Source organism: Phycodurus eques, chromosome 21 (genome assembly GCF_024500275.1).
Source record: "Phycodurus eques isolate BA_2022a chromosome 21, UOR_Pequ_1.1, whole genome shotgun sequence".
Classification (NCBI taxonomy): domain Eukaryota; kingdom Metazoa; phylum Chordata; class Actinopteri; order Syngnathiformes; family Syngnathidae; genus Phycodurus; species Phycodurus eques.
The window spans coordinates 2635130-2917796 of NC_084545.1; the positions used below are offsets into that span (position 1 = coordinate 2635130).

The window sequence follows — 282667 nt, forward strand, 5'->3', positions numbered from 1 at the left end:
TATTTTTGAGCTGCTACTTCAAAAGTTGAAGAAGTACTGCATTAGTGCACGTGCATGTCATGTGACTTTAAAACTGAGGGTTTATCCAAATGTCCAGACTTCATAGTGTTGTTTTATTGTGGGGGGGGAATAAAAAAGTTGTGAGTGAGTGGAAGCAGAAAAGGGAGGTTGAAGGGGGGGCGCGGGGGGGGGGGGGGGGGGGGTACATGAAATGTAGTGAGAAAAAAACGGAGGGCGGTGTGGAGTTGGAGGAGGGAGGAGTCAACCGGGAGAAGGAGCAGCTGGAGTTGCACACTTCGTCCTCTCTCCTGGAAAAAAAAAATACGCGCACTAAACGCAACAACACCAGTCTGACGTGCACACTCTTCTTCTTCGTCTTCCTTTTTTCTTTTTTTTTTTTTTTGGGGGGGGGGAGAGTCTGCACACTTTTTAGTAGCAGGCTGCGGTGGATGCTTGTTTGTCCGACGGCCCTTGAAGGCGGCAAAGAAGAAGACACGAAAGAAGAAGAAGAGAAAAGAAGAAGAGAAGGAGAAGAGGGGACCAACTCTGGCCGCGCCGTTTGGGAGTTGCGGCGTGGAAAAAAGAAAAGGAGAAGAGGTCCCGGGCTCATCCAGAGGCGCATCTGCACCCCACTTGAAGAGGGGACGAAGCCCCCCCCCCCCCCCCCCCAAACCCTCCCCCGAAAAAGTGCACAGAAAGACACACAAGTAAGTCGCCGATTCCACGCGCATTTCTGCACTTTTCCCTCGTTTGGAGCTCCTGAGAGTTCATCTCAAAAGTTGACTTGACATCCAACTTATTGCACGTTGTCAAAGTCTTCAAAGCAAACTTTGGGATCCCGAACCCCCCCAGAAAAGAGACTTTTCATTCATGTTGGGTGTTATAAATGTGGAAGGAAATGGTTTGCAGTACAACTTTTTGCACGCACACTGGGAAAAACGTGTGTGTGTGTGTGTGTGTGTGTGTGCGTGTATGTGTTGTGTGGGGGCCGCATGTGTGATCATATTTCACTCTGCATGTGTGTGTGCGTGTGCGTGTGTTTCTGACTTGTTGAAACTGGGCCGACACACGCAAATTGTTACACAAATGCAAATTGGGATTATCATTATTGTTATTATTAAGTGCAGTTAAGTACATCATTGATTTGATTCTCGGTGTGTGTTTGTGTGCGCGTGTTGTGTTTGTAGCATGTTGAAACAGTTAACAAGACACACACATAATGGAACTCACACATGTATTATCATTATGATTTAAAATTATTATTATTATGATTATTCGCAGTTAATTGCATCATTGCTTTTTATTCTGTGCGTGCGTGTGTGTGTTTCTTGAAACAATTAGGAAGACACACAAACACACGCACACACACGATGTATCCCATGCACTTATTGTTAATATTCTTCTTCTTATTATTAGTCGTAGTAGTAGTACATTAAAGTTGAAACTACTCAAACAAGATGACACATTGCTTTTATTCCCAGTGTGTGTGTGTGCGTGTGTGTGCGTGTGTCTTGTGTTTCACACAGGAAGACACGCACTCATTCACACACACACATACATGTCACACACGATAATAATAATTATTAGCAGGATTATTACTATTAGTTGAAGTCAAAACGACTCAAAGACTTCGGCATCTTTGCTTTTATTGTGTGAGTGTGTGTGACAAAACATTAACGAGAACACACACACACGTGCACGCACATACTTACATACAGTATGTGTCATATATTATAATTCTTATTATTATTAGTTGTACTCGTCGCAGTTCAAAGTGGTCAAATAAGCCCATGTCTCTGCTTTTATTGTGTGCGTGTAATACAGAGGATAAATATTGACTTGACACTTTTGCCAATTTTCAAATTATGGCTGTCACTTTATAGTGACTTAAAAAAAAAAAATCAATAAAATAAATAATCCATGTATAATAAATACAAGTCATTTTTACAGCTAAAGCTGAAGGCCACATCATTAAAATGAAATGCGTCTGTCGGTGTGACGTACTGTGTGTGGTCATGTCAAAAGCCTTTTTAAAAAAAAAAAAAAAAAATCTTCAAATCATGTCAAAAAGAAAAACCAAAACCATTGGAAAGTCGGGAATGTGAGATGGCAGCGTTGCATGCCTCCAAGTGGCAACATCACGCGTGGGTTCATGCACAAGGGAGCAAGTTTATGTTCATTTTTTTTTTTTTTTTTTCCAGCGGGGGTGGGAGGGTGGTGGGGGGGGAGGGGGGGCGTCCACATGAAAAGCGTCCACATGTGGAGATATTTTGTTTGAAAGTCCCGGCCAGCTGCTCCACATTTGATCTGCTCGCTCGCGTCTCGGGTTTCCTCGTGCGAGTGTCGCCGACACTCCGAGTCGCCGACACTCCTCTTTTTTTTACACTTGGAGGATTAAGGAAGGGGCAAAAAAACAACAACAACCCCCCCCCAAAAAAAAACAACAACAACAAAAAACCAAACAACCAACAACTTTGGGATATATTTAAGGAAATGATTCCTTCCCTCAAAAGTTGATCTAGCATTTTTTGATTTTAAAAAAATTGCATGAATTCAAATTTCATTCTCTCAAGAATTATGTAGTTCAATCATGTTGGTAGAAAAGCAATAAAAGCAGTTACATTTAGGTCTAAAATGACAACCTGAGCATCAATTGTAATTGCATTTGTACATACAAGTGTATTGTATGCCTTGCATATAAACCCTTCTGTTTTATTACGGGTCAATTTGACCCAGAAAATATATTAAAATACCATATTATGCATTTTTGTTTTAATTCTTTGTATTTATTTCTGTCCTTTTGTTTATACTTTTATCTTTTTCTTTTTTATTCGTATTTTTTTAATGACGAAACATGCAGCGGGTCATGTTGACCCATTTTACAAAATATCTTAAAAATGCAAACAAATGTTATAATACATTATCGTATATATTTGTAATGAATAATTGTTTTTAAAATATTTCTTCTTTTCCTTTTCTAACATATGCATATTTAATTATTTTTTGACAAATTATAACATTTGTAGCACATTATTAGAGACGCAAATAAAAAAAAATATATAAAAAATGAGCTTGGTGGAAATCTCAGTGATACATTTTGGATATTTTACATCTACATCAGTTTTGTTTTTGTAAAAGTATGAAAATGTAATAGTGAAACATGTTCAAATGACACCCGAAAAAAACGAAATAAAAAGGACATTATATCATTAGGACGGTGATGAATGCTTCCACGTTTAAGATGCTTATCTCTATAAGCAGGACCCCCCCCCCCCCCCCCCCCCCCCACACACACACACACACACTCAGAAGCGGGCCGAGACAAACTCGGACGTAATACCAATATTCCCGATAGCGTTTATCTACATTTTTGTAGTCCAAATTATGCAGACTTTGCGCTCGAACCACCCCGCGGCACCCACAAAACCACCGCCACCGCCCCCCCCCCCCCCCCCCGCCCGTGTGCCCCACGCCCCCACAGAATGGAGGCTGTCATGTTAATGCGAGGAGGTGACATTCTATTAGCTTCTTGAGCTATGGCCTCTCCTCACACACACACACACACACACACACACACGCACGCACGCACTCACACACACGGAGTACGCGACGCAAGAGGCCCTAATGAGCCCTGTTGTCGTGCTAATGCTTGTGTTGTGTGAAGGAAGTTGACTTTCCTTTTGAGGTAATTGCGTACTTGTCGTGGCTTGTTTGTTGTTTGTTGAACTAATACGGCAAACCCCCCCGTTTATCGCGATGGGTACGTTGCACAGCCACCCGCAACAGGTGAAAATCCGCACCACAGAGAGACCGTGCGAATTGTTAAATACGTTTAAAAACACATTACAACACACTTTTTAAAGTATTATTTAGCACCTCTTGGGAGACTACCGTATAACATCACTTAGAGGGAATGAAAAGAAGACTCGCTCGCTCGCTCAGCCTCAAGCTGTTTATTTGTCACTCCCAGTTGAAGTTGACTGTAAAACAGACACATGAAACAAAAGAGGGTTAAACATTGTGTAGTTAAACGTGAAAATGTTCAAACAAACTATATCGTAACGAAAGTCCGCTAGCTTAATGTCAGCCACTCAAAAAAACACCCCAATTTGTTGTGACGTTATTAAAAAGAAATATATCATCATATTGCAAAGAAACAACCCCCCAAAAAAACCAAACAAAACAATAGATGGGTTTTTTTATATTATAGTACAGGTGTGCCTTTGAGGGGTGTGTCCTATTGAGTGACGTCAGGAGCTGTAGTCCGAGTTGCTCCTTGTGAGTAGGGCAGGGCGAGTACTGTTACAAGGTATTTTAATGTCTGTGTAGATTGTCAGTCATCCAGGTCCTGGTAAGCCGTAACGTTTGGATCAAGGCAACTGGACACTTCTAGTTTGTTGAATGTTTTTTTTTCTTGTTTACGAAAGCGTTAAAAAAACGAGATAGGCAACTACGCTATTAAGTTGCGTTTGACTGGTTGTCCCGTTCAATAAACCGACGATGCCAGGGCACGACAGCAGCTTAATCGCTCCAATTTTTTTCATTTGACTCACAAAGCGAAAAATCAACCGAGCGAAGGCTCGTAACTGGAAAAACGTCGGGGCACTCTTAAGTCAAGGTACCGCTGCAGTAGACTTCCTCCTGCTTTGATTTGCCTGTAGAAGAAGAAGAAGAAGAAGAAGAGTGGAGGATGTAAGGGGTGGGGGGGTTGTCCAAAAACGTCCGAGCGCGTTTGCGTGCGAGCGAGCGGAGACAAGAAAGGGGCGCAGGAGGGCTCCTCCTCGGCCTGCTAATCCCCCGGCCCGGCCGTCCCTTCAGGGCATGCCTCAGATCTGCCTCCGTGCGGACCGGCCCGGCTCCGACGGCCCATTTAATATGCTATGTGTTCCCCCCTCCCCTCCCTCCAACTTCCAACCATCAATGTCCCAGAGCGGGACCCCGACACCCCCCTCCGCAACCCCCCCCCCCCCCCCCCCCCCCCCCCCCCGGCTTCAAGGAGCCGCTAAAGGCACCTTTCAAGCCGCGTGATGTCTTCGGATAAGGAGCACGACGCAGGCTGAAGATATTCTGTAATTCGAGATACGTCGTGGAGCATATTCAGGGGCCGATACGCTTTTGCCCCCTGCGACCTTTTTGCTTAATAGGATCGAAAAATCCAGAGTGGCACTTAGAGGAGACGCCGACCTCCGCCAAGGCCCCGGATCGTCTGAATTCCGATCTTAGATACTCAATTCCCGCGCATTCCTGCATTTTGTCATCGTCAACTGTCCAAAAAATACATGCCGACAATCGGGCCAAATTTGCATTTTATGAGCAAAGTCAGCAAAGGCCCGACTATCAGAGTTCTTAAAAGATGACCCTGAACGATTATTTTGTGGAGTGAGGTGTGTTAGGAGTCATTTTTCCTCCTGGGAGCTGAATTTGTGTGAAGAGAAATGTTTTCCTTCCTGATCTGCTTCGAGGTGGACAATCGTAAAGCATGTTTTTCTCGCGTTTCTGTTCAATGTCAGCAAAGGCCCAGTTGTCGGTTGTCTTTGGAAGATGATCCTGAGTGATTATCATGCGGTGTGGGGTGTGTTGAGAGATTTTGATCTGATCTGCTCAGAAAATTGTCAGGGTCCACAGTGGTAAATGTTGATGTTGTTCAATATTTAAAGCGAGGTATGTACGATCATCGGACCGAATTTGAGTATTTTCCCCCGCTTCCGATCAAAGTGAGCAAAGGCCTGATTATCAGATATGAAATGAGCTCGAGTGACGTCAACATTGTTGTTGTCGGAAAAGAAAGCAGAATTTTGAAAACAACCAACGGTACCGTGCTTCGTGTTAACTTTTGTCCGAAGACACCGGCCACGAAGAATACAAAAGTTCGGCTTCAAACCATCATGTCATCCCACCGTAGTTACGCTCGGAGGAGCGCAGAGGAAGTCCGCGAGCCGTTTTTTCAGGTTTGGTCACGTGACGTTGCGCATATAGCGGATGGTGGGCTTTTCCTGTACTGCGGTAGCAAAGACGGCTAAAAATAGGTACAGATATTTGTCACCCGTTTAAGATGGAAACAAATTCCACCGCACTTAACTAAAGCAAACTGTAGCGCTCAGTGGGAATGCGTCTTTAAAAGCTCGTTTTAGCGTTTGCGAATGCTTCCGACTTCTCTCCGCGGGAACGTTTTGCCGGCACGTCCGTGCGTGTTTACCTGCTCGGCGAAATTGCCGGCAGGGATGAGCGTGTTGGACGTCAGCTTCCATTTCATTCCGACGTTGGCGCTGGTGCGTCCCGCGGGGCGCCGACAGGAAATCCAGTTTGTTTGAGTAGCTTGCGTTGTTGTCTTTCCTCACATACTTGAGGAGAAGCGGGACAGCAACCCCCCCCCGCCCCCGTCCGTAAAAAGCGTCGTTACGGCTGCCGTGGTGTGAAGTGTGGCGGCAAGAGGTGAAGTGTTTGGCTTCGAGGGGGGGCTCGGGGGCCACATTTGTCGAGCGGTTCGGGGGGGGGGGGGGGGGGGTCGCCGGTTGTTTTTGCACATGTGGTCTTGTGTCGTCTTTGACGCGAGCTGCCTGTGAGGGAGCTTTTGAGTCGTTTCCCAACTTTTATTGAGGCAAAGCACATGGTTTACACTAGAAAATATCTCCAAAATGAAAAAAATGCCACTTGAAATATATACATAATACTTTATTTACTCATCAGAGTGAAATAGTTTTGTTCTGTTCTGCAATACGGACGGCAACAGGTGAATACACAGGTTTATCGTACCTTCTGCCATCTTGTGGAAGAGCATTTCATCGTTCTGCCTGTCGCTATACGTCACTGGCATAGACAGCTAGATGACACATAATTTGTCGTAAGGCCCGACTGATTAATCGGCTGATATGAACACTTTTCAAATCGGCAAAAATTGCCCGATTTTTTTTTTGCTGATTTTCGTGTGTATTTTGTTTTATTTTTAGACATGAACACATTATACGATAAGACAAAGATCATGACAACGGCGAAAACATCAGCAAAAATCGTCAAAACACAGCCGATTTTGCTGATTTTTCTCGAAGTTGTAAAGTTAAATACTATTGGACAAAGTATTGTAAAACAGTCATGTGTTCTTCCTGTAATTTATATCTTTATTGGTGTGAGTGATAAGGAACCAAAAAAGAAGTTATTTTATTCATTGTATATTTTTTAAATTGCCTATCGGAATTTTATTCTACTGACTATTGGAATCGGCATCGGCCTCAGAAAATCCGTGTCGGTCAGGCCGTAATCTTTCTTAAATACATTTTTTTTTTTTTTTTTTGCACCGATGAAGTGACATTGGATAATCTCACAGTGGCTGGGAATCACGTCTGTGGAGTCCAGAGTGCATCCTCCAAACTTCTTCAATGGAGTTTTGCATCCAAGGCCTGAATGGTCCCAGCGTGTTTGCAGTCCCGCCGTGTCCGTCGTCGTCTTTCATTTCGCGGCCTCCCCGCATCCCGGAGTGGAGGTCAACGAGGGGTCCATTGTCCGGGATGTCGAGAGGTTAATACCTGAAAGAAGCACAGCGAACATGTTTCCACGGGAGAACCCCACCCCACCCCCCACCCCACGCCCCACCCCCACTCGCAGCCCCCACTTTTCCTCGCTGTTCATTTCCGCACAGGTTCTAGAGTGTTCTTCTCGTATCTTGTGAAGAATGCTGACGCGGGCCGCTGGCTTTAATGGCGCCTCCTCATCCCGGAGAAACAAAAGAAGAACTCAACTATCTGAGTAAACTTCTGCCCCCGGCTCCCCGCGCACCCCCTCTTTGACAGCGCTGTATTTGAAGACTAATCGTTTTTTCTCATGCAAAGCATGCTGTTTTAAGAGGGAGGGAGGGAGAGGGGGTTCGCGGTTGGGGAAGGGGGGTTGTGTTTTAACAATGCTCCACAGGGAGTGAGGAACAGGATTTTGGGGATGGTGGTGGGTGGGTAAGGGGGGTGAGGGTGGGTGGGTGGGTGGGGGGGGGGGATTCCTCTCTCCTTTGCTCTGCAGACAAAGCCCAGTTCCTTTCAGGGCTGCATGAGAGGGGAGGGGGGACTTGGGGGGGAGAGGAGGGGCGGGGGTCCGCACACAAGTTCCTTGAAAGAGAGGGAGACATTTTTAATGACAGTTTGTCATCATGCGGCCTGAACTTTACGGCGAAATCGTGGGGGCGGCCTCGTGCTGACAGGCAAAAATGTCTGAAGAAGCAGCAAACATTCATGTATACACGGGGGAGGGGGGAGGGGCAAAAACGACCTCGATACCTTCCACCAGAGTTGTGTTTTTATTCAAATCTTATGTCGTGGAGTCAAATCAATCCATTTTTCCTCCCGAAGTGCAACTGTTCCACAAAGTCAAATAAGCATTTACTATCTCACAAGGTAAAATAAAAGGGGAGAGGGGGTGCGGCGTCTGTGTCGGGATTTCGAAGGGGGTGCGTGGCTTCAAAAGTGGGGGAAAGACTGTCATACAGTTTTGTTTGTTGTTTTGATGACTTTATGTCGAATGAAGGCCATAAACATTTGAGGGGTTCTGTTGGGATCGTGAAAGGGAAGCGTGGCTTTGGAAAGTTTGGCAAAGACTCGCTGACATGCGGAATGGTTTTGTTGACATCAGTCCATGTGGACGAGGGTGCGCTGTCAGGATGAAGCTTCTTTGGAGGAATATCTTATTCATGAAGAAAGCCGGGTTGGATTTTCCCAAAGAATCTATTATATTCCCGCTCTCACGATATGTGGACATTGTTTTAAAAAAAACAAAAAAAACAAAAAAAAACCCTCCCCGGCCACCGAGGCGTCCATTTGTCAAAGGTGGACGACTCCTTCCCCCCCTGTGACTCCTCAACGCTTTTCTCCGGACTTGCTCGCAGAGTCATTGTCTGGACGCGGGCAGGACATTAGTCACCGCCGCCTGTGGGAGTCCCGACTGGGACCCCGAGGAACTAGGTTGAGGTTGGGGGGTAGGTTCCAGAAAAAAGGTGAGGGAAAGCGTTTGGTTGATGTTAGGTTACATCAGTTCGCCCGTGCTCCGTCTCACGCGGATATTGCGGGTCAAATTGACCCAGTTTCCGCTTTCCCCAACAAAATAAAAACCGGGAAATGTGGACTGTGAAGTGAGTGTGTGGGAGAAGGACCACTCAGGGAGTGAGGGTCTGTCTGTGTGTGTGTGTGTGTGTGTGTGTGTGTGTGTGTGTGGGGAGGTGTGTAGCTGCACCTCAGGGCTCAGTAGTGTGTAAGCTCCTCGCTAGCACCCCCCAAAGCTGCTTTCACAAAGAGATTTACAAGACAGGTCTCCGGTGTGTTTGGCTGCCCTGCATGATTAGTGGACGACTTTCAGTGAGTGTGTGTGCGTTTGCAAAAAAATTGACCTTTCGTATGTTTTTCTTCCCCCCTCGTGTGTGTGTGTGTGTGTGCGCGTGTAGGCATGGCACACATTGACAAGGCATCCCGTTAGCTTTTAGAATTATTTATAAAGCTGTTGTGTGTGGCACCTCTTAAGTCTCTGTCTCCTCCCATTACTGGATACGACTCTACCTGCATGCCCCATTTTTGTGTGTGTCCCCAAATGCACCCCACAAACCACCAATAGCGCAAAGGCGGCTCGAAATCCTCAAGAGATGGGGACGAATTATGTCGATGAGGTAGGGATGGGCGAGTTCCGATACCAGGTATCGGTATCGGGGCGATACGATCAGGCCCAACTGCAGTGTTCCCCAAGTGTGATCTTTCACAAAAAAATATGACATTTCAATCTAAAAATGTCCTGAATACATTTTTACTTTTAAATTATGTCTTTCAATTACTTTTCTTTTTTTTTTTTTTTTTTGTAATGCTAACATGTAGCCACTTAGCATGGGCACCTAAATCAGGAAATTTGCAGGATTTGACTTGGCTTTGGCTGCGTACTTTTGATTCTCTGGGACGGCCTCGCGGTTTGCGGTTACGTCGCCACCTGTTGCTTTGGCATGCACATGGCAGCCCTCGAATGACTTTTTAATGCGTAACAAGCCTTTTTTGTTTGTTTTTTTTAACTCTTCCTTTTCGTCTCATTTACACTTGGCGTAGCGTGGTGTTATTGCCAAAGTGACTTCAGAGCTGCCCCGAGAAGTCTGTGTCGACCCGTGGCATATGGCGTGCATTACGTTCTAATCCGCCGCCGCTTCCCCTCCTTCTTCCTCCCGCGCTCGCCGCACGCACCGAGACGGCGGCACTGAGGTTTGCGAGTTTTTGCCGTGGTTTATGTTAATGTTGCCTTTATTGAAACAAGCTGCGATGTGATTAGAGCCCCGCATGCTATGTTACAACAGCTCTGTCATCCCTCTGGCATTTGGGTAGGGAGGGAGGCTTGAGGGGGTGGTGTAGGTGGGGTACGGGAGGGGGGGATCGATGCAAACCAGCTAACGCGGGCTAATAAGCCATTAGCGCTGCCATTGTTGTGGGACATTTACATACATACGTGGAGCTGCAGTAGTTATAAGGCAGTCGTGTTGTGTCTCGGAGCGACGGCTGATTGCGCGGGTGAGCGATGAGGCCGTCGTTCTCGGGGTGACGGCGTGGACGTGCGAGGACGTGTGAGCTTATTGCGCCTCATCATTATCCCGGCGTCAACGAGCCAGCTGCCAGCTGCTTGCCATGCTTACCAATTAACCCCCGGAACTCCCGAACCTCTTCATTAAGACAGCCGCCTCCTTCTCTTTACTGATGTCAGCTTCAGCTTCAGTATGTCCAACATTTCACAGTAAATACACACACAGGCTGATTGGAAAGACTGCGGGTGTTGCAATACCCCCATGACCCACTGTTGTGACAGCCCTGGGGAAACGTGTGGGTGTTGTAACACTCACAATCCCCACAGGTGTGACGCCAATAGGGAAAAATCTGGGCGTCGAATCCTTTCACCAGGGAAAGTGTGGGTATTGCAACACCCATATCCCCACTAATGTAATGCCCCTGGGGCAAAGTATGTGTGTTGAACACTCGACTGGGACAAGAGGGGGTGGTGCAACGACCCCGGGTGTGACGCCCCTGTGAAAAACGTGCGTGACGAACCTGGGAAAAAGTGTGGATGTTGAACACTGGCACCGGGAAAAGAGTGGGTGTTGCAACAAGCACATCTTCCACTGGGAAAAGCGTGGGTGTTGTGACACTCACACCTTTCCAGGCGAAATGGTTCGACACCTACAATTTCCTGGTCAAGGGGTTCAGCACCCACACTTTTCCCGGTGATCCCCTCATCTTTTGTGTAAAGGAAGTTTTCTTTTAGGCACCTCATCTTTGTGCTCATCCTCAGTATGTCGCTATGTGCTTTTCATGGCTTTCCGATCAGTGTGCATGCATGTGTGTGTGTTTAGGTCGGGTGCAGCAAATCCTCCCGAGACCCCCAGTGTGCGTGCGCGTGTGTGCGCGCGCGTGCTCTACAAGTTGGTGTCGAGGGAAGCGCAGTGCTGGTGCGTAACGTGGCTGAGCGTCGTCTCCAAAGTCGGCGGGACTTCATCATGAGAGCCGCGCTCGGCTTTTGATGTGCGTGCACCTCCACCGCCATCGCTTCCACGCCGCCGGAGGAGTCACACACGCACACAGACACACAAACACACACGATCACACGCTGGGGGTCTCTGAGGATTTGCTGCACCCCACCTATACACGCACAAACACGGATGCATGTACATCATCGGTAAGCCGCTCAAAAGCAACGACTAACTTCAGGAGTAACTCGAATCAGTTTTAAGGAGTAACTTAAGGCATAGTCACGAGAAAGTTTAGGCGACTGAAGGAGTAACTTTAGGCATATTCAAGAGTAAGTTAAGGCAACTGAAGGAGTAACTTTAGGCATGTTCAAGTGTAAGTTAAGTTAAAGGAGTTTAAGGACTAACTTGAGGCGACTTAAGGAGTAATGGAAAGCAACTTAAGAAGTAACTAAATGCAAGTTAAGGAGTAATGTAAGGCTACTTAAGGAGTAACTTAAGGCAAGCTAAGGAATAACTTAAGGCCACTTAAGGAGTAATGTAAGGCTACTTAAGGAGTAACATAACACTACTTGGGCAATAACTTCAGGTAATTTAAAGAATAACTTCAGGCATCTTAAACAGTAAGTTAAGGTAATGTATGCAGTAACTTTATACAACGTTAAAGAGTAACTTAAGGCTACTTAAGAAATAACGAGGATAAACTTCACCCCCACCTGGAGATGGAGAGCGCTGACACTTTGATGTAACACAGATTCATGCAATTTAAGGAGTAAATTAAGGCAACTTCAGACAATTTAAAGCAAAACCTAAAGCAACTTTAGGCAAAGGCAACTTAAGGGGTAATTGACGGCATCTTAAAGAATAACGTGAGGCAAGTCACCACGTGGCCTCCTCACGGACGGCGTGCCGACGGCGTGACCTTCTTCCCCAGAATGTCGGTCCCGTCTCCGAACAGATAAGGTGGACGCGCGCCCGGAGCAGACTCATCCCTCTCAGCACGCTCGGAATGCGCAAGCCGCCATTACCCCCTGGAAGTCTTCCCATCCGCACAGGAAGTGGAACATTAAAGCCGTGCCATTCCACTTCCCCCCCCCCCCCCCCCCCCCCCTTCCGTCATCCCCCCTTTCCCGTCGCATTCCTCCCGGCGCGGCCGCGGCGCATTGCAGGCCGGGCCTCATTCGGCATTCCTTTACATCCTGATCGCTTTGCCCGCTGCTCCCGCTGCTCATTTCTTCCCAGCCTGGACGCGTTTGGGTCGGGCTTCATCACGCCCGAGCCAAACGGCGAGACAACTTCATCTGGTCCAATTTGAAAGCCTTTAATGCGCTTTAAATGGCTCGGCCCTGGGGCCAGCGCGGGAATTAATAAGAGCCAATAAAGCCAGCCGCCTGGGCATCCGGTCCCGTCTTTAAGTAAACATTATGACTTCTTGCAGTGGCGGGGGTGGGGGGCGTCGAGGAGGGGACCGCTTGATGAGTCGCGGCGGCGCTCAGGAAGGGCTCATTTCTCACTTAGCCGTCCTGATGGGGCGAGCTAATAGGCCTTCGCCTGATTGTCTGCCGCTGCGATTATTGTGCATTATCGCGCCCCCCCCCCCGGGACTTGTTGTCGGGGCCGTTGGCCTCGGAGACGCTCGCTCACCGTCGTCATTAATCACGCCGGCGTGCTAATGGAAATGGAAGTCGACGAGAGTAACTTCGAGGCTACTTCATGAGTAACTTAAGGCAACATAAGGATTGTTTAAAGGCAACTTAAGGGGTTACTCAGTATTTAAGGAGTACCGTATTTTCACGACGCGCATTTAAAACTCTTAAATTACGTGTGCACCGAGTTCCAACATCTATAAATGTTGTTGTGTGATGAGCGCTCCGCTTGACTTTTTTTTTAATTTAAATGTTTTTTTTTTAGCATTTCCTGCCGACACACCGCTTACACATAGGAAAAGCGGACGTGGCTGAGGACACTAAAGCCACGCCCCCCAGTAGGAATATAGCGCCGGGGTGTTATTTTTTAAATTTTTTTTTTTTTTTTTTTTTTTTTTACCGCTTTACTGACTGGGAGCATTTCCGGGGTGTGCATTGTGCGAAACAACATCGCTTTGACTAAGGACCCCCGAGCAGCCGCGAGAGAATTCAAGATCAACGAATCCATGGTTCGCAAGTGGGGGAAGCAGGAAAACGAGCTTCGCCAAGTCAAGAAGACGAAGTTGAGTTTTCGCGGGAAAACAAAACTTAAGGGGCAACTTAAGGCAACCTTAATTTCCTTGAGGGAACTCTCCCAAGCGGTGGCGGTCCTAGGGTGGACTGGGGGTGGACCAGTGCCCCCATAACATTATGTTTGCCCCCCCCCTGAGGCCCCCCTATGAATGGATTTCAATGTACCGACCCAATTGGTACGTCAAAATTTCCCCCCCGTTGACGAAATGTATTTGGATGGTTGTTCCAACCGAGGATGGTTCCCAGTTGACCACTGTAGTCCGGCCCCTCTGAAAAACCCTTTGGCCCCAATCTGGCCACCCCGCTAAAATTGGTGTAGAACCGCCAGTGCTCCCAACGGATTGATAAATTACTATTATGTTTTGAATAAATCTGCAAAAACATTGTCCCAGATTATCGCACTACTCGCTTGAAGTCTCGGCGCCCTTTACACAACGGTCATAGCACCGGACTCTTGCAATATTAGTCATTTGAACTGCTCGAAGTGCTAGAGGACTCCGCATCTTTTTACACAATTGTCCCCAAAATGTTTTTTACCGGCATTACCAGATAACTAGCAACCCTTTATTGCTCAGTGACTGTTTTTTTGTCAATGTCTTTGTCTCAAAAGTTGTCGTACTAGAGCGGCTCCAATTACCGGAGACAAATTCCTTGTGTGTTGTTTGCATACTTGGCAAATAACGATGATTCAGATTCTGATTCCGATTCTGAAAATGTCCAATTTAAGTTTGGAATAAGGCTGCAGTACAACTGCCCAAAGACACGTTTACCACGCTTAAGGCATCATAGTCAAACTCTGCGAACCAAACTCAAGTACGCAATGTACAAGACTTTAGGTGTCAAGTGGGCCCAAGCGCGGTACAAATTGCGAAAGAAAACTTTCCCAAGGACCTCCATTGTGTTTTACTGAAGTCGTAATCTGCATTTCCCGCCACCGAAGCGCTGAATAAGCATCTTCTGCAGCCCGTCAGGAAAGTGTCACATCAAAGGCGACCAGTGCAAAGTCAAAAATATATAAATAATACTTTAATAAGATTTGCGGTGGAGTCGGGGACAACACGAGCAAGGCTGCCATTGTGGAGCGCTCGCTTTATTCTGGCCTTATCTGCCGCATAGCCGCCGCGGAGAAGAAAAAAAAAAGAAGAAAAAGCGGCGTCGTGTAAGCGTCGCGATTACATCGTGCGGGTTTGTTACGCAGGAATGTAAGATGCGCTCGGCTCAGAGCACTCGGGGTCCCTCGGCGGCATTGTGGTGGAAGTGGAGAGGTCTGAGGCTCGCAGGGATAATCCTATTAGCCACGCTCAAAGCCACTGTTTGTCCTTGACGCAAAATATAAACATCCCTCGTTTGCGTCCACTTTTGATAGCGGACACAATTGTTGGGCGAGCAAACAAGTCAAACAAGCGTTTGACCCTAACCCTAATGCAACTTTGTTCTCAAACACAGTGAACTTTTAGGAATAAAAGTATTCCTTCATGCATGTAAGCTTACACATTTTCAATCAAAAAAATATAGTGCTTTCATCCAGAAAAAAGTACGTCGTTTTCATAAGTCTGCAACTTTTTTTTTTAAATGAACTGTAATACTGTAAATCGGTAATTTTATGGAGTTTGATGTTGCAGCAATGTCAAAACACACAATGCCCATCGGACATTTGTCGCTTGTTGCTCAGCAGATTTCATAGGGCACAATTATTATTGCCCCCAAGGCCATATTAAAATTGATAATGGGTGTATGCAAGTCATGCTCACTATCCTGTTTCCTTCGTAACTACGGGCAGAGCGCCCCACTGCCTCACACAGCAGAGAAAGGACGAGGAGGGCTGACAGACATAGACTTAGAAAATTATAAGAATAAAGCTGCATTATTTAACGTTAAAAGGTGTAGTCTTCCGAAGAATAAAGTTGTTTTTTTAGATAAACGGCTTTTTTTTTTCTTTTTTTTTTAGAAAAACAGGAATAAATATAAATCTTTTTTTAAGAAAAAAAAAATCTGAATGTAAGCTCTTCATTTTAGGGTAAAAAAAAAAAATCACAATATTAGGAGAGTGTAGTCATATCTTGTCAAGACAAAAGTCATATTCCGAGAATCAAGCAGAAACTTATTGAGGCAAATTCTTGCAATAATACCAACAACTATGCCTTCAAAAAAGTACATACTTTATAAAATAAGAATTTATATCTTTTGTATGCCATGTATTTATAAAATATCATAGTGTAATGCTGTAAATTATATTATTATTTAATATGAATATTTCTTTGATTGTTCCGCAATTCTACTTTGTTACCGAAGCAGACAAAAAAAAAACCCCAAAAAACAAGAAGCGAAATTTAACATTGTATCAACAAATAAAATACAATAACATATAAAAAAGTTGTGGAACCGGTTGAGAACGCACAGCTCAGACAAACCAACAAGCTTTTTTCACCACAGCGCCATCTCCTGAATCGAGTAGAGCATTTGCCCTCGAAATTTTGTTTTCACATTTACATTTCTTAATCGTTTTGATTTGATTTGATCGAAACCCTTTAACATGCGTTCATTTTGAAAGTATCAAGAGTGGGACTCACATACGCTAAAATGTAAATGAGCAACAGTCCCAATAGCTCAAGCATGTCCGACCACACAAAAGGGTGAAAAGGCCGCACACTCAACAGTTTGCATGTGCATATCCCGGATACAGTGTGTGTATAAATGTGTGTGCGTGTGTGTGACTAATTCCTGCTAAACGGCGCCTCACTTGAGGGGCCGCCCCCCTCCGTGACTGGTTGTGCCATCTGGGCACCACGTTAGCGCTCGCTGGTGAACGGCGGCCACCGAAACCACACTTTCCTCCCTTCCCTCCCCTGCTTCCTCCCCCTCGAGGCTGTAAGTGCAGTCTGTGTTTTTTCTTGGGAGAGTCGCTGAGTTAGGTGAGAGTGAACCGCGTGGCATGTCGTCTCAAGTGCAACACACACACTTCCACTGTCTCCTTAAACCTCCTGTTAAGTTCCTTTCTGACTAACATGGTCATGGATGAACGTGACGTGATGTTTGGGCCTAATTTTTAAACATAAAATGAAGGAAAAACTAATTCACAAATCAAATTAAAAAAAAATAAAGATATATTTTTCAAAAAGACAGAAAAGCCATCTTCGGGCGAGAGGCGGGGTACACCCTCAACCGGTCGCCAACCAATCGCAGGGCACATAAAAGCAAACGACCATCCCCACTCACATTCACACCTATGGGCAATTTAGAGTCTTCAATTAATGCATGTTTTTGGGATGTGGGAGGAAACCGGAGTGCCCTGAGAAAACCCACGCAGGCACGGGAAGAACATGCAAACTCCACACAGGCGAGGCCGGAATTTGAACCCCGGTCTTCAGAACTGTGAGCCAGATGTGCTAACTAGTCGGCCATTTTTGATGTGAAAAAGTCATAATATTCATCCATCCATCCATTTTCTGAGCCGCTTCTCCTCACTAGGGTCGCGGGCGTGCTGGAGCCTATCCCAGCTGTCGTCGGGCAGGAGGCGGGGTACGCCCTGAACCGGTTGCCAGCCAATCTCAGGGCACATACAAACAAACAACCAGTCGCACTCACAGTCACACCTACGGGCAATTTAGAGGCTCCAATTAATGCATGTTTTTGGGAGTGCCCGGAGAAAACCCACGCAGGCACGGGGAGAACATGCAAAGTCCACACAGGCGGGGCCGGGGATTGAACCCGGGTCCTCAGAACTGTGAGGTTGACGCTCTAACCAGTCGCCCAACGTGCCGGCAGTCATAATATTGTGAGGCATAAATTATATGTACGTTGTAATCTTTCCAGAATCAAGCCATAATTTTTTGCAAAAAAATAAACCTCAACAAAGTTGTATTTTTAATTTGAAAAGAATCAGTATTCTATATTTTGTTCAGCAAAATGTTTTCGTTTTTTTAAATGAATGGATGGACTTGCATTTTTCAAGAATAAAGCGGTAATCTCATGAGAATATGAGCATTCTTTTTGGAGAAAAATCTGAATAAAGCAGAAAAAAAGAATATTACGAGAATATAGTCTTATTTTTTGGGGGTAATATTACAAGATGAAAGTCGACTTTTTTCCTGCATTTTCCAACTTTAAAAGGGTCAGCTCGAGCCCCCGACATACCAGAAGGTTTCAGGGGCCCTCATCCGTCTCTCGCCAGCACTTTATCCGATGCAAACACATGCACGCCGTTCTGTTTTATTGCGAGATTGGGATAATCTTGCTCCGGGATTTAGACACCGCTAACCGCACCCCCCCCCGCATCCCCCGTCCCCCGACTCCCCAACCCCGCCCTGCTTCCTCACCCCTATTCCCTCCTCCTCCTCCTCCTCGCCCCTCGAGTGTTTTTAGTTGTTCCAGCTGTGCAGCAGAACCTCCATGTTGTTGGCATAGCTGTGAAATTTGCAAAAACACACACAGGAAAACATGCACAGGCATGCAGGGGCACCTACACACACACTTCTCCCTCTCCCCATTCATTTTCTACCCCCCCTCCCCTTTATCCCACTTTCGCTGGCAATCTGGCTCAATCGTTTCCATCTCTTCCCTCCCCTCCGACTTGCGGCGTCGGTGCACTCGTGATAAGGCGCAGATAGCAGATCTCGGTGGTCGCTGATGTAATGATGATGAATGCTGCACCGCCGCCAGCCCCCCCCCCCCCCCAGCCCCCGCAGCCCCCCCTCCCCCCCTTCAAGGGGGATGGTGGGACCCTCGACACTGAACAGTCACCCTAATGAAATGAACACAAATACAACAGCTCATGTGTGAGGAGGAGGTGCGCCAAATCGAAGCAGACACCTCAAGAGTTTATAGAGAAATAGCCCCCCCACCCCCAACCCCCCACTCCATGTCTGATTTTGTGTGCACATACCAAACACTCCCAGGGACACACTGAAAAGAATAAAAATCATTTGTAATGTTCCAATTTATTTATAGAAAAAAAAACAAGACTTTATTCTAGTAACAACTTTTTTTTTTCTCGATAAAATGTGACTTTATTCTCTTAATTCTTCAAATTTTTATCTTAAAAAAGAAATGTATATTTTCTTACATTTATGATTTGTTTCTAGAAAATATAACACTTTTTTCTCTGATATATTATGTCTGACAAATTAACATTTTCTCAAAAATACAAACATTTTGAAAAAAAATGTCACCTTTTCTAAAAACAATAAGCCTAATTGTCTTTTTTTTTTAAAAAGCCAACACATTTTCTCATCAAAATCTGACTTTTTTTCTTGAAAAATTATGACAATTATTCTAGAAAAAATGAAAATGTCCTAAAAATGACTATTCTTCTACAAAATACATTTTTGTCCCCAAAAATATGACACATTTTCTCAAAAATACAACCAATTCAACCAACAAAATATGAAAATGTTTCTACTTCTCTCAAAAAACATATGACTAATTTTCTCACAAAATGCGACTCATTTCTTCAGAAAAATATGACTAATTTTCTAGAAAAGTAGGACTTGCTAAAAAAGACAAATTTTCTTTGAAAAATTCCAAATTTCGTACAAAATGTGACCTTTTTAAAAAAAAAAAAAAATAATTCAACTCATTAAAAAAAGATAGATTTTCTCACAAAATTTGACTCATCTTTCCCAAAAGTATGACTCGTTTTCTAGGAAAAAAATGAAAAACTTTCCAGAAAACTAACAACTGAATTCCAGTAAGATTATGGCCCAAATACTTCTTCGTATGCAGGTGATACGTTTTTGTAACGTTTCTTTTTTAAACAGATGTAAGTTTGCGCCGAAAAGCAAAACAAAAGAAGCAGGCAAGAGTTTATTTTTGCTCTTCACTTTGATGTGTTCAATTTGACTTTCAGCTCTCCGCCTTTTGTGCACCGGGCGTATAATTTATGTTAAATTGATTTGCTTAATGTGCTTATAAAATAAGGATGTTTTTTGAGGGGAATGGTGGCATTTTAAACCTGTTAAATGTCCCCACTCTCTGCACAGGAGGGATTACAGTGCAAAATGAAGATGTGCTCGTCTGTTATTTATCCCTAAAAAAGAAGACGACGTTGATTCTGGTTTGCATAGGTGACTTTTGAGAGAACATCCGCGTCCGAAGGGCGTGGCGTGCAGGTCAGAGGGATTACGGGTGAAAAGGTCTCGATTTTAATTGCTGCTTCGTAGCTGCCGGCCTGCCCTCGCGAACACAAAAAGCCGGTCAGACACGCTCCACTTGCCCGGACTTGGGAATGTTTGCCAGCGGAATGCCCCTCGCCACCCCCCCACCTACAATCACCAAACCCGACCCTGGTATCCGCTCCATCTCCTTGTGCTGAAGCTCACCTGGAGGGAGTAGCAGGCATGTAGCAATTTCATGATTAACCATGCTTTTTTTTTTTTTTTTTTATAAACGTCACGCTTTTTTCTTACAAGTGTAAGGAAAATTCAACACGAGGATTAATCATCAGACTGCAGGCGGAGTGGATATGCAGCTGGGATTCCACGTTACTCATTCACTGCCAGCCTTCCCAGTTAACATGGATATTTGACTTTTAAAGCCGTCAATGGCAGTGAATGTGTTATTCGTCACGGGACACTTCATTAGGCACACCTGCACAAGCTAACAAACGCTGTCAAAGTTTCTAAATAAACAACTTTATTTTGGTAATATTACGACCATTTATCCCAAAACACAACTTTATTCTCATGATATTATGCCTTTTTTGCTTGAAAAACTTTGATTTCATAATGTAACAACAATTTTTATCTAAAAAACCCCCGTCGTCATTTGTGTAATATCTGGCATATTTCTCCTTGAAAATAAAAAAAAAAATTCTCCTTAATTCTTGTAATTTTTTTTGTCTATAAAAACAACAACTTTTTAGCTAAAAAATAATCATTTAATCGACGTAATATTACAAGTATTCATTTTGAAAAATTAAACATTTATTTGTAATATTTAATATTTAACATTTTTCCCCCTGGAAAATAAATGACTATTCTTGTATTATGAAATTTTCTCTACCCAAAAAACATGTCTGTATCTTAAACATTTTTAACTTCCATCCATCCATTTTCTGAGCCACATCTCCTCACTTGGCTCGCGGGTGTGCTGGAGCCTATCCTAGCTATCAGCGGGGAGGAGGCGGGGTAGACCCTGAACTGGTTGCCAGCCAATCGCAGGGCACATATAACCATTTGCACTCACATTCACAACTATGGGCAATTTAGAGTTGTCAATTAACCTACCATGCATGTTTTAGGGATGTGGGAGGAAACCGGAGTACCCGGAGAAAACCCACGCAGGCACAGGGAGAACATGCAAACTCCACACAGGCGGGGCCGGGACTAACCAGTTGCGCACCGTGCGGCCTCTCATAATATTACTAGTGTTTTTTATTTGAAAAACTATAACTTTGATTGTTTTCTAGAAAAGAAATCCTTGTTTTAATATTATTACAATGACTTTCTAGATGAACAACAACTTCGTTCGTCTAGATTTTTGACAGCTACAACCCAGGGAAACATGATAATTTAAGCCTTACTCCTAAATACTAAAAATGGCAACACCTGTATTGTGGGATCACATGACAGGTTCCCTATTCCCAAAAAGAACAAAAGAGCAAACATTTCAGCATTCATGTGTGGATCAAAATGCGGCCTGCAGATAAATCCTGACGTGCTTGTTTACAAAAGGTAGCTGCTTCTGTGCAATTCCAAAGACATGCAAAGACTTGTAATCTATTATTTCAGAGCACATCTTTTATTTACTTCTTTTCTCCTTTATTTTTTCAGTTTCCAGGAACACCAAAACAATGCTTGCACTTTATTTTAACTTTAATTCCACGGTGGGAAACTTGGGGCCCGTGGGCTGTATACGGAACAAAGCATCCTCGCAAAATTTATTTAGCTGGCTGACGGCGGTTCGTGTCATGTGGGAGCCATTAGACGGCGAGCTTTGTTTAATTCTGTTTTGATTGGTCGGGGAGTAATTGTGTGTGGTTTTCTTTTCTTTTTTGTTTTTTTTGTCTTTTGCAAGCTGGCAATTGCTTACAGATGTTGCCTGCTGCTACAGGTCGGGATAGAAGACATGCATGAAAAAAAAAAAAAAAAAAGTAAAACAAACAAAGCACGCTGTGTTTGTCTGAAGTTTAGCCCTCGCTACTTCCTCTGTACACCCCCCCAAACAAAACACCCCATTTCACCCCTCCCCCTTTGTCTGGTTGTAATAAAGCATGTTTACAGAGCGCATGGCAATTAAATGTCTCTGTTGGCTAATTAGACAGTCTGTGTATTAGACAGACTAAATATTTCCATGGTGTCTAAAGGGTTAGCTGGCAAGGTAGCTAGCTAGTTTAGCACAAAGTGGTTATCTATTTGCCATGTAGCTAGCTAGTTAGCAAGATCATTTCCTGTTACCTTTTAATTCAAGTGTCTTTTTTTGTTGATTTCTAATGCCAGCGACAAATAGTGACTGGCAGAACAATTGAATTCTTCCAATTCATCCACTTCTGTTCTTCCAATCCGCTTCCACTAATGGCAAAGGTACAACTAACATGTTTATCAACCTTTTTCTATTCATACGAGAATTTGTAAAAATTAATATGATCAGTTATCATTGTTTCAGTATCCAGCTATGTACTTCTTGTTGGTAGTGTGTCATGATATTTGTGGCTTAACTCAATAAAGGTTGGCCAACACCGGTTTAGCTAGAAAGGTTAGCAGTGTCAGCCTAGCAAAAAGTGGTATGCAGGAGGCTATCTATTAGCTGGTTAGCTAGGTGGAAAGCTTGTGAGCCAGATTGTTTTTGTTACAATTTGATAAAAGTATGAAATTTCTTTCAAATGTTCAGTGTTTGATTATGTATGGTAAAGTTCACCCAAAAATAAAAATGCTCCCCGTTGGACATCATCATCACAAAGGGATATGAATATATTAGTTAGTTAATTAGGTAAGTCCTGTTGGTGGGTTAGTTACTGGTTAGTGGTTAACCATAACCTTTGTGCGAGTCAGACCAAATATGTCCATGAATTATTACATATTAAACCAGTGAGGTACTTAGTTAGGTTATTAGCTAGGCAGTTATCTGGGTTATTAGTTAGGTAGTTTGCCAGGTAGGTTTAGTTAGTTAGTTAGTTAATCCATGAATTAATAAGTATTAGACCAAATAAGTTAGGTACTAAGGCACTTAGGTAGCTAACACAAAGCAGGGGCATAGGCATGAGCTCATTTTCTAGATTGGTTACAAGGATTTCACAAAAAATACTTAGCATTAAACTTTGGTGCTTGAACCGAAAAAGTGGTACTGCCCCCCCCCCCCCCCCCCCCCCCCCCCCGCCCCGGGTATCTAAATGGCAGCCTGCGCATGTTTACATGTAGTAAGCCAGTCTTTATGCAAGTTAGAATGGATATTTCCATGCCCAATGGCATCTTAAGTGTCATCCCATCCTGTACTTACTGGTGTGTCAAGGAGCGGTTGCGCTGTTGTCTGGTTAATAATCATAGACCTGCGTGACCTAGATGCCGTTGTGTTTGTAGACGGCCTTCGAGGTGCTGAACTGCCAGACGGCACGCTGCGGCGCTCTCTTCTAAACCCACAGACGGCATAAACCTCAACCACCTTTTATTCTTTGAAAGAAATATTGCCCGGCACCATCATATTCCCAACAGGGCCTTCAAACAATCCTTGTTTTTTATACACGCTCTCTGGTATATACCCTTAAGGTTTCTCCTCGCTGCCTAACAGGAGCATGACTATCTGCACTCACTTTTACTTTGTTTGTCAGATCCCAAATCTCATCTTGTTGTGTTTGTGGCTTGTTTTTTTTCTTGGCAGGAAGTCAGAAGTTTAGGGTGACATACTTCTAAATAACTTTAGATTTTTAGATAGCCAGAAATAAATGAAACTGAGCGGCTCTGTTTTCAGCAATGTGGATCGTTACAAAGTTCTTCGTCACGCGATGTTATGTTTATATAATGATTTATTACCTGTCATTACCCAGTTAGCGAGGACGTTAGCTATGTTGCTAGATGGTGTAGCTGGCTAAGTAGTTTAGAAGTGTCTACCCTAAAATAAAAAATGATGCCCCGTTTGTAACCTCCTCCAAAAACCAGCCCGCTAACTCGCAAACAGACAGACAAACACAAATGCAAACATAACACTCTACAAACTTGCTACTTGACTTGGCACTTAAAACCCTTTTTCTTCTTCTTCTCCCCCTCAGTTATCCCGTCTCCATGCGGTGCTGAGGAATGAGCATTCGCCATGGAAACCCAGTCCCAGGCCAGTTCCGCAGCTGAGAAGAAGAAGAGGGTGGAGACCATCGTAGCGACCAAGGGCTCGTCGGCACGCAATGACATCAGCGAGAAGGCGGTGGCCTCCAGCACCACGTCCAACGGTATGATACGCTCTCCATTTACATGCCAACATCATCTGATTACGTAACCGATCAAAAGATGTTTGTTTGTTTAATGGTTTAGAAATATCGGTTGGGCAAAAAGTGAAAAGCAGGAGGTTATGAATGTGCTATTTAGTAAGCTACATAGCCAGATAGTGTAGCTAGCCAGATGGTTTAACAGTATCTCTTGGCAAGAAGCAAGAGGTAGAATTAGGGTGGTTATTCACTACTAAGTTAGCCAGTTATCTATTTAGTAAATTTAGTGACTTTGTTAGCTTGAGTGACAAGTTAGCTTGACAACAGCGGCCTATCTGCATTACACTATTTGAAAAATCTGTTCGTCTGCACTAGCGTTCATAATTTTTTTAAAAACAAAATCTGCGTTTTTACAGATGTATCGATGACTTCATTTCAAGCTTAATTTCAAACTTTTTATAAACGTTGTAGTGTCTCATTGCCTTCAATTTCATTTTGGTGTCCAAGAAAGAAATGTCATTGCCACATAACCTAATCACTCATCACATTTAACTGCAGATGTCCCTGACCTGCTGCTTGTTTTTCTAACCGCGATGATATAATTTCTGAGCAACTCCCAAAAGCTGTATTTAAACATGTGGCTGTTTGCTTTACCCCCTTTTTCCCATGCTTCGCTGTGAGTCACGCCATATATAACGCTGTTGTTAAACTCTTTTACATAGAATTGCCTTCAACTTATGCCCTTATAAATGCTGGTCTGTCGTCATCCGCTTTTCATTCAGATGCGAGAATGAGGGTTATATTGAAGAAGGAAAGTCTAAAGACGTAACAAAACCAGAGTTGAGATCATCGTTGCCTGCCTTTAAGCCGCAGCTGCGCTCATTAGTAGCGAGAAGATTTTGGACTGGTTTTGGGGGTTTGAAGGTGGACGGCTATGGAGGAGTCTTCTGTCAAACAGGATAATCCTGAATGACCAGCGTATGGGGTAAATACATGGCAGCGACTTTCTCCCTCCATATGGGATTTACTGTATCACAGGAAGTGGGCAAAGTAGTAATGAACATCCTTGTGCATCCTGGGATAGTCATTGCCAGATGGCTGGCACAGTTTTATTAATTAAGCGGCCGGCTGAAGAGGGGGGAAAAATGTGGAAAAGGCAGGGATATAATTTGGCTCCATTATTGCGGCTTTTTCTTGCTGATGTAATGACTGTTCGGAAAACAACAGAAGATAGACGCAAGACTCTCAGAAGTAAGTCAAATTAGAAAGACCACAATGCATTGTGCCTCTGCACCTGTTCTCTGTTTGAGGCGCTGTCACACATACACAATATGCTGGGGCAAGGGTGAAACCACGGCCCATTTCCCAGCTTCGGATGTAGTATCGGATGCGGGACGGGGTCTGTGTGAAATGAAATCGCGGAAGCTGGTGTAAAGTTTAAGATGCGAAGATGTTTAAGATGACTTCCGATGGCGTGCCACTGTCTGAAAGCATACACTGATGCTGAAATGTCATGTTCATTATGTTCTGTGTGAATGACAGGTGAATAAATGCTGGATCTTCTCATAGAGAGGCTTCAAAGTCACTGAACAGGAAGTTTAAGACCACCAGACCCCTATCTCAGTCTTGAAAATAATAAGGTAGCTTACACATTCTTTGGGCGGTTATAATTACGCCGGATTCCCCTCGGCCAGAACTCATAACCTCTTATCAGGTGTAACCCTAGACTCAACTTTAACCCCCCACCGCCAGCACCCCCCATCGAAACAAAAAAGTAATTGTGAGCAGCTGCCATGCCGCCTCAGTGGCGGGTTCCCCTCATCGGAAGAAGCCCCTGATCCCAACTCGACAGAAACCCTGTGGGCCCGAGAGCCGAGCGGTAGAGGAAGAGTTTGAAGTCTTTTGATGGGATATTCCACAAAGTTCCTCCCACCCCTCCCGTTGGAAGTTTCTCTCGAGCACCGAGTCGTCGTTATTGGCACAGCGTTCCCACGTGGCCGGCCACTAAAAGGTGGCTTCATCCTGTGTGCCATTCATCTGCGTGTTCTTCCCACCCCACCTCCGCCACCCCCTTCCTCAACCCCCTTCTTCTTGCCTGACAACTCAAAAGACCCGACTGTGTCACGACAATGCTGTGATTGGGGGGTGGTATGGGGGTGGTGGTTAGGGGAGGTGGCTCTCCCCCGCCTCCTGCCCTGGTCATTCAACGGGCAGGTGGACCACAAAGTCTCCTGATTCTTTTGTTGGGCTGGAAAAAATTTAGAATATCGTCTCTATCAGTGGGATAGTTTTTTTTAAATGGTGTATTTAGGGGAAAGTGTGGAATATGAGTTGGAAAATTGAGGGGGGTCGTGGGGGGCGGTTGGGGCGGTGAGGGGCTGTTGAAAGACGTAAAAGTTGTGTTATGGGTGACTGGGTTTTTAGTGGTTCAAGTAAGGACAACAAAGGATTTTGCCAGAAAATTCCCAGCCCAAATGGAACGCTTTCAAGAATAAAGGGAAATAAATCTGACAGGTGAAGAGTGGCAAAAGGGGGCGGGGTGGTGGTGGTGGTGGGGGGGGGTCGAGGGGCTGCTGTCTTTTTAAGCAGCCATTCAAATGATCAACAGTAAATAGAGGGGGCGGTGAAGGGGTGTCATCTGACAGAAATAAAGTTCCCGTTAACAGCACGGATGGAAAGTAATTTACAGATACGCTGTCCCCCGCCATCTTTGTGCCGCCCAGATAAGGTTTCATTTCACAAACGGATAGGAGACATTTTCACTTACGGGCCGCCATTCTGGGACACCTGTGATAACAGCTTGTGGACCCCTAATTGAAAATGGGTTTCAAAATGGATTTCCACTTTTCGTCCTTCCCTCCTTCACCCCCTACCCCGCAGTTCTCGCCGTCTCCCCTGCGACTGCCCCCACCTTCCGTCAACACTACGCTCCATTCCGATTTTGAACCTTCCCCCCAACTGCACTCTCCGGGATATTGGAAGGGCAGGGCGGGAGAACTGTGAGTCTGGGGAAAATGGAGCTTCGGGAGAGGATCATCCCTCAAGCCGTGTCAGCGCTATGACAGCTGCGTGATCCGTCTTGTTAATGAAATCATTGATCACTTGATGGGACTCATAATCAACTGTTTCTCCACTGTGTCCTGCCCCATCTCCGCCTTTTCCTCCTCCCTCCTTGCGTTGCCACCAAAGGGATGAGGAATTTCCTCTTTTGTTGTTCAAGAATAAAAAGTATACATCTGAGCAGAGGGGGGATACGCAGCGAATGATCTGTGCTTCAAAACCACTCCAAGGGGATTCCTTCCATCTGTATTTGTGCTGTGCGCATTTGGTTGGGTCCAGAGGAGGAAGTGGGGGTCCCCTTCATGTTGCCTCGCCTGAGTCTGTGGGACTAATGAGAGAGGACTGATGGAGGGATAAGGGACCTCCAGGGAGTACTGGCTGGACCGGGGGTCAAACAGCACAATGAAGGAGGCGTTTTGGCGTTGACACACAAACCCCTTGCAGCAAAACTGTCTATTTGTGGCCAATAAACCCCCTGCTCGTTGCATAAATAATACATAAAAATGCATGAAAACCTTAAAGAATCCACGAGGATAATTTAGGATGTACCTGTAGACACACAAACAGTGGGCGTGCTTTACTTTCACCAGTGAGTCACACCCATTTCACGGACCTCTGGACTGAAGGCAATTTCCTGCAGCAGCAGGGGGACGGGCTTTGGCAGCGACCCTCGCTGGGGCCCGAGGCGTGGGATTAGCTTAGCCTCACTGCTACTCAGGGCGGAGGGGAACATGAGCCGCCGAGCTCGGCCTTGGACTCGCTCATCTGGCAGCCTTCCGTCCGCAGCGCCGCCGGATGATGCATGCTTGCCTCAACGGCCTCAGGAGTAAGGGAGGTGCGGCCAGAAATTTTTCTACCTCTTTGCCCTAGGGGGTTTAGCAACTTTGGACCGCAGAATTCTATGGAAACTTGTCACAGTTCTGACAGTCAAGGAGCTCATCACTGAAGAAAAGTGACTCCAGACAAGATTGATTAAGAGTTCTGACTGATCATTTAGATTCACACTGAACCGAACTGGTTCACGAGCCAGTGAGAAATAGGTGGTCACTGGGGGTCACAGACAAGTCCCTACACCAATGATCAGCCCCCAGAAAGAAAATGAGCCCCTCCCTAGGGATATGATGTAATGGGGTTAGGGTTGGGGTTAGCCAAGCTACATCCCAACACCGCTCCACCCATGCCAGATCTCATTCCTCTGAGAGCGGGAGGTGCAGGGGCCTCGTAAACCCGTAAGTGGGGAAACAGTAGTTGATTATGCTTGTACTTTTTTCCTATTTGTTGTTAGGCATTGGTGGCCTCCCCCCTGCCAGTAGGAACAAAAGCAGGAGCGTCCCGAGCCTGCCAGGAGGATTTATTATGCTGCGTTCCTCCCCTCGTGCTCTGTTGTGCTCGCCTGTTCTCGGGCCCTCGCTAAAGTAACGGTGGCAATGCGTGGCCCTGGCCTAACAGCCCTGGCGTTTCTATTCAAGCAGTGACGGACGTTCGCGTCTAATAGCTTTTGCACGCTACATCTGGTGTTGCTCTTAAGAAAATGTGCGATGACAAAAACGTTTTCCAGTTTGGGGTTTTAAATGCTTCCTTGACACACATCATCATGTGGTGAGAACATATAATTAGTTAAAGGTTCGAGTCTGGCCGGGGAATTACTTGTGGATTTTAGTTGGACGTGTGCACAAAAGGCTAAATAGACACAACTTGAATGACACTTGGTAGATTGCAGATGTCAGCCAAGAAAATAAGCCACATGCAGGTTTTGTAAATATTAGTTTTCGTTTATACTGTAATTCAGTGTGAAAATTACACAATAGTTGGACTGCTTACCTTTGTTTATCATAGATTACCATTTTGTTAACACTGTATATACTGTATAAAATCAAGGTAACACTTATCCACTCCAGGCCAGTAGGTGGCAGTAATGCAGTTTGCATACAGTTTGGCAACCTCCAAACAAATGAAGGAGCACCCCGGATTAGCATCTTCATCTGGATCTGCACCACAATGTGGATTATTCCTTGTGCCATGTCTCTCTCCTGCAAAACGTTTCTTGGAAATGTGTTGTGTAGTTTGCCTGTAGTCCTAACAAACAAGCAAACAAACAAACAATAAGCTTACGTCCTTGACTACGACCCTTCAATAAATAACTCTTCACAAAAGGTCCTTTGCCAAGGCAGTACTACAGTCAGCCTCTAATGACAGAAGCTTGCGTCTCAACCTCTGACAAAGTTGATCAACTCAAACTTTCAGGTTTGCATGGGCAAGAGGCCCCCGCATCCCTTTAATCTCTCCTCCCTGACCTCCACTCCCCCTGGGCCTCGGGTATCACTCTTCTCTCTCCTCCCCACCACCCAGATCTCTCTCTCTCTCTCTCTCTCTCTCTCTCTCTCTGTTTCTCTCTTTCTCAAATGAGGAGCTCGGATCAAAGGCCAAAAAGCATGGCAGTGATTCCTGGCGATTGATTGGAAGCAGACACGGTGGAGAGGCAGCGGTGCTCTATGCGCCCCACTCTCTCTTCTTCCCACCCTTGTTTTTCCCAGGGCTCTCGTAAATAGCTCCGGTTTGGAGTGCAAAGAGTTGCCACTATTGGCAGAGAGAGCCCGGGATCACATCCACATTGGCGTGGTGAGTCTCTCCTCCTGGATGGGGAAAAGGAAGACGAGGAACTGGAGTAGGGGCTGTCAGCTGATAAGAACCATTTGTCGGGTTGGATCCGGGGATGGACGGTGTAATCCCCTTGCCCCGCTCTGAGAGGAATTGATTTTCCGAAGAAGAGGGCATGCGTAGAATTGAACTCAGATGTGTTGCGCAGACTGAGTTTGCCGGGAAAACAAATGTCTACAGCGGCACTGCAACATGAACTTGAGCGAGTCTTTCTAATGTGAAGCAATTGCATAGCTGTCTTTCACCAACTCCCCCCAGCCCCTCACCCCTTTTCCTACTGTTTTGCCCTGTAAAGGCATTTTCAGAGGCCCACTCTATTCTGTGACATTAACGATCTAATCCACTCTACCACCTGCAAAGAGTCGGTGAAGGTGTTTTTACTTTTTGTCCTTTATAATCCTTTCTATCCAGGACTCCTAAAGAAGTCAGAGCCCTCTTGAAAGGGTCGCAAGGTTTGATTAGCTTCACATCTGCTTTGGTTTACAGGTGACATACTCCCAAATTCACTTTGTCTCGTATCGAAATTGTATTCAGATCAGATCAGACCCAATTAAAAAAATTAAGGGAAAGATATCAGTTTTCTTTTAGTTCAATAGTTGGTCCACTTTAAGAGGGCATTTGATAGAGGTACTGTTCCCTTTCTCATCCACTACAGATCTGATGTGAACTCAGTGTGTTTTCAAGTACAATCCACCTCAAGTGGATCCAAAACTGATACAACAAAATAGTTTCATGCATTCACATTGCAACTTGGTTCAAAAGAGACCCTAGTTCTCTTTTGGGTACACTTCAGGTCAAGACGATGGCAATATGAAACTGTAATGAACATGAACTTGGACCACTTACACAAACTGGACTTGATGTGGAGTGCTTTCTGTCTGAAAAGGACCAAGTGTAAAATGCAATTGTGTTCCATTCCTTTACAAAGAAGCACAAGTGAAAACACCCTGAACCGCTTTGAGACACTCTTGAATCTCTTACCTCATCCGACCTCACCTGGAACCGGGAGGCTACGCCGATGTCCAGAGGGCGGCCCTGACTGTGACATCTCCATTACCGCCCAGGCGTGTCTCATGTCAGACAAACGGCAATAAGGAAAGATGCGGGGGTGGGGGCGTACTTCAACTTAGTTGGAGCAAAGCCAAAAGTTTCGTTTTCCGCCCTCTGGTATCCACAAAGGACCCGCCGGTGTATCTGATTACGTTTTTAAAAGCTTTTTATCCCTCCACACTTGTTGCACGCCGCGGACACTCACACATGCGTGTAGGCGCTCATTTTTCTCTGCCGCTAAATGGTAGTGTGCTGGTGTTAGGGGCATTATTATTAACTATTTGGTGACCTCATGACTTCATCTTCGAGTGCTGTCAGAGGCGCTCCACATTATGTCTGGGCCTCTCTCTGTGGGCTCTTTGTTTCTGGGTTTGGCTCTGGGACAGCTCTGCGTTGGTCTGTGCGAGTCCCCCCATGTAGCCTAGAGGGAGGGGCTTGAACGGCCCCCCCCGTTGAACGGCCCCCCCGGGGGGCTACAGTGGATGAAAAGAGGGAGGTAAATGCAGTGAAGAAATTAACAGAGTTGGAGGGACAGTAAAATGTAGGATGTTGAGGAGAATGTGAGGAGTGAGTAGAGATTATATGGACGAAGGGTGGAAAGGTGGGATGGGACGGAGCCGGAGGAAAAAAGAAAACACCATGCCACACTTAAATCCTAAAGTAGCCTTGAGCTTTCAGCGATCACTTTAAAAAACGCTTTCCCTTCATTCCAATAAGGACAGAAGATATGCGGCTTAGACCATATTTATGTGGGATATGGGATTAAAGGTGAAGTAATGTCCAGATTAGAAAGAAAAAAGGAGCTGCGAGGCATTGCGAGCGACAGGATAGGTCATTAAAGCGGAGGGGACGGGGTGGGTGAAGGACGGGGGAAAAAGGACACCAGGGTGCGGCGTGTTATGGAAAACCCAGCGATGACATTTTAAGTGAAAAACCATGAAGTGGAGCTGCTATATTTGGACTCCATCACTGCAACCAGCAACAGTTTTTCCGCATCGTGCCCTCAAGATGACTTGGAGTTCACCTTAAATTTTGTCTGTTTGGCAGCACGGCCAATGACACAGTCTAGATCTTACCTTGAATTTTTTTAGGGGGGTGAGGGGCTGTTTATCAAGCAGCCAAGGTCAAGTCTGCACTTTTCACTACAAACTGATGCCGTAATGATGTTTCCAAAATTGGAAGGCAAACAATGCTTGACAAGTTTATAAAAGAATCCTTGTGAGGCACATTGGCGCCTGTGAGCTCTCGCAAAATGAACGAACCTTATTCCAAATCTTGTGTTGAGAGCGTAAGGCCAAACCTCGATGTGATTAGCTCGCGGGTCGAACACCAACGAGTCAGTGTATGTCCAGAACAGCTCCTTGTTGTAGGTGCCGGGTAATTAGAGTGTTATTTTTACGGCACCTGGCTAGTGGAATTGTGATTGTCATGCTTGCTGGTTTAAAAAAATAAATAAATAAAAAATCCAACGATGATGGGCTAGACAGCGTGAGTGTTGCCAGCTGCTGCATGAAAGGCCCGACTGTGCCGTACGGTTCACCCAAATGTGTCACACTCACGCGCAGCCCCTCGTCGGACTTGTAACGGAGACGGTCGGCCTTCAGCGGGTGTTGGACTGAGACTAATTTGCCGTTAACGATGCAAATGAGCTCCTCACACCTCTCAAGAGCGATATGTCGCTGCTCCCCTGACTGTACAGTATGTGAATGCGAGCTTTCCGATGTGTTTTCCGTTTGCGAACAGTGCTTTGATTCACTTGCACGTGCATGCGAGTGACGTCATACATAGTACTGAGACTTGGCTACACTTAAAGGAGACATTGTACATTTTTTTTTCTCAGTTTAAAACAGTTTGCAGGTGTTAATAATGTATTATGTCTCAGACATGCTTGCATTGAAATACCCCAAGAATGAAGAATTATAGAACACTTTCTTGTCTTGCTGAAATTAATTTTAAGGGGGCGGCCCTGTCTCATGCAAGTGAGCGACTGTTCAGCCTTGTTGTACTAGAGCGGCTCCAACTACCGGAGACAAATTCCTAGTGTGTTTTGGACATACTTGGCAAATAAAGATGATTCTGATTCAGATATACAAGTGCAGCTCAATAAATTAGATTGTGGTCGAAAAGTTCACTTATTTTAGTGATTCAGTTCAAAAAGCGAAGCTCATATATTATACACAGTCATTAAATGGCCAACTCCTACCTAAATTATATATTTTCCAATCATTTTGATTGTTTCTCGAGATGGTGACGTTTTAGTTTGCTGAACCTACATAATATATCAGTTTCACTTTTTTAATTAAACTACTGAAAGAAACATGTTCCATGTTATTGAAATTTACTGCGATGCACCTGAATATGTCGGGCCAATGGCTACTACGAGGTTCGTTACCATGACGATCGGGGAGGCGTTAGGGGGTTGAACGAGGAGAGTGGCTTCCACTGGCGGAAGCAGAGCGTAGAGTGTTGGAAAAAAAGCCAGAATAATATTACTTTCACTCATGGATGCAGCACTTCATACACTACATGTCAAGCAAAAAAATGTTAACGCTTTCGATTCAGACAAGAAACAGGACAAGCACCTTGAGAATAATGAGAGATACAGTTCGATTAAAAAAAAATAAAAAATGAACTTGCATGCAAGGAGACAATTCAAATTCAAACTGATGATGATGGCTGGTCTTCGATTTGTCTGGCGAGGTCATTTAGCACACATACGCATGCAGTTATCATCTGCCTTGTGCAACTGGTGCCCCCCAAGCACAGACATCTTGCTTTGTTTCACAGCAAAGTGATAAGACAATATTAGAGAGAAGGGAAGAAGCTCTTGTTTGTTTTAATCCTCACATTAAAACAAAACATTAAATAAAGTTGTAATTAATATAGAATACATTCTACTTCTGCAACGGCAGCACGTACAACGCCTTTGGAATAACCAAATGAACCTTATTTTGATACTGTACTGTATACTTATACTGAATGACCTTTATGTCCTGGAAGCTACCGTGACCGTTTCCAAACTTTCCAAAATTGTGCGTCGGCGATGTCCCACTTACTGCATGCAGCAGTTCCGAGAGCACGGCGGAAGGCGTGAAGGCGCAGCGAGACCACTGCGGACCTGCGCCAGTCATTGATAAAGTGCTTAGCAGTAGAAAAATTAATGAATCCGGGCTTGACTTGGAGAGAGGGTTTTTTTTTTTTTTTTTTGACGGGGGGCTTGGGGGCGGGGGGGTTATGTGTGTGTGTGCGTGCGTGCGAGGGGGCAGGATGGAGGGGAAGTGGGCGAGGGTGAGGCTGAGTAATCCTGTTCCAGATAAATGGCTGATCCCCCCTCATTCCTTAGCTATCAAATGTCAAAAGTTAAATTAGCCCACTAGCCTTCGTTAGGAGGTGCTTGTAACGTGCTTGTCAATGGCTGGCGGGCAGGTGCCTCATTAAGCATCTCTTAGCATCGCCACCTGCCTTAATGGACTTCTCTACTGTATGCTTCCATTTGGGAATTGCAACAAAAAAGTGTTTTTAACATTTAGTTTCTTCTTATTATTATTTAAAAAAAATTGTTTAGTCTTCTTTTACAGTAGGCTTGTTTTTTTAATTCATTATTATTATTAATATTTTTCTTCATCGTCATTTTCTTTTGTTTTTATTTAGTAATTTTCATTTTATTTTTTTGTCTCCTTTCACAGTAGATTTAATTACATTTATTTGTAGCTTTTCTTTATTTTTCTTACATTTTGATTTATTTTTAATATTCCTTTATGGGATAAAATCATTTTTTTTAAAATTGATTTGAACAATTGTTTTCATCATATTAATTAGTATTTTTTACATTTTAAAAATTTTGAGTCTCCTTTTAGAGACTTAATTTTGTTTGTGTGTATTTTTACAATTTTCTTTTTATCACTTTTTATTTTATTCACATTTATTTTTAGTCTACTTGTAAAGCAGACCTAAGTTTTTAAATTAATTTGAAATTTTTTTGTTCTTTTATTTTTTTGTCCCAAGCTTTTGCAAATAGTAATTAAACCCCCCCCCCCAAAAAAAACAACGAACCACATTTTACTTGACGATATTCTGAAGTGTAACAAGGGCTTACAGCACTTTGCAAGTGCAATGAAATGATACTTTAACATGCACAGTGGCGTTTTTGGATTGCCATGTTATTTTTTTCCCCTCCTCTCTACTGGATGCTAACTGTTGGCTCGGCACTTCTTTGCTTTGGCTGCGTATCCATTTCTCTTGGCGAGTCCGTCCTAATCGGAGTGCTACAGACTGGTCTGGCCCGCTCGCTCTCGTGCATGTGTGTGTGTGTGTTTGTGTCAGAAGTGGGATTCAGTCGCTCTGGGCCTGGTGGAAACTGCCCGCTGCTGGTGTGCTGGGAAACTTGCCCAGATCTAGCCGCCCTAAAACGAAGCACCGTACCAGCCGATGTTAATTCCGGCCCTGGTGCGCAATCGTGTCACATTGTTACAGAGGACAATTTGAAGTACGTAACAGGTTACGGCCCATCGTCGGCAACTTGTGACCGTCTGAAACCGGGCTGATACGTTCCGTAAGCCGATTGGCTGGGAGTACAAAATATTTGGCTTCGAGGCTGCGATCAAATTCATCTCTTGGTGTTTGACTCCGCTAAGAATGCAGGCCAAGGTGCCCTTTGAGTAAAAAGTTTTAGGCCCCCCGCACACCGAGCGACACCACCAAAAGTGACTGAATTGGACAGTTGCGAAAAAACTTTTCACCGCACACCAAGCACCGCACATCTACTGCAATGAAAAAACTACAAAACTCTATCAGGTTTTGAGGCTCAACATACAATATACTGTACTGTATTATTTTCTTATTGAACCACAAAAACATGGGGCAATTGTCAAGGAATTCACTGACTGCGCATGTTTCTAGCCACAGATACATATGAAATTGTAACTATAGTAATACAGTTAAGTATTATTGTAAAAGAAAAATAATCACTATATGAGTCAGTGATGGTGTAGCGGTACACTCGCCTGACTTTGGTGCGGGCAGCGCGGGTTCAGTTCCCACTTAGTGACGGTGTGAATGTGAGTGCGAATGGTTGTCTGTCTCTATATGTGCCCTACGACTGACTGGCGACCAGTTCAGGGTGTAGTTCGTCTTTCGCCCGAAGTCAGCTGGGATAGGCTGCAGCGTCCCGCGACCCTAACCAGGATAAGCGGTGTTGAAAATGGATGGAATCACTATATATATCAATCATCCATATCCATCCTTAATTAGTACTATCCAAAAAAACGCAATGTAACAGCAACACCTACATTTACTGGAGCAGTTCAGAATCAATATTTATCTAATAACATGACAACAACACAAACCATTTAAATAGAATACATCATACCACAGATGCTGATTATTAAATGTATTAAAATGTGCAAATCACTACAGACGTGTTTTGCTATTCGAAGTTGGCTGTAACAGTTTTGTTACATTTATACATTCATTCATTCATCTTCCGCTCCGCTGATCCTCACCAGGGTCGTGGGCGTGCTGGAGCCTATCCCAGCTATCTCCGGGCGAGAGGGCACAAATAAACAAACAACCATTTGCACTCACACTCATACCTTTGGGCAATTTAGAGTCCTCAATTAACCTACCCTTCATGTTTTGGGGATGTGGGAGGAAACCAGAGTACCCGGAGAAAACCCACGCAGGCACGGGGGCAATATGCAAACTCCACACAGGCGGGGCTGGCAGTCGAACCCCAGTCCTCAGAACTGTGAGGCAGATGTGCTAACCAGTCGTCCACCGTGCCGCTTGTTACATTTAGTACTGTTGAAATATTTAGTGTTTTGCTCTGACCAACCAATCTGGACAGACAAATGCTGACTTCATTGAGGGCCGGTGCTTTGGCTGTATGAGGAAGATTTTTAAATCTGACGGGTTATAAAAGGTAATGTATAGCTTAAGTTACATCATTGCACAATCATTTCGCATTGTTATACAGGACAATTTGAAGTATGTGACAGATTATGGCCCATCATTGCCAACTTGTGACCGTCTGAAGCCGATTGGATGGGAGCACTGAATGAAATTTTGGGCTTTGAAGCTGCGATCAAATGCATCTCTTGGTGTTTGATTCTGCGAAGAATGCGGGCCAAGGTGCTCTTTGAGTGAAAAGTCTTAAAAGCCGCTTAACTATCCTCGGTAAAAAAGAACAAAAAAAAAAAGAAGGCATCAATGTGCATTTCAGAGTGGAAGCTTTTTGGCTGCTCCGGGCCCCTGCTCATTGCTCCATCACAATGTGGCCCTGATGACATGCTGGTGGGGTTTCGAGCCACCGCCTCCCTGATGGGCGAACAAGGGGGGCCGACGGGCGCGGTGGAATCTTGGCATGACACAATCCCGCTGTGAGCCTGATTTGAGGTGAGCGCGGGGAAGATGGAAGAAGTCGGGCAGGCTTTGATTTTCCCCTCCTCAGCCCTGGGGCCCGGCGGCCGGGACCGCGAGACGATGGGCTCCTGAGGGCTGGGGTGAGGGGCGTCCCAGCAGACCCCCGGCGGCATAGAGAGAGGGAGCGGGCCGTGCTTGGCGTAGCTGGGGTGGTAGTGCACGGGCTGCTGGGAGCCAAATTGAGATGTGGGAGTTGTTGAATTTGCCTGGATGAATATTGAAGTGGGCATTTGTGGTGTGTGGAATCAGCTGCCGACTGCTAACCAGGAGTGGGACCCTCCTACCTGCTGACAGTTGAATCGGGTACAGCTATGCTTGCCTATGCTCAGAATCCATTATGAACAGAGGTCAAATAGGGGGAACGCACCAGTTTCTTCATCATTCTATTGCTGGTGAAAATCCTCATTGAGACGAAAAATGAACATTTTTCCTTTTTTTTTTTTATACATACATGGCTGTAAATTCAGTATTGGCATTGATATGACAACCACTCGCATTCACACCTACAGACAGCTTAACTGACAAGACAGTGATAAGACAATTTAGTCGTCTATGAAGATTTGAAATTGCGAGACCGACCCAAACCATCTCGCCGTTGAGGCGACCAAACTGACAAATGCTCTGCTGTGCTGACCGTAGTCTGATTATACACAAAATGAAGTCTGAATGATTTCAGCACAACTTTAGAAGCACTCATTTGCATCAGAGATATTATTTTTAGAATAGTAGTTGTTTATTTTTTGTCCAACATTTTTATTTGTTTTCATAATGTATAATTGTATATTTTTGTATAATTAGACTACATGTATAGTTTTTTTTTTTTTTTTTACAATTATTTTAAAAAAAAATTTAAATTATTTTATCATTGTTCTATATTTTTCAGTATCTCTATCTTTTTAAAAATATCCAATTTTAGTTTATGGTTAAGGTAGACTTAATAAAATGTTATGTTCACAATTTATTTGAGTGTTTTCTTTTATTTTATATTTTATTTATATTATTTATATTTATTATATATTTTTACATTTTCTTTTTCTTTATTTTATTTGTTTTTTTATACTTATATTCTTTATCAACTAATATTTGAACTTTTATTGTTATTTTTTCCCATCAATTTAAATGTTTTACATTTTATTTTGTATTTCCTTTTTACTTTTTCTTATTACCTCATACTTGCGTTTTACCTTCGACTTGTGACTGTACATAAAGCTTCCTATGTTATGTGTCAAGACATTTGGATAGCAGAGTTTTAGTGTCCAAAACAAAGCTAAGCTAACCAAATCTGCTCGGAGGCGGTCAGGTGCCAGGATCTCAAGCCGCCGTGTTTGTCAAGGGCATACAGGAAGTGAAGTCACCTCTCAGCGGACGAGAACCGAGCCCGATTGTCTTAATCCCGCTCGCTCTTGTTGTGCCGGTCTAATTTCTCCGCTGAGTCTTCCAACCCGTCCGCTAATCACCGACGAGTCCTCCGCGTATATTCCGGTTGAATCAGGTACATAAGCCTAAACCGCTTGGAGAGGTGCTCTTATTAAACTCCAGCCAGCTGCTGGAATTTTCTCTTTCTCTCCTCCCGCCTTCTCATTGTTAATTGGGGGGAGTCTTGAGTCTTTCCCGGGAGTTGATTTGCAAGAGAAAGAAGAGGAGGAGGGGGTACTAAAGGGGAGCAAGAGATTATTGCACAGGAGGAGAGGAGCTTTGAAGAAGAAGTGCTTGTGCGATTTTGCTTCATGTCTCCTCGCAGCCCAGCCAAAACCTGTTTGTGCCATTGACAATCGCTTCTTTGAGGCGTGGAAGGTGGAGCGCCACATCTCTCTGGCTTTGGCTCAGAGGTACAACAACACCTCTTCTGATGTTTGGGCTTCACAAAAGACAGTGATGATGTGCTGGTTGGGGGTTGGAGGGTTGGAGGGTTTTGGGGGGGGACGTTCTTTGGGCCTTTGTGCAACCCCTGAAACGTGCACGTCCCGGCCTCGGAGACTGACAAGAGTAGAGGCCGGAGGGCAAATCAGATGCTTAAGAGTGAAAGACGGATTAGCATGTGGAGGAAGGAGTAGTCCTTGTTTTTTAACCTCTGCCTTTGGAGGGAAAAACATGTTTTTAAGGTTCCTCTGAATTGTTGGGACACCATGTCAATCCCCCCCCCCCCCCCACCCCCACCCCCAGCTATAGCGCGGTTCTTCCTTCGCGCCCCCACTATGTTGCAGATTTGTAATACTACTTACAAACTTTCACCTTATAAACGTGAATATGTGTGACTTAAAACATTTTTTTTAGATTGCCGTGCCTTCATAGTCCTAACGAGAGATGCAGTGTAATTAAAAAGTGAGAAGAAGAGAGAGAATATGTGCCTGTGAGTGTTCTTGTAGGCTCTGTTTGTATGTGTCGCAGCTCCATGTGTGCTAAAGTAGCAGTTGTTTGGTTTATAATGACCGCAACAGCTATGCTAATTACCGCTAAACCGTCTACGGCGTTTTGCATTGTACGTTAGCATTAGCGGACTGAAATTGTATGGTTTGGTTGAGCATTCTGCTGTTTGAATATACAATGAGTCATTATTTTTTTGTATTATGTGTTACTTTTACAGTAAATTTAAACTGGGAATGAATAGACAGCTTGAAGCAAGCATGCACTGCCTCTTATTTGGAGAACTGTGTGACAACAGGCGCTAGGAATACTTCTACAAAGTATGTTTTAATAAGTTTAAGTGTGTTTTAATACGTTTAACCTGTATGCTCACTATGCCCTAAGCATCTGACAGTTCCTGGCTGAGAAGAACATCACCAGGCTGGAGCAACGTTTCCTAACCAGCCAGGAATTTTTCCTTTTTTTCCAAGCTCGAGGGCGTCATCAAGGGGATGCGTTTTGAAGACGTGGACGACATCAAGATGGCCGTCACGACCCAGCTGCGGAGGATCTAGGAAGAATCCTTCCGGGAGTGCATGAAGGCTGGGAAGGAGCGCTAGACTTCAGGGGATTACTTTGAAGGGGAAAACTTGTTTTTTAGTTTGGATTTGAAAGATATTGTTTGTGACAGGGTGGAACGGTGGACGACTGGTTAGAGCGTCTGCCTCACAGTTCTGAGGACCCGGGTTCAATCCCCGGCCCCGCCTGTGTGGAGTTTGCATGTTCTCCCCGTGCCTGCGTGGGTTTTCTCCGGGCACTCCGGTTTCCTCCCACATCCCAAAAACATGCATGGTAGGTTGATTGACAACTCTAAATTGCCCGTAGGTGTGACTGTGCGAATGGTTGTTTGTTTGTATGTGCCCTGCGATTGGCTGGCAACCAGTTCAGGGTGTACCCCGCCTCCTGCCCGATGATAGCTGGGATAGGCTCCAGCACGTGCGCGACCCTAGTGAGAAGAAGTGGCTCAGAAAATGGATGGATGGATGTTTGTGACAGTAGTCCTGGAATTTGTCTGACACCCCCTGTATATAAAAAAATATTGTTCATATGGGTTCTGCCTGGGCTGGAAAATTTCTGTCCATTCTTACATGACTAAGTCTCGCATATGTGACTTGCATAATGCTAATGACTGATAGACGGTTGAGGATGTTTGTGGTTGAGGGAATGGTTCCTGTTTGATTAAATGGAGGCTGACAAATTCCGACAAGATCATCATGCTGAGATAAGAGAAAATAATATTAGTCAGATTGAGCACAGTCCGTGTTTAGCGAGCATAGTGGGGCGGAACTTACGGTACACGGGCTTAAAAGACAAGCTCAGAGACGTATTCTTGAAACGACGAGTGCGTTTGCTGCTTTTGCCGCACGGTTGTTGTTCCTTCTTGCAAGAATATTAAATCATCAGATCTGCTCATTATTACTTGAAGTCGTTTTAACCCCGGAAAAGTATCTCCCGCCATAAACAGGGGCGTCACTGCTCCTCGATCAAACTCATCGCGTCCACCTCCCGATGGTTTCCGGGCTGTTTTGACAATAGAGACCCCGGACAATTGCGGGGAGTTTAATGAGCGGCTCGCAGGTGTTGAAAGGAGAGAATGCACAAGTGGGAGCGTTTGAGGCGGAGGTAGAACGAGCGCTAAAAGGGGTTTGGGGAAGAATGCCGCAGCGTAGTACCGGGTACATTTCTAGTGGCGGAGGAAGCACTAAAGCCGCGGCGCGCACTCTGATCATGACGGCAGCGAGCACAATTACCTTCTTTTCAAATCCTTCAGTGACACTGCAGGAGGAAGGAGGACTTTGAACAGTTGAAAGGCGGCAGCGCGCTTTCAACCTCAAACGCGAGCAGGAAAGGGCTCTGAAATTTGTTCAGCGCTCCCCATCCACCATTAGCTTGTTTCTTCCCCTCGCCTGCAGGCATTTAAGCGCTTTTTGAAAAGATGTTAAGAAATTCAATCACCACAGAGAGAGAGAGAGAGAGAGAGAGCAGAGCAGGATAGTTCTAGTATTTTTTTCCCCCTGTTTCCCTCTGGTCCGCAGAGGCCCGGCTGCCGCATTTGTGCCGGTCTGAATAGCCTCGCAAACCGGCGGAGGCCTGGATGCGGCGACCATGGGAAAAGACAGGGAAATAAAAGAGGAATGACAAATGAGGGAGGGAAAACCTCTTCTCAAACACACACCGGAAGAGAAAACCTTCTTTTCTGGTTCTCTGGTCGGGGGTCAATTGACCCTTTGTGCCTCTGAATGTTTGGTTAACCAGTTAAGGTGCTTTGGCCCGCAGTAATGAAGCCCCTTAAGGTGCTATATGGGACATTGATGAACCCCTGGACTCGCCATGGTAACGGTGGCGAGCGCCTGACACAGCTGTGATTGAGCAATTAGTCGCTTGACCTCACCGGTAGGGGAAGTCATAAACTCCTTTCACACTGGCTGGCTAACCGGGCTTTTTCTCGGGGTTTTCCCAATAGTATCAGAAGCCAATCGCGGTGGGATTGTTGCACCGCCAATGGGGTCGGTGCCGGAAGGTTCCATACTCTTAACACATTGAGCCAGTGATTCTCAGCGTGGGACACGTATCCTCCTGCAAGTGTTATGCGTTTTATTTAACTTCCGTGCAATACATTTTAATAGAATCATTAAGTAGTTTATTTTCTTTCCTACATTGAAGTGCAGTGTTAATGTTCAAACAATACGTAATGTGAAAGGGGCTTAAACTTTTTTTTTTTGAATCTAACTTTTCATTTGTTAATTACAGTTCAGTTGTATTTAACTTTAAAGTGCTTATATACATTTTATATTTTAAAACTGTTTGTTTTTAAACGTTTACTTAGGTAGATTTTTAAAATGGTTGTAACTGCATAATGTTACAATGGCGTACAATAATGTTAAATATCATCATGTCCAAGTATTTTTCGACGTGGTCCTTGGTGTAAAACGTTTGATAAGCACTGCCTTAAGCAATGCAAGGCTGCATCCTAGCAGCCAATTAAGAACAACAAAGCAGGCCAGATTAAGGAGCGCTACCTTAAGAGGGCCACGTGAAGGAGGCGAGATCCGGAAGGGTGATGGGGGGGAATAAGATGGAGCAGCCCACAGGTCCCGCTCTTACCCCATGACGGGTCGGCAGCGGCGGCAAATTGTCGGGATCTTTTAACGTGGAACCGACAGGCTGAGAGAGGCGAGCCGCCCTCATCCGCAGGAAATGACAGCGTCAGTTATGATATAAGCATTTAATCCCATACTGCACAGCCCGTGATCTTATTAAGGGAATAATGGCATTTATACGCTCTAAAGCTGGATTAATAGGTCTGGCTCTTGCAAAGCGCAATATTAACATAAAGGGATTTCTGGAATTGGGTTCATCTGCCGCTGACGACACGGGCTGGAAAAAAGTGGAGGCCGCGAGCGCCGCGCGCACTCGGAAGAAAAAAAGGAAAACGCAACCGCCGCTTCTCTCGCATCGGCTGACATCGACATCTGAGAACGTGGAAGCTGACCGGAGTACATATTTATGAGTTTATTTTTCTGATGTTTAATAAATGGACCGATGTAGCAGTTTAAAGGCCGCCGGGCGCTCATGTCTACTGGCCAATTTAGCTGTAGAGACGCACTTAAGAGGCTTTTTGCTCCCAGGAAATACAAAACATTTGAGAAGGGCTCTCCAGCGGACCTTTTTCAAAACAGCGCGAAACGCGGCCGATGCTGAAACGTTGTCCAGCAAAGCATACGTTTGAATCAAAGTGAAAAGTGACCAGTGCTGACGCATTACTTACACACACTACGCTACTTGCTAAAAAATAGGTTTCGTGAGCTTTCGGGTGAAATTTCAGCATGAACCTCGAATGCATGGATGTAACTTGTGCCACGTTTTGAATGTCCGACGTTTAATGTTTCAGAACTTTTTGCTTAACTTGCTGTTCTCGAACAAGACGCTGAATGGCAAAACGACATCCAGTTCTATGCCTTTCTGTGACTCTTCCAGTCTCTCTGTTGCAACCTGCTGCTTTAAGCTCAGTGGCTACTTCCTATTTGAAGCCTTGCGATGGCGAGGTGCTATTTATCAATTGTTAGGCGTCGTTTTGGTCTTGTGATGTTAAAATGTCAACAGCTGGAAGAGGAGGATTGTTTAAATAACAATTCTAATTGAAGCAGGGGCGTTATTGGTCGACCTCTCGTAGTTTCAAACAGAGATACGGCCAATGAGCTTCAAGTGTCACAGAGTGTCATCAGCAGATTGCAACAAAGATGCAGAGAGACTGGAAGAGTCGCAGAAAGGTGGACATCTTTTGAAATGTATTGCTGTATTCATGGATCTAACAACAGTTTTTTTTCCATTTTGCCAAATTTAAAAAAACCAATCAGGCCCTTTTGTTTTTTCTTTTCATGTTATATTGTCTGCATATATTTTTAAAGTATATTTTTAAATAACAAGCATGTATGACATTTATGCTGCTAAAACATCATGCTACCTTAGATCTCCTTTTATGTTAAATTGAACTGAAATCTAAAAAATAATATTTTCAAAAATCCCTTTTTGTTTTTTTTTCTTTTTATTTATATATAAAAATCTTTGTACCTTATTTTTGTATTCATTTTTTGATGACTTAATAGAAAGCATTGATGGGAATTATCAGCTAAAACATCATACAATCTTATAACCCATTCTAGTTTAGTTTAAAAATCTAATGATATATTTTTAAAAAAAGTTTATTGATGTATATATCTTTTGCATCATTAAACCTAAAGCTGCAGCGGGTCATAATGACGCATGAAGAAACCAACAAAACAGGAGGGTTAAAGCTTAATACACCAGTCCGGAGGCTGGCTGACTTCACCCTCTCTTATCTTCCCCCCCGCTGGGTAGATGCCAGTTCAAAGGTCAAACCCCATGTCAAAGGCCGTGTCTTTCGTGGCTGAGCTCAGCCCTTGAACTCAACTCGGCGTTTATCCTCTTCTTTAGCCAGCGTGCCAGGAAGCTTCCCCCCCAGAGATCCCGCTCCTCCCAATTTCTCTGTCAGACAGCGGAGGAGAGATTTAGTTTAAGAACAGTCCAAGGGGGGAAGGCGAGGTGGGGGTGGGGGTGGTGGGGTGGGCAGTACTTGATACAACACATGACGCTGTTTAATGGGCAGCTTGGAATGCGGTCGGGAAGCCTCTCTCGCTCTCTCTATGGGAATTATACAGGAAGGAAAAAAAGCTGAATTTAAGAGCAGACTTCTGGGAAATCCTCAAGTTTGAAACGCTTTCGCCCGTACACTCCTCAACTCCCACATGCTGCTGAACCCGTGTGCGTGTTTACACTGGTGATAAAAAGCCTCAGTAGATTGCAGGTGAGGAAAGCCTGTGTTTTTCTTTAAATACAACCGAAAAGGGAACACGATTCTATCACGACACGAGTCCTGTAATAACTGTTGCTAAAAACTAATGCTACCTCTTGTTATGTCGTGGGTCAAATTGACCCGTTGTCATGATGACATTATTACCATGACTAATGAACCCCTTTATGGTGTTTTTGCAGAGGATGAGAGCTCGGGCCCGCCGTACCACCGCGAGAGGCGCAACGCCCTCGGATCCGAGCGCAACGTGACCGAGGAGCCGTCCACGTCCACGGAGGAGCGGCCCTCGCTGCTCAAGAAGGAGCTCCACGGCTCCCTGCCCCACCTGGCCGAACACGCTCTGCCCTACCGGGGGACCCTCTTCGCCATGGACCCCCGCAACGGCTACCTGGACGCGCACTACCGTGAGAAACGTTCAAGTGTTCCTCGTATCGGTGGCGTTTGTGAGAGCGTTTCAGTGCGGTGGTTGAGCGAGTTTTTTATTTTGTGTGTCTGTGTGAGAGTGTGTCAGCAGTGCATAGGAGAAAGTAATTGTACATTAGTGTGTGAGAGAGTTTTAAGTCGTGGGTGTGTAAGAACATTTCAGTAGTGTGTGTGAGAGAATTTCTGGAGTATCTGTGCGAGCATTTCAGTAATGTTTGTGTGATTGAATCATTTTCAGTTCTGTATATGAGATTGATGTGTGTAAGATCATGTTTTTGTTTTAGCAGGACATGAGAGCATTTCAGAAGTGCATGTGAGTGTTTAGTAGAATGTGAAAGCTTTTTAGTAGTGAATCTGAGAATGTTTCAGTAGCGAGCGTGAGAGCATTTCACTAGTGCTTGAGCGAACCATTTTTCAGTTTTTGAGTGTGAGAGCATTTCAGTGGTGTTTGTGCGAGAGTGTATTAGTACCTTTTCAGTTGTGGGTGGGAGCCAATCACTTTTCAGTAGCATGCAAGTGAATGTTTTTTTGGTAGTACATATGACAATGTTTCTGTAAGGTGTGAGAGCATGACAGTTGTGTGTGAGTGCATTTCAGTAGTGTTTGAGCAAATAATTTTTCGATTGTGTGTGAGAGCGCATAATTTTTCTATTTTAGTGTGAGTGTGAGAGGTATTCCTGAAGGAGCCTCTCATACGTGGCGCAGGCCGCGCTAGTATGGCCAGCTAATTCCCTCATTAGGGCGGCCTGTCTGAACGCCGCGCTCGCTCTCGTCAAGTCATACTTCAAACGCCTCAAAGTCAAACCACACCCCCGCCCCCTCACAACCATGAGACCTGACAAGCGAGAGGAAGCCCTACGTGAGCTAGTGGAGATCATTTGAGGCAAAGGTGGACGGCAGCGAGATGATTGGGTTAGCAAGAGTCTGATTAGGAGGCTAATTGCTTGTTGGGTTTGCCTCCAGCGAGTTCCGAATTGGGGGCAGGATGAACGGTAGGGAAATGTCCGGTGCACTTAGTGTAGGTCTAGTTACTCATCTGCTAATATTGACGCTATTTACTCAAGGTGTTTCCATAAGGGAAAGTTTGCTTAAACAGAAGGAGGTGATGGTGTCATAGTGTGTGTGTGTGAGAACATTTCAGTTGTGACTGTGAGGGGTTTCACTAAAATCTGAGTGGGTGGGAGAGACTAATTTTTCAGGAGGCTGTGTGACCACACTTAAATAGGTCATGAGAGCCTTTCAATAGTGTGTGAGAGCCTTTCAGTAGTGTGTGAGAGTATTTCAATACGGTGTGAGAGCAATTTTGTGGGGCGTCTGAGATTATGTCAATCGTATGTGTTCCAGCATTTAAGTAGTAATGTGAGGTGTTTCTGTAGTGTATGTGAGGAGCGTTTTTGTAGTGTATGTGTGAGTGTTTCAGTAGTGAGTGTGTTTCAGTTGTGGATGTAAACAAATAATATTTCACTGTGACAGGGCTTCAGTAGTGTAACTGAGAGCGTTTTAAATAGTACATGAGAGCATTTCATTAGTGCATGTGAGATTGTTTCAGGAGTGAAAGTGAGAGAGTGTTTCAGTTGTGTGTGATGAATAATTTTCAGTAGTTTGAGGGCGTTCAGTAGTTCATGTGAGAGGTTCAGTCGTGTATTGTAGAATATTCAAGAGTGAATGTGAGAGTGTTTCTGTAGTGCATGTGAAGAGGTTGAAGTAGTGTATTGTAGAGTGTTCAAGAGTATTTGTGACAGTTGCATAATTTCTCAGTAGTTCATGTGAGAGCATTTCAGTAGAGTGTGACAGCATTTCAGTGGTGTGTGAGAGCGTTTCAGTAATGTGTGTGAAAGTGTCAATAGTGTATGTATGTGTTTCAGTACAAGTGAGAGTGTTTCAGTAGTGAATGTGAGAGTGTATTAGAGTCTGATTAGGAGGCTAATTGCTTGTTCGGTTTGCCTTCAATGGGTTCAGGCCCAACGGTAATGAAGAGTCCAGCGGACCCCGACCGCGCAGTGTAAGTCTATTTACTCACGGTGCCTGTTTAAGGGAACGTTTACTTGAAAAGAAGGCCGCTGACGGTGTCGCAGACAGGACCCTGCAGGCCAGAACATTAGCGGCCATTACGTCCTCACCTCACTCAGCGACACTGCCACTTCTCGTTTTATGACCTCGTATGTGTTTGTGCGTGTGGAAGGAGCCATTGCAGGTCGTAGACCGTGACGGACTGGGGGCAAGAGAGGGGAGGGGGAGAAGACGATAGAGGCGTCGGTCACACTGTAACGAAGGGTCATGCGGAAAAGTCAATCTGATTGAGTTCAAACGCTGAAAAAGTGACAAAAAAAAAAAAAAAAAGCCTGTCGAGCTTCAGGAGGCCCATAGAATGTCTTATAAAATGATGTCAAATGTCAGAAAAATAGCCAATTTCTCATGTTTTTAATGTATTACGCTTGGAGTATTTTAAAATGACTGGATCTTCGTGTGTGGTGTTTGCACGTTCTCCCCGTGCTTGTGTGTGCTTTCTCGGATTCCTATTCACGACAATCCCCATAGAAAATGGATGAAACATGCAGTACATTTTTGCACTGAATCCAACTTAATTCCAGCTAACTTTGACCAGCGGTTCATTTTTATGGACTTGACCTGCCACGCTGTCGTTTTGGTTTTCCGCACCATAACTTCTAATAAAAATAAAAGTGATGAATTCCACATGGTTGACACAATCAATAATTCCATTCAGACTGTTTTTATTGGGATGCCATAGATCCATAGTCATAATTGTGGGTAAACAAGCCCCACAAACCCAGTTAGTCGTGTTTCCGCTAATAATAGCAAGTCACAAAACACATTAGTGACACGAGTAAGAGTTATGATCCGTGGCAGGTGTTGGGAACATGGGGGGGTTCCCTCAAGACGGCGGGCTTGCCCTTGCCTCGCTTTGAACCAGGGGGTCACCCGTGCTTGTGCCCCAAGGTGTAACATGTAACACATACATTTGATTCGACATCTGGGGTGGGCAAAGTATGGCTCATGGGTTACATGCTTCATTCTTTAGTCCAGTCTGGTATTTATATGATCGGAAGTCCTGTAATATATGTTGTTTTTTTCCCCTAAATTGTTGAAAATAAAATGTATTTATTATTTTTTCTTTCCAAATTATTTATTTATCTCAATAAATAATTGCCTAATGGATTTATGGTGATTCATTAAAAAAAACTCTTATATATATATCTGACATACTAATTTATTAAGTGATTTATTGTAAATCAAAAAATTAAAAAAATATGGATAAAATAAACAATTTATATATACATTTAACATTATAATTAGATTATGGAATGAATAAAAGTAACTATTTTTAATTGAATATTTTTGTTTAAATTAATATTCTTATGACTAAATGAATGAGAATGAGAATTAGCCACTCAAACAACAATTTTCAAATGTATTGATTAAATAAGTGGTTATATAATTGCAATTAAATGAATTATAAATTATGCAATACAATCTGAATGAATTACAAATATATTTTTTATTCTGTATTTATTTTATTACTAAATGACAAGAATGAATGAGAATTTGTCACTAAAACGTTTATTTGTTTAATTAACAAATGCTATGAATAATACAATTAAGAGAACAATTAAAATAGTGTTTGTAATAAAAAGAATTATGACCAAATGGCAAGCATGCACGAAAATTAGCCACTAAAACAACATTTTTAAAATTTATTTTATTACATTAAATTAGAAAATACGCTTTTTTCAAACTATTTTATGCCATTTATTTTTATTTTTATCATCAGTAAACATGCCCCAATTTGTAACATATAACATGCGTGCAAAGTCGCCTCCTAAAATTGATCCCAGGTGTGCGTTAGTGATGGAGAGTCCCTACACAATAACACAGAAGCCCATAAATCGGCTTACCGTTGTTTCTGGCCCGTGTCGGCGCTTAATACGTCTAAATGCGACGACACCTGCAGCCTCCGCACACCTGGCTCCTGCTTCCTGAGAAGAATAACGAGTAAAGAACAAGGGGCGCTGCCTCGGCGTTTTCGTTCTCCCAGACATGTGATCGTCCTTGGCCGGAGCCTGTGTTTACTTTTGGGCTTTCCACCCACTTGAATGCAACACAGAGGAGCCGCTAAGGAAACATGGCCCCTATTGTTAGCATTAGCTAATCGCGGTGATGCCTGAGTCTTAGCTGCTTTTCTTGGGCAAACACACAGAATAAAAGTCTGCATCCCTTCTTACCGCCGCGCTAATACATGGAGGCTTTTGGCGGAGGGGATAAGGAGGAAAGGATTGCGACGTGGATTAATGAGGGAAGAGGGTGTTCGTTTTTGAAGATCCTAATTGTCTTTAAGTGTGAATGCGGCATCTGTTTACATTATGCGCCGATTAGCCGGTCAGCGGTCCAGCAACAGTCGTCTACTTTTAAAGTGCGTCTTTCTTCAACATTTTGGCCTCCTGTGCCAAGACGAAACACATGCGCGGCGGGACTTTAAGCCTATTCTTTCTTTTTCTGGCCACAGATTTTTCACAAATGTTAAAACGGCTGCTAAAATACCAGAGAATGCGGTGGTGAAAAAAGGCAGAGGGGGTGAAGTTAAAGTCTCTCCGCTTAAGTATTAGCTTGGCAACGTGACTTTTTTTACGCATCTTCTCCAGACTGATAACTGTCTCTCGGTCCGACTGCCGTTTTCCTGTCAAATCCTCGCACAAAAGCCTCGTTGTCCTTGACTGATGGCACAACCCGAGCTTGCTAAGCCGGAGGCGGCACAGGCGAGGATCTCCTGGCCGCGGGATTCCCTTTCGCGAGTATCCCCGCTAACCCTGCCGACTGAGCCTGGCCGGAGGTGACTGCTACCTGGATCATTCTGGGATCTGGGGAGGAAAGGAGGTCAGAGGAGTTTGCGCAGTCGCATCAAAACTGTTGCGGCCGCTGAGCCGTAGCATGTCCGTCTCAATATCAAAATCTCGCTGACCAAGCTAATCATGCTGAGACTTGGCCAATAAAAGGGTCTAGTTTAAGTCTATTGCAGTTCTAATGTAGCTGTAGTACTAGTTTAGTTCTATTGCAGTTCTAGTTCTAGTATATTTCAAGTGTAGTCTTAGTTTCATTGTAGTCTACTGCAGTTCTAGTTCTAGCACAGTTGTTCTAATGTAGTTTTAATTTAGGTCTAGTATTGGTCAAATGTAATCCCACTTTAGTTCTAATGCTGCTCTTATGTTGTTTTAGTTTAGTCCTAGTATTGTGTTTTCAAGTGTGGTTCTAGTTTACTTTTATTGCAGTCTAGCAAATTTCTACATATAATCTAGTTCAACCCTAGTGGAGTTTTGTTTTGTTGTAGTTCTATTGTTCTAGTTTGAGTATAGTGCAAGTGTAGTTCTATTTTTTTTTTGTAGTCAAGTGTAGTGATATTGTTTATTGTTTATTGTCTAATTTAGATCTAGTTAAGTTCTAGTATTGTTCAAATGTAGTTCTAGTGTAGTTATAGTTTAGTTTTAGTTTTCCCTTCAGCTCCTTAGCCTGGCTGTAGGTGACTAACACCTGGATCACTCTGGAATCCGCAGAGGAGACGAAAGGAGGTCATTGGGGGTTGTTGGGCGGCAAAACCGCTGCGGCGAGCTGATCTCGGGGACCGCCGAGCCGTAGCACGTCCATCCAGCGTCCGTCAATGCGTCCGTCTCAATATCAAAATGCAGCTGACCACTGAACTGAGCGAGCCGGCCGTCGCCGCCGTGGAACGTGATCGGCACAACAACGGCCTCGATGTGCTGACAAGTAATTACAGTGCTCCGCTTCATGTGGACTGCACAAGACATTTCCATTCATCTTCAAGTGTGTGTGTATGTTTTGGATGGAGGAGGAGTAGTGGGGAGGGCTTTGCTGGGGGGGGGGGGGTAGAAAAGTCAAGGAGTGACCCTTGGACAACTTGACAAGAAGAGGCCTGGTGTAGTTCAAGTCAAGTTCGACTTTAGTTTTATTGCAGTTCTAATGTACTTCCAGACTACTGATCAAGTAACTTATCAAGTAACTTGCTCGTGCTAGTGTTGTTCAAGTGTAGTACTAGTGTAATTCTATTCTAGGTGCATTTTAGTGTAATTTATTGCTTGCTGGTACTGCATAGTGTAGTTCAAGTTCTAGTTTAGTCGAGTTTAAGTGTTATTCTAGTGAAGTTTAGTTCTAGTTATAGTATAGTCTAGTGGATTTCAAGTGCAGTTCAAGTTTCTTTTTAGTGCAGTTCTTGTTTCGATCAAATGTAGTTAAATTGCAGTTCTAATATCTTACTAGTTCAAGTATAATTCACGTGTAGTTCAAGAGTTACAACAGTTTAGTATAAGCTTTGCAATTTAGTATAAAGTTAGTATAGATTATAGACAATTATAGTATAGACAATTTAGAATCACTCATCTGCCTAGGATACCTGCTTCCAATTGGGGCTCATTTGAAAAATTATCCATCCATTTTCTGAGCCGCTTCTCCTCACTCGGGTCGCGGCCGTGCTGGAGCCTATCCCAGCTGTCATCGGGCAGGAGGCGGGGTACACCCTGAACTGGTTGCCAGCCAATCGCAGGGCACATAGAAACAAACAACCATTCGCACTCACAGTCATGCCTACGGGCAATTTAGAGTCTCCAATTAATGCATGTTTTTGGGATGTGGGAGGAAACCGGAGTGCCCGGAGAAAACCCACGAAGGCACGGGGAGAACATGCAAACTCCACACAGGCGGGGACGGGGATTGAACCCGGGTCCTCAGAACTGTGAGGCTGACCCTCTAACCAGTCGGCCACCGTGCCCTAGTTCAAGTTCTAGTTTAGTAGAATTCAAGTGTCATTCTTGTGAGGTTCTAGTTCTAGATCGATTATAGTTTGAGTGTGTTTCAAGTTCGGTTTAGTTTAGTTCCAAGATAGTTCATGTGTAGTTCTAGCTTAGTACTGTTGCAGTTCTAATGTACTTGTAGTTCTAGATCAAGTTTAGTTTCATTGTAGTTTAGTTCTGTTCAGAGAAGAGGCGGTCGTGCTTTCAAAGAAAGCCCGAGGTGAGAAGAAACTGGGTAAATTCTAGTGTAGTTCTAGGTCTACTATAGTTCAAGTGTCGTTGTAGTTTAGTATTGGGGTTTGAAAACCAGTGAGTGACCCTCGGAGAGCTTGACAAGAAGAGGCTGGCGTGCCTTCAAAGACAGCCTGAGGTGCGAAGATACGGGGTAAACGTTTGTCTTTGCGACGCCTCAAATGTTGAGCGCGGCAGTGAGGTGCAGTCCCTCGGCAGGAAGAAAAAAGAAGAAGCCCCGGGCGCACTGCAGGCAAACGAAAGGGACGCCTTCCATCCGTGGCCAGCGCCTTTCATCAGGACAGAACAACACGGGGGTCCCGTTGGTCGGGTACACAAGGGATAATCAGATGATCCCCTTTTTACAGCTTATTAGCGGCATCGCTCGCTGACGAGATAGACCCCGATCTGGCATGCGAGCTCCTCTTTGTAGCGCCTCATGACTTGAAGGGTGGGAGCGGAGGAGGGTTCATCAGAGTTTCAAGTGTCTTAAAGTCATGTGACGCGGTCTGGAGAAATAACGGCGGCGCTCGTTAACAATGACGAGATTAAATACGAAGGGGGCTAAAAGAGAATTAAGCAGAATTTCCAGGGAACTTAGCACGTTCAAAGAAGAGCGTTTCGCCGGCGTATCAGCGTGACAACATCTGTCTAGCGCTGTCGTAGTGCTTTCTTTTCTCCCAACTTGCCCGTTTTCTTAATCGCGCCATTCACTCGCGCGCACAAAACACTGCTGATGTTGCGAAGGCTTAAAAGCAAGATTTGCGGCGTCTTCACGACAATAACAATTTGATTATAGCCTCGCTAGCCTCCTTATTAGCAGGATAATCGCTTGTGTGTGTTAGTTAGTTAGTTCAGGCCCATTGCTCATGTTTCTTTGTATAGTTCCAAAGATAAGATGACATCATTGCCTTTGCTCAGCGGGGCACAACTTTAGCTACTTTACACTTCTAATGAGATACAAAAACATGCTGAACATGCTGTTCCTTGCACAATAAAAGGTTGTAGTTCTGGTGCAGTTCTCGTAAACTGCAATTGTAGTCATCGTTTACTTCTATTGCAGTTTCAATGCAGTTTTAGTTTGGTCCTTGTGTAGTTCTAATTTAGGTTTATTGCAGTTTTTATCGTAGTGCTAGTTGTAGTTCTTTTATAGTGTAGGTCTAGTTTAGTTTGATTTCAGTTGTAGTATAGTCGAGTTAGTTGCCTTGACTCAACCTTTGCGGATTGTCATGACCTGGATGATTGAGAATCGACATATATGTAGTTCTAGTTTTAGTGCTATTGCAGTTCTAGGATAGTGCTATTGCAGTTCTAGGATTCTTGATGTTATAGTTTAGTATTGTGTGTAGTGTAGTTCTATGTTTGTAATTCTAGTTAGAGTTAGTGTAGTTCTAGTTTCGTCTATGGCAGTTCTTGGGTAGTTTACTTTCTACTTAAATTGTGGTCTGGTTCAAGTGTAATTCTGGTTTAGTTGTTGTGCTGTTTTATTATGGTTCTATTGTACTTCAAGTATGATTTAATCTAGATGGTTCAAATATAGCTCTCATTTAGCTGTAATGCAGTTCTAGTATATTCTGGTTTAGTTGAGTGCAGGTCAGGTGTACTGTGATGTAAGTTGTAAGTTGTAGTTTAGTCCGGTATATTTTAAATGTAGTACACTTCTGATGAGCTTCAAAGAAATGGTGAACAAAAATGTTCATACTTATTTGTACAAAAGCCTACTAAATGTTCACATACTCTAACAATTTACCTGTGATTAAGGTAAAATTGTTCCATTACAAAGATAATGTCGCTCAGTTTCGATACTAGAGGTATTAATTTGACAATATTAAGAGTGTGGTTGTAATTGAGCTGTTTTGGTTACTTGAGCTGATGAGGACAGGCCGATGAAGCCCGCCGTGATATCTCTATAGCCAAGAGACAAGAAGTCTGCAGCAGGAGAACGCGAGCGGCGGTAGCAGAGGCGGCGGTCGGCAGGGGAGGTGGAGGAGGGGAGGCGTGAGTAACAAAGCCTAAAATGAAGAGAGACATAAAAGAATGGGAGCGCAAGGAGGTCAGGCCCATCACAGGCTTTAGTGTTGCCTTCAAACATGCCTGAGACAGGTGGCAGCTCCAGACAATCTCGGAGCACAGAGCAGCATCCTCTCAGGAGGAGATAAGGGATTCCTCCATGCGGGGCACCCCCATCCCCGACCGTCTCCGGGTTCTCCCTTTGATGTGGCTCCGCCGTCGGCATGACGGGGGACGCTCGGGGCCGCGAGGGCGCACCTTTGGGAAGTGGTGCCCCGGCCCCGGCAACTTTTCAGGTCTCATGAAAGCGCTCCGCCGGTACTTAATCCTCTCCGAGGTTCTTACGCTGAAGCCCCCAGTTCGTCTCCGTGGCCGGGCTGCGGGGAAGCCCAGAGCGCCACCTGCGTGACAAAGAGGCCAAAAATCACCGTGACGCAAGTTCCCCCGTCACTTCTTCCTCACTTCCCCTCACATTCTGCCTCTTGTTTCCCTTGATAGCACCTTGCAATCTTTGCGGATTATTCCGGGGTGGATGCGGTTGACGGGGGGTGCGCTAAATGGATTACAACTTTGTCCTTGTTTTGGAATACGGGGCGAAAACAAGCGATTAGCTTCCAGAGAGAGGATGCAGGAGGGAGAGAGCAGCTGGAATTTAAATCTACTTTTTCTGGTATCGAGTTTTCGTGTAGTCCTAGTTTAGTTATAGCGTGGGTCAAGTGTAGTTTTTTTGAAGGACTAGTTCTAGTGCAGTTCTAGATTTGCCCTATTGCAGGTCTAATGAAGTTCTAATAGTAGTATGGTTCAAGTGTACTACTTGTGTAACTCTGGTTAAGTCCTAATGTTGTTCCAGAATGGGTCAAGTGCAGTTGTAGTGTAGTTTTATTGAAGAACTAGTTCTACTATCACAGTCCACTTTTGTTCTATGGTAGGTCTAATGTAGTTGGAGCTCAGTTTTGAGTGCAGCTCTGATGTAGTTGTAGTTCAGTCCCAGTGGAGTGAAACTGTAGTTGTAATCTAGTTTTACTTGAAGGACTAGTTCTAGTGCATTTCGCGTTGTGGTCTGTTGCAGGACTAATGTAGCTCTAGTTTAGTACTAGTGTAATTTTAGTTTTGTTATATTGCAGGTCCAGTGTACTTGTAGTTTAGTTCTATTTTATTCGTATTTTTTTAGTGCTGGTGTCCTTCAAGCGTAGTTCCATTTTTGTCACGTTGTGGGTGTAACGTACTCCGAGTTGTAGTGTGGTTCAAGTGCAGCTGTAGTTTAGTTCGAGTGAAGTTCTAGTAAATTCACTGATGGTGTAGTGGTGCATTCGCCTGATTTTGGTGCGGGCAGTGTGGGTTCAGTTCCCACTCAGTGATGGTGTGAATGTGAGTGCGAATGGTTGTCCGTGTCTCTATGTACCCTGTGACTGACTGGCGACCAGTTCAGGGTGTAGTCCTCTTTTTTCCTGAAGTCAGCTGCGATAGGCTCCAGCGCCCCGCTCTAATATAGTTCAGAAATAGTCTAACTTAGTTCTATTGCAATCGTAATGTAGTTTTATTCGTGGTTTACTTCTTGTATAGTTCAAGTCAGTCTAGTTCTGGCGTAGTACTAGCGTAGTTCTAGTGCAGTTCCAGTGTCGTAATGTAGTTCTGGTACAATTTTAGTTACCAGGTCGCACTTTTGGCTTTTAATCTCCCTTGTGAATGTCAAACAAGGGTTTCACCAGCAGATACCTGTGAGCGGCTTTATTTAGAAAGATTCTGGCTCGTGTTTTCTCATATCTACGCCATCAGCGATAAGACCGTTTGAGGAGGGAAAGGCCTGGGACGTTTACAAACCCCGTAGACAAAACATCGCCCTTAATTTCGTTGTTAGTTCAGCAATAACTCCGGCCATAAGCGCGGAATGTCGGAACGCGGCCAAATAAGGCCCTGCGAGGTTTGAAATAAAATAGACGTCGCCCGGTGCCGGAGAGTTAACTTGAGGTTTAAATCAACTCGCCTTGTGTCGGAGACGTATCAGCATTTGGAGGGAAGGATCTGTGGGAGATAAAGACTCAGTGGGGGTGGGGGCTGCGTTTTTTTTTTTTTTTTTTTTCAGCTACTAAACTGCTGTGTGAATCTCTCCCAGCTTGGGAGGAAGCGGGGGAGGCATTCGGGCGGAGAGGCCAGCGCATAGCGCTTTGTTCGGCTCCCCCCAGCTTATCCCAATCTGGAGAAATTCAGCAAATGTGGGAGATAGATTGGTGCTCCGCAGAGGCCTGGTGAAATAACCCTCACTCCCTGATCCACAGTGGGATAGATGCTGTGGGGGGGCATGAGAAGGGAGGAGGGGGGGGGGGGCAGATAGTGCCGTGCATGCTGAGTGAGTTCCTCTCTCTGGCAAGACTAGGGTCCTCTCTTCATCCAGTGCTAATTAGGTGATTAGACCTAAAACAATCTAGGTAATCAAGCAAAATCCAAAACTGGGCGGGCTAACTTTGGTGCTCAAGGACCAGCATTTCAGTTTTTAAATAAACAGATGTCCACAAGTTAAAATGTGGAAGTAAAATATTTATTGTTGTTTTTATTTTGAACATAGAGTGAAAAAAAAAAAAAAAAAACTGATGAAAAAAAAACATACAATATTAATATCATCCCATCTTATTGCTCAAAGGTATCGGTCAGCCGAAGGGTTTAATAATCAAATAATAATTAATTCTTATTTGTGTATTTTATTACCTACAACTGATTTAATTATAATTAATGTAACAATTATTCATTGTTTAATTTATTATTTACAATTAATCAATTAACCAATTGAGCTACATTAATAATAAAAAATAATTAATTGATTTAAATTAATCAATAAGGAAATAAGGAAAAATTATAAATAAAATATCAATCATAATAAAAAATAAAGCAACACACTACTACTACTCTTGAGTGTGTGTGTGTGTGTGTACAATCCCAAGTCATCGTACATTTTATTCCCATTTCACTCGCTGCGTCCCGCAAAGCGACAACGTTGTAATTTGAACGTGTGATGATTGACAGACTGACATGTGCCCAAATGACTTCCAGCTAAGTCCGAAATGCCGCACAAACCTGATATTAACTCAAAGTTTTGACCTCCAAACTTAATCACAGCTCTGCGCATTTAGGGCCCAAGCATTTAGCTTGTTTTTTCATCTATTTTTAAACGTCTTTTTTTTTTTTTTTTTGCTGGGATATAGGGATCTTCCTTTCGCAGCGCTATGTTGCTTCAAGTGTAGCTGTAGTTTTACTTTAATTCTAGTGCAGTGCTACACAGATCTGTTGAAGTGCTAGTTCACTTTTTAGTTCTGGGGATGCTATAGTGTAGTTCATGTGCAATTCTAGAACTTATTTCTACTATGCTGTAACCTAGAATTGTAGTACCAGGTTTGCTTGTAGTTCTGGCGCAGTTCTAGTTTAGTTTTAATCTTGTTGTATTCAGGCCTAGTGTTATTTTTGTTCTGATTTTGTATTAATGTAATTTCAGAGGAGTTTTAGTGTAGTTCTCGCACAGCTGTTGCATTAAAATCCACTCAATGTAATTTTAACGGTATTTTATGTTGTTTCATGTAGTTTTAGTGTAGTTCTAGTGCAAGTCTAGTGGTCGTTCTAGTTCCGGTGTATTTCTAGTACAGTTCTCATATTGTTTTAATCTATTTCTAGTGCAGTTGTTGCATAGAAATACATCAAATGCCACTAAATGTAATTTAAATCGCGTTTAAGTGCGGCTCTAGTGAGGTTCTATGTCGTTTTAGTGCAGTTTTCAGACCTGGCTTTCGCCGAGCATGCCTCGGCGCTGAGCTCAGGCATCCCGAGCGAGGTGGCATAATAAAATGTGTCAGCGCCGGGCTTCATATGTTCCACATTAGCAAGTGGCAGACCTCTGGAAGCCGTGCGCTCACTCCGCCCTGCAGCGGCTCTCGACAATTCGTCAGTGGCTCTTTGTGCTCTCGCAGACCAGCGTCGCCCGTGTTCGAGACGCTGAACCTGCGACCGTAAACTCCACGACCATCTGACTTGACAGCGACAAACCGCGGAGGGAAATTGTTCAGGAAAACTTGACTAAGATTTACGACCGGTTACACAGCTCAACGAGGTTAAAAAAAAAAAATAATAATAAAGGAGATTAGAACATTAACACTGCACTCAAACAGGAAAATGAAAACTGCACTTAAATAATGAATCAATCAAAGTGTATTGCCCATAAAAGTTAACAAGGAATAGAACCTAGGATCTGGCAAATGCAAATGTGAAAAATGCTTCAAAAAAAGAGGCTTCAACCTGTTTATTGCCACTCCCAGTTGAAGTTTATTGTCACACTAAACATCAAACAAAGAAAATGACACCTTATGTATTTCAAATAAACACACAGCTTCGCCTTTTGGTCCACTAGCATAATGCTAACGCTAAATAGCATCTAGGGTATGTTGCGGCGCGTTAACCCTTTAAGCGATGGATTGAACACAAAAGGCGCATGAACACGTAGAGAGATAATATAACAGTGCTCACAGTCATACAATATATTCTTTATCCTCTGTGAAGAACATAATATTTGTGCCGTACTGATGAGTTCAGAGGAGTCAAGACGTCTGCATGTGCACAGTTTGACCGTTTAGTTCAGTGTTTCTTTTGCTTACCACTAGAGGGAGCCACATGGGGCTCTTATTTCAATGTGTCGGTGCAAAGGAAAGAAAGGTCTTTGTTCACAATTATCTGTCATTGTGTTCATTGAAATTTTATCAAAAGTGGTATTGGTACGCTGTATGGGTGAGTACTCAAGAGAGAATACTTGTACTGGTGTCAATCTGAAAATAAGTTGTATCGAACAACCCTACATAAAATGTATGGCCAATAACAATGGAATAAAAAGGTGAAACGGAAAAATCTGCAATTAAGAGGGGGATTACAATACAGTACTGCCAATGATGTACTTTAGACTTATTCTTCTTTTGACGCCATTCAAGTGTCCGAGGCAATTACCGTCCCAATTTTAATGGAGGGGAAATTATATTTCGCAGCGTGAAAACTAATGAGGCCTCGTCAAAGTTTGCCTCTAATTGCCTTTACATTAAGACCCACTTGTAATCATGTTTTAATGACTTAAAAACAAGAAAAAAAAGAAAGAACAGTGCTGCTGCACAGAGTGACATCAGGGTCATTAGGAGGAAAAATTTGGATGATGATGAAAAGTCTTGATCAAAACGCTACCCTCAAACTAGCCCCCCAGCCCCCCAACCCCCTCCTCGGCCTCAGATGCCCTTCCTCTTGAATATCCAGAAGAGCGGCTGCAATTTAGCCAAGGCGTAAACACTGAGGCGTCCCCACAGGAAGCTCGGGAGATGGATTGCAGGATGGATCCGGAACCCCCCGCCCCCCACAAGCCTCACAGCTCGAGTGTGTGTGTACCTTCCTCCTGGTGAAACGCGGCTGTTTGCCTGGCTAATGGAGAGCGGCGCTGGCGTAAAAGAGGTGGTCGCCTCTGCTTGGAGAGAGCTCGGTTTAAGTCAAGTCGGGAGCTCGATTTAAATAAACCCACGCGGGCCGCAGGTAGCAGGATGGAGGGAAGAGATAGGCAGTGGCATTCTGGGTAATGCGGTCTCGTCATTTTGTTAGAGAAAGTGTCATCGTTTAGATTTTGAATCAGGGTTTCCAGTAAGAGTTATGGCTTTAAAGTAGAGTTTAAAATCAGGGTTAGGGTTTCTTATTCGAGTTTTGAGCCGGGTAGGGTTCCAAAAAAGGGTTAAGGTTTTAAATTAGGGTTTTAAGACAGAATTTTGGTTTCAAGTTAGGCTTTTAAATCAAGGTTTGACAGAAGGGTTAAGGTTTCAAATTAGGATTTGTAGTCAAGATTAGGATTTCAAACTCAGGTTTACTGTGTCATGTTAGGTTTTTAAATTTGGGTTTCAAGTCAGGTTAGGTTTGCAAACAATTATGGTTACGGTTATGGTTTCAGGTTAGGGTTTTAAAGCAAGGTTAGGGTTCCAAACTAGGCTTAGGAGTTAGGGTTGCAAGCGTGGGCTTGGGTTTCAAGTTAGGGTTTCAAGAAAGGTTATGGTTGCAAACCTGGGTGAGGGGTTCAAAATAGGGGTTTACATTTTCAAGCCAAGGTAAGGGTTTGTAATTAAGGTTTCAAGTCAGGATTAAAGTTTCAATCTAGGGATTCAAACAAGGGTTAGGTTTTTCAAAATAGGTTCTCGTTAGGGTTTCTAACGATAGTTGGGGTTTGAAATTAAGGCTGTGAGCCAGGGTTCGGGTTTCAAATGAGGATTTCCAGCCTTGTTTCGATTTTCCAGGCTGGCTTAAGGCTTCCAAGATCCCATCAGACAGACGTGTCTGACGTTCAAACACGCAATGGTCCACATGCTCGAATGACTTTGTTGTGGGGGAACACCTTTAGAATAAAAAAAACGAGGCTTTGGAGAAACGAGAGAAGAGAAAGAGAGAGCTTTTTTCTTTATTATGCAGGCTCCCTCGTTTTAGTCATCCAGGTTTTCAATAAATAGGTGAGTGATGAGGTAAATGAACCTGAACGCTCCTCCTCCTCCTCTTCTTCCTTCTTATAAAGCGTCGCTTGTTGAGCTGTCGGCCACCTGCCATTGCCCCGCCAGATGTTTCCCCCCGCCAACAAAATGTAAAAAAAATAATACATTTTAAAAAATGTACATATTGGGAAAAAAAAAAAAAAAAAAAACAAGCATACTGATCTGAGCATCAGAGCCACGCTGCGTGAAGGTATGCAGATGTTGACACAAGCTTGGCCTCGGGGCGCTGCAGCTTGGCAGAAGGCTCACATTCAAGCGACACGTGCGCTCGCTCTCTTTGCGTGTGTATGAATGAAGGTGTGTGCATGTGTGTGTGTGAATGAAGATGAACCGTGTTTGTTTTATGTAAAGGTGGAATATCATCATTTGTTGTTGCTGTTGAACCCCTTCCAAGTTTCACAAGTGGACCCGCCTGGTGATTCAGAGGCTCGTCGCAGCTTGTCCGCTTGTTGACACGCGTACACACACACACACATGCGCGCGTGTGCTTTTAACACGGCGGTGTGAGTGCAAGTGAAGGTTACGGCGTTGTGTGTGTGACGAGTGAAAGAAAAATAGAAAGTCTCGTTTTGCTCTGTTTAACAGCTTTTCTCTGTGTTGTGTGTTTGAAGCAGGCCTCATTCAGGATAGTTTGGAAAATGGGCATTTTTGTCTGAATTTTGCCATTGTTTTTGCAAATTGTGGTGTAGGTTTCTGAAAATGGACTTTAGGAAATTAAATGTTGTTTTGGGGAGCCAAATTATAATTGTTATCATAAAAAAAAGGTTTTGTATTTTGTTAATGTATCGTAATTGGTATTCATTTCTGTCAGATTCAATTTATTATCATTATTCATAAACCTTTTATTTGATCATTTTCATTATATTCCTTCTCTCGTGGGCTGGGTCAAATCACAGTGCCACTGCCGAAATTCAACTTAAGCAAGCTTCTTTGCAAATGACTGTGGGGAACATACAGGACTTCCTACACTTTGCTAACCATTCTTGGTCGTGAAGATTTTGTGCTTATTGACTAAAATGTTCTTACGGTTTGGTTTTATACCGCCACCTGTTTCTCTGGCTTGCACTCGACAGCCTGCAACTTAGAATCCAACCATTCAGTATCGTTTGTTTTTGTGCTTTGCAGCTGCACCGCAGTTCTTCCCGGCCTTTCACCCGCCGGTGCCCATCGACGACAGGCACGCGCAGGGTCGCTACATCTACGAGCCTTCGCCCGTACCCCCTCTCCACGTGTAAGTACTACAGTGAAGCCCCGTTTATCTTGGAGGATATGTTCCAGACCCCCGTTTAACATACACCGAGCAGCAATATGTACAAAGAGAGAATGCAACTAAACAGAATTCAACTTAATATATCGTAATAGGGTTAGGGTTAGGGTTAGGTTACCTAAAATAATATCCCTAACCCTACACATACAAACAGACCATATAACAACACTCGCAAACGTATATCCTCTCTCCTCTGTGGGAACGACGACTATTACTGGAGCTTCGTTGGGAACCATCTCTGCCTCTCCTGCTTGCTGTTAACGAGAATTAGCATCTTTATTGTCATGACACAGATGCGGCGTCATTCCTGCTCGGCATTTTTTATATTCGGACTTGCCTGTATCCTGTAAAAACACGTGAAAATCGATTGCTTAAAAATCCGCTCAATGGGAATGAAATGGCGAGGCAAGACTGTACACACACACATGTACACACACACGCACGTGTACACACACACAGCGACAAGGCCCTTTAATGACAATAGGAATTGCACTCCCGAGCTTCTTTCCGCCTCCCGGGTGCCTGTGGGATCAAAGGGCAGCGGCGAGTACACGCGCAACACGATCCGCGCGTCAGACACGCGCAAATGAACATGTGTCAGGGAAGCCGGGCGAGAGGCGTGGGACCCCCGGAGCATGTGATCCTCATAAGAGCTGCTCATCAACTGGGACTGCGCTAACACGCACACACGCTCGTGACACATGTGCTCGCCGCCCCCTCGCTCCCCTCGGTCACGTGACCATAAGCCGCCAAACGTAAATCCAGGTAAATACGCGGTGTCACGCCTCACCATAGCCAGGTGTATTGATTTATATTTCCCACAATATGCTTCAATGGTGATGTTGCCCTTTCAAATACGAAGATCATTGACACAATACTGTTATAGATCAAAGATAAACCACAAGGGCCTTAACTTGGATGGAAAATACATGAAAATTCAAAGTGTCAAATCTTGACTATTATTCTAGGACAAGAAAAGATTGTCATTTTTATTTTGGGAGATTCTTACTGACATATTTTAATATGTTGTAATATATTTCTATTTTAGTATGTATTGTCTTTCTTTCATTTTTATATATTTATATATTTTTAATTTTAAGTCACACTGCATATTAATGAATATCAATCAATCCATATAAAGTACAAATGCATATTGTTCAGTGTCTTAACATATGAGACACAAAAATACATGCACAATTCAACAAATATCCTAAAACACGTATTAACAATGTTAATGTTATTTTTTTATTAAATAAATGACACAGCGAGGCTTTGCTAAATTTTGTTTACTGCCTCTGCTACTAAAAACAATTTACTTCATAGCATAAAATAATCCCTTTTGCCATGTTAAATTAAAATAGATTTTGTATATATGCATAACAGTGTAGTTCTCAAAGAAGAGTCCAAAGGAATAAATTCCCTTTTTTTTTTTAGAACAAAAGACCTATTTTTTTGAGAATGTAGTCATATTTTCATCAAGAACAAAAGCGGTATTTTTCAGAGGATATAGTCCTTTTTTTGTGAATGAAGGTGCCTTTTCCAGAAAAAAAGGTGTAATATTCTGAGTATTATGTTGTATTTTTGAAATTCAATTGTTGAAATAGGACTTTTTTATATTGTTAAACTTTGCCTTTAATATAATCATTTTGCGATCTTGGACTTTATTCTTGTAAGATTACGACTTTCCATCCCCGACAAAGACATCTTTGCCCTTGAAAAAGCACGACTGTTATCGTAACATTACAACTTTCCTTCTCCAACAAAAATTGCAAGTTTTTGGGTATTTTTTATTGATTTGATAATAGTAAGTTCAAAATGACTTAGGCAACTATACTATTAGGCTAACGATTTGTGATTATGACTCTTTTCTCGAAAATAGGCAACTTTTTACTTACTATAGCGTTTAAGGGTACAAATGCTGATTAGGTGTAATCTGTTTTAGGATTATGACAGGAAAAATTTCTCCCCCAAAAATTAGAGTTTCAAAAAGCTTGTAAAGGCATCCCCAAAGCTGTGCGAAGGTGTATTAACTGCACATTCTGCTTGGTCAGTTTTGAGTATTAAAGTCACATTTTTCCCCTCACACCTTTAATCACCCCCCACCCCCCCCCCCACTCTGTTAACACGGCGTCATTTGTATTCCCCGTGTCGGCACGCCTCGTCGTCCTTGCGCCGTTTGTTGGGACACGGAGGAAGCGATCAGCGCGCGACGAGGACAAATTGGACAGGGCAGCTACTTGGGCCGCATTATGTTTGATATTCCTCATCATTATCAGCTCCCCCTTTTTCTCTTCCTCTTCCTCCTTCTTTCATGCAGTCATATCTCCTCCTCGCCGGCCTGCTACTAAGCATAATGAAATTTTTATGCACCCTCCTCCGCCAGCCCATCACACCTCTCGAGGGGGAGCTGATTGATGCCCCGTGTCAGCGCAAACAAAATGGCAAATATAATTTAGCATTTAGTTTATGCGGAGATAATGGGGCGACCACGCGCCGGCAAACACGGGTGCGAACAAACAGGCTGGCTTGTTATCCGTCAGGGGGAGAAGGATGGCGAGCGGGAATTGAATTAAGGAGGGGACAAGTTCTCGGGAGTTATCTGCGCTGCTGCCGGTGTGCAGCTTTAATACAGCACTTTTTTGTTTGTTATTATAAGACTTGTAGGGTAGAAACTCACATAGTTGTCTCCTCGTCTTGAGTCTCGCGTCTTACCAAGACATTTTGGACAGTTGCAAGATTCTAACTTTGTAGAAACAGTTCGGGGAGAGCTGGTAATATACAGGGTATCGAAAAAGTTCGTTTAGTTTCAGGTATAATTCTGCCAGACGTGAGGCGATCAGGATTTGACAGCTTAGCTTTTGCAGTTTTTGTAAGCCCATGGCTGGCCAGTTGACATTGGAGCAGCGTTGGAAAATAGCCGCCTGCCAAGAAGTTTCTCTGTCCCAGGCTGCAGTTCAGCCTCAGTTTCTTTCTGGCCCTCGCACTGCTGCAATTTACACTATCCATGGCAGGTTTCTCGAAAAAGGATCTGTTCTTGACAAACCACACTGCTACTACCACCACTAATGAAAACACTAAACTCCAAGAGCAGGCGTTGGCGCAAAGCCAGCAAAAACCTATCCAAATGGCTGCACTGGAACTCAACATCAACAAATGCTCGATTCAGCGGTTGCTTCGGAGAGTTATAAAGCTTTACCCGTACCGACTTCAGCTCATTCAAAGGCTTCAAGCGGAAGACTATGATGCTCAACGACCTGAAGTAACTTGCACTACACTTTGGAGCAGTGCGACAGCCATAAAGCTTCTGAAACTGGCAGTCGGGAACAGAAAAACTTGCCAGGCAGCAACTTTGCAGCCCTATTCCAATGTCATTTGGTGAGCCATGCGCCGGGGAATGACAGTAGGCTTACAAAAACTGCTAAGCCTAAACTGTCAAACGCTGATGGCCTCACGTTGGTCTCAATGATACTTGGAATAGAAAAAAGAAAGTGTAGAGTGACTTTTGGAAAACTTGTATTGGGGTTAAGGTTAGAGTTAGAGAGTTGGGGTTGGGTTTGGGATTAGGGTAGGATGAATTTTTTGGGTTAATGTGTAGCAGTCTGCGTTAGGGGTGAGGTTTAATTTTTAAATTAGGGATACAATTTGAGGTTAAGGTTCGTGGTTCTGGTAGGGTTAGTTACAGATAGGGTTAGTCTTAGACTGTTAAGGTTAGCGTTAACATTAGGTTTAGGGTCCATCCATGTTATTTGTCCATAAAGACTACCTGGGTTAAACTCGTTGGCAAGCAACCATCCAACATGCTTCCAAATCTTGTCCAAAGTCTTCTCAGAATCGTGAAAGCTCTAGTATAAATCCAGATTTTTACTTCCTGGACGTGGAATACTTTTGTGTGTATTTTGAAACAGGATGCTACTTTGTTTCCACTTGTTCTGCTCCCTTTTCTCCCTGCATTATTCTTCCACCTGATGCCACTTCCTGCTTTAACTTTTAGAAAATACAGCAGATAATCTAATCCCAAATTTCAGACTTGATGCATTCTGGGATGCGTCCTGTGGCTGGATGCCTAGCAGAGGACATGTATATGGAGAAATATTACATAGTTTTAAACAAGTCCTCCTCGGTGAGAAGAATTCATCGTTATTAGCGCTGTGCGAACTGTGGCTAAATACACAGGCACTATTATTGCAGTACTTCCCCATGCAGCCTCTCATTATGGGCTGTAATTACACTTGGGTCGGACCCTGCGGCGCTTCCATCAATCCAGCCCGGCTTCCCTCTTTTTTACGTCAGGCTAGCGCGGCTGCCGCAAAAATCACAGCGCGCTTGTTTCCTCATCCACAGTCCGTACGCGGCAACGCAATCATATCCTATTACCTTGACGGGCCTAATTGAAACATGTTTATTTATGGCCGCTGCTTTGGGACGAGGCGCGGCCGTTAGCGACACGGGCTAACGGGCTCCGGTGTTATGAGGCCGGCGGAATTGAATTAAAAGCTCATAAAATGAAATATGCTCCGTATTAGCTGTTTGACACTTAATTTGCCTTCAAATGAGGAGAGGAAATCACAAATTAACTGTCCTTTGTTTTTCAGTTCCCTCCCCAAACCCTCGTCCTTACCTTTCCTCTGCTATTAGGCAAGGGGGAGCGCAATTACAGACACAGGCTAATCGTTTACTTTATGAATTCATGAAGAGGGACGGTACCAATATGCCATTCAATATTAAAGCCTAAGGCTTGGAAAGGGTGGTGGATGGGGTTCTCGTTGAAATCCTATGAGATTGAACGTTCTAACCGAGAGTGCATTACTACACAAGCGCTACATTGACATTACTAAAACAAGACAAAATATCATAACTTACAAACATATCTACCATGGGTAATTTTCAAACCATTTCTTGTAGGTATTAGGTTTGAGGTTAAGCGGGATGGGTTACGGTTGCTAGGGTTAGGGTTAGAATAATGTTGTATTCGGATTTAGGATTAGGGTTTGATTAAGGGGTTGAGGTTGGGATTTGGTTAGCGTTAGTTCAGTTTAGTTTGATACACAATTATAGTGGAAGCTTGTTGTTTTTTGTCATTAATCAGTTCTAAAAAGTCTGACTAAAACCGAATCGTATGAAAACTGAAGTAATATTTCCCATAGGAAACAATGTACATCGAATTAATCCAATGCGGCCGTGGTTACGTTTAATATTAGGCGAGGGGAACGCTACAGTTGTAAAGTCAAAGAAAAATGCTTGGTTTCCAGTGAGAAGTACAGTTTACTTCAGTTTGGTACTCACTCAGTTGTGTTTCCATTGTCAAGATAGCTGAACTGAACTGAAGTGTGTCACTTTTTGGTACTGCACTGAGGCAACAAGGGCAGACTGTACTCTGGTGATAGACTGTAGCAAGTCCGTGGAAACGTGGCGTTTGATAGCTTACATGCGTTTTACAACAACCAGCGGCTTCCTGCTAAAATAAACACGTTAACAGCTGAAGAGCCGACCCGTCCGCGGGTGTCCCGGCCCCGCCTGCCACCACTTTTGTGCCGGGGGTGAGGGGTCCTCGAGCCCGGGGCGCTCCTTTTATCGCCCGACCACGGTAAACACGGCCAAGCTTCGGCGCTGTCACCTAGCGACCGCGCACAACAATCGCAACTATTCGCACAGAGTCAATGTTCAGCATCAGAGCTCAGTCAGTGGTGGTGGGGGGGGGGGACCCCGGACTCCCCACCCTTGTTGTGTAGACGGCAACAACAAAAGCTTCCTATTGACTGAGCTGCCTTTTGACCCAGTGTGGATTTAGGAGATGATTACTCCAATTGAGTCCATTAAAGTAGGGGCTCTCAAACCGGAGGTCTGTGAGCTGCAGTTCGGGGGTCCGCTAAATCATTTAAAATAAATTATTATATCATATCATTTTAAAAAGTGCATACCTACACATTGGTTTCAATTTTATTCTCGTAATATTTTTTAGCAAGTACAATGGTATTTCTTTCTTGATTTGATAACATTAAGTTCCAAATTGCTTTGGCAATTATGTGATTAGGCTAACAATTTGTCATCGTCGTATTACGACTTTTTTCTCAAAAATAGTTTACTTCCAAAAGTAGGGGTGCACATCATAGTTCTCTTTAATTGTCATTGGGACTATGATGAGAAACAATTCTGCCTGGACCCCAAAGGTTTAAGCATCCCTGAATTAAAGAACTGCAAAAGCAAATGTACTGCAACGATATACGACCATATTCTTTTTTCAAAACACGGTTTGCTACTAATGCTATCCAAAAAAGGCAAAACAGAAAAGGAAGTTATTTTCTGCATGTCTGGACCATGAGGGTGTGTGCTTTTTTATTCATTCAGGAGTGTGTGTTTGTTCAGCTGCTTGAGGGTTTCATGCACGCACAAGCACAGAGTGGCAAGGAAAGACGGGACTGACTTGAAAGCAGAGTAAGGAAAATTTGTTTTGTTTTGTTCAGAAGGGCTCCCCCTGCAGTTGTCAGATGTAACTGACTTTTTTAAATACGAACAGAGAATGATATAGTTTTCAACGCAAGAGTTGTCCTGGTTGGTCCACTAGCAGCACAGTCGGTGCTCTTGCCTTGGCAATGACAGAGATGCAATTCTCATTTTTACCAGCCGGTCTGGTATCATATCGCTAATATTGAGCTAAGCTAAGCTAAACAGTTCCATGTGTTTGTTTAAGACTGGTAAGTCAATTGTGTTGTGCAATAAAAGAGGTGTCCAGGCTGATCAGCTAGCATTGGAGAAGGTGATCTCAACTTGCCATGGCAACCACAAGGATGCTAAGGTAAATAGCTAGCTAGGTAGTGTTGCTTCAAGGCTGTCTGAATGAAGCCTAGTGTGGCTCATTACAGTTTACTGTTAAGTAGTAATAAGGTTTTGTTCCTTGAAGAAGCTAAAGATGAGCTAAAAGGGGAATTTTACAGGTAATGCTAAGCGAAACTGTACTTGTGTTGTTTTCATAAGCCATCGAGTCATGGATACCATTTTGAAGTTGTTATAAGTTGTGGAAGCTAAAGCTATGCTAATACAGTTACATACTATTGTTTTAACGCTGCCTGACTAGCACTGTTGTCAGCAACCAGTAAATTAGCATCAAATCTACATTCCAGTGCACCGCATATTCCGGCAAGTTTTATTCTTAACTTTCACACACTATGTCCTCTATTGTGTGCGCGTAAATGCGTGCGTGCGTGCGTGCATGTGTGTGTGTGTTGTGTTTTTCAAGGATGTGCGCCTTGTTTTGTTATTTACATAAACTGTTGTCAGAGCGCCCAATCTGCGCATGGAGGAGCGGCGCAGCGCTTAGCATAAAGAGCGCAGTCTTATCTCAACCAACCCCCCCCCCCCCCCCCATCCAGATGGGACGAGCCAGAACGCACACTAACACACACACATATGCATGCTTGGTGGAAAACAATAGAAAGACAAAGGACACTTGGGTAGTTTTTGTTCAAGAAAGAAACTGTGTTTTTTTTTTTTTTTTTTTTATACGAATTTGCCTACATTTGTTTGTTTGGATTATATTTAATGCGGTGCAGTATTGTGTGCATTTCTTTCACGAACTTGCATGAATCGTTTGTGTCACCAGCAACTACCAAGAAGTATCAGGGAAACACTGAAAAGGGAAAAGAAATGGGGAAAAAGTCATAACGTTATAAGGAAAAAAAGTTATGTTTGTACTGTATGCTAATATTGACCATAACCCTAAACCCTATTTCTTGCAAATTGGTATCGATTTCTTTATAATCTGACATTATTGAATTATGCCTTTATTTACACAAAATTCCAACTTTGTTCTCCATGAAATTCCAATGTTTTTCCCTTGTAATATTGATTTAGATTTTTTTTTTAGTAAATTCAGATTTTTTTTCTCTTAAAATTAAAACAATCTCTCAATATTAATGCTTTTTTCCCCTCTTAAGATGTTTTTTCTTGTAATATCCTGACTTCATTATTGAAAACGTTAAGCTTTAGTACCGTAATATTACAATGTATGTCCTGATTATTATGACTTTATTGCAACTTTATTATTCAAATTTTTTTCTTGCAAAATTTCAACATAAGTTTCATCGTTTCATGTGAAATGTATTCTCATAATGTTGTGACTTGATTCTCGTAATATAATAATCCTTTCTCTCAAAATTACAACTTTGTTCTCATTATATTTAGACTTATCGCTATATTACAACATTATTGTCGTACTAGAAGAAGACGACAACTTTAGTCCCACAAAATAACAAAAATTAGAGTAGGATGATTTTATTCAGATAACATAACTTGACTGTCACCAATTTTTTTCTCTCTCTTAACACACTGCTACCTTGATTTACAAGTGACCCAATTTATGAGATTTCTGATTTACGCGTCTTCGGTTGGCGGATTTCTTTTTTGTGTGTGTCTTGACTTACTGTAAAACTAAACATGAAACAAAAAGAATTACACAACGTGTATTTAACCACATTAACGTTGCCTTACAAAAGTCTGCTAGCTAAATGTTAACACACAATGCAAAAAGCCATAAACCGGCTAACTAAACTAGCATCAATGTCACGGTAATTGTAAACAGGTGTTTCGTCATCAAATCTATGTGTAGTGTGTCTGTGTATTATACTGCCCCCTGGTTGCCAAGGCCTGCACACCAGACACACAATGCCCATTGAACTAATGTAAGAAATCATGATCCACAAGCGGTTTATTTCTCCACATCCTATTTTATTATGGTATTATTATATATTGTGAGTGGTGTTTTCCTGGATCAGATTAATGGCATTTTTATTTATTTCAATGGGAAATAAGATTTGAGTGTTCTCAGTTACGACCGTGATCATGGAACAAATTAAATAAATCAAGGCACAGCTCTATTCTGACTTTATTCTCCTAAGTTGTACTCTCTTGCAAATAGAAATTAATATTGCCACTTTATTACTCTAAAATAAAATAAAAGTTTTCATAAATGTTGGATTTGAATTTTTTTTTCTCATAGTATTACGACTTTTACATGGCCCTATTAATCCTCGGTAGCCTCTTTTGACCGCAGCCAAACAGATTTAAAAAAAAAAAAAGCAAAATCATCAAGCGGGGACAAGCGTCTCTTCATAATATTCCGATTACTCATTTGAATACGGTCTAGACTGAGACAGATTGCGGCCAAGGCGTCATAAATTATCAACCAGCGTTCTTCAATCGCATGCGATCATCTCTGTCCAGATAGGGGGCGCTGTCACCGAAACGCCGTCCACTTCTTCATCTTCTTCTGCGACTGTCCCGGGTCACCTCTCGTCTGCGTGCCCCTCCATTGGTAGTTTTTACACTTCCAACGGAGTGGGGTGCGGGGGGGGGGGGGGGGTTGGGGGCGTTGAGGGGTTTGGGTTGGGCGACAGGCGGTCACGCAGTGGCTCTCTTCATGATTAATGGTGTTTATTCTTGACAGAAGCCTCCCTTTATTTATCTGCATTGCAGCCGGGCTGATACTATCAGTCACCTGAATGAAAAATATTCAGTCATACCAATTTTGCAGTATAATTGAGTAGAGTCACTTCCTTTCACTTTCCTCCTCATCCTCCTCTTCGTCCTCCCCGGCTCTCCGAGCTCTATCTGGCAGCCTTATCGTCGCCACGGTAATTTTTCGCGCCGCGTTTGTTTGATATGGAGCGGCTGGCTTGAGCCGCATTTGACATAAAGCCTCTTCAATTTTCACCGGAAGGAAGGGCGAGGAGAAAAAGAAAATACAGAAAGTTATGCAGTGCTCTGTGAAAATGCAGGATTTAGAGAGAAAGGAGATAAATATATGGGGCAGATTGAAGCTACTATATCTCGTAGTTATTTTTAAAACAGACATTTCAGGACCCTAAATGGGCTGGTGGGTGCACTTACGCTTGATGTTTTTGTTGGCTTTTCAGATCGGAGTGGAGTGGGAAAAGAGCAGCACGGTGCTCAAGTTGGTTAGCACACAGGTCTGAGGTTCTGGGTTTGAGTCTAGGCTCAGGCCTTCCTGTGTGGAGTTTGCATGTTCTGTAGGTTTTCTCTGGAAATTCCAACTTGCAAGCCTGACAAGCACTACAGAAAACAGAGGTTTTGATAGATGGACGGGTGGTTTGGATAGATGGATGGATGGTTGTCTTGTGGATCGACTGGAGACCAGTCCAGGGTGTACCTCGTCGCCAAAAGTCAGCAGCGATAGACACCAGCTCACTGTAATAAGGAAAGGCGCTTTTTTGGGTGTAGAATGCTCAGTCATCGGCATGGTGGCCCGACTGGTTCGAGCGTCTGCCTCACAGTTCTGAGGACCGGGGTTTAATCGCCGACCCCGCTTGTGTTGAGTTTGCATGTTCTCCCCGTGCCTGTGTGGGTTTTCTCTGGGCACTCCGTTTTTCTCCCACATCCCAAAAACATGCATGGTAGGTTAAATGACAACTCTAAATTGCCCATAGGTGTGAATGTGAGTGCGAATGGTTGTTTGTTTGTGTGTGCCCTGCGATTGGCTGGCAACCAGTTCAGGGTGTACCCCGCCTCCTGCCCGATGACAGCTGGGATAGGCTCCAGCACGCCCGCGACCCTCGTGAGGAGAAGCGGCTCAGAAAATGGATGGATGGATGGATGCTCAGTCATTACATGCTGTCCCTGCTCGAAACTAATTTTAAAATATTTTTTCTCTTGTAAATTTACAATTATATCCCTATAAAATGACACACTTTTCTCACAAGATTTCACCTTTATTCTTGTAATTTAGCGATTTTATTCTCAGAAAATTATATAACTATTAAAGCGCCATCACCAGCAGCAACACCTGCTAACTGCGTTAATTTATTGTGTTCATCTGTAAACGCTGGCTGACATAAAGTGTCATTTAGCTATATTAATAACATTCGTCTCTTGTTTGTAGCGCATTAGCGGATTAGCGTTTCTTTACACCAGTCATTTGTTCCCCAGCAATTCATGTTTGAGGTCTCCATTTACGGCTCTCCCATGGAGCACAATGGAGGTGCGCGTCTGAGGGGACGAGATAACAGGCAGGTGTGTGTGCGTGTGTGTGTGCGTGTGTGACTTACACTGCCTTTTTATTACCTTTTACTTGCAACATGCGTCTTTTATCCAATGAACAATATGCACATGAACCCTTGACAACAGGCACAATCCTTACAATTACAATACATATACTCACAATAACAATGCTAATTGAACTAGCGGTTGACAATAGCAAAAAAAAAAAACCTCAATGAAAGCAAAATGTGAACTGCTAGGCTTTTATTTTCACAAAAGATGGCTTGAAAGGAAGAGCCAAACATGCAGAAATTATGTCCTGGAACTTACTAGGGTTCCATGTTTGCTTGTGTGGGTGGATCACTTTGCTTTTCGGTGATGTAGAAACCAGTGCGATGCCTGATGTTTTTGTGCTCGGGCCAAAGCCATGTCTAACATGACTATATTGCTTTGGCGCCATCTTGTGGCATCTCGGTGCCAACGAACTAGTAAGCCCGTAGCCTCGTATAATAGAAAAGAGTGCTTTGTGACAATCTAGTGGCATCTGTAGGCAATTACAAACTTTATTGGGTGGCTGTCAATAACGTGCAGATTTTCGCTATTTGTGGCAGGACAGTAAAAATTTTAAAAGTTAACACAAAATGTTGAAAGTAAAAACCTTCAACCAAACAATTTATTTCTGTCTTTCGAAAGTCTGACAGCTTAACACTAACATATAATGTCAAACACCAAAGACGAGCTAACGGACAGTAGCAACAATGACTATTAATGGGATTTAGTTGGGGACCATCTCTGCTTCTTCTTCTTGCTTCTTAATTACGACACGTCTTCCAGCAGAGCTCAGTGCTGCCCAAAATGTTGTGGCACAACATTGGCTCCACTGAAGGCGCGCAACTCCAAATTCAAACTTACCTGTACAGTGTAAAAACCCATTTAAAGAATGATCAGCCTATGTTCTTCTTGCCTACGTGTGCCGTGGTGAGAACACACACAAATGTGGACTTTGCATTAGCCTCAACTGAGGCCTCCAGACCCGACGGGCCCACTCTGGGGGCCACTTACTGCCAGCGAGGAGAGGAAGGCCGCCATAAATCCACTCTCTTTTTCCATCCTCTCACCAATACGCACTGGTTTGACGCAATGTCTCGATTCTTCATCTGCTCAAAATTTCACTCCTTTTACACCAGCGAAAATGAATTCACAACGCATAAAGCCATCCGTGTTATCAGATGGGACGTCCATTACTCCTGATAGCTGTATCTGTTCATGGCAAAAAGAAGACCTTTCCACTCATTTTTTGGGGGATAAAAATTATTTAAAAAAATAACAATTTAAAAAAGTATTACACCTCGCAACACTTTCTTTGACTTGTATAATGTTTTCAATATTTAGTTAATTCTGTTTAAATATTATTTTATATATTGCTATCTTTATGCATAATGTTTTTATTCTAATTGTTTTGATTTTCTCATAATTACTTATACCGTATTTTCACGACCACAGGGCGCACCGTATTAACAGGCGCAGTCTCAGTTACGGGGTCTATTTCTGTATTTAACACATACCTAAGGCGCACCATATTATTGGGCACAGCCATGGTAAAACATACGCTAGCTTAAAACATACAGTAGCATGCATGCACGCTAAAACAATGTTTTTAAAAAGGCAGCGGGAGCAAAACTGAGTTCGGTTGTACTTTATTGAAGTATTTAACAATGTACTCACATTATTTTTTGATCAATCCTCATCCACAAATCCATCAAAGTCCTCATCTTCTGTATCCGAAATGAACAGCTGGGCAAGTTCGCAATCAAACACGCCAGGTTCGAGACAGTCTCGTTGCCGTGCGAAAGCTCCAACAACAGTGCAAGCAGACACGTTAGCCAAAGCATCCACAATCCATTCACAAATTGTCGAGTAACTCGCCCGGCGCTGCCTCGTAGTCTTAGTAAAGCTGTGTTCGCAATCTGTCATCCATGGCTCCCACGCCGCTCACTTCACTTTGAATGCCATGTTTACACGGATGTCCAGCGGTTCGTCGAGCCTCCCGGAATGATGGTAAACTCAGAGTTATTGCACTCAGTCGAATTGTGACTGTAGAGATGCTTCTCCCGGCTGTTCTTTGCTCATTAATCCATTGCTCAAGTTGGTCTTCCAACTCAGGCCACCTCGGCTTGTTTCCGCGTTTTGTTTTTCTTTTTTTCCGCGGAATCTCAACTTCGTCTTCTCGACTTGGCGAAGCTCATTTTCCTGCTTCCTCCACTTGCGAACCATGGATTCGTTGATCTTGAATTCTCTCGTGGCTGCTCGCGTACGCATGTCTCTTCGTAGGTGACATTTTCGGGTTTCCTTAGCCAAATCGATTTTGTTTTGCACAATGCACACTCCGGAAATGCTTCCAGTCAGTCAGGCGGTAAAAAAAATAAAAACATTTAAAAATACAATTAAAAAGAAATTTAAAAAATAAACAAAGAAAGAAAGAAAAAAAACACCCCGGCGCTATATACCTACTGGGGGCGTGGCTTTAGCGTCCTACTTCACGCACCCTTCCCCAGTCCCCAGCCACGTCTGCTTTTCCTCTGTGTAAGTAGCGTGTCTGCAGGAAATGCCAAAATGCAGATAAAATAAATACTAATAAACATATTCTGTATAAATATATGTATATGTATGCAAATATATGTTAAAAATAAGTTTAAACAGGTTAGAATTGCTGTGTAAAAATGTATTTTAATTTTTTATTTTGTAATATTTACAGGTGTTAGTTAACATAAAGTAAAACTATTTAAAAGTATTATTAAATCTAAATAAAATAAAGATAATATCCAAATATATAATAAATACTAATACAAAATAATAGTTACATAAACATTATGTTTCTATTAGTATAAAATTAATACAATTAATAAAAATAATAAAATAACTTTGCTACCTTTATATACATAAAATTCAGATAAATAAATTATAAATGATATAAAAATAATATGTAGTAATTATTATTAATTATAATAATTTTAGAATTTTGCAATACAAAAAAAATGCCCAGAGCCGCATCATTTTCCATGTTTGCGCAAAAAACACTTTTTCTCACATCCGTTTAGCAGTTTTATGCGTAAGCCCGCCCCCGTCGTGTTGGCCTCAGCGCCCGAGCGTGATGATGAAATATCAAGGAGAGCCACTTGACGTTTTATTAGTCCAACAAGATGAATGAAATGGCCGTCGCAAAGTAGGCCGGCCGCTCACTTCTCCTTCCTTCGCTTGTCCGGCTTCTCCATCCTTCCCAACTAACGCGAGGAAGTGTGTATTAAGAGTCAGTGATGGATTTCACGGAGGAAAAGGCAACATACTGTATTACTCCCGTCTTGTACCTGATGCTTCCCCCTTTGTTCCCTTTCTCCCTCGCTGCTCCCCCCCGCTCCTATTCCACCAGCTCGGATCAATCTGAAGGATTACGCGTCTCCGGCGGCGTGTTTGCGCTGTCTTGCGGCGCGCACTATTGTTTGTGATGAGTTCAGGCCCGGCTGCACGGCTGCTCATTACACCCGCTCGGTGTGATGCGGCGGATTGAGAGGAAGGGAGGGGCGGTTTGGTGTGGGGTTGAGTCCCGGATCCACGCCGTTTTCCCTCACCTGACACACTTGTGTGTGGGGGTCAGGGGTTGGAGTTTGAGAGGGGGTGGTTGTCTTTAGCTGCAGGCGCCAGGCGGGCCCCCGCATGGAAGGATCAGACAGCGCTCACTTGGGCGCAAAAAGAAAGATGGATGCGCTTCCTTCCTGTTTTTGTTGTCCAGTGGCCTGCTAGCCCAGGGCGAGCCGCAGGAAGTCAAAACACTGACAGCTAATTCCACCGCCGCTTACACTCTCACCTTCCCATCACCTGTAAATACAACAACAACAATGGTAAATGCTAGACTTGAGCCAAAAAGTCAAGATATATAGTGAACACCAGGGGGGATGCGTTCCAGACCTACCCGTAATATAGAGAAATCATATTAAAAAAACACTTTTTTAATAGTTGCATGACTCCCACACTTTAAACGTATTAAAACACTTTTTTTTTCAGTATTCCTGAGTGCCTGATCTCACTCGCTCGCTCACACAGTTCTCCACTTAACAAGCAAAGCGTTTGTCACTCCCAGTCGTAGTTTACTGTAAAACGGACACAACAAACAAAGGACAATTAAACATTCTATATTTAAACACAAAAATGTTCACCCAAACCATATAACTTTGTCTAACGAACGTTTGTTAGCTCATTGCTAATATAAAATTGGAAATGCCACAGCGCGACCCTCTTGAGGATAAGCGAAACGGAAGATGAATGAATGAATGAATGAATGAATAGCCGGGATAACAGAAATTAGCACAGATGTTTGGTAATTATAAAACTTCAAACAACTGCTACTTTCATATTAGGTGAAAAACCGCGATATAGAGAGACCATATAAAAAATATTTGTAACGTATTTTTTCCAGTCCCACACGCTTTAAACACACTTAAACTTATTAAAACACCTAAAATTAATAAAGCACATGTTTTAAAGTATTTCTTAGTGGCTTTTCTAACCCTTTCAACTCTCAAAAAATTGGAGACTATCATACAAAGTACAGCATCACTTTGAGGCAATATTAAGACTCACTCGCGCTGTTCTCCAAATTAGATGTAAAGTGTGCTTGCTTCAAGTTGTTAATTTGCTACTCCCTGTTGAAGTTTACTCTAAAACTGAGAAGCAAAACAAAAGAGCGAAACACTGTATATTTAACCACCAAAATGTCCAGTAAAACTATATAATTTCATCAATCAAAAGTCCGCTAGCTTAATGGTAATATATAATGCTAACAACTGCTACTTTAACACAAAGAGAGCAGCAACAAATATAACAATACTCACGGGCATATATTAGCTCTGCTCTGTGGAAACAAAGACAATTATTGAATGATGAACGTAAAATCTGCGCCAAATAAATCATGTGAGTGACTCGCTATGACGCCCCCTGATGGTACAAGCTTAAAATTGCAACACTGTAAACTATTCAAAGTGGACCCTTCCATGCGCTGCTTGTAAAAAGGGGTGGAAAAAATGTGGTTTGTTCCCTGATTCCTTTGATAATACTGGGAGAGGGGGGGGGGGGGGAGCAGGCATTTTGTGTAATTTCTCTTTCATGTTTCCTCAGTAGATTTGTTTTGTTCTTATCTCGCTGGCAGGAATGAGCTTTGATTGCAGCATGGAAAAACAGCTCAGCAACGTGAACTCAAAACTAGAATGGAACTCCGTAGTGTGCAGACCTCCACCAACGCCTGACAATCCCTTATTTCGATGATAGATACACACTATCTAATATATCGGCATTTTGTCATAAAATTCATGCATTATTCACTGCAACGTTAATGAGCATGTTAAAAAAAAAAGCTGTAGCATCATCCAAAATTGCACTGAAATCCAATGAGTTTGTGAAAATAATAAGAATTAAATGAAATCATTGTTGAAGAAATGATGTCAGATCTCATCAACAATAGCAATGACGTGGAAATGACGTGATGGCATAGCCTGGAAGATAGTGTAAAAAAAAAACTATAACATGGCGCAGATGTCATGCATGGCCTAGAACATCATTGAAAGATTGCCCGAGGAAAAGGAGTGACACAAAAATTATGTAATGCATGGCCTGGGAGGATTATTGAAAGAATGTGTAAACAAAAGCAACAATGTGGCACGGCTTGGAAGAAAGGCCAAAAGGTTGCTTGGTTTAGGAGCTATCTCCTAGGTTGCATACGGACCTTTAAGGTTGGCGATGTCTCCGATCTAATCATCTTAGAAAAGGGGGTTCCACAGGGTTCAATTGTAGGACCACTTTCTTTTATATGTTATATGTATGTATTTATATGAAGAGGCAATGTCACGACATAGCCCAGAAGTTTATAGAAAGATCATGTGAATAAAACTAATAACATGGAAATTATGTTGCGGGATGGCCAGAAGAATTTAAAAAGATCACATAAACAAAGACAGTAACGTGGAAATGATGTCCTAGCATGGCTTGGAACATCATCCAAAATTTGCGAAAAGAGAATCCATATTGGAGAAACGATATCATGACATGACATCCCAAAAGAACATAGCACGTAATAATAAGCATCCAATCAGATGGTCGTTCCAGTGGCCACTTGTTGTTTGTGACCTGACGGTGCAGTTTATGGGAATGTCTGGCACTCCTCCAAAAGAGTCCCGCCAATAGGAAATACCGCTTGATGGGATGCTGAATAGAAAACCTGACCCCAACCCCAACCACCCGAAGCCTTTGATGTTAGGTGGTGTGTGTCTCAACCCATTGTGGGGCACATATTTACCCTGGGTGCCTGGCAACTCCCTTGTGACCCTGCCAGGACCTCGGCCAGTTCGCAGACAAATGAAGAAGCTCAGTTTACAGTTTAGCTTCAGATAGGCCGCAGCTCGAGACAAACACACAGCGACAAAATGAAAACACTTGCAAGGAGCATGAAGGAGATGCTAGCACTGAACGAACCGTGATGTATCTGAATCCAGGATCCTGACTTCATTCACTCGGCCACGACCCAAAACACATTGCCTGTTCCAACCCCCCCAAAAGCACCACAACTTTAATTTGGTACGTTTTTAATAAATAAAATAATACTGTATTGTAAAATATTTAGCACGTGGTTCGTTCAGTGTTAGTGTCACCTCAATGCTCCTTGTGAGTGCTTTCATTTTGTGTATGTGTCTTTCAAGGTTTGACCACTTCTGAAAATGAATCGCAGACTGTGGCTCTACTTGCCCACATTGCAGTGCTTCATAGTACGTTAAATGCAACCTCAAATTTTAGCTCTCAATACTTTCCATCCATCCATTTTCTACCACGTATCCGAGGTCGGGTCGCAGGGGCAGTAGCTTTAGCAGGGACGCCCAGACTTCCCTCTCCCCAGCCACTTCATCCAGCTCGAGGGGGGTTGGACTCTCAATACTAAGCAAAAAAAATGTTTACAAAATGAACCAAACAACGGTTTGTATTACAAAAAGCCCGAAAGTTGGGGCACTTCAAATCAAGGTACAACTGTATTTCTTTCTGGTGTAGCCATTCCGCGCAGAGGTATTCCGGCTCACTTCCTGTTGTTGCAGACCGCTGTGTCAACACCGGACCAGCCTGGTCCAGCCGCCGCCGCCGCTGCCACTGCCACAATGATACCTTCAGTGCCCAAATGAAGCCGTCAAGCGAATGCCACTCTCCGCGCCCAACAAAAACCGTCAAGTGTTGACGTGACCTCGCTCCCCAAACAAAAGCCGAGTCTAGCTCGGACAGTGTAAAAAAAAAAAAAAAAAAAAACCTCTCAAACATCTCCCGGCGGCATATTTATACGCTGGCACATGCACAGTCGTGCAGGAGTGGGAATAAAACAACATCCTGTGGCCGCCCCGCGTGTTAACATGCCATGTCGTAAAAGACGCCGCTTTGAGCCGCGGGGAAGGAAATGGATTCCACATGTGCGTTACTAACTCTTTCCTTACACGCCGTCGGCTAGACATCATCGAGGGGCTTCGGGCGGTGTATAAATCCTTATGAAGGTGTGGGAAAACTGACACACATTCCTAGTGTCAGATCGGCCTAATACACACAACCGGACAAATTATTAGGGACACCATGTCTTTCGTGGTTACATGAAACGGGCAAAACTGAGTAACTGATGTCTCTTTTAATGGTGAAATTGCTATTTGTTTGTTCGTTTGTTAGCAGCATTACGCAAAAGGTACCACAGGATTTGGGCCCTAACTCCGACAAAAAGTTCAAATAAATTGCTGAACCTTTATTCAGATCTTGACCATAATTTAAGAAAACCAAACGAAAAGTAAAAGTTTGCTAGCCTAATGGTAACACACAATGTTAAACACCACAGAGGGGCGAATGAAACTAGCGTCGATGTCGTGGTAACCCTTTTAACTCTTTAACCAACGGCTATTGGAACACAAACGGTGCAGCAACATATACATACAGAGCTTACAAAAATACTCAGGCTTATATTCTTTATCCTCTGCGGAAAACTGCCAATATTACCGCATCTTACTGAGTTTAGAAGAGAGTGTCTTTTTTGTTTTATTTAATATATAATTATTATACTGCCCCTGGAGGCCAAGGCATGTACACCAGAAGGCGTCGGAGCATGAACTCATGATGCACAAACTTTCATTCTTGACATTTTTAAATTGTTATTACTGTACGTTTTAGAAAGTGGAATAGAGTAAAGTGCTATTTTTCTTTGTAGAAATCACATTACAACCATTTCTGTCTCAGTTTATTTTTTATTCTTTTTGGAGGGCTAAAACGGATTAATGATTACATTTCTATTCATTTTAATAGGGAAAGATGATTTCAGATAAGGCACCACTGCAATTGTTTAAAGACAAACGCACAAAACCAAAAACGTAGTATCTTACCTTGCGTATTATGCTCGGCTGAGGTAATAATAAGCTTTATAGCACGTATAAAAGCACAACGGATCAAAGTACAACTGCAGCCTTTTTTTTGCAGTTCATGTTCAAAAGTGTGGATGTGTGTGTGAGACGTGTCATCACACAAACACCCCAGCAGACCCTTTGGGCTAATTAAAGAAAGGCGCCGTTAGCGGTGTGTGTACAACAATGTGTGAGTGTACAAATGTGTGTGTGTGTGTGTGTGTGTGAGAGCTTTAATAATGTGCACAGGGCTCATTATTGGCCCCCGGTCTGAGCTCTTTCATTAGCTGCGGAGCGGACGGCCGGCGGGGGGAGATTGGGGGACGGGACGGAGGTCGTAATTGGACTGTTCTGCTCGCCCCCCCCCCCCCCCCCCCCCCCCCCCCCCCCCCCTCCGAGGCTCAAGGTCACGGCAAGACAAACTCTTCGGCCGGGTCTCGCAAGTCACTTTCCATCCTCATCCTCGGTTCCTCCCGGGGTCGTTTGGCGCAGTGCGCGGGGTCCACTGGGAGGAGGAAGAAGAAGATGCGGAGGGGCTAATTCGGTCTAATCTCTCGGCCGGTTAATGTGCGCCTGATATGTGGATTTCTCCTCAACCTCGGGGGGAAGGCCTTTATGATGAAGGCCGTCATTATGAAGTTTCCTACCCCTCCTAGCCAATTACAAGAATGGAGACGGGGGGGGACGGGGACTTTTTGTCTACTTTTATTTCCACGCATGAAAAAGATGAAGGAAATCAGTTCGCACGTTCTATTTGAAGACGTGCGACGGTGGTCAACAGTGGCGAGCGGGTCGATGATGGCGGCGTCGTTAAAGCTCGCTTTGATCCCAGGAAGCGTCGGCGTAGGAAGCCGGCGGAACGTCAAGAGAGTGCCTAAGCTTCTGCGCGATCCGTTTTGAACGACACGCAAGGGGCAAGAATTTGTCAGAATGATCCATTTTCAAGTTCTGTTCAAACCTCTGTGGATCATTATTCTATATACAAGCAAAATAACTAGATTTGAACATCAATATTTGTTCCTGCAGAGCACACTCAAATTTCCTTTTCAGTGACTTTTGTTTTAGGATCAACCGATTATATCGGCCAGGCTGATTATATCGGACAAGTTGATTATCGGCGCCGATATTCGAAAAAAAATCCAAAATCTGCATTACAGTTATATTGAAATTTTGGAAAACTTTATTTACTGTAGAAAATGTATTCATACAAGTTTATATATTAAAATTGTCATTGAACTTTATAAGCTGCTGAGCCCGAGAGCTCTCTTTTTGCACTTTTTGCTCAAATTTTTAAAGAAAAAGATGGCCATTTCCTTGACTACTAATATTCAGTATCGGTATCGGCCCTGAAAAAAAACCGTATCGGTCTATTGCTACTTTTGTTACTGCTCTGCCAGGCCAGTGTTAAATATTAAAATTATATTTTAAGGCAAGAACTCTGTTGTTTTTGAACGATGAGCGAATTAATCCACTTGTGTTGTCTTTCCCGCAGGCCTCCGGCACTGGCGGGCAGCCCGGCCTTCTCGGACATCTCCCTCATCCGCATCTCGCCGCAGCGAAACCCCTCGGTGGGGGCCGAGTCTCCCTTCCACCCCTCGCACCCGTACATCAACCCCTACGTGGACTACCTCCGCTCCCTGCAGCCCCTCGCCAGCCCGTCCATCGCCGTGCTGTCGGCCACCAGAGGCCTCAGCCCGGCCGACGGTGAGCGCAAACCACCCTCGGGCCTTGGTTTATTTATTTTACTAAAAAAAAAAAAAAAAAGAAGTCATTGCTCCGATTAATTAGTGAGGTTTGATCATAACCTTCCTGATTGCTGAGATCAGGCTAGTTCCTGGAAAGTCAAAGGCAAGCAGATCCATCTCTATTAGGACGCAGGGGCTCGCTCAGATGCTATCCGGCTCATGAGGGTCATGTGACACGTGCAGGTGCGGGGGAAAGGGGCGCAGGAGGCTAATGCTTTTGATTTGTGAGTTGTGTCCAAGACCGCCAGGGTCACTTACTGTTACACCCTAGCGGGGGAGTGGGGGTGGGGGGTCAAGTTCACAGTAGGGGGTGGGTGGAAATCTATAATTGTCTCCACCTCTATTTTCACTTCTTTATGATTATTACTTTATTACTTATCCCTATTTGCACATGATCTCCCCGCTACTTTGGTCTTTAATTGACACTCGGGTTAATTAACCCATCAGTGGCTTTGGTGTTGTTAGAATAACAGCAAGTTGCCTGCTTATTGGACGCTAAAAATGAGCGTTTGAGTGGTGATGAATGAATTAACGGCATCTAATGGAGGTTTAAAAGTGGGTGGGATCCTCCACTTCCTCAATGTGTTTTCCGATTAAAAAGTGCAGAAGAAAGTCGGGTGCCACGTTAACACACACGCGCACACACACACACACACACATACGATGCCCTCAGGATCGCACTGCCATGCCAGCGTTTCTGATTTAGAAACCCAAGCAAAGCTCTTCTTCTTTTTCCTTCGTCTTCTGTGTATGAATGGGCCACATTACGGCTCAATGCAAATGCAAAGCTCGGGCGGAACGGCGCAGACAATCGACAAACTACCCACTTCCACCAGGGATATAATACCCAGATCAAATTAATTTGGCATCTTTTTGTTTTTTTCATCTTATACCATCATTCAGCCAATCGCATGTAGGAAATCTCCTCATACAGTCTTTTCTGGAGAGAGAGTGGGGGGAGGGGAGGGAGGGGGGTTGTTGAACGCTGTGGTTCTGAACATATTCCATATTTCCATCCAAAACCCGGCATCTTTTGCCTGTCCTCTTTCAGGCAATATTTGCATAAGGAAAACTCAGCAGCGCCAGATGTTTATTTTTAGGCGACGGTTCAAGGACTCCGCTGTAACGAGGGGGAATGACTCGGAAAATGAATGGGAAGGCGGCAGTGGGGGTGCGCAAAGAAGGCGGGATATCCACAATTGGTGCTTGCGAGAGATCTAGTCGGCAAGATTTAGGCCTTTTGTTTTCCTCTGCACCGAGCGTTTAAGGAAGCAGGTTGCCTATCTGTGCACGGCAGATACAAGACGCCAGCTAAACATGTTGCCAACATGCACATACACACGCTATAAAAAGTTGTTTTGAACACTCCTGTTATGTTTGTTGGTCACGAATAGCAATAATGTCTATGGGTCAATTTGACCCAGGGATGTGTTTAAGGATCCAAAAGTGTCACAAATGGGAAAAAAAAATCACACCTAAACATTGTTTGTATCTCATTATTAACTCAATTTCAATCACTATTTAGTGTATTACCTCTCACAAATGATGCTTCAATGAGGATAATTCACTTTCGTTTTCGTTTTGTGAAAGTGAAAGTTTTTTTCTCAAAAATACATTTTAATACCCAAAACATTTTTTTTATTGTTTTAACCTTAATCCTTGTGTTAAACTGGAGACACAGTTAATGTGTCATCAACATATAAAATGGAAATTGTTATTGATGTCATTATCATATTGGTTTGTATATAAATGTCATATTTGCAATTAAATTGTCAGTAACGCAATTAAAAATGAGATAAACAATGTTGATTGTGTGTTGTTTTTCTGAAGAATAGTTTAACGAGGCCATGGCTGTTGCTGACAAACAAACCTAATAGGGTTCAAATGCGACACCCATGAAATGAAATCAAATCATCATGAAATCAACAAAGATTTATGTGCTGATAAGCTTTATAACCAAAAACTACTTTTAACAAAAAAATCTTGTCATTTATTTGTCTCCTGTTATGTTGTGGGTCAAACAGACCCATTTTAAAGTTAAAGAAATACAATCAATGTTCCATCCACATATAAAATGAAAAGGGTTTATGTCACACATTGGCAATTAAATGGTTGATAATTGCGGTAATACCAACAAGCCCTGGGTCAAATTGACCCAGGAACATTATTGCTGTTCCTGAAAAATTTGCATAACAGGAGTGTTAAACTGGCTCCATTTGACCCGCAGCATAACAGGATGGGTCACAAATGTATCAGATCATCTATCATATATATATCTTTTAAGTGATTTAATGCAGATGCTGTCAATTTCAGTGAGACGTGGATGTTTAGGAACGAGCGATTTCAAGTTCTTGTGTCTCTGCCGTTGCGCAGCCCCCCACGCAGGCCTGACGCCCTCTGAGTACTACCACCAGATGGCCCTCCTGGCGGGCCACCGCAGCCCCTACTCGGCCGACCTGCTGCCGTCCGTGGCTGCCTCGGCCGGTTCGGGTGCCGCCGGCGCCCTGCACATGGAGTACCTGCAGGCCATGGACAGTAAGTGACAAATACATACTGTCCCATTTGATTTTGTACTTGCTTGGATTTGCACTCAAATGTTACAGTTACTGTAAAACTCATCAGTATCAGGTGTCTGCAGAACCTTCAAATGTCTAAAATTTGATTATCCAAAATGAAGGCCTTAAATATACTCTCCTAGTGGTCATATCTAGTGAATGAGAGGACTTGAGATTTTATTGACGTGGGCTGAAAAAGTCTTTAAAATCCTTAAATTTGACCCATAAACAGATTCCCCGATAATAGGGTGATCATATAATATGAATCAATATAAAACACATGGGTCAGGCAAAGTACATACTTTATTGATTCTGATTCTGTTAATAAAATGACATGACGGCAAATATATCAAAACGTTTAACCCTTGTCAATTATTGGAGTTTGAGGTGGTTGTATTTTTTCACAAATATTCACAACAAAACTAATAAAATTTACTCAATGTTTCCTTTTTTATTTATTTTTTTAAGCCAACAGGTACTATAAATGGTTGCTTACGTGCTATAGGGCAATGGACTAAATGAGTCACCTGTGTAAGGTGTTTTTGGGTGGCAGTAGAACCAAGTGTACCTGCCACTGTACACGTACCCAGCAGCTCCACTTCTAGTGACATGATTTAAATGAGCCATTATCTTTGGGGATTTATGCTAATGAGGTATTTTAATGTGTAAATAGGAAACGGGGCGAGGTCAAAGCGCACTGGCCCCGGCTCGCTTTGATGGGGAGCGTTTGCAGTCAGGCGGACGGCGTGCCGACAAACTAATTAAAAGTTGGCAAAGTTGCGCAGCTATCGGGAAATTAATTGCTATTAAGCGGGAATTGGAGTGTCCCGCCATTCATCACGGGGGAAAATCCTTTCTTCTTTGTCACTTTTTAAGATTAATGGAGTGAAACAAAACAATTAGTGGCACGTTTAACCGGGGATGCGCTGCTCTTTACTTAAAACTGGCCTGTGATCCTCGCCGCTCATAACTCATCCGTGGCTAAAATTTTAACAGAATACGCTCCATCAGGAGGCTTTCCGTGATAATCTGGACTATGGCGACTATTTGAGCGTAATTACCTTCACTGTGAGCTGTGCTGAAGAAACAATGGGCCTGTTAGCCTCGTCATGCTTTTTCGCAGGCTTTTGTCTACGTTCTTACTGCCTAATTAGTGCCAAAACAATTATATTATATCACTATATTAGGTCTGGATTTATTTCCTAATTTCTCAACTATTATAGCCTCCTTTTTTTAATCATCACAAGTAAATGCTTGAACTTAATTTGGTACCCAATTAGTCAGCAGAATATGTGAGCACGCAAACAAATAGACATTGTGCTAAATATAATTATTTTATCAAAAGGGCTACATTATATTAAAATATAACTGTCATAGTAATTAAAGTCCCCACAAAGGCTATTCAATTGGCAGATTTATACGAAGAAATAGCAAATCATCAAACCTTGACGGCATACTCCGCCCACATTAGATATCGGCAAAAAAAGCTTCGTAAATTAGCATTCTCCATCTGTGTAGTATATTTGCTGGCTTCGAAAGGCACTGCTAGGATTTGAACTCTGGATCTCCTGTTTACGCCACCGGTGCTTTAACCAACTAACGCACAGCGCCCTCTAATTTAAGCCCCCACAAACTGTGATTCAATATATAAGTCAAAGCTTCAGATGCATCTAAAATGTTTGCGATTGTGAGGGACATTTTCCACCTTGTGGGGGTGGACACCTGGCTCAAATAGAAAGGCCTCATGGGACCGATGTTTATTAGCGCACCGCCCAAATGATGAATCGGCCTCACGCCGGGACCAAAAGAGAGAGGAGCGTCCCGGCCCCCCGAAGCACAACTGTCCCTTTAATTTCCTCTTTATTTATGGACAGCCAGGCCCGCTTCCGCGCCGCGCCATTAATTCCTGTGGCCAAGGAAGCGTTCAGACAGCGGACTGACCAAAGCTCACTGAATGGAGGGACGCTAACGTGGTGTGAGATCAACAGTGGTGGGAACTAGCGAAGGCTTTTGATTGTCGACAATAAAGATCAAACCCCTGATATCACATTCAGGGCCTTTTTGAATCGCTGTATATATTAATAAATAAACAACAACAAATAAATCACCTTCTTGGGGATCTCGAAATCTGTGAACATTTTTGTACATGTGTGTATCCTGATGAAAATGGATGTATTTTAGCCCCCCCCAAAAAAGAAATCCTTTTGTGGTGTTAGTTTAGTAAACCTGGAACATTCAAAAAATAAATCACCCCCCAACAGCAGTTTCACAGATCAGCACGTAATTGAGTGGACACATCTAACATAACACGTACAAAAATGTTTCAGACATCTGAACACACAAATCACATACTTCAAAATGTTGGAAGCATTACAGTACAAAAATTATGTACTGCATTATGCATTATGTACAAAAATGGACAAGCATGGTCCCAGTATAGAACCCTGTGGGACACCACACTCAGTCTTTTTGTTTGACACAGCCATTTAGGGTGAATTCTAAGTCTTGTACTAAGAGAGAGATTCACCCAAATGAGACCTGATAGTAAGCAGGTGTCAGATGGGGCGATGTTAAATGGCCAAGCTTGCATGTGCCAGCTAATGTGGCTGGAGCATGGCATCAGAGTTTGATGATCATTTTGAGGATTCATTGTCCCATTAATAGTATTTGTATTGAAGACTATCTATGGTTTGTTGATGTAAAGGTAGTTGTTGCTTTCCTTAAAGCCTCACACACAAACTCATGCTGCTACAGACACACACACACACACACACACTGATTAACATGTGAATGGAGTGTTCCGTAATCGTTGGATGTGTCAACTGAAGAGACGGAGCATTTACATTTGGGAGATGGATGGATTGTGGGGGATGTAAATACGGGGGTGGTTGTGTGGGGGGGCGGTTTGGATGGTGGGGCGGGGGTGATCTGGGCTGCGTAAGCCGGTTTTGTTTGCCTTTTATGAAACAACTCAAAATGTTTTATTTGCAAGTCTTGAGTCACAAAGTCATTGTGTCACAAAGTGGCGCATCCCCTCAGTGCATCCCTCCGCCCCCCTGCAGTCGTTGTTCGCCGTCTTGTTTGTGACATCGCCGTGTGAAAAGACAACAAAAGTCATGTTTTAATCTCCACCCGTGGCTCTTTGTGCGTGCGTGCGCTCGGAGAATGGCGGCCGCCTTTTGCCGCCTTTTTTACCCATTCAAACCCCTGTTTTTTCCCCTTGCTATGTTGATTGCATATGAATGAGGAGTCAAATTGGACCGGGAGACATATTAGCATACATCGCCGAAGCATTCGGGCCGACGTGAAAGGCTTGTTTTCTTTGGCGTGAAATGCAAGTAGTTCATCAAGTGACAGCCGAGCACTCAGTCACGCCGTCCCTTTTGTGGCGTGATTGACAAAGATGTCATCCGGAAAACTTCTTAAGGACTCGGAATGAACTTTTGTAGGATTCGGAATGAATTTGTCCGTCCTCCCCATAGGTTCTCGCTTCCCGAGCCCCAGGCTGCCGTCGAGGCCCAGCAGGAAGCGGCCGCTGCCCATCTCGCCGCTGTCGGAGCACAGTTTCGACCTGCAGACCATGATCCGCAACTCGCCCAACTCGCTGGTTACCATGCTCAACAACTCACGGTCCAGCTCATCCACCAGCGGATCCTATGGACACCTGTCGGCCGGAGCCATCAGGTAAACCTACACAGAATCAGTATTTATCTAATGACAAAAACATCAAACATTTCAATAAAATACATCATACTCATGGCGGCACGGTGGACGACTGGTTAGAGCGTCTTCCTCACAGTTCTTAGGACCCGGGTTCAATCCCCGGCCCCGCCTGTGTGGAGTTTGCATGTTCTCCCCGTGCCTGCGCGGATTTTCTCCGGGCACTCCGGTTTCCTCCCACATCCCAAAAACATGCATGATAGGTTGATTGAAGACTCTAAATTGCCCTTAGGTGTGAATGTGAGTGCGAATGGTTGTTTGCTTGAACGTGCCCTGCGATTGGCTGGCAACCAGTTTAGGGCGTACCCCGACTCCTGCCTGATGACAGCTGGGATAGGCGCCAGCATGCCCGCGACCCTAGTGAGGAGAAGCGGCTCAGAAAATGGATGGATGGATGGACATCATACTCATCAGAGATGTTCATTATTAAACATATTGATGTGTGTCAATTAAACACTGTTTTCCTAGTGGAAGTTTGCTGTAAAAAGCTTTGCTCGGGCCAACCAATCTGAGGACAGAAAAATGCTGTTGAAATTCTTCTCTCACCATCTGCCTCAATCTGAACTGAAAGTGTTTTGTTTTTTTTTTCCAAAATGTTGAAAGCATTTCAGATGTTATTTTTGTAAAAAATTAACAATTATGGTCCCAGTGCGGACTTCTGTGGGACACCACACTCAATGTCTGCTGAATTAGACATGGCCTCACCCACTTGTACAAACTGGCTTTCAAGGAAAAAGAATGAATGAAAACGGGTCCCAGAGCGGAAAGACAAAACGCAAGAGACTATGAAAGTATTTTCACTTGTGGAGGCGGCACTTCATACACTCTACTATCTGTGCTACTTATCAGAAGCTAACAGCAGCCAACAAAACAACTCAGCTCTGCTTACCTTATGGTTTTGACACGATCATACAATCTCGCCTCCATGGGGAATGTGGATAGTTCCTCTGCATGATAGTGTTGCAGACAGTCTATTCCAGGTTGAAAGTGACTGGATCTTCACCCACCCTCCCTAATCAAGTCATGGGCAGAGAAACTCAGTGTGTAGACGGTTATTATGTAAATTCACCCCATTGTCACTTTACAGGCGGCACGTGGTCGACTGGTTTGCGCATCTGCCTCAGAGTTCTGAGCCCCGCCTGTCTGGAGTTTGCATGTTCTCCAGTGCCTGCGTGGGTTTTCTCCAGGTACTCCGGTTTCCTCCCACATCCCAAAAACATGCAGGGTAGGTTAATTGAAGACTCTAAATTGCCCGTAGGTAAGAATGTGAGTGCGAATAATTGTTTGTTTATATGCGCCCTGCGATTGGCTCGCGACCAGTTCAGGGTGTACCCTGCCTCTCGTCCGCAGATACCTGGGATAGGCTCCAGCACGCCCTCGACCCTAGTGAGAAGAAGCAGAACGGAAGATGAATGAAGGAATGTCACTTTACAGTGAGGCAGAAGGGCTCGCTTGCGATACATTTTCCAAAATATATCAAAGATTTACTCGCGCGGTCCAGAGAAGCACCGAATTTCGTGGGCGTCCATTCATCGTGACGCCTCGCTCTTTCCGTGGCTCATAAGTCTGCCGATCTTATTACCGGCGTGGAGGAAATCAATGAGCCGAGACGCATTTGGGGGCTCGCCGGCTTGTCATATCAGTCATCAGTACGCCGCCTCAGCTTATTCGGCTCCTGTCAGCGGGACAGTGGTCCGAGCCGGGCGTGTGATTGATCGGGCTCCTTGCGTGGATCGCTGATCAATGGCCGTGGGTGGGGCCATGGATCTTCCCCCACTGCTCACTTCTATCTTGTTTTCTTTGGCCGCCAGTCCTCTCGTGTGACTGACGCCAGTCGCCAGGGAGGCGGCGCGGCTGGCTGGAGGAGAGACGGTCACCCACACGGGGCGCTCGACGTCGACGTGCTTTGCCCCGTCCTATTGGATGTGTTGCGTAAAAGTTGAAAACAATACCTTGATTTGTCTGCATTGTCTTCAGTTTATTTTTGAGGGTTAAAAGTATAGATAGCACAAAGAAGAAAAGACCAGCCGAAGAAGTTCTATGCTAAATTTGTGTTCCATATTTGATAGATATTTTTTCTAAAGTTTGAAACTTTTAAATGGGTCTATTGACCAGCAACTTAACAGCAGGGTTCGAGTTGATTCTAACAGGTAGAAGTTGAATAAAGATTTTGGACAATTCATAGTACAAAGAAAAATTCAAATTGAATGAAAAATAGATCATAAATAAAAATAAAATATAAAATGAGAAAAAAATAAAACAATTAAAATAAATAAAATACATGCAATTACTCAAATTAATACATTTAAAAAATTAGTAAAATCAAATGCTATATAGAGAATATAATGAAGTAATACAGTTAAATAAACTAAGATTTAATTAAATTCAATAAAAATATAAGTAAAATACAAAACAATATAGCTATCATAAAACTAAATGTACAAAAATGTACATATAAAATATAAAATGTATATAAAATAATTTTGATATAGTATGTAATGGAGTTGCTTAAATTCAATAGAAATATAAGTAAAATACAAAAAAATTTAGCTATATTAAAACTAAATGTACAAAAATGTACATCCATCCATCCATTTTCTGAGCCGCTTCTCCTCACTAGGGTCGTGGGCGTGCCGGAGCCTATCCCAGCTGTCATCGGGTAGGAGGCGGGGTACACCCTGAACTGGTTGCCAGCCAATCACAGGGCACATAGAAACAAACAACCATTCGCACTCACAGTCATGTCTATGGGCAATTTAGAATCTCCAATTAATGCATGTTTTTGGGATGTGGGAGGAAACCGGAGTGCCCGGAGAAAACCCACGCAGGCACGGGGAGAACATGCAAACTCCACACAGGCGGGGCCGGGGATTGAACCCCAGTCCTCAGAACTGTGAGGCTGATGCTCTAACCAGTCGGGCCACCGTGCCGCCCAAAAATGTACATATGTGTGGTGTTGCTGGAATACTATCTATCTATCTAGCTAGCTAGCTAGCTATTTACCTTTTTTTGTATTTAAGAGATAATAATTATTTCTGTATATTTGTCATGATACCGTAATCTGAATACGCTTTCTTTATTCCACTGAGAGATGTTGAATTTATTGTCCACTGCATCCATTTTGTGTGCATGTTTGTAGCAGTCGTACAGTGTGCTCTGTGAGGCTAAAATTGACCAACTTCACCACTGGGTAAAGCAGCTATAAGACATAAAAAGTCAGTTGACTTTTTTTTTTTCATTGGACGCTGGCAATGCTAAGGGTGCACTTGAAATAAACCATATTCCGTAAGGCTTTGACGAATGGAGCTTGATTTCACACTTTGGATTTATCATGCGGATCGTTGCCTGCTCCGAGGACGTCGTCATCGTCGTCGCCGCGTGCTAACGAGCTGAACGCTCGTCGCTAAAGCTTCGCCGCCGGCCCCGCTGGTTCCGGCATTAGCGCTGTCAGATTGTCTTCGGGGGGGAGGATGAGCAGAAACCCGCTTGTGTTTAGCAGCACTCTACCGAGTGAGGCATCACAGAGACAGTTTCATTTTGACCTGGAATTTTTTTCTCACGCAGTAATTATAACTACAGAGGTGGGACTCATGAGAATTTAGTAGGATTATGCACAAACATATAATGAAATTTTGAATGAAATGATGAATTTAAATCTTTTCTCTACACATTTTTTACAAATCATTTTTATTTTTATTTTTTACAAATACAGATAAAATCTCCATTGAAAAATAGTTGCAAATTTGACAATAAGAAATTTCGGTGTTTCTGTACTTACAACATACTGCACTTAATTTTTTTCTGTATAGATGTCATTATAATCTAAATACTGTCAATTATGACTTTCTGTGTGCGTCATTAGCCCTGCGTTGAGCTTCGCCTACCCGCCGACGCCGGTGGCCCTGCACATGCACCAGCAGCTGATGGGGCGCCAGCCGGGCATGGTGGGCTCCGCCTTCGGCCACAGCCCGCCGCTCATCCACCCGACACCGGCCTTCGCCACCCAGAGGCCCGTGTCTGGCTTCACGGCCACCGCCGCCGGCGGGCTGGGCGCCGGCGAGCGCTCGGCCGTCTCGGGTGACTCCTCGCAGGTGAGCGAGGGGGCGGCCGTGGCAATCACAGTGCTGGGAAGTAACAGAGTACAGTGAACCCCCGCTGTGCCAAGTTATCAAAACGGGTATTGTATATAAATGACAGTTAAAAAAAATGCTTTTTACTTTATTTACTTAAGTGCATTTTCTGAGTATTTACTTTTGTACCTTTTTTCTTTTTTATTTATTTATAAGTATCTGTACTTAAGTACAGCGTGTAAGTAGTCTTGCAACCGCTGGCAATTCATCACGCCAGGTAATAGATAGCGTCCGCCGTACGCCAGCCACGCCTCGGAAACTGTAGCCTTGGCGTCCTTCCTCCTGGGAGTTTCCCCCGTCCGGCGTCGCCTGCGACGCGGCCCGCGCCTTACAACGAGGGGCTTGTTAGCATCGTCTCCCGCCGCTTACTCCATTAATCACAAGCGAAGGAGGGGAGGGGGGGCTAATATTGACACGGACGGATGGCTTCAAAGGGGTTTTACTTTCCGTTACCTGAAGCCGACTGTATGTGCGGGCCCACGCTCGAAGTATGTATTTCATCTTTATTACCGCTGCCACGTCCCACTCCAATCCGCGGAATATTGAATCAGGCTTTAGAAACATCACCAATTGCTCCACTTTCACAACCTTTAGATAGATACTGAGCCCTGCCACGAATACACGAAAACTGCGAATAATTGACAACCCCTCCCCAAAAAATTTTTTTTAGAATGACCACAAAATATGATCCTAAAACACTCAACACCGTGAACACCTGCCAAAGAATGGTGAAAATTCACCGATACGTTTCTTAAAACGGAGAGGATCATAAAGCACCAACGCCATGCATCTAGCATGTACACAATCATGAATCTATGTTACATAAACAAACTATGTTCAGTTATTACTAATTTCTACTCATTTTCAGACCAATTAAGTGACATTGGCCATACCTCTAGCATGTACACAATCATGAACTTTATTCACTTACTAATTACTTCTACTAATTTTTGGACCGATTAAGTGATATTGAACAATTTCTCACAAATGTACCGTGGCGCAGTGGTTGGGCATCAGTGCATCAAGTTAGCATTTTGTTCCCGTCTTCAGATCAAACCCACCAGCGAGTCTGCGGTGAGCAGCACCGGCGACCCCATGCACCACAAGCGCTCCAAAATGAAGCCAGAGGAGGAGATGCCAAGCCCGGGAGCACTCAGCATCCAGGTACTACCAAGGGAGGGAGGAGCAACGCTACTTTGACCTGGAACCATTTTCTTATGCACTCAGTTGTGACTGAAGAGGCTGGACTTGCAAGAATTTAGTAGGATTTTGCCTAAAAATATATGAAGTTCAATATCAAATGGTCACTGATGGTGTAATGGTACACTCACCTGACTTTGGCGCGGGCAGCGTGGGTTCAGTTCCCTCTCAGTGACGGTTATGAATGTGAATGCGAATGGTTGTCCGTGTCGATATGTGCCCTGTGACTGACTGGCGACCAGTTCAGGGTGTAGTCCGCCTTTCGCCCGTAGTCAGCTGGGATAGGCTCCAGCGCCCCGCGACCCTAACCAGGATAAGCGGTGTTGAAAATGGAAATATCAAATGTTGAACCTAACTTCAGACTAACTGGGATGAAGTTAGTTATGGCCAAAAAATATATATTTTGAAAGAATAGATTTCCTGCTATTTTTGCAAGCGCACATTGTTTTTGTTAAAAAAAGTTTTGAAATTAAATTGAAGGAATAGAATTCCTTTAAACACTTTCCAAACCTTTTTTATATATATATATTTTTAGTTTTGAATAGATCTCCTACAAGTTTTTGCAAGTACAGGGCTTTTTTTTTTTAGATAAAAAAATATTATTTTATAAATTAAATTGAATAAGTAAATGTCCTTCCAGAAAATTATTCCAAGCACTTTCATTTTTAATGTAATAATTTTCAATTAAATCGCATTTCAAAGGGATACATTTTCATTCAATTCGTTAACTAGCCCAAAGAAATCAGAAACCGCCAGTTTGTCTTCCACCGGATTGAATTTTACCTGCTCGAGGAAACGCTGGGTTCACTTGCATCAAATGTGTTAATAATAACAGAAAGTGGAGTGCGTATGAAAGCGGAGGGCCGGAGTGCCGCGACGGTGAAATATATGTGCGCTAATGGAGCCTCCTGCAGCAGGAAGAGAGGCTCAGATTCCTCAAATCCTGTCGTCCGCCTTGCTTCCGTGCTGGAAAGAGCCGTAAAAGTCAACAAGTCTGCCTCTCAAGGCCAAAATCTCAGGGTCACCGCCGGTTGGTTTTTCACGTCTTGGCTCCGTAAACCGATACCAAACATTTGAGGAGCTTCAAAATCAGAGGGTAAAGATCTGTTTCAAACATCCGGTCGGAAAATCAGCCCGTTTTTAACATCAAGCATAATTTGTGAATCTGACTGCTGGTGCTTCACCGACGATTATTTGATCGCCGCTCCCTGGTGCGCTTGCGTCGCAGGATCATCCCGACGGCATAACGCTGGTGAAGGAGGAGGGCGACAAGGACGAAGGCAAACAGGAGCCAGAGGTGGTCTACGAGACCAACTGCCACTGGGAGAACTGCTGCCGCGAGTTCGATACCCAGGAGCAGCTCGTGCAGGTAAAAGTGGCCACGCCGCGGGACAAAGTCACCTGACCAAAAAGTTGATCAATAGCAAAGGCCCGATGGACAAACGGTATTGGGACACAATGCTTTATATGGATAATATAGCTTTTTTGGTGCCAAAATATAGTGTTTCTATGGAAAATGTCTGACTTTTATGGCAAAATATAGTGGGATTTATGGAAAATATAGCTTCTACATGGCAAAATAGCACTTTCATAGACAAATATACAGTTGAAATTACAGCATGTTTATGACAGACAAAATCGGTTTGTTTTTTTTACTGAAAAATGCCATTTTATTTAGGATAATATAGCACTTTTGTAGCAAAATGTAGGGTTTTTATGCCAAAATGTGGTGTTTTTTATGAAAAATGAAGCATTTTCCTGCCATAATATATAATTTTGATAGGAAATATCTGCCTTTCATGGCGAAACCCAATGTTTTCCATGATAAAATGTTCCTTTTTCATGGTAAAATAGCACACTCAGAAAAATATAGCCTTTATGACAATGTTTTTTTTTTCAGAAAATATATCCTTTCTATTGAGATATATTGCTTCTGTAGCAAAATATATGGGTTTTATGGCAAGATACATAATTTTTAATGGGAAATTCTTCCTGGTTCCTACTTATGGTATGATAGCACTTTTACAGGAAAATGTAGTGTTTTATAGAAAATATAGCATGTGTATGAAAAAATATGTTTCATAAAGAAACTATCATTTTTAGGACAATATGGCACTTTGTAGCAAAATATAACAGTTTAATGGCATACTATGTTTTTTTTTTTTCTGTAATGGAAAATATGGTGTTTTATAGGGAAGGCTGCTTTTTCTTGCTAAAATAGCACTTTAAGGAAAAAATATGGTGTTGTATGGAAAATAATAGCATGTTTTTGACCGAATGTTAAGTTTTCTAAAAAAAAGTATCTAATTTTTTATGACAATATAGTACCCCGCCTCTCGCCCGAAGATGGCTGGGATAGGCTCCAGCACGCCCGCGACCCTTGTGAGCATAAAGGGGTACAGAAGATGGATGGATATAGTACCTTTGCAGCAAACGACAATGGGCAACATAACACTTTTATGGCAACATTTATTGTTTTTCTGCACAACACTTTTATGGCCTAATCCAGCGTTTACTTTCGAAAATGGAGCATTTTTATTGTAAACGACCTTCTTCATGTGGAAATTGTTGCACTCTTACGGAATATGTAGCTTTTATTGGACATATAGAATTTCCATGTCAAAATATAGTTTTTGTATAGAAAAGCCAGTGTTTTTAATGGCAAAATTAAGCATTTCCATGGTAAAATCTTGTCTTTTTTTTGGGCAAATATAGCACTTTTACAGCAAAATATTGTGCTTTTATGGCAAGTATAGTGTTAAAAGAGACAATCACAGGACAGACACCTCCATTGAAACTTAATTTCGAGTCGTCAATGAAGCTATCACGCGTTTGTGTAGATTGGAAGCTTCTGTGTGAGGTCACAGAGCTCAACCGGCGCTCGTCCACTGTGAAATCATCCCGTGTCAGACGTGAAGTTAGAAGAAGGAGCAGAAAAAGGAAACGCACACACAAGACGCGCACACACACATTCCCGGTGCTCTCCACGGCTGTCTGTTCTCCGCCTTGACACGGCAATCGTGGTGGTAACCTCTATCTATAATTGATATCCTCACCTGCGAGCCGGCTGCCTCCCGCGTTTGAAGGGCGACGCTCAAACGCTTGAGGATCTTGACAACTTCTCGCAGCCAGCGGGAGGATGAGGACCAGGAGGAGGTTGATGATGGGGAAGGTGATGGGAAGTTGGGAGGGGGAGGAAAAAGCTCCCCTCTCACCAGGTGGCCGTCTCAGCCAACATCCTCTTCTTCTCATTAGCTACAAAATCTATTTTCTAGCAATTGTTTTTCCTATTGACTGTATATGCTACCTTTATGAAAGAGCATTTTCTGGAGCACTTTTATACCACAGTGTAGTGCTGTTTTTCACGGGTAATGTAGCATTTCCATGGCAACATTGCTCATTTTTGACAAATTATCATGCTTTTTATGGGAACTATAGCATTTAAATAGCAAAATGTAGTCATTTAAGGACAATTTAGAATTTACATAGCAAAATGTAGTGTTTTTATGGAAAATACTCCACTTTTGTGGCATAGTATAGAGCTTTTTATGGAAAATAGAGCAGTTACTTGGCATAATATAGCGTTTGTTACAGAAAATATAACATTTACATGACTGTATATAGTGTTATTTGGAACATATAGTGCTTTATGGCATAGTATAGTCCTTTTCATTGAAGAATATAGTTTTTATTGTAAATAAAGCATTTTCCGTAGAAAAAAGATAATGATTTTATGGCAAATTTAGTATTTATGTAACAAAATAGTGCTTTTTTTTATGGTAAGTTTAGCATTTTCATGGAAAATATAGCACATATTATGGCAAAAAATATAGTGTTTATATGGACAGTAAACTACTTTTCTGGCAAAATACAGTGTTATCTGGGAAAATATTACACCTTTTGGCATAGCACAGTGCTTTTTTTCATGGAATATACAGCATTGATATCACAAAATATGGTTTTATGGCAAATGTAATATTTTCATGACAATGTTTTTTTTTTTAGAAAATATAGACATCTACCGTTTTATGTCGAATTAAAGAATTTTCATGGCAAAATCTAGTGTTTTATGACAGATATTACCCATTTATTGCAAAATGCAATGTTTTTGGAAAGATGATGGGAGGAGGTTGATTGTGGGCAAGGAAAAAGCTCCCCTCGCACCGGGTGGCCTTGTGAGCCATCGGCGTCTCCTTCCGATGATCAACAGAATCCGTTTTGTCTCAATTGTTTTTTGCTATTTTATTTCTCATTTTCCACACAGATGCGCGGCAAGATGTCATTAAAAGTCGCCGCGTCCTCTAATTCAAGCGAACCCCGACGACAACGCGTTCTTATCTGTCTCGTGCACCCCCCCTCTCCTCCTTCGCCTCAGTAAGAGGATAAGTGGAGTATTTGGACCACAGTGAGTCCCCTTCACAAGCCTGCTGGGGGGTTTGAGAGGGGGGTGGTCGACTTGATGGGTTGAGAGGGGATTTCCATATAAGCAAACAATGGAGCAACCTCCCTCCACATTTGTCTTCTGAAATAGCTTCAGGGGGGAAACGCAGAAAAAAAGAAGTAGAATAGTTGAGCGAAGACCTCCGCCAAGGCCAAACAATGCTCATTTGGATCAATACCAAGTTGTACATTTTCATAGATAGCCTCAAAGTGTGTATAAAGGAATTGTGTCATTAAATTGCATGCACTATTCAGTCATAAATGAAAGAACTGGCAGATAAAAACAATGTCCTTAATGTTTACAAACGGTGTCATTACCAAAATGTGTTAATTCTTGGCCTTAGTAGTTTCTGTCAAGTGTTTTTCACGGACGATTCACTGAGAAATACCGTAAAGTACAGAATTTATGTTGGAAAAAAAACCACCAAATTATAAAAATGTTGCAAAAGCTATATTGACCAGAATGTAACATGTCAGTCACTTTCATTGAAATTTGCGGAAAGTACTTCTTACATAGTGTTTTTTCACAAACAATTTATAGAAACATTCAGAAAAATGACACCGGCAGAAACTTGCAAAATTGTTAACAAACGATGTATTGGCCAAAATGTTATGTGTCGATCCTTTGGTTTCCAGAAAGTTTCATTAAAATTTGTAGAAATTAGTTTGCACAATTCACTGAGAAATTAAGAAAAATCTAAATTTTAACAAAAGTGGAAACGTGTTTATTCTAACTTGCATCAGTAACCTTCGTATATACGCACCTTCTGTTTTTTATGTTAATATTCATCCACTATTAACCCAAGAAATTGAACAAAATTACCCCCAAAATGACATTTAGTTGACAAATTATGACATGCAAAACCTCCATCTGCTTGTCTGTACCACGATGCAAGTGGACTGTAACAGCCAACAGTGATACTTGGTCAAATTGACTCGCTTCGTTCTCTGAAAATGCAACACTCCTCCAGAAAGTTTCATCGAAATCGGTTGTGTCGTTTTTGCTGCTAACAAAGAAATCAGCAAATGGCAACCAACGCAGCACCCCTCACCCTCTCCTTGGCGGAGGTATTGAAAACATAAACAACCCCCCTCGAACTGCTTCCACCGAGGTATTGTCAGAAGTAGGCGCCATTAATTGTTTCAACAAGCAAACGGCGTTCCAACGTGGCCGCTCCTTTGTGCTTGGCCTCATTTCGGGAATTAAGCCTTCACACCACCCTCGTCGCACTCCACCTTGTTCAAACGCTCTCGCCGCATATTTTCCCAGCCTCAAACATGCGAAACGCCGCGCCGCGCTACTTTATCGCCGGTGCCGATAAGATAAACGTTGGATCTGTGCAATTTAGCTCACTTATCTGGCCGAGCCAGTCAGCACAAGCGAGGCGGGTGTCACTTTTACTTTGCGCTGTTTATTTCATTGATTCCATTTGTGGCCCTCGCCCGTTCAATTGGACCCTCCTCTTGATTTGTATTTTTTTTTGGGGGGGGGGGGTGAACCTCAACCCCCCACTCGCTGATTCCTCCCTCCGTCCCTCCCTCCCGCTCTCATTTTCACTTTCATTTTCCCTCCCTGGCGTTTTTTCCCTCAGAGGGACGACTTTTTCAAGATAAGGCCTGGTGGCTTCTTTAATGTCGAGCTTGAAGTGGGCTTTTTTTTCTCTCCGTTTTTTTTTCCGAACCCCACTCTCGCATAATGCCCTCGGATGGCTTCCCGATGCCATCTTTTATTGTTTCGGGGGGGGGGGGGGTACTCGGATCACGACAGAGTTCCGAATTTGTTGGAATCCGCTGTAAACTATTAGTAACGCAGTAGCAAAGTGAGAATTACAGTGAATATTTGTATGAAAGATACTTGTCATTGTCATGCCATTTCTTTTTTACATTTTCGGGAAACAAGAAAGACGATAAATTGCCGTTTGCCTTGATTCAACCTTTGCGGGTTACCATGACCTGGATGACTGACAATCTACACAGACATAAAGAAAAAACATATTTTTACCAAGCAAATTGGTATTTTTAGGGCCCAACCAATTAATCAGCTGGCAATATTAGCCGTTTTAAAATTGGGCAAAAATCAACCGACAATTATTATTTTTTCAACATAAGACAAAGATAATTCATGCAATCAAACATTTTTTAAAAATCAGTGAAAAAACTACCAATTTTGCTGATTTTACAGTTTTTCTCTCACTTGTAAAATAAAGAAAAAATATAAAAGTATTGTAAAACAGTCAAATGTTACGCCTATAATTCATATCTTTATTGTTGTAAGCTTACGGGACGGGAGTTATTCATTAGATATTTTTTAAATTCATCGGTTATCAGATGTTGAAGAGATACATCTCGTTGGAGAAACAAGCTTTGTTTGTTGCGGAGGAGCTACGTTTAGCCTGGGTTGTTAGTGGAAGTTACAGAGAGTCTTCCCCGTGTGAAGATGCCCACTGTCAGTGCATTTTTTCAAAATCAGATATGAGTTTGCAATGGTACTTAAGTGTTTTGGGATCATAGTCTGTGGCATATTTACGATAAACTATTACTAATATCCATCCATCCATCCATCCATCCATTTTCTGAGCCGCTTCTCCTCACGAGGGTCGCGGGCGTGCTGGAGCCTATCCCAGCTATCATCGGGCAGGAGGCGGGGTACGCCCTGAACTGGTTGCCAGCCAATCGCAGGGCACATACAAACAAACAACCATTCGCACTCACAGTCACACCTACGGGCAATTTAGAGTCCCCAATTCATGCATGTTTTGGGGATGTGGGAGGAAACCAGAGTGCCCGGAGAAAACCCACGCAGGCACGGGGAGAACATGCAAACTCCACACAGGCGGGGCCGGGGATTGAACCCCACACCTCAGAACTGTGAGGCAGACGCTCTAACCAGTCGTCCACTGTGACGCCCTATTACTAATAATGCAATTAAATGAAAGTTTGGCTAAAACTTGCACTTGAGCTTTGGTGGTCTGCACATGTGTGTTTTTCCCCAGGTCACCTCCATAGGTGGCGCTGCCGAGGTCCTGCTTCTTCTGTGTTTAAAGAAGGTAAACGCAGAGTATCCGAGTAGAAGCACTACCACGCCTCGCCCGCTCCCCCTCGTCTTCTAACTGCAGGCACAAGCCTTTAATTGGTAAAATGCAGATTTTTTTTTTTTGATGCGGCGAAGGATTAGGCCGCTTATCTGCGAGGAGTATCTTGCCGCGAGATGAAAAGAGTACGCTGAATTACACACGGCAACTGTGGCTGCCTCGCCTGCAAACCCCCAACCAACCAACCACCCACCCCCGCCACCCTTTTCGTCTTTTGCCTCGCCTCCCCGTGCTTTTACAACAAAGCACTTTGGCGAGTGACTTCACAAAAGACCATATGATTTATTAGGCGGGCTTTTGATAAAAGCTAAACGACGTTGTGGGTCCGGAGGCTTGTTGAAAAGTGTGGGGGTTGCCCTGTAAACATTCTCATGCACGAGGGGCCGTGTCCCACCAAGACTTCAACAAGGACGCGGGGATCTGGTACTTTTATTTCATCTATGGAGCCGTTTTATATCCAAAGTTAGTTTACAGCCTCGGAAGAGCCTATCCCAGGCAAGAACTGATCACCTGTTAGTCACAGGACACAAGCAAATATTCGCATGTTTATGCCACTCACAAATGTACCTTTTCACGGATTTTTCTTTTCTAACCTATACTCGGTTATTTGCTAAAAAAAACAAATGTTGTGCCCAGTTCAAAGTCCCGTATAATATAAAAAGTATTGCTTTGAGGTTGTCTTGTGGCAACTTGGTGCCAAGAAACGATGTTGAAGTTAGGGGAGGAGCTTCGTGTATCGCTGGATGTGCCTGGGAAACACTGGACTGAGAAACCAGAAGCTGTGTGTCCACATGCGACCTTGGCGTACCCCACAACACGCCCACCCCACCCCGTTTGCGCTCTCTGTCAACCGCCCCCCCCAATCCATCTTGGTGCCGTTTTTACAGTTGTGGTCCGATAAGCTGGCAGCGGGAAGATGAATAAGCGGCGCCGCTATCAGCACCTGTTTGTCGATGTAGCCGGGTCTGCTCAGCATGGAGATTATTGATCCAATAAGAATTGCCATTAGCTTCCCCCTCTCGCTGTCAGCTGGCCAGCTCATGCATCACATCCGTCAAGCGCCTCCTTCATTTGTACAAGCACGGGCGCGAGCGTGTATCCGTCCACGACTCGGACGCGCCGTCCGTCCATCGCTCTCGGGGGGATATCGAGCGCCCGGCCGACAGCGCGATCGCTCGCCGCGGGGATTCCCTCGCAAGGCGGCGGCTAAAGGGCCTCCGACCGAGGAGATCAATCTCAAGAGGCGAGGGTGGAGGGAATGTGGGGAACTTCACTGACACTCATCGACCACACAATCATTTTCCACGGGATTAGTCTTGTTTTGTCACTTTAAAATTAAAAAAGTGCCATGTGAGAGTAATGGAGGTCCACTTTCCAATGACCGCAGTTGTTCTACCAGATGAGGCCTGGGGGTACAAGCGTTCCAAAAGTCGGATGCTTAGTGGGTCAGAGTCAGGCCAATGAGGCGGGACAAAGATGCCATTGTGGGGGGCGTGGGGGCCTGCCCGGAAGGGATGTGACCCTAACAACTCCAAGAAAGCACTTGTTTGGAGACAAAAAAAATCCAGACTTTTATGAGCTTTTTTATTGTCCACAGTCCATTCTGATTGGCTGCTGAGGTCAATGGTTGGTGTAAATTGTCTCCAAAAGAGGCAGATTGGTGACTTCATCCCGAAAGGCTTCAAGTGTGCTCACACATAAAACACTTTGTCACAAGGAGGCAAAATTTGAAAAGACACAAGAAGGGGATCACAATTTTGGAAAGACTAATTCTTTGATGACCTTAATCCTTACTCACACCCTAACCCCCAACCCTTACCCTCATTCTAACCCTAAACAAGAAGGGGTTTTAAAACCCTTGAGAAACAAAATAGTAAATAGCCCTGAACTTAAATCTTACCCATACACAAGCCCTTAAATGTAAACCTAACCCTAAACAAAATGAGGAAACCTAACCCTATAACTCTACACAAGCAGTGGATCAAAAACCTGGAAAAACACATTTGTTGATGCCCTTACCCTAACCTTAATCCTTACCCCTAGCCTAATCTTTACCCTCATCCTAACCGTACACAAGAAGGGTTTTAAAAACCTAGACGAACCTTAAATGCTACCCAAACACAAGCCCTTAAACCTAACCCTAACCCTACACAAGAAAGGAAAACAAATTATTTGTTCCCTTTACCCTTGAATTTAACACTTATCCATACCCTAACCTCTAAATTGAATCCTAACTGTACAAAAGAAGGAAAAACTAATTCTTTAATGTGCTCAGCCTAACCCATAACCTTAACCACTAATGTTTTAGCCAGATCGGCACCATAATTTACTGTCTCATTGACTCGACTCTCCCCAAAATGTTATAGAAATGCAGAAGGTCAAATTATTTTTGTATTTATTTGCTCTTCTTAAAGAGCAAACCAAACTGTCTCATTGAAGTCAAATCTTTGCCAAAAATCTTACTGGTTCTGCACCTTTTTCTGGATTTGTTCCAAATTGTCGTGCTATTTTCTTGGCCCATGTCCCCAACCATCCAAGAAGTTCCTGTGCAATTAAGTTAACATGCATGAAAACCTTCTCTTGGCTGAAATGCACTCGTGTGTTTGCAGCACATCAACAACGACCACATCCACGGGGAGAAGAAGGAGTTTGTGTGTCGCTGGGAGGAATGCTCCAGGGAGCAGAAGCCCTTTAAGGCCCAGTACATGCTGGTGGTCCACATGCGGCGGCACACCGGCGAGAAGCCTCACAAGTGCACGGTAAGACTCAGCCCCCCTTCTGATGTGTTTACATGAAAAGAAAAGAAAGTGTAAGACGGATGCTGTCTTGCTTCCAGTTCGAGGGCTGCGCCAAGGCTTATTCCCGTTTGGAGAATCTCAAGACTCACTTGCGCTCGCACACGGGCGAGAAGCCGTACGTGTGCGAGCACGAAGGCTGCAACAAGGCCTTCTCCAATGCCTCGGACCGAGCCAAGCATCAAAACCGCACGCACTCAAACGAGGTATGTTTCGACATACTCAGTTGAATCGCCAGTGAGTTTATGCTTAGTGTTCCCTTGCTTTATCGCAATGTACCATCTGTGCCCCACTATATCAGATTTTTCTTTCAAGCGATTCTTTTTGGGGGCTGTTTAGCTATTCCCGGCAGAGCTCGGTCCCGGGGTTGACTAATTCTTTGTACTCATCGACAGAAACCCTACGTGTGTAAGATCCCCGGCTGCACCAAACGCTACACGGACCCCAGCTCCCTGCGCAAGCACGTGAAGACGGTGCACGGGCCTGAGGCGCATGTCACCAAGAAGCAGCGTGGCGACTACCCGCGGCCCCCCGCGCAGCCCCGCGAACCGGGCGCCAACGGCCAGGGACACTCGCCTGGGCAGCTGGGACTGGGCGGCTACATGGACCAAAGGGAATACAGCAACCACGTTACCTCCAAGCAGGACGACTGTCTGCAAGTCAAGTCCATCAAGACGGAGAAGCCCATGGTAAGACTCCAGCTCACGATGGGATTTGGTTCAAACTTTAGTTGGTCTTGATTGAGCTGTCATTGGATTGCCCCCTTGGTGCGGTTCAGATGGACTGGTGGGAGCACGGTAAACCGGGTGGTATCGCTTCCAAACAATTTAAAGCGCTGTTCACATGGGACGTGAAGGCCAGCAGACTTCAATCCGCTGCAGCCTGTGAAGGGGTGCCTTCATTTGTACCCTAAACGTCTCGGTCTGGGTCCTTGGTTTACAACCATGTTCCGTTCCTATGATGGCGACGTAACCCAAATTTATATGTTAAGTCCGAACGTGCTGTAATCTGTCACTAACGTACACTAATGGCTTCATATTTACAGTAAATACTGTGGAATAGTGCAGCCTCGGTCTGCAAACGTATTTAGATGCAAGTTTACGTTTGCGAACCAAAGCAATGTTTCCCATTAAAATGAATGGAGATCAGATGAATCTGTTACAGCCATGAGTAGATAGTAATGTTTTTTTACCGTCTGAGCACAAACCGCACCGGGGGGCATTATTTACATTTAGGTGATTAATATGTTATCTCTGAATTCAACCTAACCTTCTTCTAACTAATGCATGTTCTCTTCTATCCGATGCTTGGGCATTGCTCTTGTTGTTTTCTAAGGACAGTGGGTAATCAGGTGAGACGGGTGTCCTCTTATTTTACAGTCTCGTGAATCATCTCATTACAAACGTGTGACATTTTCATTCATGTTGGCCTTCCCTTCCATTCACATTAATTAAGAAGGTTGCGTCTCATGCTGTTTGCTGCATCCCTCTGTACAACAGCGCCAAGTGTGGATGGCAGACAGTGCCCAGAGCTCATATTTGTGGCCAAACTCATCAAAAGTGAACAGGATGAAACTATCCATCCATCCATCCATCCATCCATTTTCTACCACTTAGCCGAGGTCAGGTCGTGGGGGCAGTAGCTTTAGCAGGGATGACCAGACTTCCCTCTCCCCAGCAACTTCATCCAGCTCTTCCGGGGGAATCAAGGCGTTCCCAGACCAGCCGAAGGGTGTAGTCTCTCCAGCGTGTCCTGCGTCGTCTCCGGAGTCTCCTCTCGGTGGGATGTGCCTGGAATACCTCACCAGGGAGGCGTCCGAATCAGATGCCCCAGCCACCTCATCTGGCTCCTCTCGATGTGGAGGAGCAGCTGCTCTACTCTGAGATCCTCCCGGATGACCGAGCTTCTCACCCTATCTCTAAGGGACACTCTGCGGAGGAAACTAATTTCGGCCGCTTGTATCCGGGATCTCGTTCTTTCGGTCACGACCCACATCTCGTGACCATAGGTGAGGGTAGGAACGTAGATGGACAGGTAAATCGAGAGCTTCGCCTTTCGGCTTAGCTCCTTCTTTACCACAACGGATCAATACAAAGTCCGCATCACTGCAGACACTGCACCGATCCGCCTGTCGATCTCCTGTTCCATTCTTCCCTCACTTGTGAACAAGACCCCAAGATACTTGAACTCCTCCACTTGGGGCAGGACCTCATCCCCGACCTGGAGAGGGCACGCCACCCTTTTCCGACTGAGGACCATGGTCTCAGATTTGGAGGTGCTGATTCTCATCCCACCCGCTTCACACTCAGCTGCGAACTGCTCCAGTAAGAGTTGGAGATCACGGCTTGATGAAGCCAACAGAACCACATCATCTGCAAAAAGCAGAGATGCAATACTGCGGCCACCAAACCCGACCCCCTCTACGCCTCGGCTGCACCTAGAAATTCTGTCCATAAAAGTTATGAACAGAATCGGTGACAAAGGGCAGCCTTGGCGGAGTCCAACCCTCACCGGAAGCGAGTCCGACTTACTGCCGGATATGCGGACCAAACTCTGACTGATACAGCCCGTATCAAGGGGTTCGGTACCCCATACTCCCGAAGGACCCCCCGAGGGACTCGGTCGAACGCCTTCTCCTAGTCCACAAAACACATGTAGACTGGTTGGGAGAACTCCCATGCACCCTCGAGGACCCTCGAGGACCCTGCTGAGGGGTTTAGAGCTGGTCCACTGTTCCACGGCCAGGGTGAAAACCACACTGCTCCTCCTGAATCTGAGATTCAACTTCCCGACGGACCCTCCTCTCCAGCACCCCTGAATCAACCTTACCAGGGAGGCTGAGGAGTGTGATCCTCCTGTAGTTGGAACACACCCTCCGGTCCCCTTTCTTAAAAAGGTCCTTGATGTCCACGTGATGTTGCAGAGGCGTGTTAACCAGGACAGCCCTACGACATCCAGAGCCTTGAGGAACTCCGCGCGAATCTCATCCACCCCCGGGTCCTTGCCACCGAGGAGCTTTTTAACCACCTCGGTGACCTCAACCCCAGAGATAGGAGAGCCCACCTCAGAGAACCCAGACTCTGCTTCCTCATGGGAAGGCGTGTCAGTGGAATTGAGGAGGTCTTCGAAGTGTTCTCCCCACCGGCTCACAACGTCCCGAGTCGAGGTCAGCAGCGCCACATCCCCACTATACGCAGTGTTCATGGTGCACCTCCTCAGACGCCGGATGGTGGACCAGAATTTCCTCGAAGCCGTCTTTCTCCATGGCCTCACCGAACTCCTCCCATGCCCGAGTTTTTGCTTCAGCGACCACCAAAGCTGCATTCCACTTGGCCAGCCAGTACCCATCAGCTGCCTCAGGAGTCCCACAGGCCAAAAAGGCCGGTTAGGACTCCTTCTTCAGCTTGACGGATTACCACCACGACAGGCACCAACCACCTTACGGCTGCACCTCCGGTCGGCCGCCTCAGCAATGGAGGCGCAGAACATTGTCCACTCGGACTCAATGTCCCCCGCCTTCCTCGGAACATGAGCGAAGTTCTGTCGGAGGTGGGAGTTGAAACTCCTTCTGACAGGGGATTCCGCCAGACGTTCCCAGCAGATCCTCACAATACGTTTGGGCCTGCCACGTCGGACCGGCATCTTCCCCCACCATCGGAGCCAACTCACCACCAGGTGGTGATCAGTTCTCTCTCAGTTCTCTCTCTCCCTCTCTTCACCCGAGTGTCCAAGACATGCGGCCGCAAGTCAGATGACACGACCACAAAGTCGATCATCGAACTGCGACCTAGGGTGTCCTGGTGCCAAGTGCACGTGTGGACCCTCTTATGCTTGAACATGGTGTTCATTATGGACAATCCGTGATGAGCACAGAAGTCCAATAACAGAACACCGCTCGGGTTCTGTCGGGGGGGGCTATTCCTCCCAATCATGCCCTTCCAGGTCTCACTGTCATTGCCCACGTGAGCATTGAAGTCCCCCAGCAGAACGATGGAGTCCCCAGCGCGAGCGCTCTCCAGCACCCACTCCAAGGACTCCAAAAAGGGTGGGTACTCTGAACTGCTGTTTGGTGCATACACACAAACAACAGTCAGGACCCGTCCCACCACCCAATGGCGGAGGGAGGCTACCCTCTCGTCCACCGGGGTGAACCCCAACATACAGGCGCCGAGCCAGGGAGCATTAAGTATACCCACACCTGCTCGCCGCCTCTACCGTGGGCAACTCCAGAGTGGAAGAGAGTCCAACCCCTCTCGAGAGGACTAGTACCAGAGCCCAAGCTGTGCGTGGAGGCCAGTCCGACTATATCTTGTCGGAACTTCTCGACCTCACACATCAGCTCGGGCTCCTTCTCTGCCAGAGAGGTGACATTCCACGTCAGGATGAAACTAAACAAAGCCACAAAAAAAAAATATCCTATCCCGTCAGCAGTTTGGGTAAACAATCTAATTAGTCAGCAGACAGTGTTGCTAGAGGCCTTCATCCGATTTGTTTGTCCTCTCATCGCGTCCCGAACGCAAAGTGTTCTTTTGTTCATCTCAACTAGAGCACACAGACTGGCAGCCCAGACTATTTGCTGGAAAGAAAAGAGCAGATAACACGGTGTTGCTATGACAAGTTGATGATGCGTAAACAAAGCAAAACTAAATGAGCGTCTTTTGTTATGCAAGTCTAAAGCATTTTTAACATGGTAGGAGCCAATTTTCACGCTGCCTTTAAAAAACATATTTTTTTGCTTCGTGGGACAAAGTCGACCCACAAACTTTACTGCTTTAAGGTAGTATGAGGGGCGTGACAAAGCCGGGACAGCACTAGTACCCCCGTTCACACTGCCTGTCAAATAGGCAGTTCGCAACTTTTTTTGCGCTATGGATCTGTTTCACGTAAAGACATAACTGAACAGACATAGAAACAAATCAAAACAAAATGATTCAAAACACAACATGACCATATTGCTAATTGTAGTTGTCGTAATTAGTGGGATTCCCGAGCTTGTTTCCCTTCAACAAACCGTCCAGTTTCATCTTGAGAGGACTTTTGACTCGCCCGTCTGCTGTGGTTGCCCGACTATAACGCGTCCTGGAGCAGCAAAATGTCCGCATGTCTGCATGTAAAGATTGTGTTGAGAGTTTTGTGCTGCATGGTGTTGTGTTGTGCCCTGAGTTTGGTGGTGGTCCAGGGTGTACGTGGCCTCTCGCCCTAAATCAGCTGGGATAGGCTCCAGATCACCCGCCAACCTAATGAGGACAAGTACTATGGAAAATGGATGGATGGATGTAAGTCATTATTGAAAGGAAAACACAAAGTCAGCTCCATAACATGAAATGTAAAAGGGTCTGCGCAGGGTTCCAGGTGGAACACCGGGACAGATATTTAGTTTCACCACTTCCATGAGAAAAAATGCATCGCTTTATCTGTTAAAGCTACAAAATCCAAAACTGGATGGATGTTGTGTGAGTTAGTAAGGCTCTTGTATGTCCCCCAGACGTCTCAGCCAAGCCCTGGCGGTCAGTCTACATGCAGCAGTGACCAGTCCCCCGTCAGCGCCTATCCCAGCGGTGGAGTCCAGCTTACTGTGAGCGCCGGACGCTCGCCAGGGGAGGGGCCGGACGAGGAGGATGAGGAGGACGAGGAGGAGCAAGAGGTGGAGGATGGCTGCCGGGGCGGGCCAGCGCCCATCATGGATTCCACCATCTCCACGGCGACGGCAGCCACGCTGACCCTGCAGGCGAGGCGCAGCGTGGGCCGCCCCCTGCGCTGGATGGAGCACCTGAAGATGGAGAGGCTTAAGCAGGTGAACGGAGCGATGCCCAGGCTGGGGCCCCTGGCTCCCACGCCGCCCCCCAAAGGGTCGGCGCTCACCGGCATCCAGGGGAAGGGTGAGTTTCAACTGCTTTTCACGCCTGTGAGAAACTTTCTTGTTCTCAAATATTGGCCTTTCAAGATGCAGACCACCTGTTCACAAAATGAGTCACACCTTACAAGGCGTGATAAATTATCCTGGCATCTCTTGGCTTAGGCGAAAACAAATGTGCCGTTCCGGGCAGAATCACAGCAGATAGAGAAAGCATGTAACCTTGTTTCATGGCGGCACCTGTTGAAATCCCCCACACTTCCCGTAGCTTTTATTCATTGTTATTTGTATTATTATTTTGTTAACTTATATTGCATTAACGTTCTAGAAGTAATCCACTTCACCAACATACTGTGCTTAACATACTGTGCTTTTCCTTGATTTGTCATTCTTATATTACCTTTGACCTATTTTACCGAAGTGACTTTCTTTAGTCTTCTGATTGGCTAAGATTGATCCCTCAGTGTTTATTGCTTCTTTATTATGTAATTTTATCAGAGAAATTTATATTATAAAATGTTTTATCTAATTAATTTATATTTATTTAATTTGTATTTTACTTTATTTATATTTAGTCAAATTAGATTTATTTAAAATTAAATAAATATATGTATGTTATTGCATTAACATTTTATTATTTTTTTATTTTTATTTTGGATAGTTATTTAGTTTTATTATTTTATTTATGAATATTTATTTTTTGTTATAATTGTATTTAATTATGAATATTTTATGTAGTAATACTGATTTTATTTTCTATATTTTCAATTTATTTGTTTGTTTATTTTTGTTATTTATGGCTTCTTATTTTTTTTGTCCCGCCATCTGGCTCCTGTAATCTTATTCTAAAGTCCATTGCTGCATATGTCTCCTCAGGATCCTGTCTGGGCAAGCAGTGGACGTCAGCCGCGCCTCAGCCCCCCGCTCACCCCGAGCTGGCCGGCACGACCGAGTTAACGGTGCTCAACTTGCTCCGGGACCGGCGCGACAGCAGCGGGAGCGCCGCCAGCTCGGCCTACCTGAGCAGCAGCCGGCGCTCGTCGGGCATCTCGCCGTGCTTCTCCAGCCGCCGCTCCAGCCAGGCGTCCCAGAGCGAGGGCGTGGCGGGCGGCGCCCAACACCGCCGCCTCCACAACCTCAGCTCCACCGACTCGTACGACCCCATCTCCACCGACGCTTCCCGCCGCTCCAGCGAGGCCAGCCACTATGGAGGCGGAGCGACGGGGAGCGGTGGCATACTTTCAGGTGGCGTCTGTGGGGGTGTTGGAGGTAGCGGAGACGGAGGAGGGTCCCGTGGTATACTCACTTTAACCCCCGCGCAGCACTACCACCTGAAGGCAAAGTATGCCGCGGCAACTGGTGGCCCGCCGCCCACGCCGCTACCCAACATGGAGCGCATGAGCCTCAAGACTCGCATGGCCATGATGGATGAAGGCAGCACCAACCAGCATTTGCCGCCACTCGCCGTGCCACACCGCTGCACCGAGGCCACCAACGGGTTCGTGGGACATCCAGGCTACAGGAGGAGGGTGTTCTACCCTGGCGAGGGACCCGTGGCAGCCAACCGGAGGGCCAGCGACCCGGCGCGGACGCAGCCTTCGGACATTTGCGCTTTGCCCGCCGTGCAGCGCTTCAACAGCCTGAGCAACCTTCACCCTCTTCCGCCTCTATCCCAGCACCAGCCGCCGCCCCTCGACACGCGCAACCTGAACCTGCAGAATTACACCCGCTCGGAGGGCAACCTGCAGAGGGGCTCGCAACACTCTACGTACACCCCAAGTATCGCAGAGCATGCCGCTTTGGAAGCTTTGGCCATGGAGGGCGACGGGGAGGCATACTCTCTACTCGGGGATGAAGATATACTTCCCGATGACATGGTGCAGTATCTCCGCTCCCAAGTCCAGGCAGACAGTGGACCATACATGCACATAGAGGACCGGATAGTCTCTGGTGAAAGGGAGATCTCACAACACTCCATGGAAGGGACAGAGGGGATGAACTTCCAGGCCAACCACTGCCTCCAACAGCAGCAGACGGTCCAGAGGAGGAGCCCCAGCTTGCTTCCCATCCAGTGGAACGAAGTGAGCTCCGGTAGCGCCGATCGCTCTCCGCAGAGGGATCGCAACTGCGCAAGGTGGTCCAGCGGGCAGGCCGCTTCAGAGCCTTTCGGCAGGTTCGGAAACATGGTGGTGCAGCAGAATCCGCCGCTGGGTTTTCACAACAGTTGCTCTCAGGCCAACCAGAGGCAAGGCCCCACCGTGGTGAAGCTGGAGACGTCCCCCAACTCGTGTATGGAGATGAGAGGAGCCGCACCCAACGGCTTTGGCAGGCCTCACTTCCCCAAGACCATTGATGGACCTCTTGCGCAACAAGCCTCCAGAATGCAGAACCACTTTCAGCAGAACCTTAACAGCAGAGTCTCCTGCCACACCCTGACTCGGGCTTCCATAGACAATCTCCCAAGCGTCTCCCAGGATAAAGTCCTTTATCCCAATCAGAAAGGCCCACGGCCACCCGCCAACACTTACAGGAACTTGGCGAGGAACCATCTTAACCCCAGAAGCTGCACTGAAGTTCCGCAGCAACTGCAGAATGGTGGGACCCTCTGTTCCCTAAAGCTGGAGGCCTCGGAACACGGATACCTCCAGCCAGGCTTCAGTGATCCCATTTCCTTCCAGCAAACAGATCACAAGGCAGCCTCATTCCCGATCCTGGAAGACCACTACTTGCTGGACTCCTTAGATGGCGGCAACGGTCCGGGCGACTGCGTCTCCCTCTTGTCTCCCGCGTCTGACCAAGTGACCAGTACTGTTGAGGCCGGAACGGTGCCCGCCGCAGTGTTGGACGAAGTCATATCTCTGGACTTTGGCGCCATGATGGAGGACGGCTTCGACCAAGGCAGCCTGGTGTCGGGCCCGTTGAGCCCCTCCATTTTCCAAGGTCTGTCCAGGACCTCGTCCCGTTTGACCACCCCTCGGGGGTCGGCCACCTTCCCGGCCGCGGTGGCTCCCGGCGTCAACAACATGGCCATCGGCGACATGAGCTCCCTACTCAGCAGCCTCGCCGAGGAGAGCAAGTTTCTTGCCATCATGCAGTAGCCACCCTCGCTCCTCTGCTTTCTTCTCTCGGAAAAAAATGGTGTATGTGAAGGCAAAAAGTGGCAATTATGAGAACGTTTTAAAAAGATTTACTCTCACGGAGAAGCGGGATGAAAATGATGTACAGATAAAGAATAGTTTTATTCCTTTTTCGGGAACGAAGGCTGTTTTTCAGGCCCTTTTTCTTTGTATGACAATGTGAGCTCACGTCTTCAAACAGTATTCTTGCGTATTGTCACTGTTTTTGCTGTGCACACTGTTGGTAAGAAAACAATAACACTAGAAGATGAATAATAACGCATGTATTCAAGGAGAAACACTGTCGTAACGACAGTGTCGTTACAAGCCGATATTTCCTGAGCCACGAAGCCATCAAACTTCACCGTCACGCTCCGCCCACAAGGAATGACAATGTTTGCCATTTTGTCATTGTCCATGTATGTGTCTTGCATACATGCTTGAAATTTTGTAGCAATCAGACAAAAATCTCGAGGATACGTTTGCTTTTGAAGAAAACCTGCAAATTCCCTAAAATGACCGCTTCACAACCAAAATGTCAGACTTGTTGTGTATTTTCCTTAATGGCTTCTTGAGACTTTTTTTTTTTAGTGGGTCTCCTCGTGAGAGACTTGCCGAGCAAACTTTAGCTTGCTAAGTGAAAAGCGATTTTATTCAAAACATTTTGGTGGTTTCGAATGCGTCATCAAAGCTCACCCACACGCAATGACGCAAACTCAAATGTTGAGTAATTTCACATCACACTTTTTGTCTAGTGTACGTAGTTCAAATTTGGTAGCAGTTGGAAAAAAAAATCTTTAGGACAAGTTTAGTCTTTTAATGACACCTGGAAATAGCCAAATTGACCCCAAAATGGCCACTTCAAACCAAAATGGCAGACTTCCTTTGTAGGGTTCTTAAGACTTTTTTGCGGGTCTACTCATGTTCGACGTTTCTACCATCTTTCCTGATGCGAAATGAAACTGGCTTCATGGGGCTGAATTTTCTTAAAAGCCAAAAATGACCGAGAAATAGTCGCTTTAATTCAAACCAAAATGGTGGATTTTCTGTGTCTTTTGAGGCATGACTTCTTGAGACTTTTTTGTGGGTCTACCAATGTTGGACATGTCTACCAAATGTCATGTAGCTAAGTGTAATTGGCTTTGTGGGCGGAATTTCCTTTGAATGTCCCCTGGAAAGAGCCAAAATGACTCTGTAATGGCCACTTCAATTCAAACCATAATGGCAGACGTCCCCTGTATTTTCAGGCATGGCTTCGTGAGACTTTTTTGTGGGACTACTCATGATCGGTATGTTTACCAAGTTTCATGTTGCTCGATGAAACCGGCATCGGGGGCTGAATTTTCAAATATTTCTTCGCTGGTTGCATCATGTGTTCACAAATTCAGGAAGACTTTTTAATGGCTCCTGATGGGGGGGGGGGCAAGTTTCCCAAGCCCTGATTTCCTGTCAGTGTTTCTACCCAGTGATGTTTTTTAAGAGAAAGTACAGTGCAAAAAAAAAAGGAAAAAAATCTAGGCTGAAACAATCAAGTATTAAGATTGAGTTTGTCTGGTGCGGTACTCCAGTGTATATACTGTAACAGTGTTTTTATATTCTCTTTTTTCAGGTGCTTACTCACATACGTACTTTTGTCTTAATGGACGCTGACGCTGGTCCAGCAGCACATGATTTTTTTTTTTTTTAATGCTGTACAGTAGTGATGTGTTTATTAATTTTTTTATGATTTTTGTCTTCTCCAAAGCTCTTAAATTCCGCCGTCAAGTATTGCAGCGACGTCGTCACCAGTGTTAGTCTTACTGTTGCCTTGCCTATTCTATTTCCTTTACATTTTTAATTTGTACACGCGTGCGCAATATCGAAAGTAGTTTAGCATCAAAGCAATGAGGTACATTTTTTGTTTGTTTGCTTTTTGGTACTTTTTTGTAGCAGGGCATTGATGTATTGTTTTCTTTTTTAATGAATAATGGGGGAAAAAAGAACTATTTCCTTTCAAAGGAGGAAATTGCATTGAGGTATGTGCCTTATACGTTTCAGTAAAGAGAAGAAACACTGCCAATCTTCCATTGTGAATAATGAAGAAAAGAAAATCAACATGGGGAAAAAAAAGAACATTTATATTAAAAAAATGTCCAATTATGCGAAGAGCCCAGATTTGTCAGTTGCATTTGACTATTTGATTTGATTTTGTTTTCACATTTTTCTGTGCTTTTTTTTTTTTTTTTTTTTTTTTTTTAAAATATAAATATATGAATATATAAAAAGTGTCCATACATTACGCTTTGTGTAGGAAAAAAGGGGAACATCGTGGGGGCCAAGCACGGGCGTCCGGGCCCGGTGTCGGAGGGGGGTGGGGTCCCCCTCATCGGCCCACCCATCCGCCCAGCCAGCCAGAGGGGCCGCTCGACTCTTTTATAACTTGACTCCAAATGTTTGTATGGTTTTAATAAAAATGGAAATTATATTTGACTTGATGCGTTTTTCTTTATTTCTCTCCAGATTTTGAATAGTACACTCACTGGCCATTTTTATTCGGAACAGCCCTGTATTGCAATAGAAGTATTTTGCATTTGCACATTTATTGACTCCTAAAACTTCATATTTAAGTATTTAAATTGTGTGTGCAAACGATTAAAAACAATAGCACACTAGTGCTGAAAATAATGTTGTTTTTAATGTTAAAAGCATATTTTTGAATAATGACAACATATTAAAATAAAATTCATGTTGTAATATCCTCCAAATTATAAAAAAATATATATATAATTGTAAATCGGGAATTTAAGGTTAGTTGAATACTCTAAATTGCTCGTAGTTGTGAATGTGCGTGCGAATGGTTGCTTGTTTCTATGTGCCCCGTGATTGGCTGGCGACCAGTTGAGGGTGTACCCCCTTCGCCCGAAAATAGCTGAGATAGGCTCCAGCACGCCCGCGACCCACGTGAGGAGAAGCTGAACGGAAGATGGATGAATGAATCCGGAATTTATGGCGTACTTCTGTCATATTAGTTTTATAAAAAATAAAATACAGCATATGCCGATTAAGACGTAAAACCACAAATAAAATAAACATCAATAAGTATATATACTATAATAAAGAAAATATATACATGAACGCAATTAACTGGATATGGTTGCACTTCACGTAAAATTGACCAGTGCAGTACTTGGCTTTGTCGTGTCTGTGGCGCCCTCGTGTGGTCATTCTTAACTTAAACTCATAAATGAAGCCCCCCCCCCCAATTTGGAAACCCTTAACCGTGTTTTGAAACCCTAATCCCTTTTTGAAATCCTAATCCCGTTTTGAAACCCTTTCTCTGTTTGAAACCCTAACCCTGTTTTGAAACCCGTTTGAAACCATAACACTGTTTTGAAACCCTAAACCGTTTTTGAAACCCTACTTTGACTCGCTTAACCCTTTTTTGAAACCCTACTGTAGCATAAACCCGAATGAAGCAAATTCGCGCTCAAAACAGGAAGTCCTTTCAAAATAAAAACATCCAAATATCAAACAGGATGTTAGTCTTAACTGATTGTAAACAACGCAGTAAGCGCCAAATAGTAAGCGCCAAAAAAAATAAAAAATAACCCTGCTTTGCAATTTAAGAAATTCACTTGGGGTTATTTACACCTACTTTGAAACCCTATACCGGTTTTGAAACCCTACTTTGAGACCTTAGTCATGTTTTGAAACCCTACTTTCAAACCCTAACCACTTTTTGAAACCCTCTCCCTGGTTTTAAACCCTAGTTTGAAACCCTAACACTGTTTTGAAACTCTACTTTGAAACCCTAACCCTTTTTGGAAAACCTACTTTGAAATCGTAATCCTGCTTTGAAACCCTAACCCCTTTTTGAAACCCTACTGAAACACCACCCCTTTTTTTGAAACCCCAACCCTGTTTTGAAACCCTACTTTGAAACCTTAATCCTGTTTTGAACCCCTACTTTCACACCCAAACCCCATTTTGAAACCCTATTCTGAAATGTAATGTACAATCAGAGCCAATCAGACTCAAGTATTCATGGTATAATACTGTGTGCTCTCACACAAACATTGGCAGTTTCAAGATGGCATTCATCCAATCATTATCACCTTAATACATTATGGATCGATAAACTTCAACCCTGGACTACACACTCTACATTATTAGTAATAACCGTGTGTTTGTGTGAAATGACGAGAAGCAAGGTTTGGTAATAGGAAATATTTTTATTACTAAAAAGTATAGTGAAGGTGCTCTCTGGGAGCAACTACTGAAGTCTTCAAAGAAAACACAAGATCGGACCAAACCATCTATTTGTGAACGGGGGAATGAAAGAATCATCACGAGGGCATTTTTGTACAAGAGGAGGAAGAGGAGGAGGAGGAAGGTGGTCGGGTGTCATACGAGGAGGCGCCAACAGGAGGCACTTCAAGCACACCGCAGTGCTTAAAAAAAAAAAAAGATTATTCCAAACTTGCCATTTGTACATGGAACGTTTGAACACATGCACGTCGATGTACATTATTTACACGTGTCTCATGCCGTTTAATTTAAGCCATCACTGTGCAAGTGTACAATGATTGGGCCTCTTTAAAAAAAAAAAAAAAAAAAAGAAAGAAAAAAAAAAAAAGGTACGCTACCATGTGGTATTTACAGTAAAAGACACAAAGAAAAGCAAGTCTCCGTGTTTTGGTTGGCATTCAAATCTTCTCCTGGATGAAGGGGTGCTGCAGCGCCTGGTTGATGCTGATGCGCTTGGCGGGGTCCAGCATGAGGGTGGCGTCCAGGAGGTCCTTGAGCTGCATCACCTTCTTGCGCTGCTCCTCGGGGAGCCGCTGGCCGCCGATCATGTCGCCCAGGAGGTCTTTGGTGGGGTTGATGGTGCTCATCACCGTCACCTTCTCCTGTACTCGCCGGGCCGCAAAACACAAAACGTTTCTTAAACAGCTAACCTACATTACAACATGCTGGCAATTTTTTGGACTTCACATTTCTGCGGGGCCAATTATACATTACTCGTGCGCTCACTGCAGGGGTCTCGCCACGTCGCACTATTTGCATATCTGTTGTTGACCAATACTGGCCACTCATGCCAGAGTAGCATCTGCTCCATTTGAAAAAAAAAAAAATGTACCGGCATTACCAGATAACTAGCAACCCTTTATTGCCTCGTGACTGTTTTTTGTCAATGTCTTTATGTCTCAAAAGTGTTGTCGTACTAGAGCGCCTCGTACTACCGGAGACAAATTCCTTGTGTGCTTTTTGGACATACTTGGCAAATAAAGATGCTTCTGATTCTGATTTATATTGGAAAGGCATTTTCAAAGAGAGAATTTTTGTTTTTGTTTCATTATTTATAGAGTGGCTAACTTGCATTTCCATTTGTTTGTTGAGTGTACAAACAATTCCTGCATTTCAGGCACCTGTGGCGAACACTGCTGAGCTGTTTGTGTTCTTAATGTTACTGGCTTTACTTGTTGAACAATTTTGAGGGAACGTTGACAGCGGGCGAATCCGCCTCACCCGTTCCGTTACTTTGTCCACTTCGATGTAGAGGAAGTTGAGGTTCTGGTCAAAGTGTTGGTCTTTGAACAACCCTTTGCGGATCATCTGCGGAAACAACAGCAACGGTGTTGCATCATCACATTGCGTGTGTACGTGTGTTGTTGATGATGATGATGATGAGGATGATGATGCAACACACACCTTGTTGGGCATTTTGCCCTTGGCGTCCATGGCCAGTTTGATCATGTGGTTGTTGGACGAGCCCGGGAAGAGGATCTTGCCCGTGTAGAGCTCGTACAGCGTGCAGCCCACCGACCACATGTCGATGCCGTAGTCGTACGGCTTGCCGATGACTGACGGGCGCCGGAGACGTGCGGTGAGTACGAGCGGGAGCAAAGTGTTTTGTTTGGTTTTTTTTTTTTTTAAAGTTAAAACATGCCGAAAGCGAACTTACTGATCTCCGGCGCTCGGTAGAACCTGCTGACCAGGTAGGGCGTGATGTCGTTGTCGGCCACGTGCGACGCCGAGCCGAAGTCGCACAGCTTCAAGATGGTCTTGGACTCGTTCACCTGGGGGGGGGGAGAATTTTTTTTGTTTTATCTAATAAGTCACCTGTTTCCATAGCAAGCGCTAGATACTTTTGACAAATAACTGTGTGTATTAATAATATAGTCCACGCACAGGCATATATCCTTTATCCTCTGCGAAAATCAGCTAATATTACTGCAGCTTACCGAGTCACTTAGTTGTGAAACTCTTCTTCGTGTGTGTGTCTGTACGACTGTATTGTACTGCCCCCAGACATCAAATATGTTTCCGGGTTCCGAAACGCCATTGTCAAGTAAACGAAAGGCCACGACGCCACTCGCTGCGTGGTTTTGGGTCAAAGTGTCGCTGAGGCGTCGGCGGCGGGTTACCAGGATGTTGTCGGGCTTGATGTCGGCGTGCAGGATGTTGCATCGCTTGAGCAGCTTCAAGGCCAAGAAGAGCTGCTGACTGTAGGAGCGCACGGCCTTGATGTGCAGACCCACGTCCTTGCCGTACTTCTTCAGCACCTCGCGCAGGTTCATGCTGACAGCAAAGAGGGAAGAAAAGCATCAGAGGCCAGCACAGCGAGGGGCAGGAAGGTCCCACTTCTTCGTCGCTAGCTACCTGAGCGGCTCAAAGACCAGACACAAATGCTGCTTGTGGTAGAAGTGTCTGAAGAGACGCAGGCAGTGGAACTTGTCGTCGGGGTCGGCGTCGTTCAGCTTCTTGAGGAATTCCAGCTCCTTCAAGCCCGTCTTCTGCCTGAGGAAGCCATATTGAAGACTTTTTCAAAACCTTTACTTGACCCCTTTTACTAAATATGACCACTCAGCACAATCTCGATATCTTATCACAATGTTTTTTTTTTTATTTATTTATTTTAGTTTGTCCTCAGTGCTGCTCTTGTATTTGTTTTCACTCTGTTGGTTGTTTCTAGTGTGTGTGTGAATTTTGCTCCCGTGAAATGTTTACTTCCCCCTATCGTTACATTGGTGCGGTTATGCTGATATGAAGACTGACGGACGACATACATGAGCTCGTTATTCCGGATGATCTTGACCGCCACCTCCTGGCCGGCCCTGGCGGTGTCTCTGGCTCGGATCACGTTGCTGAACACGCCCTGGCCCGTGTAGCCGTACACGTCGTAGCGCTTGTCCAGCGTCTCGCCGATGTTCACCCCTCGGAAACAAGAGAGCGTAATGTCAGTAAGAGGAAAGCAGATTCGAACGCGGTCAACTTTTAATGCACTTACTGTAGTAGCCCTCGGCGTCGGTCCAGTTGTCCCTGAGGTTGGGGTTCTCCTTGAAGTCCTTGCCGACACCGCAGGCTCTCATCCGGGCACTCTGCGCAACACAACGAGGTTGAGCGCAGCCCTTTGAAGAATTCTATCATACATTATGATTTACTCTCTGTTTGGATTTGTTTTTGGTTTTTTGAGAGCCAAAATTGTTACGAGCAAGCTTCAGATATGCCAACTTGCTCAAGTGAAGTAGGAAAAAAATAACGCCCTTGCATGCGGGCAAGGAGAGCCATCGGTTTTGCATGGATGTGTGCTTATTTAAAAAAAAAAAAAAAATTTTTTTTTTAAAAAGTTGATATTTAAGCTTAAATGCAAATGCAACCCTAGTTCTCACATCAAAGTCAGCGGCGAACATATCGTCCGACTCGGTGAACATGTCTGGCGCCGACGGCTTCTTCGGGTTGGCCCCTGCGAACAGACAGCGCGACACCGACAGAGGAAAGAGGTAAAGAGAGGTGAGCGTGTGCGTCAGGAGCGTCCAGCATCTCGCAGGGTAAAAGGACAGAATATCTGCTCCATGTGTTTTGCTGGACATACTCTGCAGAGATCAAAACATGCTGCAGGTGGCAGACACAGCCAGCAGGCTTTTTGGGTAACAAGCCAGCAACTGAATGAACACATGACAGAGAGACACACCATTAAAAGCACCGGGCAGTAGAGAGTCTAGAACAGAGGTTCTCAAACTGGGGTCTGCAAAATCATTTGCAATCAATTATTATGTTATATCTTTTTTTTTTTTTTTTTTTTTTAAACTTAACATATGCACGCCAATAAAACAAATATGCTGAACCAATTACTCCTCCCTACCTGAACTTTAGGCCAATTAAAAGCTCTGATATGATTGTGAAGCTTCACCACAGAACTCTGACATCCCTGCGGGCGTGCAGCATTACTAGTCCTCTCACACTCTTTTGTCACGTCGAGTTGCACGTCGAGTTGCACAAGGCGGCATCAGCCAAATATTAGCACTTTGGAAGCACATACCTCGGGTCAAAAGGTTCCAACAAATCCCTCCTTTTGCTCGGAATAAATGGACAATTCATTTTGGCAATGTTCAGCGCTATTGACTTCGTGATCGCCTTCCACTGAGCTCCTTTCTTGTAGTGCGGAGGGAAAAAAAGCGAAAATGATTCCGCTTATGTTGACTGTTTTTTTAGTTAGACTTTTTTTTAGTGTGTGTGTTTTTGTTTTAACAAATAGGTAATAGAGCAATCATAAACTCACCAAATATCGCCACCAAATCACCAAGTTGGCAACACTGACTGCTTTTGTAAACTCGCTCATTGGTGTTGACGTCATTAGAGAAAGCAGTGTTTCTCAGCTAAATATTGACTTTAATTCCTTTCTATTGAACAGGTCATTAATATTTAGGTTGAAACAAATCAAAAAAATAAAAAATAACAGAATTCCCATGGCATTTAGGCACACACATGGAAGTTATGTTTAATTAGTGTTAGGATAGTGAGGGAGACCCGGGGCCCAAAAAGTTTGAGAAACCCTGGTCTAGAAAACAGCTTTACACGCTAAATAGATGTCCTTTGTATTGCCTGACTGGACTGCCGGGTAGGCCCGCAGTTTAAATGGACCCCAACGTAATGAATGTAGCAATCATTACCGTCTTTCTCCTGGGCGATGAGGTTGTGCTTGGCCTTGATGCTGGCCTCGAAGGTGTTGAGGTTCTCGCGCTCGTACTCCTTGACGTCGGCGGCGACGCGCTCCAGGATGTCGTCGGGCGACGGCGAGCGGCTGCGCGTGCTGCTCTGCGGGCTGCTGGGCTCCGACACCATGTTGGTGTCCTCGCTCGCCGCCTTGTATTTCTGACACACGACCAGGCAACTTTAGTGCGTATAACTCAAGTCATGACAAAAGGAAAAAAAAACATTCGGACATTAGATAGCTCAAGAAAGACAGAGCTAGACACAGATATAGAGCCAGAGAGAGATGGAGAGATACTGTAGCACTAGAGAAAGAGCTAGAGAGATCAGGCTAGAGCTAGGGCTACCGATAGAGGGCAAGAGATGGAGAGAGAGCAAGTTAGAGAGTGCTAGAGAGATGGCGCTAGAGACAGAACTAGAGCACGAGATAAAGCTAGAGAGAGAGGTAGAGCTAGAGATATAACTAGAGCTAGCGAGAGTTGGCGAGATCAAGGGAGCGCTGGACAGACCTGTACGATGGCCATGCGCTGCTGTCGGCGCTGTTCAATCAAGGCCTCTTCATCCACCTCCTCGCCATCAAAATCATCCAGCCTGCAAATAAAAGATTAAGCTTTAAAGATATATGGAGCATTTCCACAGTTCAAAGCAACGATTTAAACACGATTGAAGTGAAATTTGAGCACTTCAAAGCTCAACTGTTTGTATTTCTTTTCAGATACCCACGCCAGGTAATTCACCCAATGTCAAATAAAATCGGCGCAAACGGCACTGCACGACAGCGAATGCTAAAAAGGTCCGACAGAAACGGGCTGGAAGAATTTGATACACCTCAACAACAATTTACAGATTATGCAATAAATTCCAGCCAAGTTAAATGACCTGCCACGGTTGCCTGAAAAGAATGCAAACGGTGCCTTGGCTCAATAAAGGCTGGGAAAGATGATGAACTGTAACTGCAGACAGGAGAACTCACATGTCTTCTTCTGAGGACTCCTGGTCAACCTTCATGCCTTCTGAGAGGCTTCCCTTGAACTTGTCTTCGTCTCTGCTGCGCCGCCGCCTCCTGTCCCGGTCACGCGACATGGAGCGCCGGTACTGCCGAAGCCTCCCGTAGCGGTCTCTATCGCCAGACCTAAAGACCAGGACAGAGAGGCTTCGTTAGCTCCAAAGACAGAGCGGGAACTTTGCCTTCGCTAGACCGCATCTGTATCATCATCACCTGTGCATCGGTGGGGACCTGCTCCGTCTGCGGGGGGACGAGCGGGAGCGTCGGCGCGGCGAAGGGGAGCGGCGTCTTAGCGGCGAGCGGCTCACCCGGCGGCGTGAGGGCGCCGGGGGGCTGTTGTCTCGCGAGCGGTCTCGACCCGGCCCGGGTTCCGCTCGCAGTCGTTTCCTGTGCGGGCATCGCAGCGGGACGCTCAATCGGTACGGTCAAAATGATGACCCGGCATGTTAAATTAAGCCTTGTTTCCATGATATGGTACAGTTCACTTCCGTTTGCCATACTATGGAGCAATGTAAACTTGTGTGTCGGCTCATTTTATGATGTATTGCAAAACAGATACAAAGTTATTATTTTTAAGGACTGAGACTACAGGACGGTTTTGTCAAAACAGACTTTTTGTCCCCTTAAACTTGCTTTCGCACGATCTGTGAAATATTTATTTCTATTTCTATTATGTCTGTTGAAGTGAGCTGAAGAGCTTCATTTCGACAAAGGTCGTCCTTTGTCCCCATTTAGTGGCAATTACAGAGCAGAATAAACCTTTATGGGGGGGGTTGGGGCATAAATGACAAACTTTCACGATTTTCTGCTTTTCTAGGTCCCTCTCCCCAGCAAATGGCGGTGGCTAACTGTACCACCAAATGGTTGCGCGTCTCAGCTTGTCCACCGACCTGATTGGCGACTCCTGCCTGTCGGCTTCTCTCCTCCGGCCGTCCGGCGAGCGCCCCCTTCTGGGCGGCGGCAGCGGCGACCTGGCTCTGGTCCGGTCGGCGCCGCCGGCCGAAGCGTGGCGCGCGTCTCTGAGCCGAGGCGAGGCGCTGCGCCTCCTGAGCGGGCTGCGCTGCGGCCGTCGGTGCGGCGAGCGGTTCTCCTTGCCGGACGACGCGTCCTTGGACGGAGACTTGGTCGGTCTTTTGTCTCGCGCGACGTCGGAGCGACCGGGCCGCTCGCGACCGGGCGACCGGGATCGCGGCCGCGCTTTTTCCTGCGCCGGCCGCTCGTCCCGATGCGAGGAGGTGCGCTGTTTGTCGGCGCGGCCGCTTTTCTGCTCCGAGGGGGACTTCTTGCTCCTCTCCTTGGACCTGTCAGTGCTCTCTGAATGTTTTCTCTCCTTTGAGGCGCTCCTGGCGCGGCCTCTATCTTTAACGCCAGCGTCCTTGCTGCTTTTGCTCACCTTGTCCTGTTTGGAATCCTTAGTGGGCCGCTCCGTATTCTTACTGGGGCTGTGCCGCTTGGAGGCGGTTTTACTGCCCTCTGTGGAGTCCCGTCTGGATTTACCACCTCCCCCCGCACGGGGGGAGATGACTTTCCCTGAGGTGCCCCTCTGGCGCTGTTCTCCATTTCTGACCCGAGCTTCTCCTCCGTCCTCTTCCGAGCCGGAGTTGTAACCCTGCAGGATGAGGCCCATGCCCGACTGAACTCTCCCCTCCATCAGCTGGCTGTCCAGCTCGGCTTTAATCATGGCCCTCTGCTTCTCCAGGTCCTCCAACAGGGCCCGGTCGTCCAGGCCGGGGTTGCCCGAGGAGGGGGAGCTTTCGCCTTTCCTTTGGGCGGAGGAGGCGAAGATGGCGGCGGCAGAGGGAGTGGCGCCCTCCTTGTTGCGCTTGTGTTTCCTGTGTTTGTGGCGATGCTTGCGCTTGCGCTCCTTGTCCTCCTCCGTGGCGTGCTTATGTTTTTTGTGCTTGCTGCGATGCTTGTGTTTTTTCCTCTTGTGTTTGCCGCCGCCACTGCTGCTGTGCTGCTTGGCGGCCTCCTCGGGCTTTTCGCCGTTGGTCTCGGCCTCCTCCTGGGAAAAGAAAATGCCAAGACCTGAATTTGAGGGTAAAACTATATTTTTTAAAATGTATGGTCTCTTGGTGGCTCTGGTACCCCCCCACACACACAATTTATTGGGTTACCTGTACTTGACAAAAACAAAAAAAAATAGGAATGTAAGGTGCTGACGACAACCATGACGTAGATAGCTACCTCTTCTTCCTCCTCTTCCTCCGACACGTCTCCACTGTCCTCATTGCCGCTTCTCTCGTGACTTTCCATTTCCTGTTTCCTGTTCAGAAAACCACCAAATAATAAAGCCATGAAAAATGTATTTAACGCCAACGTTAATACACCACATTTTGCATCATTTTTAAAAAAGGTTAACGAAAGCACAGAGTCTTGATTATAAACGTTCATTAGAGCTGTGCAATATAACAATATGTATCATAGACACAATATCCAACGTCTATCATACAATTTACCTTGCCATTTACTGGGGGAAACCTCTAACTTCTTTTCCTTCTAGTTATAGTTTTGCTGGATAAATAGTAGGCATACTTGAATGTTACTTGTCGTACTGTGCTTCATTTATTTTGATTCTTTGCAATTTACCGAGTTCCTTGAAAAGTGGTCATACTACCAGATACTTTGAATGGCATTCATTTGGTAACTGACTCACTTAACTTTATTTTCAACCATCTTTCATCAATTTAATTGTGTGGTCTATGTATTTTAGAAATGAATGGCAAAAAGATCAAAGAAAATTACCATTAATTTCATGTAATCTGAGAGAAAAATACCAAACATAGCCACATAACGTTATTGGAATATAACATTTCGTCCATAATACACAGGTCTGTCATTTGGGTTTTTAGTTTAAAATGAGAGTTTATATAATCTTATCATATAGTACTAAATGTATAGAGGTTCAGGAAGGACTATCTGATGAGAACTAATCTCTCTCACACACGCAAACAAACACACGTAACCATTGGCAACCAAAGGGTGGCTATTTCATTTCAGCACACTAACATATCTATCATATCTATAACCTTTATTATCTGGGATTGATCCAGCACTATTTTGATATTCTTTCATGACTTAAAAAAAAAAAAAATCAGATGTTATTGAAACATCATTATAACAAGTGTCAGAAGAATTAATTATCCGTCCTAGTCATTGACACCATGTGAAACTCAAGGGTGAACATGAAGTGAACAACGGTTATCCAAACGATTAATTTAGTTGAAGAACTGATGATGAACATTATTTAAAGCGGTAATAGACTGTAAATAACGCAATGCTTATGTTATAAATGCGCAAGTGTTGTTACTGTAGTACCATATTCAACTCCACGGTTTCAAAATGTTTTTTTCCCCAGCATTAGCTCCGAAACGCTAACCGATCTTAGCAAAGTTAGGCGACATCTACAGATACATTTTAACAACACTACTATGTTTTGGCAGTAAAAGTCGAACGCTTGAATCAGGTTTGTGCAAACAGCACACACAACGTAGGGGCGTGAATGCAACACCGGGGGGATTTCTATCAACGTCTGCTAGACGTTTAGCCAAACTTAATGCTAGCGGAGCTAAGCTAAGAACATTAGCGCGAGTCTTGGCAAGACTGTTACCTGAACAACACGACTGACGTTCTGCTGTTTAGCCTGCCGGGTGAATCGGTTGATAATCACAAATATATCCTCCACTCATAACAAAGTATCAATATGAACGCGCGATGCTGAAGAAAAACACTTACACGTGCTCGTTGAAATTATTCATTCTACTCGACGCGATATCCATCTCGACGTCGGCCATTTTCCACAAGCGAAGGACCTCTCGCTCTTTCTCGCGAATAAACGGCAAGGCGACGACTAGCGCGCCCCCTGCAGTAGAGGCGGTGCACTGCAATTGCACGACACGGTAAACTTCCATCATTCTCCACCAGAGTGCGCTAAAGCAAGTTTCGATAGATAGATAGATAGATAGATAGATAGATAGATAGATAGATAGATAGATAGATAGATAGATAGATAGATAGATAGATAGATAGATAGATAGATAGATAGATAGATAGATAGATAGATAGATAGATAGATAGATAGATAATGTTCTGAGTAATAACAAATGCACAAAATTTGGACAAAGAAAAATTTTCATTAAACAAATGCTGCTTCCTGCTTTCTTCGAGCAGCCTCAGATTCAACTTATTAGAGGCCTTCTGCTGTGCAAATGATGCCAGATATATACAGCGAAGTTGAAAGTTGATCAGAAATTTGGGCTTTGAATTGCTTTATTCCGTATCCCAAAGAGTACGAATGGCCTAACATGTGAGGGAACAGCATTCAACATCTGATTTACATCTTTTAACTCCATCAGTGAGCAGATGAGGACGAGGCCGTAAAACGAGAGGTCCAGATGCTTGGTGAAAGGAACAACGTAAGCTCTCCTGCTCCTCCTCCTCCTCGCCATTGACCAGTGTGGCAGGACAAACTTCATTTTTAGCGTGTTTACCTTTTATGAGAAGAAGGTGGACGCCTGTGAACTTTGCATGCGAGCAAAGAGCCATGCAGTGTTTGTTTTGGCATATTTTTCATTCATCTGGGGCAGAAAAAAAAATCATTTCATTAAGGCCTACTCACAGAAAAGTAACCTTGCTGCTCATACGATACTATTAGCCGAACAATAAGTTTCATATTGTGCCCCAAATTGATGAAAAATATGGTATGTGGTGGTGTAAAATTCCTTTGAATCACAGTGTGAGCCTTATTTAGCAAGATAAAATATTAGAGACGCTCGCTTTCAATCAAAAGCTATAACTGTCGTATTGGGCCTCAGTTTTCCAAGTTTGCGGTAACGGGGGGGAGGGAATATGTGCTGACTCTGCAAAAAGCCGTCCGACCGTGCAGATGGCTCCCGTTATTACAGAGAGCTTGTGTGGGAAAGCCCAGGCTGCAGATCAGAATCTCTCCCATCATCTACAGTGGATATCAAAAGTCTACACCCCCCTGTTCAAATGGCAGGCTTCTGTTATATATATATATATATATATATATATATATATATATAAGATCAAGATCAATAATTTCAAAAACATTGCATTCTTTTGTTTTTACCAAACAGCATTTTGCTCAATCTCTTTTCATGAGATAAAGCTGTTGAACTCATGTTGAGCATATAGCCACATAAATACAGAGTTTAGCACAGCTACAACACCGCACATTCAAATTTTGCTCCTGTTTTATACGTTTGTTTCTGTTTTTTTTTTTTTTCTCTTAGTGGTTGCAATGTGCCACTATTGTCTGCGAGAAAAGGCGCTATATAAATAACCTTTACTTTACTTGAATGATGGTAGTGTGGATTGCAAATAGCACAAGGCCAGTGTGCCATTTGTATATAATTTGTATTCTTGCTGGGAAATGCTTGCTTTTTGGATGGTATTTAAAAGCACACTCCTTTGATTATAAATGAGAAGATGGTCTTTTGCAGCTCCCCTTGCATTCTTTGCATAATAATGAGCTGTTGTGAAGTAAAAAGAGGCAGAAAAGTGTGGGGGGGGGGGGGGGGGGGAACAGTGGAGAAAATGTGCTCAAATTATTTGCATAAAGAAGAAAAAGTCCCACCTGAACAGATGTGGTGGATAAATAAGCTTTCAGTGGACTTTTTTTCATACTTAGAAAAATATTTTTAAATATGTAATTTATTATTACTTTTGATTATTTCAGAAAAAACCTGATTTAGTTTCCCCCCATTTTTGTTTTTGATTAAATAAACGTAATTTTCATTGGATATTAATTAATATTTATCTAAAACAAAATAAAAGTTGAACATTTTTCATTGGTTCAGAAAAACATTTCTTTCTTTATGTGCTGGATTTAAAAAAACTCACATAAATTGGAAAACAATAATTGTTCATTAATTTGTACATTATTATTATTTGTATATTGTTCACAAAGAAACTTAGCATTTTTAATTGTTTCCCAAAAACTACATTTTTTTTCTCTTTTTGTTCTGTACTTTTACCTCACAAAATCTTGAAAAATCTTTATTGGCAATCGATTATATCATTTGTTTTTAATGCTTAATTTTTTTTCTAATTACAAATAAATATAATTGAAAACAATATTTTATTTTGAATGTCTTTGACTGCCTAAGAAAAACATTTATTTTTTATGTTTCGGTTAAATCCAATCTGACAGAACGTGTACAAAAGTAAATGTTCACTCTACAATACACATGATTTGTTTCAATATTTTATATGCAATACATAAATTATTAGAGCTGTAAAACCTCAAAAATAAAATCTGAGCATTTTGATTGTTTCAGCAGAACAGCACTTATTTTCCTTTTTGTTTTGGAATTTAAAAAAAAAACAGATAGAATTTTGACCAAAATGCATTTTTGCTATAAATTAATTAATTTATAAATATATTTTATGACAACTTAACATCGCCAAGAAGAAGCAACAATTTGGGAGTGTTTTTTGTTTTTTTTTTCCTTCAAAATGGGCGTTATCTATGACTTGCAATGACTTCTTCAAAAGTCATAGTCTAGTTTCCCTCCCGCCTCAATCACGCCACGTTTGACTTTATCTGCTGGGCCGAGCTTCGAGGGGAAAAGAACAAGAAAAAGAAAAAGAAAAAAAAGTTGTCCATCTTCCGTCTTCCGTCTTCCATCTGGGGATCCACTCGGAGCGGCTCGGCATGCCGGACTGAGCGGCATGGCTTCGGCCGTGTTCGAGGGCACGTCGCTGGTCAACATGTTCGTGCGGGACTGCTGGGTGAACGGCGTCCGGAGGCTGCTCATCAGCCCGCGGGGCGACGAGGAGGACTTCTTCGAGATTCGCACCGAGTGGTCGGACCGGAACGTGCTCTACTTGCACCGCAGCTACTCGGACCTGGGCCGACTGTTTCGGCGCCTCAACGACTCGTTCCCCGAGGACACCGGAGACCTGTCCGCCTCGCCCCTCACCGAAGGTCGGTCGCTGGAGGCTCACGGAAAAACCGTTCAAGTGTGGTTTTGTGCCAGGGGCGTATAGTGAAGGGCGTTGACGTGGGCTTGTGACTCCAGGGGCCCCCTTGCCTTTTCTGCACTTATTTTTCCCCTACGATAGTTTTCATCATTTTCAATCCCCCCCACCCCCCCCCCCCCCAAAATATAAGTTAACGCTGTGAAAAAAAAAAAAACATAAATAGGGCGCCTCAACTGTAGAAATGCATTTTGACAACAAAACAGCTCATGTCAAATAACTAAAAAAAAAAAAAAGACAAATAAAAAAAAAAAACATGCTTTTTTTACTACTCTTTTGGGGGGATAAAACAACTCACAATTTGGAAAAAAAATACTTTAACTGGACATTAATGTATACATTTTCTTATATATATATATATATATATATATATATATATATATATATATAAAGTATTTTGAATACGTCAATGAAAATCAGATTATTTTTTATTGCTACAGAAAAAGCTATTTTTATGAGGATTATGATTGAAAAATTTGGACAAAAATCATTTTCATTTGGCATTCACTATATTATTTAAAAGAATATTTGCACTTTTGTTACTTTTTCCAGAGTATTTTTATGTTTTACAAAATCAAAAAATTTTCCATATTATATTTCTGAGTAATTTTTATTGTTTAAGAAAAAAAAAAACATATTTCTTCTTATGTTCTATGTAAAAAATAAAATTAAAAAATAATTAGATTGTTTTCAATTATAAAAAAATATATTTTATTTTAAAAAAGTGTTTTTTCTCAAAGAAATTATTTTAATAAAATAATATTTTGGGGGGGGTAATAAATTACATTTAGAAAAAAATCTCTCCCTCTCTCTCTCTTACTCTCTCTCTCTCTCTCTCTCTCTCTCTCTGTCTGACTATTAAAAATATATACATTTACCGCAACCTATCTTTACCAGGAAATAAGTTCCTATGTGGTACAGTGACTTCTCTATTATTAATCATTTTATTTCCTCTTTGCCCAGTAAGGAACTCAAACAGTTTCATGAGGTTTTTAGCAAAAGTGACAAAACACAACTTATTCTAATAGGTTGCAATATTAGCACAAGAAAAGAGTATGTTTTTAAAAACTGATTCGTTCACATTTTCCCTGCGGTAGCTCGCGTCATAATCGTAATGTACCGCTTGATGATGCGTGTCCATAAAAGGAAACAAACAATCATCTGCGTGAGTCACAACTTCTGAAATTTGGTCACTTTGACATGTTTGGACGGGTCAATGATGAACAAAGTCCACTTTTGGATGTCACAGTAGCAGCCGGAAGCCTGTAGTAGAGCAGAGTCTAATGCGTGCGATCAATATTTAGGAACAAAAAGCAGTAAGATCTACTTGCTGGAGTTTGCATTTCTCATTGGGAAATACCTATAAGTTGACTTTTGGTGCATTTCTTAACATCAGTATTTAGATTTAAGGCAGTTGACCAACATGTGATGCAGGTTTTGAACGTACACGAAAGCTGCTGCTATTTAAGTCTGTTTCATGACTCAGGGGTAACATTATATTGGGTCAAAGGTCAGTGTCTATTAATGCGCTAGAAGTGTGTGTTACGCGAACAAGTGACACAACTTTGAATTAGAGGCCGGGTGGCAAACATACTTACACTCTGTATGTAAGTAAAAGTACAGATACTGTCAAAAAAGACTTAAGTACAATTCATCTCCTTTACTTAAGTGAAGGTAAAAAAGTACAGACTGAAATGTACATAAGCAAAAATGAATATTTCATGTCTATTATCTACAATACCCTTTTAGATAACTTGCCACAGTAAAAAAAAAAAAAACGCACACAAAATTGTTTCTTTCTTTTATTAACTTACATAGTGCTCACACTGAGAGGGAAAAAAAGAAACCTATTTCAGAATCATCTTTATTTGCCAAGTATGTAAAAAAAAAAACACACACAAGGAATTTGTCTCCGGTAGTTGGAGCCGCTCTATTACGACAACAGACAGTCAATTGTCCGAGAACATTTTTGAGACATAATGACATTGACCCTTTATTGCTCACTGAGCAATAAAGGGTTTAATTTGAGCTATTTAAGCGCTAGCCAGTGTTGGCTCAACTTGTATGCTATCAGAACAACTTTTACCCGTAGCTTTGCTAACGTTGTAAACTGATAAACAGAAAACGCTAAATTAGCTCAAGATAACAACTGAACGTATACACCTCACTTGTACGGTGTTCCCAGACGGATATGCGATTTGCGAATTCATCTATTCGTTTCAAAAGTAAAAAAAATAAAATAAATAATAATAATCCGAAAGATAACCTAACCTTTATTAGGTCCACAATGGGGAAATTTGCAAATGTTCATATGGATAACAGATAAGTATTGCTTTGGCACCATCTTGTGGCATCCGGGTGCCAAGGAACTATGTTGATGTGAGTTGAGGAGCTTTATCTAGTGCTTTGATGCCATCTTGCGGCGTATACAGGCAATTATACATTTCTAGCGTGACTTCAATTAATGGCGGATTTTTCTATTCACGGTAAGGCTCAATCCATATCGCCACCATGTACTGCATGTGCACTTTAGACAGAGAATTTTCGAGCACCAGAACTTGGATACTTCCCACCACTGCTTTCAACGCCCTTTTCAGTGCAATAGTGTCACTTCTCTGCGGTGTGGACAGACAAATATTTGTAAAAACATCTCTGCAGCTGCACCGGGAATGTTTTGCCTTCCTGCTGCTGCACGGAAATAGCAGACACGGTTGTTGAGGGGACTGGGAAGAGCACACTGTCACGTTAGGTACGCCTTTGGCTGTCTTTCCTCGTTCCGACACGTTCAAAAGCGATTCCACCGCCTCTGTTTTCTTGTGTCTGTTCCGCGTCCAGGCAACAAGAAAGGCGTACTGATGTCATGATGCGACTGAGCAAGAGGACTGCACTTCCTATATTTAGCCCCCGCTCCGGCCTCTGACGGCTACGTAGCTTCCATGTGCTCGAGCAGACAGGAAGCCATTGCTCACGGGAGAGTTTAAATACTCAGCAGTTTGCGAATGGTCACGTCCCGCCCCTAGCATAGATCGATATAAATCGCCCCTATGAATATTCAGCGTGTTTGGCCGGGGCTTAGTGGGAAGGTTGTTCTGTAAAGGGGAACAAGAAAGTGCTTGTTGGAGGGTGCAAAGGGTTCGTGGTGACGTGACAAAGTGTCAAGATGTCGACACATGTTTAGCAGATGATAGCTGCCAATTAGAGACTGCGTGCTACATCTGATTGCTGTCGAACGACCGACCAACTTTGCTGAAAATCAAGACGCCTCGCACCGATGAACCAAATTAGCCTTGGTGGAGGTCTGCGTTCTTTTTCAGGAGGAAGGCAACCGTTGTTCACAAAAGATAACGCGTACGGAACTAAATACAAACCACTTCCTGGATAATTCGACAAACTTAATCTCTCTTTTAATCCATAGCTCAAGGACTACACTGGCCCGGAAGTCAGTGCAGGAAACCAGAAGGTCTTTAAAGATCATTTAGCAAAAATAACACGCAACAAAGTCCTAGGAAAGCTCTTTTCCTGCATGGGTGGAGTCTGGTTGGTGTTGAGTCTGTCATCAAGACTGATGAGCAGTGTCGCTATGCAGGCCCGTCTTACTCACTCCTTCCACATAGCAGGACTGTTTACATCATCCTTAAGTGACGCTTTGCTGACCACTCATGGGAGGAGTTGCCAAATGTGCTATGTGCACCCCCTCACTTCCTCATATATGTTGTAAAATGTCAACACAGGCTTGATTATGCAATGCTATTACACTATACTATTATATACGCATAAAGTATTTGCACACCTTAAACATAAGAGAAGTGTTTGAATGGAGACCTTTGCCAAGGCAGAAAATCCTCATGTCCATCTCAAGGCATCCCTGCAATGCTGTCGTTACAGGCCTGGTGAAAATCAAAGAAGCAAATGACATTGAGGAGAAGCTAAACGAGGTGGAAAGGCTGCTGAAAAATGCAATCAACATGCCGTGCAAGGTGGCTCAACAATATATTATACAGAGAAGTGGGAACATTACGGCAATTTTACACTCATTCGATGGCGCGTCCGCAGTATTCCAGGTCCGAGGTAATGCTGACTTTCTTTGAGCGCTCGCCGCTGGACCAGGTGCTCCGGAACGATAAGGTGCACAGAATCCAGCCCTGCTTCCAAAATCCGATCAAAATATCGGGTAATGAACTCTCTTAAGTTGCGTTGTTTGTATTTGATTAGGTATTAATTGTATTTACACATGTTTGTATACTTTTCAGAGATCATGCGCTCGAACGGCTTCTGTCTGGCCAATACGGAAACCATCGTGTTTGATCAAAAGCTGCCGGACGAGAAGGAGAGACCCCCTTCCACAGACTCTGTGGAGCACACGTGAGTGTTAAAACGAAGACAAGAAGTTATGAAACGGAATTATTTTAACAGTAGCCACGTATTAGAATTTAGCGGCGGACCGGTACAGCATAAATTCACTAAGTACCTTGGTTTTTAGGTCAAAGTGAAACATGAACACTGTAGCTTGTCATCTATTTAGCAAACAAATACAGACAAGTGCAACAGTATCTATCTATCTATATATCTATCTATCTATCTATCTATCTATCTATCTATCTATCTATCTATCTATCTATCTATCTATCTATCTATCTATCTATCTATCTATCTATCTATCTATCTATCTGCTAGCTAGCTAGCTAGTTAGCTAGCTGTCTATCTAGCTAGCTATCTAAATTTTCCCATGGATTTGGCATATCAATCAATCAATCTATCTATCTATCTATCTATCTATCTATCTATCTATCTATCTATCTATCTATCTATCTATCTATCTGCTAGCTAGCTAGCTAGTTAGCTAGCTGTCTATCTAGCTAGCTATCTAAATTTTCCCATGGATTTGGCATATCAATCAATCAATCTATCTATCTATCTATCTATCTATCTATCTATCTATCTATCTATCTATCTATCTATCTATCTATCTATCTATCTATCTATCTATCTATCTATCTATCTATCTGCTAGCTAGCTAGCTAGTTAGCTAGCTGTCTATCTAGCTAGCTATCTAAATTTTCCCATGGATTTGGCATATCAATCAATCAATCTATCTATCTATCTATCTATCTATCTATCTATCTATCTATCTATCTATCTATCTATCTATCTATCTATCTATCTATCTATCTATCTGCTAGCTAGCTAGCTAGTTAGCTAGCTGTCTATCTAGCTAGCTATCTAAATTTTCCCATGGATTTGGTATGCCAAGTTAAACATTTCTAAAGGAACACTTCCCTCTGGGAAAAATGTCATTTTTCTCCCCTGGCGAATGTGGAGTACTTTCTCAACTGGAAGTGTGAGGCTGCTCCTTGTAATGTAAAGTCAAGACTGTCCTTTTCCACCCCTTAATACAGCAGGAAGTTTCCCTGTGCACCTCTTCCTTCCCTGGGTGTGCATGGGAAGCAAGGAGCAGAGCACATTCCCCACTGTGGTTCACGCACAATGTTTTACATACTTGACGCATTCTTTGGTTCTTCTGCCAGGTACGAGGACGGACTTGAGTTCTTGCCTATGGAGGGGGACGCGTGCGACGGGGAACCGGAAGCGTATGTCACCAACTTGTCCTACTATCACCTTGTCCCGTTTGAGACTGATATCCTGGAATGAGATGAACGCGTCTTTGACGGACACGCGATGCTCGCCGTAGGAACTATTGAGCCATTGCAGGAACGGGAAAACCACCAGCAAGATGGCACCTGATTGACTTTTCCGGTGATCCATCCTGGAAGACATCGTGGCCAAACGACACGTGCTTTCTGGCCACCTTAAATTCGAAATCAGCTGTTTAACACAGATTATGTAGTTCGTGTGGGAATACAATAAGTCGTTAGGAAGCTTTTTCTGCCATCTTTGGTTACTGCGCTATTTTGGTGCGCCTAATACGAGCTCACAAGAGGATTTGTGTGGCGGATTTTGAAGCTTTGACTGCTTAAGCGATGGATTATTTCTCATGGAACTGGCAAAACCAAATATCCGTCCCGGTGTACCACCTGGAGCCCTTCGTGGGTCCTTTAATGTTTCATGTTATGCAGCTGAATTTGCACATAAGGGTGATAGCAGGCTTCTTGCTAGAATGATTTGTAATCCTTGTATTGACTTACATGTAGCTATTTTCTATAGCGCTTGTTCATTAGGGTAACGAGTGAGCTGGAGCCTATCCCAGCTGACTTTGTGCGAGAAACGGGTTACACCCTGGTCCGGTCGACAAGCAAACATGCACGCTCAGATTTACACTCAAGCTCAAATTCATACATAGAAACAATCACCTATTAGCAACTTAATTAACCTAAAATAACCTAAAGAAAAAATCAAATGTGGGAAGAAGCCAGAGGACCTGCAGAAGACTCATACAAGCACAGGGAGAATATGCAAATTCCACAGCTGAGATTTGAACCCTGCACTGCCGAACTGTGAGGCTGATGTGCTAAACCACTAGGCCGCCTTGCTACACAAGTGCAATGTTGCGGGAAGAGCTGGGCTCATGTGATGCTCTGAATCACCAAATGCCGTGCCGTGTGAGGTCAGTGGGTTCATTCTGAGTGCCTGAACGTGGGAGTCCACTGCAGGGGGGAACAAGTGTACTCAAAATGGCCTCTCTTTAAACTTTTAGGCAAACAGCTTTCTTTTGTGTTCTATGGGTCCCTCCCGCTTGAGGCTTGCACTTTTGCTTCCCTTTAGTGCCTTCAATCAGCTATCGACGGCAGACAAAACGGAAAATTGTAAACTTGTGCTGTTTATTTTTGTGTGTGTGTGCAAATGAATACGCTTTTGTCATACGAATCCTAAAAGCAGAAGACACCACGTGGCCTCACGGCAACCCACATCCAGAACTGTGCCCCCCTGCAAATGCCAAGGCATTCAAGCCTCACAAAGCTGGCACATCAGGCCTCAGCATGGATCTGTTTAGTAACACAGTCATGACTGCCATTCAGCCAGTGAGAAAAAGAAAGTACAGTTCGTTCTCACTGAGAAGTTTTTGCTCTCAAGAACCGGTTACCCTTCATAAGAAAGTTAATTGTAACTATCCTGCTGTATATTGTACGGAATACTGGTACACCAATCAAATTCAATGATGAAAACCATGACAGATAATAGTGAAATATCATGAAAGCTTTAATTATTACATTTTATTATCTTAATGTGAATAACCAGAAAGAGTCTAATGAGGACTATAATGACAGGAATGTTTATGTTGTGAATCCTCTGTTAACTATTCTGACAGTATTAAAATATATATTTCAAACATCTTAAAACCAATAAATATTTTCAATAAAATGATGAGGAGCGAGCAAGCAACAGGCTCTTTGTTAAAGTGTTCTAGCGCCATCTTGTGGCCCATTCTAGTCATTCTCCTTCCTGCTCGGGACCACATTAACGTTCATTTCAAGAAAGTAAATACAAATAAATAAAAAAAAAGTGATTACAAATGAATCAAAAATAGTATAAAAATAGGACATCATTTAAGATGTTCTAATTATAATAAAAAAATGATATATACAAATACTATTATATTTTTTCTTTTAAAGAATGTCAAGGGTCTGCCGTCCACACGCACATGCGCAGAATGGGTCCCTCGTTTAACCCCCCCCAAAAAACCGTTGGGCCCCTACGTCATCATGCGCATGCTCAGAACAGTTCCATTTAGCTGTTGTATTTCCGGCTTGCTGTTTCCAGCCGAAACCATGGCAGGAGTGAAAGCGTCTCCGTTTTACGGAGGTACGTTCGCTCTTTTAACTCCTCATTTTCATTTTCAACCCTTCTTCTGTGCCTCTTTCCGTCTTGCGCTCGGAAAGCACCTCTTGTTGAAAATGATGCCAATGGGGATGCTAGCTTCTTTTAGCCGGCGGTGATGCTTCCTATCAGTCATGAGGTTTGCCAGCAGGATGTAGAAGCTGTCGGTTAATATTGTAACACGCACACACAAAACGTCAGATTATTTTATGTATCTGTCTTATTCCTCAACGCAGTTATTGCTGCCCTTATGAGTTCGGCGGTACTCGCCTTTGTAGAGGATCTCGACGACACGTAAGTGCTATATTTAAACCTTGTGAGACATTATTTTTTTTTTTGTATGATGTTAAACATAAAAGGTTATTGTAATCATGGACTTGTTTCTTTGGCTTTTCATACAGTACATTTTCAATTTGAATATGATCTCACTGACTGCTCAATGAAGTATAAAGTTCATTTCTTGTTTTCAGCATGTATTATAAGGGGTCTGCGTTTCTGTTTTGTAGATTTAAAGAGACAAGAGTGAATAACATCTGGCTGGTTGATGTAAGTTTGAGCGCACACACACACACACACACACAAACACACACAAACAGACGCACACGCTTAACCAACTGCATGCCAGGCCGGATGCCGCCGGGCTCATCCCTCACGGAAGTAGCGGCATGCGTGGTGAAAACAGGCAGCGGGGCTGAATGGAGGGTTGCATTGTGTTTGTGATCACGTCAATGACAAGCCATGCATGGAGGGCAAAGCCAGGCGGCCTTATATTACAGTTGGAGTCGCTTTTGGGCCTGCAGAGTTGACGAAAACGAGCCCAACCCGATGAGGACTATCGAGCTTTGTGATGAAGCAATCTTAAAATACGCACAACAACACTCATGCGGCATTGATGGAATCCTGCAATCCGTTCATCCGATTATATCTTGTGTTATTGCTTTCTACACAACATTGTGGGAGACAGGACTGAAATGATAAATCGAATAATTCCATCACAAACAAAGTAGTAGCAAATCTCTGCTTGGAAGCATCGCAGGGGTCATTTTTGTTATTATTATTTTTTTATACACGGACAAAGTTTTCTGACGACGCACACACCACTCATTGTAGAAATAAGTTGGTGCGATGGCAGCGAGCTCAGAGGAAAGACTGGGATCACTCACACTTAAAAAAAGAAGATAACAAAGGGCAATTTGTCTACAGTAAAGAAGAACTAACGTACTACAATCGCCAACACGAGGTGCGATGTTAGCTAATTTAATAAAACCTAACAAAGATAGAAAGTATTGTAATGGCCTTAGTGGTCAAGGAGAGACACAGCCACTGGGGCACTTTCAATCACTTGGTAACACACAAATGGTAAGAAAATAAATATGTAATAAACATTCTTCCATGGTCACAACTGACGCCCAGGCACTCTGACACGCAGATTCGCTATTGGTTTTAGCCAGTTAACAGCCAGCCGCTAACCTGAGCTAACAGCCAACTGCGCTTTCATTCGCTGACGCCCACGTCACTCACCAGGCCAGGTTAGGCCTCTGGTACGCCTCTGATAAAAAGGTGGAAAGATGGCAAATTCTCGGCTCGACCCCGTGCCCCATCGGCCCCTCGTACACAGCGAGAATGTCCGTTTTACTCGACAATGGCGTACTACACTCAGAATTCGTGTTTTTGGAATGAACAGTTGATTACGTGAAAACAATCGCCATTACGTGGAACACCAAAAAATCTCTGAAAATGTTGTAATATGCATGCCGGTTCAGCTTTTACTTTAAATGGCCACTCAGGTTCCAGATCTTCGTCCGTTTTAAGTCCATCCAGTCCCTGTACCACTTATCTGTACTAAGGTCATGGTCTGAAATCAAAACCTCAATGATCGAAAAAGGTGTTATAACTTCTGTCAATACCTCACATTCAGTTCTATGCGCCGTGGTGCGGCTACTGTAAAAAATTGGAGCCGGTGTGGCACGACGTGGGCGCCGAGCTGAAGCTCTCTGGGTCGCCGGTCCGCGTCGGCAAGATGGACGCCACTGCTTACTCGGGTGAGTCGCTGTCATTTACTGTTGTTTATTTGGTGAAGTAAATGTACGCATCTTCTGATTGGATGACTTTTTGGTCTCCCTTTTTGGTAGGAATGTCGTCAGAGTTTGGTGTGCGCGGTTACCCCACGATAAAACTGTAAGTGTGTCTGAGGTAATCAAGAATGCTATTAATTTTGAATCATGTATTGGGAAGAGGGTTAATGGTCACATTTGTACATTTTCCTTTTGTTGATTGACTCTTATACTGATCTAAAAACTTTAAGGGTTATATTAACAAGGTTAAAGAAATAACACTATTTTGAGTGATGTAAAAGTTAAGATCAGATCAGAGGGTTTCATCAACCAACCTGTCAGAGCAAGAACCCTATTGATATTGTCGTCATATGTAATTACAGTCATTCGCTCCATGAACTGTCATCTTTTCTCACAATCAAGACAAACATTTTCTAATAACTACTGCGATACATACGCTGTATATACCAAATATATTAAACGTACTCTGTCCAAGTCTCAGATGCATTAACTTGTCCGACATCCTGCGTATTAGCATTTCTCTCCCTCATAATCGGCGTGACAAGCTGAGAGTCAGCCCCTAATTTTTTATCTTCTTCTCAAAAGCTGTGCTGATCTCAAATCCAAAGCGATGCAACGTCGCCATCTACTGGGATCTGTTAGTCATTCCAATGGTTTACAAACCTGAATTTCACAGGCAAGCTCGGCGAGACCCTCTTCCACACCTAAGCGCTGAGAAACATACTTGACGAATATATACGTCGGTGGCGATAAACAGTTGGGAGTCCAGTTAATGAACTTTACCGTCCATGGCAGTGAATGAGTTAATGATTTCCAAAATTGGGTGACATGGTACGCTTTAAATTTAAACCAGCACTGTTTTTTCCCCCTCCTCACCGAGCTTTTTCATTTGCATGAAATTTCCCTGCACCTGGTGTGTCTTTCATCAAGTTTGTTCTCAGATCCTCTCAAGTCTTTTCCTCTGGAGGCTTGGTCTGCAGAGATGTGGCCTTTCGGATGGAACACACTGTGGTGGTGCTGTTGTTGCTGTTGTTGCTGTTGCTTCCCTGAGGCGAAATCAAGACAAATCTAGCTCACAGCATGTTACCTAAATTCTATTGACGCGACACCTCCAGTTGCTTTTAATCATACGTGACAATTTTCACATGAAATTAGCTTTTGCAGCTTGATATAGTCATGAATAATTCATGCGTAAAAGGCATTTTTCTTATTTAAAGTGACCACGGTAGGGGTTTCATCGAGCTCATTTTGGAAACTACAATACATACAGAGCAGGCGTGTGATGAAACTTGCATCAGAGGAGCTTCTCCCCACCCCCACCGACCACCCGTTTTAAACCTTCACCCCCACACCCCCTGAGACCATTAAGCCTTGTGGGCTGATGCAACCTCAGCCACATTCCGCGCCACTGTGCTCTTTTTAGTCCAGGTGCCAGCACTCCAGTTGGTGCATGTAGAAAAGTCTGAATAATAACCCAATATAAAAAAAAATCCATCCATCCATTTTCTTTACCGCTTATCCTCACACGGGTCGCGGGCTGCTGGAGCCTATCCGAGCTATTTTCGGGCAAGAGGCGGGGTACACCCTGAACCGGCCGCCAGCCAATCGCAGGGGCACATAGAAACAAACTAAAGTTTCCAATTAACTTACCATGCATGGTTTTGGGATGTGGGAGGAAATCGGAGTGCCCGGAGAAAACCCACCCAGGAACGGGGAGAACATCCAAACTCCACACAGGCGGGGCCGGGATTTGAACTGTGAGGCAGAGGTGCTAACCAGTTGCCCAACCGTCCCGGCGATAGCAAAACAAACCAAGAGAATCCAGTCAAAGATGCATTTAAAAAATAATAATCATTTGAAATCTTTGTGTAAAGCTTTCTCCAATTTTGGTTACAAATATATAGCAGTATTTTAGAGAAAATATATTCACTCAAGGCGGCACGGTGGACGACTGGTTAGAGCGTCAGCCTCACAGTCTGAGGACCCGGGTTCAATCCCCGGCCCCGCCTGTGTGGAGTTTGCATGTTCTCCCCGTGCCTGCGTGGGTTTTCTCCTCCCACATCCCAAAAACATGTATGAATTGGAGACTCTAAATTGCCCGTAGGTGTGAATGTGAGTGCGAATGGTTGTTTGTTTGTATGTGCCCTGCGATTGGCTGGCAACCGGTTCAGGGCGTACCCCGCCTCCTGCCCGACGACAGCTGGGATAGGCTCCAGCACGCCCGCGACCCTAGTGAGGAGAAGCGGCTCAGAAAATGGATGGATGGATATTCACTCAAACTAATTTTACACATGTATCCATCCACTACGCTCTAACCAGTCGGCCACCGTGCCGCTTTTACACATGTATAAGGGATTAATAAAAAAGTCAAATATTTTTGCTGAATTACAATAATTTATTATTTAAGGATCAATAGATTTGTCATTTACAATATATTGTGGGTGCATTGCAAGCAAATTCTGAAACTAAAAACTTGATCAACATCAAATAGGCTACCTTTTGGGTCCAATCAGGTTCAGATGAGAAACATTTTTTTTTTTTTAATGCATCTTGCTCCACAATATGTGATGTTTTCCGAACTAAATTGTGGAATTGTGTCTATCTTCACAGATTGAAGGGTGATCTGGCCTATAATTACAAGGGTCCAAGGACAAAAGACGACATCGTAGAATTTGCCAATAGGGTGGCAGGGTGAGCGCCGCTGATGCTTTGCCGATATCGGCGTATGGAATGCCTTAATCACTACCCGCATCTCCACGGGAACACTTTGTCGCACTTGATAGTGTGGGTCAGCCATATTTGCTACACGTCGCACTGATTTCCACAGATTCTGTTTTTCACTCAGCTCCAATTTAAGTTGGGTTTAAGTGTTTACAAATTTACCGCAGGGTGGCGCCACAACCGCACAATGCCAACTGCCTCACCGGCCACAACATTAGGTACACTTGGTGCCCTCCAATACATTCAAATGTGTTTTGACGTTTTAACCGTAATAACCAACCACAATATTAGCAACGACACTGATTATGATGCAGTTACTACTACTAGTATTTAAGGCAACATTTTTGATACAGCTTTTGTCTTTGATCTCATTAGCTTGTGCTGCATTCACACGCAATTTCTCCAGGAATTGCACTTTCTAGTACCTAATGTATGGGCACCTGTTCCCCATTTATTTAAATGATGAATACCTCGATCCCCTCTCTGCAGGCCGGCAGTTCGAGCCCTCCCCAGCAAACAGATGTTTGAGCACATGATGAAGCGACACGACGTCCTGTTTGTGTACGTCGGCGGGGAGTCGCCCCTCAAAGTAAGCGTGCGTCACGTGAATGTCTCTTTTGGATACAAGAAAGCTGAAAATGGCTTTTTTTTGTATTGTCTTGGCAGGAGAAATACAACGACGTCGCCACCGAGCTCATCGTCTTAACGTATTTCTTCTCGGCCTCGGAGGACGTCCTGCCAGAGGTAACAAATAAGCAAAAGATGGTTTTAACTGGGCGGCACGGTGGCCGACTGGTTAGGTTTCTCCCTGTGCCTGCGTGGGTTTTCTCCGGGCACTCCGGTTTCCTCCCATATCCCAAAAAACATGCATTAATTGGAGACTCTAAATTGCCCATAGGCATGACTGTGAGTGCGAATGGTTGTTTGTTTCTATGTGCCCTGCGATTGGCTGGCAAGCAGTTCAGGGTGTACCCCGCCTCCTGCCCGATGACAGCTGGGATAGGCTCCAGCACGCCCGCGACCCTAGTGAGGAGAAGCGGCTCAGAAAATGGATGGATGGTTTTAACTGGTAGTTTTCTTGCTTTTCCCTCAAGCTGTGATCCATCATTTTATATTTGTATTGATAGTCAGCATATGGTCGCTTGAAAATATGCCTTTAAGTGATATTTCATCAGCCGTGTGGTGTGAAAAATATATCATCCTGCCCAGTGAAGCTTAAAATCTGTTAAATGTGCTCAGCATGGTTATTTGTCACCCCGCTGACAAAATGCAAACCTCAGGTTTGCTATCCTGTTTAACATTTGCCACATGTAAACTCGCTTTTAAAGCAGCCATATTTGTGTTTTTCAGTCTGTAACCTTGCCGGAGCTGCCTGCGATTATCGTGTTCAAAGATGGCGCCTACTTCACGTATGACGGTGAGTTCTGCTCGCCGAACGATGTCGTGGGCTGTTCTGTCAACCCCCCGCCGCTCATGCAACCGCGCTCCTCTTTGATCTTTCCGCTACCGTGCGGCAAGGCCCCAAGCCGTGTCACAGCAGTTTTCTCCCCAGGCGTACCCGCGTAGCAGGCCGCCGTGGGCGTTGGAGACCGCAGAGCTTGTAGCGTACACGCCGTCGAGTCGTAAATTACATGTGATGCGGGAGAGGAATAGGATTTCAAGGTTCCCGGTGCCCAGTTTTGAAGTTCCACACCGCAACAGAATCATTTCAACACATTACTTTAATGGTCGCTTGTACTCTCCGGCCGCTTTGGGTTGTCGCTGCCAGGCGGGATTGTAGAGTGTCAGTGCCAGTGTCCATCTCTGCCTCTGTGTGTCGGATTCTTGCACCACGATCAGGCTCATAAAACAGCCTTATAACAATAACACGACTCATCTTGCTAATAATACTGTTAATGGCTTCGGTCCAATAATGATCTGGAATTGAGGCCAGTTTCACTGTGATTAAAAAAAAAAAAAAACATTTTTTTTTTTTATGGCACCGGAAGGTCCTCCTCTCTGGATGTGAACTTTCAACTTGTAAATTTTTTAGATCAATAGCAATGTGCTTGCTTAAAATATTGTTTTTCCTCAGTCATCCAGGTCTTGATGAATCGCAAAGGTTGAATCGAGCCAACTGGGCTCTTCTTGTTTGCTGAATTTGTTGTTGGTATTTTTGTATTCTATAAATGTTCAAAAATGACTTGGGCAATTATTCTATTAGTCTAACGATATCTGAGTAAAATGGGCCACTGTTATTTAGATTCCTGCCGCAGACTATTGGGGCCAGAGTTGGTTGCACCCAGGTTTGCTCTGGTTGCTGGCAAGCTTCTGTTTTGTCATGATACAGCTACTGTAAAAGCATATATCAGGCTTCTTCAGTCCCATCAAAACCATTGAAGAAGGATTCATGGTCCTTAAACAGAAATTGATTTTCCCAAAAAGTTACAACAAAGTTAGAAGCACACAAAATAAAGGGATACCTGTATAACTAGGGTGTTTTGTCCAGACTGTATCTGTATCACCACCTACACTTAATCTATGTGTACATTTTGATTCCCCCCGCAGCCCGTCTAGACAGCAGATTTAGTGGGGCCAGCGCTAGCTGCACCCTGGTCCGCCCTGTTTTGCTGGCAAACAGTCACACGCTTGAAGCTATATATACACATATAGATATAGCAACTGTAGGACATCTTCTTTCACACCAAACCCATCCAAGCAGGCCTTCATGGATATTGAACAGAAAAGTCCTTTCCCAAAAGTTTGAGGCGTACAGTTGTCCAAGAAATTCAGTGGAAATAAGAGTTATAGCAGAAGTTTCTCTTCTGTTTGTATTGCCAAGTACGCCTTTTCTGCGTAATAGAGGCAGTTTTAGATTTCTCCCGCAGCAGATTCGTGTGGCCGGAGTTGTTGGAAAGCAGTCACGCTTTACTCTTCTATATAGCGACTATAAAAGCGTTGTTTGTTGAGCCAAAGGTTAAGTTGAACAAATTCCTCCCGGTTACCAACATTCTATGCCTTATACACAACACACGCTTTCTCTTCTATATGGACTGCATTTTTGCCGTACTGAGGCTGACAATTCCTAGAAAACGCAACCCAGATCTCCTCATCCCCCCGCTTAGATCCAAGGCACTGCTGTCGTTCTTGTGACTGTGAAGAGACGAGACACGGCGTCTAAATCCAGCGCCTCATTTTACGCAAATCATTCAACGGCGCCTCGTTGTTTAGGTTCTACAGCTTTAGCGCACGTCACGAGCCACATCACCCCCCCCTTGAAGGCCACTGTTCAAATAAGAGTACAACACTGAGGCTCATGCATATTTAATTTCCCACAATCCTTCATGCTACACGGAAGCCGTTGCTTGGGAGGTTTTGATCAGCTGCCGGACGACGACGCGTCGGAAGGGTGTAATGAGCGAGGAGGTCGGCCTCGGCGCTATGCGGCGGAAGCCGCTTCGGCGTCGGGCCGTCCTAGTTAACGCGCGGCTTAAAGTCTCTCCGCTAATCTCTCTCCCGTTTGACTGCGGCGTTCCTCCTATGGGAGCGTACGAAACGCAGCCAGCTGTGAGGCGGAATTAGTTTGCATACATTTACGGCGGGCACTTAAGCGACAGACGGGCCGCCTAACGCGCCATGACAGCGACGACAAGCCGCCGTGCCTCTGAAGATGATAACAATAACACGCCGGATCTTAGTCGGCATAGATGACGAAGATCGGCATTGAAAGGACTGCGATTGGTCAAAAGTATTTATAACATATGTAAAAACGTTCTTTTTTTTTTGTCATCGAGCTATAATGCAAAATACTAAAAAAAGGCAATGTTTCAACATCTGTTGTAGAAAATACACCCACCACTGAAAGACTAAAAAAGTACATGAGGATTTTGTGCCACACATTAAAATTGAGTTCAGACTTAGAAATGTTTTCATTTAGAGAAAGTTGATGTGACGTCCAATGAAATGCAATTATCTCCAAATGTTTTCAAAAATATTGTCCTTCGTTTTTTTCTCAATTATTTTCTTTAAAAATGTGTAACATATTTTTAATCTAGATATATTTCATAAAAAAAGTCTTTCTTTTTCCCCCCTCATGAATTGATTTGTTTTATTTCAAAAATAATAATTTTTTTATTTATTCCAAATTGAAGTGCATTTATTTAGTATTTTTTTAAGAGCGATATTGGTGGCATATATTAAATTGAATAAATAATTGATTAAATGTAGCACTAAATAATAATTATTTCGATACAATATTAAATCTAAATTTAAAAATGTATGTGTGTGTGTGTGTGTGTGTGTGTGTATATATATATATATATATATACACAAATTTTTAGAAACCTAATTTTACTGAGTAATTTTCCTAGAGTAGTAAAATTAAGCTTAGTGTTCATACAATAAATAAACCAAAATTCTATTCTCAGTAAACAGCTTAACAACACTTGGATCACAGCTTTGAATATTTATCAAGGGTAACTTGACATTTTGACTCCGTGTAGCCTCTGCCGAGTTTGGATCCGTGGCAGTCGGTCTCTAGGGTCTTGTGTTCCATTAACCATCCTCCTTGAATATGTCAAGGCTCCCCATTCCACCTCTGTCTGCTCTTGACATTGGATCATCGTGTGGGTATTTTTTATTGATTGATTTATTTTTTAATTCCTGAGCCCTTCCGAGTGAACTCTGGCGGGCCGTACGGAGCGGGTTGAGAACGCCGTCGCCTGGGATGAAAGTGGCTGTAATATGTTACAAGGTGAAGCAGATGCAGTGAAGGCGGGAGGTGGGAAGGAATGGATGGGCGGAGCGTGGTTTCGTGGAGGCCTCCGGCTCGCCCTCGTTTCTGGGGGAAGGAAGAGCGTCTGCCCATAAAAGCAGAACATCTGTGGAAAGAATGCACTGGAGTTGACTCAGCAGCTTTCTCACACGAACTCGCCATTAATATCCACACCAATAATGACCTTGCACTGTCAAAATGAAGCTTTTCAAGCATCGTGTTCACTATTAGGCCCTTTGGCGCGGGTCCCTGCCTTGCTTAAAAAAGCGTGTCAGTCATTGCCGAGCTTGTAATTACTCTCACAGTGGCCGTAAGGTCGTGATAACGTATTATCGTGTCGTAATGAGCTCCCCGTCGCCTTTTGACGTGGATAATGAGCATCCTGTGAGCGCTTTTTAGACGCTTTTATACTATTTTTATCCACGGGAGAGCGATCGACTCCACATGTGGCTGCCAGATGTGCGAGTGGCAACATGCGGTGTGTACACACGCAACCCTCTATTCCACCCCGCGTTCCTTGTTTTCCATAGTGCCCCTGTGTTGCAATACACACCTACACCTCCCTTGAAATGCGTTTCAAGCAGAAACAGGAGCAGTAGTCTTGGGAAAAACAACAAAAGTGTCACGCCACATTGATTGCAAGATTAAAAATGACACTAACTACATGGATACGAGTATTTGGACACCGACAGGAAGTGGAAAGTGAAGACAATGTGCCGTTGTCCCCAGGCCCCACCCAACTCCGGCCCCCTTCTGTCGTTGCAACAGCTTCCTCAATTCTGGGAAGACTTTCAACAAGATTTTAGAGCGTCATAGGCACCCAACGGTCCTTGTTCTTTCATAACAAAGTTGTTCAAGCACGCCTTTATGGAACTTAATTTTATGCACTATGTAATACAAAAGGCTAAACAGGTTTGATACCACCTCTGATATAACACATTTGCTTAAATTCCCATTAAGTATGTTGTTGTTGTTATTTGAAGACACTGATCTTGTTAAAGATTTCTTCAAATAATGATCAAAAATGATTTAACAAAATAGGAAACAACACTTTTAAATTCTGTAAATCTGTTTCCACAACATTCCTTGGAAATCACAATGTGCCAACAGTGGTGATCTGTTTTTAGAAAAGAATTGCGGGCTACTCGTGGTCCTTGGGGCACCATGTTGGTGACCTCTGCACTTGCAGAGGCGTGTCGCCGTAGTTTGTCCATACAGGTGTGTCAGTGTGGATCCTTCATAAGTCAACTATTTGGTTTTCCCAAAATTTTAAATCCTTGTTATCCTTCAAAAGGAACCTAAATATTTCAAGTTCTGCTGCAAACAATAAGCAAACACCTTCTTAAAAGGAACAACATCTTATGTAAGTGACTTTGTGGCTTGCATACATCTACTGAATTCTGAAAATGTCTGAGTGAGTTGTTCTGAATTTTGCAGAACTGTGGTGTCAAAATTTGCTGAATAAGGTTTCTCCACCGGCTTCCGGACTTCTCTCTCCAGAACACTGTAAATTTGTTGACTTGATGGGGGTTTTGTGTCTGGCAATGTGTGATGTCTCCAGAAGTGAGATAACAATGTATGCTTTTATTGTCTTTTTATGCGGGCTTGCATGTGGTTTGCGGTTTGCACTTAAAATTTTTTTTTTGTATTTTATTTTATTTTTTGTTTCCGACTTGGGTTTAACAAATAGCTTTGCCCCTAGTCGTCATTGTAACATACTCACCATAATATAGAGCCCATACATCTTAACGAGGCCTTGACAAAAGTGTTAAAGTCTTTAGCTCTGGCTTGCTTGAACCTGCAGATACCCTCACAGTGTGTACCTGTATCGTCACGTAACGTCGTCACCATTCTGCCCTAAAACCACTTACAGCAGAGTTGAGCTGACCTCGCAGTGCATTACTAGACAAGGTTGTGTTTGTGCATCCGTGTTGCAGAGTACGCGGACGGCAGCCTGACCACTTGGGTGAATAGGGAACGCTTCCAAGGGTACCTGCAGATCGATGGCTTCACGCTGTACGAGCTCGGAGAAACAGGTACTCTACATGAACCCGTTTTTCCTCCCCCACTTCAAATTATTTCCAATCATCACAGCCTCAGAGGTACCCAGCAGTTGGGTCGTTTAAGGACATTCACTCCTCCAAATCCGTAGCACATTGCTCTACTTTGCAGACGCTCCCTCCCACAGGAAGGCTCGAGCTTAGTGCAAGCAGCAGTTTAAAGTGAGGCTGCGCGCCGTGTAATATTAGATCCAGCAGCATTTCAGTCTTTAATGCGCACCTTCCTGTGACGGGGGTTTTGATTTAGCCGCTTCTCTCTCCCCCCTGCACCTAACAAGCTATTCCGCCACGCCGGAATGCTTTTTAATTAGACCGTTGCCGATTAAAGACAGAGGCTTTGAAATTGTCTGAAAGATATCGGAGGAGTGTGACGCTCCATTAAAGTATGTTAGGTCTTGTGTTGAAAGTGTTGGGAGTGGAAGTGTGTCGCCGACGGAATAAAATTTTCCGATAGGTGGCCCCTCGTCAGACATGCAACGGAACTCGTGCTGACACAAAGCGTGGCGGCGTTCCCGTCTAAGTGGCCGTGTACCCGCCGCTCGGCAGGCGGTCCGTCCGTGCCCGTTTGAATCCGTTAGAGGCGAGGACTGTGACGCAGGCTGGGATTTGTTTGCCCACTGGCAACCTCTTGGGAATATTTATTCGAAAAAAATAGTTGGGTCTCACATATTCTGTATGACTTTGCATCAGTATTGGATTGTACGTGCCTCCACTAGTCTGAACACGGTATTCTGATTAATATTGTGTTTGTGGCATAAGAATTAAGCATATTAATTCATCAACTTTCATCCATCTCTGGGGGCCGCCATGTTGTGCAATATCGCCCTCTGCATTTGGCCTATAATAATGTCACAACCCAACTTGCTAAAATTTTGTTATCACAACATACATGGGGAGTCCGCTAAACTGCTTTGGTCAAGTGCTGTTTATAATAAACAGTTTATTTCTTTACATTCTGTTTTATTTGATTTATTTTTGTTTGTATTTTAGAGGAGAAAAAACAGGCAGCACTTTAGGACAAATACAGCTTTACATTTACATCATGATTTTCAGAACAAACAGCTGTTTTCGCACTTGATTTTGTCCAACTACAGCACAGTTTATGCGATATGTTTTGGTCAATGCCTCTACGAAAACAACCCGTTTTGCGCCGCTGCTAAAATGGCTCATTTACCAATAAAACTGGCAGCGCTAAAAGTTACCATTAGGGGGCACTCCCGTCACAAGAGGCTGATTGATGGAGTGGCCAGCAGAGGCAAAGATGATGTTTTCTCAAGGATTTATCCTGGTTATGTTGAAGTTTTGCAGCGCTATTGTAATCAATCTATGCATTTTCACCCAAATCCAGCTAAATGTTTGCAAATAAGAATGAGGCTCACTTGAGCATCTTGTCTCACTCGCCGTTTTCTTCTCACCTGCTCCCTGTGATTGCTGTTTGTAATCTAGCAGCCCACCCCCTTGTCTGCCCCTTTAGGCAAACTGGTGGCGATTGCAATCATCGACGAGAAGGACCCCACAGAGGAGAGTGGCAGGTACCGAACCACCTTTAAGTGCACGGCTGTCCAATCAAGATAAGACTGCCCGCCGCGCGTGTTTGCCACCAATTTCAGGTCAAGTTTGCTCACAATGGTTTGTTTTCCTCCAGATTAAAAGCGTTGATTCAGAGGGTTGCCAAGGACTACAGAGAGCACTTTAACAGGTATGACATCCCATTTGTTGGTTTCTTCAAAGACGGCGTGGCTATTTTTCATTGTGCTTCATTTAAAGAGGTAATGATGGAGTATAGTAGGTCCCAAATATTGCTGCTCTTTTTGCTGTCGCTCGAAAGCTTTTCAAAGGAGACGTATTACAGATTCCTCCCTTACAATTTAATAGAATGTCTGTGACTTGCTTTCCCCCCCTAACACTTTTAGACACTTTAGACTTTTTTTCCCCCCTTGCCTGGCTCAAATTAGCCTGTTATGAGGGGGTGGTCCTTTCTCATCCAAATAAGCCACCCCCTCATCCCGCATCCCTCTTCTGCCGGGCCAATGCTACCAAGATAACCAGGGGCGGAGCGACTTGTTGAGTCTTAAAACTGCGTGTGCAAAGTAGCGGTGTTGACTGTATTTTCACTTGAGGTGGTGGCACTTGGAAACCAAGGCGGCGAATTGCAATTGTCAATTAATGTAGTCTTTCCATGTGCTCTGGCAGTCTCTGTCCCCTCTGGTGGTGACGCACCAGGTAATAAGCAGAGAAACTGTGGCGGTGACTTTGTCTGTTTGCCCCCACTGTTACATCACAGTGGTGCTCGCTTAAAGACACAAAATCCAACTGTTTGTATACATGCAGTTAAATAGTCATTTTTCTCCATAATATGCAACCTTTAAAGATCACATTGAACCAAACATGTTTTCAGTTCAAAATAATGACGGTGTGCTGCCAGTAGTCATGTATGTTTGGAATAAAGACGTAACAAAAGCTGAGCCCTTTCCGAGTTATTGCTTGTGGGCTCTTACCTTAAATATCACTGCTCCTGTAGGTTCCCGATTGCATACCCCCCCCGTCCCCGCCGCCGCCCTCCTCCTTAAAGGCCTGTGAGATTCAATTTTAAAAGCCTTCACCTCGAGAACCACTGAGCCGATCTGATAATAAACACGCCTTCAGTGGGTTTCCCGGTTTATGGATTTATTTCCTCAGGGAAGGAAAAGTTGAAGTAAGCGGCCAGAATCCTCCTCCAGTGGTGATCATCCACCAGGAAAGGTTGGGCTCGGTTTGCTAAACTTGGACCTTAAATAAAAAAGAGAAGAAAAAGTAATTTAACATCTTGTATCTGCATATGTCCCCGAGTCCCTTAAGACATACAGATTGAGACTTTTTATTAGCTTTGTTCCCACGCCGCCCCGCACTTGTCAGCGAAATTATCAATAAGACAGAGTGATGTTTTCTATTGTGTTCGCTGGATTTATGACACGCTCCCGTCTCCTCATAATCTCGTCATTGACATGCGCGCCGCCGCCATTATGTGACGCCTGGAGGGTAAAATGAATAGCAAGAGCGCACCTAATCAGTCATTCCCCCGGACTCCTGCTGGTACCATCTTACCTGGACTACCCACAATGCACTCTGCTGTCACAATGAGATCCAAATTGAATTCCTCACCCTGCTGCCGTTGTGACGCTTTATTCCTGAAAACAGTCAGTGGCTTTTTCCCAGCCGGATCATGCGAATGGAGGAGAAGTTTGTTTGCATTCCGCCTGGACAGGAAGTTTACTTTTGTGTGTGTGTGTCTCTGTGTTTTGTGTACATAAACTTAAGCCGCACTTAATTAATGTGGCCTTGTGTCCACAGAGACTTCCAGTTTGGCCACATGGACGGGAATGACTACATCAACAGCCTCATCATGGGGTGAGCGGCTAAAGTCTGCCTCCTCCTTCGCTCCCCCCGCCTCCTTGTCTTGCTCACTCCCTCACATCCTGTGCTACTAGCTTGCGTGCGGCTAATCTGCCGGTGTGCGATGGCGGCAGTAAAACATACGACGGGTTTTACGTATGAGGATTAGTGGCGTATATAGCAACACGTATAGCGTAATGGCTTGTCAAAGAGGTGCGCGTGCCAGTTGCTTGGTCATGCTCGCAAAAAGACCCACTTTTAATTAGACGGATGGCGTGGGTGTGCGTCAGTGTGCCTGATCTAATAATGCGTCTTAATGTAATCTAGTATATGAGTAGGGCATCTGTTTCATGCTTCCTGGAAAACATCTGATGCAGTTTAATAAACAGTCACGCTGGAAATCTGTTGGATAAAAGGATGCGATTGGGCTTCCCGCGCTCGGTTTTCCAAGGTTTTCCCAGTGTTTGGATGTGGCAGCGCAGGATTAATTGCCCTCCTTTGAGGGATGAAATCCCGGCCCTGTCGATGTCCACTAATCCCGCCCCTCAGGAGGCCCGGCGAAATAAATCTGATGGCTTTTTATCCCGCTTTCTGTCATCACGGCGATTACTGCGTCCTGGCAGCAGCCTGTCTGGCATCAGGCTGCCACTGCCTTCACCCTGCGGCACGCACGCACGCACACACATCGAGGACATTACTTAGGCTTACATTCATTTCCTGCACTAACCCTAAAGTAAACCACTCCTTGCTTAACTCCACCCCCCCTTACCCTGACCTCTTGCTTCTTATCCCTCAAAACCCTGAAATTCATGTCATGCACATCGGGAAGCCATATACACACAATGCATTACTGACTGACACACAACACTAAAACATCTTGACTGAAAGCGCAACCGTTTATTAAAAAAAAACAAAAAACTTCTAAAGTACTTATTATGCGGACAAAATAAGTATTGGCTGTGTTTTTAAATTATTCAGTCGCTTTTCAAGTCATTAAGCTGACTGTCTCCTGGCACCAGTGCCATAATTAGCATTTATATGAGATTGGAATTGATCTTAATATACACAACCACAACATTAGGTTCCCCTGCACAGTAATGAGAAAGTAATACAAGACCCATATTGAATAATTATTATTATTTTTTTGCTTTTATGAAGATGATAATGCTTGTAAAGTTGGTAACCCTCAAGTCGAACTAAATCTGTGGTTCCCAATAAGTGAGAGATCACATGTGCCATGGGAAATGAAAACAATTTTAATCAATTGGTCTCAAAATTATTTATTCACGATAAATAAGGTATCTTTGTTTATCTATCTATGCCACACAGATCAATTAAGAGCTCATCCATTAGATGGCAGAAGGGACAATTAACCTGTGTTTCCACCTGTTTCCTTTCATTCTACAGAATTTTAGCTGTGTGTTCAACTAAACAAGTCCAGATTTCAAAGTGATTACCTAAATTTGTGAGTTTGAGTTTAATGCAGCATATGAAAATCTGTGTGTAATTTGAGACGAGATCATCAACATCATAATTTCAGGTTATATACTTTGTGACATTTTTGTTTGGTTCACGATAAAATTGTGAAAAAGGTTAGAAAACATTGAGTTAAGAAATGTTACCTGAACATTGGATACAGGTGGATGTTAGGTCTTATCCCTCTAAAATGATAGTTTTCCTCAGGTAACAAAGTTATTCCTTTTCCATTACAATGTGTGATTCTGACAGTTTAGGCCATAAGACTGTTCATTGCTCTCCCCTCTGAGTGAGGTGAAGAGGCTAATCCATATTTATTTTAAATGGCCGCCATCTGGAATAGGCAGCACATCAGGTGGGATGCACATTTGTGCCGTGTGTGTGTGTGTGTCTGTGCGTGACTGCGAAGCTCAGCTGGTCAGCACGGCGAAGGGCCTTGATGACTCCGGTGCGTCGCGGGCAGTGATAGATATGCGCGGCTGCGTGTGCACTTTTGTCACCCGGTTAGAGTAACACTGCGGGGATGCGAAATGGCAGCGGCATGATGGAGTGCGAGCGCGGCCCGGTTAGCTAGGGCGCACAATCCGAGCTGAGGCGGCAGTGTGCTGGGGTTGGGGGGGGAAAAAAGAAGAGGGATTGCTTGTTTGCATGACCTTGTTATCTGACTGAGTTGTGTAATTCCTTTGCTGATTTGTGCAAAGCAGGGGGCAGTTTCAGTGTTCACCGGCTGTCTGTACACTACGTATGCTGTCTGCATCTTAAACCTCCATTTCCACTAAGCAGCAGAGGTCATTCCAGTTCACCACCGTTGGAAGAGTAAATCCTGATGTGTCTTGTCATGTAGTAAACAGCGTGACATCATAGCGCGACGTCGCATTGTAAGGCTTCTTCGACACTGTACGAGCAAAGATGAAAAATGTAAGCGTCGCGCGACAGACAGCAAGCAGTGTCAGAAACATAGAGAAATGATCTCACAAGTGCGCCTGCCTCGAGATAAAGTCTCTGACAGCGAGCCAACCAATAGGAAGACGGCATGAAATTAAGTCAACAGCCACTATCAGCAGTAGGAAAAGAGCTGGAGAAAAAAAACACTCAAATGGAGGTGCACTATATGTGTGTGTGTATATGTATGTGTATATATATATATATATATATATATATATATATATATATATATATATATATAAACACACATAGACAATGGATGGATGGATGTATATGTAGTGCATGTCCTAGTCGACATTTGGGTGAGAAAAGCGGGGTACAGCCTGGACTGATCGCCATTCAATCCCATGGGTGCATACTAGGGGTGGGTAAAAATACCCTAATGTCCTCACAGTTGCTGACGCATTTTTCAGCTGTTTATTGAACGGCGGGAGAACGGTAAAAAGCACAAAGACCAGCACACTTACGCAAGAGCTTGCGCCTCACCAGGCCCCGCCTCTTAAAGGTGCATGCTTTGTAGACAGACACTGCATATAGTAATTTCTATTCATATTATGCTTACAATTTTTTTTTCGTGTTCAAATATTAGGGATGTTCGATACCACTTTTTTTTTTTTTCCAGAGCGATACCAATACGGGTATTCACTCTTCAATACTCACAGATGCCGATTACCGATTCCACTAGTACTTTTGATGCATAACATCTCAAACCGCTGCAGTGACGGCAAACTACTAGCGAAGAGGACTTAATGTCAGGTTTGTTTTGCCTTAAGTGTCGGTGGCTGGTATCGTCAGCCTTCATTAGTACCTTGAAATAAGGTTGGTATCAGCCCGATTCCGATACCTGGTGTCAGTACTTGCCCATCCGTGTCAAATATGTTAACAATGTATTCAAAAAGTGTGTTTTAAATCATTTGGATGTGTTTAAAGCGAATGGGAGGGGTAGAACTATATTAAATTATTGTTATTTTTTTTCCTATGATGGTTAAATCACGTTTTTTCGTGGGTCTGTTCTTTTAGTGGATGCACATGTGTTCCCCTGGCCTGCCTGCTATAATTGAAAATGCTTTTTGGGCTGACTAACATAAAGCCTACAAGCCTTTGCGTTTTGCATGCAAACTGTTTGCAGAAAACTGAGGAAATTCCAAGCCTGGGTCCCATCTGCTTTTTGCCGCCTCCTTCCTTACACACAAGGAATTCTTGTTTTGAACGCGTTCCCTTGGGAAAAGTACAAAGGCTTTGTCGATCATGCCATTGTGCTCTTCCGTGTGGCAATTTGTTACCACAGAAGCCACAATTTGTTCCCGCTTTGATGCCGGCGATCCGCGGTGCTGAGAGGATTAAAAAAAAAAAGAGCTATGTTTCCTCTTTTGTTTTCAGTGAGGTGACGGTGCCCTCCATTATCATCCTCAACACGGCCAATGAGCAGTACTTCCTGCCGAGCCAGCCGACCGAGACCGTGGAGCAGCTGGTCCAGTTCATCAGCGGCGTTCTGAACGGTTCTGTGCCGGTACGAAATTACCGTCCTCACACTTGACCGTGTTTTATGCATTCAGCTCACCTCCTGCAAAGTATTAAGGTCCCGAGCACCAGGAAAGTTAGGGGAAAAGAATAAAAATAAAATCACCGCCCGACCCCAATTTCAACAATCGCCAGGAAATTGGGTGCACGTGTCTAGGAGAGGATTCATGAGAGTCATTTCAAAGCCATTTCAGGTGAATTCCATGGCTCGCTCTGATTTTTATTGTTATTTTTGAAATTACATGTAGGCAGGATTTATGGAGTGATTTTTTAAAATATAAACTAAGACCAAGAGCTTATTTTTCGACTAAATTAGACAGCGTGACGTGATAATGGGCGGCACGGTGGACGACTGGTTAGAGCGCCAGCCTCACAGTTCTGAGGACCCGGTTTCAATCCCCGGCCTCGCCTGTGTGGACTTTGCATGTTCTCCCTGTGCCTGGGTGGGTTTTCTCCGGGCACTCCGGTTTCCTCCCACATCCCAAAAACATGCATTAATTGGAGACTCTAAATTGCCCGTAGGTGTGAATGTGAGTGCGAATGGTTGTTTGTTTCTATGTGCCCTGCGATTGGCTGGCAAGCAGTTCAGGGTGTACCCCGCCTCCTGGCCGATGACAGCTGGGATAGGCTCCAGCACGCCCGCGACCCTAGTGAGGAGAAGCGGCTCAGAAAATGGATGGATGGATGGATGGATGGATAAACTAAGACCAAGAGCTTATTTTTCGACTAAATTAGACAGCGTGACGTGATAATAGGCGGCACGGTGGGCGACTGGTTAGAGCGTCAGCCTCACAGTTCTGAGGACCCGGGTTCAATCCCCGGCCTCGCCTGTGTGGAGTTTGCATGTTCTCCCTGTGCCTGCGTGGGTTTTCTCCGGGCACTCCGGTTTCCTCCCACATCCCAAAACCATGCATTAATTGGAGACTCTAAATTGCCCGTAGGTGTGACTGTGAGTGCGACTGGTTGTTTGTTTGTATGTGCCCTGCGATTGGCTGGCAACCAGTTCAGGGTGTACCCCGCCTCCTGCCCGATGACAGCTGGGATAGGCTCCAGTACGCCCGCGACCCTAGTGAGGAGAAGTGGCTCAGAAGATGGATGGATAATTTTTCAAATGAGCCCCAATTGGAAGCAGGTATCCTAGGCAGATGAGTGATTCTAAATTGCAAAGCTTTTTTTTTTTTTTTTTTTGCCTACACCAAACAATGATGACAGAGAATGGTGTCAAAGTCGGATCATTTTGAGGATTTGCCATGAAAAAACAGATGCGGGGTTTGAATTTCGCACCACTAGTCTTATTAATCAAACATGTTGCCTCGCAATTCTAATAACATTCACCCAATGAGGTATTTGTTGCAATCTCCTTTTGCGTGTTTAGATTTCATGTCACCATCCCTCCTGAACAGATTATCGCCAAATAATGCTTTTGGTCCAAATCAGTGAGATTAATACAGGACTCTGAATTGTAATCCGCACGGCGTTCAGGAGAGGCTGCGCGTCCGTCAACTGTGTGCTAGCGGCACATACCAAACCGCAGAAGCTAAACAGGCGCAAAGAGGCCCTCTCCTCTTTTTTAAATTTATTTATTTATTTATTTTTTTCTTTCTCCCCTCCTGAAAAGCGCCTCGCTATTTTTTGCCTTGCATATAAAAAAAACCTACATCCTGGCGCATAAACAGTAGAATGTGGTAAAAACTGAAAAAAGAGGTGAAAAAGAGGTTTTTTACTTGTCAACTGATATTCAATCATCAGACACTTTATTAGGTACACCTGATCATCTATTGGCACCAGTTTTGATTGACACTGTTAGTTATTGATTTAACATGTTTATTATTGCGATGGTAGTTCGCAGTAAATTAAGTTTTTATGAAATGATTGTTTCATCAATTATAAATACACTATAAATATTTTAAAATAAGCATGAATTATTTTATTTAAAAACTATTACATATTTTATGCACACATTTTATAGATTTTACATATATATATTTTTTCATCCACAAATGACCTGGCCCAACTCTAAAAATCAAATGTGGCCCTTGAGCACAAACGTTTGTAACCTCTTTGTAAAGGCAGAATTTCCTGTATCAGCGTGTACCTAATGTAGTGGCTGGCGAGCGCACATGCAGATACCTCGTGCGGGAGTCGAAATAAATCCCCTTTGCTCAGTCAGCTGTAAAGAGGATGAAAGGCGTGAGCGAGCGTCTGTGTGCGAGCGGGCCGGCGGCGCAGTTAGCTGCGTCTGAAGCGCCAGAGGACGCAGCTGACAGGCGGCGGCGCCTCATTTGTGGGTTATTTTATGACAGATATGAAGTGTTTTTATTTTTTTTTATTTTTTTAATTTTAATTTTTTAAATATTTTATTCTAACTGCCGGTGTCTCTGTTGCTAGCCAGGATTTGATGCGGCAACACAGGGACAGCAACATGCATATAAACAAATCTGACTGCCTGGTTCGCCAAAGTTGTCGGAGCGCACTATAATTGGCCCATCCGCTCACGCTAGCCACTGCCTGGGAGGTGCGTACGCCATGATTGAGCCCAAGTGCAACTTTAAGGGCTTTTGGCACGCACTTTAACATCAACACATGTTCTGCGAGGTGTCCTTTCTAAAAGCGCCCATAATTGCAGATTGCCGGAGTTGTCAAATGGGACAAATGGCCGATGGCAAACAGCATGAATGTGAAATCAGCATATAAAAAATTTCCTGCGCCACTTCATTAAAATGTCGTGTCTTCCCTTCCCCGCAGGCGCACGGAGGTGACGGCTTCATCCAAAGGATCAAGCGTGTAGTGTTTGACGCCAGATCCACCATTATGGTAAGCTCCTATAAGACATTTTTGTCAATTAAAGTAGATTAACGAATGGAGAGTTCATCTTTCTGCTGTAATGTTGCCGCAACTTCAGTGCACACTCGCACAAAAGTTTAGCTGCTAGCTAGTTGAGCATCCATAGCAAAAATCAGAGAAGAATGTCTCAGCCAAACAAGTATTACACGACCACGGTTGAAAAGTTAGCACTCACTTGTTACAACAGAATAAGGCCGACTCGCTTATTAGCCACACTGAACCTTTAAAGAAGTATTCGATTAATGCTCTGATGTTTGCAAACTGGCTGATTTATGACTGCCCTCATTCCTTTCTGTCTTGTCTAGTCAAGGTGAAGGCCCACTCATTCATTAGCCACAACCTTTAAAGAAATGTTAGATGAAGCCTCGCATGTTTCTTCTGCAGCCCGTTTAGGCAGCAAATAAGATGATTTAAGACTCTTCTAATTTCTGCCTGTCACACCTATTCCAGAAGAAAACTTACTCACTTATTAGCCACAGGGAACCTTCAAAGACTTATTGGAAACTTGCTCTGACCCTTTTTGTGCAGCCCGTTTAGGCAGCAAACAAGCTGATTTAGGACTCCCTCGTTATGTACAACACTTTGTTTCAGCTGCAGTGCTCTGTAAATAAAGTTGTTTTTGTTCCTTGTCTCGCCTAGTCGAAAATAATACACACTCACTTATTACTCACAGGGAAGTATTAGACAAATACTCAAGTTTCTTCTGCAGCCCTTTGGGCACCAAACTAGCTGATTTAAGACTCCTGTTTCTTTGTACACAGTGTTTATGTCTCAATATGCATCACTGCAGTTTAACCATCAAAGAATAGATTTCTGCCCCCCTTTTTTAGCCTTAAGTATCACTTCCATGTCAATGTTTCTAATAAACCATGTTTACCCATCTTATTTTGCATGTTTAAAATATCTTTTAACGCAATGTAGCCTTTTGTTTGCCTCTTATCTTGCATAAATGTCTAAATGCTGCATTCAATATAGCCCATTACCAACTTCTGCACTGAGCATCACCCTACAGCCATAACAATACATATAAGAAATGTAAATCAAACACCGTATTAGCAGTAAGCCTCGATTATCAATTTCTTTTTTTTCTTTTTTTTTATGCTCTTTAAGTACCTCGGTAAATGGCAGCACCCGCACTCCCCCCCATTAAACACATAATGACGCGCCACGTATTTGTAAAGGGTACTTGTATTGTTACTTTCTCACGTGGCACTTGAGTAGTTTTAGACTGTCGCAATTGAGCAAAGAGTCTCCGGGATGCCGCATCGACCGCGTTGTCCTCGCCGCGCATCTCAATGCAAAGCAGGCGCGAGGGTGAGCGGTGACACAAGTAGAACAAATGCTCCCCGGTGTGTGTGTGGGTGTGGCGTGCGTGCGCACATTCCCTCTGGGAGACAAATGACGTTTGCAGGGCGGGAATGTGCAAGGCAAGCAGTAAACAGGCTGAGGTAGGGGAGAAGGAGAACATGGAAATGATGGAGGAGGCTTTTCCTCAGGGTCTGTGCTTCTTTTGGGACTAATAGTGTTTACTATGCCACGGCCGTGAGCGGAGCGCTTGAACATCTGGCTCAGCCGTACTTCGAAGCTCATAAGAATTGCTCCAGGCAAAAATTGCGATACAACTACTGAAATTGTGATGTCACCCAAAATGGTGGAAAGCAATGTGACATTTTTGGATGGGTTTTATTCATCTCTCCTTCACTGCACGTCATCCCAGCTGTAGATAAGCAACTCGCTGATGCACTTTTCAGCCGTTTATTGAACGCAGAAAGAACAGGAAAACACAAACAGGGCCCACGCTGCTGTCTGCCACAGCTCATGTCCGGACTCTCACGTGCAGACTCGCCGCCGTCATGCCCCGCCTCTTAAAGGCACATGCATGAACACCGACACCACAATACATGCAGTATTTTACATGCATACATTTTATACTCGCAATCTTGTGTGCGTGTTACATGTTTACAATGTGTTTAAAAATAATTTTTGCAATGGGTTTGCTTGAGTTTAAATTTGTTTAAATCATTTGGGAGGGGTAAAACTATTAAATGTTTTATATGGTGTCTTTGTATTGCAGATTTTCACCCATTGCGGGTGGGTCTGGAACATATCCCTCGCAATAAAAAGGGCTTCACAGGAAAAACATTTTTTTTCGACCAATTAAATGTAATTGGAAAATTTCCCACAGCTCACCTGATAAGGAAAAGCTAAACGTCACACCTGTTGATCTCTCACGGCACACCAATGCACCACAGCACACTGCTTGGGAATCACAACGTGAGCGTAGCGTCGCCATCCCTGTCACATCTGGCAGTTGGGGTCTGTTGCTCTTCTCGTGGAGGGAGCGAGAGCATATGTCACTCTTGTCAGCCGGGCCGTGATTTAAGATTCCTATCCTTCCTTCTTTCCTTCCTTCCCGTCTAGCGTGTTCCACATTAGGACCCACTAACCTATTAGCCGCAGGGAGCTCTTAAAGAAGAATTGGATAAATGCTCTCATGCTTACTAGTGCTGCTTCTTGGAGTATGCTGAGGATGCGGTCTGCCACCAAAGGGCTGCGGATTTGGCTCTCCTTGATGGGCTTAGGTTTTTCCACAGTAGCCAGAGAAAATTCTTCTCTCAGGGTACCAGCCGTGCGAGGATGCAGTTATTGACGCATCATCCACCTCAATTTCCACTGGTTTCCATTGTACTGTCGCTTTAATCACTTTAATTGCAATACAGTAATTACTTGAAAATGGCAATGCATGTGGTTAGTGGGGCTACAGAACACGTGATTCCTTTTTTATGGTTTACGTCTTCCTATGCAGTCCGTTTAGGACTACCAGGGCCTGAATTACTTACTAAATGTGCCCTCTGTTGGTGAAAGCCTTTAATCGTGTCCTGTCACTGCTTCGAGACAAAACCGCTACAAAGAAAACCTCCCTTTATCAGGTTTTCACACGTTACATTTTCCAGCTTAGGAAACTTGTCTCCGTCCACATCACTTTCCACAAGTATGCATTCCCCGTTTTACTTTACGTATCTGCAGCCCGTTTAGTTTGCCGACGAGCTGATATAAGACTCATTTTGTTCCTTCCCATCTGGCCTCATCCATAATAAGGCCCACTCACTTATTTGCCAAGGAGGCTTGAAAGAAGCATTGCATAAATGCTCTCATGCTTCTTCTGCAACCCATTTAGGCAGCAGCCTCAATTGTGTCCTCTGTCTGCACTGTCATTCCTTCAAATTCTACAGACTCCGCATCATATCTTTCTTTACAAGAACATTGGCATGATGAATGTAACTCTCTCCTCTCTTACCCTGCCCCCCTACCCAACCGACCCCGCCCGACCGTCCTTTCCTTTTCCACCCATCAGTCAGTGTTCCGCAGCTCGCCTGTCTTGGGCTGCTTCCTGTTCGGCCTGCCGCTGGGCGTAATCAGCCTCATGTGCTACGGCATCTGCACGGCCGAGACGGACGACGGCTCGGACGACTTCGACGCAATCAAGCGGGAGGGTCTGGCCGACGAGGAGGAGGATGAAGAAGAGGAGGAAGACGAGGAAGAAGAAGAGCGAGAGGAGGAGGAGGAGGAGGATCGACGGTTGGAGGGCCCTGAGGACGAGTTAGCGGGAGAGAAGGATCCGGAAGGGAAGAAAATGGATTAACACACACAGGGCTGTATGATGGATGGGTGGCTTGATGGGTGGATGAATGGATGTGACGTGGAACTCCCATGCATCAATGACGCATCTCGTGTTGCTGATCTTTGCTTTTCCATCTCACTCGCCCGCTTCGAAGCTTGTCTTACCACAGACTCTCTGTACCGTATTTCAGGGTCTTTATTTAAGATGGCCTTTTTTTTTTTTTTTTTCCCCCCCACTGTTGTGTGAAAACGGGACCCCAGATGCAGGCGTGTTGTGCAACCTCGTTAGCTAGTTGTTGTTTAACGCCCGAACCGTTTCTTTCTTTCCCCCGTCCCCGCTTAGCCTCCAGTAGAACACAAGCAGGGTGAACGGTTGCCTTCATACAAAAAATGTCCGTCAACCATCCGAACACTTGAAGTGCCCTAGACGGAAACGCTGCCATAAATTGCAAAATGTACACTTTTAGTTTTGTTTGTCATTGTTGTTGTAGTTATAAGTTTCGGGGCGCTACATGACGTCTGCACAGCGCGATGCGCTTCAACGGTTCCACGTGTACACGTCATATCCTGCGTCACGACATCTGCTCTTAAAGCGTTGCGTTTCCCAGCTGGAACGGTTACCATCAGAACTCTGTTATTTGGCTGATGCAGCTCAATCGGCGAGATGTTTAGATTCAGACGTGCATCCTGCAGGTTTACTTCCATACCCCCGCGGGTCACTTTAGTAACTCAAATCAAAGGGTTGTGGAACTCCACTATGGACAGAAGCATTGGAACAACCCCGAAATGATTCTTATTTAAGTGCGTCCCACTACTTTAGTGTGTATTTGTGTAAGCTAAAATAAAAACGGGTGTCCAATTACACTATGGACAAAAACATTGGGATAACTCCCAATTGTCACAAGCCTTTTGTCCATGTATTTGTTGTTGTTCTTGTTGCGACCTTTGGCTTGTCCATCAGAAAGTTGACTAAAATCAAAAGGGGCATGCGCCTGCACTCTGGGCAAATGTCTTGGGACTGCTATAGAAACGTTTCCCCAGACTTTTCTCCATGTACTGTATGTGTGTCGACAATGCTAAGGACAAAAGTATTGGGACGACCCTTAACTGACTGCTATAGAAGTATGTTCCAAAACGTTTGTCGATGTGTCTGAGTTGGCTAAAATCAAAGGGATGTGCGACTACCCTATGGCCAAAAGGGACAAATTGACATAATATATAGAAGTGTGTCCCAACACTTTGTGTCCGTGCAGTGTATGCACGCTGTGGACAGATGTATTGGGACAACCTCTAAATGATTATTGTGTATAGTGTCCCAGACGTTTGTCCAGGTAGTGTGCTGGTGTAAAACATACATCTTAATGTTTTTTTTTGTTTTTTTTTTCCCTCCTCCATGCATGACCAAAGTCTTTCATTTGGGTTTGTTTTTCCCACTACAAAAATCATGCACAGCATTTGGGGATACATGCTTTTTATAGGACATTTTGAAGCCTTTTTAAGAGAGAACATTTAGCTTTTTTTTTTTTTTTTGGGGGGTTTCCAGTGATGCTCTAATACTGACTGGGAAAAAAAAAACTCTGCATTCACAGGTTACGTTTTAAACACTTCCTCTTCGTTTAAGATGAGCACAAAGATCAGTTGAAAAAGGTCTTTCCCCCACTGCAACTTTATCAAAGTTTTCAATTATTTCGAATGTTTGTGCCACGTAAAGGTTCCGTGCACTGGTAGAGGGGGAAAAACAAAAACAAAAATCTGTGGCCTCGGTTTGCCTTCTGGTCTTTGTAGTTAACTTCACGTTGGACTGAAATAAAGAGTTCCCATTCTTCTTGTTGACTGACATCCTCTTTTATTCCCTACACGTCCATGATATGCCTTTTTTGATTGACCTCCATGGAGACATCCAGCAATCCAATTATATATTTTTATGCAGTGATTAATTGCTGCACGTTAATGTGAAAGTCTTGTATTTCTTCATCGTCCACTGAATTCCCGTTGAGGACTTGTCATAAGTCTAATCGATTAAAAAAAAATAAAATAAATAATAATTGAATTAATAAAATTAAAACATTAAAATACATTAATTTTTAATAAATATAAAACTAATTAGAAAAATACATGACAAAAAATACATTGAATTCACAGAGTTCTTAGCCTTTTTCCAAGACCAAATAATGATTTAAAAAAACATTTACTAGATCAATTTTCAACCTCACTATGTTCGTTCCATATTTACAGAAGTATGGATACTCAAAGATTTTGTCATTTTAACTTAAATGAACATGGTAAATAAAACAATGGAAAAGTGAAGGAAGCAAAAGAGTGAATGAATAAATGTCCCTGTCCGTTGAAATGCATATGCTCACGTGTGCCATTCACGGATTCACCTATTCACAGATTTTTTTGTAATCATTTTTTTATCATTTTATTTTTTATTTTTTTTATTTTTTGAGGTAAACCTTCCCTCAATGCAATCCTAATGGCCGTCAATTATCCGCGGACTTTCGCTATTTGCGGTCCACCCTGTTCCCTATCTCCCGAGAATAGCGGGGGTCCACTGTATTGTGTGTGTCTTTTTTATTTGTGTTTTAATTATATTTTTTAAATCTGAATAATATCTGAAATTATTTTTGGGAGATAAAAATGGAGAAAAAAAAAAGATCAATTTTATGTTGTCATTCAAATAAACTATTTGTTGCAAAATTAATTGCTACAATTTAGACGTTGTTTTACAAAAATTTTAAGAGTTTCTATTTTAACATGAGTATTTTCCAGACCAGCGGGAGCTTTGTTTTCTACAGATGCCACTCAGCGGGAAGCTTTTATTCTTTTCTCTCTTTGCATGACCAGATTTTATTTTTATGTATTTTGTTATTATTCAAATGTTCTATTCAGTAGTAGTCAGTCCACATTTTTGATTTATTGCTTGTTTCCTTGTTTTTGTGTACCTTTTCTGGAAATGACTTTCGAGCTTCTGATTGGCTAAAGTGGCCTTCCTTTTAAAAGCTTACAGTGTAATTATGAGTGGAGATTTTCTTCCACCATAAAAATACATAGCGTTTGAGCATGATGTGAAGCGACTGGTTTAATCTCACTCACCATGGAAAGAGACCCATGTTCTAATTGTAGATGCTCTTTTTTTATGGATGAAACTTAAACTTAAAACTTAAAAAAAAAAAAAAAAAAAAAAAACTTAATTCAAAACTGTAAATTCTTCAAAGAACATTTTCCAGCCAGTAAATGCAGTCTGAGATATTTATTTGCATCACTGTACGATGTTGATTGTAATTAAAATAGTAATATGATGAAAGCGGGCTAACTTTATCATAATTTGTGCAGTCGCATCGTAACTCATTAGTGCCGCTGCCTTGTTATTATAGACTGCGTTTTTTCACGTATATAAGTCATTGAGGCTCACATGGCAACCATTGCTAGCGCTAGCTCGCGGCTTTTATCTCGCTGCTTCCATCAACAATTGCTCCGCTTTAACTAGTGAAATTAGCGTTTGTCAACTGTAGCATCTATCAGAAGTTAACCGCTGTTTTTAGGTTATATAAACAGCAGCAAGCGTGAACACCTTTTAGCCCACAGCAGCTAGAAGGCTTTAACTGTACTAGATGTCATCAGCCTTGCTTAACACCATTTATTAGCTCTTAACGTTGCTAGCACCCTTCATTCGCTGTTGTCGCAGCTATTTAATTAGCTTACTATAGTGGCTAGGAATCTTGAACTGTGATCGTTAGTGTGTGAAAGTAGCAAGCTAGAAGCTATTCGTTTTTTACAGACATCGTAGTTTAGGTTTAAGTATCCAACAGCCTTTTGTCGACCAGATAATTAGCATTAATTCTTTAAAGATGCCAGCAGCTAACTCTAGCTGCTAGCATCTGCGTGTCCAGTAAGAATTTACCTGGAGAGACTTCTTCTCAGGGCCACTGTACCTGCAACTAGCCATTCATCCATTTTCCATGCCGCTTATCCTCACTGGAGCCTATGCCAGCTGACTCTGGGTGTGATGCGGGGTACACCCTGAACTGGTCGCCAGCCAATCGCAGGGCACATTCACACCTACGGGGAATTTAGAGTCTTCACTCAACCTACCATGCATGTTTTTGGGATGTGGGAGGAAGCCGGAGTTTCCGGAGAAAACCCACGCAGGCACAGCAAGAACATGCAAACTGCACACAGGCGAAGCTGGATTTGAATCCTCAGAACTGTGAGGCAGATGTGCTACCCAGCTGGCCACGATGATCGTATAAATATCATTTCTTGCAGGTCAAGGAAATGCCGGCACTCAGCCTGGAATTAGTGATGCCGACACATGTTTTTGTACGAGCTAACACTCACGGAGAAACCACGTCAAAAGAGTCTGACTGCTTATAACTCCAAAAAAGGGATATGGATGAAAAAAGGCTAAAGGGCCGTGAGCAGCTGAGTGCTATACTTAAAGAAGTAAGCGGGATTTATTCAAGTTAAAAGCTTTTGCGCGTGCTAATCTTTTTTCAGGGTTGTGTCCTTGACACCATTAGCTTATATCGCACACAATGGTGGCCATTTCATCAACTGTAAATAAGCTATGGGCCATTGCATTGGCCTTTAGCAATTATAGGTGCTAGTAGGCTTTCCTTTCCTTTCCGCATGATCAACCACAAAACAAAAACGCGAGTGAGTACATACCAACCTTCACCAGCCTTTTCCAGTCATAGCAACTCATTAGATTTGATTGTAGCTGTTACCAGGCTTTAATTGCCATCGCTAGCAGTAGCTGGCTCTATCAGCATATAGTGGCTACGAAAGAAGCTGTCAGTTGCTAACAATCGTTATCGCTAGCGACTACCAAGAGCTAGGCATGAGCTTTTAACAACTATAGCTGTTAGCAGGCTTTGACCATGTTGCTAGCCACTAGCTCACACCAACCGATGCTAGCATACAAGCTATGAAAAGAATGAGGCTTGTATGTAGGCATCTGATGCTGTCAGTCATCACTTTTAGCATTCATAGCTGTACATTAGTATTTTTATCTTGATAGCAGGCTTTAGAGATGAAAGCATTTGCTCGCTAGAATATTTGCTGTATGTCAACATTAGCAACTATGGCTGGTTTTAGGCTTTAGCTGCTGTTGCTAAAGAGCTAGCTCTGTTCCCGTTGACTTATATAAATTCAGCATAATTAGTGTATCATAAAAAACTTTACAAGCTAACCCTGAAGGGTTCTCGCTTAAAGCTTTTTAAATGTCTTTCTCAGATGTTGTCACATCAATAGCCCATGCGTAATCATAAAATCTTTGCAATTAGCTGAGCCTAATTATTTGATTTATGTAAAAAAAAAAAAAGTGTGACTTTATCTCTCAATATACATGCTTGTTGCTAATGGGTGCATTTAAAATAAGCAATAACAAGGCTCTGGGCCTGTTTTTTTGTAGGGAACAACAGTAACAACCCCCTCTGGGCTCTCTGATAACATGAACCTTATCGCTTGTCACCAAGCAAAAAGCTCTTTGTTTGCCCTACTGTTCCCAGTAGACAACACTGGTGGCTCTGATGACTGCTTGTTATTTTAGTGAAGCCATGTAGGCTTTAATTTAGGGAACAACAAAGCCTTACTTATGATTAGCAGTTAAAAAAATAAATAAAATGGACTGAATTTTTTTGTTCTTGTGAAAAAAGGTTTGCAGCCATGGAATCATTTTGGAGGGTAAGCATTTTCACATTCACACTATAATAGAAACACCATAAAATGTGTATACCTAACTGAATCAAACTGCTCAGCGGAGACGGGTTAAGCAGTGAAAATAAACAGGACGGTTCAAGTCGTGTGTTTTGGTACACTTCACAATGGAAACACAATAAAATGTATGCAGAACCAAATCTGTTTGTGGAAATGGGGCTAAGGGGTGACAAAAAGTGGGACGAGTCAGATATTTTCTGACATTTTATCATGGAAAAATTATAATAATGATGAAAATGTGAACATAACTTGAACTGAACCAAAGCAGTAAGTGATCATGGGGCCAAAAGTTGACAAAGAGTGTAATGGTGTGGAGATTGTTGTTGTTCATAACTTGGAACACAACAAAATCCATACCAAACTGAACTGAACTAAAGGGGAAAGTGAAAGCAGGGCTAAAGGGTGACAAAAAGTGGGGTGGTTTGGGTCGGACAGGTTGGGACACTCTACAATGGAAACGCGAAATATACCGAGCGGAACTGCTCTACATGGAAACTGGGGTCAGACGTGACAGAAGTGGGACATTTGATGTTGGATATTATTTCCACGTTTTAATGGAAACCGTAAAATGCACATCAAACCGAACTGCACTGTACCAAAACGGTAAATGGAAACCAGGCTAAAGGGTGACAAGAAAATTGACATTTTGGATATTTTAGGACTCTTTCTAATGGAAATGCATGAAAATTCATCAAAGTGTTCCAAAGGAGTGACTGGAAACAGCGCTAGAGGTAGCACAAAAAGTGGGATGCTTTGGATACTTGTGGCCACTTTACAATGGAGCCACATTAAATTGTGTACTGAAGGAAAACGGTAAGTGGAAACAGGGCTAAGCTGTGACAAGAAGTCTATGTTGAGAAAGTGTCAAATGTGAACAGAAAAAAAATAATATCCAACCAAAGCGCTAAGTAGAAACAGGCCTATAGGGAGAGAAAAAGTGTGACGGTTAGGGTCGGTTATTTTTGAGACACTACAATCGCAATGCAATAAAATGCGTGCATACTGAACCAAAGCAGTAAGTGGAAACATTATTTTGTACCCTTTACAATGGAAACACAATCAAATAGACAGCCTCCCTGTGGTAATGAGAGCAGAAGCTCTCCTAAAAAAAATTTTCCTCCCCGACAAAGTCAAGCGCTCTTCCCTCCCAATATGTTGTGCTGCTTTGAATTCCAAGATTCAGACGTCAGCGTGGCTGCGAGAGATAAACACGACAGCTTCTCGAGTGCCTGCGCCGCCGTAACGAAGCGCCGTTCGTTGCCTTGGCGAACAGGCCGACCGACCGCCCCCGTACACAACGCTGCGTGACAGATCCCAACTCTTTCACGAGGTTCTCGCCATGTTAGCTCTACTGACTCACTGGCATGACACCCATCACACACGCACACAAGCACGCATGCTACGTTAGCATTAGTGACTTGTTTGTGTGTCAGTGTTGCATTGTGTCACCTCTGCAGGAGCGCTATTTGGCGCGGTCGCATCGCTCGCCGGACCAAAATTAATGTATGAGCTGTGAAAACGTTCACGACGCGTAATAATGAGCTATCGCATGTCTCGCCCGCCGTTTTGCTCGCATGGTGAGAATTGGCAAGGTGTAAAAGCAAGGCAGGGGTGCACTGAACTTCCTCGTCCTTTTCTTTTTGGTGCACTTACCAATGGAAATACAACCGCACTGAACTGAATCGAAGCGCCAGATGGAAATGGGACTAAGGAGTGACAGAAAGTGGGACGTTGTGACACTTTCCGATGTAAACACAAGACAAGTGTGTGCCAAAGCGAACTTACCTGAATCGAAGCACTAACTGAGAATCGGGCTAAGTGCTTCATGAAAAGTAGGATTTTTCAAGTCAGATATTTTGGGACACTTACCAGTGGAAACTCGATAATTTGTGTACCGTACCAGACAGAGCCAAAGCAGCAAGTAGAAACGGCTAAAAGATGACAACTAGTGGGATGCGGTCAGTGGGAACGGAGCTAAATATGGACAACAGTGGGACGGTTCGCGTCAAAGGTATTGGGACAGTTTACAATGGAAACCCAAGAGAATCAAAGCACTGATTTGGAATGGGGCTGAGGGATGACAAAAAGTGGGATGATTCAGGTTGGATAATTTGGGATACTTCACAATTGAAACGCAACGTGGACCGAACCTAACTGAACTGAATCAAAGCGCTACGTGGACAAAGGGCAAAAGGGTGAATAATTTTTTCTTGGGGACACTTAACAATGGAATTGTGACAAAATCCAGACGGAACCAGTTCCCTAACACAATAAATCATACCTTATAATAAATTGCTTTATGATTACTGGCGCCAGTTTTCCTCTCCTTCTTGAAATCTTTTTTTCTGCATTCTTCTTGGCCTCTCATTCATTTCAGGAATATCTCTGCAAAAGCCTGATTGGTAATCTCATTCCCAACCGGTTTTGTTTCCGTGACTCGTGCGACGTTTACGCCGGCAACACGCTGACACGTGTCACTCAGCATCGCACACAAGCGGCCGCTGCCTTCCGAATGGGAGTTTTTATTGCCTATTTTCTGCTCCCGCTGCAGAGAATACGAGCAATGAATAAAACATTTGCCAATAAGCATATATATGGATTTAAATATCATTCCATGAATATGCCTCAAATCGCTCTTGAGATCCACCACCACCCACCATTTTTACCCATTACTCCATAATCGCTGGCTGTTATCGCCTTATAACCGTCTTGGCTGAATTTGACAGCAACCATTCCTTAGAGGTAGCTCAAGGATGGACAAATGGCTCTGACGCAAACCAGGAGGAAGCCGCTGACCCTCAAGTTGTGACTTTTGAGCGCTCCAAATGCTCTTGACAGCTTCGATCATCCGGGAAGAGAAGCCGTCGTGAGGTTTTTCCGCCTGTTTGCGTGGACACACAAGCACCGGTGGCTTTCTGCCACATGACCACAGTTGGGCGCCATGACTTTTTCATGAGCCCGCTGACCACCACTACCTCCCTCCTGACTCTCCCAGCTGCAGCAGAGTAATGCAGTAATGTGAAAACAGATTGTCACCTCATTTGAGATGTTTCCGCACGGTGTCAGTTTTTCCCGGATGAAAAAAATGACACTTGAAAGGCGAGATGTGAAGCGATTCACCAGAGAGAACCCGTGGGAGAGGCGCCATACCCTGCTGTGAGAGGCGGGCGGGAAAGATGGAAATCGGGATTTGCCCACGAACGGATGGAGAAGTTAAAAAGAATTCCTCGTCTTAAACATTTGACATTACAATTTTCTTGGCTAGCCCAAATTCAAAGCTGGGTTTTTGCATATCCTTCAAGGCTGAATTCAGGTGACACCATTACTGATTTTCAGATATGCGACATGGCATTGTAATGCGGGGTTGACCGGAATCAACCCTAACCCAAATGTGAATAAAGGTCTGTATAGTATCAAGACAACGGCATGAAATTTTGATTAAATGGCAAAGAAAAGCATGCTAGCCCCACCCCCCCCACCCCACTCCAAAAGTTTTTTTTTTTTTTTTACATGATTGAAGTAAAGCAATTCCAATTTTTCAGATATGTGACATGGCACTGCAAAGACTAAGGCGCAGTACACAAGACAATCGGGCTGTTTTTGTCCCGATTTTGCCACTTCTGACCAAGGAAATCAAACGGCAGACGATCTAAAGTCTAACAAGATTATCCTTAGGTCTGATGTGTGATTAGGTACGTTAAGAGTGGATCTGTTCAGATTATAGGGTTCGAAATGGGTCGGGCCCGTCAGTCTTAAATATTGAACATGTTCAATATTGAACATGTTCAATATTTATGACCAAAAATCTTTTGTGTGTGGGGAAAGCCAAGTATATAACCCCGCGAAATTGTGACGCGCAACAGAATGTAGGCGACGAAGAAGCGACCTGACTTAGGAACAAAGAAAGGACCGTAAATAAAAACAAACATGTCGTACCAGATGTCGTTTGTTTTGTGTAAATGTGGGTTCCACATCTTCTTCCAATATATCTGTTATAGCTTATCATTGTTAAACTATAGGATTAATATCACACTCGCTGCTGTGTAAATATCGCCCAAAAGATTGTGAAGAGTCTCCTCAACACATCAACGCGGGACAAAGAATCGAGGTCACCATTGATTAGCACATACAGGCTTTTCTTTCGCCTCTGTGTCATTGCTAGGCTTTGACTCTTTTTATTATTCCTACTCCCCAGGTGCTGACCGATCAATGGGAAGCCCGCTTTGTGCGAGTCTTGGTGGCACTGGGCCTCCCCTGTGGAGGCCGTGTAGGTCACACCAAAGTCCCCGCCGTAAGGTCAAAGCAATGATAGGAATAAATAGCGCGGGAAATCTCCACTAACATGGCCGCCAGTGGACACCTACGAGCCTACAAATGCAGTGGTGCCCTGACTTAAGAGTGCCCGTTTACCAATTTCTTTTGGGCTTTATTTTCTTGCTTCGTGTTGAAAGTCAACATTTCAGTGAGAAGCGAGCTTCAGATAGGCTCCTTGAGTGGAGTGGGGGGGAAAATGGTGGAGTTAAGATACTCTAATGCCTACGTATATGGGCAAGGTCTGCTCTTTATTGCAGTTTAAACGTCACGAATCTAGCCTAATATAGTATCATATAGTCATTTGATAGCTATGTAGATAGACATATACAGTAGGCTAACAAGCTCAAGAAGCTTGTTCCATTGCATAGCTACAAGGCTAACCTGATAAGCTAACTAGTATTACTTCTAGTAACTACGAGCAAAACCATAGCCGAAACTACTAGTTATCCTGTCAAAACAGGAATGAGCTATGTTGCATAGATGTCAAGATGGATAGATACTAAGGTCATTACTTAGTCACTACTAAAGTTAGTAACTCCAGGCAGAACTGAGTACTAGTTTGTATGGCCAAACATAAAAATAACTACCTCACAGATAGCTAGATGGATAGATCCTTACCAGCCAAATAGGCTAGGCCAGTCGGCTGATAGGCTGACTACGCACTAGTACTAGTAACAACTAACAAAATCGTTCCAGAAGCTAACTAGTTATCCATTAAAACTTAAGTACTTTGGAGATCAATTGGTAGATTAAGGTAGATGGGTAGCTTACTTGATGAGCTAACTGATTTGAATAGACACAAAGACAGATGGCTCGACAATAACTAGCCCGATTAACTAGTGACTAATACCAGTACTAGCAAAATACTAGCAAGCAAACAATTTCAAAACCTACCTACTTTCCATATATAGATAGCTGGAGACATGGATACGATATACATGTTAACTAGCCTGATAAGATAACTAGTTACCTACCTGAAGACTCGTTAGAAAAGAGCTTGACACACTACTTTGCCCGAATATATGGACATTGTATTCATACTTATACTGATCTATCGCTTTATTATTACTGATAATCTCTCATCTAAATGTAGCTAACTAGCTTGCTGCGACAAAGGCTAGATGGGCTTAGTTTATTTCGATAAATAGTACTTAGATTTATCAGTGGTAATTAATACCTGTGTTACGGGTATGTACATTTGTAGTAGAGTAAAAGTTCATATGTATAGAAAACAGAGATTATCTATACAAGTGTACCTAATAGAGTGTCCAGTGCTTTTCTATCTATGAGGAAGAGTGGGGCGCAGCGTAGACTCTCAGCGCACTCTCCGTGGCTCAGGTGTTGTTGTGCGAGCGATAACAGGTGATTACGGCCACATCGACAACCTGCAGCCGCCCGGGACGCCACTCGGGACTCTGGTTGCATCTGTTGCTGCTCGCTTGCATTGATCGCCAGCACCGGACCTCCTCACACTCATTAGCCGCATTACTTTCCACACCGGTGGAGTGCGTCGGCGGTGTGTTTTTTTTTTTTCTCCGAGGCCAAGGAGCACCCCCGGCGGATTAGCGGGAAAAGTCTGTTTAACAGTCTCCCGGCCGGCTGGTTATGTGCGGTGTAAATGAGAGGGTCAGCTCCAGGAGTGTTTGCCTGAGGATGTCTTCTCTAGCGGAAATCCAAATAAGCCAAGTGCTGTTGTTTTCTCTGATAGAGAGAGAGAATGCACCACCTCAAATGTATTCAGTTATACCAAGCCTCTCCCTAGTTCTACTTTTAAAAACAGCAAGGTCGAGCTTACAAATCCTCTTCCCCTCACACGTGTTTAATTTTTTTCATCTGTTGATTCCTAACACCTCAGACACCTTAGTGCCAGATTGGTGAGCACTGCAGCCTCACAATAAAGGTTCAATTCCCCTGCAGGGGTGTTCTACGTATTCTCCAGGTTGCCCCACAAAAGCATAACTCCGATCAGGTTCTCGTCAGACGGCTTGACCCCAAGGTACTGACCGTGCGGAGTTGTTCCCCAGGAGGTTAAAGGGGTGGTTCCCCATTGCTCTTCAGTTAAAGGGGTGGTGCCCCATTGCTCTTCAGGGATAGGTTAAATGCGCACAACAAATGTTGCTGTACATTGACCCGGTTTTCTCGGGTGCTACAGTGACCCCGACAACTACAAAACATATAACACCTTCTAGTCGGTTAGCTCGACCAAGGTACTGACCATCCGGTGTCAGTGCCCAGCTCCTCAGGGGTGGGTTCAAGGGTGGCAAAGCCATGTTTTTCTTTTTTTGTACGCTCTGTTTGATAAGAGTAGAAACAAACCGGTCAATATTAGACCTCTGATCGCATGCGTTCAATGCAAGACTTCGCTCACAAATGACAAATCAAGGTACAGGCTAATTAAAAGACCCTAAGAGAAGGGCGATTCCTTTGAGCAGAAAATGAAAGAGGACCAAAAGCTTTCAAGTGGCGCAATTGTTTTTTCGGAAGCCCTCGCATCAGGCCTCTTTTAAATGTAGATGAGAATCCAATATTGTATTTCTGCCAGATGAGTTTATATCCCGCCAATGCGAGCTTGACTTCATTGAAATATGCCGATCGGAGATCTATACGCAATCCTGTCTGCACAAACAACACACATAAACACATTCTAACAATCTAACAGACGATTAGATATGGTCTAAACATGCTACTTTTGAGGTATGTCAATCATAAAATGCGCACTAGCAGAATAGTGCGAAGACAGCCCTGGCAAATTTACTGCTACGTAATGTTAAATATTTGTTATTATTTATCTATTATCATTTACTTACCCTGAAGTCATTGTCAGATTTTGACGCTTGTGTAGTTAACGCACAACTTGGGGAGTTGTGCATGTTTCGTGCGTTCCGTGAATATAAACAATTATGTTGGATATACTGTATCTCACTTGAAATGTATACTGAAATTGTCGGCAATTGGCATTAAATCAAAATTGGGCGCACAGCCAAAGAGATCAGCAAGCCCCAAATTTGACATCGTCCGCAGGATTCGAACCCCTGACGGAATTCTTGTTGAAGACTAGTTGAAGGGGTGAGCGTTTTTCATTTTTCCCGTGCTGCCGCATCACGCGCTTTGGAATCCCGCATTTATTCCGAGCACACGGATGGCAAGCGCAGCCTGAAATCTTGTCATGTCGGATAAAACGTTGCAGCGACGTCCCGCTCGTAGACTGTGTACTTGAGGGAAAAGTCTTCAGGACGACGGGGGGCTCTCGTGTCGTTTGCATCTCAGGTGTTCGCGCATGTGATTACAAAGTGTCGCTAACGTAGCGTTGACGATCAGTGTTTAAAAAAGTAGCTCCATCTCATCCCTAGAGATGTGCCTGCGCTTCCTCAGAACTGCTACGGATAATTCTGCAGCACCGCTTGCTCACGCTGTGTTTTTCATGAGCAAACGTCTGCCATTTCCTCACTCAACGTTGCACTTTGTACTTTTGTCAAAGAAGTACCTTTGACTTTCACAAACACTTTTGTCTGAGGGCAACTGAAAGGGTTGACGTGCGGAAGAAGGCGACCTCCAAAAATAGCCTACTTATTTTTGTACCTGGCGTTCAGATCTTGTGATGCGGCTCTCCTTCATGTTTCCCTCCGCGGTTTGCATGAAACGCTTCTCGGCCTTGTCTCTGAGAGCGAACGTATCTGAATGTCAATCTGACAAATGTTGCAACGTCTTGTTGTGCAGGATGAATGCAGCGGTCGGCACTGTGGCGTCAGCTTCCTGTTAAAAGAGCTTCCCTTCCTTTTAGAGGTGCAAATGCAGTAGCTCTGAATCCACTTAAGGACTGTCTCGCTTGACAGCACAAGTTTCAGGAACTCTTCCTTGACCCATGTCACACCTCTCCACAAAGGATATTGGTTTCCCATAATCCCAGCCAATAAAGATCCTTTATTGTCACTGTAAACATTGGCAAACAACAGCTCTCTGAAAGTAGGACTTAAGCAGCTCCTCCAAAGGGTAAATTACATAGTAAACAAACACTTTTTTTTTTAAGTCCGTTTCGTCCATTTTGTTTTTTTCCCCTTTGGCATGCCGGTCCTCACATGTAGGTCTGCACTTTTGATAATTATTTATATATTTAATAATTCTATAATTTATTGCCAATTATTTTTTGCACCCCTAAGTTACGGCTCACGGACCCCAGTTTGAGAACGATGCACTAAGAGGTTACCTGACGGTCACTTGAATCCAGGATTTTGTCTTTTCTGTCACTACCCAAAGCTTGTAAGTCATGGTTGTAGCTTTTAACCAATTCTGCTTCGCTGCTACACAATCACTGCTTTTCACAGTTCCGTCTGTGGCGAAGTAAGAACTTTAAGGCTAGTAAGGTTTAGGTTCAAATCATGGTTAAGTTTGAAGAAATGTGAAGGTTTTCAGCCTTGAGCCATCGAACCTGGTTGACCTTTTCACAAGTGAACTTTTTGTTTCCCCAAACTGAAAAGCTGATTATAAGGAGGCGGGCCTGTGAACGCAAGTCAATCCGAGGCATCCGCAATGCATCGCGTCGTGGCGAATGAAATCCTACTGGAGGGCACCGACACTTAAGAATAGAGCCAAGTCATTCAACTTGTGAAATGTATACTTAAACTCTGGGATTTGTAATGAGGGGAGAACGCAGAGTAGGTAGTGTTTTTGGGATTCCGGGGTCATAGCTAATTTTCCTTTTCCATGTAAGACACACATTGAAGTAGTTCACACTAAGCGTGTGTGGGTGGACAGCTTTAAGGTTAGTTGGCCTGAGTCATAGTTGCAGTAATAAGCACGTTGTTAAGGCTAGAGGTGGATCACCAGTGTAGTTTCCAAAATAAAAAAGGGCCACTCTGGGGAATGAGAAGCAAATTTCCTTGAGACAAAGTACAGTAGTTTGTTTAGACCCATACCTCCTTCCTACCGGCTATCATCCGATTTCTTTTTAATTACGACACACGCCAGAGAACATCTTCAACGCAAACACGGCTTGTGTTCCAGCACTCTAATTTATCTCCTTTCTCGGAAAAACTCAGTCGTGCTTTATTGTGATTAAATCTTTGCCTCGTCCGAGCGCATGAAGAAAACGAGGGTTTTCGTTCCAGTGGTTCAACGGTCACACGGTTTCCCAATTTGACCTCAAGCCCACCCACAACGCTACAACAGGATTGCGGCTAGAAGAATCCCTGCGGTTTTGATGCTTTACGAGAAATGTTAAGGCTTCAAATTGGTCGGTGGAACTAAAACGGCTTCCCGTGTCCTCATACTCGCACCGTAAATAGTTTCCGACATCGCAAGGTTCAGTCAGACGGATTTAGACTGGAGCTGTGGTGACGACACGGGAAGCAAGGCAGGATAAACTTCATTCCCAACAAAATGGATTTGATTAAAGCATCCGGCTTTTCAGCTTGTAGTTTCGGTCCATTTAAGACAGCCGTGTTTTCTCAGCTCTCCTACACGCTGGTCAAATCAACAGTGAACAGCCGCTATATCGCGGTTTAGCGTTGGCACCCCCACTATATCGCAGATTTTCAAGCCATCTTTTTTCTGGGTGTTACAGTGTCCAGGCAAGTCAACATTTTAAGTGTGTTTTAATAAGATAAAATGTTTTTAAAACATGTGGCAGCATTTTTTTATCTGGTCTTTCCATGTTGCAGATCGCGAGTGGTTCTGGAATGTATCTCTGCGGTAAACGGGGGTCCACTGTACATTCAAAGCCATAATACCTGCGTGCTCACACATTCAAAGCACACAAAGCTCGGCTGTAAAAGTGAATCTTGTCACAAAGTGGGCCGACTTTCTCCCGGCATAACCCGCGTGACAGCCACCCTCTCTTCGCGTCTGCCCTTTCTTTCTCCAGATGTCGGTTCGACGGTAGCAATAGTTGATGTCAGGCGCTAAACCTCCCACTCTCTCGCTGCTTTTATCCCGAGCGACAATCATTTCCCTCCGTCCCATTGTGTGGGACATTGGCAGGTAGCGAGGTACCCGCCTGATTGGTGTCTGGCGTCATTAAGAACTTGCATGTCTGCATGCCTGACATTTTGGAGCTGCAAAATTACACTGATAATGTCCCTTGGGCTGAGGTTACCCAAAAAATAGACACTTGGATATTTTTCTTTAAATCTACGTTTAACTTGACTGGGACACATGGCAATTGGGATTTTTTCCCCCCATAGGAGTCTTTATTTCAAAAATGATTTTTAACCAAGCCCGAAAACTATATGTAGGAAAAATGTAATTGATTTAAGCCTTTTAATCAGATGGCGGTGCTACTTCAAATTAGCTAGCCACCTTACCATGAGCAACGCGGAGTAAGAATTTTGCGAGTGTGTATTGTTTAAAAACAGACTAAAGTAGCTCCATCGCCAACGCTAACTGACGTATGTTGGGCTAATCTTCATTAAACAAGACCACAAGCACTCCCGAAATAGCCACTTCGATATATTTCATTAGTTCGGAGTTACACGTAGGAATTGGGATGTTTTTGCAAGAGGTTTTAGTGTAAAAACTTACCATAGTCAAGACTAGCTAACGTATGTTTGGGTACTCTTTCGTCAAGCAAGATGACAAACGCCAGATGAAAAGAAAAAAAACAAAACCTTTAGATAAAAAGCGTAAAAAGTCTCATAATACTGACAAAAGACCCACCATTGTTGCAGTTGGCAGCAAGATGTGGGAATTGTGATCTTTAATGTGAGTATCTAGCATTTAAAAACAGACCAAAGTAGTTCTACCGCCAAGGCTTACTATTGTATGTTAAACTAATCTTCGGTAACAGGCAAAAAATAAAATGCCGATAAGTACTAGTCATTTTAGATTAATTAATGAACTATGTTCAGGAGCAGTGGGTATGATTTAAGCTGTTTTAACAGGGCTAGCTAATGAGCTAGCCACCTTAGCATATGTCACTGGAGTTAAAATGCTCATAATACTGACAAAACACCCGCTAGCGTTCAACTTGGCAGCTACAACTGAGAATAGAGATGGTTTTTTTGTGAATAAAATAAAGAATAAAAGAACAAGCGCAAAGTGAAAAGAAAACAGATTTTAAATAAAAAGAAAACTAAATCATTCATTTTGTATGATCGCAGGTGGAGTAAAAATGTTCCTAATGCTGGCAGAACTTATCTGATTTTCTTAAATACGACAAATCATTGCACAGCTTATCGTGTAAACAACAAGTAGCGGTATGTTAGATAACAAACCCCAGGCAAAAATAAGTAGCATTATCACAAATCACCTGCACGTTTAATTTTAGATCGTAGTAAAATCTAAGGGGAATTCCCCTTTGCGGTTGCAGAGTTTGCGTTTTTTAAATTCCAACGAGGCTTCATGTAGGTCTGTCTTCATCTGGGCGGATGGTTTTAGTGCATTCCAGGAGCAGGATACTTCCATCTACGTAGTAGATATACTGCAAGAGAGCACTTATGACAATGTACAGTCTCCAGAGTCTCTTACTTAACTTTTGAGCCATCATTTCTTAATTTTTATGACAGGCTTCCTTTCGCCATTAATGGAATGCCTCCCTAAAATGTCCAAGGTCAGGATAGTTTCTACTTTTATTCGGTGTCACGGCTTCGAAATGCCACCCAACAAGATACTACAGCCCAAATATCTGACTGTAATATTCCCAGTCGCTGTCTATTAAAGTTATCCAGGCAATTTTGAGAGGCGAAGGGTGATTAATGGACCTCATCATTGGCCAGAAACGGTTGTTGGCTTTGGAAAGAGCGATTTTTGCTCATTAGGCACACGCGTTCATCATGGGTGGGTGTCAAACGTAGTCAGAATGTAAAAAACCTTTTACACCAACAATCCCTTGTGTTGTGTTAAAGTGTGTTGTGTACACGTTTGTATTTAATGTGGTGCTGAAGCCATTTGCCTTCAAATGTACTCATTGGGGGCTTTAAATCCTCCCGTTATATTGCTGGTTAAATTGATGCATTGAAAAACATTTTTTTGTTTTTGAATGCACAGAAAAATTGGGATACAAGTTTTCAGCAGGCTTTATTTTTTTTCTTTGAATTTCCTTTTATATATATATATATATATATATATATAATTACAAATGTAGCAGGTTATGTTGAACCATGAAAACAAACAGAACAGCAAATCGTTATTAATCAAATTTTTACCCTTGTTTGTTGTTTTATATACCTAAAACAATCGAGGGTCACAGACATGTCCAACGTCTACTGTACGGGACATTGAAATCCATGCAGTAAATCATGTTTTTTTTTTTTAAATTAGGAAAAGTCATTAAGTCTTATGAAGGTGTTATCTGTGGTTAGGGAGTCCCAAACGGTGCTAAGCGCCATCCAAGGGTTGTATAAGATTAAATGTGTTATGTGGATCGGGTATAATATTTCCTAGGGGATACACCCAAAATCCCATTTCGGTACTTACCTTGGTTTTAACGACACAGTTCGGTTTGCATTCGGTACAGGCAACAGACGGTGCAGACAATCGAGGCGATAATTTGCATTTTCCCTCCCTTGCGATCAAAGTCAGCAAAAGCCCCGTTATCGCTGGGCTTGAAAAGATGATTTGAGCGATTAACCTGTGGTGTGTTGAGACGTGTTTTTTTGTTTTTTTCCCCCTTCCCCGATCTGCTCGGAAAACAGTCCGGGCCGACAATCGTACATATGTTCAATAATTACGATGGAAAATCCTTAGGTGTGGGGTCAACAGTGAGTCAGCGTGAGCCACACGCTGACTCACTGTTGGCGTGAGCCACAGACTCCGTAATTGTGACATGAAATGGAACGATAGCCAATTAGGGACCACAAGAGTTTGCAATCGCAATGTGGTTACCAGACAAGCTAACTGTTAGCCAAGCTTCTTCTATTTCTTCTTCTGCAACTACAGTGTTGCCCCTCTCTTTGGGGCAAAGCACTAGACAAGACAAGACAAGACTCCCCATGAGAAAAGTCTCCGCCCTAACAGAATGAAGCTCCTCCTCTCTGTTTAACTTAGTTCCTTGGCCCCCAGATCCCATAGGATGTCTTCGATTTTTTAAAAAAATGAGCAAATAGGCGAATTTGTGCTACTGTATTCTTCTTCTTTGTATTTTCCGGCAGTCTGAATTTCCTGTGGTGCCATGCTGCCCTCTCACAGGTCAGTGATGTAGTACAACAATCATCTGGAGTATCCACACACTTGGTGATTATTTGTGTGGGGTCCCTCACATTGTAAAAATCGTTTAAGATGTTAAGAATTGTTTTGTGTTAAGAACTGCTTAAACCCTTTCGATTTAGGAATGTGCCACATCCATATTTTATTTTTTGTTGTTGTTATGAACTGAACAATGCAGTTGCGTTTTTATTGCTGTGGATCATTCCTTTTTCATGAGCATTTCTTGTTTCCCGAGCGCGAGTTGCCCCGCCGGGAAAATTCGTGCCAAGGTGCGCCCCGCTGCAGTTTAACTCGTGTGGGTGATTGAACACCACGCCGTCGCCCACGTGTCAAGCAGCCGTGCCTCTCAATAGTCAATGTGTGAAGCTGATTGTTAGCGTCCATCAACATGTTTGTATTTGTACCATGCTTGCTTCTTTATTCATGTAGGCATAATGCCGTTTTAAATGAGTTTGACGTCCTTCTAAAAGTATGTCGCTAGCACACAGGCCCCGCCTGTGTGGAGTTTGCATGTTCTCCCCGTGCCTGCGTGGGTTTTCTCCGGGCACTGCGGTTTCCTCCCACATCCCAAAAACACGTGTGGTAGGTTGATTGAAGACTCTAAATTGCCCGTTGGTGTGAATGTGAATGGTTGTTTGTTTCTATGTGCCCTGTGATTGGCTAGCGACCAGCTCAGGGTGTAGCCCGCCTCCCGCCCGACGATAGCTGGGATAGGCTCCAGCAGCCCGCGACCCTAGTGAGGATAAGCGGTAAAGAAAATGGATGGATGGATGGATCTACGCTAATTTCCATTAGCCTGTTGATGGCATTTTGCATCAGATGTTAGCATTAAGCTAGCGGACTTTCATTCGACGCAATAAATGCTTTGGCTGAACATTTTGGTGTTGAAATCTAAACTATTTTTTTCGTTTTGTTTTATTCGGTTTTACAGTAAACTTAAACTCAGAGCGACAAACAGCCTGAAGCAGGCATGCGTTGCCTCTTATTTAGAGAACTGTGAGCAAGAGTGAGAACAGGTGCGAAAGAACACTTTAACAAGTGTGTTTTATTAAGTTTAATTGTGTTTGAATAATTAAACTAGATGGAAAAACATGTCTTATAAATGGCCTCAATATCCTAGATTTCCAACTATTGCGGGTGGGTCTGTAATGTATCCCTGCCGATAAATGGCCTTCTCGTACACATTATTACATAAGTCACGTCGACAGCATTGAGCATTTTTATTATGAATGGCGGTCCAAGTTCATTGCGTCCCTTGCAACGTGACTCTTTCACTGACAACCTCTCTCGCCGATGCCGAAATAACATAATAACAGCATTATCAACGCGTTGAGCGTGTGTGTGTTTGTGTGTGTGTGTGTGTGTGTGGGGGGGGGGGGGGGGGGGTTGGAAGAGACAATGGCTTCTACCATTATCGCCATGGCAACATATGCTGTTTTATTATTGCACTCGGGGTGCTGTGGCTTGCTCTCGTTAAGCGGACAGGCGCTCAGACCCATTGTGTTGCCTGGAAAATGGGGGAAAAAGGTGGGTGCAAAGAGCATGAGAGCCTGCAGGAGATATAGCGCAGAAGAAGAGATGTGGCAAGGCTCTCCAAACAAACTCAATCCAGCACTGAAACAACGGCTTTGGGCTCTTTTCAAAGCGGGGCGGCTTTATGTGGCTCAATTGTACTCCCGACGGGTTATCGCAACTTTGAGGAGATTCACCTGGAGAACGTTTTTTTTTTTTTTTAAGTAGCCGCAGAGAGAGGCCATCGGCAGGCCCACATTGGCGGGACTGTCAGGTGGAGAGAAAGCAGGATTTTGCGAGTATTGCTGGAAGAGCGGAGGCTTATCCATTCTTGAGCATTGAGATTCAAAGGTTGGAGATCCCCAAATTATCTCCTTTTCCCAAGAACTGCAAAACTGACATGCTATAAAACAACCTTTCCTCAACTTACACCCTAGTATAATGATAATAATAATAGGGAATTGGGGTGGAGCATGTACAGGTGTCCCTTGACTTACAAGTTTAATTTGTTTTGTGAACAAACTCGTACTTATTTTTCTTGTTGTTTTCAGTAATCCCTCGCTGTATCGCGCTTGACGTATTGCAGATTCAGTGCATCACAGATTTATTAATTTTTTTGTCTGTAAGTGTAATGCAGTTGCTCACCTGCACATCTCTGATACCCTTTAGTGGCTATATGATTTTAATGTGCAACAGTGACTCGCGTGATGTCAATTGGGCTCTTAGCAGAAAAAGAACGTTTACAGAGTGTAATCCCAACTCATACATTTGGTAACTCACCAGACTGCTTGAGGATCCAAAGAACATGGCCAGAAAGTCACTGTTTAAAACAACAACCCACAGTCAGATTCTGATGAAATAAATTCACCAATACCAGTCTTGGCCTCACGAATACCTAATGTACACACTCGTACTATTAACGAAGGGAAGAAATGCAAGTAAAGAGAAACGTTTAGCTTGATTTTTCCAAAACTACAGCACTGTAGTTGAAAATATCATTGCATTAACATTCTGGGTTCCCGTAATAGTTTTAGCTGACAACCTTGCCAGTGAGAGGAACGGTGTTTTGAGTTTCCCCTTTTGTATTTGTGTGTTTGGTGATTGTTTGTCTGATGACTGTCGCTCTCCTTGCCCACATTGAGGGCATATCAATACATTATTTTCATTTCAAAATTTTTTTTTTAACTTCACTCGAACGGTGGCGTATATGAAGCTTGCATGCTCAAATTTTGGCTCGCAAAAATCACCATCTCCTGAGCTAAAGCACATATTTTACATAAGAAAAATCTCATGGCACACCACCAAACAAAAACGTCACAAAAGTACTGGATATCTACTGAAATAATGATGATGTCGTCTGAATTTACTCACAAATTTACTTAGTGTGTGTGCCATGACTTTTGTATGAATGGCAGTAGGTGGGGGTGTCGCTGCCATTGATAGATGAACAAAGATACATTACTTGTAGTAAATAAATAATCATTTTCAGACCAACTGGGTGATATCGGATTCTTTTCTGCGGCACAATAGTTGGGAATCACTGCACTAGACCACCATGCTGCCTAAAAATGGAATCCGAATTTTACCAATCTTCAGCTATCTTTTTCCAGAATCTCCCGGTCGGCCTGCACAAATCTCTTTTGTGAGTGCCCGTGCTGCTAGACAATGATTCAATTGAAATTGCGCAATGGCAGGCCTTTTCCGGTCCATCGATGTCTCTGCTTGGAAAGTCTCCCACGGCGACCAGGGAACGCTCGTCGAGTAGATGCCAGAAGCCGTGTGGGCGCAATCGATCCGCACTGCGGGAGCGTCACCTTGCTCATACAGATGACGCCGGAATCTATGTGACTCGATTGATCGGAGTCAACCTCAAACAGCTGTTTAAAGGGGCGATTGCATGAGGGCAGTGGTGCTCGAACTTTTTACAACAGTTACCACCTAAAAAAAATACTTGGGCTCTCCAAGTAACACCATCAAGACGGACATGAAAATAAAAAAACATACTTAAATCGTTATTCAATTTAAAGGAACTGCACGTAAAAAGTTCCAAAATAAAAGTATAAAACAAAGAATGACAGTTGAAATGCGGATGTATTGTACTTAAAAGTTAAATACAACTGAACCGTACTTAAAAATGGGGGGGGGGGGGGGGGGAACGTTTACGCCACAGTAACATCATGAAGTTTGAACATTATTGCTGCTTGAATATACTGTAAGAACATTTTAAAAACTACTTAAACAGTGATTCAATTGAAGTGTATTGCACATAAAAGTGAAATAAAACCAGATCCACTTTTCACCGCAGGGAGGGTTGATGCCTCAGCCGGCATGAGGAGGACGGCCCTGACTCCCCCGCGTCGTAAATTAAAATCCAATTACGCCAAAACCCAACAGCACATTAACAGGAAATTTGTAAGCCACTATCATATAACTCGGCGTGATTAACGACGCCCACGACCAGCCCTCATTTGTCGCTGCTGAGAATGCGGAAACCATCCAGCGCGACAAATAGAATCGCCAGTGAAGGTGAATGAGTGATTCAGTGTAGGACACGTGGCCTCTTGAAAATCGATTTTGCTTTCCTTCCTGCCGATTTTCCTGGAACAAGTTTCCCCAAGAGTGACAATCCCATTTTTAAATAACTGCGATCTCTGGTAGCTCGTAATCTAAAACGTGTAATCGGATGTCCTTGTTTTACTTCATCTATGAACATCAAAAATGCGGAGAAGATTTAAGGTGCAATTTGTCACGAATGTCAGTGACAAAATTGGCATGACCATCAACCGTGTGTGTCACGGTACACCTGGAATCGCGGTACGGTACGCTTCGGTTCACATTCGTACAGGAAGGGAACAAAGCAAAACACTGCTTAACTTTTATGTAAACATAATAATACCTAGTAATACATTGAATTACTTTTAAAATGAAACGGAAAACAAACAAACGAGCGGTAAACTCTCCGATAAATGAAAGCTTGTCAAATAATCCAAATAATTTATACAATTAAATAAATAAAAAAATACTCAATAATACTGTAAATAATATTTTAAATATATTATAATATAATATTTCCTTTTAGGAAAGAGCAACTTCAATAGTTTGTCTTTTTTTGGGAAACAAACAATGGCAACAAGTGCATCACTAACAAATATTTAATCATTTAAAACAGCTTGAATCTTTTCTTTCTAGGAAATGGTAACCTCACTAGTTTGTCTTCTTTTTTAGGAAATGAATAATGCAGATGCAGCAGTAATGTAAAACAGCCTAAATTTTGTCTTTTTAGGACTCTGCAACCTCAGTAGTTTCTTCTTTTTAGGAAACGAACAATGCAACAGTTTTAACAGTCCGAATTATTATGCGGTAAAAAAAACACCAAAATGCAAGTTTGTTCTACTGCTAAAAGCGCCTGTTGTACCGTTTTCAATCGTATTCTTCCCAGAATCCTTTGTAAGCACCAATGATCATTTGGTCATTGGGGGTCGTAGTCAGTCGTCAGGTAATACTGACGTATTAAATTTAAATGACTACATAAACAGACTCCAACATAGCCTGCAAACGTAATTTGCAGGCTATGTTGGAGTCTGTTTATGTAGCATGATGTTTTATGTCTCAGTTTGGTTAACATGCATTTCTTTTCCTCGTTCTCCCGTATATTCATGGGTGTCATTATAACGTTACCTCGAAAGGTCGCTGCGATGCAGTATGTTGTTTCCCCCGGTTTTATCGTTTTTAAAAAAAAAAAAATTATTATTGTGATTAATGGATGTTAGCGGCACATTTATTTCGGAGTCAATGTGGCCCAAAATAACCTCAGACGGACCTAATGTGAACTGAAAAACACGTTCTCGTATCTCGCCTGTAAAAGTGAAATGACAGCTACTGAAGGAAGGCGTTTTCTCATTCCATGTCAAAGTGCGCGGACCGAAGCACACTTCTCGCCATCAAAGCGCGTCGGCGGGCGACGGTTGACGTCTGTTTAACAGCGGGTCACGGCAGTTGAGTGCCATTTTTCTCGGCTCCCCAAGAAAGTAGCCATTTGATTTGATGCTTTGGAACAATTTTGGTATCAAATATCTCAGAGGAAACTTTTCAAACAGTGAAACAAATGTCGGTTTTTGTTTTTGTTTTTGTTTTGTCAGTGATCTTTTGCAGCAATCATTCAAGAAGCTCGAATTACAGAAAGATGATGAGCTATCCGTGTAATGTCTATGGATGTTTGCTTCAATGATGCCATTGTGAAGCTTCCCACCACTGCAGCCTACACAGGCATCAATATTCATCAGGTCTTCTTGTTTTCTGGCCTCAAGTCCTCTTGTTGTATGGCCTTTATCTAGTCATACCACACACATTTCTATCTTAAAATGCATGCATGAAATAACAATCCTGATTTGTGTCATGTTTGCTTTTGAACACATGAGTTAATATTATTACAATATACATAAAATCGCTGCGCTTCGTTTAACGAATTGCCTTTGCGGCGCCGCAGCATGCCCAAAAACTCATCAATTCTGGCAAATGATGTATCCTGGTGAAAATGTATGTATTTTGGGGGTCCCAATCATGAAGCTTCAAAACTCTCTTTGTAGCGCCCCCTGGAAATAAAAAAACAAAACAATAAAAACCCCAACCCTGACCTCAGTTTTACCGATGAACACGAAATTGGGTGGACTTGTCTGTCATAACAGGACGCATGAAAAAAACCTCAAGGAACCATGCATGAAATTGAACAAGAAGTTGACCATTTTGGTTTGAAGCAGCCATTTTAGGAGAGTTCCAGGGCTCGTACTTTGGCGAACTCCGACCCGGGAATTCATCCAGATGGGCCGCAAATGAAAGCCGGTATCCTAGACAGGTGGATGGATTCAGTCAAAACTAACTTTAATGCCTCTTGTGTTTTGTTACTCAGTTCTTAGATTATTCCATGCAACCTTTTCGAGTTGACTTTTCTTCGGCGCAGCGGTTTGAAGTCAATGCTACTTTTGTTGGCGCGTGTGTGCCTCCGTTCGCTAGATTTTTGTTTTATTTTTAATTTGAAATTGAATTTTTTTATTTTTCCCGAGCTATCCATATTAAGTGCTTTCCCTTACCCCCCCCCCCCAAAAGGAGATGCGTGGTGTATCAGGAACAGTGAGTTCCACGAAACAAAGCACTTTAATTATAGCAATTAGCGCTCCTTTGTTGAATCCACACTTGGCTTACGTTACATGGACACGTCGCAATTTGGTGTTTTCCGCGCCGTTTGCTTGTGATCTTCTGAATTAGCTAGCGGACAGTGTTCGCGCCACAAGTTATCCCCAAAAAGACAGCCTTAAGGAGGAGGTGATAAATGCTTGGGAATGTGCATGTAAGGTATTTCAATGGAAATTAAACACATAGCAAGTTGAGCAGCCTGTGGCTTATTCACCAAAGTTGAACTCGCTGGTTCAAGTCAACAATTGTATGTTTGTGAGCACATGGCGGTTCCATGTTTACTAAAACTGTGACGGCAGCGACTGTTTTAGCAGGATATAACTTTGCCCAGTGAGACCTTGAGATACAAGTTTAATTTGTTCTGGAACCGGGCTCATAACTCAAAACACCCTTAACTGAATTCATCTTTCCCCATTGAAATGAATGAATTCATTAATCTGTTACAGCCTCCCAACCAAATAACTAACATTGTAAAATGTGTTTTTTGATCAGATTAATTAAATAAAATGTAAAGAATTAAACAGCTTTTGCCATATTTTTTTTTTTTTACTTCAATTCTATTGACATTGTGCTGCTCCTTCTGGTGTGTGCGCCTTGGCCGCCTAGGGCCAGTGTAATACAGACGGGTGTACACGAAGGAGACGGTCACAAGAATATATGCCTGTTATATTGTCTGTCTCCACGTGTTGCTGCTCCGTTTGTGTTAAAATATCTGTGGCTAAAAGGGTTAAAACACCGCAACACCAACGCTATTCGTGAGCCCGTCTATGGCGTGTGTGCTATGTGGTCGTTTTAAATACATGTATAATTCTCTTTTTTTGGATTTAGTTTGACAGTAAACTTCAATGGGGAGTGGCAATAACCACCTTGCAGCCTCTTTTTGAAGAATGTTTTGCAGTTCGTTATGAAGTGAGTTGACTTCACTGCCACCATACAGCAAATACTGCGTTTTGCTCTGTACATTCGCTCCTTAATCTTCTTAAAAATGCACTTATTTAACATTTCTGCCCTCACAATTGTTCTTTGTCCTTACGACTTGATGTCAGTCAAATGTAAAGACACACAGAACAGTTGGAAAGATGCAAATGAAATGTAAACATGTGATGTCCCCTTGAAACATGCAATAAAGAAAACTAGACCAGAATAGTTCAAAGATTTTCAGACCAAACGGTACAAAATGGCAGGAATGATGAGAACAAATGCCATAATTATGCGTGGGAAAAGTGTGTGATACATTTCATTATTTCTGACTGCTGTTTTTGTAATACTTTAATCATATCTAAAAATACATGTCATTTTATTAAACACAACGCAAGTGTCAGAATGTGCCGCCGAGGTTGTTGCAGTTGCTTTTCCAGGCGTCTGATTGGCTAAAACGCCCTTGACAACCAGACAAAAGTGTTTGTATTCAGTAAAAAGCCTCTTGGTTTGGACATAAATTATTATTTTTTGACTCCAGAATGGCAAAGTTAGCAGAAAATGTACACAATTGGGGAATTTATCAGTGCACTGTGGGCCATGTATATGCGTGTAATGCATTTAACCTTGGTCCACTTCCCATTAGGCCCATGTGGAGATGATACTTTTAGTAATTAGAAGCCTCAGGAAGATTCCCAAAAGAGAAACGGTGTCATGGCTGAACATGCCGCGGTAGTCGTAGTAGTAGTGATATCCTTGGCAGCCCAGAAGCTGCAGGCTAACAGTTATTAGGAGGTTTGGCAGAGCAGTAAATTGGCCTTTTGATAAATGGCCGCATATATGGCCCTTTAACATTTTATCGCTCTACCTTATTTTATTTTTTTTATTGTACACAATAAAGACTCCCCAAGGGTAGGACAACTTGGGTTTTTCTCTCTTTTCTAAAATGGCTAACACATTCCCAGATCGGCCTCGGGAAAGTTTTGTCGGCCACCGGAGCATTTACGGGGAATTGATCTGGGCCAATAAAGTGCCACCGGCTGTTCGGTTTAAAATGGAATTTCCCAGAATGCTCCAGGTGAAGCTTCCATTATAGGAGTGAACGTGCTTCATGAGCTTCTCTACAAGCACATGAAACATGAGCAACAAGTCTGGCATTTTTTCTCTCTGTGTGGTGCATGAAATAATATGAAAAAAAGGCAGCCACTATGAGAAGGCTTAAATGTGTGCAGTGCAGCGGACGACATGACTTAGCGAGTCGCTTTTGGAAGTAATTAAACCTCATTTAAAACAGCATCACTACAGCACAAAAAAAACAAACCAAAAAAAAAAACAAGTGCCGTGCCAATGCTTTTATTTAAAGTAGTCACAAAGGCTGTTGGTGTTTCTATAGCATAATTCAGACTGTTCAATTTCTTACTGTTGCACTTGTCTGCATCCTTCATTTACTACAAAGAAGACAAATCAATGATGTTGCACTTTCATAAAAAGGATTTAAGAATTTTTGAAGTTTTTTATTATTTAGTTTATGTGAGAATCTTTTATTTGTCAGAATTTACTGCAAGAAGTTCATTTTTTTGGTCATCACTGTTTCCTAAAAGGAAGGCAATAGACTGATGTTGTATATATTTGTTTGTTTGAGAATCTTTCATTTATCAGATAATTTACTGCCAACATTTTTTTATGTTAGCATTTTTAGTTTCCTGTAAAGAAGACACACTTCTGATGCTGCACTTTCCTAAAAAGAAGAGATTTAAACTGTTTTTGATTTTTTTTTTGTGTGTACATTATTTTGTTTATTTGAAAGTTTCAATAATTCATTGCTAGCAGTTAGCATTTTTATGTTAGCATCATTAATTTCCTAAAAATAGTGAAAATCCATTGTTACACTTTCTCAAAAAGAAAAGATATAAGCTGTTTTTATTGTATTGTCTACATTGCTTAGTTTGAGAATCTTTCATTGAACAGAATGAACTAATAGCAGTTTTAAGTTTTATGCTAGCCTTGTTTCCTAAAAAGAAGACAAACTGCCTATATTATACTTTCTTAAAAAGAAAATAATCAAGCTGTTTTTTAAAATTGTATACATTTGTTGTTTGAAAGCCTTATATTAATCAGAATTCACTCTTACCAGTTTATAGTTGTTTTATGTTAGCATTGTTTGTTTTCTAAACTGACGACAATTTACTGATGTTGCTTGCACTTTCCTAAAAAGAAAATATTTATATTTAATATATATTGTTTTTTTTTTTAATTCTATGTTTTTATTTATTTGAGAATCTTTCATAATTCATCCATCAGAATTTACTTCACCATATGTCTTTTCCTGTTCCACTGACAGCTTTGTTGTTTTTTTTGTTTCCCGCTTTCCTAATTAAGGTGCAACGTAACATGTTTTTCACTTGCTTTCGAACAGGCATTTAACCTTTGCTGTCAAAATAAAGACGCGAGAAACAGCAGCGCACGGAGAGACGTGCTCTAAATTGCCCAATCCTTTGCCTGACTGTAATTCAGTCGTCATCAGCCAAATAGAACAATGCAACGAATGTAAGCCCTGGAGTGAATTGTCATCATCTCTCCGACTGCAGGCTGCAATTTGATACGGGCAAACATTTGGATACCAATGACCGGAGGATTTATTCATTGTCAATTTGCCAGACAATTATCATAATTATAGTGTAGCAAAGATGAGATAATCCTGTATTGATCCACAAAGGGTAAATTGAAGGGTTTTACTACTACGCGGCAGATTGTTTAAAAAATGAATAGAAATATGTTTCCTTTAACATTTAAAAAATAATATTTTTTTGTGCAAACCTACAACTGCAGCAGGGGATTGAATCGTGATTTTCCCTCACAGCAAAGCCCGTCCTGTGAAGCGTGTTCTGCGCTGTTCAACTCCCGCGTTGCCACGGGCAACCGTCCGCACGTCAAAACACGGCAGAGATGCCGCTGGCTTTGTGCGCTTGTGTTATTTAGCTGCGGCGTGATTGGATTTATCGCAAGCGGATTTTATCCCTGTGTTTCTGCGTTTGGAGAGAAAACAAATCCTCTCCTCGCCGTTAAAATCACCAAGCAAGGATATTATTTCACAGAGAATTCAATTTTAGCCCGAAAAGATGTCTGAAAAAGGGGTGCGCCATCTCTGTCGGCATCTCCAAGGACGTGTTTGGGTTCAAAGGTTTGCAAATATCTGCTGTAAGGCATGAAAGGCAGCCAAACGATTAGTCCTCTCCCGGGCTGATCAGTCGATTTAGACAGGACAGGCGGCTAAATCCAAGCGGCCACAACCATTCTAACTTTTTGTGGCCGCAATTTAAAGGTTTCAATTAAGCTCTCTCGCCAGTGACTTGATGGATGGCCATTATGGACCTGGCTCCTCCTACCGTTGTGGCATCTGGAAGTAACATGTCAGATGACTGTGAAATATGAACGAGTGTATTAGTAAGGCTCCTTGGCAGAGCCGTGACTCCATATGGTCCATTACCAAAGTGCTGGCCTCGGGGTTATAGACACAGCCACTTGTTTGTTCTAAAGAGCTAAGCTATGCAGTTTATGGCACCATGTGATTTGAAATGATAAATCCTGATTTTATTATTTTGTAGACGGGATCTATGTACCGATCATCTCTGGATCGTTACCTTACCTTACCTTACCTCCCCATACCTAACCACACTGACCTAACTTTAGCTACCTACCCTACCTATGTATACCTTACTTTACCCTACAATTTTCAAAATGTACTTTACGTTACTTCATTACCGTACCCTTAAGTCATCTACCCAACCATACTTAACCTGACCTTTTCTTAGCCTAGCTACCCTCACCAGACTTTACCTTACCATACCCACCATTGTCTTACTTTGCCTTATCTTACCTCCCCACCCATACAACTAAACCTTTCCTTATCCTATCCAACCTTGGCCACTGTACCTTGCCTATTCCCACCGATTTTCCTTACTATTGCTCTACGTACCCTCACCTTACCTACCTTGACCTACTCTTGACTCCTACTCTTACCTGACCTTACCTTTGCATACCTAACTAACCTACCCTTACCTGACCAAACGTTACCTATTCATCCTTACCTACATCCCTATTCATACCTACCCACTCTTACCTTACATCACCTATCCACCTTACCTAGTACCTTCCCCATCCTTACCTACCCTACCTTGACCTTCCATTTGCTTACCTTTCCCTACATAACATCCACCCTCAATTTACCCTTCCTTACCCATCGACCCTTACCATTCACACCCTCCATCTTGCCTTACCTTACCTACCTTTTTAGCTTACAACCATCTACCTACTTATGCTAGTCGTACCTTTCCTAACATTTATCTACCTACCTATCTACCTGTCTGCCCACCTACCTGATCAACGTAATGGGCTAAGAGGCATTTTGTTTGGGGGGGAATGGGAATACACATTCTCGCTTTTGTTAAAATAGATATTTATTGTCAATCATCGGTCCAAAAGATTACATTCATTATCTAAGTTAGAAAGTACTCGGTCAATTAAAACTAAGTATTGATTATCGTTACATTGCTTGGCTTTAAAACAGCATAAGTGGGAGAGATCTGAAGGAGAACGACAGTTCTTATGGCCAATGGAGTTACAGTACGTGTTGAAACAACCCATCCACCATTTTTAGCTATCTCGCTATTTTACTGAGCTACTTTCGCGCTCTCTGTTCTTTTAGACGTCTGCACACTCCAAACAGAAAACATCCAGAGTTTGGATGTTCAGAGCGGCGTAGTTTGAAATATCCAAACATTGTAGACAAAGTGGACATCTCGTCTGTCGCGTGAACCGCAATCACGACGTCCGAGGCGACCATTGCGGCGTGTCTTTATCAGTCAGCGCGGGAAAAGAACGGTGCAGCGGTAGTGATTGATCGAGAGTTCCATCTCATCTCAGACCTTTGAGTGTTTTCTCCTGGTGGAGTCATGGCTTATAAAGCGCCATGAATCCCTTTAAATTGTTTTTCTCTGCACCATCAGTGAGAGATAGAGAAGACAGGGCGGAGGGCTTCTTTCCCGTCACATTTTAATAAGACGGATGAGATTGAAAGAGATGTGCGTGGGTGGGATTTGTGGGCCAGACAAATAATCAGAGCTCAGGCTTTCTGGCTCCCTCGCTAGCTGACTGTGGGCCTTATTGCAAATGAATCAATTGACTATTAGCGTCTGGAGACGGCCGGGAGAGGCATCTGTCTGCAGCTGAGGGACGCGCGGGTCCGAATCGCTGTCCTGTCTCCTCGGGCGGCGTGAAGCTTTTGTCGTTAATGGCGCAATACGTCAAAGGCGGACGTTAAGTGTCAGCCGCCCACCGCGCCCGCCGCTACTGCCCGTTGTTTCATGGCTTTTGCATCACATGGGGGAAAAAATACAATCACAAGTGATCTGTTTGTGTGTCAGAATGGGACACTAACTCAAATGGCTTTGCAGACGAAGCAGTGTGTCACATTTATATCATATATGTCATACCCTTGTCTAACTTCACCTACCCTTCCCTTACCCACCCATCTACCTATCTATGCCTACCTTACATACACACACACACTTACCTACCCATACCTCCCTACCTGACCTACCTTCTATACAAAAGAAAATTACAATCTTGTGTTTAAATGGTGATTGGTTTCACTGCAAAATGTTTGCATTAGAAAACAAGTTGTAGTTTGTCTCGGTCTCCATCCATATTAGATAGCTGGCTATTTAATTCTATCTATATATCTATCTTCTAGATGCAAATTCTTGTTTTTAAGGTGATTATATGTTAACATTCAGTGGAAACTTGAAATTGAACCTCAAAAAGGGGGATAGTCTGCTTTAGATGAAAGACAACCTTCCGAAGTCACAAAAGTAATTCCGCTTTTCTAGTCTCATGCGGTGGTCTAGCTTTTGTTTTCTCCGATTGACGGCGATACTGCGATCAGACTTTGCATCAAATCATTAAACGAGCGGCCCCACCTGCCTATTTCCTGTTGAGCTGATTCCGTTTATCTGTAAGCAACGGAAGCATTTGTCAACGGACGCAGCCTGTCGCCCTGGCCGTCCGGCCGGCCGCCTGAGCGGTGAGATAAAGCGTCCGTCTCGGCGGCCTCTGCAGCTTATGCCCCGCTGACACCGGGTAGCAAGTGGAGGAATGGAAGCATTCCTGTTTGGCTCTCACACTCGTTCAAACTGAGTGCGATAAGAGAAATAGTGTTTGTGTGGATGCACATTCAGGAAGGGAGATTAATTCAAAAGTTAGGACTGCAAACTTTATGCTTGTCTGAAGGTCCATTCAGGCAACAGGAAACAATTCTATTGAAAGGAACCTGTTCTCTTATCCCTCAGTGACTTTAAAGGTCTCTTGGAGTGAATGTTTATCCTACCTACCTGCCCATCTATCTTACTACCTTACCCTGCCTAACTACCTGACCCATCCATTTACCTACCTGGGTGTACCTTACCCACCCATCCTTTCCTAACTTGATTTACCCTTCCCTTAACTTATATACCTTTACTTTTCCTACCCACCCTTTCCTGATCTTACTTTCATTCCTTCTGACCCACCGACCAACTTACCTACCTACCGTACCCCTCCATATACAACCCCGATTCCAATGACGTTGGGACATTGTGTTAAACATAAAAATAGAATACAATGATTTGCAAATCATGTTCAACCTATATTTAATTGAATACACTACACAGACAAGATATTTAATGTTGAAACTGATAAACTTTATTGTTTTTAGCAAATAATCATTAACTTAGAATTTTATGGCTCAAACACATTCCAAAAAAGCTGGGACAGGGTCAAGTTTACCACTGTGTTACATCACCTTTTCTTTTAACAACATTCAATAACGTTTAGGAACTGAGGACACTAATTGTTGAAGCTTTGTTGGTGGAATTCTTTCCCATTCTTGCTTGATGTACAGCTTCAGCTGTTCAACAGTCCTGGGTCTCCGTTGTCGTGTTTTATGCTTCATAATGCGCCACACATTTTCAATGGGAGACAGGTCTGGACTGCAGGCAGGACAGTCTGGTACCCACACTATTTTACTACGAAGCCACGCTGTTGTAACACGTGCAGAATGTGGTTTGGCATTGTCTTGCTGAAATAAGCAGGGGCGTCCGTGAAAAAGACGTCGCTTGTATGGCAGCATATGTTTCTCCAAAATCTGTATGTACCTTTCAGCATTAATGGTGCCTTCACAGATGTGTAAGTTACCCATGCCATTGGCACTAACACAGCCCCATACCATCACAGATGCTGGCTTTTGAACTTTGCGACCGTAACAGTCCGGATGGTTCTTTTCCTCTTTGGCCCGGAGGGCACGACGTCCACAATTTCCCCCAAAAATTTGAAATGTGGACTCGTCGGACCACAGAACACGTTTCCATTTTGCATCGGTCCATCTTAGATGAGCTCGGGCCCAGAGAAGCCGGTTGCATTTGTGGGTGTCGTTGATAAATGGCTTTTGCTTTGCATAGTAGAGTTTCAAGTTGCACTTACGGATGTAGCGCCGAACTGTATTTACTGACATTGGTTTTCTGAAGTGTTCCTGAGCCAATGTGGTGATATCCTTTACACATTGATGTCAGTTTATGATGCAGTGCCGCCTGAGGGATCGAAGGTCACGGGCATTCAATGTTGGTTTTCGGCCTTGCCGCTTACATGCAGTGATTTCTCCAGATTCTCTGAACCTTTTGATGATATTTTGGACCGTAGATGATGAAATCCCTAAATTCCTTGCAATTGTACGTTGAGGAACATTGTCCTTAAATTGTTCGACTATTTTCTCACGCACTTGTTCACAAAGAGGTGAGCCTCGCCCCAGCTTTGCTTGTGAATGACTGAGCAATTCAGGGAAGCTCCTTTTCTACCCAATCATGGCACCCACCTGTTCCCGATTAGCCGGTTCACCTGTGGGATGTTCCAAACAGGTGTTGGATGAGCATTCCTCAACCTTCTCAGTCTTTTTTGCCACCTGTCCCAGCTTTTTTGGAACGTGTCGCAGGCATAAAATTCTAAGTAAATGATTATTTGCTAAAAACAATAAGGTTTATCAGTTTGAACATTAAATATTTTGTCTTTGTAGTGTATTTAATTAAATATAAGTTGAACATGATTTGCAAATCATTGTATTCTGTTTTTATTTATGTTTTGAACAACGTCCCAACTTCATTGGAATTGGGGTTGTACTTACCTATGCGTATCTTACCTGTCCACGCTTTCCTAACTTGATCTACCCTTCCCTTACCCTAAATCCTTCCTTCTCACTTATCTATCAACCTACGCTTACCTTGCCACCCTTACTTTAACTACCTGCCTACTTTACTAACCCATGTACCACCCACCACTCATCTAGTTACCCTAATCTTACCTACCCAGTTAGCCCACGCATCTACCTAGCAACCTGTACTTTATCTCACCTTATCTTCGTTTCCTACCAACCTCACCTACCCATCAACCTACCTACGCTTACCTTCCAAGCCTTACCTTGCTGTGGCTTACTTTACTTTACCTTATGTTACCTACCCCTCCCACCTATCTGCCTAACTACCCGAAACATACCTAACCTACCAACTGTACCTTATCCACCCATCTACTAACCTATGCTTACCTTGCCTGCACTTAACTACCCTCATCTTACTTTCTCCATCCTTACCTTGTCCCTACCTTTCCTACGACTACACACGACCTTAATGAGTAAATCAAACCCTGTAAATCATAAGAATTATGAATGGATGTTGTTCTAACAGCTTTAAATATTCTGAACCCACCTCCGTTTTTTTTTTTTTTTTTTTTTTTACACCAAAAGGTGCCCTTGAAAGTTTAAATTTGGCAGCAAGGACGACAACACCAACAAACAACTTCCTCGTTATTTGACGGAGGGCGCCGTGCCAAGGAGCCGAAACGTTTTTGGCTGGAATTGAAGAGAGCCAGTCATTTATTCACTACGACGACAGCGGCTCTTTTTCGGGCCGCTGCGCGTCAACAAAACACTTGACACATAAACGAGCTTCTCATTAGGCGCAGACGGCAGGCTTTTAACTAAAAAGCCCACCAAAAATGGACCATTGTTTGTCTTTTGAGTGGTTTTAATGCAAGCTGATGGCTTGAAAAACACCCACTTGACATCAATAAAATGAGCTTTTGTTAGCTTTGTTCTTTCTAAATAGCACAAGTTTGAAGTTTTAATGCAAAAGGAGTGTTGAGTCACTAGTGTACCCGTGAAAAAGAACACACACAGGGGGCTAATTTATGTGTTCAAAGGCCACATTTGGTTTTTAAAACCTCATTTGAAAATACGTAAAAAAATTCAAAAAATACGTAAAAAAATGTTTCTTTTAAGAATAAAGTCATAACTCATTCTCATAGCCACTCACTCTCTTAGCCATCACCAACCCCTTACCTCAGCAGTGAAAACATTTCATTTGATCAATATTAGTGGGGGGAAAAACAGCTCTATTAATGTAACAGTTGCTACTTTTGACAATGTAAATGCACAGTGGGCCGTATGTATGCATGCTTTCCCCACCTTTTGGTCATTAGAAATAGCTTGCGAGGGCATTTCTGACGGCGCTTGTTTTCACGACATTAACGTCCTCCTCGGCCACGTAAACACAATCAAAATCTCTATATCAATAAGGTCCCCCACTGAAAATACAATTTCAAGGTCTGTTTGATGCATAGCTAAGCAATGGTGTGTTGTCATTTAACAGATAACACACTTTGCTGTTTTCCGTAGCTTTTGGAGGACAATTGGTTGATAGTTCAGGTGCGTGGAGCGACGATTTTCTTCTCCAAATAGTTGCAAAGAGTTCATTTTGAATTTCTTTGCGACAATTGGCGGTGGCTCCCAAGCAACCACTTCTGATTAAGTTTCTCTTTAAATATGACATTATCAAGGCTCGTTGCGAATTGTACCAGGTATGCACATAACAGGAAACGGCTAATACAACATCAGCCGGACAACTAAAATGGTTGTTGTTAGCCTGCTAGTTGCTAAAAGTAACCAGTTAGCATCATGGAAATCCTGCGATCAGATAATAATGTCTCGGTGAAGCAGCATGTGGCTCGCCACCTCAGGTTATTTTGCACACCCTGTTCCTCATAACCTTGCACAATTGTATGTTTGTAATCCCAAGGCAGTTCATCGTTTAATGTAAACTTGTCATTTCATTTTTGTTTAAAACACTTCAGCATACTGTGATCCTTTTCCAAGAGTGCGACCACTTTTTCAATGACTTTGGCACTTATTTAACTTCCTTGGAGCCTATTTATTTTCCACATCACCTCCTGCCATAGTTGTGTTTATATTTCTGCCAGTGTGATTTTATTTTTTATTTTCATTTTTTTTTTTTTTTTTAAGAAATAGACAGATGACAAATTCTGAGGTATCAAAGGGAGGGTTAGCTCCAGAGAGAACAACGCAACAGGTTCATTCAGTCAGAGAGCAGTGACCTGTGAAAAGCACCTTTTGTTACTGCGGTGACAATGCAACGTAGACATTGTGTCTTCTCATTTCAGCAAAAACACGTCCGCTGTGTGCGGTGGTCTCGCGTACATTTTGTAAGCTCGGCAGGAACACGACTATTTGTCACGGCGAATAGAGGGCGAGCAGGCCTGATTGAGTGGCCCGTGCGCGCGGGGAGGAAGCCGGTGGCGGGATTACGGCGGATGAAATAGTACGGACAAAGCGAGGGGGGAATTAGAAGGTAAGGGGGACACAAAACTCTTTTGTAATGCATGTGCTGCTGGATTGCACTTTGCCAAAACAACAAATGGACTGACAAGCAAGGACACACGTTGGGATCAGAGATAATTATCCTAACTCAGGGGTGCCTTGATTTACAACTTTGACAAAAATACCACTTTCCCGTATTCATATTCATAAAAACATACAGTAGAATATAATTATGTTGAATATAAAGAATTTAACAGTTTGTGCATCATGATAATTCAATGGGCACTGTCCTTCTGTTATGTGCGCCTTGGCCACCAGGGGACAGTATAACAGACATAGTACACGTAGATTTGATGAAGAAACACAAGAGGACTGTCGCAACTAAGCGGCAAAATGTATTTATTTTTTTTTTTTTTGCAGAGGATGAGGAAAACTTGCATACTACTGATTGTGTTCAAATATAAGTTGTTTAAAGGATTCTAATTACTCCACCATCAATGCTAGTTTCGTTAGCCCATCTATGGTGTTTTGTATTGTGTGTTAGCATTAAGCTAGTCGACTTTCGTAAGACAAAGTTAATGTGATTTGGTTGATTACACAATGTGTCGTTCTCTTGTTTTATGTTCAGTTTTACAGTAAATGTCAAATGATTCCCTGCTCTTCTCCTTTTCCACATGTTGTTGTGTTACAGTTTTTTTTATTGTTTTATTTTGTTGTAAATTTGCAGAAAACTTTTTTCATGTCACGAATTGGGTAAGGATTGTATTTATTTTTTCCGTTTTTGAATATGGCATGAAGATAAATTGTGAAAGAAGGGAAGCACTGCGAATACTTTCTGGATGCACTTATTTATTTGTATATCTTATACTGTAAATTAGAAACACTATTTTCCGATACAAGCTAATGGGAAGAGACGTTATAAAACGATGAAAGTTTTTATTTGAAAGATGACGAAAGCATCGTTTCACTGTTCAACATTCTTAAAACTTAAACGGTGTACAGTGTAAAATGAAGGGAACCACTAAAACAACAAAACACTCATTTGGTCTTTGAGTAGCAAGTTATATTTGGTTTTGCATACATTATGCTTGTCAGAGGCGTTTTAATGCAGCATACTTTGGACTTTCACTTGACTATTTGTGCTACGTTCCGTTACTCGAGTGTGTAACTGCTGTATCGTGTCACGAAAAAAAGAAGGGAAAGCATACCCACCCAGGAATAGTCCCTCAGTGCTCGTTGAATTGCGGTCTCACATGCACGAAGCCGGTTCCAACCCGGACTTTCAAGCTGCTTTTGTACCGAAACTTTGCGTTAAATTATATGTAGCTATTCGACTGTTTACACTTTTTATGGACAGTATGTAAAGTGTTTTGGTTATCTTTACTCCCTATCATGCAGGATCTCAGTGTAAAGGAAATTGTTGTGTGGAATGCGTCCCACATTAAAAGTGGGTTAACGTGAGATTATTTCAGGCCCTCTCAGGCGAAACACACTCGCAGGTGCACTCAGGAAAACTGCACTCCCACGTTACCCGTGGGTGCCCGATCGCCCACGTTAGCTAGCGCAATTAATCCAGGCGCGGGCCTGCTTACTCACTCCGACTTCGCTCAGCCCCCAAAATAGTCGCTGCGCATTAATATTTCACGAGGCTCTCATATATTAGCCTCCGTGCTGCGTTTCGATTACCATCTGAAGGTTTGACATCAAACGGGACATTCAGTCTTGGAGGGGATGCGGCGCTTAATGATTGAATTAGCAGCTCGTTAAACAATTAGGGGAGCTATTACATTTATGTTAGGGTTGCAAAATAGGCTTTCAAGTCAGGGCAACACTTTCAAACAAAGGTTAGATTTCCAAGTTATGGTTTCAAATTAGGGCTTCAAGCCGTGGTTAGGAATTCAAGTTAGGGTTTTAAACTAGGTTTAGGGTTTTAAAGCAGGGTTTCCACTTCAAGCCATGGTCCAGGTTCCAAAATAGAGTCTCAAACTAGGCTTACTCTAAAATTAGGGTTTCAAGTTGGTTTAGGGGATCAAAGTAGGGTTTCAAACTAGGGTTAGGGCTTCAGGTGAGGCTTTGAAATGAGGGTTTCCAGCCAGGGTTCGGGTTTGAAGTTGGGTTTCAAGCCAAGGACTAGGGTTTCAAATTGTGGCTTTGATCCAGGGTTAGGATTTGAAGTTGGGGTTTTAAACAAGGGTTAGGGTCTTACCTTTGGGGTTCAAGCCGTGGTCAGGGTTTCAAAGTAGGGGTTTGGCTTCAAATTGGGGTTTTAAAGCCAAGGTTAGGGTTTCAAATTTGGGTTTTAAGGTATTTCCAAAGTTCCAAAGTTGGGTTTCAAGCAAAGGTCAGGCTTTCAAATTAGGGTTTCAAGCTAGGGTTAGGGTTTCAAAGTAGCCAGGTTTAATGTTTCAAATAATGGTTTCCAGCCAGGGTTACGGTTTGAATTTAGGGTTTCAAGGCTGGCTTTAGGTTTTGAATTAGGGGTTCAAGCCATGGTTAGAGTTTCAAATTAGGACTTGAAATTACAATTTCAAGGCAAAGGTTTTATTGGAAGCGTGATTTATGTTCTCCACTTCATCGCCCGTCGCTTTCATTTCCTCACAGCGAGCGATAACGCAGCAGCTGCGGGCCAACAAAGAAGATCACATTTGCATGACCCTCGTTACTGCGCCGCCAATCAGGAAGTTCAGACGACGGGGGAGTGCGCAGGAAGCAAAGTGGCTTTGATATGATCGGCGCAGGATGAATACGGAGTCGACTAGCACGAGGCGGACCCGGTAATCCGTTGAAATTCAGAGAGGCACAACGGGAGCCGCAACAGGAAGCCGGAAGCTCCCGATATCTTGATAGAGCGAGACGAGCCGGCGTCAATGTGCAGGTGATATGCAACGAAGGTCAATTTGCGCTTATACAAAAAGACATGAAGCGCTCTTTTCAAAACGCTATAAATCCATTTTTGATTATTTCGAGTGAACCTTTGCCATTCGCAGAATAGCAAAAAAAAAAAAAAAAAAAATCACGAATCGTAGACACTCTCCCTATATTTTATAATTATTATTTTTTTGAAAAAAAATTGAACTATTGGTGTATTATAGTTTAATATACAGCAAACCAAAAAATGGTGGGTAAAATAGTCACAATTAGAGTAAGAGTACTGTTAGTTAATAATAATAATAATAATAATACAAGTAAAAATTAGACCTCCGAATAATTAATAGAGTAAGTATTCAGTGAAAAAACAGTTACTGAGTAACTGGTGAGTAATTTCTCATTTATTTATTTTGTAAATAGAACATAAACAAACAGAAAAATATAAAATAGGAATATGGAAATTCAAATATTGCCCAACTTTAAAACAATATGTATTTTGAATCAAATAACAAGGCAAATTCAGCCCCAGTAAATGGTCTTCCATTAACTGAAACAGCACAATCGAACTTGCCCTCTAAATCCCGATTTGTTCTTCGTGGACAGTAAAGAATGACTTCCGAATCAGAATCGAAGATGGAAAATCCAAATAAATACGTCATAATCCAACAAATGAAAACTCCAATTGGATGATTTGAAAACGATGTATTGAAATGAAAATAGAGTGCGGCTGGCACGTTTTGGCTGCCGCTTCTCCCTCCGGAAAAATGTTGCCGCGGACGTCGTCCGCCTGGGCGACGGCCCCCTTTCGGCTTCGGTTGTGGCGCGGCCGTGAATACGCCATCGGACGCCTCGTTCCATGGAGAAACTATATGCAGTAAGTCCAAATGGCGTCAGCCATATAGAAAGGCTAAAAATCTTCTTTTTTATTTGATTTGATTTTCTAAAGTAAATGCGGCATGGTAGCAGTTCCAGCTCTTGTCAGAATAAAGTGAGTATTTGTATGACATTCTTTGAATCGCTACGATTCAAATCTGAAAATTCTGACATTCGCGGACTCGAATGCCATTTTGAGTCACTGCCGATTCGTGAACAACACTACTAATTATGTAATTATATTTAATTTGATTAAATGGGACTTCCAACAGGTGGATTCGCCCACGTTCATCGGCAATGCCTGGCATCCGTTTCTACTCTCAAAAACAACGCAAGTCCTGCCAACTTACATCTTTTATCTTCCGTGCGGTGTTCACCGTGAAGGGTAAAATGCAGAGAACAAATGTCGTGTGCATGCATGCATGTTCATGACAATAAAGGTGATTCTTCTTCTTCTTCTTCTTCTTCTTCTTCTTTTATCTGGTTTTAGTCATCTTATGGCCTGTAAATTGGTTCTAACACCAAAAACCTTCCCCAAATCGTTACTGTGCAACACACAATGTTGTTAAAAAGCCTGTGTTCTTTAAACCCTAATTTGATTTATATCCTACTGATGAGCCTTTGATGCATCTTGAGCGTGCGACCGACGCAAAGTAAATACTTTTAATAATTCAAAATGCTTGCGCAACACAGGAGACGTGATAGAGGCGTCTCAAGAATGACAAATTCCCTCGGCGACAAAGAAAAAACGGGGAGCGCTCGCTCGCCGCTAAGTAGGTCTGATGCTGTGAGAAATGCATGCACGCTTTATTATGAAGTGCTGCGCCACTCGCATCCAAGGAGCAATATTTCATGATTAAGTCCTCGAATGGCTGCCTTTAAGGAGCAAAGGCGTCATTCATTATACACTCTCCTCTTTGCAAATCAGTCCGACTCCGAGCATCCTCGCTTCGTTTCGCCGTCGGGCCAATCAGATTCAAAGTGGCAGCCAGTCGGCATCTGGCATTACTCTTTCGCCAGCGCTGATCTGATTGCGCTACGGTGCGGGAGGCCCCCGATAAGAGACTCGTGAGCCGATTGCTGTGATTGCATTTATGCGGAGCCCGCAGTGTGCTCGCTACGGGTCAGGATGAATAACCGTCATTGTTATGGTGATGCCGTTTGTGAGAGGCAGCAGTGATGAACGCTGCTGCCCTTTTGGCTTCTTGTTGTCAACCTAAAACACGTCAATTAAGACACTAAAGCTCATGCTCCTCAAGGAAAAGATTCTTTGGGCTGCTACATAGCCACTTTTTGAACACACCTGCAAAGTTTGGTGAGTTTTTGAGAATGGGCCCTAAAAAATGGTCCATTTACCTGGTCTTGTGTAGGCTTGATAAGCACGTAGCACCTCCAGCTATTAGCTGGCAAACTTTTTTCACTGTGACATTTGAAATCCCATCTTTACGATCAGGGTTGGGTTAGGCTTTGTCTCTGCTTGGATCATACCAGTCATTCCTGCCGGGGGATGGGCGGCGCAGAATCTCAGAGGATCAATGAACTTCATCAGGAAGGGAGCTGAGCTGAAAAACAATTGTTTGATGCACAGCTATACGTCTGAGGCCCTTGAACAACTGGAAATGGCTAAAATGGCTCTGAGGGATGAGGGAACAAATCCTGGAAATTATCCCTAAATGGCCATTTCAAACCAAAACAGCAGACATTCTGTATTTTTCAGGCATGGCTTTTTGAGACTTTTTTTTGTAGGTCTATTCGTGATAGACACGCCTGCCAAATTTTACGTTGCTAAGGAAAACTGGCTTCAGGGGCTGAATTTTTTGGGAAAGCCCTGGAAATGGTGGTGGTGTTTTTTTTGGCCTAAGAATAAAAGCGCCGAAGAAACAGCGATTTCCAGAAAACAAATTGTGCTATAGGACACCGGAATAATTAAGGTCAGCTTTGTTGTTGTTGTTTTTTTTGGCTCCACAGGCTATGACGGCGTCTGATCTCAGCACGACCCGAGCCTCCCCCAGGGTTGTTATCGAGCTAATTGGCGTAGCTCGGTTTGTTAGCTGCTCCTGCTTGCGTAGTGACTATCATTTAGAGGCTTTGGATTCGCCTCGGGCCAAAAGCGTTTAATGGCAGCCTGTCGGATTTGCAAACACACGAGGGTTAAATGTAACGGAGACACGGCATCTTTACTGAATGGAAACGTACTGATATCAGGTATGGACTTGAAAACAGAAGAGTGAAAAATACTACGAGTAAAAATCAGATATACAGTGGTACCTTGAACTCATTCATTCGTTCTGTAATAATGCTCGTAAAGCCAAATCACTCATAACATGATAAAATAAAGAAATAAACCATTTTTCTTTAATTGCGACTTTTTTCCTGTTCACTGACACTGAATGGAATCTACTTTTTTTCAGCAGTTTATCCATCTTTTAATGGGACAGACGTCCGCAGTTTGGAGATTACTTTAACACTCTTGGCTGGTGTTATAGCCTTCATCGAAGTACGAATTGCCATTTACTGCACATAATCCAGCACAATTAAATTTGTGTAATCCAGTGAATGAAACCATAACATTTTGGAGCACACTGCGTGTTCACTAAGTCGTCAGCATTCAGAGCGAGCAATGTTTTCGTCTTATCTTGGGCCCACAATACCAAAGGGAAATGTGCTGTCACAGGACACAGGATAGGTTATGAATATCATTACGGTCCTCTGCAGACCTGCAACAAAGTTCATACCGTCACGCTGGCGAATAAGTCAGATCTGCTATCCCCGCACATTGTACTCGCGACAATGAGGCGATACGACTCTGGCCACTTGTAACACTGTAGATAATCAGATAGGCGAGCGGCACAATGGGAGGCGGCACGGAATTGGGCCACTCGATGGAAAACAACGAAAGGCTCGTGACAGACATTTCGTGGCCTTTCATAAAGGTGGCACACAATGAGAAGGGACATCACGGCGGCACGGCGGACGACCGGTTAGAGCGTCTGCCGCACAGTTCTGAGGACCGGGGTTCGATCCCCGGCCCCGACTGTGTGGGGTTTGCATGTTCTCCCCGTGCCTGCGTGGGTTTTCTCCGGGCACTCCGGTTTCTTCCCACATCCCAAAAACGTGCGCGGTGGGTTAATTGACGCCTCGAAATTGCCCCTAGGTGTGAATGTGAGTGCGATTGGTTGTTTGTTTATGTGTGCCCTGCGATTGGCCCCGCCTCCTGCCCGATGATAGCTGGGATGGATGGATGTACAATGAGAAGGAGCAAAAAAAAAATTAATAAAATAATAATAATCCAGAGACATTTCGCTTATCGAAACTTCCTCTTTTCATTTCCTGAGATCATTTTTCTCACTGGTGCTCAATGGGGCTGATGGGCTTGGCGTCATTCACAATCTTAGCCCGACAGGCTAATGATGAGAGGACGTTGAATAATAATGCCGAGAGCTGTCGCGACATAAAGTTGAGCAGTGAGGGGAAAATGGGGAACGTTATGATGCTTGACTCTTTTAGAAAATTGGTCTTGCCTATTTGTGGTTCACTGTTCACAAAGTCACGTATTTGCATTTTTCTTTCTCCTGTGGAACTTATCCTCACCTATTTTCATTCCCTCAACACTTTGTATAAGTCTCTAAGATGCCACAAGGAGTAGGCTAATGGAAAAGTAGGAATTGGTGTCAAGGAAGTGTGGTGATACATCTCGACTGAGAGGCTATCATCTGTGTATGTCTGAGAGCAGCTAAATTTAGCCTGGGTTGTTAAAGAAATATTCGCCGCATGTGGATGTACACACGCACAGTGCATTGTTTCTAAAACAATTTATTTTTCATTACGTTGTAAGATGAGTTTGAAATAATATGAGTGTTTTGGTATCATACAGTAGTTTGAGGTATAGTTACAGTTTAAACTATAAATATATGCAGTTATGGACATCTTTAGGGGGATGTCAATTACTCATGGATTTTCGGAATTCGCCTCGGGGCTTGGGCTCTGTCCTCTGTAGACTTCTAATTGTTCTTACATTTGACCAATAACGCAGTTGTTGTTGTTGTTTACACCTTAAATGCATTAACATTAGCAAGAGTCCTAGAGTTCTGTCATGTTGCATTCATTTTGCCGATTTTTTTCCAAAATTGATTTGATTTCTTTTCTTTTCATCTTGTTTTGCTGTATCGCAGTCAATCAAAAGTTGAAAAACAACAGCAGCCCTAAGGGCCATTTACCAAAGATTCTCAAAGACGTCCTGCCCATGTGTAGCCTGAGAATGTCATTTTGTGCGTTGTGGGCGTCCTTAATTCATATGTAACACGCAGCGGTAGTATCGTCCGTGAGCTGTCTGCTGCCTTGTAATGAAGAAAGCACACAAAGCCAGTCAGACGGGATATTTGCTGCTGGAGATAACTCCCGTCTGGTTACAAAGTCACGACCGTGACACCCATTTTTTTTTTCTCCAAATCGCTTTATCCTCCTCTACCACACCTCTGTCCTTCAAAGACATCCTGTCATCCTGCCATAATTGCACCGTGACAGGACTCATTCTTCGTCCCCATCAATCACCCCCGTGGAGATACCGACTAATAAGGCTAAAACTAATCCCAATTTAATGTAGGTCGACATATGATAAGCAGTTCAATCTATTTAAATTAAAAAAGCTTAGCATTATTGGTGGCAAAGCAAAAATGTTTGCTTTGCTCATACCACAGAATAGCCATTAACCAAAATGGTAACATTGTAACTTTGTGTGACATGATCTGAGATGACAAGGTTAGCTACTTGCTAGCTTTGTTAGCTTATGTATTGCTAATAGCCAAAATGTTTACTGGTACATTATACTACTAACGTGAACGTAAAGCCTAGATATTATCCGTGGCGTGAACTAAGCTAACAAGGCTAGTGCACAGAGCTACACTGGTTAGCTCTTACCATGGCCATGGATACTAACCTGAGAATGAGTTACTATCTGTGGCTTGAGCTAAGGTAACAAGGATAGGGCATGTAGCTAGCCTCGTTACCATAGCTAGCCTCTTTCTCTTAGTTGGCGCCACAGAATAGCCAATAGCCAAATTGCTAATGTTTACCCTGTAAACATGGCCTATTTATTACCCGTCTCAAGCCTCGTTAGGTTTTCCAGCGTCAGAGAATTCCCTGTAACCCAAATGCCGAAGTTACTATGGCAGAAAACTATGGTAGTGAGGCTAGCCTCATAGCTTGTGCCACAGATAAGTTACAGGTAACACAAACAATTAACACATTCACTGCCATTGACGGCTTTAGAAGTAAAATATCCATGTTAACTGGGAGGGCTGGCAGGGAATTTAATTTGCCCTCACGTTAGTCACATTAGCGTTTTTAGCTAGTGAGCTAAAAATATGTACCATTTTTTTTTTTTTACTGATAACCTATAGCATGCCTCCATGTTTCTTGAAGCTCATCTGTCCGTGTTGCGAGGATAATAAAGGTGAATCTCTTCCTCTCATGTAACGCTGCTTAAATCAAGGACCTCCTTCACAGCCTTGAAGGAGGTCACCCCTCAGAAGTGTGGGGGAAAGATAACAGCCTCGGTGATGAAGAGTACACACAATAGCGTTGACCAAGACGTAGTACCAATTACGTCTTGCAGGTTCACAGACGGGCTCCTCTATTCATTCTATTCATAGGCTACTGCTGCTGTGTACAAACGACTTGTCGGCTTCATCTGCAGCAGCATTGGCTCTTTTTGAGGCTGGGAAAGCGTTTTGTTTCTTATCAAAAACGAACAGAGAGAGGGAGGAGGGGTGTGGGTGGGTTGGGTTAGCAGCGATATCATCTCGCTCCAGCACAGCCCCGCCGAAAACTGAATTTACCAAAGGACAAAAAACAACAACCAAAACAATAAATCCGGGAGACTCAATTTGATTTATCTGCAGCGCCGTGAACTTTATTTTGAAAGCGAAGTTTTAAAAGAGTCGCAAATCAAAGAGTCCTCCTGAAGTTGAAAATAGAACACAGCTTACAGTTGGACTAAGAAATACGCCTGTAAAGAAAGTCCCTCTGGCGCTGGTGTGAAATTCAAAAAGAAACTTTGTTCCTATGGATTTCTTGGAAGTGTGGCCATGGACCTTGCTAGAAGCCTTATTACTGTCACGGTCATTATTTAAAAAGAAGAAAAAAAAAAAGGTGATGTAAGTGGGTTGACATCACAAGATCAATGGAAGATTTAATGATCAATCCAGAAGCTCGGGGTGCGATGGTATGCCAAAAATCTTGGTTTTAACGTCATGGTTCAGTGCACGTTAGGAACAGTAACCGGACAAAATGCAAAACTGCTTAAATCTTGAAGTTGTCTTTCGTTAAGCATACAACACGTGAATAAGATAACACACTTCAGGCCGAGATTCTGTAAAGATAATATGTCGTTTACTGTCTTTTCAGAAGCAATATTTTTTGGGGTTTGGATCGCTAACAAAATCATTTATTAGACCGTAGACGTAGATGTTGAAGCAAACTAACGCAAAACAAACTGTAACAAATTAAAACAGGATGTCATTGGTGGTTTAGCTACGCAGTCATGACAGTTAAAACAAAGTACATTGGCGAGTGTAATATCAACATTCCGTTTTTTTTGTGTGTGTGTGTGTGTGCGTGTACTGCAAGTGAAAACGATACGTTAATCCTAATATTTTTCTGAGACTGACAAAAAGCCATCAAGATGAACGCCATCACGCTCTATGAAAGCACTTCGGTTATCATGCGCAAGTAGCTACCGCCGCGAGCATCCAAATAGTCGTACATTTTATTGGTCCAAGTAGAACGTGTCTGGAAATTGCAGACTACCTGTACCATCCCTGTAGTAAACACAATAAAATGATTATAAACGACTCGACCGTTGGATGTCAAGCGGGAAGCGCTATCTTGACAAGATGAGTAAAAGCGGCAGCACCTGCTCCATTAATCACAATCAACTCCCGCGTGTTGTTGTCAAAACGCGTCTTCCAGACGATTATTTGTATTATTACTTTTAAGGAATCTGCTGTACGCAACCTTGCCGTTTAATTTGGATTTTGGTGCACAAACTAGTGAATTCTCAGAATTCTCGACAACGGAGCAGCAACTTGAGTGTAGTGGAATTGAGTTGGTCTTTCGTTGGTTATGTGAGGCATATTCAACTATTTGCGCCATAACAATCACATGCTCGTGGAGTCAAAACAATCACTATTAAAGTTAGGTGTGGCATAACTGCACGCTATTGTTTTTGGCCTTGTCATTTTCGAGGCATATTAAGTTTGTGTAAGTCACAATAAAGGTATTCGTCCTTTTTATCACAGGCTCGTGAACTCAAAACTCTAAAAAAAGCTACGTGTGGCGTAACAATCACAAACTCCCGCATTTGGCCTTGCCATCTCAAGGCATTTTAAGTTTACGTGAGGGTCATGTGCGCCTGAAGAAATTTCCTGCGTGTGTAGTCAAAACAATTCCTCTCAAAGCTAGGTGTGGTATAACAATCACCCACTTGTATATTTTGCCTTGTGATCCTCGAGGCATATTAATGTTTTATGTGTCACATTTCAGCGATGTGTGACCCAACAATCACATCCTCGTCAAGCCAAAACAATCGTCGTTAAAGTTATGTGTGCCGTAGCTATCACATGCTTGTGTATGTGGCCTTATGATTCTAGAGGCATATCAAAGCCATGAGTGACAAACGTTGCGTGCCCCGACTATCACACACTCATGGGGTCAAAACTATTGCCCTCAAAGCTACAGTAGGTATGGCATAACAATCTCACACCCCTCTGTGGGACCTTGTGGACAACAGGGTTGTTACTATGTGATATTTCTTTGTTGTAAACAAATACTGAGCATATTCCAAGGACAAGGCATGTACAAAGGTGGATTTTGTGCATTTTAATTGAGACTGAGCGACCCTGAGGAGCTGTGATTCGGAGATGCTTCAGCTAACTTCTTTGTGTGTGTGTGTGTGTGTGTGTGAGAGAGAGCATTTCCAAGGATTTTCTTTTAATCTGTTCCACAAAAACACCCCAGCGGTCTGAAGGTAAAATTCTCACGAACACTCAGTTTGTTGAAAGGAATTCAATTTGAGGCGGCACGGTGTGGCCGACTGGTTAGAGCGTCAGCCTCACAGTTCTGAGGACCCGGGTTCAATCCCCGGCCCCGCCTGTGTGGAGTTTGCATGTTCTCCCCGTGCCTGCGTGGGTTTTCTCCGGGCACTCCGGTTTCCTCCCACATCCCCAAAACATGCATTAATTGGAGACTCTAAATTGCCCGTAGGTGTGACTGTGAGTGCGAATGGTCGTTTGTTTGTATGTGCCCTGCGATTGGCTGGCAACCGGTTCAGGGCGTACCCCGCCTCCTAGCCCGATGACAGCTGGGATAGGCTCCAGCGCGCCCGCGACCCTAGTGAGGAGAAGCGGCTCAGAAAATGGATGGATGGATTCAATTTGAACAAGAGCGTGACTGAGGCTTAGCCCGTCATTCAACTCTTTTGGCGTACAACGTCTTCTGCCTTGACCGTCAGTACGACTGCAATCTGCTTGATATAAATAAAAATCAGAGTGCGGGGGAGGGGGAAAACAAAAATCTATATTTTCATAGTGAAAGTCATTATGATGCGTGCATGTTGGAGATGTTTGCTCGACGCCTGCAGCTACAACAATCCAACTGGAAACAGGAATTGGCCTTATCTCGCCGCTCGTTATGCTTCAAATAAATAAAAACACTGAGGCTTTTTTAGCTCACATGCTATCTATTTTTGTCCAGGTTTTGTGCACACAGCCGACCCTTCGCAGCCACATTTCGTTCCCACCGTCGATGTGCCGCAGTCCCTTTGCACAGGTGCTTGCTTCCCGTTCCAGCTCTTTTTGTTTTTTTGCGGGTGGTTGGCATTCAGCCGGTTGGGCCCCGCCTCTGCATAGCGCGACGATCCGCAGTGTTTGAGGGAAACGGGTTAATGGACTCGTCACCCCTCTGTGAATAGCGGCGTGATTAATCAGACGGCGGGAGCGCCGCCGACCGTTTCGTGAGCTCGCGTCTCCTGCCAGATGGCGTCGACAGGATGCGGCCAACGGAGCCAAATCAAAGGTAGTCTTCCGTGGAGGCGGAATGACGTTTACTGGCCCTCCGGTGAGCAATAAACCCAGGAAGAGGTGCCTCGATGAGGAAAACTGGTTTTATTGTCACGCTGTTACGGTGGCAAACAATCGCAAACATGACGTTAAGTTTGGAACGTGCCAAGTTTCATGAGAACTGGTGTCCTTGGCAGAGGTAATAATATGCTCGGGACAAGCTACCAGTAAGCGTTGTCGCAGGATACAGTTGCAGTAATCTGCCTCTGCAGCCATAGGTGGCGCTATATCCCCTTTGTATGTCTTTTTTTTTTGAAAAACACAAAATGTTGTTTTTCAATTTGAGTTATTCATGATGCTGTGTCCTCAATAAGTCAGTCATCAGTCAATAGAGTTGCAAATCCACCAAGGGTAAAATTCCCAATTTAAATGAGTTTTGGTATTTAGATTCATCCATTATTCACAATAAATTAAGGAAAATATTTTTAAAAAGACCGCTCCATGATAAATAGTCCTGGATTTGCACTTTAATGCAGACACACATGTAAATTATATATTTTTTAAATAAACAATGAAACATTTTTTATATCTTCGAAAAAGATGTATATAATATAATAATAATGTAAATAATATGTAAATATATAATATAGCTTATATTTTAAATAGAATATAAAAAAATAGAAAAAATATGACTATATATACTGTACACAGCCTTACTTGTTTTTAGCTTTTGCACATTTTTTAATTTCACTTTTTCCTTAATGCTGCAGAAACTTTAAAACTTCTGTAGCATTGTTTCCCTGAGGCCCATTCTTAACGAGTAGCTTTTTTTTTTTTTTGGGGAGGGGTGGCACAAGATGTAAATCAGCACAGCAACAAGCGAGGCTCTCGAGAAAAGGCAGTCGAGTGCCCATGCAGAAGTTGGACCATGTTGCGTTTTCCTGGGAAAAGAAGCAACATTTTGTTTTCAAGTGCACGCCAATCAGTCACAAACAGGTTAAAAGTCAAGCGGCGTATCGTGTTTGTCGTGTTTTTCCTGCCGCGAACGACACAAGCGTTGGGAGCGTCGCCTCGGCTCGGATCCGCTTTCTTCTGACAGTCGGAGGTGACGCAATCGGCGCCTCTGCCGGGCCGATTCTCGAGGATGAAAGCGGCAGTGGCGGCGGATGCTCGATTGACCCTGTTTGGAGTGGGAGGCTCAAAGTCAACACTCGTGAAGGGGGCGCTAATGAGCTCGCCGAGTGGGTCTCCAGAGGAGAGTGTGGAGGACAATTAGCGTTGCGCCCACTCGACGCCGATTCGCTTCCCTTCTCAACACTTCCTTTGTAGGAGCCTTTGTGGAAGTGGTTCAACATCTTATTTTGGGGGATTTCAGGTTCTACGTTGGCGTCACCATGAGGTGAAAATAATTGTCTTCTAAAGTTGACACACCACAGAGAAGTGTTGTGAACAACCCTGCCGAATTAGTATAAAATGAGGATTAAAACGGTAGAAAAATCAAGCCATTGTTTCCGCTCTCAAAAGCTGTGGGCGTGCCCGCTGAATGTGCTGAGACCACAACCCGTTCAACCGTCAACTGTCAATCAAATACCACTTTTACGACCTGTAAATTGCTTGGTCCAGCGTCTTTCTATGCTGCATGATCGAACCACGAAATTATAGCTGCTCAAAACCTGCGGTGGTTGGAATATATCTCACCGTCGTGGGGCTTTTCCACACCACGACAACGAGGCACTCGAAAGCGGCTACGCCAGCATAAGCATAGCTAGCTAGCTAGCTGACTGCATGTCGCAGTTGCGCTGGATACCTGCTGATTCTAACGAAGGTGCTGAAGTTTCTAATATAGGTGGGGCAGGGGCGCCTCATGCCGGACTCCCAAGTACGTCACGTAGCACCGTTTTAAGCATGGCCAAAAAATCAGGAAAACAAAAATGGTGAAACATGAAAATAATTAAATTGAATTTAAAAAAACAAAACAAAACTGTTTTTCCCACATTTGTTTGCTTTAATTCAATGGACAGTGTGCTGCTCCATCTGGTGTACGTATCTTGGCCACCGGGGGGCAGTATAATACTGACATATGGCTATACTGTACATGGAGCCAGGCTCAACTACTCTTTAAGCTACAGTTATATGAGTCGTTCTTCCCAGAGGATAAAGAATAAATGCTTGTGAGTATTGTTAGATTATCTGTCTACATTCGTAAACGTGCAATTTGCTGTCGTCGCCTTCATGTTATATTCTTTGCATTTACTGCGGTCAGAGTCTTTCCACCACGGCTGACCTCATATCCCCTCGGGACTGGCTCTGTGGGGAGCGTGTGCTGATTTGTAATTTGAAAGCTTGGCCATAAATCACAACACGTAACGCTGGTGCCGCATTTACAGCCATAATTCGTCACTGGGCAAGTCATTAAACAAGACAAAAAGTGGGGGAAAGTCACTTGAGGTGAAATGTGACAAGATAATTGACGAACGACTGTCCATGGTGCTCATCGATTTTTAAAGTGATTTTGAGTGATATCTGACCCAACGCTACTTGATTATTTTTCCACTCCAGAGCAAGAACGCTATTGATTTTGAATGATATCATAGCCAAAATGACAAGAAGCTAAAAACAGTCACTATTTCTACTCACATCTCTACTGGTCATTTAAGCAGTCTTTTTCCAACGCTTGTTCATTCTTTTCGATTGTGCTTCAAGGACTGTCCTCTCTGGCTCTCCTCACGTGCTAATGGACGAGGAAAATCCTGTCTTGAAACAAGAATAATATGTCTACAGTACTTCTATCTCACACACTGTTACCGCAGGTGTTAGCCACGGCGCTAACAGCACATTTCCATCACGCCGACATTAAAACATGCGGCTCCTCAGAGAAGCTCATACGATTTTAATGCGACATTCTATAACAAGGTGACCGCAGGGTCGCTTTCACAGCATTGCCGCTTGGAACGCCTCCACTTCCTGAGTAATAAATGCTAATATTTGACGACAGGAAGTGCTAAGTGTTTGGTACGTGTATGTTGGTGAGCATGTTTGACATCTCGCTGCCGTGTTGCAGGTTGCTAACGCAACAATGGAGTCAAAGTAATAGAAACAGTCAGGAGCTCCGCACAAATCATCGGGAACGAAAAGCAGATGTGGCCGTCAAAGCAAATCATTTTTTTGTGTGTGTGTGTGTTTATTTTTTTCCCCTCACAAAAATCTGATTTTCAATTTTTGGGTTGTTTTTTTTCTTGTTTGTTTTATAGAAAAAGCAAATGACAATGGCATTCAAAACAAGGTTTGCTTTTTTTTTCCCCCCTTGTGGGATTTACTTCTGATATTTTAGTCAATTTTCCTACCTTACCTTAAATCATCTTACCTACCTGTCTACATACTGCAGTTGTTTGAAAGTTTGTAATTACCATAACATCTATAGTATGCAAATTTATGTGAGCCCGTCAATGGCATTTTGCATTCTGTGTTAGCATTAAGCTAGCGGACATTCGTTAGATACAATTATTTGGTTTGGTTGCTTTATTTCTCCTGAAATGTTATAATATTTCCCTACCTACCTACCTTTACCTCACCTTATCTTACTTAACAAACCCAGTTGTTTGAAGGTTTGTACCAAACCAGAACATCTACTGTATGCTAACTTTCTTGAGCCCCTCTCGCATTAAGCCAGCTGATTTTTCGTTAGACGAAGTAATATGGGTGAACATTGTGGTGTTTAAAAAGACAAATTTTAATCCTTTTTTTCCATTTATGTGTTAGTTTTACAGTAAACTCCAATTGGGAGTGACAGATTACCAGTTTGAAGCAAGCACGCTTTACCTCTTATTTGGAGAACTTTGCCAACGGAAGTGAAAACAGGCACTAAAAGTACTTTAAAAAGTGTTTTTGAATAGGTTTAAATGTCTTTAGAGTGTGTGGGAGGGGGGGAAAACGTTTTTTTTTTTTTTTTTTTTAAAAGGGCCAAGTATGCCAACAGAATTTACTAGACATTTGTTTGTTGACGCAGCCTTTGCATCGTTGACCTTCGGTCAACTCATGCTGAGGTTGTTGTTGTTGTTTTTTTCTTTTTTTCTTCTTCTTCACAGCACGTTTGAGAGCTTCCAACTAAATTAGCTTTAAAAAAAGAAAAGAAAAGAACTGTCCCAAAGCGTCCCTCTATGGTCATGAAAAATAAAAGAGATACAACACCCCCGCGTAGGGGAAGGCTTTCAACCCCTTGCTCTGCCTGCTACTTGAATATTTCATGGCCGCCTCTACTTATTTGAGTGGGAATAATTGATTTGGAAGGAGCGCTGCCACGCACAAAAGCAACGCTCCTCCAAAGACCCGACCAGGGAGGAAACAGAGTCATCATTGTTTGCTGAATAACAGCAGAACAACAATATCCCTGTGAGCAAGGATCCTGTGAAAAGATATGTCCAAAATGTGTGTATCCACTTGTCAGGGGGGAATGTTTCTATATTTAACAGTTTATTTGTGTGTGTAGGAATACACTAATGCAGTCTAACATGACAATAAACTGCTATATGTGGGCTTGTGTTCCCAGTTGCGTGTAAAAATTGATTATTTCGCAGAGGAATGGAAAAAAATTCAAAGAAAGCGTCTCCCACCAAGTCCTGCTAAGGCTTAACGATTAGCAGCCTAACGAGATCGTCGGTAGGGCTTTTACGGTGAAACCTAATGACGCAGAAAGGGGGCCAAATGGAATGGCACTCAATAGAGGGGAGATTTCCACAAAGCCAAACATTTGTCCTTTGGATCATCAGCACCAATCAAGCAACCACTCGGTAGAGCCACCTGCAAAGTTAGAAAAATAAATCGGCCCCCCGAAGCCAGTTTCACGCATCCACATGATAGTCGGTAGACATGTCAATCATAACAGAATGCGCGGAAAAGTTTCAAGGACCAATGCCTCAAATTGTACAGGAAGTTGGCCAATTCAGTTTGAAGCAAACACTTTGGGCCAATTCCAGGGTTTGGGCGAGACTTTTTCGCAGATCTCCTCATGACACGCCCACCAAAATTCATGTTGTTAAGCAAAAAGAGCCGAATCTTCTTCGAAGGACCCCTGGAAGCTAAAAATGGAAGACTTGCTGTGTTTTTTTGTGCATGGATTCGTGATAGATACACCTATCAAATTCCGTCGTGCAAAGTGAAACTGGCTTCGGGGGCTGAATTTTCCCAAACTTTGGTGTGTGTCAATGTTCGTTTTCTCTTAATAGACATGCTACCAAATGTCATGCTCCTCAAGAAAACCTTTTTTTGCGAGGCTATCTTGCCGATTTTTTTTCAAAAGGCCTTTAAGATTTGGTGAGTTTTTGAGGACGGGAAAGCCCTCCAAATATCCATTTAGTTGATCTTGTGTAGGCTCGATAGCAGGTAGCACCTCCAGCCAATAGCAAGGTCGAGTCAAAAGGCCTATTTTTTTTCCACTTTGACATTCGAAATCCCATCATGATGATGAGCGCCGATGCCGCCGCTTGGATCAAACCCATCATTCCTGCCTTTGGGGGAGGATGGCGGGCAGCGCAGCTTCTCGGCGGATCAATGTTTGATGCGCAGCGATACGTCGCAGCCTCGCGCGTGACGGATCTGCTCGGCTCGCCGGCCACCGATCTGAGAGATATTCGAGACGGGGATGGAATTAGAGCGGTAGACGCGGATCGATGCCGCGGCGTTGCTACGTGTTGTTCGAATGAATCGTCCGACATGGCCGCGTGGCGCTCGAACTCAATCTCTGGCATTACGGGTGTATAGTTTTACACCTCCCCTTCCTGCCTGCTGCCTTGAAAGTGACCAATTGTAACCTGATAAAGTGAATAGCACCTCAATGGAGGCTTACTAGCCTGCACTCATACGCTCGGCTTTAGATAAAAGCGCTTTTGCTCTCCTACGGTAGCTCATTAAGCCTCATTTTGATCCCAGGACACACCAAAATAGAAGAGTGCGTCTTTAACGAACATAACTGTCACGGCCCTTGCACGTCCATCCGTCCATTTTCTTCGGTTTAGCAATTAAGCCATGAAAGGCCGCCACTCGAAATCAAAATTTCCCCCCAGATATAAAAAAAAAAAAGAGAAGACAATCATAGTCATTTGTGTTGAGAATAAGCACTTGTGGTAAAACACGTCAAGCAATGTCTCTCAATCAAAGTATGAAAAAGACAACATTAATCTCATTAAAAAGAAGACAACAAACATTTTTCGGCAACGTATGTAAACGTCACAGTCCATGCATTCGCTGCGTTTACTTAAGGAAATCCACGAAGAAATGCCACTCTGAATCTAAATTTTCCTCAAATATTAAAAAGAAGACAACAGTAATGTGGTTATTAAAAAGACAAAAAAAACATTTTCAAGCGATTTTAACATTTTAACTTCATGGGCTTTATAATGTACTGTCATTTGCCGCTTGCCCTTGGTATGAAAATGGATGAATGGATGTGCAAAATGCTGCCACAACACAACAAACACGATAGACATTTCTAGGCAATGTAAATATCACGTTTTTAAAGTGCTCTAAAAATAAAGTTCAATTTAGAGTTGAGTGTGTTAAGTACACATGTACGTACGTTACAGTATTTTGCATGTAAAGTTAAACTGTGAATGGCTCATTCAATCAAATAAGGATCCTTTGCTTGATTAGGCTGATCGTTGGAAAAAACTGTAGCATTTATAAAGGTAATACGCCACTCACGGTAACTTTGAAGAGTTTGATGCTGCCGACCAGACGTTAGTGCGCCGCTGTACCCCAAATGCGGAAGTGCTGCGTGCATAAAGTTCATTGACACGCGAGCCTGTCCAGTGACTGGTGAGCTTAGCGGTTTTCACTTCAAATGTGAAATTAGTCAACAGTTGTTAGAAGGCCTCTCTCATCATAAAATCAGACTAGCCTGGGAACAAAATCTGCGCTAGTTTGTCCTTAGTGATTGTGCTCTCCTTGTCTAAAGCAATAAAAATAGACGTTAAAGCTGTCCACGACGTGTCACCTTACATCGTCTGACAGCGAGTCTATCGGGTTGCCTGGGGCGTAGAAAACGCTGACACGTGCGTTTTTATTTTTTTTTTATTTTTTTTCTCCGTCTACGTTGTGTTCCATCAACTCATTGGGCCTGAGCGGATCACCGCGTCTTCTCGGAGCGTGTGCTGTTCACCCAGCGGGAAAAATCCATCCACTTTGAAGGTCACGAGGAAGAGAACGGAAGGCCGCATGAGCAAATGGATATGTCGTTAGGACCGGTGCGCTGACCCGCGAATGTGACGGATTTGTGCGTTTGTACATTCTTGTAGCTTTCATAACAGACAATACAGGATTCATTTTAGAGTGGTTCACTCAGGAATAAAACCTCCCTGGTGTTTAATGCAAATAACAAACCGATACAGTTAAATACTGGTTAACTGTAAGTAAATTGAAATTAAATCCGATTAAAAAGTGTGTTGAAGTTTCAACGTAATATAGTGAAAAAGTATTGTAAGGCATAAACTACCGACCAAATGTTTCTTTTTAAAAAATGATTACGCATTTTCGATACATTTTGTGCGTAAAAACACAGGACATAAAACAAGCAAATAAAACAAACCACAAATTGGGGTACACAACAACTAACAGGGAAATAATAGCTATTATTATTATTATTATATTCACTATTATTATTCAGTAATTGTAATTCAGGAACCACCCATTTAATAATATATTGTCTTTGTATGTAGATGTAAAACAATTTCACTGTTTTCTTTTCATTATTTACAATAAATCAAATAACCAATGATTGAATGAGGTAAAAGAATACAAAAATGCATCAAAAGAAGCTGTGCATTTTAATTAACCAATTTTAAGAGTAATATTGCAGGACTCTGACGTCAACGGAGCTCAGTGTCACGAGACTGGCCGACAGTTTCAAAGGCGACCTTTGCCCTTGTTCATCATGCAAGTCAATCATAGTAAACGCTGGTGCAAAGTTTTTCATTTGGCCTGGCGTGACTGGACTCAAGTTTGAGGCTGTCAGTTTGTTTATCTCATGATTCTTTCATCGCAGCTGCCCCCTTTTTAAGGCCAACAGATAAATCCTTTTCACTCTTGCTTTGCTTCTCTTGATTTTCAATTGTATTTTTTTTTATTAGTATTTTTATTTTGGGCTGGCAAACCGGCTGGGTCGTTACACTTTTTAATTTTTTTTTTTTTTATGATGACGGTGCATTAACGAGGCTAAGTGCTCCTCGCTTTCTCTCCCCTTCCCCCCTTCCTCCCTCCCTCCTTGCTGGTATATACGTTCATTCATCATTTATCATCCCCTCTGTGTCCTTATTGCTATTAGCTTTGTCGCTAAGTGCCCCTCGCCGTTGCATCCATTGCCAAGAGCGAACAGTTCCTACGCTAACGAGCAGAGGTTGTTGGTGTTGGCACGTGATTAAAGGATTGGAAATATCAAGTAGCCCTGCGGGGCGCACTTAATGCGCAACGTAGCCTCTTTACTAGAACATGCCAGTCATGAACGGAACAGAGGATAGGACCCAAAAATGCACGACTCCAAAACAAATGGAGAGTTTCAAAAAGAGAGGTTTAATATACAGGCAGAGGTCGGTACACAGGCAGGCAATGCAAAAAAGGCAACAGTATCGTGAGGCAAAAAGGCAGGTCGATAATCGGAACAGGGTCTAGTCTTACTGTGAGTCTGTGATGTGGAAACATGGAATGCTGGAACGCGACGACAAGGTACAACGAACTGGCGACGAGAAAGAATGAGACACGAGGATAAATGCAAGGGGCAATTAGGGTGAACGAGGCACAGGTGGTGACGATGCTCTCAGGAGCAGGTGTGTATGAAACGGGGGGAAGACAAAAACTGGAACACACACCCATGACAGTACCCCCCCCCCCCCCAGACCCCAGACGGCCCCGGAGACCCAGGATACGCAACGTGGAAGTCCCGAATGAGCGAGTCATCCACGATAAACGCAGACGGCACCCATGAACGTTCCTCAAGCCCGTAGCCCTCCCAGTCCACAAGATATTGAAACCCCCTCCGACGAGACGACAACACCCGCCTGACAGTGAAGACAGGGCCCCCATCCACGAACCGGGGGGGAGGAGGGAGCCTGGAAGGCGGGACCAGAGGGGACTCCCGGGCGGGCTTGAGCAGGCTGACGTGAAAAGCAGGGTGGACCCGCATCGACCTTAGGTGCCTAAGCTTCACGGTGACAGGGTTGATGATCTTTGTGATGGAGAAGGACCCAACAAACCTGGGAGCGAGCTTCCGGGACTCCACCCGGAGTGGAATATGGTTGGTGGAGAACCAAACTCGCTGACCCACTTTGTAGTTTGGGGCCGGTGTCCTCCTATGGTCAGCTGCGGTCTTGTGGGACCATCCCTGGCGCAGCAGCATCTGGCGGGCTCGCTCCCAGGTCCTCCTGCAGCGTCTCATCAAGGTCTATGCCGCTGGAACTGTGGACTCTGGGGCTATGGCAGGAAATAGAGATGGTTGGTAACCAAGCACAACGTGAAAAGGCGATAGACCAGTGGCTGCAGAGGGGAGGGAATTGTGAGAGAACTCGACCCAAACCAGCTTTTGAGACCAGGATTGTGGCTCCTGTGATGCGAGACATCGGAGCCCAGTCTCCAGGTCCTGGTTCAGCTTCTTGGTTTGTAGGTACAACGAGGTGGTGAAGATGCTCTCAGGAGCAGGTGTGTATGAAACAGGGGGAAGACCAAAACCGGAACACACACCCATGACAATGCCTCCTGTTGAATCTCTGGATCATTCTTTCCCCGAAAAATCCCACCCCCCCAAAAAATATAATAATGTATCTAATAATACTTATTATTTGATAAATATTGATTCTGAACTGCTCTAGATGCTAAGGTATGATGCCAAGTCCCCACGTAAGTACCAAAAGCACAACCTGATTGTGTTTACATATCGTTACTAATATTCATTACTGAATTTCCAAGTTCCATAAACCCGAACAATTCGATATGAAAACGAAATTCAGTCCTGTGGTTGGTTTTTCCATTTTGTATTTTTCTTCTGAAACTAAAATTAAAATGTGAAAAATGAGGCATTCTTCTGGTGCTAGACTAAAAAAACTGAAATAAAATTAAAAAAAAAAAAAAAATCAATCACTTCTATTTTTTTTGTTTTATTATTGCCAATAGAAAATGGAAAGACTTAATAAGACACGGAATCTTTTATTGTCTTGCTCTGTTTTCTGTGAGCATTCATCAGTCGGCCTGCAGCAACCGCACAACGCTAACTTCGCCAGGGATGCGGGTGATTGGCAGCAGCGGCAACAACAACACGCCTCTGAAGCGCTGAGCTCCGAATGGCATTGATCTCAGAGTCTCAGTGACAACAAACCTCCAGAATCAATGAGGGAACAGCTACACTCCAGCATCGTAATTGCTAAAAGGAGATGCTACCAAAAAGCAATACATTACAGCCTTATCTGATAACATTTAACAGGCCAGATTGTTGGTTGAAAATCCACAATGGTCACTGAAATAATGGGAAAATATTTTTATAGACAAAATGTGCTTAAATTAGCTTTTGTGGTGCAACACAAATAACAGGTACAGCAAAGATTGAAGACACTTCCATGCCGGATGTCGGAACTAAGCCCCAGAACATAACTAATGAAAATCTGGCGTAGCTTTTTTTTTTTGTGGTCCAGAAGAAGTAACAGAGTGGACTGATTAAAGACACCCTGTGCGGGATTCTGCAAATAGGATACATAATATACATGACAATCAGGGATTGCCTTTTCTTTTGTGGCCCAACAGAAGTAAATAATTCTGGACAGATCCAATGCCGGATGTAACAAAGCAACCCCAGGACATACTGTAACTAATGAAAATCCGATTTTGCTTTATACAAAAAGACTTTTGCAGCCGTCCACAGGTTTTGGCCCACTCCTCATCTCAGGTTTGAAGAGTTCCTTCAATACATTTTAGAAATGTCATCCTCCCACGGATAGGATTTATATTATGGCTAACAGAAGGCAACTTCAGAATAGTCAGATGTTTTGTTCTTAGCTACTCTCAGGTGTCTTTAGCTGTCTGTTTTTGGTTTTTCATCGATGACCTGCGAGTGGGAGTGAGTTTTCTGACAGACACTGGCTGGCGCATTGCACTGCCGATTGCCTCGACAGTCTTGAGATTTCGTTGCATCATTGACAGATTCAAGACACACTCTGTTCCAGATGTAGAAAAGCAGCCCCAGAACATAATTATTGCAAACAATTCCACATTGCCTGAAGAGAACCCTATCAAAACATGGAGGAGGCTCGTTTACATCCTGGGCTTGCTTTGCCGGATCCGGCACAGGGTGTCTGGAAGTCCAAGTTTTTAAGTTCAAGCTGAGGTGTTGCAGGAAGTTTTCTACAACTTTAAAGACATATGTTTCATGAAAATTGGGGTCGGAGGCAGTGGAGTACTATGTAGTGTGTATTCGAGGATAAATATTACTAGGAGCAATATTTCGAGCCTCCGCTGAGACTGGAAGCGTAGGACGGTGGCCAAGCAGCAAAATCACAGCCTCAGCAGCGAGCCGTGCACAGACACACGTCGACTAGAGCCGAGCCTTCAAGGCCTCACCGCAGCTCTCTGGCTTGGATGGAAACGTGTGTGTATATATGTGTGTGTGGTCGCTTCAGTCATGCACAGCTTGGCCGGGACACACGGCTCAACAACTGGCAGCGTGCGGAGCCAGCTGTGAGCGTGTGCTCGGTGATAAGCATCCTGGCCGGTGACAGGAAACGGTGGCGACAGAGCGACCGGGAGGGATTGATGCGTTTGTGGTGACCGGACGTGAAATGTTCAGTGTCTCCATCGCAGCCAAGCTCTATTTGTGTTGTTTGCACTTGTTTCAAGCTCATTTTTACTTGAAAAAATACATATATTTTTGTACTTTTGTCAAGTAAAAATTTGCTTGAAAAGATTGAAAATGGTTTAAAACAAGTTACTTCTGATGTGACAATTCATTTGGATGAGTTTTGACCTGAAATAAGACAAATATTCTTGGTAAGATTTTGCAGTGTGAGTTTTGGCTAAACTTGCCTGTAAATAAGTAAACTTGTATTTTGTAAGACTTGCTAACTGCACTAAAAGGAAAGGAAAGAAGCAGTGGTCGTACAAGCAAGGCTACCAGGTTATATTAAGTTCTTGCCTGTTCAATTATTCCACATGGAGCTTGACATTTTGGCCGCGAGGGGAGGTGAGGTCTGGGGCCCCGGAGGGGCGGCAACGCATGTAATAGCGATGAATGATGGATGACGACGGAAAGCCGAGCGAGATGTAAAAGGCGGAGATGAATCAAACATTGCAGCCGGCGACCTGAGGGGGCAACGCCTGGCTCTGATCTCAGATTGTTGAAGAACGTTTTGTTTTGTTTTTTTAACCCCGACGAGACAGACAAGCGCTCTAACCCTGTTTATTATTTCTGGACCAGACTCAGATCTAATATTTGGATAAAGATTTTGGACAAGATTTCGGAGTTTCTCCACGGGAATTTTTACCCATTCATCCAGAAGAACTAGCATCGTTAGCTTAGCTCGCTAAGATAGGCCTTGCATTAGTAGCATGTTTAGCTTTATTTTAGTTATTTTATTATTGATTGATTGATTGATTTATTTAATATTATAAATTATTATTATTATTTATTATTATATTTTAGTTCCCCTCCTTGAGCCGTCACCTTATCGTGGTGGAGGGGTTTGTGTGTCCCAATGATCCGAGGAGCTAAGTTGTCTGGGGTTTTATGCCCCTGGCAGGATCAACCATGACAAACAGGTCCTAGGTGAGGGACCAAACAAAGCACGGCTCAAAGACCCCTTATGATGACGACAAACGATGGACTTGGTTTTCCCTTGCCCGGACGCGGGTCACCGGGGCCCCCCTCTGGAGCCAAGCCTGGTGGTGGGGCTCGAAGGCGAGCGCCTGGTGACCGGGCCTGCACCCACGGGGTAAGGTGGTCGGTGCCTGTCGTGGTGGCGATCCCTGAACCCGTTGGTGGACACCAACGGTGAGGGATGCCGTCAAGCTGAAGAAGGAGTCCTATCAGGCATTTTTGGCCGGTGGGACTCCTAAGGCAGCTGAGCTGATGGGTAGCGGCTGGCCAAGCGGAATGCAACTTTGGTGGTCGCTGAAGCAAAAACTTGGGTATGGGAGGAGTTCGGTGAAGCCATGGAGAAAGACTTCCGGACGACTTCGAGGAAATTCTGGTCCACCGTCCGGCGTCTCAGGAGAGGAAAGCAGTGCACCACCAACACTGTGTATAGTGGGGATGCGGCGCTGCTGACCTCGACTCGGGAAGTTGTGAGTCTTCTCTCTCCCTTAGAGAGAGGGTGAGAAGAGGATCTCAGAGTAGAGCCGCTGCTCCTTCACATCGAGAGGAGCCAGATGAGGTGGCTGGGGCATCTGATTCGGATGCCTCCCTGACGCCTCCCCGGTGAGGTGCTCCGGGCACGTCCCACCGGGAGGAGACCCCGGGGACGACCCAGGACACGCCGGAGAGACTACGTCCTTCGGCTGGCCTGGGAACGCCTCGGGATCCCCCCGGAAGAGCTGGATGAAGTGGCTGGGGAGAGGGAAGTCTGGGCGTCCCTGCTAAAGCTACTGCCCCCGCGACCCGACCCGGATAAGCGGTAGAAAATGGATGGGTGGATGAAGGTTGGAACAACATAAAAGGAATGAATACATCTAAAGAATAAAGTAATGACTAGTAATATAGGAAATAACACAATTGCCATTACAATCTGGTTGAGAAAACATCGTCGTTGTTAAACATTACGCATCGCATGGGAGCACAAGAATCTATTTAGGTGTCACCCAAAAGGCCTACTCGCTCTAGGAGCCTTGTCGCGCGCACCGGGGATTCCCGATGGCCGTGATAAGCGTGCGGAAAAGTGACAAACGCACAAAAAACACGCACACACACACACACACGAGGTCGAGGTATAGCCGAGCCAACCTCCCCCAGATCCCCGAGCCTTTAAACGCGGCAATTACCGCCCTCGCCACCCGTCGTCCGGGCCTGACAGCGATTCCATTATTTATATTCCAGCAAATCAGCATCGCTGGCTTGGCTGCAGTGTGACGAGGGACCAGAGGTTTCCGGGATCGCTACAAGTCTCCATCTCCCGCAGTGTTCAGGAAAGCGAGAGCGGGGGGGGGGGGGGGGGGGGGGGGGGGGGGGGGGATAGCCCGGCCTGTGCTAACGTATCATTATAATTACAGTAACCAGTTCAAAAGCACTTGTCACCCTTAATGGCTGAGTTAGTGGTTATGTTGTACTCAGCAGCTTGTTTGCTTCAAAACAAAACAAAACAAAACAAAGACAAAAGCCATTATGTCAACATGGATAATGAGCAGTGACCTCCCCCAGGGCCAAACAATCCAATCCAGCTCGTCCAATCCTATAATCCAATTTGGCACGTTGACTAAAGTGGGAAAACATAACATGACGTAATTTTGCTTTACTATCATTACCGCTATTATTATCACACCACACATTTTGGTCTGTTTTGGAACAATGATTTTTAATTATCTTTGTCAATGCCTTTTGGAACCTGATATTTTTTAAATATGTATTTAAATACATTTCCAAAGTTTTTTAAATGTTGTTTTTGAATTATTAATTTATTGTATTTCAAAGTTAGAACCTTTTAATAAATTGTTATTTCACTTAGTGTAGTATTTTCTAAATTAATGTCTATTTGTAAGAGATTTTTGAAGTTAAGGTATATAAGATTTTAATTTAGGTATTTACATTATTTTGTTATTTATTTGAAAATATATTTTTTTCATGCTTTTCCAATGTATTTTAGGATTTTGTTGTGTTTGAAATTATTTTTGTAATGTCATTTCTTTAATATATTTTAATTAATTCCCTTTAAATTATTGTTAATTGTATTTATTTTGAATGTATTGTAATAGATTCAGATTTTTATTCCATCATATTGAAATGTAATTTTTGATTCAGTTTGTATTATTATGACATGAAATTGTATTTTATATGTATTTTTTTTTTTTTTTTTTTTTTTTTTTTTGCAGAAATGAAAGTCCAGCCACAACGGCCGATCGCGGCTGTAGCTCGTCTCGCGCTGATGAGTGGACCGACGATGGTGACGGGCGGGAGGGAGGTAAGGTCGCAGACGTCTTATTGGACCCCCTTCAAGGTGATACTAGTACTGATGAAGACAGATGCGCTTTCCTCTAATAAGCGAGTGGCGCCGTTCCTTCTTACCTTCCGAACGGGAATTTGGCTCATGCTGTAAGGGGCCGGCCGCTGATTTGTCGAGGCGCTATCTGAGGCGTTGAAAGCGCGCAAAAGGGCGTTCTGACCGCTCTCCCCGCGGGCCGCCTTAAGATGCCCTTAATTGATGTCCATTAATCAAATGGGCGGCGAAGGACGAGCTTAGCAGTCAGGAGGCGTGACCTCGGCGCCGCAGACACGCCCGATGAATAAGAAAGAGCAGCAACATGCTGGCTAAGCATGCTAGATATGCTAATTCAGCCCCGAGTGCTAAAAACACAACAAAGGCGCCTAATGGATGTTAAACACGATCAATGAGAGAAAGCCGCCCTAATGACGCTCACTTTTTGGATGGTGATAATTACGCCGCAGATGCTCTCAATTCTTTTCGGTTGTGGATTAGGATTTCAAATTAGGGTTTCAAGACTGGGTTAGGGCTTCGCATTCGGGTTTCAAACAAGGTTTCGCGTTCCAAACTAGGGTCTCCAGGCTGGTTGAGGGCTTAAATTTGGGGTTTCAAACAAGGGTTAAGGTTTCAAATTAGGGTTTGAAAACAGTTTTAGTGTCTCAAATTGGGGTTTCAAGTTTGAATTGCAAACGAGAGTTGGGCTTTCAATTATTGTCAAAACAGTGCTAGGGTTTAAGATTAGGGTTTCAAATAATGGTTAGGCTTTCAAATTACGGTTGGACGCCACTGTTAGGCTGGTTAAAGCAAAAAGGCTAACATGCTAAGCTAAGACGTTGGACGTCTACTTGGCTTATTTTTTTCTAAACGCGCCGGGCAGCGAAATCCAGACGCCACGACCGCTCCGACCCGCACGCCAGCTGCAGTCGGCGCGATATGGAAGCGCGGCGAGCGACTCCCAGCTCGCTGCCCATATCTTTGATGTCGATCGCTCGCCGCCGTATCGGACTCGACGTTATACGGCCGTGGCGACGCCCTGCCGGCCGTGGCGACGCCCGGACAAGTGAGGCTGCCAATCGAAAGGCAGCCTGTGGACTGAAGCTAATCAGTCCAAGCGAGCCCCTTTGGGACTTTTGCAAATGCCCCATTCAAGCCTTTAAAACATAGGTTCACTTTGCAACATGACATTTGGATTTGTTTTTCTTGAGGAGACCCACAAACTAGTCTCAAGAACCCATGCCAAAAAAGACGCAGGAAGTTGCCCATTTTGCTTGGAAGTTTCCATTTTAGCATCCTTGACAGCAATTTCCAGGATTTTCCAGGAAATTCAACCGTTTCATTCATCAACGTGGAATTTGGTACACGGGTCTATCGTGAGTAGATGCACAAAAAGGTCTGAAGGAGCCACGCCGGAAAATGCACAGGTAGGCTGCCATTTTGGTTTGAAGGGGCCATTTTAGTCATTTCATTCAGGGTCGTTCAGACAAATGAAAGTGTCACAATTTTGGGGGGGGGGGGATTCAGCTCGCAAATCTGTTTTCCCTTAGCAACATGGACATTTGGTCGACGTGTCTATCATGAGTTGCCCTGCAAAAAAAGTCAACTGATGGCAATGCCCCAAAAGACAAAAGAAGTCTGCCATTTTGGTTTGACGCTGCCATTTCAGGCTCATTTTGGACTTTTCCCACGGGTACTTCAAACACGTCACACGTCAAAATTTCATGACTCGCCATGAAACACAAAACTCTCCTAAATCCGTGCCCGCAGGTCAGAGGAAGCTTGACCTAACGTCTTGCGCGCGGCAAAGGTGCCGTCGTCAGCCCAATTAGACGAGCGCGGTTGTCTCAGCCGGAATATTTAATCGCTGTTGAAAGGCTGCGTCGCTGGTACCGTCGCTCGCCATTAACCCGGCACGCAGAAAGAGAAGCTTGTCGGGAAGGCTTTGCCCAGGCGCTCGTTCATGCGGAAGAACAATAACTCACGGGAGCAAAACGGAAATGCATCTAGCTTATATTTGTCCCACGCGATCACATCCCAAAGTCATGTTTTCATCTCCAAGGACTGCTGACAAGAAAGAGAGAAAACTTCCCATTTCTGATTTGGAATAAACCTGTATTATGGGTTGGGACAACCCATAATTTTTTTTTTTTAATAACTCAAGGCTCTACAAATAAGTCCAAAGAACAACTTTTTAATGGCAAGAACAGCGTTCGTCTTGAATCGATTCAGAATATACCCCCAAAATAAAAAACAATATGGAGAGAATGAAGACTTATATTTTCACATGATAAAAAGTATTTTCTTTCTGACAAAAAGTTTTTTTCCACCAATAAAAAAAAAAAAAAATACATTAATTAATTCCTCCCCCACCCCCCTTTAAACTATGGGAATAAGATGTTTGGCGATTTATTTATTTTTCCAAGAAATAAATTGTTTTTGAAGGAATAAAAACATTTCTCATATGTTTTTGATTTTCTTTTAAAGAAGAAAAGCCATATTGTTTAAAATAATAATAAAAAAAGAAATCAACAGGTTTTCCCAGGTAGTTTTTAGAAAAAGCTCTAAACGTGACAAGATTAATGTTTAATTTTATTGAGAAAATGTTGTTGTTGTTGTAGGATTGTCTGTATTCTCGATGTATAATTTTTGCTTTTTCCAGTGTGGCCCTGTTACTCTTTGCTACAACGCTCTTCCGTCAGCCAATCATTGCAATACAGAAATGAGGCCAAATGAGAGTCATTTTAAAAAAAAATACTTGCGGTTAATGACAATTTCAGCTGCCACACAGCCACGACATTTCCCTTACGGCCAAAGTTTGCGCGTTTCTGCGAGAAACTTCCGAATTAATTAAAAATAAGAGGACGAGGTGACATCGGGGGATTCACTTGAAGGCTCAGGAAGGCAGTTCCACTTTCTGACGGGGACAAGCTGGTGCTCTCACAATTCCATTTTTCATCAAAGTGTGTTTTAATCTGCGCGGCGTGCTCTCATCTTGCCTGGGATTCCACTCACTCGTCCTTATCGTTTATTTGATTCCCCGCCACTCTCACCTGAGCAAGTTGAAAAGTTGAAAACTAATGGATTCCCGGGAAAAGAAGAGTGCTTGCTCTGCATAATTATTTCCTAATATTCCTAATCTAATTATGCGCCTGTTAAACAATTCCACCGAACTCTGCACATTCAGAGTTTGGGAATAATTCTGATTTTGGGGGAGTGGAGGTTGAAAACAAATCATGTCGTTTGTTTAATAGTATAGTTGCCTAAGTTATTTTGGAAAAACAAGGGAAAAAAATGTATTGGTATTTTTATTGAATTGTTAACATCCATCCATCCATTTCCTGAGCCGCTTCTCCTCACGAGGGTCGCGGGCGTGCTGGAGCCTATCCCAGCTGTCGTCGGGCAGGAGGCGGGGTACACCCTGAACTGGTTGCCAGCCAATCGCAGGGCACATAGAAACAAACAACCATTCGCACTCACAGTCACAGTCACACCTACGGGCAATTTAGAGTCTCCAATTCATGCATGTTTTTGAGATGTGGGAGGAAACCGGAGTGCCCGGAGAAAACCCACGCAGGCACGGGGAGAACATGCAAACTCCACACAGGCGGGGCCGGGGATTGAACCCGGGTCCTCAGAACTGTGAGGCTGACGCTCTAACCAGTCGCCCATCGTGCCGCGAATTGGTAACAGTGAGTTGAAAATAATTTCGACAATTGCGCTAAAAGGCATAGGATATGCAAATAATTTAATGCACTGGAACAGCATAAAACAATAAACCTCTGACTTATTTTTATTGAAAAAAATGTTTTCTTTAGATTTGTTTTTTTTTAAAAAAAAAAGGGCTTTTTAAATTTTTTAATGTATAATCTGGGGAAAAATTAGCATTTTTTTCAAGAAAAAAATGTAGGACGTTTTAAAGTCATTTTTGAAATACTGGATTGGAACAGTTTCAAATATTTTTTATTTTACTACCTTAGTTTTTGGTGTGAATAGGATGGATAATATTGGTTGGCAAGTATCTAACCAAGTAGAAGAGAAGAAACTTTTTGTTTTTTTTTTTTTATCTAAGTCTCTTAACTGACAAAGAAACATCAAAACAGCAAAATTCTTTGCTTCTTGTCGTGACAGACGTAATCGAAATCCATTGTTTTGCTGTGAACTGCGGATGAACTTGTGCTTGTTTGTGGGTTTTAAATGAATCCCAAATAATCTCATGAATCTATGTATCGTGGCGTTGAAGCAGCAAAACAGACTGCCAAGCGTCTGCACTGATCGCTTCCTCCTAATTTATTTATTTTTTCTTTCCTGGAGACGCTGACTTGATTGACACTGGAAAGTCGTCTCAAGTTGACTGCGCGTCTCGAACGGCGATTGTCGGTCCAGTTGAAAAGAAAAGTGCTGTCGAATCAACGTTTCTACAATGCCAAATCAGAGAACATTTCTTAGATCCGCTTTGTTCGTTGGTCCAGCAGATTCAACACGGCGAGAAACAAAAGAAATGACATTAGCTTAGCTTTTAGTATCGTTTTGTTATCATATAATTGTTTACTTTTGTTAACCTCGTAGTCAGAAGGAAGGTCGGAGCACCCGTCGGACTGTGACCTCAGGATTATTTCAGTCAATTGCACTCCAGTGCTGCAGGGGGTGGCAATGTGCATATTGCACACTGCGACTGCCAGACACATTGAGAAAACGTGCTTGGTGGAGAACATTTGTCATCCGACATACTAATTTTGAGCTTTTTAGTGTCATTTTTTAAATGTGTCTTTTTGGTCATAAGTTGTACCATATATTGTACCCCTATAACATTCATAATAATGTGATTGAGACAATATAGTAACACTTATTCAGCAAAAATAAGGCAATTAAAAATAGATTTGTAACTGTTGAAACTGTTCCACTCCTGTCCTTTAGGTGCCAGTAATGTATATTAGATCACACACTCCAAAGCCACCTTAAAAAACTAACGGAGGAGACACCCATCGATAACGCGTTTAGAAATATCCAAAACAAACGTTATCTTAGCATTTCAGTCTCGTTTTCGTTATATCGTTGTCTGTGAACTGGACACCCAAAAAAATCCCGTAGATACATGACTAGAAATGATAAAAATAACCCCCCCCCACGTGCTAACGTTGGCCACAGGGAGATACTGGAGACTCTTCGAGGGGCGAGGGGGATTGAAATTCTCTGTGAGCGAGTGAGTAGGTGAGGGGACGGCGGGGGTCTTTCAAGAGCCCGGTTTGAAGCCCCTTTGCACCCAGCGTGTCGCATTTTTTAATAAGGCGAGCCGCTGTCCGTGCACGCTTCAGGGAGATTTTCTGGGGAGCGGGGGCTTCAAACAGCACCCGTCAATCATATCCCCGGGGTCCACCAGCCTCTCTTCTCTCGTTAGCTCGTTTGGTCGCCAGGCAACCGTCTCCCGCCGTAAGTACGCTCGGCGAGCGACCGCGGCGGACACGCTGACGTCCGTCCGAAAGCCGAGGCTAATTGGGACGCGCCGGTCGGACCGCGGCTCAACTTTGGCGAGCCGCGGCGACCGGACGGCAACTTCAAACAGATTTGACGCGCCGTCGGCAACCAGTCGAAAAGGTCGGGCCCGGAAAACTCCTCACAGGACAGGATGGAATGAAACTTAACAGAAAGTTACTGGTATTTGTCTCGGTGAAGCAGCATATGGCTCGTGGTTATCGCTAACACTTGAGTTCCAAGTAAACGATTGTATGTTTGTCATCACCATGCGCCTCCTTGTGTCGAGTGCGAGTAAGACAACCGTTGCCGTGCAAACCCGCATTCCCTGCGTCCGCTTATGTCAAACACATCTTACATTCACGTATATTTTAAGGCAGTTTTTATTGCCCTATAGAAGTTTTGGCCACAGTAAAACCTTTGTTCACCGTGACCGCAATGATTTTAGTAACATTTTCCTATTACTGTAAATAAGTTAGCCGTCACCTAAATAGGAAAAGAAAAATAGCACTCTGCAGTATTGTACTTTATAAAAACATACAGTAAAAGCATAGTCACATGCAATGTAAAGAATTAAACAGTCGGCGCGTTATGATAATTCAATGGGCATTGCGGCGTTCCTTCTCGTGTGCACGCTTTGGGCACCAGGGGGCAGTGTAATGTATAGGCTACAGACATACTACATGTGGATGAAACAGAAGAAATCACAACTGACTAAAGACGATATGTTTGCGAGGATTGTTTTATGCTACGTTTCTACTGTTTCTTTTCAAACATAAATTGTTTAAAGTTTTATACCTAGCGCACTGTAGATGCTACATTGGTTAGCCCATCTGTGGCGTTTCCCATTATGCGTGATTACACACGCTCGTATAAATAACCCTTCGCAAGCTCCGTGAGCCAAAGTCTCACGAGATACCTCGGTCTTGCGCAATACAATGATAACTAACGTTCCATAATTCACATTTATGCATCCGTGGCCATCTTGTTGCCTCTTTGCAACCCTCCGTGGTGGCAAAAATCCATCATGGGTTGTCTGCCGCGTTGCATTTGATTCTTGCTCATGAAAAACATTTGTCTTGTTGTTGTTGTTGTCATATCCAATATTTTTTTGTGTGTGTTCAGATTGAGGAACACACCATGAGTGAGCTCCCCATTGTGTTCTTTGACATAGAGGCAAAGGAGAGAAAAACAATGTTGCTGACTGGCTTTCTCCCAACACCACAATGTATATTTTACCACCACTTGTTTGATTCCCCGGTCTCTGCTCTGCACTTAATGCTCGCGCGCACGAGGCAAAAAGAGGGCGCGCTCTTGGAGCCACAGCGCCCCCTCGCGCCCGCCGCGCTGCAACGTTTTCCAGCGGCTCCACTCGCAACGGAAAACAATCACAGTGCTCAAGAGCGAGAGGACGACGACGCAGATTGCACACACATGCACGCAGCGTCGGAGTGTGTGAGTGTTTTAGTGCACGCCAGCACACGTCGACGCAGCACCTCCGCTGTTTGCCTTCTTCTGGAATAGTCATCATCGGCTGCCTCCTCCTCCTCCTCATCTGGGGACGCTGATTTCCTGCGCACAATGTGGGAAAAAAATGTGAATACTTGAGGAGTGACGACAAGTTTCCTCCCTTTTCGGACGCCGGGAGGAGGAGTTGGAACGCTGACTGTGTGTGTGAGTGTGTGTGTGAGAGAGAGAGAGAGAGAGAGAGAGAGAGAGAGAGAGGGAACCGGGGCTTCTGGTGCTTCTGTGATCCGTGAAGCCCCCCCCCCCCCCCTGCCCCCCCGGGCAGAACGCGAGCGATGTCGCCCGCGGAGGAGCGTCGCTCGCCGCTGTGCGGCTCCACGGATGCTGCGTCTCAGTCGGGCTCCTCTCGGTGCCTTTGTGGACCGGACACCGACTGGGGCTGACGGATGTTTGTGTAACGAGTGGAGTGTTTTTTTTTTTGTTTTTTTTTTTGTGCGTGAAGAGGACTGATGGAAACAAGCAAGGCAGGTTTTTTAAAAAATTGCGTTTAAATACATGTTTCGTCACCATCCGTGTGCAAACATGGAAAGTGCACTGAAGTTGTTCCCTCCACGAGGACTTTGTTTTTCTCACTTCACTTTGGGATGCTACATGACTTTTATTGAAGGAAGTGTTTCGAAGCATTGAACCCCAGCATGGCGCTAAACTGGGTTTTCTTCCTACTCCCACTCTGGGCAGTAGAAGCGGCCTTCTCAGGGGTCCTCAACGCCACCGACAGAGACGTTTTTATGGAGGACTTGCCGCAGGTCCAGCTGGCCGGGGATCGAGCGGCTGAGCAGCAGGCGGCGTTTTCCCACCCGGGTCTGTATTTTGGCCCGGGGGACGTACAGCAAATGAGGCAGAGGTCCTCCGGCAGCCACAGCCACATATTTAAAGTCATCCGGGCGGCCGCGCTCACCATGCTGTCCAATGGACCCTCTTACCTGCCGCCCGCCAAGCACGAGGAGTTTACAAGCAAGTGGAACGAGATCTACGGGAACAACCTGCCTCCCCTGGCGCTGTACTGCCTGCTGTGCCCCGAGGACTCGGCCGCCCTGCAGTTCCTCATCAAGTTCATGGACAGGATGGCCGAGTACAAGAACTGGAAAGTGACCAGCGCGCCCCACGACGAGGTCCCCACGGCACACTCCCTCACCGGGTTCGCCACGGCGTACGACTTCATTTACACCTACCTGGATGTACAGCGGAGAGACGTTTACCTCAAGAAGATCCGCTCGCAGACGGAGGTGCTGTATGAGTTCTCCAAGTACAGGGGCTGGGGCCGGCAGTACCTCCACAATCACCAGACCACCAACGTACTGGCCCTCCTGACCGGGGCCATCGTGGTGGGGTCCCACGACGACCCGGAGTCTATGCTTTGGAAACAAGTGGCGGTGAACTACATGGAGAAAACCATGTTCCTGCTCAACCACGTGGTGGACGGCACGCTGGACGAGGGGGTTGCGTACGGGAGCTACACGGCCAAGTCCATCACACAGTACGTCTTCTTGGCACAGCGGCACTTCAGCATCGACGACACGCAGAACAACTGGCTGGGGGCGCACTTCTGGTTCTACTACGCCACCCTCCTGCCTGGCTTCCAGAGGTCGGTGGGCATCGCCGACTCCAACTACAACTGGTTCTACGGTCCAGAGAGCCAGCTGGTGTTCCTCGACGCCTTTGTCCTGAGGAACGGCACGGGGAACTGGCTGGCTCAGCAGATCCGCAAGCACCGACCCAAGGACGGTCCCATGGGGCCGTCGTCGGCGCAGCGCTGGGCCACGCTGCACACGGAGTACATCTGGTACGACGCACGTCTGGCCCCGCAGCCTCCCTGTGGCTTTGGAAAAGCCAGCATGCACATTTTCTCCAACTGGGGCGTCGTGACCTACGGTGCCGGGCTGCCCAGCGGCCAGGGTAACACTTTTGTTTCTTTCAAGTCTGGCAAGCTGGGCGGCCGTGCGGTCTACGACATAGTTCACGAGAAACCCTACACGTGGGTGCAGGGTTGGAACAGTTTTAACCCGGGTCACGAGCACCCGGACCAGAATTCTTTCACCTTTGCCCCCAATGGGCAGGTGTTTGTGTCAGAAGCACTTTACGGGCCAAAGCTGAGCTACCTTAACAACGTTCTCGTCTTCGGTCCGTCACCTACGAGTCAGTGTAACGCTCCTTGGGAGGGTCAGCTGGGCGAGTGCGTCAAGTGGCTGCGTTGGAACGACGAGGGGGTGGGCGACACCAGCGGCGAGGTGGTCGTGGCGTCGTCGCACGGGGACGCCATGTTCACCAGCGGGGAAGCGGCGTCGGCGTACTCGCCCGCCATGAGGCTGAAGAGCGTGTACAGAGCTCTGGTCTTGCTCAATTCCCAAATGCTTCTGGTGCTCGATCACGTGGAGAAGGCGGCTGACTCGCCTGTGAGCTCGCTCAGTGCCTTCTTCCACAACCTAGACATCGACTTCAAATACGTTCCGTTCAGGTTCATGGACCGCTACAACGGTGCCATGATGGACGTGTGGGATGCACACTATAAGATGTTTTGGTTTGACAGCCATGGGCGCAGTCCAGACACTCGCATACAGGAAGCAGAACAGGCGGCAGAGTTTAAAAAAAGGTGGACTCAGTATGTCAACGTCACTTTCCCAATGACGGACGCTGTTAGCAGGGCAGCTTATGTGCTCCATGGGCCGTATGTCAAAGTGTCCGACTGTAAGTTTATAGATAGCAGCAAAAATGGCGTGAGACTCTCGCTGACAATTAATAACACAGAGACGATAGTGTCCATAGCGACCAATTACAAAGACATTGGGGCGAGGTCGGCATATTTAGGGTACGGCGGCCACTGCAAGGTGGAGGATCGATATCAAATCACTCGATTCGGCCTCGGGACGCAGGCGGTCCCCAAACAGACGAGCGGCGACAATCGGCTCTTTGACTTCGCCTTCACCCTCAACGTGATGGTGGGCTTGATTCTCTGCGCGGCGGCCGCCTTCCTCGCCGTGCAGAGGAGATTTTACGAAGTGTGCTTCAGGCTGCGGCGGCTAATGCGCTACGCCCTGCTCGCCATCCTCTTGCTGTGGATAGCTGGCCTGCTCTTTGTGTCCAACAGCTGCGATCGGCTCCTCTGCGGGGTGAAGTGGAAAAGCGAGGCCGACCAGCAAATGCGGGTCCCGGAGCAGCGCCAGTTCCCCCTGCCCACCGTCCTCATCGCGACTCTGCCCGGCTCGGGGGCGGAGATCCTCAAGCACCTTTTCTACAACAGCTCGGACTTCGTTTATATCAGGCTGCCCACCGAGCACTTGGACATCCCAGAGACAGAGTTTGAGTTCGACTCCCTGGTTGACGCCTGCGAGTGGTCCCGGTCGGAGGCCAAGCGGGGGCGCTTCAAGATCATTCAGGGCTGGCTCCACTCGCTGGTCCACAACACCAAGCTGCACCTGCAGAACATTCAGCTGGCAGAGGGGGAGCGGGCCTGGCCGGCCCAGCGCGGCGCCTCCGACTCGGACGCAAAGAAGCGCTCCAGGCGGAGGGAGCCGGCGGCGCCGAAGGGCAAGCCGCGAGCCGCCACGGACCGAGACGTGGAGTACATCCGGGAGCTGAGGCGCCACGTGGCCGAGTACCCCAACAGCCGCGTTGTTCTGAACATGCGAAGCGGGAGCTGGACGTTGAAGCTGCCTTTTATCCGAGAGGTCGTGGGGCCTTCCCTGAAGACCCTCTTCGTGGTGAGGGACCCTCGAGCGTGGATTTATCTCATGTTGTACAACAGCGAACCCAACCTGTACTCCTTGAAGAACATCCCTCAGCACCTTTCCTTGATATTCAAGGAGGACGCCGTCAGGGATAGCTGCCCGAGCGTAGCGCCGGAGTTTGACACACTTAGGGGGCTGCTGGCCCGTGTGGAGAGCGACCCGGTGCTGATACTGGCCCACCTGTGGCTCGCCCACACCGCCGCTACGCTGCGGGTCAGCCGGAGCCTCCCCGAGGACTCCTACCTCCAAGTGCGCTTCGAGGACGTGGTCAACTCCCCGCAGAAGACGGCGGAGGGCATCCACGCCTTACTGGGGGTGCCGGTGTCGCCTGCGGCCCTCAACCAGCTGGCGTTCACCACCTCCACCAATTTGTACAACCTGCAGTACGAGGGGGACATCTCACCGGCCAACATTGCCACGTGGCGGCAGAAAATGCCGCGGCGTGACGTGAGGCTGGTGGAGGAGGTTTGCGGGGGCGTGATGAAGAGCCTGGGCTACGGCCGCTTGCCCGGCTAACTGCACTGCTGTTGTTGTTTGCACTGGTTTGAAACTTGACATGTTACACGGTGAGCGGGCAGCAGGTGGTCACGATAGGAAGTGGGGGCATTTTATATTAAAATGGATGCGCGAGAACGTATCATTCACACTTACTGAGTGACGTGTGTGTCTTTAACGTCGAATCGGGCATAATTGTTTCCGTGATTCTTAGTAAGAAAGGACCAGCTTTGAGTCCTCAATCTGTGATGTCAGCATCTGATTTTTCGCTTCCGAAGTTACGGGACGCATATGACGAAACTATTTATTGACTCTTTTTGGTGATTTTCTGGTAAGGGTATGACGTGCATTGGAGGATATCCTCAAATGTCAGAGAAGAAAAAGCAACAGGTCTTAGGAACACACGTCCGTCAAGTTTGTGGGATTCGAGCGACCGAGTATCGGACATCAGCTTCAAAGTCATCAGGTGTCGGGTCACGATTATGGAATTGTAATATCTGTCAAGTATATGGAATTATTTAATCAACCATCAGAAAAATATAGCCACAAGGCCGCTTTCAACAATTTATACGAGGGGTCCTCCGTTTACGACGGAGTTCCGTTTCGATGACATTGACGTAACCCGATTCCGTATGCAAGTTATGCAGTCTAACGCAGTCATGTAAATATTTGTATGAAAACCACTTTTAGGCCATGACTATAAAACAGCCACATTAAAAAAAAAAAAAAAAAAAAAAAAAGAACACATTCTTACCTTCCGTGGTGGCTTTCACACCGGAAGGCTCGCAAACTAGTTCGTCGCATGCCGTTCGTGACTACGAAGCGTCCTCGGTTCGGCACCGTTGTAAACCGAGGACACCTTTGCGACATAGACGGTGGGCCGAGTGGTTTCTTTGCGAGGAAGTTCCGTCTGTTGGTTTGGATGCGAAAGTTTTAGTAGTGCGCAGCCTTGCCGGTTCCAGAGACCCGTTGCTTTTTCACATCTGACACCAGATGACGTCGGAAAATGCAAAAGGCCTCATTCGGCCGTTTTAACGAGTGCTGCTTCCTTTTAAAAACAGGCTAAATCGCTCCGTGGATTGTATTTTTTTTTTTTCTTTTCTTTTGTGTGGGGTTAATTTGAAGATGTCACGACTGTTTGCGCACTTTTGACTCTAGTTGGAGGGGACTATTAATGTACATACTCCTGTCATGGCTTAAGATTGTTTCAAGTGTTTGTGGGTTTCAAAGACGTGTATCACCCAAAAGGGGGGGTGGGGGTGGGTGCGGGGCGAATATCATTCATATTCAAACTCCCTCTGACATTTATTGAATTAGATCAGAGGAATGTGTTTAATGGGGTTAAAAAAGAAAAAGGAGAGTGTCGCTGTCAGCTGTGATACATTTCCAGTCAAAGCAATTTTCCACAGCCCCCCCCTCCTCCTGTGCTGAGGAGGGGGAGGTGCGCTTATTACACTGTGGCAGTGCACGTGGCGCGTCGGCGTGCTTTGTGCGCTCTTGAGGCGCGGGGCCTCGATCCCGATGCTTGTCTTTTCAAAGGTGATGTAAAGGAAAATAAAAGAAAAAGAAGGAATACAAAAGAAGTCTCTTTGGTCTGTTTGAGCATCAGTCTTCATCGTTTTATTTTTTTTTAAAAAAAGTGTCTGTGGACACTGTATTAGACACACCTTATAATAAGTCAAACGGCGCTTGAAATATTTTAGTTTGGGTCAAAATATTAGAAGTGAGCATATTTTCCTTCCAATTCATGTTATTTCCAAATGATCCAATTCTACTTCATTGATCATTCATAATACAAATTCATGTTCAGCTAAAGGGGCCCAGATTTTACACTAAGTATATTTGTGATTAAATCATCATTTTTTTCAGTGTGTATACATTTTGCGACATTTTTGTTCTGTAGTGTGCTGTGAGATTCTTCTCAAAGTTGACAAGCACGGCTTGTAGATTGTGCAGATGAGCGTGTGGTTGTTTTAGGCGGCCTCACTATGAGTCCGTAGAATCATATCATTGGACCCCAGAAGGTAAGCAAAACAAAAATAATAAATAAATCAGAATGACATGATAGATTTGGAAAACAATATGTAAAAATCATTCATAATGGCATAATGATGTGTCATTATAAGGCCATAAGAATTCATACAAACATGGAAAAAGCTTAAAAACCCAAATTTAAAATTTGGGTTTTTTGAATTGTTGTAGCTGAATTTGAAAATGAAAGCGAGATAAGCAGATACAATAGTTGTCTTCATCAAAGGCAGACGAAAAATTCTTGGGCAACTTTTGGGAAAGTCCATCCGTGACGCTGCTGCTTGAAAGCACCTCGGGCAAATATTTCACCTGACTAAGCTCAACTTGTCTCCACAAGTTGTCTTATGTACCTCGACCTTCTAAAATGTTTGTTAGCACCAATGATTCACACCATTAGGTACACCTGTACAACCAATTCTGCCTTTAAAAAGACAACGACGCTCCGTTTTGAGAAATGTCAATTGGACAATATGTTTATTGTACGTTTGTAGTATGGAGTGGTGTCAATAGATTGGATTATCCAGGTGTACCTAATGTTGTGGCCTGCATATATGATAATAAAGTCAGTTATTATTGAACGTGGGTGCATAAAGTTGAATTTGTTCGCAATCTTATTGCTCAGGATTCCTGAAGGGGATAATGTATGCATGTATCTTCTCCCAGCCAATCAACAGCAAGTTTTCATCATAAAGACACTTATGTAGTTGTATGGCGTTATTATAAATCTAAAAATGATGATTTAAAAAACAAAAAAAAAGAGCCATAGGGAAAAAAAAACCTAACAGTACCATTTTTGAGAATATTTTTTCTTCATTTAGAGCAACTGGGGAACTTTTAACCGCACGAACCAACAACAACAAAAAAACCAAAGCACAAAGAACCATTTCCCCGTTTTTCCTCGAGGTGGTGTGCAGTTTAATTTTTACACACTGGATTGAAGTAGACACTTTTCCAAATAAAGTTGCAATGCTGGGCTCAGCAAAAAAAACCCGCAGGCCGTGAAGATGAATACATTCATGAGTCACCAGAAGCGGATTCATAGATTTGATTAACTCGTAGATGATCTTTGAGGGATTTAATCAATAAGCAGTGCAGTGGTAAAATCACCTCATTTGCGTGTGTGGTAGTAGCTACAGGCAGTTTTGTAATGTACTACTTAGTTACTGTACTTAAGTCAAATATTTTAAATATCTGTACTTCACTTTGTTAATTATACTTCTGGCAAATTTCACTTTTTCTCCACTACACTTCATAAATAAAATGTATACATTTAACCCAATCCATTTCCCCTAATTCGCTCACACAAAAATCTTTAAATGTGAAAGATTCTCAACGCTCACTTAAACAAATGACTTGTACTTCCTTTACATTTACATTTAATATCTGAAAATGTTAAAGCCTAGAGTGCGGTTCATTTTTTTCATGCACATACACTATGTTCCAAGCCGAGAATATTCTCAGAATAATTTTCAAGTTCAAATTGCGAACTACAGATCTTCATTTAGAGCCTATCTGACACGAATAAGTGGATAATTAATCTTTAAATAATATTTCAGAGAAAAGGCTGTGTGTTTTTTCAAATGTTTTATACCCCTTGTTTTTGGATAAAATAATTTACTATCAAACAATGTGATTATTTCAGTGTGATCATTCCTCTGCTGTTTTACTTTTTTGTACTGTTTTGTGATTCACGCGATTCATTTCGTGATTGACCCAACAGTGTTGTTGTTCAAGCCACTGTAACGTCGTGCACAGTTTGAACATTTAATTCAGTGATTCTTTCATGAACCACTAGAGGGAGCCCTTGTAGCACAGCTTGAGAATCACTGCTCTAATACTTTTACTCAAGTGACTTAAACTTGATTATTTTCTGTTCAGTAAGAACAGAAAAGTTCTGTAATTTTCATTTTCAGGTACTTTATACAAGACCGGCTGCTTGTGATGCACTACCGTATGTTCCAAACGAAACGTCCACGTTCCGTCCGTTCATCAGTTAAACTCGGCCACGACCAGCATCCATCAGCAGATTTAAAAATAAAAAATGTTTCCATCCGCAGACGTGACGTAAGCCCTCCCCCCTTTGTCATCCACCGCCCGTCGTGCTCAGATGTGGAAGGCCAGGCGTCGTCGTTAATAAGAGATCAGCCGCCAGCAGATATGACACTTTGTCAATTTGCAATCGCCGGCTAGTTAATTTGTGTGCCAATGAAAAAGGCAGGCGGGCGCCGCCAAATGAAGCCCAGCCGGCCTTGCTGCGCCGAGTATCAAAACAAATCTTTAACCTGAAATCAAAACGTGACTCTCTTAAGGCTCGCCTGCACGGCTCAATCGACCTCGATTGACCACACGCGTGAAAACTCAGGCTGGCCAATCACAGCGCAGCTGAGAACAGACACTTTGTGATGGTTCATGATATAGTTTACAAATTTGGGATATTTTATGCAGAGAGGTTGAAGAGAACTAAACAAAAAAATAATGAATCCTTCCAAAATCAATAGGCTTGTGTTGATTTTGTCATTAGAAAAATCTCGCGGCACACCACCAAACAAAAATGTCACCGAAAATATACAGAAATATTGACCTTACTCACAAATTTACTGACTCAGGTGTGAACTCTGGGCTTGTTGAGGTGAACAAAGCTATTATTCTGCTGCATGAATGGCCATTTATTGTATCTTCTGCCATCTAGTGGAAGACCATTTCATTGTTTTGTTTGTCACTATATGTCGCTGGCATAGATAGATAGATAGATGAACAAATATAAATTATTTTAAGTGAATAAATTATGCATTTCGTCCCAATTACCTGAAATTGGATCATTTCCCGCAGCATGAATAAAGAGCTAGCCGCCAATTGAATTAGCTTCTGAGAGGTTTTGGGAAAAAAAAAAAATGCAGGCCGCATGTTATTCCGAAGGCGTAAAATTGAATCCAGCTGTGGCCTGGGCTGGCAGGCCAGGCGAGCAGTGGGAGGGGCCCTCGCTTTCCTCCATGATCATGACGAGGCTGCCGAAAGCGCGACCCCAAAGTGTTGCAAGCGGTGGCAAAAAAACGTCGCCGCCGCTCGCCACCAGGACGTGTTCGATGTTTCGGCGTTTTAGCGGGCACGCCGCGCGCGATAAGCCCAATTACAAGCGAGACTGGGCCATGGCTAATTAGTGGAAGTTGAGGAGGGGGGAAAAAAAAAAAAAAACACTCATCTAAGATAAATCACAGTGCAGGATTACAACATAACAACAATAGCTCCAAGACAGGAATTTGATGCACTAAAAAGTATGCTTAACATCATTTTATTAGGTCAACTAACTTTGTAGGTTAAAAATTCAAGTATGCAATTGTGATATTGTGTGTGCGCGTGTGTGTGTGTGTGTGTGTGTGTGTGTGTGTATATATATATATACACATACACACATACACACACAGTATTGGTAATACAATATTGAAATAGTGCTGCCTTCCCGAAAACTGGGACTTCAGAAATTTACGACAAGAAAGAGTGCATCGTAACGTCGCTTGAAATCCGAGTTTCTCGGAAACCTTATCAAAAGTTTTTCTTTTTGTTGGTTTGACTGCTGGAACGTCGTTGCGGTCAAGCCACGTAAGCTCCAAGTGGAATAGTTCGGACTTCCCAGCTGTCTTGAATGCAGCGTCGGTCCACAGAAAACACATTTGAATCCCCCTACTGTTGACTTTTCTTCACATCCTTATCAAAATGACCTCAGATCTCCTCTCACGTCAGGCCGCTTTCAGACAGCAGTCTTGCTTTTGAAAGGAGACATCTTGACAATGATGAGAGACATTCTTCTTCCCCTTATTTTTGCTTTTTTTTTTTTTTTTTTTTTTTTTTTTGCACGTGTGTGCAGCCAGATGGCGAGGCTCTCGGCTCGTATGCTTCTTCCACTTAAGGATCGCCGCTCACGGCCCGCTTGGCAAAAAATATAAATAACTTGCTGCCGAAATGATGAGAGGGGGGGGGGGGGGGCGGAGACCATCGCCACAGAGAGCAGATTTCAGATGGGATTACTGCCAGTTCACTGCGACAGGTGTAAAAACCACAGCCTGTTTTCACCTGGATTAACTAGGATTATCTCCAAAAAAAAAAAAAAAAAAAGCACTGGGATGACTGGAAAACATTTTTGTATAGTTTTTAAAAATTACGAATTTGAGGTTATGGTTAAACAGAGTATTTTAATGTTGGTGTGGCAAAATATTACCTATGCAGCAAGACAATGTATTACACATTTTAATTTACCAAAATTTATCCAACCAGTTCTAAAAGATTAAATGCAAATGTATTGTACTTACAAGTTAAATACAACCAAACTGTAGTGAAATACAAAGAAATGTGTGCAGCATATTGCAACATGACTAATATTTTGGGGATTTGAAAGAATTATTTTATCAATTCATTTTCTCTTTTTAGACTTATTTTGTGTAATAAGCATTTATTGTATGTATTATTGTATATATGTATGGAATTATTTTAATATATTTTATTTAAAATATCTATTTTTAGTTATTCTAAAAGGGTATTTGTATGTAATACAGAGCAGTGCCTCAATACATGAACTTTCTCTGACTTCCTGTTCCTGGCTGCCTGTTTACGGTCGACCCTTGTGAATTCCGCCTAGCAACAAGCGGCAGCAAAAGGTTGCGCCTTTTAAGAAAATGTGACTTCAGGTGTAAAGTTAAGACTTGTGCCCCCCCCCGCTGCCATATTTGACGCGTCTTTGAGTTGCAAGTCGATGGCTTCACAACGGCGTTGAGCGGTGACAAATCGGGTGGTCCCGCGGGTCGGGCTGCCTCGCAGAAGAGCGACCGGGCTGCGGGGGTGATGCATTATTGATGAGACTGCTTGATTAATTGAAAATATCCTCCTCTGCAGAAGCAGCAGGTGTGTGTGTGTGTGTGTGTGTGTGGCTTGGGTTTTGCGGGGAACAACTTAATCGTTTTCCTTCATTGTTATTCGGCGCACACGCTCGCTGCCTGATTGACTATATGTGCAATCCCTTTGTGAATATTATTCTTATAAGGGCAGCTCTGCTGAGACTGACTCAAGGCAATCGTGACAATGCCGGCTGCTATTAAACAATGACCAAAAGTAAAGTCAAAGTAAAAGTAGCAAGCTATTTGTCCGGTTTAGCACCAATGATGCGTTCGGGTGCGCTCTGTAAATTCGGCTTTTTACTTAGTTAATGACTACATGGGTGGATGAACATGAATGTAACATTCATTGCTATGGTGAATGAAAGAATTTTTTTCTGTTCAATCAGCGAACATATGGATGGATAGGATGATTGAGTGACAATAGGTAGAAAGGCAGAGGGATGGATGGATGGATGGAGAGTAAGAGGAATGGAAAGGTGGATGGATGGATGGACATTGGCCATTCATGTATTACAAAAGCACGAACCTTGGTACAAAGACGTTCAATTCAGATAAATAAAAATAAGTAAAAAAAAAAAAAAAAGTGCCGCGGTTTTCAAGGCGCTTTTCGTCATCAGAATTTTGGTAATTTCTACTTTTCAGCAAGGCAGAAATGTTTTTGGGGAAAAAAAAAAAAAAAGGCAAAGTCACTAACATTGCAAAAAGACTAAGATAAGTAAAGATTCTCATCGTTTTTGAATGGACGGGTGCTTTGGATAGATGATTAAACGGTTATGAAATGCTCACGTTTAATGTTTTGTAAATGGGTGATGGATGCATGGACAGACAGATGGTTATGGAAAGATAAATGAAGGAAGTGTTTGATTCGTAGATGGATATACAGTTTGTAAAAAATGGACAGACTGTCGGATACCAATCGAAGTTGTGGTGACTTTACATGGAGTTTACATAAAAACGTTCACGAGTGTGCCGATGTGTTTTAGCGCTAATGGATTGTTTCGCTAAACAAAAAAATGTTGGAGCGCGGCCGCCTGCAAACGGAACAACAATAAACGTATAAAACGTAATAAAAAGAAAGTACAAAGCACCAGAGCGCTCGGGATTCACGGCGTAATGAGTCCCCGGAGCTCGCCGCCTCTATTTGCGCTCTCGTTAGCGCTCACTCCGGTGACATAACACGTAAACATGTCACGAGTGGGTACAAAATGTACCGAGTACCTTTTTCTTACTGGGCAAAAACCTACCATAATTATTATCATCATTCTTGCGCCACTTCCTTTTAAAGATGAAAACCGCTATCAACCTGTTGAATGAGTCAGCGTGGAGACGCCCACCTGTTTGTGACGTTCCCTTCGGGGAACTTAATATTGCAGTTCAGAAATGCACGCGTGGCCTTCAATGGAAGCCAGCCTTTTCTTCCTTTCTTTCTTTCTTTCTGTACGGCTGCCGCGCTTTCATGCCGCCGACTTTGTCTCGCTCGGAAAAAAAGCATGCGGGGAGCAAAGTAAAATCCATGCGATCATTAAACGCCCTTAAATTTCAATATGATTAGGTGATTTATGGTGTAAAAAACCAATAACAAAAACCTTTTTGTGTCCCTGTCATAAACTGAAAGCATTGTTTTGTCCACCTATAGCTATAGCGAGCTAGCTAGCTAGCTCGATAGATAGATAGAGTTTGGCATCAAAGTAGATCATTTGGAGGATTCGCCATGAACTAGATTGTGCCAGGATCCCGTAATTACGTTTGTGCGTATGACGCAAAATGTTCATTGACCTCACTGTATTACATACGTCAAATTTTAAACCTACTTGTGCTATTTGTGCCAACTAATACGCTGTTAAATAACATTGGAGAGGTTTCGTCACAGAGCGACATCGCCCCCTACTGGCCTGGCATGCATAATATATTGCTTCTGATTGTTTATTTAGCTCTGTATCAAGGGGACATTCCAGTTTTTACAAGGTTGTTGTATAAATGTAGACTTAGCTGCTTCGGCTTGAACCCCAGGGACAAGCAATTACCATTTCCTAAATGCCCTGAATTAACAACATTGGGTTTTATGTATCTTAAACAAAGAGCAAGTCCTTTGCCTTCGCTCATCAATCGCGTTTTTTACGAGGCCGCCACAGCCGCCCGCCTTTGGACATTGTTTGCTCGCCGCGCTGCTGTTTGCCCTTCAACTGGAAACTTTGCACAATTTAATTTACAGACCCTTTGAGCCGTCTGCTAGCTCGATAAAGGCCGCGCACATTTCATCTTTTCTTGACATTTGGTGTATTTTATTCTCAAGGACGAGCTAGCTGTAAAAAAGAGAGGCGGGGAAAAAACAAAAATCTAAATTCCCAGCTCGGCTCATGGAAAACGCTTCAAATCACTGTCCAAGTCACTGTAAATAAATAAAATACTGTGATGAATTTGAATTATTTAAAGCAAAGATGCTTTATTCCGTTTTATTTTATATCTTGTGTTAATTTGTTCCAAGATTTGATAATTAAATTTCTTAATTTGATGTCATCTTTGATTATTTTTATTTTTTATTTTTTTGCAGCCTGATGGCAGCGGCAGTTCTTGGTCGACGTAACGTCAATATCAACCCAGTTAGCGGTCTTTTCTCTGCTGGCCGTGCCAATTTACCGTAGACGCTCGTCGGGGTTTTTGGCAAATTTTGTAGCGCGGGGAGGAAGGCAAGGAGAGGAGGATAGGAAGCGAATACAAAAACATCCTCATTTAGCACGAGCCAATATTTTTACAAGTGATTGACACTTGTAATCAGTCAGTCAGTTATGCTGTACAGAAGGCAATAATGGTTGGCTACTTCACGATAGCCAAAAGGGAACTTGGCTGATGGCTATTTTGTATGAGTTGAGCAGCGCGCGACAATGCGGCCTCTAAATGTGAGCTGCTTATGTCACCGTGACTTCCTTGGAGCTTGTCGCGCAAATGAGCGCCAGTGCTCACGTCCTCTAAAATGATTTTGTCATCTTTCTCTCAAATTGCCTCCCCAGTGGCTGACGAGCAATCAATAGGGGCTATTTTGGGAAACTTTGCTTGCGCCGTTGCCATTGTGACGAGCGACCACTCGCGCAAACGTTTCCCTGCGAGCCCGTCATTGAGGCCGTCGGCGAGTTGGATGACGCATCGGGCCGCTAAGTGGCTTTTTTGTTTTTGTCTTTCGTGGACAAAAAACTTTAGTCCATCCTCCTGTTTTGTGTGTGTCACTTCCCCCAAGTTCTCACAAAATGAATGCACACTTTTACAGGTGACGGGCATGCTGTGGAAAAAAAAAAAAAAAAGAAATCACATCAGCCGGGTTTATAACTCTCACGGCTCCGAGCACTCGGAGAAATGGCAGGCTCAGTCCAAAGATAACAAAATGTGGCTCACAGCGTTTATTCGGGTCGTTATTAAGAGGAAAAAAGGCTGCATTCTATTCAGTGGATGAAGTGCATTCTTAGTGCAGCACATCAGCTAAGAGGAGGCGAGGACTCAAGTGAATGTGACACCCGAGCAGACACAGAGCTGTTGTGTTAGACACGGGTGGGTAAAAGGTAAAGAAGACACAGAAGGCGAGGGGATAATCGGTTAACGGGTGAGGAGGACATCAGTGTATGTAAGGAGGTAGTAGTCAGACACAGGTTTGGACAGACACCGGGGCATGTTTAGAGATGAAACAGGTGAGGAGAAAACCAGGTCAGGCAAGGAGCCGATTGGTGAGACTCTGGTGGCAAGGACCCTGGGGCAGGTTAGGAGGTGATTGGTGGACACTGGTGGGTAGGATAGGAGAGAAGGTAGTATGTTAGACCCATGTAGGATGGACACCCAGGCAGGACGAGATGATTGGCGGACAAAGGTTGGTAGAATTCCAGGGTAGGCAGGGAGCCGGTTGGTTAAACTCCGGTCGGTGGAAAGGAACCCGGGGCAGGTTAGGACACCATTGGTCGACACCGGTGGTTGGAACGCCAGGGTAGGTAAGGTTCTGATTGGTTAGATTCTGGTAAGAAGGACAAGCAAGTTTGGTTAAACTCAGGTTGGTAGGCACTTTGGCAGGCTAACAGAGGACTGGTTTACACAAGTGGGTTGAACATCAGGGTAGGCAAGGTGGTTGTGTGTTAGGAGATGAGTGGTTCGACACGGGTGCATAAAACACTGCAGGGCTAGGATGTGATTGGTTCAAATGTGGGAATGACACCAGGGCAGGTTAGGAGGACACAGGTGGGTAGAACAGTAGGGCAGACAAGGAGATGATTGGTTAACACAGGTGGTGAAAACACAGCAGGGCAAGGATAAATTGTTTGAGAGAGGTGGGTCGAACACCAGGGCAGGTTAGGAGATGATTGGTGGATACGGGTGGGTCAAAATCAGGCCAGGGCTCGGAGTAATTACAAGACACCTGTTGGTAGGACACAAGGCCAGTTGAGAAGGACATTTGTTAGATTTGGTGGGCAAGACACCACAGGAGGTTGACACAGGTGGGAATGATACCAGGGCAGGTTCGATGATGATTGCTGGGGAAGATGTAAATGTTGGATGAAAGAAAATTCTTTTTATTCATTTTTCTTTGATAATCTGTTCGTTTTGCAAATGATGTGAAAATATGGTAGACTCTTCCAAATTTGTAATGGACGTATTCTGTCATCGAATGCAAACCTAACTGCTTTTCAATTCCGTCAAATTGCGTCTTTTTGCCAAATGTGTGTGACCGTGTGTGTTTTTTTTTTTGCAGTTTTGCCTAAATTCTGTAAAAAAAACATGTCGATTCAAAAGTCGCTTCCCCTTAAAGTTAATGGATTCTCCATGTTAAAGATTGCATGTGGCCTTTAAAAGTATGGATTGACGCTAAAGGCCATCGGCTAAGTTGTCAGTGTAGCGCCGCGTTCTTCGACATCCGCTCCATTGCTTATTCAGCCAGCGCGGGCAGCATTCGGCACGCGTTCAATCCAAGTCAATAAAATGTGCAGGAGGACTTGCTCAACGGAGGCGGCTCCCCTGAAGTTTTTAATCAGGCTGTGATATTGAACTGCTTGAGTTGTAATTAAAATTGGAGCGGGAATTAAGCGCCAGCCGCACGCACACACGCCTGGATTGGCACGTTCCTCATTTAAAATGTAAATGGCTTTCGCCCGCACAGCAAAACAGTGGGATTACTGAAATGAAAATCTGAACCAATGAATAAAAGATGATAAGATCAGACAATCATGGTAAATAAGGAATTCATATTCATCATGTTTTTGTGCTTATAACTTGATTTTACACTTTTACAGTCGCTGGTTATGGCGGTTGTCAAAGCCGAGCTGTGACAGGCTACGACACGAGGGACTAAGTCACATTATTTGCCTTCGCGCTGGCAAAGCCACCCGTGCTTGGCGTCAAATTTGTCACCAGTGTTGTCAGCCACTTGACACGTCCAAGAATCCTCAGACGGAGCCTCCCCGGCAGTCTCTTTAGTCCGACTTCATGACCCTCCCCGATGGCTCCAGTCAGCTGTGGGTGGTGGAGAAAGATACGATTTGCTGAGAGGTTGGCGTCAATGTCAAACGTGAGCTCCGGTGACAGGCGCGATTAAATATTTAAAACCGCTGCTGGTGCAACTGGAGAGCGCCCCCTGTGCTGTTAGGATACAGTCGCATTAAAGACATCGTGTGAACAAGAGTTGTTAATTGCCTCTTGATTTTCCCCATCCAAAGACCATATCATGATACAAAGTAGACAGATGTGGCAAGCGCAGCCAAATACTTGAACAAATACAGCAACACCAGAAAATTCAAAATTAACACCAGTGGTTAGACTAGACCCAATCGGTTAGACTAGTCAGTAGTCCACCAGGACAGGCTCAAGGAAAATTTGACACGGATGGGTAGAACGCCAGGGAAGGGAAGGAGCAAATTGGTTAGACTCCGGTGGGTACGAAAACCAGGGCGGGGGAGAAGGCGATTGGTTGATACGAGGGGGTAGGAGACCTGGGCAGGCGAGGAGCTGATTGATCGACATGGGGTGGGAAGGACTCTAGAGAAGGCTAACAGCCGATTAGTTAGACTCAGGTGGGTATCGAGCACCAGGTCAGACAAAGAACCAATTGGTCAGATGGCATTGGGAAGGACATCAGGGCAGGCTAGGAGACAACTGGTTGACACCAAGTGGGCAGGAAACTAGGGCTGGCGAGGAGAGGATCTGTTCACACCGGTGTGTAGGACTCTAGAGAAGGCTGGAAAATGATTGGTACGAAAAGGAGCCACTTGGTTAGACTCAGGTGGGTAGGACGCTCGGGCTGGCTAAGAGACGATCGGTTGGACTCACGTGGGAGGACACCAGAGCAGCCGAGGAGCGAGCTACTTTGTTAAGTGCAGATGGGGAAAGTTGGGATATGATTGGCCAGCACTAGTGGGTCAGACACCAGGACAGGACAAAAGATTATCTGACAGCAGGTGGGAAGGCCACCAGGGCTGGGCTGCTGATGATTGGTTGACCCAAGTGGGTAAAACACTCGGGCAGGGGACTCGCTGCTGTGTGAGACCATCAGTTTAGGCAATGACATGACTGTTTGGATAGATTTAGAAAATTGCGTCTTTTCAAGAAAAACTACTTTGTTGGTTCTAAATAAATATTCATACTCTTGGGCCTCATTGACGTCTTGATCAATAATGCAACAGAAAAAGCAGCTTTCAAACAAAATCTTCAAAAAGAGTAAGAAGTAAGGCGAAACCAGTTTAATGTTTGAGTGGGGGTTTAGGGGTGGCTTTTGGGTTCTGGAGTTTCACAGAATTGGAGCTAACCTCTGAGATGTACTGGCGAGCCCCCCCATCCCGGGGGAGGTGCTGAACCGCCTCCGCAGGTTGGATTCATAGCGTGCGGACGCCCACATCAGGTTCTCTCTCATTTCCACGTCCTTCAAAACTCATTTGGCTCAACTGGTTTAAAAGACAATTTTCCCAATTCATCCTCAGAAAAAAATGACTTTGCAAAAAGCTCGACACAAAGCCCATCTGGCCGCAAACGGATGTCTGAGCCACCCGCGTGGCTCAGACACGTGCAGACTTGATTTGTGGAAACTTTCCGGAGCTTCTGCTTGGATTTCGCAAACAATTTACACGGCGCATGTTTGGCTCTTCCTCAGGAGCGCGTGTGAATCACCGGCTTGTGCTGCCCGCTCAACAGGAAGTGGCTCACTGACCGCACGTGGTGGCGGAAAGACACCGTGACTCATGCCCGACGCCGCCGCCAGCCTCCCCGCCGCTGACCTCCACATTTATGAGCCTCTCTTTCCCCAAAGGGATGCGGCCGAGGAGCTGGCGTATCTTCTGGATCCTTTTGTCACGTTTGTCCCCCCCCCCCCCCCCCCGTTCTATACGGTCCACTGCAGCTTTTGATGAATGAGCAGCGATCTTGGAACACCTTGATAACCTTTCCGCATGGTGCACTATCACTGTGGCCACTCCATAACGCTTGATTGGATTCTCCTCGGCAAACAAGTCACAGCGGATCGGTGCATTGTGGTACTTAATGGCGGTATTGTCCCTAAGCCTGCAGCAGGTAACCAATGAATATGCAACAACGTTCAAAATGGCTAAATAGCTGACATCTGCTGGATAATTCGAGTAACTGCTGCTTTAGCCTTACATGCGTGAAGATATTTCAATAAGGAATATTTGTTCTGGTGCAGAGGCGTACCAAATTCCCACGTGGAACGTATAAGTTAAGGGACAGGAAGCATAGCTTCCTTCAAAATGTTACTGTGGCACCTTTTTGCATCGTTTATTTGCTTAAAAGATGGAGGTGAAGTGTATACGTCACCAATCAGTGGCTTTCAGTAAAGTCAAGCTGCCGTTGACGGGGCACCGTATATCCCATCTGTGCTTTAATACTGCATTCACATTGGCAGATATCCGACACGCATCGGGTTTTTCATTTTTTTTGGAAGAGAACATTTTGTCTATTTCCGCTGCCAGGCGCATATCGCAACCGCGCCACTTGAGAGCCAATCGTAATTGTTTCCCTTGAACCGTGCGCTGGAAACGTAGCCTAACTCCAGCAAGCCAGGTTGGCCGAGGGCCCCGAGCTGAAGGGGGCCCCGAGAGACAGCTGACATCGGTTTGGATCAATGACAACGCACCGCTTTAACACCACAACAACAACGTGTTGGGAATCCCCCGTGTAGGGCCCCTTGGTACGAGCTGTTTCTGGCGGGTGGCGAGTAGGGGACCCAGACAGATGGCTGATATCGGTCCATATCAACGACACAACTTGAAACCCTCGTAGACACTGCAATCGCACGTCGGGATTTGGGAATCTCCCTCATGGGACCTCGTTTTATATGTCAACTATTTACAAAAAAAGATGCGCTACCGTTTAGTTCTCATGGTTTCACAAGGAGGAGGTTATTCAGCGTAATTTCAGTGCGTTTCTGTGGATGTGCCAAGAACAAAAAAGCCCGTCTAATCGGGCCCCTGAGAGACGGCGGCTTTGCTTGGGACGCTAGCCCGAATATAAAAAGCATTTGGTAGCTCCCCGTGTGGAGTTCCACGTCAGCGTCACGGGCGGCGCCCTGTGACGGACGCAGTTAACTATTCCGACGCGGTTTCCCTTCAGAAGTGCAGCGCTTTCGACATCGAGTCGCATCAAAAGAGAGGATCAATTATCCTAGAGTTTTGTTTTCTGGATGCCAATTTGAGCGCGTCACATGAGGAATAGAGTTATTAATGTAGGCCAGATGGCAGCCGATCGTCTGTCTGCATCACTCTGCAAACATGTCCGCCTCTAGTTGTCCCAATTAAACAGAATGACGCTCTCTCCGCCAGCTTTGACAGGTCCTGTGTTTGAATTAGTCTGTTTGTACGGGCCTCGGATATTATTCAATATTCTATCTCAGCTCGTGCCAACATCCAACACTTCATGTCTGAGACGTCGCCTCAGAGAGCGTTCAGTTTTTAAATTACTCACGTCTGTTTGGAGAAGCTTACTTTAGTGTTGCACAAATTGGCAGTGTTGGCACTTTAATACGAGACGAGTAGATGAGACGTGTGTCGCCTCGTAAAAGCCGACTGCCGTCACTATTTGACAATTTGACTACAATTGTATGTTCTGTATGACGAAAAAAGTACAGAAACAAGTGTTTACCTGACGAAAGATTTTGTTTGAAAAGTTGCCAAAAGTGATGTAATATCCCGGCCAGGACACTAGTCGGCGATGTCACTTTCGATGTACGTAAGTAACGACTGGTTCAGATCGGTCTGTTGTCTTTGGTGAAGCAGCATTTGGCTGTCACAATGTCACATTTGCCACACGTAAGTGATGATGTGCCCCATCACCCAAAGATATTTTTTTGCATGCCCGTTACTGTAAACAGTTGCTCGATGTTTAGCCTAAGTCCAAAAGTCCTTGTTGCCTCTATTTTTTTGTGTTTGCGTTATACAATTTTCTTACAATGGTAATATAAAATATTTTGCTACAATTTTGGCCATTGTTAACTCAAATGTTTGCATTTTCCTAGCTCCAAAACAAAGTTGTCACGTCAACCAACGGCCAAAAGTTTCAGTTAAAAACACTGTTACCAAGGACTAAGTATTATGATTTTTAGATAATCCATTATCTTGACACCCACATTATTCCAATTTATGCATTTTTCAAAATGTATGCTATAGCCTTTTTACCCAAAATTGAATACATTTAATACTTACTATATGTTTTCTTAGTGTAAAAACAAACAAACAAACTGTTCCATGTTGTCATTATGGGGTTTTGTGTATAGAGTTTTGAGGAAAACAGATACAATGTAATTCATTTTTGAAATATTTTTTTGCAAATGTATTGTGAAAAATAACAACACTAAGAAATCACATGTACATAAATATTGGATGTATTCCTTTGTGCTCATTTTGTTATGTTACCGCCTGACTCCAAACAGCCGTTGAGTATGTTTGTGAAAGGCTGGTAATGTTTTTCAAAGTGCTTATATCAACATGGCAACATTTGCCGGTATTTGTTTGCTGCATGTATTCAAAGCGTACCCTGTAGCGTGCTGCATTCACGAGCACTGGTTGAAGTATGCTTGGCATCCACATTAGCGAAGCAGCTCGGCAATCGCAGTGTTTCATCTGGATGCCAGCAAAACAATTTCTTTTATTCCTGCGCTCTTGCACTACTGCGTCATTTTCAATTAAAACGTGCCCAGCGTTGATGTAACGCAAAGGTAAGGAGGGGGTGCGTTGGGGTGGGGGGGTTGACATTTGTGTGACTCTTCAGGCTCATGAGAGGTCCGCTTTGCCGTCGGAACTTCAATCATCTCATTAATTAGTGCATGATTGCGGAACTGTGTTTCCATCTCTGTTCATCTGCATGGAAATAAAAAACAAAAACAAAGAAGCGATCACGGCTATGATGGCTGCCTTGAAATTGGCTGCGTTGACCTTTTCCTGGGTGTTGGCGGGGTAGAGGGGATGCGCCATTTCTGTCGGGATGTTGAAAGTAGTTGCGTGGCTTGTTAAATTTGGCAAAGACTGGATTATTTGCTGATTTTGTTGATTTTGTTGCATTTTCTACTTGATCATACCACGCTTATGAGTTTTTTCTTTTGGGGGGGGGGGGTGCGCGTTGAATAGCGAAGATGATTCTTTTTGACACGTTTATCGTTTAGTTCATTATTTTGTTGACCCCATGTTCCATCAGTCCAAATGTGGGAGAGTGTATGCCAGGGAGAGGGGGTGCGCCATTTCTGTCGGTAATGTTGAAGTGTATTTTTTTACATTTGCCCAACCTTAATTGGCTACAAATTGAGGCATTGAAACCGTGAAGAAAGCCATTTGAAAGCACTCTCAGGTTTATTATAGACCTCTTCTCTATATTTTATTAAAACACATCTTCAGCGACTTGCTGTTTTTTTATTGATTTATTTTCTTAAAAACTCATTTCAAATGTTGTGCTCAGCTGCTGGTTCAGGAAATTCATCCGTATCAATCACGCCGTTAACGCCGCCGTGTGTCTTCATTTCCGATGCGCCAAAGTCAATGTAATTTAATTTCAGCGTGCAATGATACAGCCCATTAGGCGAGACTTAATGTGACGTCTCCATTAAAGCAAACTATGAATATTCATCAAGTCGGACCGTCCCGTAATGTACGCTTTTGCGGTGGGCCTTCAGGTCCCGGCTAATCCGCAAGGCGCTCCATTTAAAGTTTTCATTTTGAATATATAGTTGAATATGGAAGCTGTCTGGACAAGTAATTGAAGTAAGCGGCGAAAAAGCTTCTCTTGCTTCTGAATATAAAATATTGCCAGTAGTTAAAACTTTTCCATTAGCGATGCTTTCTCTTTTATGAGCGCTGAAAGCTAAACTCTCAGGCTGCGAAAGATGTCGTCAAATATGGAATTGTCGTTTTTTTTCAAATAAATGTACAACATACACTCACTGGCATTGTCAAATATCACTATTATTACTGAATATAGGGAGTAATATAGTTAAAAAAAATGAATATACTGTATGTATGTAACGAGAAGGCAGAATAGAGGGGAAGAAAAGATGTCTGTAAGACCCAAGATTTTTTTGTTTTTACAAAATTGGGTAATTATACTCGGATAGACTTGCTAACTAGCTAGAACCCAGCATATTAAAGAGGGCAATAAAAAAAAATATATATATATATGTCTCGCTAGAGCTAAGAAGTTTTGTTTTGGTCAAAAAGAACTCCATTAGTGACTGCGCTAGCCTAGGCGAGGCTAGCTAGCAGCTAGTTGTTCGTAGTCCTTTAATTCTACTCCGGTGATAAATGTTTATGTATTAAGTCACTTATTCACTGAACTATGGTAAAACATGTCTGTCTTTTTTATTTTTAATTTTTTTTTTTTTAGTAAAAAGGACCTACTCAAGTGAGTGTGCAAACTGAGGGTAGCTAGCTAGCTAACACGTAGCAGGATTTAGTCTTTTGATTCCATTTAATTTAATAAATTGATGTTGCAAGTCACTCATTCATTAAACTGATACAAGATGAATCTTAGAGCTAACATGTTTGTTGTTGTAAAAAAGTGCTCAGCTAAGTAAGCTATAGTAGCCATTATGTAATTTATTCGCCTTATATTTATTTATATTTATTCATTTCACTTTGCGATAAAAGGTATCTGTAGGAGCTAAGTCGCTAGACTAAGCTCTGCTAACAAATTAGCAGCTAGTTGTTCCGAGTCCTTTGATACCAATTCAATATATTCTACATATTTAACCTATTCACATAATATGTTAAAGATGATGACAAAATGTGTCTTTTAAAGCCAATATGCTTTATTTTTGTGAAAATGAATTATGGAAGTCAATTGTCTAGGCTATTAACTTAACAAGTTAAAGACAGCAATAAAACATGAGCTAAGAAGCTTTGTTTTTATTTGTTTAATTTTTTTTTTTTTGCTAATCTAGCTAGCAGCTTTTGGTTGAGTCTTGTGACGCTAGCATTAGCGACACAAATCCATTAATTGATTATGAAATAATAGAGGTTTGTGATGATTTCAAGCATAGCAGAAAAGTTTATATTGAAAGTAAAAAACACCCGGTAAGTCTTGACAGTTTTTTTTCGCAGGCTTCTCGTTAGCATCGTTGATTGGTAATGCGGCCTCGAAGCACCGGAGGTACTTAACGAAGCTATTTGCAGATTTTGTTTTGTTTAAATGTCATGCATAATAAGATCCACGCACAGAGTTTGATTATCACGCAAAGCTCGGATATGATTCATCTCGCCCTGAGACTCTCGTCATCCATTTTAAATTATGTGAAAGTGCATCATTATTTTGGAGGAAAATCGGCATCAGAACATACTTGATATGTTAAATAATCATTAATACTAGTTATTTTTTAAGCAATCAAAGCACAAAGCAGAAGCAAACTAGATCCATGCTTTTAACTAGTGAGCATGTGCAGGGCACTTAAATAATGCATCCAAACTTGATATTTTCAAGTCAACAAAATTGCTTTGCACAATTAGCACCACCTTGTGGCCACAAATCCCATAAAACACAATTCCCATGGATTTGGACTGTTTTGGTTCCTTCAGCACATTTAATGAGCATATTTTAATAGCCTGACACGAATTTTTTTTTTTTTAAATGGAAGTTTTAAATGCAGCAGGCGTCGCTTTTTTAAATTAGATTTTATTTTTATTTTGTTGTTATTTGGATTTGAAAGTCATGGTATTTCTGTACTAGCACATACATACCAGTAGATGACGCTGCTCACATGCAGATACTAAAGTAATACTTCAAGCAGCCACAACTGCTGCACACATTTTAATTGCAATGCATTAAAATGCCATGGAATGTTAATAATCTATAATAACCTTTTATTTTTGCAATAATAAACAATAAATGACAAACATAAAAAAATCACATCCTAATATTATAAGAATTGAATTAATGAATAAAACAAATGTTTTCATCCACAAATAAATCTACTTAATCCTTAGTTTTCAGGGTCATTGTCAATAATAAATAGTAAATAGTAAAAATGATATGTATATTTTATCACAATACATGCAAAAGAAGTTAATCTATGGAGAAATAGTCCTCCAGTCTTAGTTTCAAGCAACACTGTCAATAATAAAATACTAAAAGCAACACTGTCAATAATAAAATACACACAAAATAACATGTAGTTTTATAATATTCTGTAATAACAAATAGAAGCAATAAATAATGCTTAAAAATACCATTTTAAGATGTTCACCACATGTTCACCACCAGATGTTTTGCTTGACACTGTCAAGAATAATAAATAAAATGTTTTAAGATGTTTCGTTTTAGGGACAACGCCAACTCCCACTCTGTTTTTGATCGACACTGTCAATAATGAATTTTGACAGTACACGGTACTTACGTGTCATCACTTTCTTTTAACTAGACCAGAGGGTCAAAATATTAGAAACATCTGTCAGTGTGATGCAGTCCATTTCCACCACAATAAAAATAACCATATAGCACCTCATCACATTAGATTGTGCAGCAGTACCTCATGATATGCTCAGCGAAAGTATACATATATCACGTGCTCTTTTAGATGTGTCCGTGCTATGCTCTATCGGGAAAAAAAAGAGAAAGAAATACAAAATAAATAAATAAATAAAAGCTCACATCAAGCACATTAAGTCTCATAGCAGCGGTAGAAAGCCTCCGTTTTGGTGAAAGGTCAGTACGCTATAAAAAGCTCTATAACAATATGCCGTGCAACTTTGTCATCAGGTGCGCCGTTCAGATCCCAACGAGACTCCGCTGAAGTGTCGTTTGCCATCGTACAACTTCCTGAAGATATTTTAGGATCTTGTATAAATGTTCATGTGTGTGTCATCGACGCAAAAAAAGAAACTGCAATATGACATCAGAAATTTCTCAAACAAATGTGCAATATTGGAAATATTGGGTCTTGTCCCGTCATGTGCAGTGGCACCTTAACTTACGAGTGCGAGCGAAGTGGAAAAAAAAGGTAGCAGTCAAGGAACTGTAATGCCCTCGGATGTGGGCAAGGAGAGCCACAGTTAGCTTGGTCACTCAACAAATGAAACTTGAGTTAGCACTGAATATGCCAAAGCAACAGGTGGCGCTATAACGTCGACCTGGAGTGTTTTAGCTGTTGAGAAGCATGAGGAAAATCATTTCCTCAACAAGGGAAATTTGAGGAAAAAAGTTAAATTCTTTGGGGTGATAGTGAGGCTTAGTCACTGCAGGTTAATACATATTTCGTATTGTGCGCAGACCAGAGCAACAGGTGGCACTGCAACGTCTAACCAATGTGGCTTTAGCCAATCAGGAGCCAGAAGAAAGTCATTTTCAACAGATTGGCATCTCGTATACAGCGAGCCCTGCCATGAAGAGCCAAAAACATGAGTAATTGACACCACCTTAAAAACTTTAGAATTGCCTATATTAGTAGTTACCATAAACTATGATCCCCCAAAAGTTCAATATCATTTGAAACTCATCTTACATTACCCTTAAAAAGAAATAGTTCACAGATTATTTGATTTAAAAAAGAAAATGCACCAGAAGTGCACATGTTCATGCGGTGAAGAATCACTCTCGCTCTCGTAACATCTTCCGCTAACAACCCAGGTTAAATTTAGCTCCTCCCCAGACATACAAAGCTTGTCTCTTAGATTGGATGAATCACTTGACCAATTTGTATTTAGACAGGGCTTTGGCAGCATTTTACAAGCTCTGGAAATATGTATTTATTATTACTATTTTACCTAATAGCTGGGGATAGATTAGCTGAATTCTTAAATAGTGAAAGACAAATTTATTATAAATGCTAATGCTTGTGATCGCTCAATCTTTGCGAAATCCCCAAAGGCTCTTCGCCTTACAATGCATTTATTCAACGTTTGTGGTGAAGGTCAGGCCTGACAATGAAGCATCTTTTTATTTCCCTTCAAGGACGTGAACGTGCCATGTTCGCCACATGTATGTTTTTTCTCCCTCGCTTTTAAACAGGTGGGTGGAATTAAGTGGTCCAAGGTATACGGACGGCAGGGACTGGGCAAGGTCAAAGCTGCATGAAGAGCTGCCATATATAAAACAGTGTGTTTATTAACAACTTTAGTGGAGGAGGGGGGTGGAATTGGCTGTCCGTCACCCCCTCCAAGGCACCCTTGAATCGTGGGTGATTTGTGTCGAAGGTGAAAGATGAGCTAGCTCGCGGCTTTTCAGCAGAAAAATGTGGCAGAAAAAAGAAACGCCTCAGTGGAGACTCTCATTTCGCGATCGTCAAGAGAAAGGTTGCGAAGTTAATGGCGCGACATCGTGTGCAATAAACAAGCGGGGGATATTTACGAGGCCGGATTATAATAGAGCAGTTTGAGTCGGGGGTATATTATGCTAAATACGCTACATGCTAACTTGCGGCTTTGTTTTTGTCCCATGTCTGTGGGTTGAAGCGACAAGTCATCTCCAAAGAACACATTTTCCATAAACCTGTCCACATAAAAAAAAAAAAATTTTTTAAGCTGCCATGGCCCAATAACAATAAACCAAAAGTCATAAAGTCATTTCCGGAAAAGGCTCAGTATCAACAAAGGTGTGGAAAAAAGGTGCTAAGTTTAAGAAGAAAGTCCTTTCTGGAAAAGGCAAAATATCGGCAATGGCAGTTTGAAAAAAGTTTAATCTATTAGACTGACAGCAAGGTGAAGTTACTCCAGAATAATGCACTTCCGTTGTCATGTGCATGCCAGCGCAATACGTGGTACTATAACCACTAATGGCCATGTTGTTTAAGCCAATCAGAAGTCAGTTATTTTGGGAAAAGGTGCAGTATCATTAAAAGCAATTTGAGGGATAAAAGTGAATCTTGTGTGATAGCAGGGTAGAGTTTCTCGTGAATAATACACTTATGTTGTCATGTACGTGCCAGAGCAACAGGTGGTGCTGTAACACTAAACCATAAAGTTGTTTTAGCCAATCAGGAGTCAGAAGAAAGTCATTTCGGGAAAAGGTGCAGTATGTGAGGAAAAAGGTGAATCCTTTGGACTGATAGCAAGGAGCAGTTACTCTAAAATAAAACATTTCAGTTGTCTCATGCATTCCAGACCAACAGGGGGTGCTATACCATCTAACCGTAATCTGGTTTAAGTCAATCAGAAGCCAGAAGATTTAAAAAAAAAAATAATAATAAAATAAAATAATAATAATAATAATAATTTTTTTTTACAGAAAAGGCGCGATAGGAACAAAAGGGATTTAAGGTAAAAGATGAATGATACACTTATGTTGTCATGTACATGCCGGAGCAACAAGTGGCACGGTAATACTAAACTGTAATGCTATTTAGCGATTCAGAGGTCCGAAGAAAGTCATTACTGGAATGTGAGGAAATGCGTGTCCTGTTTGGACCGATAACGAGGTGGTGTTACTCCTGAATAATGCTTTTCTGTTGTCATTTTCATGCCAGAGCAACAGGTGGCGCTAAAACAACATTGGTTTTGCCAGTCTGAAGCCAAAAGTAGTTTTCCCCATTAATGTGCATCCCAAAAACTAAGATTTTTGTGTGGACAAATACATTCAAATATAGTTATGTTTTTGTTGTTTAAAATCGCAGTAATAGAAATAGTTTAAACATTGATGACAATATTTACATTTCATTTGGTTAGGTTTTCATTGTTCTGATGGCTGATAGCTAACTTCCTTAGCATTTTTACGTGGACAGGAAGTAGCTGCGATTAATTCATTAGCTTGTCGTTTTTTTCCGACTATTGAAGAAAAAAAAGGAGCTGAGGGGCAAGCACGCAGTTCTTCATCATCTCTCCCGGTGACTCCTTTCATATCCACATCCGTAATTGGAATTATGAATACTGATTAGAGAAGCTCTAAGTATGCAAATGAATGCCAAAACGAGGGTGAAATGTGACAGGATGAACACTAATTGTGAATTATTATTATTTTTTTTTTTTTCACTTTTCAATTCAAAATGCCTCTTTAGTCGTCCCCTTGAAAGACAAAAAATAAATAAATAAAAAGAATACATAATGCATCAGTGCATGTGGCATGCGTTATGCCAAGTGCACGTCCCACTTCATTAATTCATCCATAATGAGTTTTGCAGCCTGTGAGAGCCACTCGCTCGCAGGCTGCCGCTGGAGTCACAGCTAATTAAATCACAATCTTAAGTCCACGTCGACACGCGCGCGTCTACCTTTTGTTTGCAAAGTGGAGAGTGGGAGGGGCGGGGGTCGGTGGTGGGAAAAAAACACAACTACAAAACAAGTTATCCAAATGGGAAATCACAAGCAATCCCAGAACAGAATCGGAGGCAAGTCCAGTAGGTGTCTCTGTTACTCTAACTCATGCTGCGTATCATCTCCATTACTGTGTATGTCGAAAAGGGGGAAATAAAAGGCTCATTTTAAGTGTAACAATGCTCTTAACAAGCATCATAAGCACCCTTATTATTCAGTTATATACTAATAATACATTTTATTTTGCTAATCACCACCAAAAATATGTATTAAAATATTTCATTTGACTGTATTTGTCTTTTTCATGAAGATTTGTATTATTATCAACTACAATAATCGTAAGTTACAATAATAAGAATCATAATAATAAACAGTTGTCTCTAATTACCACCAAAATATCAACTAAAATACAATTAAAAATGTCCTTGGGGATGCTTTGGTGGTGGTTAGAGACAGAATATTTTCATGGAATAATCATATTCATAATTTTTGCTCGTATTTTGCAACGTGCACGGATATGAAGATCATTTAAGACTTCAAAGAATGACTACTTTGTATCTTGAGCTTCTTTTGCCCCTTGAATGGAATATTCCGTTTTTGTTGATGGTATGTGTGAAAATGTCAACATAACATGTAGAGTCAAACTCATTTTTGTCGTGGGCCACATTGTAGTTATGGCTTCCCTCGGAGGGCCGTTATGACTGCGAACCCATATAAAATATTGACTCATATAATGACATATACACAACAAATTGATGGATAACCAGTTTTAAAATCAGAAGCCAATAAAACATGTTCACTATTATTACATTTAGTCCAAAAGGGTGATTGTAACATAAAACGCTTGCAATATCTCAACGTTATACAAGTAAAGACACCAGTGTTCGTATTTTCACAAGAAACATGAAGTCGACACACACGACTTGCTTTCGCGGGCCTCACAAAATGATGTTGCGGACCGGATCTGGCCCCCGGGCCACCAGTTTGACACCTGTGATGTAGAGGATGCTTCTTTTTCCCTCCAATGAGTTAACTACACGCATCCGCGCAAAAGAATGATCTGTCCATCTACGCCAGCTCCCCCTGCCCGGTAGCGAGGAAAAAAATGTACAATCCAGATAAAGACCCTCATCTTGACAGACTTTTGAACCGTCGCTTTATCTCCACCTCGGATGCCAAATGTCGGCGTTGCAGAGTGGTCGTCCATCACGCTCGTGCAGCGGTACTTGGCCACATCTGCTCGTACATCCTCATCATCGCGCTTCCAAATGCGTTCACAGGCACATTATTCAAATTAGCTTCATCAGAAAAGTCAGTGGAGTGCACCTCCAACTTGGAGCAAGGCTTTCATAGCTAACGCCTTCCTATGGCTTCCCGAAGGTCCTGGAAGAAACTGAGCGTCTTCAATGTGATCTAAACTGCACAGCATGGCAACTCGTGACATTGGAGGCAAACTCGCAAAATCCCTGCGGAATATGTCAAAATGGCCTTGCTCTCTGTTGCAAGTCTGTAATCCGCATGGGCGAGAGATTTATTGCGAGTTGGGCTCGACTGGTAGACCTATTTAAAACTTTGGCCGCAACCAATTGGACAGTCTTAACAATGGTACCGTTTCAAATGACTGTTGCTAAAATGCTAACGTGCTAACCTTCCGTGAGCTAACATGTAGCACGATAGCATCCTGAGTACAGAAAAAAACAAAGGCAAATTATAACCTTGTCGGGTAGTACGGCTCAGATGCTAACATATACCAAGATAGCAATTTGAGTAGACAAAGCACCAAGGAAGATTAATAAGGAACTGACATTGCGCCCTGTGGTCAGGTACTATTTTCGAAGAGAATAGCTCGATGCTAACATGCTAGCACTCTGTATGCTTACATAGCAAGATATCAACCTGAGTACAGACAAAACGAAAAGCAGACATCTAGATATAGACACCGTGGGAACTGTTTTAAATTGTGAAACAAATTCACAATACGTCATGTATATATTTTGATATATATATTGAAGCGTTACTACTGAAATGAAGGCACTGTAAGCACACAAGCTAAAGTGCTTTTGTTTCTGGCTTTCCGTAATAAATAGCTCATCATCCTCAGTGTCACATTTTGCCAAGTCTTCCCGCTTAAACTTGATATCATCCTCTCGTATAAGTGCATGACAAATCAATCCTAAAATTCTTTTGGAGCGATAGCCATCTTGAGCAAGCTCATAACGACAACACACACAGCCCGATGCACTCTGCCTAGCAACAAGTGACAGCGGAAATGTGCTGTCGTGCTTTTAAAAAGCTACCTAGCTAAAAATAATAATTAAAAAAAAAAATACAATGAATTACAGATATGTTTTCTACTAACCAGCTTGTCACATTTAGGTTTTGTAGGTTTGTACTAACATGAGCCGGGCACGCATGTTGACCTTGAATCAATTCCTCGCGCAAGTTATCAGCAATGTGAAAACATCTTGGATTCCGAGACAAATGCAAAGGCCGCCTTGGAGGATTAAGTCCATCTTACGCCAGAGACAATATGAGAAAAGTCATCCCCTGACCTTCTCTGGACTTATCTAACGTGGCTGTAAGCGCTTAATTCACCTGTTGATGTGCAGCCGGCGATGGTTTTTATTAAAAAAAACCTCAAAATTCCTGTGGAGCGAGGAGCAAGCGAAGAGATATCACGTGCCCTGAGGTCCAATTTCAGCACCCATCGCCTTCCTTCTTTTTCTTTTATTACATCGCACCGCACGCACTGTATATATCGTGTGCATCAGTGTTCTTGTTTAGTTTGACCTCTCTTGTCCACTAAATCCAGAGCTGACACGTTTATCGGAAGAATTCATAACTCACATCGACCCCCACTTTTTTAAGAGAACCTTGCCAAAACATTTTTTCCATTGAGGCGCTTGTCGTGTCGTTTTCCCTCGCACTTGTAACACGTTGATGAGCGTCAACGTGGATGAAATGATACGTCGCTTTCAGCTATCCACAAACTATGACATGTATAGTTTAAATGAATTCATTTTCTCAAGCCAAGTGAAGCCTTCTACACGCATTTGCCATGGATTTTATATTCAATACAGAGCAGTGATTCTCTGCAAAACTAGTGACATCACATTATCCTTACAGTGTTGCCTTTAGAATGGCCTAGTTGCATCCCCCCATTTTCTTTTTTCTATTATGGGGCATTTATGATTGCACTCTATGAACTCTGCCTAGCAACAAGTGAGAGTTTTGATTTTGCTCCACCTAGCGAGCAAGCCAAAAATATTCTTTTATATATATATATATATAAGGACCACAAATGTTCTTTTGTCCAAACAGCCTAGTGAATGTCATTTTTTATTTATTTTGTTTGATTGGCCCCATAAACTCTGCCTAGCAACAAGTGACAGTGAGAATGATATTGTCTCGAGGTAACACATTGTTTTTTTTAATAACTAATTGCAGCCACAGTGAAGTCTATGACCCGCTGATCACTAAATTGACTAAACTATTGGAATACATGCTAAGTGAGATGCTAAGTGGACATAAGTATTGGGACACCCAGCCCCAAATTTGGCCTCACATTTTTTTTTTCCATTAATTTGAAAGCACTAATATTCAAGAAAATGTCATAAAGTACAGTAATAGGGAAGGAGCTCGCTGAGAAAAAGAGCGAGTAATTGACACCTCCCCTGAAGGCTTCTAATTCCCTCTAGATGCCACAAGATGGTGCCAAGGTACGACTTTTCTATGTGACAGGGATTTTTGCTGCTGGGTACGATACTGTGAGATAAAACAAGAAAATATCAGTTGTTTTTGTCACGCATCTGTTCGGTCTCCGCTGAGCTGTGATCCATTACACCCCATCCCAAATGCGCCTAGCCGGCCTCAGTACACAGATAATATTATCAGCATGCCGCCGCTCACTGTTTATTTTCCCAACACGTGTCGGCGAGATGATGGCGGCGATCCATCCCGACGAGCCGGCGGCTGAGCGACAGATTCGGCGCAAGAGGCAACCCCAAGGTGATCATTTGCATTTGTTTTTTATTGCCGTCATTAGGACTCCCCTGCTGGGGCGTCGGCACGGGCCGGCGTGACAGGGCTCGTGTTTTATCTGCGCCCGTGTAGCTGCGAGGACTACAGTTTGTTGTCCCCATGAAGAAAAAAGAACAACAACGACAACAAAAAAACGAGGTTGGCAAACAACGTGTACAGTTGTCACAATCTGTGATTTGAGATGCATTTAAGGGATGGATTTAATCTTGTATTGGCGTAGAAAGGTGAAGCGAGCAGGCCTCGGAGGAGGGGGGCAAAAGAGGCCTTGATCAGGACCCCCTCAACCCCACCGCCAGACCCCGTCGTGGGGAAGATCACAAGAGGTGCTAAAATGAGTCTTCAGGACCTACAAGTGTCCCAAATGTGTTTGCTAAAATAAACAATTAAGATTCCAAGTAGCCTCGTTCAACCTCTTACTGATTAATTTATTGCAGAAGAGGTTTGTCTTATTGTCCATAAATATACTGTACTGTCGGGCTTCCCTGTAGTTGTTGAGCTTCTCTTTAATATGCCACCCAGTGTTTCCTCATGCACTTTTTGCAGCAGAGTGGCGAGAAGTGCCCTGAGATAGCAATTACGACTCGGCGCCACAGAAATAAAATAAAGAAGAATCGCGTTGAATTCAAACTAATTATACTCGGCCTAAAGGGGGGAACGATGCCGGCTGGAGAGCGAGAGCCGCGGTCGAGATGGCGTCCGCCCGAGTCCGTGGCAGGAAGTTCATTATAACGACACGCCGCTGCGGCCTCGCCGTCATCGCGTTGCGGACGGGGACGACGGCCGAGGAAGCGAGCCTCGCCGCGCCAGTTCAGCTTGTTAAAGGCCAAACTTTTCACTCGCTTACTCCCGTTTTCCCGGTGACTTCCTTATCTCGGAATGTCTGCCCTCGCTTGCTTTTCAATCAGCGGGGCGCCGCAACCTCCCGGGACTCCCGCCGCGATCCGGTTCGGCCCCTCGATACTGCAGTAATTATCCGGTTGTGGTAATGCGATGTACATCCCCGCCAGCATGCCCTTTTCCGCTGCATGGAATGAGCACTTCCAAGGAACGACACATGGATCTCCTATGCCTCGTAATCTCTGGAACCTCGAAAGTCGTACAATTCCGAATGTTTCGGAACCTTACGGCATCTCTATAGAAATATTTCTCAAAGTGTGATACACCTGCTCCCGCTAGTGGTATGAGAAAGAATCTCTGAATGTTTAAACTTTGCATAACATTACAGTGGTTGAAACTTTTTTACAATTTTTATTATTATCCAGTACAGTATATTTATGAAGTACAGTTCAGTTGTATTTAACTTTGAAGTCGAATTCATTTGCATTGGTTGCAATTTGTATTTAACTTTTGATGTGCAACACGTACACCGCTGCTGTGCCTTTTGTTGTTGTTGTCTTTTTTATAAGACACCTATCCCCCTCCCCCTTCCGCAAGAAAAAAAAGCAGCAACCACAAAAAAAGAGCTGCTGAGAAAAAGATTTAAGTTACTCAATAAGATTTACTTGTTGCTAGGCAGAACTCATGGGGCACTGTCATTTGTGCCCTCCCTCGCAATTTTAGGACTGTTTTTCTCAACAATTGTGACTTTTTCTCTGAATATTACGTCTTTTTTTCCCTCGTAATGTTACAATTTTATTGTGCGATGTCACGACTATTTCTCATGGTTTTAAAACTTTTTTCTCATATTCGTTTCAATAATTTTCTCACTTTTGACTGTTTACTATCTATTATTTATTGTTTACTACTCTTGTAACTGTTTCTTTTCAAATCTGAATTGGATGACTTTTTTTTGTTTTTTTTGTTGCCCTAATACTTTTTGATATCTTATGGGCAACATCCATAATCTTCCAAGAATAAAGTCAGTTGGAGCGCCTCGTGTTGGAAGTCACAGAGCGTGACCAAGTGAGCGTCTTGTTTGTTTGCGCGCTTATGTTGGACATAATTTATCAAGAAGACAGAAAGAAGCCCTCAGAAAAAGTCCACATTAGTCAGATATTGCCCCTGACCTTTCCCTTACTTGCTCAATTTGCCTCCTTCCTGTTTTCTCCATAAATCAAACGAGACGACGAGAAGGCATTCCGGAAGTTTCTCATCGACGCCAGCAGATTGTCACCGTTTGCGCACTTGTTGCACATACGGTCGTGCCGCCTCGCCGACTTTGACGTCCCCACTCGGACGGATTTTTAATAACGCCGGCTCAGACAATAAGTCTAAATCAACATGTCAGAATAATAAGCAATTCCCCCGGAAATGTCGGGACAATAAGGCGGCAGCTGTTGGCTAAACAGGAACGCGCCATCCGCGGGGGATCGCAAGGAGGGATTTAATAAAGTAAAATGAGCCTCTGATAGCGTATTAGATTTGCTACACGGATGCGACACAGGCGGAAAGTCCAGCGTGATATCAAGGCGGTCTCCTAAAACCGAGGAGAACAAGGTGTCCTAATGGCGGATCCACGACGTGATGGGTAAAAGATGGAAGACGTGACCGAGCGATTGAACGGAGTGATTTGTTCCCAGTCAGGACGTGTTCGCACACAATTGGAACAAAACCACCTCACTCGATGAGACGTGCCACTTGTTCCCTTCCGAAACGTGTTCAAATTGGGAGCGTTTATCGAGGTGAAAAAACCCCCAAGTGTTCAAGAATGCCACTTATTGACGTAGGTCGTAATGAATTGATGGAATATGATGCTTTTGGCTGTATTTTTAGGCCTATGAGGTTCTATTTGTTTGTTAGAATTGCACTGCGGCCAGATTAAATGCTCTCATGGGGCTGTACGCGGCCCGCAGGCTTTAGGTTAGCCACCACTGCTGTATCATGTATAACTCTCCTGCCAATAAAATGAAAAAATAATTTACATACAATATAATGAAAATAAATATGATATAATAACATAAATATAATCTTATACAGATAAATGCAATTTAATAAATATAAATACAATGATATAAAACTAAATACAATATAATGAAGTTACATATTATATTTACATAGAACATTATTTTAAATTATTATCACAGAAGAAGCAGCCCTTTTTTTTTTTTTTTCCAACATTAAATAATTAAGGATCTGGAAGTTTAATTCCATTTTGTAATACAAATACAATACAACACAAGACAATTTCCTGTTTCCCATGAAACACACCAATGTATACGTCTCGTCTACCGTTCAAAAGTTTCGAGGTAATTTTCTTATTTTGAAAAAAAAAAAAGCACTGTCGCAACATGTCTTCATTGTATTTCTAATAAATTTCATGTAATCTTAATTGGAAAAAAACAACAACTTGCATGTTATATTTTATTCCAATGTCATCTCTTATCTGTCTGCTCTTATGTATGTAATTATGGTTTAAGTTAAGTCAGGTTTTAAAAACAACAACAACACAATTTATTGAAATATTCATTCAAAATATATATCGCTATATATATAACTGTTTCTGTGTTTGCAGCCACAAGCCCCATTGATACTCAAAGCACAAGGACACACAGAAAAACAACAAGGACGCAATAGGACAGGCACTGATTTAAAAAAAAAAAAAAAAAAAAAAAAAAAGTACAATCCATTTTGAAAGTAAAAAATTCAACAAATCAATAAATTTAGTCCTTCTGCACCGCAATCTACAAACCTTCGGACTGAAAACAATTTGCAGAATACATGATTGAATATGCTGGGATGATGGTGTGATTAGGGTTGAGGCATCAATAAGAAATCATTTGGAAAAAAATGTATGATTTCGTACTAATTACAGTGCACTTTTTTTGTTTTTGTACAAAATCCTACTCTTTTCTCAAGACTTTCCTGAATCTCAACCCAACGAGTACAAACATTTCCAGCCTCTGATTAAAATAACAATGCGGATGATTACACATACTGAAGTGGACAACAGCACACGCAAATCAGTGTGATTCCGAGCTAACGCGCGTCTCCATGCTGCTGCTTCGACGACTTTTTATTGTTCGGTCAGACCTGAAGCGAGACAACACAAGCAAGCAAGCAACAGTGAGCCCACCGCATGCCGCCACAAGTTGTTTGCATATTGAAAAAAAACAAAACAAAAGAAAACACGCATTGTTTTGGCCTCCCGCAATCACAAACAGCCGAAAAGTTGCTTTCAAACGCGCCGTTGTCGTCATCGTCGGCGCATCTAAGAACAGGCGCTGCGTGCCGCGCTTTAATTGCCATTCTCGCGAAAGAGACCGTGGGAAAAACTACACCTGGATTATCATAATCGAACCGGCGTTCAACCAAATTTGTTACTCGGACATGACTTCTCCTCACGAAAAGATTCAATCAGGATTTGATTTCTACTTCAAAAGTAGTCCTTTGCCGCCTTCTTGTGGCATCTGCAGGCAATTCCAGTGAAGTGAAATTATTTTCGGTCAGGAATTAAACTAGAAAGTCGAGGTACCACTGTAATTTTTCTTTTTTAAAATAAGACAACTGTAGTTATTCTTGTGTCTGTCACAAAAGGTGCTAAAAGTCGGATTCCAGCATGTAATAACATAAATGTTACATAAGCGCAAATAACGGTGCCACTAAGTTGGTGTCGGGGCCCCTGTGCCGAGGTGCTCTATGACGTATCGGGAGACGTATTACCTCCGGGGCCCCCCGCCCCCTCCCGTGGCACGCCATAAATAATGCAACTCCGATACATCACGCCGATGCGACGCTTTATCCGACATGTGTAGCTGTCATCTGTGATAAATGGGAACACGGCCAAGATGGCGCTGTAGCGCATCGACAAACGCGCTGTTGTCCGGGCGCGCTGCGTTCAGTGCGAAGATGCGCGCTTGGAGTGCTAATTTGCTAATGTGTTAGCCCTCGAGGCTCACTCTGTGTTCTACGTTCACACTTATCGCAAAAGGAATCTGTGCTTTTGTCTTTATTATTTTCAGACTTGAATTGAAATGCCATTCATCCATCCCTGGCCCCTGAAAACACCAACTCTTTGTACGTGTTTTTAATACAGAAAAATAGCACTTTATTGTATAAAAACAAGTCACTGATGGTGTAGTGGGACACTCGCCTGACTTGGGCGCGGGCAGCGTGTGTTCAGGTCCCACTCAGTGAGGGTGTGAATGTGAGTGCAAACGGTTGTCCGTGTCTATCTGACTGGCGACCAGTTCAGGGCGTAGTCCGCCTTTCGCGCGAAGTCAGCTGGTATAGGCTCCAGCGCCCGTGACCCTAACCAGGATAAGCGGTGTTGAAAATGGATGGATGGATGGATGGATGGATGTATAAAAACATAATAAAAGAGAATGTTAAGAAATGAACTGGCTTTATAAAGTGTAATGTATGGTGCGTACTTCAGTATTCTGTGCATTTAAGGGGTGTGGCCTCATGAGTGACCGAAGTAGCTGGAGTCGGGTTGGCTGGTTAGCCTGCGTGTGAGTACCTGGGTGTGAGTTGTGGCCTACAGCAGCGCCTTTCAAGCGTTCTCATTTTGTATTTGTGTGTTTGACTGCTCGTCCCGTTCAATACATGGCTGAAAGTGCATCGGTAAAAGAATGATCTTCACCGGACCGCTGCCTAAACTATATGATCAGAGATCCATTAGTCATGTCTGGGAAATGGGCTGTGAGAGTGGAGTTGACTTTCTCCTCTCAGGTGTGCGTTCACAGTAAAAGAATGATCTTTGCGGTCGCTGGCCTGCTGCCCATCGAGGCGGTGATCTGAGATCCACTAGTCATGTCTGGAAACCAGGTTCAGGGCGCTTAGTCGGTAACGTAGCTTTTTTTCTTACTTTTTCTAACACTTGTGTTTGGCTACAAAATCTGATTAAATGCATGTCTGTCAGTATGATGACGTGCATTTGTTATGTGACAGAAAAGCATTTCTTTTTCTAGCGTTGCTGTAAAGTAGGTGCTCAATTCCAAAGATTGCCATCATGCGCAACCTCATTTGATTTGCCGCTAAGCTTGCATCCGTTCATTTTGCCCTCTCAGCAAAAAAAAAAAAAAAAAAACCCGCACACCTTCATGGTGGCTTTGTCAATTATTCTCTCAGTTTTAAGGCTTTTTGACCGGGCACGAACACACTCGGCATGCTGCGCCTGATTAGCATCCACCTCAAGCGGAAGAATCCCCCCTGGCTTTTTCTTCTTCACAGGTGTCTTTTTGATGGAAAAGTCATGAAATGTTCGTCACGCTCACCCTGGCCTGGCTGGCCCGTTGCCCGCCGAGGCGGCGATGATCACAGATCCGTTTGTCATGTCTGGGAAATGGGCTCTGGGAGCTGGAGTTAAATTGATTGCTAACTTTTTTGCTTTCCGCTGCGCCGAGGCAACATCTCTTTCCATTTCCACGCGTACGTCATTTGCATACCCGGGGCGAGGCGACGTGTTTGACAGCGCTGCGGGTTGAACTTCCTCAGGGAGGAACTTTCCCGCCCCAACGTGTTAGCGTCACGTAGCCCGGGAAGCGCAGAGGAGGCTTCGGAATATATTTAGCGCTACGGTAGCTAATGCAGATTTATTTATCTGCAACTCACCCGCCCCTCCCTTCTTCTTATCTTATTTCCCCTCAAGGCTGAAGGCGTCCATGCCAATAAGCCTCAATGCAAAGTCCTCAAAATACCAGGAAAAGTGAAATATTGATACTGAGATGTTGATATTTTCGCCAATCAAGGGGTGCAATGTGCACATATAAGAAATGAATGACAATTCCAAGAAAATATCAAATTGTGACGCTTTTAAAAAAAAAAAAATAAATAAATAAAAAAATTCCGCACAGTTCATCAAAGTCACTGGCCTGGAATTCGCCCAAAATGGCCGACTTCCTGTTTAAATTTCCAGCATTGGTTCTTGACAGACTCGTCCACCCAATGTCATGTCGATTATTAAAACTGGTTTTTGGGGCTCATTTTTGTGAACATTTTGTGAACGCTAGTGAGCGAGTTTAGGAGGGGGGTGTCGGGGACTCGTAAAATACAGACCAGGATAGTCGTAGCTGGTGAATGAATGTTCACACATGTTGTGGTCCCCCAAATTGCAATCAATTTGCAGAAGGGTAATAGTAAACAGCGATTCCATTTATGAACTGTAACAATTAAAATGAACAATTTGAACATGGTACATTTTTGTTTTTACCAGTATTGATAGCAAAGCGACCATATCAGTCAGTATGCATTTCTTTCATGTTTTAATTCATGATTTCATTTTTTTTTTTTTTTTTTTTTTTTTTTTAAAGTATCTTGCCAGACTTGGGAGTCATTAAATAAAAACAAAACAAAACATCCCAGACAAACAGATGACAAAAGCCACTGTAAGAACATCTGGAAATAACAGAATAATTTAACAACACGCATATTATTAATATGTCGTAAAGGACCCAGCCCTGCCGCAAATTGCGGGAAAAAAAACCGCGAGTAATTGAATTAATGATTGCCTATATTAACACATTCACTGCCATTGACGGCTTTAGAAATCCAATATCCATGTTAACTGGGAGGGCTGGCAGCGAAGGAGTTAATAGTTTCAACCGCAAATGATGATCCCAAATTGCAGTCATCTTACAATATCTAATCCTAAAAAATAAGCGGTTTACAGATGATTTGATTTTCATGAATATTCGGGGGATCCCTGTAGTAGATCCTAGCCTTATTTCAATATCGTATTGTAAGAAAATTAGCTTTAGCGATTAGCATGAGGGCGTCCGTTTGAGCAGCGACAATGACTGCCACCCAGCTGCTGGGAGAGCATCTCATATTTAGCATGCCAGGGGTGTCATTAGACTTTCATTTGCCTTCATTTTGTACTCTGACAGCTGTGCGGCCCGCTAATATTCCGACGTCGCCGCTGCGTAAACTTCCTCGTTCTCATCTGGCTTTCCCGTTCTGTCAATATTCCCTCTCGATTGTTACCAGCGCGAGTGGCAGGTGCGATAAAACCGGCATTTTCCTTGGACGTCAAACAGCGCAAAGTGCTTTTTAATGCAGAACCTTCCACAGTCGAGTAACTGGACACGATTTTAGCGCTTTTATCAGACAAGGGAAGCATGTTGGGTAACCCAAATACAATCAAACTTTAGGGAGGTTCGTTTGGGTTTGGGGTGGAATTTCAGGATGAACCTGAAGTGCACTCTAACCTTTTTTTGACCTTCTGTAAACTTTTGAATGCTGCTCAACTTCTTTTATTTATTTATTTATTTTTTTTTGTAATCGTGTGTGATATGCTAAGCGGCTAAGTACAACACATTTGGGGCATCAAAATGAATGAATAGTGACAAGAGCCTAATTGAATGTCAAAACAAAGTGGAATCCACTCTGGACTTGTTGCAAAAGTCGGAGTTAAAAGTCGAGGAGCTGCCGGGGTGTCACGGTGAATCCCAGTTAATTAATTTTGCTATCTGTTAATTGCATTGCATGTCATTAGCAAGACTCCGAGTGAGTAATGGCTTGTTCCTGCATCTACCCGCCGGCGTGTTACACGCTTACGTTTGATTATTTATTCCATATATCTAATCAGAGCTCAGTACAGGCTGTCTAAACTGTTTATTTTATTTCTACTGTAGTGGCCGTGAATGAGCCTGTTCTCACAAGGAATTAGTGGCATTTTGTTCAAACGTTGAATTTTGAGAACCCTGACATATTTGGACTTTTTATAGCATACATTATTGCTGCGATAAGGGGCTCAATGGCAACGTTTGTACACTTCTACGACATTGGATTTACAGCGGTTGCTCCTCGCCATGTTTTCTGATTGTTTTTTTTATTTTTTGAAATGTGCAGAAAACACAGGGTTTATATGGAACGTGTTCAAACTTGGTGTGTGTGTGTGTGTACTGTTAACAGTGCTAGTGAGCTTAAGATGGGCTGAAAATAGTTTTTCTGTCTTCATTTTTGACATTTTTTCTGGTCAATAGTTGATGAATCTTTAATTCACCACGAGGTAGAGCAAATACAAATACACTCTAACCTTTCCTTTGCCATGGATTCAATGAATTAGCCTTATCTTGTAGTGTCCAAAATGACAGACATGCCCGCAAAAACAACCACAGTGCGGCTCAGCATCTGGCTAGCGGACGTCATGGCTAGAGGAAGACAAACTGTGCACTCGCATTAAAAGGAGAGATTTAAGCTGTCGTTTATGATCAAATACACACCGAAGCATGATTTTCAGTTGGCCGTTATGCATTACGCCTGGAGTAATTCACAATTACTTCATAATTGTATTTGAAACTGCTCTTGTTTATACTCTGCTGGATGTGAGCGCATTTTTGTTCTATTAGTGTTCTATTAATGTACCGAACTATGATTTATTTGATTTTGTATTATTATTTTTTTTTGGGCCCATCGTTCCACCAGCAGTGTCCACATCTCTGCTGGAATTGATGCTTGTAATCCTTTGGTGCTCGCGCTTGCATTTCTTTCATGACTACGGCGAGTCCTGCAGCAGCGGGAGTCAGGATGAGCTCATCAGTACGAGGCCGCGTGTGTCGTGTTAGCGCCACGTACAACTTTGTGTCCAAATGAAAAATGGCAACAATTAGCACAGCGGCTTGATAGTTGACTCGGCAGCGGGACGGCTTAATGTGCGGCCGCGCGATGCGCTCGTAAAAGACTCGGCGCGACACCCGACGACCGTCACCGCTCACGTTGACCTAATTCAATTTTCTTTTCAATTACCTATACTATATTACCATTAGGCCCGGCGGTGGAGCGGCATAAATCAACCCGGCGCGGCGACCCCCTGTCGGGTGATGTAGCGCCACGTCCCCGTCTGTCTCGCTTAAACATATTTCGGATAAAAGAAAAACCAAAAAACACGAGGCACGTTTCAGCAAGCGGACTGCGCCGCCGGCCCCTTCAAAGGAACATTATGTATAATCAGTCTGAGAACAAAGCCCAAAGACTTTTGGGGATATGGATTATTATTAGCGGATGTAATTAAAAGGCAGCGGCGAGGAGGGCGGCTTTGTTTGAATCCTCGCGTCGTTCCCGAAAACCTCAGAGCTCGTGACAGCTCCAGCCGAGCGAGCGGCGATCATCGATTGTGTGTCGGGGTGGGGCGGGGGGGGGGGGGCCAATCGACTGGACCGTGTCACCTCGGTGTCCCTGCAAGGTGAGAACAGACTCCGCTGGAGAAGAAATTGGAATCAAGTGGGCCTGAAAACACCCTTTAATCAATAATAAACGCAGCGGAGATAATGTGAGAGGAGACTGACGAGATCTCGTCACGGCCGTCGGCGTTTATTTTACTGACGAGTCCAGCCGAGCTTAAGAAAGCGTCATCTACGGTGGCCCTCAAGGTCCAAAGTTGTTCATGGCAAAATCCGGAAGATATTTCATAACGCACACACACACACACACACACACAAGAACTAACATGTTGTTCATTTCTGTTACATATTGGAGTCGTAGTCATTTTTCCGACGTTGTTTGTGCTCGGTTTTGTTAGGATCACGTTCAAATTTTGTCTCTCTATATTGCCAAAAATGGCGTTTCCATCTTCAATTGTCACCAGTTTAGGCGTATTTGGTCGAAAATACAAGAAAAGCACAGGTGTCGGTTTTGTTTGGATCACTTTAACATTTTGTGTCACTAACGGTACTTGAGATCTCAACGGCAACGGGAAATGGTATCTCCCGTTTCCATTTGGATGAATTTCTAACACATTTTGTCAAAAATGGCATTTTTACGATTTCGCTACTAGGTCGAGAAACTACCCTCACATACAGGTAATGTTTTTATTGTGTTATGTGTTATGGAAAATATCAGAAAATCATGTGCGATACATTTATAGTTACAAAAAAAAAAAAAAAACAACAACAACAACTCAGAAGCGTCCCCTGGAAAGTTTGAAAGAAATGGTCTCCTGAGACTAGTTTCACCGATCAAGGAGAAATTGAGTGGACCTATCCATCTTGACCGGACGCACGGAAACGTCTCAAAGAACCATACTCCAAATGTAACAAGTCGTCAGCCATTTTGGTTTGTTGCTGCCATTTTGGGCTATACCTCTCCATCTAATGTGGGCGTCAACATTTATTTATTTATTACAAGAATAGTTCTTTCTTTTGCCTCATAATCATGCCTCCAAGTGCCCAACATTTCTTTATGGTTTTCGTCACTAGTTTATGAGTGTAACCTAGTTACTTGGAGGCACTATAATGGCACAAAATGGATTCACCCACTGACTCGCGGTTTATTTGCCCATTAACAGCAGCAGCAGCAAACACAAACTATTACCGTCAACGGGTTTTAAGCAAAGAGCTCATTATATTTAACACTTCCCTTTGTAGAACGTCTCGTCTTTGAACCCTCTTTGTTTTCGCTCCTATTTAAGCTTTATCTAAGCATAGCGGGGGAAGCAAGACCGAGTTTGCCGGCGAGCAGGGACAAAGACCGATGAAGGCAATGACTTGTACTTTATTTGCATTTAGCTTAATTGTTTTTTTTTTTTGCAGCCGTACTAAACATTTCTCTGAGGCACAAAGCCGAACACGAATAATCTTGTTAGCGGCGTGAAAGCAGGCGCAGATAAATGACCAAAGTTTGTCCCTGCAGTGAATTTACTGGTCACAAAATTAGGTACCCTTGCACAGTCTGATAGCAAATATCTAAAGTCAAATATCTTTGTGAAAGGCCTTTTTTTTTTTTTCTCTCTCTCTCTCGCAGAGAATTGAAAGCAAATCCAATACAAGGAGCAGTCTCTGTGTGACGTGATACAGCCGCTTCTCTTTTATAGCACCTATGAGATGTCAAAGTAGAAGTCGTTAAGACGTAACACGGCCCCTAAAAAGGGGTATGTGGGTACCAGAATGTTTCAAATATGTAAACAGTATTTATACTTTACATATTTGAGACAAAGATTATATCAGTACGCCGTATTTCTTTAATTCTAAACCCTTATACAGTAATTAACATTCATCAACATTGCCTTCTGAGAGAGGCGAAGAGGCTCGCGTTGGAGGCGGAGGAGAGGCTCTCGCTTGACTCGAAGAGGCTTTAGGTTCACTCTTCTGGGACTCTTCTGCTGGAGGCGCTGATGGTGTAGCTGGGGTTTTACCTCGGAGAAAAACATGCTAGTTGTTGTCTTTGTTTTTTCTTTTGCTTCAAAATTCCCCTGTACAAGGACATAACCCCGTCGGACATAACCTCGATGTACCGCGCTGCGGATTCATTCGCGCCATGATGGCGTGCCGCAGATGCATAACGTCTGCCCTCTTTGATCATATCTAAAAGTTTCACTTTTTCGCTGATGGTCATCATCCTCTTCTTCGTCTTGGGCATCAGGGAGGAAGCTTTCGCAGGGGCTCAGTGCTTAGGCGGCATTGTAAGGGCTTAATTAATCAAAAAAAGGTCTCGCTGAAACATAAAAAAAAGTTATCGCGAACACAACACTAAGATACAGTATGCGAGACAGTCAACAGCGTGGACGAGATTGGTGAGACACAACAAGGGAAGATGCTGGGTGAGGCTGCGATGATGCGCAGCCAATCGGCCTACGGGATAAATCCACACGTGCTCTCCTTGGTCGATGTTTCACCGGGAATCCAATCACGCGCCTTGTATGAGTGCCCGTACAGTACAGTACAGTACACGCACGTACAAAGCCGCTGAGTCAACTCATCTCTTTGTTCGGCATGCAGGGAAACCTTCTCTCTCGTGCATCAACATGAAACAACGCGTCTTTCCGCAATATGGCTGCTGATATGGCTGTATTTTTTCATTTTTATTTTTTGATGAATTATTATTATTATTATTTTTTTGATGAATATTTTGGAAAAAGCCACGAAGCACTGAAGCCGCAAAACGTGCAGCGCGAAGTGGCGAGGGAACACTGTACTTTAAAAATAATAATAATAATAATTTTATATTATGTAATTAATTTGGACATTTTTACTCACATTTATTAACTTTTTTTTTTTTTTAAACATTTTTACATTTA

General features: G+C 43.5%; 5 protein-coding genes across 7 annotated transcripts; 4 read left to right on the forward strand and 1 right to left on the reverse strand.

The window, feature by feature from the left end:
• The first annotated feature begins 350 nt into the window (after positions 1-350).
• On the forward strand, positions 351-116532 carry gli3 (GLI family zinc finger 3). Of its 2 annotated transcripts, none has more exons than XM_061666573.1 (15): positions 351-707; positions 23876-24049; positions 45131-45352; positions 62092-62197; positions 83174-83385; positions 85800-85961; positions 89464-89665; positions 93564-93792; positions 94882-94995; positions 96260-96400; positions 105173-105322; positions 105400-105564; positions 105754-106047; positions 110844-111237; positions 112089-116532. In XM_061666573.1, the coding sequence occupies exons 2-15, from the start codon at positions 23917-23919 to the stop codon at positions 114308-114310; spliced, it is 4746 nt and encodes a 1581-aa protein (XP_061522557.1). In that variant the 5' UTR covers positions 351-707; positions 23876-23916; the 3' UTR covers positions 114311-116532. The 2 variants fall into 2 exon arrangements, with proteins under 2 accessions (XP_061522557.1, XP_061522558.1); XM_061666574.1 differs by lacking the exon at positions 351-707 and adding an exon at positions 11427-11513.
• A 1998-nt stretch (positions 116533-118530) lies between these two features.
• prpf4bb (pre-mRNA processing factor 4Bb) lies at positions 118531-128120 on the reverse strand. The gene is made up of 16 exons (XM_061666726.1): positions 128043-128120; positions 126495-126573; positions 125198-126312; positions 124521-124694; positions 124275-124433; positions 123811-123892; positions 123262-123463; positions 121981-122054; positions 121599-121689; positions 121378-121525; positions 120971-121108; positions 120736-120889; positions 120273-120387; positions 120020-120171; positions 119837-119923; positions 118531-119217 (listed from the first exon to the last, which is right to left on the reverse strand). The coding sequence occupies exons 1-16, from the start codon at positions 128099-128101 to the stop codon at positions 119014-119016; spliced, it is 3033 nt and encodes a 1010-aa protein (XP_061522710.1). The 5' UTR covers positions 128102-128120; the 3' UTR covers positions 118531-119013.
• Positions 128121-130818: 2698 nt separating this feature from the next.
• pxdc1b (PX domain containing 1b) lies at positions 130819-138633 on the forward strand. Of its 2 annotated transcripts, none has more exons than XM_061666051.1 (5): positions 130819-131259; positions 135198-135289; positions 135366-135483; positions 135563-135674; positions 136838-138633. In XM_061666051.1, exons 1-5 carry the CDS (start codon positions 131004-131006, stop codon positions 136959-136961), a joined length of 702 nt encoding a protein of 233 aa, XP_061522035.1. In that variant the 5' UTR covers positions 130819-131003; the 3' UTR covers positions 136962-138633. The 2 variants fall into 2 exon arrangements, with proteins under 2 accessions (XP_061522035.1, XP_061522036.1); XM_061666052.1 differs by having other exon boundaries at positions 135366-135437.
• Positions 138634-138955: 322 nt separating this feature from the next.
• On the forward strand, positions 138956-166303 carry tmx3b (thioredoxin related transmembrane protein 3b). The gene is made up of 16 exons (XM_061666050.1): positions 138956-139070; positions 139322-139379; positions 139592-139631; positions 141004-141127; positions 141218-141263; positions 143771-143851; positions 144371-144470; positions 144548-144625; positions 145232-145298; positions 150572-150670; positions 152169-152226; positions 152340-152393; positions 154025-154081; positions 157868-157997; positions 160754-160822; positions 164208-166303. Exons 1-16 carry the CDS (start codon positions 138971-138973, stop codon positions 164493-164495), a joined length of 1449 nt encoding a protein of 482 aa, XP_061522034.1. The 5' UTR covers positions 138956-138970; the 3' UTR covers positions 164496-166303.
• Positions 166304-237344: 71041 nt separating this feature from the next.
• On the forward strand, positions 237345-242688 carry LOC133396756 (dermatan-sulfate epimerase-like protein). The gene has a single exon (XM_061666915.1). It carries the CDS (start codon positions 237540-237542, stop codon positions 241143-241145), a length of 3606 nt encoding a protein of 1201 aa, XP_061522899.1. The 5' UTR covers positions 237345-237539; the 3' UTR covers positions 241146-242688.
• Positions 242689-282667: the final 39979 nt, after the last annotated feature.

Bases quoted from the DNA above. Each gene is read 5' to 3' on its own strand.
- prpf4bb (XM_061666726.1), bottom strand. From the start codon at position 128,101: ATGGCCGACGTCGAGATGGATATCGCGTCGAGTAGAATGAATAATTTC. The intron at 126,313-126,494 runs GTAGCTATCTAC...TTCTTTTCCCAG, and splicing joins AGGAAGAGGAGGAAGAAGAG to GAGGAGGCCGAGACCAACGG. The intron at 120,890-120,970 runs GTAGCTAGCGAC...CTTTGCTGTCAG, and splicing joins CTGGTCTTTGAGCCGCTCAG to CATGAACCTGCGCGAGGTGC.
- tmx3b (XM_061666050.1), top strand. From the start codon at position 138,971: ATGCGCATGCTCAGAACAGTTCCATTTAGCTGTTGTATTTCCGGCTTG. The intron at 139,071-139,321 runs GTACGTTCGCTC...TCCTCAACGCAG, and splicing joins AGCGTCTCCGTTTTACGGAG to TTATTGCTGCCCTTATGAGT. The intron at 160,823-164,207 runs GTAAGCTCCTAT...TCCACCCATCAG, and splicing joins ACGCCAGATCCACCATTATG to TCAGTGTTCCGCAGCTCGCC.
- gli3 (XM_061666573.1), top strand. From the start codon at position 23,917: ATGGAAACCCAGTCCCAGGCCAGTTCCGCAGCTGAGAAGAAGAAGAGG. The intron at 105,323-105,399 runs GTAAGACTCAGC...TCTTGCTTCCAG, and splicing joins AGAAGCCTCACAAGTGCACG to TTCGAGGGCTGCGCCAAGGC. The intron at 111,238-112,088 runs GTGAGTTTCAAC...ATGTCTCCTCAG, and splicing joins CACCGGCATCCAGGGGAAGG to GATCCTGTCTGGGCAAGCAG.
- LOC133396756 (XM_061666915.1), top strand. From the start codon at position 237,540: ATGGCGCTAAACTGGGTTTTCTTCCTACTCCCACTCTGGGCAGTAGAA.
- pxdc1b (XM_061666051.1), top strand. From the start codon at position 131,004: ATGGCTTCGGCCGTGTTCGAGGGCACGTCGCTGGTCAACATGTTCGTG. The intron at 131,260-135,197 runs GTCGGTCGCTGG...CTGTCGTTACAG, and splicing joins CGCCTCGCCCCTCACCGAAG to GCCTGGTGAAAATCAAAGAA. The intron at 135,484-135,562 runs GTAATGAACTCT...TATACTTTTCAG, and splicing joins AAATCCGATCAAAATATCGG to AGATCATGCGCTCGAACGGC.